This window comes from Rhinatrema bivittatum, chromosome 8 (genome assembly GCF_901001135.1).
Source record: "Rhinatrema bivittatum chromosome 8, aRhiBiv1.1, whole genome shotgun sequence".
NCBI lineage: Eukaryota > Metazoa > Chordata > Amphibia > Gymnophiona > Rhinatrematidae > Rhinatrema > Rhinatrema bivittatum.
This window is the reverse complement of record NC_042622.1, coordinates 77,412,469-77,654,051: the sequence shown is the minus strand read 5'-3', so window position 1 is coordinate 77,654,051 and position 241,583 is coordinate 77,412,469. Positions and strand designations below refer to the sequence as shown.

Sequence of the window (241,583 nt, the reverse complement as noted above, 5' to 3'; positions counted from 1 at the left end):
CTGATTAGGCCTTCAGCTGGCCCTGACAGACAGTAGAATTGAACCTGAACTCTGTAGCCTGAGTCATGGGCCAGCCCATATGGGGAAGGTATGATCTTAAATCTTGGGGCTGCATAGCACAGGCCCAGACTCTGTGTATTCTAGGGCTAGGTGGGACTGTGGAGAGATGGAAGTTTTTGTTTTTAAACAAGGAAGTTTAAATTTTACAATAGAAATTATTTAAAGCAGCATCAGATACACTTACTCATAAAAATATAAGATCACTTACATAATGTTTAACCAGCAGATTTCCTGGTGTGTAGCCAGATGGACTCAGGATTAGTGGGTTATGCTCCCCTGCCAGGAGACTGAGTCAGATTTCAAAGCTGACCTCACCCCTACGTACACCCCTGCAGTGACCTCAGCCCTCCAGTATTCTCTGTCTCCAGCATATGGTTGATGTATCTATTTCTATGGGATTGCTGTACCTTTTGGAAGGAGAAATTCTACTTTTTAAATTGAAGGAACATTAAGCCCCGCTCTCCTGCGCTGATATCTAAAGCTCCCGCCCCCAGTTGAGAATTCCTGAGGTGATTTCTGAGATCTCTCAGAGGTGTGCCTTAGTCCGGTAGCTGGTTCCCGGTGTGGACTTTGCTGCTTAAGCATCTGAAAGGCAGCGGGTGCAGGAAGCCAAGCACGGCGGTGACAGCAAAGCCCTCTCCCTCCACAACCGGAGACTGTCTCTGTACTCAGCTGGTAAGCTCTAAGCCCAGGTAAGTTTAAAAAAAAAAAGGGTGGAGGCTGGGGGAGAAGATTTATTTCCCGATTCAGAGACGTTTGGGGAGGGGTTTCAATAAGATTTTCTCCAGTCTCCTTGCTCGGTGCGCCATACCGACATGGTTCCCGAACCTGTTGGGGTAAGGGAAAGTGGGCTTCGGAGCGGGTTGAGCGGCCCCCGATGGGCTTTAAGGCTTGGTCAGCACACTGTGTGGTAGGCCGCAATGGTACCTTCTTGTGCACGTCTGTGTGTGCCGTATTGCCCTCCATAGAACGTTGGTACACGATGTGTGCACGCATTGCGTGCATAATGTCGCGTGCGTACATACGTGCACAACTTCTAAGCACATAACCAGGAACAGCTGGGCGCACAGGCTGTATATGCCTTGCTGTGCCCCGTCTAGGCGCTCAAAATCTGTGTGCATAATAATTTTTAAACGCAAGCCATTAGAACACATATTTACTGCCACCAATGGCACTGGCAGCCAAGAAACAGAAGCGCCTTTCTCTCTGTGCTGCTTGTCATATTAGGGCTTCACCATCTCACCTGGATTACAACTTATGTCAGCATTATAAGGAAGACCAAGGAGAGCTGGCCTCTCTGGTCTTTGCCAAGCCCAGCTCCTCCCAGTCAGAGGAAGGGTTAGCCATGGCCTTAATTGGAAGTACCCTGGCCCTGAGTACTCCCTTGACTGGGTCATCCAAGGGAGAAGGAAATTCAGTGGCTCCTACCCCAGTACCTCCTGGGCTAGGCATGGACACGGCTGCCTTCTCTTGGGTGGAATTTTTCCAGGGTCTACAAGCCTTCATACAGGTGCAGTCTACTACCTAGATTGCCCCTGTCCTGGTGGAACCTCTCCCAGTCCTATCAGCAGACCCCGAGGCATGCCTCTCCTTACCAAGGGCATCCCTGGTAGGGACCCAGATGGATCAGACGAAGAAGATGATCTGGACTCCTTGGAAGAAGGGGAAATTCCCCCTGGGTTGGAACTGTATTGAACCATGTTGCGGTTTTTTCATTGAGACGAATTGCCAGCCTTGGTTTCCCAGACCCTGAAGACACTGGGAGTCCCTGGGACCGATTTTATGATGGAACCAAAGAAGAATTCCATTTTGATTTCCCTACGGAAAGCCTTTTGCTACTTTCCAGTACTGGAAGCCATCCAGGAGTTGATTGACCTGGAATTGGATGCCCCGGAAGCAAGTTTTAAAGGGGGATGAGCATTAGAAGCTCTATACCCACTGGCTCCATCAGTGAGAGAGCGTTTGCATTTCCCTAAAGTAGATGCGCTGGTCTGTGCCGTCTCTAAGCGAACAACTATCCCAGTGGAAGGAGGAGCCTTAAAGGACAATAGACGGATGGAGTCCATCCTTAAACAAGCCTTTGCAGTAGCAATGACCTTGTAGATTGCTTCTTGTAGTGCCTTCTCCTCTCTCGGGAGGTGAATGACTCGGGAGCGAATTCCAGAGTGGTTATAGAACCCACCGCAGCCTTTTTTTAGTGGACGCAGGCACTGATCTAGGTCCGTACTTTAGCCAGAGAAGTGGCCTCAGTGGTGGTGGGCAAAGACAGCTATAGCTGTGGAATTGGTTAGCAGATGCAACCTCCAAGGCCAGTCTTATAAAGATGCCCTTTAAGAGATCACTCCTTTTTTTGGAAGCTAATTGGGGCAGATCTCTGGTCCCCTGGGCTATTGGAAAATAAGAGGGAAGCAGTTACAGTGCCCCTTGCCTATGTGGGGGCTGATCCAGGGGCTCCCAAAGTTTTTTGCCCCTATAGAAACTTGACATTTCGGAGGTCTTGGCCCTTTGGGAGGTCTTTGTAGTCGACAGCCCCAAGAGAAGGGCAGGCTCAGGTTCAGGTTTGTCCCGAACCCTCCAATGAAACTTTGCCGATGCACCCTTGGAACAAGGAGATAGGGGGTTGGCTGTCCCTCTTCTTCCAGAGGTGGGTCGAGATCACGTCAGACAAATGGGTACTGGAAGTCATACAAGAAGGATGTGCGCTAGAATTTCACAACACTTCTCAGGATGTAATCATGATGTCTCCTTGCCACTTCCAGCACAAGAAGCAGGCAGTGGAGATTACTCTTTTAAGGCTTCTCAGGATAAGGGCTATAATCCCACTACCTGTTCCCTAAGAAAATATGGGGTGGTGTTCCATCTATTCATTGTACCCAAGAAGGAAGGCTTCTTTCACCCATCCTGGACCTCAAGGGTGTCAACTGGCATCTATGATGTGAATAATTTATGTATGGAAAACATTACGCTCTGTGATAATGGCACATACAATTGGGAGAGTTCTTAACCTCCGTGGACCTATCCAAGGCCTACCTACATATTCCAATCTGTCTAGAATTCAGTTTCTTATGCTTTGTGGTACTGGTTAACCGTTATCAGTTCGGGCACTGCCCCCTTTGGCCTAGCCATCACCCCCCCAGACACATTTTCCAAGATTATGGTGGTTTGTAGCGGCAGACATTGAGAAAAGTGGGAATCCTGGTGCACCCATACTTGGATGACTGGTTGATCCGAGCCAAATCCATGGAAGAGTGTCTCTGGGTCACCAACGATGACCTCCTTCCTTCAAAAACTCGGTTTGCGTAGTTAACCTGTATGAGCAGTCTCAAGCCATCCCAGTCCTTGGAATATCTGGGAGTCCAATTCATCACCAAGCAGGAAAGGTCTTCCTTTCGACCATGCAGATAATGAAGTTGATGTCCCAGGTGCCTCCATTGCTGAGCATGATGTGCCCGACCGGTGTGGAGCTATCTCCAAGTTCTTGGTTTGATGGTGGCAACCCTAAAAATGGTTGCCATGGGTGGAGGGCACGCACGTGACCACTTCAAAGATCACTGCTGTCACGTTGGAACTCAAGTCTCAAGACTATTCATTCACCTCCACTTGCTGATAAGCGTATGCTCTCAGCTCCAGTGGTGGCTGCAGGAAGCTCATCTGAGCCAGGGTGTGCCCCTGTCCTCACCGAACGGGCTGGTCATCACAACAGCCGTGACTCTCTGGGGATGGAGAGCTCCACTTTCAGGAACTTTTGTCCCAGGGATGCTGGACCAAAGAAGAGGCCCTCTGGAACATTCAACCATCTGGAAGCCTGATCAGTCAGATTGGCGTGTCTCAATTCAGCCACAGACTCCAGGGTCAAGTGGTCCACATGATGTCTGACAGTGTAATGACAGTAGCCTACATAAAACCGCCAGGGAGGAACCAAGAGCCAGCAAGTGTCATAGGAGATATATTTCTGCCCATTCCCTAAGGAGGTCTATCTACAGATGATCTCTGCCTCCCACATTGCAGAAAAGACAACATTAGAGCAGACTTTCTAAGCATGAAGAGTTTGGATCCAAGAGAGTGGATGTTGTCAGCCAAAGCCTTTAACTGATAGTAGACACTGGGGCCTCCTCGTGATTGACCTGCTGGGCTGCATCTCACAATGCAAAGGTTCCCCGATTTCTTCAGTTGCAGAAGAGATCTGAAGTCCCTGGAAATCGTCACTCTCGTTCAGACCTGGCCGGAAGAAGAGCTGCTATATGGCTTCCCTCTGTGGCCCTTGCTGGGCAAGGTCATTTGCAGAATCAAGCACCACAGGGGATTAGACCTTTTTAGTAGCTCTAGATTGGCCCATGCTTCCATGGTATATGGACATGCCAAGACTCCTGGTGGAGACTGATGAGAGAGGGAGCTATTTTAGATCTAAATCTTTGTGGAACCAGGATTTGGTGAGAGAGGTAACAGTAGTGGGCCTACTTGGCAATAGTGATCATAACATGATCAAATTTGAACTAATGACGGGAAGGGGGACAAAATGTTAATCTACAGCTTTAACACTAAACTTTCAAAAGGGAAATAAAATGAGGAAAATAGAAAATAAACTGAAAGGTGCAGCTGCAAAGCTTAAGAGTGTACAACGGGCATGGCCATTGTTTAAAAATACCATCATAGAAGCACAGACCAGATTTATTCCACACATTAAGAAAGGTGGAAGTCCAGATGATTGCCAGCATAGTTAAAAGGTGAGGTGAAAGATGCTATTTTAGCCAAAAGAACTTCCTTTAAAAATTGGAAGAAGGATCCATCTAAAGAAATAGGAAAAAGTATAAGCATTGGCAAGTAAAATGTAAAACATTGATAAGACAGGCTAAGAGAGAATTGGAAAGAAGTTGGCCCTAGAGGAAAAACTCATAATAAAAACTTTTAAAAATATAGCTGAAGCAGGAAGCTTGCAAGGGAGTCGGTTGGACTGCTAGATCATCAAAGGGTTCAAGGGGCACTTTGGGAAGATAAGGCCATCAGCAAAGACTAAATTATTTAGATTGGTGTTTACTAATGATGTTGGAGATATCCATTCTGGAGTCAGTTTTGAGGGGTAATGATTCGGATGAACTGAACCAAATCATGGTGAACCTGGAAGATGTAGTAGGCCAGATTGACAACCTGAAGAATAGTAATTCATGTGGCTCAGATGATATATATCTGCCAAGGTTCGGAAAAAACTAAAAAGTGAAATTTCAGACCTATTATTAGAAATTTGTAACCTATCACTAAAATTGTCATCGTACCTGAGGACTGGATGATGACTAATGTAACTCCGATATTTAAAAGGGCTCCAGGCGTGATCTGGGAAACTATAGACCTGTGAGCGAAACTTCAGGGCCGGGAAAAATTATGGAACCTATTAGGAAATATTAGGAAGGGAATGGTGAATAACATGGAGAATATCATAATGCCCTTGTATAATTCTATAGTGAGATTGCAATTCTGGTTGCTGCAGCTCAAAAAAGATAGTTACACTAGAGAAGGTACAGAGAAGGGCGACCAAAATGATAAGGGCATGGAACGGCTTCCTTATGAAGAAAGGCTAAAGCGGTTAGGGCTATTCAGCTTTGAGAAGAGATGGCTGAAGGTGGTGGTGGGGGGAGGTATGACAGAGGTCAATAAAATCATGAAAGGACTTGAACAGGTAAATGTGGATCAGTTATTTATCTTTCAGATAATACAAGGACTAGGAGGCACTCCATGAAGTTAGCAAGTAACACATTTAAAACAAATTGAAGACAATTCTTTTTCACTCAATGCATAATTAAACTCTGGAATTCATTGCCGGAGGATGTGGTTAAGGCAGTGTAGCTGAGTTTAAAAAAGGTTTGGCTATATCCATGAGGGAGAAATCCATAAACTGCTTTTCATCAAGTTGACTTAGAGCCGGATTTTAAAAGGGTTACATGCATAAGGTACACGCGTAACCCTTTTAAATCCCCTCTGCGCGCGCTGAGCCTATTTTGCATAGGCTCGGCAGCGTGCACAAGCCCCAGGATGCGCATAAGTCCCGGGGCTTGCAAAAAGGGGCGGCCAGGGGGCGTGGCCGAGTGCCCCGACACAGCGGCCTGTGTTGGGGCCTGCCACGCCGGCGCATGTAAGTTACTAGTGCCCGGAGGCAGTAGTAACTTTTAAGACAAAGGTAGAGAGGGGGTTTAGATAGGGCTGGGGGGTGGGGGTGGGCTAGGGAGGGGAAGGTGCGGGGGGGTGAATGGAAAGTTCCCTCCGAGGCCGCTCCGATTTTGGAGCGGCCTCGGAGGGAACGGGCAGCGCGCACAGGGCTCGGCACGCGCAAGGTGCACAAATGTGCTAAGCACGTATCTTATAAAATCCTGCGTACTTTTGTTTGCGCCTGGTGCGCGAACAAAAGTATGTGCGCGCGTAGATTTGTAAAATCTACCCCTTAGGGAATAGTCACTCCTATTACTGGCATTATTAGGATGGGATCTATTTAATGTTTGGGTACTTAGCAGATACTTGTAACCTGGATTGGCCACTGTTACAAACAGGATGTTGGGTTTGGACCCTCAGTCTGACCCAGTAAGGCAACTTCTAGTGTTCTTATAGTGTAGGGACTGCCACAGATAACTCTACCCCCCTTAAATATTTTGGATCACTTCTTAGGTGCTCCAATGCTCCCTGCTGGAGGCACCCAAATAAAACTTAGGCTTCATACAATAATGCACAAGATCTACGGTACATAGACCACTTTTATGCCCTTATGGTCCTAATGTGCTTGAAGTATATCACATCTGTCACAATCATGTCACCCTTGTAATATTTTAATTTATTTATTTAATCCAATCTGCATTTATTAATTGCTTTCCAGATAAAAATTTTTATTGCCCAAGGATGTACAAAAATACAATAGTAACAATCATAACATAAAATACCAAAAAACCCACACATACTTCAAACAAAAACATACATAGTATGCAGCAAGTTAAAAATTATCTTTCCTGATCAGGACAATATTTCCTAGTAAATAAGTAAACCACTTCTCTCCTCTTTATGATGAATACATCTTAGAATTTGCAGACATAAACCAGATTTTTTAGCTTTTTCTGAATTTAACAAATTAATTTCTTCCCTCACCTCCTGAGGAAGAGTATTCCATATATTTGGGATGGCATTTACAAATGACCTGTGACCCAAGGGTAAATGCTTAAAATTTCTTACTGAAGGAAGTTGTAAATATCGTACCCCCTGTTTGAGCATACATAAAGAAGGAGAACCCATGTCATTTAAAACTTTAAATGCCAAAACCAAATTCTTAAATATGGATCTGTATCAAAAAGTTGCAAATAAAATCACTTACAGGTCAATACAGTAAAGTGCGGCCGCGGTTACCCTGCTCCTAACCCGCTTTCTACCCACTTTTCGGCCGCGTTAGCCCTTCCTGCGATACACAATCCCCTTTAACCTACTCTTACCGCGTCCTTAAATCACCGGGTAACCCCTTCTGCCCGCGGCATGTATATTACATGTAAACGATCGAATTAGCTATTCCCTCCCATACAGTAACGTGCGCCCCGACTATCGCTTTTTTACCCTGCCGTTTTGCCGCGCGTTTAACCTGCTAACTTACCGTCTACCCTTACCCCTGCGTTAGAGGCGGGGGTAAGGGTAGGCGGCAAACTTTCCCCCAGCCCCTGCTCACCTGCCCTGGCCGCGTCCATGGGTGCTGGTCTCCGAGGCAGCCCCAGTCCTCTCCCCTCCTCCCGAAGCAACGAAAGCGGAAAAAAGTGAAAAAAAAAAAGCGGAAAAAAAAAAGTTGCAAGAGAGAGAGGGGAGAGAGGACGGGCAATCCTGCGCTCGGGATTGCCAGTCCTCTCTCCCCTCCTCCCGAAGCAAGGCTTGAAAAGCAGCCTTGCTTTTCGGGAGGAGGGGAGAGAGGACTGGCAGTGAAAAGCAACGAAGCGACTTACTTTTTTTGCAGCCGCCCTCCGGAGACGGACATCGGCGAAGACGACCGCGGCTCCCTGCCTCCAGCTGCCTGCGAAGATAGACGCATCGCCCGGGCGAAAGCGGCCCCCGTGCGTGCAGTTGGGCCACTCAAGGCGTGACGTCACGACGTTGGCGTTTCATGGCATGTGACGTCACGTCTTGAGCGGCCCAATTGCACGCACAGGGGCCGCTTTCGCCCGTGCGATGCGTCTATCTTCGAAGGCAGCTGGAGGCAAGGGAGGGGAGCTGCGGTTCCCTCGTCGCCGATGTCCGTCTCCAGAGGGGGGCTGCAAAAAAAGTAAGTCGCTTCAGGCTGGAGAGGAGAGAGGACTGGCAATCCCGAGCGTAGGAGAACCGTCCACTTCCTGGTGCCTGTCATTTCAATGGTCATTTGAAATGACAGATACCAGCGTGTCCGTGAAGAGTTAGGCCAGCGCACCCAGGATACTGTATAGCGCTCTATACAGTAAAATGGGTTTGCGCGGGCCTAACGCTTCACAGACGCTTCTTAGACGCAGCTTGCATTTGCAAGTTATTTACATACAGGATCGAGCAGTAGGTGATGCTGGACTGTGCGTTGCGGCAACCGCGGGTGTGCCCGGCACTAACCAGCTCTCCCTACCGCTCCTTACTGTACCGGCCCCGTTAGTTATCGTAGCGTGAAAGCTACTTCATCCTGTAGCACTTATCTTAAGTGAGGAGACTTCTGGTGCTGGGGAACGCTTGAAGTTGTTAATCTGAAACGGCTCCTTGAAAACGAACAAATGTTCTTTTGATGCTGCAGCATTTCAAACAATGGCTCTCTTCTTCAGAGGCTACTGAAAACTTGATAGACTTCTCATGAACCTAATATAAAAATACAACGTATTCGTGCTATGGGGTGGAAGCACCGAGGACCTGCTGTTGGTGCAAGAGCCCCACCTTCAGTGGACCTGGAAGAAGAAAGGGTGGGCAGGGCCGGATAGCAGCAGTGTCGGCAATGCTCCAACGCCTATCAAAATTTGGTCCCAGAGGCAGTTGCCTAAATCCTGGCCTGACCTGACTAGGTAGAAGCAGAGCAGGGAAAGAGAGAGAAAAACCCTGGCAGTCCCTGTGTAATATGCACAAATAAAAATGCAGAGGAGAAAATATAAACCGGCTGTAATAACCAAAGACGTGAAGGAGGCATGAAGGCACAGTGTCAGGGAAGGGGGTTCAAATAGTTTTTGCTTTTGCATGCTCGCTACCCCAAATCCTCACCTGTCACCTTGACCAGGCGGATAGAGAACTGGCCTGCAGGACTTCCCTGAGCAGCTGTGCTTCCTGCTGCAAATGTGGAGCCCTGAGAAGGGGAGATGGAAAACATGATAGGAGGGAAATAAAAATCCTCCTAAAAATGTTTGGGATTTAGCCCTTTGAGCTGGAAGTAGCAGGGGTAGAGAGCTCTCTAATCCCTGGGTGGGGGAAGCAGGAAGTTTCTGCCTGGGCTCTGTGGCAACTCCCCCCCAGGCTTCTCCCATTCTTCCTGCTGCTGCTGCCGCTCCTCCTCCCTCATCTACCAGCTGAGAATTGAGGACTGAGCTGATCTGTTTCTTTAAGTAGCTCTTCCCTTGTTGCTAAGCGAGTGTCGTCACTCCCATAGCAACAGAATGCCACAGAATACTGAGCACAAGTGCTGGAGCTGATCCTGAGACCCCAAACCCAACTCTGCTCCAGAGCCCTGACCCTAGAGCTACTGCTGGCTGTGGTGCCTGGCCTTGCCCGAGCCCAGCATGCCTCCCAAGAAGAAGGGGGACAAGGCCGGCAAGAAGCCGCCCAGCAGCGCCCGGGCTGGGAAGCCTGGGGATAGAATCGGTCCTGCTACAGAAATGCTGACCGAGCTCCACAAGGAGTTCTACTTGCTGCAGATCCGGGACCTGGAGGGCAGAGTGACCAGGTGAGAAACACTCAGCCAGAGAGCAGCAACTGAACTGGACAAAATGCAGGGGCTTTCCTTGTTACAGCTTCTTTGTTTCCTCGCATCTTCCCCTTACCGCCTCCCCCTCCCATACTCATCCCCTCTTTCCCCTGCTTCCTTTCCCCCCCATCCATCTTCTCTCCTGTCACTCCTATCTACCCTTCCCCTGTTCAGGATGTAAATATTGTCTAAACATTGACTGTTTAAACTACTAAAATGTGAATGGTTAGCCTTTTAAACAAAATGTGACTGTAGCTGCGAGGGGGCAGGGCATTCGGCTGGCTCCTATGTGCCCACATACTTCCCATTCCTGTGCACTCCCAGGGAGGGCCAATCACGCACCAATGCCTTTTTACGGGGGGGGGATATTCAAGGGCCTGAGCAAACCAACCAAGCTCCAACTTCACCTTTCAATGCTAATTTCTTACTTTGTTTAATGTCATTCTTTCCTGCATGTATTCTTCACCAGATCATACAGAGTATCATTATTATTTATTCACACCAGACACTCCCAGACCAAAGAAGCTCACAAAAACGGCATCGCTATTAGAAGTGTCAGTACTAAGTAAGCAACTATTCTGTACCGGTATGGAGAGATGCAATCAGAGACCAAGAAACTGTGGCCAAAGATAAAAGAAATAGGCCTGATTGTTCGAGCATCACTGGCTAGTTAAAAAGAACGTCCAAGCTCATCTCGATATGTTGCCTGCAACTATTACACCAACAGGCTTCAGAAAGAAACTGTTTTGTCACAATGCCCATATAAGAAGAGTGCTAGCAGTAAATCTCAGAGACAGAGACCGGACCATACCCAACCATACCCAATATACTTGACTTACGAGTGAGGTTTAATTTGTGTCATTGCATGCACAAGAGAAACCCAATGTCGATCCTATCCAGTTCTGTAAATATATCATCTGTTGCCACAGTTTCCCCCTCCCCAACAATGGGGACAGGGCAAAACTAGGATATTTCCCCATACATATTACCATACCAAAATATATTCAAATTCTGGTGTTCATCTCAAGTACAGTAACGGCAAATTCACTCCTTTATCAGGCACATTAGGAAATACCAAATTCGGCAACAAAAAAACAAAAACCCTCACTCAGAACGTACTTGGCAAACCTGCCGTACCATGGCAGCACTAACTCATAGGACTCCAAAAGCAACAACCCTACCTATGAAAAGGCAGCAGTGCAAATTATTACACCGGGCCTTAGAATAGAAAAAGCCAAGCTCCCTACACGCTAGCAGAATACCTCAGCTTGATCACACTTGCAGTATGCACACACCTTCAGCAATACAGGATGGTCGATCACAAATTACCAAATGTGCAGACAAAACTGAAATGGAAACCCCATTGAAGCTAGACTGTGTATTTAGTACAAAACTGGAAAACTAGAAACGGAAATACATTTCCTTTACAGTTAAGCCAAGCCCCAGTCCTCCCTCTTGTGGGGAGAGGGTGTGTTCTGTTGGGGTTGCTGAGCTTGTGGAGAATGGGGTGGTGGTTTATTACATTGCACTCACAAGAACAAGGATGGGTGCCCCAACATAACTCCTCTCATCCAACCCTTTGCCCAACATCAGGATTCCACAATTCCTCTCTTTCCCTTGTGCCCAACAGCTTCTCCCCTCCTCCCCCTTCTCCACACTCCCTATTTCTCTTTCTCCTTCCCTGCCCCCACTAGAAGACCAGGGATAAGGGGAGGGGGGAGAGAAGAGTTGGAGGGAGGAGAATCTGGGGTGGTGGAAGGAGAAAGGCTTTCAGATTGAAGAAGACAAGTGAATTGGAAATGGAAGGTAGGTGCGCCACCTCTACTCTGGTTCTGCTCCCTCTTATATCCCCACTCCATCTGTAACCTCTTTCTCTCTTACCCCCAATCCTGCATGCCCTTCCTCTCTTTCTCACACACACACACACCACACAAAGCCAGGTCTCCTCCTACCTCACCCCCAGCTGGTCTGTTACCAACCGTTTTCCTCCCCATCACCCAGCTAGCCTCTAGACAACTCCCCGCCCCCCTCCTCACAGCAAGCCAGTCCCTTACCCTGTGCTGTCCCAGAAGGGCTGCTGCCAGCTCTGCGCTCTCACTCTGGTCTCCAGAGACTGAGACTGTAGACTAGAGTGAGAATACAGTCACCTGCGCAACTCAAACTCACAGAGCTCCGCGGTGCCTGCAGCTTCACTTCTGGAACAGTGCAGCTGAGAAGTTGTGTGGTGTGTGTGTGTGAGAAAAAGAGGAAGGGCATGCAGGACTGGGGGTAAGAGAGAAAGAGGTTACAGATGGAGTGGGGATATAAGAGGGAGCAGAACCAGAGTAGAGGTGGCGCACCTACCTTCCATTTCCAATTCACTTGTCTTCTTCAATCTGAAAGCCTTTCTTCTTCCACCATCCCAAATTCTCCTCCCTCCAACTCTTCTTTCCCCCCCTTATCCCTGGTCTTCTAGTGGGGGCAGGGAAGGAGAAAGAGAAATAGGAGTGGTGTGGAGAAGGGGGAGGAGGGGAGAAAGCTGTTGCCCAGCATGCCCCACCACAGAGAGTCGCACACCCTGCTAGGAAAGGGGAAAGTCATTTGCAGACCGATTTGAGCGGGTCCCTAGCTTGCACTGGCAAACATTAACATTTAAAGGACTAAGTGGCAAGACTTTACTTACTGTTTTAATTAGTTAATATTTTATATTGCTGTCACTTGATCCCATCCACCTTCTCCCTGTGCCTGTCTCTCTCCTCTATCCCCTGCTCCTACCCTCCTCCCTCTCTCTCCTGCGCAGTGATTTTGCAGCTGTTCCTTTTGTTCTATCAGGTATCAAAGGAGACTGGATGAGCTGGAGACCAGTGAAGCTGTCTTCCAGACCAAGTATAATCAACTGATCAAGGACAAGAAAGAGGTTGTGAACTTTCTGAAGTGGACCTTGGACCAGCGCATGGATGAAATAACTGATCTAAACGAGCAGCTGATCAATTTACAGCAGGCCAAGGAGGCGGAGAAGGAAGCTTTTGAGGCCCAGCTGGCACATGAGCGGCACGAGGCCCAGGAGATCAAGGACCAGCTCACCTCAGAAAACATGTCGCTACGTGTGTACATCCTGTAACCAATTTTCCATTCAAATATCTGTAGAAAATGCTTCTTTAAACTTGTGTGTGTGTGGGTGTGTGTGTGTGTGTGTATGTTGGGAGAGATTTGCATGACTGAAATAGTGCATATAAAAGCAAGTTTGCTTACCGTAAACGATGTTTCCGTAGATAGCAGGATGAATTAGCCATGCTGTCATGGGATCTGTCAATCAGGCCCGGGAGGCGGAGCTTGTCAAAGCAGAGAACAGAGCTTTGCTCTCTGCGGCTGCGCGTGTGTTCCCGCGCAGGAAAGTAACGGAATCTCCTCAGTCTGTAATTAAGCTGTAGTATAGTCGAAGACTTGGTGACTGCCAGGGAGGAGGGTGGGTCAGCATGGCTAATTCATCCTGCTATCTACGGAAACATCGTTTACGGTAAGCAAACTTGCTTTTTCCCGTCGATAGCAGGGCTGAATTAGCCATGCTGTCATGGGAGTCCAAAGCTCCCGATCACATCATTTATGGTGTATATGGTTGGATGTGATCTTTGACAGTGTGGCAGTCACCGAGGACAGGAGGATAGAGATTGCAGTATTGCTTGCCCTATCTTCGCATCCGTGGCTGCCTTGTTGGTCAAGGCAGTAATGAGATGTTTAAGGTATGCAGTGATGACCATGTCGCCGCCTTGCAAATGTCTATGGGTTGCACATTACTTAAGTATGCTAAGGATGTTGCTACTGCTCTGACTTGGTGAGCTTTAGGGGTAGACTGTAACTGTAGATTCTGTTTGTCGTAACAGAACTTAATGCACTGTGCTATCCAACTGGAGATGGTGCGTTTAGCAACTGGCAGTCCAGGTGCCTTCGGGTCGTAGGAAAAAAGAGTTGAGAAACACGGGAGTCCGAGTTCGTCCTTTCTTTGTAGTGTGTTAAAGCTCTCTTACAATCCAGTGTGTGCAGTAGCTTTTCCCTATCATTTGCATGAGGTTTAGGGAAAAATATTGGTAATTCCATTGTCTGATTGAGATGGAATGGGGTAACTACTTTGGGTAGGAAGGATGGGTGAGTTCATAGAACTACCTTCTGTTGATGGAATTGCAAGTATGGAGGATAATGGACCAAAGCTTGTAACTCACTAACTCTTTGTGCTGATGTTACTGCAACCAGGAATACCACCTTCCAAGCGAGGTATTTAATGTGTGCTGAGTCCATTGGTTCAAATGGGAAAAGCATGAGCTGTTCCAGAACGATGTTGAGGTTCCATGGAACTGGAGGTTTGGATACCGGAGGACGAATGTGTGTTAAACCCTTTATGAAATGAGTCAGTAATGGGTGATTGGATATAGGAATGTCATTGATTGGTCTATGGTAGGCGCCTATGGCGCTGAGGTGAACTCTGATGGATGATGTTGCTAGACCAGCTACATATAGTGTATGAAGATAAATCAATGAGCAATTCCGGGGAGCAGTCCAATGGTGGTACACCGTTGGAGGTGCACCAGACAGAGTAGCGTTTCCATTTATAGCTATAATTTTTCCTGGTGGAGAGTTTCCTTGATTGTAACAAAATGAATTGTGCTGAAGTGGAAACTCCTTGTTCTGTAGAAGGAGCCTTTCAATCTCCAAGCTGTCAAGTGTAGAGATGAATGTAGCGGGTTGTAGTAGTGTTCCTTGATCTTGGCTGAGAAGATCCTGACGATTCGGTTAATAGAATTGGATCCTTATAGAAACATATAGAAACATAGAAATGACGCAGAAGAAGACCAAATGGCCCATCCAGTCTGATGGATAGTTGAAGCAGGAAACTGTACCATGGTTGCCTCGGCCATGCCGGGGCTATGAGTATCAGTTGAGCTTGTCCGCTATGCACTTCTGAATTGTTTCTTGTTATGAGAGGTATGGGAGGAAAGGCATAGAGAAGGCCTGTCGTCCACGGAATGAGGAAGGCATCTTGAGCAATCCTGAATTGGCTTGGTCTTATCGAGCAGAATTTGGGAACTTGAGAATTGATCTCTGTTGCAAAGAGATCTATGAAAGGTGTCCCCCACTGCAGAAATATGTTCTGGACTACTTCTGTATTGAGTGTCCATTCGTGGGGATGAAAGATGCAGCTTAGTCTGTCCGCTCTGGTGTTTGCAACTCCTGGTAGGTAAGTTGCTTGTAGATGAATGCAATTTTTGTGAGCATGTTCGAAGATTGTCAGGGTCTCTTTGCAGAGGGACCATGAACCGGACCCTCCTTGTTTGTTGATGTAAAACATCGCTACCTGGTTGTCTGTGTAGATCATGACCCTGCGCCCTTTCAGGTGGTCTTGGAAGACTCGCAATGCATTGCGAATCGCTCTGAGTTCCAGTAGATTTATTTGTAGATTTTGTTCCGAGAGTGTCCATAACCCTTGGGTTTCGTAAATCTGTAGGTGAGCACCCCATCCCTTGCGAGACGCATCTGTGGTTAGAACTGCATTGTGAGGAGGGGGGCTGAACAATGCTCCCTTGGACAAGGTGGAGCCTAGGAGCCACCATGTTATATCTTTTTTCATTTCTGCGGTCAGCGATACCTTTTGCGTCAATGGTTGTGAATGCTGTTTCCATTGTCGTTTTAGACCCCATTGTAGACGTCTCATGTGTAGCCTGGTGTTGGGAACCATGAAATTCGCCGCTGCCATGTGGCCCGAATTACCAGGACTTGTCTTGCTGACGGCCTCTGAGTATGTTTCAAAGTGTGCAGAAGTTGATGGAAATGTGACCTTCTGTCGTTTGGGAGGTATGCTCTGTTGCACGTAGTGTTCAGGCATGCGCCTTTGAATTGTAAGTGCTGTGTTGGTTGTAGATGTGATTTCTGAAAGTTTATCACCAACCCTAGTTCTTGTAAGCAATGTATCACCCGATTGAGGTTGTATCACCCGATTGAGGTGATCTAGTAAGATGTCCGGAGTTGAGGCGATTATGAGCCAGTTCGTCCAGATATGGGAAAGATGGTTATACCTGTTTCCTGAGATGAGCCACCACCACTATCATGCATTTGGTGAAAACTCTGGGTGCAGCCGAAAGTCCAAAGGGAGAGCTTTGTACTGGTAGTGTTGATGCCTGTAGCGAAAGCACAGGTAACGCCACGATGAAGGATGGATTGGAATGTGCGTGTAAGCATCCTTCAGATCGATGGAGCACATCCAATCGTTGGTTTGAATGAGAGGAAGAATTGACTTCAACGATACCATCTTGCATTTCTCCTTGATGAGAAATTGTTCAACTCCCTTAAGTCTAGTATTGGGCGAAGGCCCCCAGACTTCTTTGGTATGAGGAAGTACGGGGAATAAAATGCTGCTAAATTGGGATGTGGGTGGGATTTGTCGAATTGCTTGTTGCTTGCGAAGTAAAGCAATTTCCTCCCCCAGTTGTGGATGGGAATTGTAGATCTGGAGTGTGGACAAGATGAGGGCAATATGGGTTTTGTTACAAATTGGAGTTGGTAGCCTTGACGTACTATCTCCAGAACCCATTGATCTGATGTTATTCTTTCCCAGACATTCAGACAAGCACAAATTCTGCTTGGGGGAGCTTGATGTTGTGGTGGCGGCTGAATAACTAAAAAGATGACGTTGGTTTTGCTGCAGCAGTCGGCTGCTGTGCCTGCTGTCTCTGGTTACGTGGTTTACCTCTTCGTTGATTTGAGGTATTGTTTTGTGGAGCAGGACGTTGATAGGCAGGGTATGGCTGCGTACGAAAAGATTGATAAGATCTATAGGGTCTTCTGGCATATGATTGTCTACGGGTAGACCCCACATAACGACGTGTAGTCGAATAAGTAGGATGTGATGCTAGCGATTGTACCGCTAGAGCTTCATCCTTTAATTTGCTTACTGCTTCCTGGAATTTTTCTCCGAACAGGTTGTCTCCTGTACAGGGGAGGTTTGTTAGTTTCTCATGCAAGTCATCTCGTATGGAACTGGAACGTAACCATGCCAGTCTGCGGGCTGCAATAGCTGCTGCCGAAGCCCTGGATGAAGTTTCATGCACCTCATAGATTGATCTTAATAAGTGTCGAGAACATTCTTCCATGTCATGAAGAGGCTGAGGTATCTGTTCAGCTACTGAGGAATGTATACCTTTCATAGCTTGCATACACTCATATAAATATTGTACCATATAAAACTGATGTTGCATAATTCTTGCTGTTAACATCGAGTTGTGGTATATTTTCCTTCCAAACTCATCCAAATATTTGTTGTCTTTCCCGGGAGGGAAAGTAGTGTGTAACTTTGTTTTCTTGAACCTTTGCATCGCCGACTCTACTACAATTGATGCGTGAGGTAATTGTGGTAGAGTGTATAGTGATGCTTTCTTCATCCGGAATTTCATATCAGTTTTCCTGGAAACAGCTGTAGTTGTATAAGGCGTTTCCCAGGATTTTTGTAAGACGGAGTGCAGGATTTCTTGAGGTGGAAGAGATGTTGGTTCCACTTGAGTATCAAATATTTTCAGAAGTCCAAGAGTTTCTGCTCTAGGGTCTGTTTCTTTTTGGACCTCTAGGTGTAGAATGGTACCCATTTTTTCTATGAATTTTGGGTATGTAAGGTCCTCAGGAGGGGAATACGGCTCCTGTATTTGGTCCTGGGTATCTGACAGACATCCCACTGAAGATGATGGAGATGTTTGCATGGAAGGAGAATCAAGAGATGTATCTTGTATGAGTAGGCGAGGCTGGTTGGTTTATCCTGGGAGATGTCAGTGGTTCTACCGATTGTTCTCCATTAGACCGTGCTTTATGTTTTGTAGCATTGTCCTGAGAAGTATTAGTTATCTTAAAAGATGATTGAAGCGTCTCATAAAAGCCTGCTAGAGACTGAGACAATTGAAAAAATGCTTCTCTTGTATGAGATGACATTATCATACGATTGTCTTGTTGTTGTGAGATAGTTGTTGTAGGCGAAGTTGCAGGCACTTCCCTATCTCTCTGTGTCTTAATGATTGGAGTATGTTTTAAATCCTCTGAATCTGAAGAAGTAGTAGAGGAAGGAATTTGTACCAGTTCCCTTAATGAGCCGGTAGTAGATGGAACTTTATGAGATGATTTAGAAGTCGAAGGACTCATCTCCCATGTAGCACTCCTCTTTTTAAATCTTTTAGAATGGGAGTGATGTGAGTACTTATGATAGTCCTCAGATGACGACTCCGTATCTGTGACTTCAGCTTCAGAAGAAGAGCTTTGTGATGGGTATCGTTTTCGCTTTAACTCTCTCTTTAATTTTTGAGGCGAGTAATTTCGGTTTTTACGTGCCGATCTTGAGTTATGCGGTGAATTAGATTTATGCGTGTATATGTTTTTAGGCGCAGAAGTAGAGGTATGCACAGGTATGCGCTTATGCGGCATTGTAGACTTATGCGCGCTTGAATGTCTATGCGTGGAAGTAGAACTGTGCGCGGTTGTAGTTTTATGCGCATATTTCTTTGATTCCGAGCGCACAGGGTCTATCGGCGCCGTGCGCATAAGTTTTCTTATAGTCGGCGCCGTGCTCGCAGATATTTTCGGCGTCATATGTATAGGCGCTTCCGGCGCCATGCGCATAGGTTCTTTCCGCTCCATGCGCATAGTTGTCTTCGGCGCCAGGCGCCTAAGAGTTTTCGGCGCCTTGCGTATATCTTGGGCGGCGCAGTGGTTTTTCCTCTGCTATGCGCGCCGGAAGTTCTGAGTTATGCGCAGACTCTGTCATCGGCGCCGGTGTATGCGCAGAAGTTGTCGGCGCCATGATTTCTTTCTCCGATGAGGTAGGTTGCGGCTCTTTAGGCACTGGGGATTTCTGAGAATCCATTGGCCTTTGTTTTTTCGATTTCCCATTACCTTTTAATTTAGAGGATTTAGGTATCGACGAGAAAGCTTTATTTTTTGTTGGAGCCGAGGAAGTTAACGGGCCTGGTGATGAGTGAGCCTCCGACGGGTCCCGTGAGGCAAAAAGCTCTTGAAGCCTATAGGCTCTTTGTTTTAACGCTCTCGGAGACATTTTAGAACAATACTCTGTATCGTGGTGTGATCCGAGACATTTATAACAGCGGTTATGGCCGTCGGTGACAGACATTCTTTTACCGCAAGGACAGGGCTTAAACCCCGGTTTTGACATTTTCTCTGTTTTTTAAACACTGTGGAGAATATCAGCTCCGCGTGCGATTCCCGCTCGCGGAAAAAACAGACTGAGGAGATTCCGTTACTTTCCTGCGCGGGAACACACGCGCAGCCGCAGAGAGCAAAGCTCTGTTCTCTGCTTTGACAAGCTCCGCCTCCCGGGCCTGATTGACAGATCCCATGACAGCATGGCTAATTCAGCCCTGCTATCGACGAGAAACATTAAGCAACCTATTCTGTTTTATTTGTTTGGGTCACACCTTTTTCCAGAAAGCTTACATCAAAATAATTTTTTTTTTAATAAACCAGCTGAGAGCAATCAGCAAATTACACTGCAAGACTAACTGAATGTGTCTTACTGTTTCCATAGAGTTTGAGGGTTTTGGGGGGGGAGGGGGCATAATTTCCTCCTGCTGTTTGGGGCTTCCAGTTCATTAGAAAATGGCCTCTTCTGAGGCTATGACACTGTGAGCCTTCATTTTTATGAAAAAGGTGGTGGATGCATGGAATGCCCTCCTGGACTGAAAGATTGTGGAGGCCAAAAGAATAGAGGACTTCAAGAGAGGGGATGGGATAAGCACAGAGGATCCTTAGTTGCAGAGAGAGAGAGCAGAAGAATTAGCTAGCAGCCGGGTGTGTCTGCTAGGCTGAAAGTGCGTTACCAACTTGGATTCCAGAAACTGCATTGTTCCCTGTTTTAGCAGCAGTTTGCATTGATTTTCTCACTGCAGAGGCCAGACTAATCAGGCTATAGTTCCCAGCCTCCTCCTTACTTCCACTTTCTTGAACAATCAGGGCACTTAGGAGCCTGCTTCTCAGCTACTGTGGGCATGTTCTGTGGTAGCTGTAGCCTGGCTTTGTCTTTCTGGTGTATTGGTGGCAAATGTCTCACAGGTCCCATATACCTGACTGTACCAGCTTACTTGCAGCACTGATGGTATCCCTCTTTCTATAGATTGGTGTTAAGACCGTGTCTTAAGGAAATGGCCAGAAGTAGAATTGGGATAATTTTGCTAGCGCTTCCAGGTCTTGAGCTCTTCACGTAGTACCGTACCAGAGCCACATTCTTTTCTGGGTTTAAGTGTCTCAAAGCATTCCTTGATTTCTTGTGTTATTATTGGGGTGTCAAATGGTGTTTGATAATCTAACATTTTCCAGCAAAACTGTATTTTTAATCTTGTGTGAGATCTTCAGGTTTGATCTCTTTACATAGGTACTGGAAGTACTCAGTGCAGATTTTATGGTTCCGATTGCTGAAAAGTTTGGTTTGGGGTTTTAGCCCTATCCACATTTCCCAGATGGAACTGTTATCTATAGTGTCCTTGATTTTGGACTTTTTTTTTTTTGTATTCTAATTTTTTGCATTTCAGGGTTACATTGTCATCTCTCAGTTTAGAAGGTAGGTGTTGTGTAGGTCTTCCTTGAGTGGCTCTCCGTGCTTCACGTTTGATCATTTTCTTACCTTTTGTCTTCGGTTTTTACATTTTTAATCAAGCCAGGTTACTTTGGATCTGATATTTTTTTTCTGGTCAGGTTTCTTATTCCTGATTTCCTGAGTTAGTGATTTCCTTGCTACTGTATAATAAATTGGCATTTATATCTATTACTGCTTGGTCAGTGCCTTGTGGGATTTGACTGTACTTTTTCATCCAGAATGTGTTGATCTAGTTTTGTACTACTGGTTTTCTAAATTTCTTTTGACATTTTTCTGGGGGAAGCTTGTGGAGCTCTTTTGGGGGAGATGAAGAATCTTGGGCCCCATGCTCCCATCCCTCTGTAGGAGAAAGGCAGGACCTGGGCCCTTTTCTCCAAAGGGATAGTACAGACTCCCTCAGCAATGCCACTTGGTTTCTTCTTTTAGTGGGAAAGCTGGCTGCGTTGGAGGAGTTCAGGATCATGAAGGAAGACCTGATGGCCAAGTTTGCAGCCCTGGAACTGCTGCTGAAGCAGCAAGAGGAGGAACATAAGGAGCTGATCTACAATCTAGAGAAAAAAGCTGTAATTGATAAAGACAGGTCAGTACAGAAGGCCTCCGTTCACTGATTGGCTGGGGCAGGGCTCTGAGGCACACTGCCACTCACTGTTCGGCCATGGCAGGTCTGAGGAGCCCAATGCGATGCCAGACTTGTCTATTTATCTGTGTGCAGGCTGAAGAAGGAAATGTTACAACGACTAAACATGGTGGCAGCAGAATTTCGTAAGGTATCGGTTAATCAGATGGCAGAGACAACAAGGCGGACGATTCGGGAAAATGTGTCCATTGGGGCTCAGCTCGCCAAGATGTCTGACAAGAGCATGGAGATGGTTCAGGAGAAGGACTGTCTAAGGGAGATTCAGGCTGAGCAATGCAAGCAGGTGGCTATGTTGGAGCACAATGAAAAGCAGCTGGTGAGAAACAACCTGAGCAATCAGAAGGTGAGGTATGTCTCTATGTCCGTCCATCCCCCCCCCCCCCCCCCCAAGCTACCCTCTTCATATCTTTCAAATTGCCTTCCCCCCTTCTGCTGATCTTGATCTTATCTATCTTGTGTTTCAGATAATCCAGATGCTGTCAGAGAAATGCCAACAGCAACAGATGTTACTTGAGGAGTATTCACAAAGGGAGGAGGAGTTTAACAACCTAAAGACTGGTTATCAATCCCTTCAGGAAGAAAACATAACTATTGGGTACAGCATTTTCTTATTCCAGGCCTATTTATTGTAGCTATAGGGTATAACACTTGCTGGTTACTAGCTGTTGCATGCAATGCCCAGGTTTCTCAATTTTGTTATCTTCTTGGCAGGCAGCAGTTGGTGGAGCTCGAGGGGAAGACAGAAAGATACATGGCTGAGGAGGTGTCTTTGGTAGGTCAGCTGGAGGAGGAGCAGAAGAACCAAAAGCTGCTGGAGAAGATTCTGAAACAAGCTGCCACATCATTGAAGGATGTACTGCTGGTAAAGATGACTGTGCAATAGGAGAGAAAGTAGTGCAGGCATGGATTTTCACACAGATCTATCAGGCCTGGGCCTAGGGTAGCTAAATTCTGGGGACAGCAATTGTCCAAGCGTCACAAAATGTTGGGGTGAATTCTTGCCATAGTACCCTGTCAACTGCCCTATCAGATGGTTAAGTTGTATACGTTTAGAGGAAAGCAGTCTTTCAGCTCTGGCAGACTTCATGGGGGCAGAGGGTTTTTAAAGTATCTGTGCACCGTCAGCTGTTTTTCCAGCTTTTTCCAAGCAACCTAGAAGACACTACCTTGAGCTCCCACCTAGAAAGGAAGGAGTGGTGGGGTGGCAGCAGCAAAATCCTTTATCCAGCACTGGGGCTGAGATTTGGGGTTTGCTTTGTCAGAGCCACATGACAGTTTTGCTTTACCTGACAATGCCATGGTGTGGGAGACTGGGGTAGGTGAAGTAGCAGGAGACTGGGGTAGGTGAAGTAGCAGGAGACCACCACCAACCTGTACAAGGAACCACATAACCTTTTTATTTTATTAGGGCTGAAGAAAAGAGTGTTTTACAGCAGCAGAAAGAATAATAACAAAGAAACAGTTTAACAGAGTAAACCAAATAACTGCAGGGTTAGAAGGAGACATTCTTCACCCTTGGTTGCAGAACATCTGGCACAAGGACTATGTGCTCTGCAGTCGTTCCGTATCTCTCTCTCTCTCATACTACAGGCATGACAATTTATACATGTGTTACTAAAGTAATACATAAGGCTATTTTCAGCCTTTCCTTCCCCTGTGTAGCTTTGTACCTACGGACCTTAAAACCAATTTTCAAAGGAAAACTCCCTGCGAAAATCTGCCCATAGCCAGTGCTGTTGGGATTTCCTTACCCTGCAAAGTATGCAGGGTAAATATTACATAACCCCCACATGTAGTTCACCCAGTCTCCAGTAAGGTCCCTTTTTACCCACAGGGGAAAGTACCTGCACTGTAGATAGTGCGCTTACTTGTCCCTGTATATGGGGGTTGAGCAATTTTTAAAGGGCTCTTTTCCCATGAGAAAACAAGTGCAAAAAAAAGGCCCTTTAAAAATTACCCACTTTGGTAATTTAGGAAGTACGGATAGGACAATAAACAAAGATAATTCCGGGGTCATTTCTTCTAATCCTCTCTCAGCTGTGAGCAGGACCTGCCTGCCAATTAGGAAAGGGTCCTCACCTGTTTAATCAGCTACAGCCGAAGACTGAAATTCTGCTTTGCCTTTAGCCAACTTTAACCGGAAGGTTGGGAATCAAACATACTGGTTTATTTTTGGGGGGGGGGTTTCTGCAAACCAGGTAATGTTACCCCGTCTTTGCACAGAAAGAGATCCCCCAGGTCTATAAGGCCCAGCAGCACATAAAGAGGTTCAGCAGGGAGCAAGTCTCTCTGTGACACAGGAGATCAGTAGGAACATGTTGTATGGGAGTGGGGAGTCATACTCCTGGTTTAAGATCTCTGTGACTGGGAGGATCAGTGGAAAGAAAGCGTGTGTTGAGAGCTTATGGTTCAGAATTGGGGCTGCTGCCGAACATAGTACTGGAACTGGTGCACAGTTGCTATGGGGGTGACTGCAGAATTTGTACCACAAGCCATCTGAAATGAGGCTTGAGGGCCTAAATGTATATATACCGTGAAAGGAGGAAATAGAGAGGGAGCAAAGTTATGATAGAAACAGCCAACTATTTGAAAGGTATAAATCATGCACAAGAAGGAAAACTTTCAGTGAAAAGTAAGCTCTAGAATTTAGATGGAACAGGAAGTCCATCGTATGACACTCAGAGGGTAGCCTGAGTTGTAACATCAGAAAATATATCTTCATCCAGAGAGTGGTGGCTACATGGGACAATCTCCCAGGGAAAGTGGTGGGGGCAACAACTGAAAGAATTCAGGAAATCCTGGGATAAGAACATAGTATAAGAAGTGCCATGCTGGGTCAGACCAAAGTTCTTTAGCCCAACATCCTGTCGCAGACAGGGGCCTGTTTGGGTCACAAATACTTGGTAGATCCCAAAAAGGTAGATCCTTATCTTGTTGTTCACGCCCAGGCATAAGCAGTGGCTAATAATGTTTTATGGACTTCTCCTCTAGGAACTTATCCAAACATATTTTAAACCTTGTTATGCTAGACACTTTGACCACATCCTCTGGCAATAGATTCCATATCTTAATTGTGCACGGAGTACAAAAAATACTTTCTATGATTTGTTTTAAATCTGCTAGTTGTTAGTTTCATGGCCTTGTTTTAGTATTATTTCAAAGGGTAAGTAACTATCCCCTATTTAGCTGTTCCACCCCACTCATGATTTTATAAACATCTATCTTATCTCCTCGCTTGCTCTCTTCCAAGCTGAAGAGCCCTGACCTGTTTAACCTTTCTTCATAAGGGAGCCCTATCACTTTTTATCTGTCATCATGTATATGTTACTGTATTCCATCCCCCTTTGTTATTTTTTAGACCTTCTTTGTACTTTTTCTATTTCCGCTATGTCTTTTATAAGATGGGGCAACCAGAACTGCACACAATATGCAAGGAGTGGTTGCACCATGGAGTGACAGAGGCAATATGATGATCTACATTTTATTCTCCATTCCTCTCCAAATAATTCCTAACATTTGCTTTTTTGACTGACACTGCACACTGAGCTGAGTATTTCAAAGAAATGTCCACAAGGACTCCAAGATCCTTTTCCTGGGCAGTGATTTCTAATAAGGAACCCAGTATTGTTTACCTGTAGGGAGGATTATTTTATACTTGTCCACATTAAATTTCATCTGCCATTTAGATGCCCAGTTTCTCAGTCTTGCAAAGATTTTCTGTAATTCCTCACAATCCATTACTGTTTTATCAACTTTCAATAAGAAAATGCCATATTGGGTCAGACCAAGGGTACATCAAGCCCAGCATCCTGTTTCCAACAGTGGCCAATCCAGGCTATAAATATCTGGCAAGTACCCAAAAACTAAGTATATCCCATGCTTCTGATGGTAGTAATAGCAGTGGCTATTTTCTAAGTCAACTTGATTAATAACAGGTAATGGACTTCTCCAAGAACTTCTCCAAACCTTTTTTAAACCCAGCTACACTAACTGCACTAACCACATCCCCTGGCAACAAATTCCAGAGTTTAATTGTACACTGAGTGAAAAAGAACTTTCTCTGATTAGTTTTAAATGTGCTACATGCTAACTTCATGGATTGCCCCCTAGTCCTTTTATTATCCAAAAGAGTAAATAACCGATTCACATTTATCCTTTTTCAGCCTTTCATGATTTTAAACACCTCTATCATATCCCCCCTCAGCCGTCTCTTCTCCAAGCTGAACAGTCATAACCTCTTTAGTCTTTCCTCATAGGGGAGCTGTTCCATTCTCTTTATCATTTTGGTCGCCCTTCTCTGTACCTTCTTTATCACAATTATATCTTTTTTGAGATGCGGCGACCAGAATTGTACACGGTATTCAAGGTGCGGTCTCACCATGGAGCGATACAGAGGCATTATGACATTGAGTCATCTGCAAATTTGATCACCTTGTTTGTTGCTCCCTTTTCTAGATAATGAATATGTTAAATACTAATGTAACTTAACATATTCTTCCCTGTGGACATGCACAGCAAAACAGCCACACAAAATGGGTGAACATTATCTGAAGGCACCAAGGTGGGTCCTCTTTCACTCATAGCTCAGAAAGTTTAACTCTGCCTTTTGAGCATGCTCAGGATTTCCCGCTCTAGCACCCCCCCACCCCCATGCACTTCTTGGTCAGTCAGTTTTCGCGGGGAAAAATTCTCTAGTATCACTTCATCAAACTTAGAATATCAACAGAAAAAACATATTCCAAAAGAAAAGGGAAAAGCCCATTCAAAAATGTAAAAAAAAATGTGGACGTAAAATGCAGACTTAGATTTACAATCATTATGCCTAAAATGTCTCAGATTGCACCATGATACAGCCAGTTATAGCCTGTATGGCAGAATGTCCCCCAGGGCACTGGCTTACAGAAAACTTTGACTTAAGTATGAGTAACTGAGTTCCTCAGATTGGAATAAGTCAAATAAACATAAAAAATAAGCTTCATCAAATCCTGACAAATATGACACAAAGTGTTGAGAATCATCAGATCGACAGGCGGTACCCTCAATGCCAAAGCAAAGGCGCCGAGAGTCACTAGCACTGGAAAGACACAGGGCAGAACCACTGACGCCAAGAGAGACAGGGGAAAATGATCAGTGCCGAGAACCACCAGAGCTGAAGAGAGACAAATGCAGAACCATCAGCGCCGAAACAGTGCTGAGATTGGTGGACACCAAAAAATCAAAGTATGGAATGCTCAACCCCAGCGTTCTCTAACACCAAGAGAAAGCTCTTCTGCACCAAGCATGGCTTCGGATCCCATTCAGACAAGGAAAGAAACATAAAAAGGGAAGACACACAGAATCAACAAGTGGCATGTCGTCATCTCTTTTTTTTTTTTTTTTTTTTTTGAGCCACAAACAACATCGGCAAAAGTATTGAGCCCAGACATTCTACAACAACAACCAGTTTCAGAATGTCATGCCTTCATGCAAAAATGAATGGCAGAATTCATAAAAACATACATGAAACAAATACCTTAAAAAGGAGACATCGTTCAAGTAACCAGTATTAAGACAGGTTAAGAGAACATCTTCAAGCAAATCTTCCGTGATTATTTTATCAGAAAAAAAGAACCTCGTACAGAAAAAGCGAATAAGAAGAAACAGAAGTTGGATACAAAATCATTTGTATAGACTATATCTGATGATTTCCATGGTTCCAATGATTCTATGCAGATAGAATCGGATATACCATCTCCAGATCCACCATTGGACTCCTCACCAGTACAACTAAGAAGTTTAACACCATTAGAAGACAAAATGTAATTTTTGCAGAAAATGTCAGAAACAATTCCATGTAGACTGGAAGAAGATACTGAAGAAATTAGTGAGTTGCAAGGAGTCCTAAGATTCATCCAACCACCAAAACAATATAAAGCAGTGCCAATGCATGAGGCACTGATGAAGGCTCAGACCAAAATATGGAAGACTCCTTTCACTGGCCCACCATAAGAACATAAGAAATTGCCATACTGGGTCAAACCAAGGGTCCATCAAGCCCAGCATCCTGTTCCCAACAGTAGCCAATCCAGGCCATAAGAACCTGGCAAGTACCCAAAAACTAAGTCTATTCTATGTTACTGTTGCTAGTAATAACAGTGGCTATTTTCTAAGTCAACTTAATTAATAGCAGGTAATGGACTTCTCCTCCAAGAACTTATCCAATCCTTTTTTTTTAAACACAGCTATACTAACTGCACTAACCACATCCTCTGGCAACAAATTCAGAGTTTAATTGTGCGTTGAGTAAAAAAGAACTTTCTCCGATTAGTTTTAAATGTGCCACATGCTAACTTCATTAACTTCATGGAGTGCCCCCTAGTCTTTCTTTTATCCAAAAGAGTAAATAACAGATTCACATCTACCCGTTCTAGACCTCTCATGAATTTAAACACCTCTATCATATCCCCCCTCAGCCGTCTCTTCTCCAAGCTGAAAAGTCCTAACCTCTTTAGTCTTTGCTCAAAGGGGAGCTGTTCATCCCCCTTTATCATTTTGGTTCCCCTTCTCTGTACCTTCTCCATCATAACTATATCATTCTTGAGATGCAGCGACCAGAAATGTACACAGTATTCAAGGTGCGGTCTCACCATGGAGCGATACAGAGACATTATGACATCCTCTGTTTTATTCACCATTCCCTTCCTAATAATTCCTAACATTCTTTTTGCTTTTTTGACTGCCACAGCACACTGAGCCGGCAATTTCAAAGTATTATCCACTATGACACCTAGATCTCTTTCCTGGGTGGTAGCTCCTAATATGGAACCTAACATTGTGTAATTGTAGCATGGGTTATTTTTCCTTATATGCAACATCTTGCACTTATCCACATTAAATTTCATCTGCCATTTGGATGCCTAATTTTCCAGTCTCACAAGATCTTCCTGCAATTTATCACAATCCGTTTGTGATTTAACTACCCTGAATAATTTTGTATCATCTGCAAATTTGATTACCGCAGAGTATATTGGCTTCCACAGTGAGGCTGAGGTAGTTACAAATAACACAGGAAAAGAAGTGACATCACCAGAATAATTATTTACGCTTCTTCTCTTTAATTAGGAGAACCAGTTATAACCATTTTCCCCACTCCTCTGTTAAACAGCTTAATGTCCTGTCAGCAGTTACCTTTATCACTTCTCATCCACCACTATTCTTCCTTCTCATCAGATCACTATAAACATTACAATACTACCTCCTAGCATACATCATCAGTCATTTCTCAGTACTCACAACTTATCACATTTTCTCTTCAGGATCAGGGAACTCAGTTTTCTCCAGGATCTCTCTTTTCCAGCTCATATACATGCAAGAGTTGGTAACTTCCTCAGAGTCCTGCCTCTCACCCTTCTGAGGCTCCTTACTCCAGTTCTTCTCACTCTGTGGACTACTCACTACAACTGCACTCCATCTCTTCAGGTTAGATTCCTTGGTTGTCTCCCCTTGAGGAGAAACACCTCACACCTTGGATCTTTCCCCTTGATGGGGAAGCCCCTGTAGGGCCTTCTCAACCTAGAGGCCACCCAGGCCAAAACCCAATCCCCTGCTGAGTTCTTCCCATTCCTACTCCATTTTGATGATAACTCCTACCCATCAAAATCTTCATCCACCCCTTATGTACTGCATGACATACTCCCTCAACAGAACCTTGTTTCTAACCTTAAAGGAAACATTCTCATATACACATTTCCCACTCTTTACCATTGACGAAGTACAAATGCATTGTGCAAATTTACCAGAATGATTGCCTCCTAGTGGCCATTTAAAATACTACACCTCTGACATACACTTGAAAACAAAAGACAGCTTCTGCTGTCACACCTCAAATTTATTCTTTCTGAATGGCGACAAGCAGCCGCCCCTAACTAAAATCCTCTCCAAGGATTCCTTTTTGTGACAGGAAGGACTCCTTGATTGGAGACCCTTCACAACAGTATCCTTTGACGATACCTACCTGCGAACCATAAATTCAAAGAATCCTTAGGCTCAAAGAAATGAGAGGAAAGATGGAGATCATGTGAGTTCTTCACTATTGCAACAGAAAGAAAATTGGACAGACTAGATAAGGACATAAGGCTTATCTTCCATTTGCATACTGTTTCTGTATATAGAAAATAGTTTTAAGATTTCAGTCACTAACGGTGTTTTGGGGCCATGCCTGTAAGCCAATCCTCTTCAAAGCATGCCTTAGTGATCCTTTGTAGCCTTGGTGTATACTCAGTCCCTAACATTTGATGTTTGCCAGTTCTTTTCCTTGTTTTTAGACAATTGCTAACTCTGTGATATTGCCCTGCAGGAGAAGCCCAGTGAAGAAGAGTATGGGGATTTGGATTTTAAGTTCCAGCTGCGTCGCAACCAGATGTTGCAAAAGCTCTTGGTGTTTCTCAGCACTGCTGCCAAAGCGAGGCTTGGGCCCAGGTTGGAGGAGTTTATACCTCAGGAGGCACATGCCATGGCACCAAGGGAAGACAGGTATATGAGGGGCATGGGAATAGCATCTGAGGAGGGTATACAAGATTGTTTTGGAGGGAGACAGTTTTACTGGTGGCATGAAAGCAGCTCACTGGGGCCAGACACATATGCTAGAGATATGGGAGCAGCTCCTTGGGGTGGTGGCAGGCATAAACACAGATGTGCTGATAGTATGGGCACAGCTCCATTGGGGGGAGCCCAGAGACAGCATCAGGTACAGTTGGGAGCATAGGTGCCTGGCAAGAAATAAAAAAATTAAAGAATCTGTTTGGAGATTCACCAGGCTGGTGGCAGAGTCTTGGTAAACAAAATCACTACAGGTGTCCTGGCTTATCAAAGGTGTATGCCGAAGGCCAGGGTGGTAAGGGTTCAGTCAGAATCCAAGTAGGCAAGTTCAAGATAGTCTGGATAGGCAAAGCCCCAGGAGGCCAGTTCCAGGCATGCAGGATCCAGACAAGCATAGAAACAGAACTTCAGGCAGGAAGTTCCAGTATCCTTTGTGCCAGCAATGCATCCTTGCTGCCTGTGGATTTAAAATGTGGTGGCCTGTCAGGCACAGAACTCACCTTGAGCCAATGAGGTCTTCCTATGTGGGTCTCAGCCTTCAAGACTTGAAAGATAAGCTAACCACCACTTCTCCAGGATTTCACAGCTGGAAACGGGGGAACCAATGCTGCAATGTCACCAGTTCAAATCATGTCCATTCTCACAGAATGCTGGAGGCATGGGAATGGCTCTCTGGTGGGGAGGGAGAGAGATGGTGAGACAGGTATGCTGGGATGTGGGAGCAGTTCCCTCAGGTTTAGGGTGAGGAATGGTAAAACAGGTATGATGGGGGAAAGGGAGTAAAGAGACAAGAATGCTGGAAGCATGGGAGTGGCTCCCAGGGAACAATGGGATACAAGATAGGACATACACCTAGCATTTAAAATTGGGGCAACATCTGCTTGGTCTTTTTTTTTTTTTTTTTTTTTTACATCTGCTCCTCTCATACACAGCGCACTTTGACATCTGTTCGATTAACATTTTACCTAACACACAGTGCTCTTATCTAACACATGGTGCACCATTGTATATCTTCCCAGTGCACATCATACTTAACACATGGTACACATTTGCTTCTGTTTCTGAACTGTGTCAACCTAATGCATAGCATATATTTTGGCTTTGTTTCTGAAGTGTCATGCCTAATACACAATGAAATGTTTCTCATAATAGGTGTTCTCTGATGATAGCAGTGCAAGGAATCCCACAAATGGATCACACGACTCAGTCTTTACAGTACAGAGGATATTTCCAGAGCTTTCTGCGCATATGGATGTTTTTTTTTGCATGGCACGAGACCTGCAGTTACTTGGTTGATTGGTTAACTAAACTTTATGTAAAAAGGGGTAGAGAACAACTCACTCTAGAGTAAGGCAGGTTGGTTATGTGGAACAAAGTCAGCATGGCTTTACCCAAGGCAAGTCTTGCCTCACAAACCAGCTTTCACTTTTTTGAAAGGGTTAATAAACATGTAGATAAAGGTGAACCAGAAGGTGTATGTATTTGGATTTTCAGAAAGCGTTTGACAAAGTTCCTCATGAAAGGCTTCTAAGAAAAGTAAAGAGTCATAGGATAACTGGCAATGTCCTTTCTTGGATTACAAATTGGTTAAAAGACAGGAAACAGAGAGTAGGATTATATGGACAATTTTCTCTGTAGAAAAGGATATAAAGTGGAGTGCCTCAAGGATCTATACTAGGACCCATGCTTTTCAATATATTTATAAATGATCTGGAAAGGAATACGATGAGTAAGGTAATCAGATTTGCAGATGATACCAAATTATTCACAGTAGTTAAATCACAAACGGATTGTGATAAATTGCAGGATGACCTTGTGAGACTGGAAAATTGGGCATCTAAATGAAATTTAATGTGGATAAGTGCAAGGTGATGCATATAGGGAAAAATAACCCATGCTGTAGTTTCACGATTTTAGGTTCCATATTAGGAGCTACCGCCCATGAAACAGATCTAGACGTCATGGTGGATAATACTTTGAAATCGTCAGCTCAGTGTGCTGTGGCAGTCAAAAAAGCAAACAGAATGTTGTGAATTATTAGGAAGGGAATGGTGAATAAAACAGAGGATGTCATAATGCCTCTGTATCGCTCCATGGTGAGACCGCACCTTAAATACTGTGTACAATTCTGGTCGCAGCATCTCAAGAAAGATATAGTTGTGATGGAGAAGGTATAGAGAAGGGCGACAAAAATGATTAAGGGGATGGAACTGCTCCCCTATGAAGAAAGACTAAAGCGGTTAGGGCTGTTCAGCTTGGAGAAGAGATGGCCAAGGGGGGGATATGATAGAGGTCTTTAAAATCATGAGAGGTCTAGAATGGATAAATGTGAATCAGTTATTTACTCTTTTGGATAATAGAAGGACTAGGGGGCACTCCATGAAGTTAGCATATAGCACATTTAAAACTATTCAGAGAACATTCTTTTTCACTCAATGCACAATTGAACTCTGGAATTTGTTGCCAGGGGATGTGGTTAGTGCAGTTAGTGTAGCTGGGTTTAAAAAAGGTTTGGATAAGTTCTTGGAGAAGTCCATTAGTTACTATTAATCAAGTTGACTTAGAAAATAGCCACTACTATTACTAGCATCAGTAGCGTGGGATATACTTATATAAACGTATATATATACTTATATAAACTTATATAAAACTTATAAACCAGTTTGATTTGTATCTAATGCAAGAAGATTGGTATATAAAAACTAAAAATAAATAAATATACTTAGATTTTGGGTACTTGTCAGGTACTTATAACCTGGATTGGCCACTGTTGGAAACAGGATGCTGGGCTTGATAGACCCTTGGTTTGACCCAGTATGGCAATTTCTTATGTTCTTATGTAGCATTGATGTCAGTGGAGAACTTCTGCTACAGACTAGCAGAACATTATCAGAAGCTTTAAGGAAATCTAAGTAGATAACATCAAGTGCCTGCCCCAATCCAATACTTTAGTCATCCAAAGACTTCAGTCAGATTAATCTGAAACAATCTGCTTCAGGTAAACCCATGTGGCCTCAGCTCCTGCAACCGGCCAGATTCAAAATGCTTCATTATCCTTTCTTTCAATAGCATATCCATTTTTGGCCTGAGTCATATCTAGCAGACCCCCATACACTCCAGCTGAGGTGACAGGCTCAGATGAGACTTGAGAAAATTGATGACCAACTCTAACAAGTGCATTGTTTGGCATATATTTTGAAAGCTGTAACATACCTTGGGCATCTGGGCAGGAAGACATGAAATAAAAAATTGTTGTTCTTATGGTGATCATCCTTGTCTGAGACGTGCTCTTCATCAGCCAGTCGTCTAGGTAGGGAGACACATGTTATTCCCAGCTTGTGCAAGTATGCTGCAGTGACAGCCTGACAATTGATGAAAACCCACAAAGTAGATACCAAATAAAAAAAGCAGCATACAATACTGGAAGTGCTGTGCTCTTACCACCCAATGTGAAATACTTCCTATGGTGCACAAAGTGTCTGCTTGTCCTGCAATTCCTCAAGCTCTGGATTCTAGAGGGAGAAGCTCTTGGAAACATCTCTTGAGAAAAAAAGCTGCTTCCTCTCAACATCACTCTGAAACCTCAGAGGTGTTAGAAATGGAAGCAAAGAGGAGATGGAGAGCGGTCTCATGGTTGTTGAGTTCCACTATATCCTTCACCTTCTCTCCAGAAAAGTTCTCAACTGAGCATGGCAGTTCTGAGAGCTGCTTTTGCGCATCTTTCTGAAATCTGATACCTGTAACGATGCAAGTCTGCAGGTGCCAATGGCCACGGCAGAGGCTCAAAATGTACTTGCTGGAGGAAAGAAGGGATAGGGAGACACGATAGAAACATTCAAATATTTGACAAGTTTCCATACAGGAAAGTGAATTTTTCCCATAGGAAAGGAAATTCAAGTCAAGGGGTTATGATATGAAATTGCTAGAAGAAAGTTCAGAGGAAACGGAAAATACTGGAAAAGCCCATCAGCAGAGGTAGTGGCAACCAAAACATGCTTGGGATAGACACAGTGTAGTAATAAGGGTAGGTGGGGTAATAGGAAGAAGAAATGTACTCAGTCATATGGAACGTTTGAGGGCCAGAAAGGGGAGAATACAAGCCAATAGGAAGAGAGTTACAGTACAGCTACATTGGGCTTCCAAAATGGCTGGGATAACCTGCTTGGAGCAGCCATGGTAATGATCCTGATATCAATGAGCACAAGGTGGCTGGATTTTGGCCAACAGCCTCACTAGTTTTGATGTCTCTTTGGATTATTATAAAGCTTGGTGGGAAAGACATAGGAGAAGGGCCTAGGTATTGGTTTAAGTATATATCTAGTAGGACCCAAAAAGGCCTGGAATAGCCTACCAGCAGAAGGAGTAGAAACAAGTGCTGTAATGGAATTTAAATATACTTAGGGCAGAGTAGGAAAGCAGTGGTAGGAACAGGGTTGAGTGGTTGGATATAATTTATGGGGAGAGAGGAATCTGGTGGTGTTTTAACTATAGGAATTTATATGCTTATCTACTCAACATGATAAAGAACCAGAGTGGGAGACAAATGGGCTGATTGGATGGGCTAATTTCTTTATCTGCCACTATCTATCATGTCAATATCTAATGCTGTTCCAAATGCATTATAAGCTAACTAGAGTAAATGAAACATGGAACATGACAGATAAAGACTACAATGGCCCATCCACATCTGTTCAGCTTTATAGTCCCTTCTTCTCCCTCAGAGATCCTCTGCTTGCTTCATGTTTTCTTGAATTCTGATATTGTGCTCTTCTGTACCACCTCCAGAGGGAGGCTGTTCTGTGCATCCATCATCCTTTCTGTAAAGAAATATTTCCTTACATGCTCCTGAATCTACCCTCTTTCACCCTCATCCCATGACCCCTTGTTCCAGAACTTCTTTCGAGGCCCACGTCCTGTACATTTATTCCTTGCAGATATTTAAATTTCTCTATTATATCTCCCCTTTTCCTCCTTTCCTCCAGAATATACATGTTCAGATCTTTGTCTCTTCCCATATGCTTTATGATGAAGACTGTTGACGATTTTAGTAGCTGCCCTCTCTACTGATTCTGTTCAGTTTATATCCTTTTGAAGATACATCTCACACGCCTCCCATCTCACATGTCCATAAAGGGACAACATTTCTTTGTTTCTCTTAAGGGAGAAACCAAGTGGACATTTTGCAATGCATACTGAAGGGTATTCAAGTGTTTCACCAAATTACTTTGTAATCAGCTCTATGCAGGATGACAACATATTGTTCTGAAATGGCACTTCCCAATAAGGTCCAGAATTTCAGGTTCATGGCCTTGCGGGATAGATGTATGTGTCTTCAAAACTTCTTGGACCTTTTGAGAGCATATTTGACAATCATGCTGTGGTGAGGTAGCTTGGTCCTTTCAAATTCTGAACACAATATTTCATGTTTATCTTCTTACTGACAGGAAGCACTAAGCGTGGGTGTAACACATCCTCTGCTGCGTATCTTAAAAGAGAATGGATGGGCACTGCCACCAACTCTCTAGGCATATTTCTGATATTTCAGGAGGCAAAGTAAAGGGGCTCTCAAGAGACCTCCAAATCAAATGGAGCAGTCTTCATCATCCTCTGTATAAACTCTGTATAAACTTCAACACTATCAGCAGCTGTGTCAGGCTCAGAGACCTTGGACTTCATCTGCTTTAAAAAGTCGTTTAAAAGGACAGCCTGGCATGGGATAGAATAAGATGGCACACATTTATTGAAATTTTTCCCAAGATTGAGGCAGAGATAAGAATATAAGAACACCACTATATTGAGTCCATCAAATCCAGTACCCTGTTTCCAAACATCCAGGTCACAAAGACCTGGTGGGATCTCAAACAGTAGAGAAGTTCTGTGCTGCTTACATCTAGGGATAAGTAATGACTTTCCCCAAGAGCTATGCTGTCTTTACTATGAGATATGACAGCAGAAAAGGGTAAAATTCACTAATTGGCCCAAGATCCTTAGATGGGAATAACTGGCAAACAGTTGTATTCACATTAATAAGCAACTGTGCTGATTAAAACTCAGTCTTAGCTTACAAGTCACTAATATAGTGACCTGCACAATCAATTCTGGTAGCATGGGTGTCAAAACTGAGCTTTCGGGTAGTCCATGAAGGAGAGCCATCACCTGGGTAACTTGGTCTTTTTCTCAGAGTTTCTCTCTTGAATATGCAGTTTTATTAGGGTCAAATGTTGATCCAGATTGGATATTGCCACCTCCTATAGACACAGGATTGGTGGGATGTACATGATGTCATCTGGGTCCTAGTGCACAGGAATATTCTCATGCTTATTAGAGTCCATCAGCAAAACAAATATTAAAACATGAACATGTGTGTGTGTGTAGGTGAGAGAGCATTATGTGTATGGGTAAGAGAGTGTATGAATATAAGTGGGTGAAAGAGAACATGTGTTTGGGTGTGAGAGCATGTATATGTGTGTGTGGGTGAGAGAAAGAGAGAATATGTATATGTAACAACCCTCCTTCCTCTCCTCCTACTAATCCATGATAATCTTAGGGCCCCTGGAAATCAAAAGTTCCCAGGTATGGAGAGCAAGGAATTTTTAAAATCCTTACTAGTTTTAATTATTGGTATTATTTGATGTCTATTTTGAAATATTTTATGGGTTTTTGGAACATTTTTATATGAGTTTTTAATTGATGTTATTCTATTTATTAATTGTTTTCAATTACTCCTTTTATTGGTATGTTTGCTACTTTGGTCCTCTTAGTATGGGGTATGCATGCTACTGTAACCCTCCCCCCCACTCCATGGAGTTCTAAGGGGGGGGATCCTGCCTCCTGGCTCCAATAAGCACCAGTAATGTGGCCTTGTTTAAGAACCGTTTGCCTACCCATGGCTTAAGGGTTGTGCACATTTGCTTCAATTCAAGCTGAGTCTTTCAAGTCCTTATGGTGACTCAAATAAGGTCAGGGAGAAGGGGGTTTGTTCTAGCTCCTAGGCCTATTCTTAGACTAAGGCTTCTATCCAGTTGAGGATTATTTCAAGGTCTAGTCACTAGTTCAACTATGATCGGCTGTCTGGCTCTTCTCCATGAAGTTCAAACTGGATCGATAGATGCAGAGTCTCTCCTGCCAGGCTCAAAGTGATCATTCTGACATCTTGCTACATGAAGATGCTTTGTGACCTGCACCTATTCAATGTGAAGATCCATGAGGGTTGACATCTGCAAGCACTCACAGCACTTGTTGAAGGGGGTGGCATGGGAAATCAATGGTGTGAAATCAAAAGAAGAAATCTTTACCAAACAAGATACATGAAGAAGAACAAATCTTTCCAGCTAGGCTGCTGCCACCAAATTCAGGTTTGTGAATTAGAACCACTATTTCTCATCAATGGTGAGCAATAGCATTGAAGAAAAATGTAACATAAATGTTGAAAAACCTAACTAAGGTGCTACTGTGAAAAAGGGGAGCCTAGATAAAACAGCAGCCATGTTTCAGAATAATCATCTGAAGTAAAACATCACAGAGGCTGCTGAATAGTCTGGGATGTCTCTGCCCGACAACAAAACATTAGATGTTGGAAATGAAGAAAAGGGTACATGGGGGTAATCTGTGTGGAGTGGCAGGTACTACCGTTAATCAGAAGGTATGGGATTACTACCATTAACTGATAAGCGTTGCTGCTTTTGGTGCAAATGCAACATCACTCTCCGCTTGAACAGCGCAGGGGGGAGAGGAATTGTTTTCTGGGCCCAGATCATTGACTTTTATGGTCTGGGCCCAGAAAATAGTAAGGTAGGCAATCGAACAACGCCGTGAGGATAACAACAAAGAATAGAGGCCCAAGGGTCTTTTTCCAAATCTTTAATTGGTGGAGACATATGTGATGAATTAAAAGTGCACTTTTAATTTTATGGTCTGGGGTAATGATAAGCAGACATCAGGGAAAAAAGCACAGGACTGCTACAGCCAAGCCCAAAAGCAAGCATGTTCAAGCAGCACTGTCTGATTGTAAATAATACTACCTTTAACATAAAGACTTGGGGCTAATCAGCATGGAGCAGCAGTTACTCCCTTATGAAACTTGCTGGGCACACTGGATGGACCATTTAGTCTTTTTCTGCCGTCGTTACTATGTTATGATACGTTACTGAGCAGCCATGGCTCCAGCAGTATGTGAGAAACCACTGCACATGCTGAGAAAACTCTGGAACGATCTTTCCTGCCAGCATTAGATGGAGTCATGCGATCCATTTGTGTGACTCGGTGGCACCTACTTGTCATCAGAGAAGGCCCTCTATCGCTTTTGTTCCTGAACAGTATCTCACACGGCCCACAGCTCACTACAGCATCTGTTCCCCACATCTGCGGTACTGGACCTGAAACCTTGCTTTCTGTGGGGGTGACGGTAGCACTAGAAGCAACAATGGCTAGAGCAACGCTGCACCCTGCCTGTGAGGGAGCAGAAATTGCCCTTCAGCAAAGGGTTCCCAAAGGGCCTAAGCGGCAGGGAACAAGGAAGGCGGCAGAGAAAGAGGAGAAGAAACCCTCACTGTGGTTTTTCTTTTCCAGGATCACTACCCACTGTGTGAGGTACCCAGAAATTGCAACACACTATCGGGTGGGTGACCTAGGGCTAGTTCCACGCCCTTCTTTGAATTCAACGATCTTACGTAACATAGGCTCGCTATCCAAGACCACCCGGCTTGGGCCTCTGCTTGCAAATCCTGATGCACCCAAGGTAAGTGTTCTGCTACTACCTTTTACTTGGATATTCTTTCAAGTTGAGGGCCCCTGGCCTGAACTCTTGTCTGAGGAAAAAACAAAAAAAAGGCAGCTCGTTAGGCATGGGGATCTTCCCATGGAGCAACCCCTAATGGGAATGAATCTGACTTGAACTGAAGCAGGGTATGAAGGTTGGCAGGGAGCAGGATAACGGCCCTAGCACACGAGGCCTTGCAGAGAACTATGCTGCTGCTGGCTGGGATCTGGAAAGAGAGTTGTGGTTAGCCATTCCACTGCTGGGCTTAGCTTAGGGGGGGTGTCAGTATTTCATTTCTTCCCTCACTCACTTGCCTTACATCCCTTTTTTTTTTTTTGCAGGATTTGTTGTATTCCCATCAGACAGAGAAGCAAATTAAACTGCCGGAAATTCTACCAGAGCATATTGAACTACAACTCCTGACAGCCAAGTGAGAAGAAATGTCAAGTACAATCCAAACATAGGCAGTTATCTTTCCAGAAAGAACAAGAATCTCCCCCCCCCCCCTTCACCAACAGAAAAACTCACCAAATATACTTTATCTAATTCTTTGAACTGATGCTACAGTAATAGCTTGTGGAGCAGTAGTGAAATACACTCCATTGTCAAAATGGGACAGACTGGCACTGTTGTGTAACGCTCTGTGGGTGGGGACAAATAGTAAGTGTGTTATCTGGGTTCTTTTACCATCTGTGTGATTCCTGGCTGGTTGTCTAAGGTTCTTTTGAAAAACTGTGACTAGTGCAGAGAGTAAAAGTGGTCTCCTGAGTGAGATAATGCTCGGTGCAGCTCTTTGTAGCAAAGAGAGACATGGTTTCTGTGGTTATTGGTAGTGTTTTCCTAGCACTTGCATAAGAAGAAAATATCATGGAGATGGAGAGATTAAAAAATTTAAATGGCTATGGTGCTTTCCCAACCATTTCTGCTTCCCTGCTGCATGTTAAAAGTTAAAACCAAAATTCAAATATTACAGACCCCCATCTATACTAATAAATTTCACTGCAAACTATGCATCTTACAAACTGTTCATAAACTATATAAAGTGAAAGGTAGTGGTTTCATATATTCTTGAGGCAGGAAACACCAAAGTTATCCCATCCTTGTGGTATTTAATCATTAACGCACCCATCTTCCACCTCTTTTTTTTGGTATGTGTAAAATGTATAAAATATCCTAGTGCACTCATAACGTGATTAATTTATTTGTGCCATACTCTGCTTCTTAATATATGGTCAGACTGCCCCAAACGTTACTTAGCTGTGATTAAATGGCGTCTTTCACCAATTCTTTGAAAAGTTAAAAGTTAAGTCCATCAAAGACTTATTGTGCAGCCTGCCGCTATCCCTCTGAGCCCCACCATGTTCTGGGATAGTTTGTTTTTAAAGCATTTATGAGTCACCTGTAGCAAAGCCCTGGGTGACATACAAGTTACATACACAATGAAAGTCAATAAATCCAAACTAAAATAATGGTTAGAATACACTAAAAACAAAATATGATAAAACAAAATAAAACTGTACTCAAGACCCATGACAATAAACAGACTAAATAATGGCCGTGCACTAGTTTACGCAAGCAATAGCATAAATTAAGAATCATTCAAAGAACTAGACCTGCCTGCAGCAAGCAGGGTAACGAGAAAGGGACAAACGCCAGAAAAGAGCAGACAAGATAATAGTGGAGAGCTTGTTCTCTGCAGATGCTTTTAGATTGAAGAATCTAAATATGTACACCCTGGAGGAAAGGAGGAGCAGAGATGATATGATACAGACTTTCAGATACTTGAAAGGTTTTAATGATCTAAAGACAATGACAAACCTATTCCATTGGAAAAAAATCAGCAGAACCAGGGGTCACGATTTGAAACTCCAGGGAGGAAGACTCAGAACCAATGTCAGGAAGTATTTCTTCACGGAGAGGGTGGTGGATGCCTGGAACGCCCTTCCGGAGGAAGTGGTGAAGACCAAAACTGTGAAGGACTTAAAAGGGGCAAGGGATAAATACTGTGGATCCATAAAGTCTAGAGGATGTGAATGAAGAGAAGAGGCATGGGGGTAGCTTGTGGAAATGACAGCTACTACCTGGAGATTAATACCCTTATTCAATAAACATACTCACTGTCAATGTGACTCCAGCATTGCTCTATGCTTCAACGGCAAGAGGAAATATGGTAAAAAGGATTTGCATTCACAAAAAACTGGGGAATAGCTTGCTTGTTGCGGCAGTTACTACCCCAAACCAAATAAATCTGATACTTCACTTTCAATGCATATCCAGCATAGCTCTCTGCTTCAACGGCAGGGGGGGAAGAGGAAATGAAGATTTATATTCAGGCAACAACCAACATGGACTGAATTATGTAGTCTGGGTAAACAAATAATTATGGGTGTAGCTTGCTTGTTATGGCGGTTACTACCCCGAATCAATTAAGCCTGATACTTCACTTGGAATACATATCCAGCGCAGCTCACTGCTTCAACAGCAGGGGGATAAAGAAAAGAGGATTTATATTCAGACAACAACCAACAAGGACTGAATGGCACAGGCTGGGTAAACAAATAAGCGTGGGAGTAGCTTGCTTATTGCAGCAGTACTACCCCTAACCAATTAAGCTAGATACTTCACTTAGATGCAGCTCTAGCACTGCTCTCTACATCAGTGGTGGGGGTGGAAGGCAACTAGAACCAAAAAGTTACTAATACAGGCCAAGAGTAACAGATAAGTATGAGAAAAAAAAGAAAAAAAAGTGTGAAAGCTTCTGGGCAGACTGGATGGGCCATTTGGTCTTTTTCTGCCGTCGTTTCTATGTTTCTCTTTTACAAAAACATTTGATAATGAATTCTTCTATACAGATTACAAATTTCCAGGCTTGCATTTGAATTTAGAGCCTTACTGTAGAAATGACATCTGTTATACATTCCTAAAAATAAAAATCCAAAATCCTATCATATAGACACCGGGATTAATGGAAGCTGCACATTATGGGCCGAAACAGATCCTCCTTTGATAAAGTGAGGCACAAATGTACTGTCAGCAAAAGTACAAGGCTGGCCAGAAAACATTAGACCATGTACCCCATTGCAGGTAGGGAAAGTAAACCTTGCTTTTCCAAAAGACAATTATTCAAATTAAGCAAATGGAAACCGCTGAAACTTTGCAAACAATTTGGCATGGCTGTATGAAAACCAGAGAGCTGTACTAGAGTATCAACAGCCATAAAGGCAGGAAATACTACCTGCTGGGCTGCTCCTACTCCTACATAACATTTCTATAGCACTACTAGATGTACATAGTGTCATGTATGTTTAGTAGTATGCAAATCTATCTCATGCATATTCATTGTGGATATCCTGAAAACGTGACTGGCAAGGTGTGCCCTGAGGACTGGGTTGAGAAGCACTGACATAGTAGAATGACAGCACAACAAGGCCATACTGCTGAGGATACATCCTAGCTGCCAATCATAGGATGTGACCAGCTGCAAGATATCCTTTTTCAGTCTTCCTTCTTGGTATGCCAGCATCTTGGATAGATGAGCATACAAGCACCCATCTTTCCTATATCTAACCACAAAGCTCTGTAATAATCTAGTAAAGCAAAAATACTAATGTGGTGAGCATCCAGCCCCCTAAGTCTCCGCTGTAGCCTGCCAGAAAGACTCAATTATGTAAGTGCCTGCGTTTCCATTAGGTCTTCTGGTTACTTGCAGCCTGTCAGACAGATGCTCATTTTATTCTATCACAGTTGATCTAAATAGCTACCGTTACTAGTGAACCTCCCAGGTTCAATGCATATCCTGCTATAGACCCAGCTACTTGAATGCTTACTAAGACTTAAAAAATAGATAAGATTCTTCCACTTTGGGTAGATTAGAATATAAATTCTCAAATAAACCCAATACCATCTCCCATCTTTTCTTTTACCCGACCTCTCAATCCCATCACCCATCACTGCTGTTCATATCTAACCTAAGCATACTCAAAATCTTTTAAAAGTGCTGGCCTCCACCACCTCCAGTGGCAGGCCATTCCAGGCCTTTTTATTATCAACTTTGATTCTTGCAAGACCAATATTTAATCAAAACATAGCTTCGCTTCTATGTCTTATTACCAAGTTCTGCAATAATCCCCACAGCCATCAAAATTAATGAGGCGGTTGTCAAAAAAAAAAAATTCCAGACTCCCTAAGCTTATTGAATTTTGGGTTTTAACTGAAAGCCCAATCCAGTCATACTTTTACTATTTAGGATTGAAACTGCCACACCAAGCATGTTATGACAGTGCCTTCTTAGAAGCTCAATGCAGATTGCTGTTTTGGGTTGTAAGTGCCACTCCATGCAGGTTTCTCCAGTGTTTTTTTTATATCATCCTTTGTCATTGGGGATCCTCTGTACTTATTCCATGTTTTTTTTTTTTAATTCTGTTGCTGTTTTTCTTTCTACCACCTCTGGTGGAAGTCTATTCCATGGATCCACTTCTGTGAAGAAATATTTTTGTATGTTGTATCTGAGTCTACACTGCTGAAACCTCATACCATGACAATTTGTTCTTCAGGCCACAAAGGTCAGTATGATTGGCAGTGAGGAGATAGAGTGAAAGAGTGCACACTCCTTTCTCGTGATTATGCTTCTTGCTTAGAAGGGAGGAGAAGGGTGCCATGCAGAAGATCGTTTGATTTCTGGGCCAGGTTTTTTGCTCCCCAGGCCAGCTGGGATTAAGGATGCTGCAGAAGTAGTATTCACAGCCCCTGAGAGAAAGTGAGGTCAAATTTATTTATTTATTTATTTGAAACTTTTTAATATACCGACATTCATAGGACATATCACGCCGGTTTACAAAAAACTGAAGCAGGCAGAAAATACAAAAAACAGGGAGGGGATAGGGGGAGCAGGTAAGAAAGGGAGAGAGAGGGGCAGGGCAAGAACAGCAAGAAAGGATAGGGCAGGTAGAGAGAGAGTAGCAAAACAATAATTTAGCAATATAAGAAGAAGCATAACTGTAACTGGGTTCTAAACTATAAAATACGGCCTGCAAATAATCCTGCAATGGCCACATCTAATGGACAGATTTGGGGCCTATGATTGGAGGGTTCCAGAAGGAGCCCTAATGTATGGCCCCCTCACTGAGAACTGTTGCTGTGATGACTTGACTAGCTGAACTGGGACAGGATATAAGATAGGGGAAAAATTCCTGGTTAGTTGCAAATGAAGGTTCATAGTGCTGGAGTTCAGCCCTGGTTTTGATTGAGCTGGAAGCTTGAAGAAACAGGAGGAAATGGCCAGCTCCTTCCCACCCCCAGAAAAGGAACAGCTGCAGAAACCAGTGGTCTCATTGTTTTCTTGCACCAACATCTTGTTGGCTCTTTCTACCTGGTGCCAGCCATTCTGACTGCCATGGTCTGAACTAGGACTTAGAATACTGTACCAGTATACTGGGAAATGTCTTGGTGTGCAGTGCAGTAACATAACTTTGCACTGAGATTTTAAGCAGCACTGCAAAGTTTTTGCTTGCGATATGCATGTGTGCCTTTTGATCTTTCAGCAACAACCACTGCATTTACTTTGATTTTTGCTCCTTTTTACGTTCATGTGACATATGTGGCAAAATTACTATTTTTCAGCAAATGGGTATGTTTCATTAGTAGATATTATGTGAAACGGAAGTATTTAATCTTTGTTTATGGTAAAAGTAACATAGCAACTCAGCCTAGCACAGCTCAGTTTTATCAGACCAAGAGTTCCGTCAAAATTATTACAATAGAAAAACAATGTAGAATTGGTTATTTAGTAAATAATCAACAAAATAATCTCTGCTCCCAGTACCAGTGGATCCCCTTTACTAGTGCCCAACTTGGGTGGGGAGTAGTAAGTAAACCCTTGATGTGTTTTCAAACCCTGAGAATCTATCAAATACAGTGCCTTGTAAAAATGCCCACTTGTACATTTTCACATGCTGCTGTCTAAAATATACAAATCAAAATGCATTAAAATAGGAGTTTATTTTACTAAGCTACACAACATACTCTACACTTTCATTGTTAAAAATTATAGAAATATTCCAAAAGTAATTACGAATAAAAAAATTGTTGATTGCCTTGACTCAATATTTGGTGGAAGCCCCTTTTGCAGCAATAACAGCCATGAGTTGTTTAGGGTGCCTTATCAACTTTGCACAGCAGGATGGTCCAGTTGTTGCCCATTTTTCTTGGCAGAAGAGCTCAAGTTCTTCCAGGATGGCTGGGGATTGTCTGTGGACTGCAGTCTTCAAGTCTTGCCACAGATTTTTCTGTTGGATTCAGATCTGGGCTTTGACTGGGTCACTTGAGGATATTCACTTTCTTCTTACTGAGCCACTCCATTGCTGCTTTTGTTTTGTGCTTAGGATCACTGTCCTGCTGAAAGGGGAATCTTTTCAGTCCCAGATCCATGGCAGAATGGAACAGGTTTTCCTCCAGAATCTGCCTGTACTTCACACCATCCATCTTTTCCCTCAAATCTTCACAAGCTGCTCCATCCCCAGTGCTGCAAAGCTGCTCCCACCGTGCTTTACTGAAGGGATGGTGCTAGCAGGGCACTGTGCTGTAATTATTTTATGCCACACATTACTTAGCATGGAGACCAAAAAGTTTCCATTTGGTCTCATCAGACCACAAAACCTCCCTCATGCATGCAGCATCCCCTGTTTCTTTGAAACATAGAAACATAGAAATGACGGCAGAAGAAGACCAAACGGCCCATCCAGTCTGCCCAGCAAGCTTCACATTTTTTTCTCATACTTTGTAAAGCTATGTGGCTTTTCCTCAGCAGTGGAATCCTTCTTGCCATTCTCCCATACAGATCTTGTTTGTGAAGTAATCTTAAAATGGGTAAACAAGTAAACATTTTCCCCAGTTTCAGCCAGAGATTACTGTAGTTCTTTTAAAGTAATCTAAGGCCTCTTAGTAACCTGTGGTTACTGACTTTGGAAGGAGAGCCTGATTGTGACAGTGCTGGTGGTGCCAAACTGTCTCCATGTTACAACGATGGACCTGAGAGTACCCCAAGAGATATTCAAATACACTGAAATTTTCTTATAGCTTTCCCCTAATCGGTACCTTTGAATGACGTTATCCTGAGTTCTTTTGGTAGGTCCTTGCTTAGCATATTTTGATTTTTACTTCAAATTTACTTCATCCACCAAAAACAGCTTGATTCTTCATCTAGGAGGAAATGAATCAGCTCAACTACTGTCATTGAACACAGGTAGGCTCTATTTAGCTTATTATGAGCCCTCTCAAGGCAATTTTTTGAACCAGAGCTAATTTAGGTTAGCTATGAAAACGGGTGTAAAGATTTATGCAATCAAGAATTTTGGGGTTTGTTCTTAATTATCTCTATAATTGTTCTGTTGCAATGAATGTGTAACGTTTTATGAAAGAAGCTCCTACTTTAATGTAGGTATAGGAGGAAAACTAGACAATCACTCAAGATGACATCTTCATGGCTGGTACAAATTATATCACAATGACAGAGAGGAGCATCTGGGAGGCTTCTAAGAAAAATAAAGTTATGGGATAGATGGCGATGTCCTTTCATGGATTACAAACTGGTGAAAACACAGGTTAAAAGGAAACAGAGTAGGATTAAATGGTCAATTTTCTCAGTGGAAAAAGGTAAACAGTGGAGTGCCTCAAGGATCTGTACTAGGACCCATACTTTTCAATATATTTATAAATGATCTGGAAAGGAATACGACGAGTGAGGTAATCAAATTTGCAGATGATACAAAATTGTTCAGAGTAGTTAAATCACAAGCAGATTGTGATAAATTGCATCAAAATGGCAGATGAAATTTAATGTGGATAAGTGCAAGGTGATGCATATAAGGAAAAATAACCCATGCTATAGTTACACAATGTTAGGTTCCATATTAGGAGCTACCACCCAGGAAAGAAATCTAGGTGTCATAGTGGATAATACTTTGAAATCGCTGGCTCAGTGTGCTGCGGCAGTCAAAAAATCAAACAATGTTAGGAATTAGTAGGAAGGCAATGGTTAATAAAACGGATAATGTCATAATGCCTTTATATCGCTCCATGGTGAGACCGCACCTTGAATACGATGTACAATTCTGGTTGCCGCATCTCAAGAAAGATATAGTTATGATGGAGAAGGTACAGAGAAGGGCAACCAAAATGATAAAGGGGATGAACAGCTCCCCATTGAGCAAAGATTAAAGAAGTTAGGGCTGTTCAGCTTGGAGAAGAGACGGCTGAGGGGGGATATGATAGAGGTCTTTAAAATCATGAGAGGTCTAGAATGGGTAAATGTGAATTGGTTATTTACTCTTTTGGATAATAGGACTAGGGGGCACATTTAAAACTAATCGGAGAAAATTCTTTTTCACTCAATGCACAATTAAACTCTGGAATTTGTTGCCAGGGGATGCGGTTAGTGCAGTTAGTGTAGTTGGGTTTAAAAAAGGTTTGGATGAGTTCCTGCTATTAATCAAGTTGATTTAGAAAATAGCCACTGCTATTACTAGCATCAGTAGCGTGGAATATACTTAGTTTTTGGGTACTTGCCAGGTACTTGTAACCTGGATTGGCCACTGTTGGAAATGGGATGCTGGGCTTGATGGACCCTTGGTCCGACCCAGTATGGCATGTTCTTACGTCCTCATATAGTTGCAATGGAGAAGGTACAGAGAAGGGCAACCAAAATGATAAAGGGGATGGAACAGCTCCCCTATGAGGAAAGGCTGAAGAGGTTAGGGCTGTTCAGCTTGGAGAAGAGACGGCTGAGGGGGGATATGATAGAGGTCTTTAAGATCATGAGAAGTCTTGAAAAAGTAGATGTGAATCAGTTATTTACACTTTCGGATAATAGAAGGACTAGGGGGCATGCCATGAAGTTAACAAGTAGTACATTTAAGACTAATCAGAAAAAATTCTTTTTCACTCAACGCACAATTAAACTCTGGAATTTGTTGCCAGAGGATGTGGTTAGTGCAGTTAGTGTAGCTGGGTTCAAAAAAGGTTTGGATAAGTTCTTGGAGGAGAAGTCTATGAACTGCTATTAATCAAGTCTACTTAGGGAATAGCCACTGTTATTAATTGCAGCAGTAACATGGGATCTTCTTGGTGTTTGGGTAATTGCCAGGTTCTTGTGGCCTGTTTTGGCCTCTGTTGGAAACAGGATGCTGGGCTTGATGGACCCTTGGTCTGACCCAGCATGGCAATTTCTTATGTTCTTATGGGTACATCAAGACCAGTATCCTGTTTCCAACAGTGGCCAATCCAAGTCACATGTACCTGGCACACACCCCAACATTAGATCACAAGCTCTTATTGCTTATTAATTACCGTAATAGCAGTTTATGGATTTAACCTCTAGGAACTTATCCAAACCTTTTTTAAACCAAGTAACACTAACTGCTGAAACCACATCCCCTGGCAATGAATTCCAGAGCTTAACTATGCGCTGAGTGAAAAGGAATTTTCTTCGATTTGTTTTAAATGAGCTACTTGCTAACTTCATGGATTGCCCCCTGGTCCTTCTATTACCTGAGAAAGTAAATAACCGATTTACATTAACTTGTTCAAGTCCTTTCATGATTTTGCAGACTTCTATCCAAATGTTTAAAGTTTGTCTTTTATTTTACCAATCCATAAGAGCAGAGTATCACATAAACAAGGGTAGAATCACAGTTGGTCAAATGGAACATAGTGCAAATTTAATCACATATGGGGTGTACCAAGGAATGCAATTTCAATATCTGCAGACAGTAGCCACATTTAATGTAACCAGACATTACACAAATTGGTGTAGCAAGAGAAATTTTAGCAGGGGTTGTACCATGAGAATTGTCCCTATATAAATGGGCATCCCTGTCAGAATAAAGTACTTATTTGAAAGCCCATTTGATGCAATACATGGATATCCCTGCTCCAAAACTCTCAGCTTTTGCACTTCAGTACATTCTTTATACTCAGTCGTACAGATAGGGACAAAAACTGTAAAACATCAGCTTATCTCTCTGAAAATCCTACAGCCTGGGTAAATTAATCCCCTATAAATATTCAACATTATCCTGACCAGTCACCGGAGATCCACTGTACAGTTTCTCATAAAAGGAATGGAACATGGCACTAATATCTTTGGTTGAATTTTTTATCCCACCAGAGTATCCTTTGAGGGACCGGATATACCTTTGGCCACCGCAATGTTTTGTTAGATTTGATAACATCCTACCAGCGTTCTGACCATATTGATAGAACTGCGCTTTATAGTCTTACCGCCATCTATTACTCACATTCTTGATTTATGGTCTCAGAAAGGCTCTCGTCTTACGGGAACAAGAGAATATTTTCATAGCACATATCTCTATGCTAACAAAACCTTCACACCGAGTTATGAAAACTTTGCTTTTCACACATGGAGAGATAAGGGTATTCTGACATGGGGGCAAGTTTGGAGTAATACTGCGCTTAAGACCTTCCCGAGTCTCCAGCTAGAATTTGGGTTACCCACTACAGCATTATTCCCCTATTGCCAGGTACGTCACTTCTCCTCGACCTGCCTATTAGGAGGCCACTTACAGCAAGGGGAATCATACTTTGAAAAATTATGTTCCAAAGCTGATAGGGTCACTAAAGTGGTAGCCATTCTTTATAAGTTGCTAAGACAGGAGGAGCACCCAAAGGCGACCCATATCAAAGCATGGGAACTAGATTTTGGGCGGACCTTGCACCCTCAGGAATGGAAATTGATATATCGCATAATGGGCAAAGGTTTCATAGCTGCCAATCTTATGGAAAACGCTTTTAAACTTTTGTATCGTTGGTATCTGTGTCCCACTAGACTAAATACCAAGGCTAAGACCCATAGCCCATCTTGCTGGAGGGATTGTGGAAAACTGGGGACCTTCCTACACATGTAATGGGATTGCCCGGCTATCCGCAAACTATGGGACGACATTATAGCCTGGCTTTCTGATATGGGCTTGGGGCTTGGAGCTTAGGGCACTGGAACTGAAACAAGTCCTATTAGGTATGCCAGTCCTGGGACAGTCAGACAGCGCTAACACTCTAGTCCGATATGTATGTACAACCACCAGATGTGAAATAGCGAAAAAATGGACTGCCCAAAACCCACTCAGTATGAAGGAAATACAACACAGACTTGGTTCAATATATTTATTAACACAAATCTCAGCCCATAAAGGTAATACATTACATAAGTTTCAGAAAATATGGCAGGTGTATTTAGACTGGAAAATGAAGACTTGTGCTCCAGACAATTGAACAATTAGGCCTCACCAAAGGTATATGTGATTATATACAATATTTACTGATGGAACTACAGATCTGGCTAGGAAGATTCTTAAGATCCTTTCTACTTCATTTATAAATGCTTGGGGGGGGGGGGGGGGGGGGGGTGATAGGGTAGGGTTGGTGGGTCGATTATGTAAAGAATTGTGTTTATTGTTAATGACATAACATGCATTCTCATTATGGCTGAGTTACAGTACTTCATTAATGTTCATTTTGCTCATGTGACCCATATATACATGTATGCTTGTGATAATATACAATTTTTCATGTATACTTATTGTTACACACAATAAAAATTTTGAATTACAAAAAAAAAGGGAATGGCAAATAAAAAAAAAAAAAAAAGAACTGCGCTTTATAATACAACAATGATTTCTGAGCGCATTTATGTAAAAGGGAATTTAGTGTAGTCTGAACTTCCAGAAAGCACAATTTGGTAGCAGGCGTTGCCTATACCTCAAAAGCGCATTTCGTTTTCTGTAATTGATTTCTAGAAGCAAACTTCTTTCAGACAATGCTTTTTTTTGGGAAGCTACATAAGATATTATACCACCTCGTAGGACAGCATTGTCCATTTCCCAGAAAAGAGCGGGTGTTGCTCTGACTATGAAAATAGCCTTAAATCTAGAGTCTGTGAACAAATATCTGGGAAACTTCCATAAGATAGTTGTATCAGCAGGACGAAAACCTTCAAGTTCAGCCACACTATGCATAGTCAGACACCTCGAGGGGCCCAATTTCTACATGCATAATTTTTTAAAGTAGAGCTCTCAGCGAGCAAATAATCTATGCGCAAGTGGGAACCGTGCGCCTTGGAAACATGAGTACGCCACACATCAACCAGATCCAAGATGGTGCAGACATAAGAAACTCCATTGGTTGAACGATCCCCCGCCATGCCATGTCCCGAAGATCTGTCAATTTTGGGGTCACGTAAGCATCAAAATGGACCCTTGAGCTTTATCAGCAATCAACTTGACCAACTTGGAGAAAAAGGAATGCTGATATGTTTGGTTCATATATATGTTGCAAAAAGTGACCACTTGGCCAAACAGCATACCCATAAAAATCAGATATCTGCCAGCGGGATCAGTGATCAATTGGGTCAATTGAAACGCAACCTGTTTACCAATTAATATAGCTACCCCAGATTTCTTAGACACTGCCGGAGAAGAATACACCTCACCAACCCACCTTTGCCGGAGTTTATGTTCCTTTTCATCCAAGTGGGTTTCTTGCAACATCAAAATTTGCACATTTTGCCTAAGTAAAGTTTGTAATACTTTATAGCATTTAAACACTGACCCCAGGCCTGAAACATTCCAAGTGGCCACCCTCACCAGAGATCGCTATAATCCACTAATTACCCATAGACCAACTCAGGGTTTCCAAACACAACAGTACCTAATTCCCAGCCCGGACCCCCCAACCTGGGCCCAGACCACTGCTGGCTGTCCACCAGGTCAATATGAAGATGAGAACATTCTTCTGATATAGTAGTTTATTTATTTATTTATTTATTTGTGGTTTTTATATACTGATAATTGTTAGGATCATCTAATAGGTTTACAGCGAAACAGCAAATTCAGCAACAGGCTTTACATATAACTAGTGAACAACAATTCGGAAACAGGCTATAGCTAGTTACCACATAAATTCCCCAATGCCACCCACCAACCCCCCTCCCCACCCCAAACTATTACCCCACCCCTTGTGCCCTGTACTCCTATCACTCCAATCATTATTCCCCACATGAAAGGGGATGGGAGGTCCGCTATCGTCCATGGAGAACCCCACCTCCCCTAACAGCAGGTAAGCGAAACAACAATAAAAAGAAAAGTATGTAAACTAGAATCAAATGCCAGAAAACTGGCATTATTATCCAGTAAGCAACTTATCAACCATAGGCCAACGGCAAGATGCCACTGAGAAGTTCAAGCCCTGCTTTTGAAGGTGCCTGGCTCAGATGGTTTTCCAGGGAATTTTTTAAGTTAATGGGGGATAAGATCCTGCTATCTTTGGGGGCAATGTATTAAGAACTTATAGTGAAAGGCTATTTCCCTTGAATACCTAATCTGGCTTATATCGCGGTTCTACCTAAACCTGGGCATGATCCATTACTACCTGGATTGTATCGGCCTATATCTCTGATAAACTTTGAGATCAAATTACAGGCCAAAATAATGGTGGATAGGTTATCCAGCTTCTTACCAGACCTCATAGGTGACGCACAAGTGGGGATTGTACAAGGGAGGAACTTGGTATTTAATGTTCACAAGGTGGTAGCCTCTATGGAATATATTAAATTGGGTAACTTGCCTTCTCTTCTTCTTAGCTTTGATGCCAAAAAGGCCTTTGATAGAGTCAATTGGTAGTTTATGTGGGAGGTACTTTTCACCATGGGATTAGATGGTTATTATCATATGGGGTTATGGTTGCTTTATAGTAACCAGCTTGCCTCTATTTTGATGAATGGATCTCCCTCAGAGAGCTTTGTGCTAAGAAGCGGTACTCGACAAGGCTTCCCACTCTCTCCACTATTATTCCTTCTTACGTTAGAATCCTTATTAAGGATTAAGAATAAAGCACCAATAAGAGGCATATCCTTGGGTCAGGGCAATGCACCCATGTTTAAGCTTTCGGCGTTTGCCGATGATATTCTGGTTCACATCAGAGATGTGCACACATCTTTACACATTTACTAGAAGAGTTTAGGACCCATGGGGTGCTGTCTGGATTCAAAATAAATTTAGACAAGAATGAAGCTTTATCAATGAGGGATGTAGGGTGGACACTTTGTGGGACTAGTTTTCCTTTTAGATGGATCCTAGATTCTTTCAAGTACCTGGGCATCATCTTGCATAGGGATCTATCCAGAATGCAAAATGAGAATTTTAAACTGGTGCTTCTCCACCCATCTCAACTTTTGGACTCCTGGATGGATCTCCCCCTCTCCCTGATGGGGCCGGTGAATCTGTACCAAATGTCAATCCTTCCCAAGTGGCTCTATCTTTTTCAACTGTTGCCCTGCTGGTTGACGAGGGGGGAAGTAGCGGGGATTGAGAGACAAATGCGTCAATTCTTGTGGCGTAGGGCTCGTCTATTGGCTACACTTGAATCGGTTAATGAGGGGGGGCGAGAACATGGTGGGTTGGGCCTAACAAATATGAGGTACTATAATGGGGCGTGCAATATGTGCCATGTGGGAGACCTGTTGCTGAGGATGACGTTTTTCACTCCTTTGCCAATGGAAGTGTGCCTGGTCACTCCCCAAGAGTTGCGCTAAATATTACATAGGTCACACTGGGCTTTGCCTTCTCATCTTCAGCGCAGTGTTCTTCTATTCTAATAATAAAAACATGGCATTGGTATTGTAGGCTAACTAAAGTTGATTACCTGATCTCTCATTTTTTGCCCATTTGTGGGAATGTTGATTTCAGTCCAGACGCCACTTCTTACTCCTTTAGGACCTGGGTACAAAAGAGAATACGAGTCATAAAACATGTTCTTATGGATGAAGATTCCATTTTGCCCTATGATGATCTATATGATCAGTATATAAAAAAAATGCTAAATAAATAAATGATGAGCTTTGCTCCAAATATGATTTTTCCCTGAGACAAAGGTTTTCTTACCTTCAGTAGTGTAAATTATCTCAGGTCTTTAAATCTTGCAACCTTGTGGGGCAATCAACAAGAGATCCAACTTGAACTGTTTGATGTGGATAGATCATCACTCAATCTTTTTGGTATAAAATGTTATGGAACCCCCACATAGAGCCTGGCTATGAGAGAGTGGCGTTGAGTTGGAATCAGGAACTAAGTATAGCTATAACCGGGGATTTTCCCTCCAGTTGTCTTGCTAAGGCTCAAAGTATCTGTATCAATGCTCCGCTTTGAGAAACCCAGTTTAAATTTTTACTAGGGTATTTTATTCCCAATCTCAAGCATTTAAATGTCACTTGGTGTTTTCTGATCTTTGTTTGAAATGTCACCATGTAGTGGGCTCCTTGGGACACAGCTTTTTGAAATGTGAACACATTCAAGTTTACTGGAAAGATGTACAGAAATGGTTATCTAATGTCACAGATGTGATGCTAGATTTTGATGTTAAAGTGTTTTTGTTCGATGATTTACACACCTATAATTTTCCCTCAGGATACACAAAATTGTGGTGCTGAAAGGCACTCTTATTGGCTAAAAAATGTACCTTACAAAAATGGACGACAGGAGATCTTCCTATCCTTGGACAATTGAAGAATATGCTCTTTCAGGCCTGTCAATTGGAGAAATATGTCGAACAATTGGATTTACAGAAAAAGCATTGATCTTTCCTGAAAATATGGGGCCTATATCTGCAACATCTCTCTCCCAGGCGAGAAGTTTGGTTTGAATGATCTTGCATCTTAATGATTGCTGGACTTTGTATATCTTGCTATCTTCTGATCAGCAGAGGGTTGACTTTGGGTCATGGGGGGGGGGGGGGGACGGGGACAGGTGGTACTATTTGATGTACTTTCGAGAATTTGAACACTGGGGTGTAGAAGAGTACCCACAGCCTGGCTTGGTTGTTCATTGTTAAACTTAATAAACAAATTTAACTATAAAAGAGGTAGTATCACAGCCACAGAAGTAAACAAATTGTTCCACTCAGTCTCTTTTCTAAAGACTGTCAGCTGGATTTTTAATGGCCTATATGCATAAAACACAGGGGTTACATGTGCATTTTAAAAGGGGCCCAGCCACACGCGTAATCCCTGTTACGAGCACAAGAGCTGGGCCTCAGCAGAGGGGCGGTCCGGGGCGAGGCTAGAGGCACCTGGGACAGTGGCCATTTGCCGCTGTGCCACCACGCGCATCTTGCTACAGATCCTTTGCAGGAGCAAAAAGGTAAAAAAATGGGGGGGGGGGGGGGGGGGGGGCACCAAGGACAGGGGAAAGGAGGTTAGGAAAGGGAAGTTCCTTCCCAGCGAGCTCCTTAATTGCAACGGACTGGAAGGGAACTGGGGAAGCCGGACGATGATTATGGCCTATATCTACCCCCCTTGCGTGTGCCACCAGCGTGCACATGTTATAAAATTGCACGTCCATGTGTACGTGCGTTCTTTTTTAAAATATACCCCTGTGGTTGTATAACCCCTAAAGACAGGTTTAATCTGAATGTCTAAAAAGGGGCTATTTGAATAATCATATGTAAAAGTTTTAAAATCGAGTCACATGTGCTAAACCATTGATGATAATTATGTTCATCAACACTACCAGACTATAATAGAAAGTATCAGATACGTTTCTACAACACAATCTTTTCATCCCAAAATGGTTGATTAAACATTTATGATAACTACTTATTTCTATATCTCTACTAGAAGTAGAAAGCATTGTACAAATACATATGAGAGACAGTCCATAGAGCTTACAATTTATTTAAGACATATAAACAGGACAAATACATTTAACTCCCTGTGTCTCTTATTATGGAAATGTTTAAATCAACAAGGGTATGATCAGGAGAACAAGGGTTAGATTTTAAAAGCAGCCTCACAAAAATAGTGTTTTAGTCTGGATTGGAATACAGCCATTGAAGGAGCATGATAATGATTCAAGAAGTCTATTCCAGACATTTGGAACAGCAAGGTGGAAAGCATGGATGTGAAGTTGCTGACGAAGGACATATATAAGTGATTTGCCTGATAAGCAGAGTTCATGAGAAGGAGAGCAGGGAGAGATAAGGGAGGAGAGAGATGAGGAACGGAGAAACAAATGCACTTGTGCATGAGTAAGAGAAGCAGGAATGTTTAGGGAGGCAATGTAGCAACTTGAGAAGAGGCATTGTAGTAGAGGCATTGTAGTAGAGAGAGATGGTAGTAGAGGCATTGTAGTAGAGAGAGATTGTAGTAGAGGCATTGTAGTAGAGGCATTGTAGTAGAGAGAGATGGTTCAGTGGACGACCTGTGAGTAGCAGATTACAGTCAACTAGGCAGGAAGTGGATAAGGGTTTTGGTTGCATTTTCAGAAAGGAAGAGACATTTTAGTGATATTATAAAGAAATTACATGCTTTAGAAGTGTTTTAGATGTGTTCAGAGAAGACGAGTCGAAGATGACCCTAAGGTTACAGGGAGGATGACAGCAAGAAACAGAGAAAGGGAGGGTGCGAGAGGGAAGATAAGAAGTTTCTGGCTTTGCCAGGTTACATTTAAAGTGGGTAGTGGGATATCCAGGTGATAATATCAGTCTGAGCCTGAGACTGGGAATGGATTTCTGGTATAGTGAGGTAGTTTGGGGAGTTATCAGCATAAAGATGGTACAGAATTGCCAGGGGTAGGGGTGTGTGGAGATCTAAACACCAAGGAACCATTACGAGTGAGAAGAAAAGAGGCCCCAAGAAAGAGCCCTGAGGCACACCGACTGATAGTGGGATAGCGATTGAAGAGGATACACCAGAGCATATATTAAAAGTGTGATGGGAGAGGTAAGAAGAGAACAAAGGTTGAACAGAGTCCAGAAATCTGAATGAACACAGTATCAAGGATTAGGTAACGATAAACAGTGTTGAAAGCAGCGGATACGTCAAAGATGATGATGATCAAGTAAAGACCCATTGATTTGGCCAGGAACAGGTTGCTGGAGACTTCAGTGGGGGTTGTTTCTGTGGAATGTAAAGGGCGAAAGTCAGATTGGAGAGGATTGAAAATGGTTTGAGATAAAAGAAAGTCAAGATAGTAGAGGTTATTGGCATGTTCATGTAATCTGGATGCGAAAGGGAGGAGGGAGATGGGATGAGAGTTAACAGGGCAGGTAATTTAATAATTTATGACACAATTTTTCAGAAATTAATTGGTACAAAGCGAGGAACAGCAAAATCAAATCAGTACAAGTAGAAATAAAATATGGTAAGTTAAATTAATATAAAAAATAAGTTAAAGGGCAAAATTAAAATTAATCACAAAAACTGATCAAATGTAAATACAAAATTTAAGTATTTATCTAGGCTAATATTTCAGAAAGAACAACATCTTAGAAGAATGCAGACATAAATTCAGTACATAATAAACAGTACCATCTTGAAGGAACACTGAAACAACAAATAGTTCTGACAGAATTTTGGTTGGAATAGCAACATTTCATCAGGTAGGGGCTAAAGCAGTGAACATTCTTGCATTGGTTTTAGATTTTTATCATCATTTTTTTTGAAGGTATTACTAATCTGGAATCCTATTGCCTTCCATACACAACATCTCTTCTCCTTGGATCACTGCTACCCTGAAGATTTACACACCTGCATGGCCTCTTTGGTCATTAAATCAAAGCCTCCTCAACATCCCATCCTACAAGCATGCCCATTTAGATGAGACACGTGAACGCACCTTTTCAACTGCTAGCCTCCGCCTGTGGAACTCTTTGCCTGTCTAGATACGATTGATAAAAGAGCCAAACTTGTTCAAGAATGCGCTTAAGTCTCATCTTTTTCATCTTGCCTATCAAGACCCATTTGACCATTTTTAAGAACTGTAATATATTTTTATCATCCTGTATACAAACATTCAGTTACTGTGAGTGTTTGATTATGTATCCCACTGTGAACTATGGAAGGACAGGTAAATATTTGAAATAAAATATATAAGGTGATTATTCTGTACAGATCTCCTGATATTGATGTTCCATCTTCTTTATGCATTAGTGATTGGACCATTCAAATTTCAAAACAAGTAAAAAATCTGGGTACAGGAAGTCCTCTATTTAATATGTTTTGAGTTACAATGATTCAGAATTACAATGTTACTAAATTGACGCCTTCATCCAACTTACAACACTTGTTTCGACTTTAAGACACCTGAGGGTTTCCCATGCCCATGAGGCCTGGTGAGGTGACTTCAATAGGAGAAGTACCACAGACTTCTCAAAACAGCATGTCCTATCCTACAGCATGACTTGACACTTTTCTCTTCGGACAAAAAAGTTCTACACCATTAATGGAATGGGGAGGGAAGGGTCGGGTGAAAGGTGGGAAGGGTTTGATAACATGAGTGAAGGTTTATCTAAAGTGTGGGATCTCTGCTTCTGGATATATGTTTTAAATGTGGGTGTATTCAGGGAATGACCATTGTTTGTATTTTTTCTTGTTCCATCACTCAATAAAAATTGTTTTACCATAAAATGAGTCACTGCTTTTTGCAGTACTACATATTACTAAATCTCAGATTATTTTGGTGAAAATAGGATATTTGGCCCTGGTGCTAGAACCATTCCCCCATTCAGAACATTGTTCTTATGTGACAATTGGTTTGGAATTGCATTTCATTTAAGACAGGAACCAATTGTGTCTTAAGTCTGAGGATTTAAGGGTAAGTTTCAAAGCCGCACGCACAATAGATGCAGCGACTTTATAACATGCGCGCACTCCAATAAAGGAGCGGACAGGGAGGGATCTTCCCTACTCCCTCCCTTTTCCCATCTCCTCCCCAACCCTTAAATCCCACCTATCTACCCTCATTTATTTTTACAACTTACCTGCTCCTCCGAGCAGAAGTAAATTGTGCACGCTGGCTGGCTGCCGGTACATGCTTCACTAGGACAGTGCAAAATGGTGCTGATCTGGCAGGCTCCTACTCCGATCCTTCCTCCGGCCCTCCCCAGCCCCCCCTTTTTAAAACCCCAGGTCTTCCGTACGTACCTGGAGATACACGCGTGGCCAGGTCGTTTTGAAAATGTGCTCGGCGCACGCTCGGTCCAGCCTCACACGTATCTCCAGGGATTTCTGCACGCCGGATTTTGAAAATGTACTTGTTACTGTATTATATTTATTCATTTAAATATGCATTTCTCACCCATCCACCTTTATGGGCGAGGTACAAAAGGAAAATTGGTTCTTACCTAATTTTTGTTCCTTAAGCCCCACAGATTAATCCACATGAGTGGGCTTTTCTCCCCAACCAGCAGATGAAGACAGAGAACAAAAGCTTCACTGTACTATGGTACATAAGCCGTGTGTGCCACTTGCAGTCACGCAGTATGAATTGTACCCAAGCAAATGTGCAATATCAAAAACAAAACCAACCACCCTCCACTATCAAATGAGCAGGGGAACGATAACCACCAGACTGGAAAGTACTACCGTAGTACACAGAGGAACCTGAACACCAAGCAGTGAAAGACTGACATAATTATATACAGAATAGAGCAGTCTTCAAAAAATCCAGGGCACTCTGCACTGATCTATAAGACTTAAAAAAAAATTCAGGTAAGAACCAATTTTCCTTCCCTCTTCCCACTCCTCTGGACTGATCTAGGGATGATGTTCCCAAGATCAGGCTAGCCCGAAGCATTAAGCTACTGCAGACCGCTGCTCAAATACCAAGCGCAGAGACTTAAAAACTGTGCTTAAGGAGCACCTCAAGCTTACGATCGTGGAGGTCCTTGAGGGCTGCTGCCCCAGTCACTGGAATGGTTGTCCTCTTGGTGACAGCTGACACCAAGGCGTCCACCTTAGGTAACTTTAACAGCTCTAGCGTCTCCTCTGGCAATGGGTAGAGCTTATCCATCGCGCTTCCTACCCGCAGGCCCGCTTCTGGAGTATCCCACTCCCGGACCATCAGCTGCTGAACCAGAGCAGGGAAGAGAAACAGTCTTTGCCGGACCCCACAACCCCGCTAACACCGTGTCCACCATGTCCTGGGTGGGATCCTCCGGAGGGACCACGATTCCCAGCTCCGCCAGGGCATACATAATGAGAGGATTAAGTTTGTCTCATTGAAAAAGACAAACTACCTTAGGATCATCTCCCTCCAAGGGTACCGCCTTCTCCACATCATCTGGGTCCGCTCCCGAGGAAGGGTCATCCTCCAAGGCAACCCTGGGATCTCGGTCCAGCGAATCAGGATCCTCCGAGGGGCCCCTGACCTTCCATACCTGGATAGACCCCCTGTGGCTCCAGCCGTCTGGGGACCTTCCTATGGGGCTCCTCGGGAAACTGAAGCCGGTACAGCCCCCAAGCTAGGCCTGGCTGACCAAAAAAGGTCTGGTGCATAAGGAGCATAAAATCCACTGAGAAACCGGCTGGGCTCGTGAAATCCCCACCCCCCGGGGAGACCAGGGGCCATCGTTAGGGAGCTCAGCAAAAGGGGCCTGGGGACCTCCCAGGCTCAGATCAGCTGGCAAGAGCACCGGAGGGAGATCCCCTCCTCCCCTCGCTGCCTCCGCAGCAGTGAGGGAATACAAAATGGCCACCGTTCCCACACTTAGCGGGAACGGGTCAGTCCCGCTCTCCCTGCTAGCAGCGGGACGGCTCGTGCCTGGAGCCCAGACACCATTGCTGTTGCCGTGCCAGACGAGCCTTCTCTGCCGAGGAGGCATCTCGAGCAGAGGCCCGAGCGGGAGAGCCGCGAAGATAGCTCCCTGCAGGCTGCACAACGTGCACCACGTGGCATGCCAGCCGCTAGAAAAAAGGCGTGCGCGACAGGAGCAGACCGCCACCAGTAGCGACAGGCCCGGGAACCTCCTGAAATTTCACCCTACCGCCGGAGCTCAAGCTGCGATGCAAAGCCCCCGTGCCGCTCGCAGCTACACCGCTGCCGGCAGCGATCCTGACTCAGTGTTACCTTTTTTTTTTTAGGAACAATGTACCGGCTAGGAGGGGGTAGCATGCTTCCATTGTCTACCTCTTGTCAAAATCCTAGCAATACATGTTGGATAATCTGAAAACTGCTTATTAAAATTTTTGGACAGCCTGTTTATTGCATTGCAGTAATCCTGGTGATTTAATACTATTGCTTGAATCACCAATCTCAAATCATGCAATATCAAGAAAGAACATATGTCTTACCAGTCAAAGACAGGAAAAACCTTTTGTGGTAACAGCTCTGATCTGGGGTTTCATAGACAAACTGAGTCTATAGTCACTCCTTGTCTTCTAACTTGAGAATGAAAGGTCCAGAGAGGTTTTTTTATACAATGTGATCGCAGCATGTTTGAAGGTAGCAGGAAAAATTGCAGTGGAAAGCGATTGCTTGAGGATGTGACAAATAGATAAAGGAGCAGGTGATAACAAGTAGAAGAGAGGAGAGAAGATTGGCAGTTTCCTTCTTTGTGATTTCAGAAAAGGAAGAAAGGGTGGCAAGGGCCAAAAGAAGAGGTCAGGAATGAGAAGGGGGAGATGGAATTACATAAAATTAATCTTGTGAACCTTGTCATAGAAGTAGGCAGTCAGAATCTGGGTAGGGTGTGAAGTGGGGTTGGAGATGGAGGCAGTTTGAGAAGGGAGTTAAGTGCAGCAGAGACTACAAGGGCTGGCGGCAAGGAGTTTATCAGATGGACATAGTAGTCTTGCTTGGTGAGTGTAATTCCGGACTTCTCTTCAAAAGCAGTCACAAATGTTGGCTATAAGTAGTGCTATGGCAGTGCCCATGGCAATTCCTTTCATCTATAAAAACGTGAACCTGAAAAGAGAAAAAAATTGAACAATGCTAACTGCACAAGTGCACATATAAAATTGACAGGGTCATGAAATGTTATGGATATCAATGACAATAAATGCCTATTATAGGCCCAATATAACAAAACGGGAACAAAAAAGTGTGTTGTATTTCCCAGCATATTTTCTTAGCACATATGTTAAAAAGCCCTTGGCTGGACAGACATTTAAAAAAATGCAACAAATAAATAAATAAGTAGCTTTGTTAATTCCTGAAGCAGTAAGCAAACACATCCAGAGTTAAAAAAAACCATATGTAAGCCTAAAAATGTCTTCAACAAAATGAATAGTGTGCTTAAATCATGTTTAATGAACACAAATTGTGATTTATATGTTCTGTGTGCAGAACCATGATTTGTAAACTCAAAAGTTGTGCTCCTAAAACTTAGGGGTACAAAACTTGAGTCTAGGAACCCTGAACTCCACACCTCCAAATTCCAGGTCCTGAACCACTCTGAGGCATGGCACACAGACTAACTGGAGCTCCAGAAATATGAATTAACTTTACTCTGCCTTTGACCAGGTGTTAAAATTCCCAGCATTACAAAAAATTGAGTTAAGCCTACACACCTCTCAGAATTAGGGAGTGTAATGAAATTGGTTCTGACCACTGTGGCTGAGGATTTATTTAAAAGTTAGGCTGTATGGATTCAGAGTTCTCACCCAGCACAGACTAGTTTGAACGCCACAGGCCAACCTCCAAGTGAACTCATTTAACTGTTTTGCACTGTGAAATGTGTACGAATAGGCAAGAATCTGTTTATTGTAGTTATTCCAGTAGTTCTATGGTGAGAAAGTAACTAATTGACTGATACTAAGTCTGAGAGAGTGAACACCACACAGTTGTGCCTGAAATTGAAAAGAACAAAGAGAAAGAGAACACTGCTGGTCTCCTAAGCATTTAGGAGCCAATGCAATAAATATGCACAGAAAGCAGGCGCTGAACAGTCAACGCCCGCTTTCTTACGCGCCCCCAGGCGAACCCCTTGGGGGCGCCATGAAATATTTAAATTAGGGGGTCATGTTAGTAAGGAGGCGCTAGGGTCGCTTGCGAGCCCCTAGCGCCTCCTTGCTAAGGAGAACCCGATCAGTGTCGGTCGTCCACTGGTTTTCCTAAACACCGCACAGCCAGGAGTTCAGGAATCGGACACTTATCAGTTGGGCATCCGTTTCCTGCATCCGACTGCCGGTATTTTTTTTTTTTTTTAACTTTATTTGTTTTGTTTTTCCTCCTACTTAATATCGCAATGATATTAAGTAGGAGGACTTGATGGCACAGATTGATCCTTTGAAAACATGTAAGCTTTATATATATATGTAACAATTATTATCTGCAAGTAACTTTTCTGTATGATCTGATTTTATTTGTTCTATCCTCTTATTGCTCAAATAAACTTATCTTCCTAAATACCTGGAACCATGATGTACTAAGTCAAAGTTTATGTGTAGCTATTTGCATGGGGAAAAAACACCTGGGTTCAAGCCCCCAAGTATAATCCCTAATTGTGTGCGTTTACATTGGGTAAGCCCCCCCTTCCCCCCGAGATAGTTCTGTGTGATTGCAGGTGACAAGCCCCTCAGGTAACTCCAGGTGTAGACCCCAATGAGATTAGCCCCCCCCCCCCCCAGATCCCAAGCTCCTGGGAAGAATGCCAGTGTGCACGGTCTGAAAGGAAAATTAGTTTCTGACCTGATAATTTTCGTTCCTGTAGTACCATGGATAAGTCCAGACACCTGGGTTGTGACTCCGCACCAGCAGATGGAGACAGAGCAAGACCTGTCGGGCTCCCTACATATAGTAAGTTGCCACCCATAGCCCATCAGTCTTATGTAATGTCAAAGCAAAGATCGAACTATCAGACTATCTAACTAGACTGTCCTCCAAAAAGGCCAATTCAAACCACTCCCAGCTGGAACAGAACTGCCAGAACCAGAGGCGAACAGAATTACAATCAACTTCAACAAAACTAGAACCTGAATCCAACCAAGCGGACTCTCCGTTACTTCAGACTAAACAACAAACAGACTACACGGGTGGGATCCTGGACTGATCCATGGTACTACAGGAACGAAAATTATCAGGTAAGAAACTAATTTTCCTTTCCCTGTACGTACCTGGATCAGTCCAGACACCTGGGATGTACCAGAGCTAATTACCGAGGGTGGGAACCAGAGAGTCCCGCTCAGAGTACTCTCCCTCCAAAACCCCCGGAATCAGCGGCCTGGACATCCAGCTAGTAATGTCTAGTAAAGGTATGTAACGACTTCCAAGTCGCCGCCCTGCAGATTTCCTGCGGGGACAACCTGAGAGGCTTCCCGCCCACGAAGTGGCGTGTGACCGTGTCGAGTGAGCCCGGAGGCCCCCAGGGACCGACTTGCCCCGCAGAATATACGCTGAGCCGATGGCCTCCTTGAGCCAACGCGCAATCGTAGTACGAGAAGCTGCAGCACCCCTCTTAGGACCAGAACCAAGACAAACAGGTGGTCTGAGACCCGGAAGGGTTCGTAACCTCCAGATAACGGAGAAGAACTCTGCGGACATCAAGTTTTCGTAAGTCCTTTGTCCCATTCTCCAGACGCTCCCGGACCGGAAAAGCGGGAAGCTCAATCAACTGGTTCAAATGAAACGCCGACACCACCTTCGGTAGGAAGGAAGGAACCGTCCTCAAGGAAACCCCTGATTCCGAGATCCGTAAGAACGGCTCCCTACAAGACAGAGCCTGTAACTCCGAAACTCGTCTCGCCGACGCGATCGCAATAAGAAAAACTGTCTTTAGAGTAAGGTCCTTTAGGGTCGCCCGCTTTACTGGCTCAAACGGCGCCGCGCACAAAGCGGAAAGAACCCAATTTAGGTTCCAGGACGGACAAGGATGCTGCACCGGCGGGCACAAATGTTTAGCCCCCTCGAAGAAAACGCGCTACATTCGGGTGGAGTGCCAAAGACACCCCCTGCACTTTTCCCCTGAGGCAACCGAGTGCAGCTACCTGGACTCTAAGGGTACTACAAGACAGCCCTTTCGAGAGACCCTCCTGGAGAAAAGCGAGGACCTCGGGCACGGACGGCAGTATGGGATTCACCTTGCGAGACCTGCACCAGTCCTCAAACACCGCCCAAACCCGAACGTAGGCTAAGGACGTAGACTGTTTCCTAGCTCTCAACAAGGTGGCTACCACCGCATCCGAATACCCCTTGACCTTCAGACGTTTCCTCTCAAAAGCCAAGCCGCGAGACAGAAGTGATCCGCCTCCTCCAAACAGACGGGTCCTTGACGGAGGAGAGCCGCGGCCCCGTGAAACCGAAGTGGCGGTTCCGCTGCTAGTTGGAGGAGATCCGCGAACCAAGGCCACTTCGGCGCTATCAGAATTACCTCCGACGAGTGCAACTCTATTCGCCGAAGCACCTTGCCCATCAGGGGCCAAGGAGGGAACACATACAGCAACACGTCCGTGGGCCAGGGAAGTACCAGCGCATCGACGCCTTCTGCCCCTCGCTCTCTCCGCCGGCTGAAAAACCGTGTAGCCTTTGTGTTCTGAGCGGTGGCCATCAGGTCCATGTGCGGCTGTCCTCACCTGTCGCAGATGAGACGATAAGCGACCTCCGGCAGCTCCCATTCTCCTGGATCCAGTCGATGGCGGCTGAGGAAGTCCGCTTGGACATGGTCGACGCCGGCGATGTGAGATGCCGCAATGTTGCTGAGATTCTGCTCCGCCCAGCGCATCAATCGGTGTGCCTCCTCCGCCACTAGCTGGCTCCTCGTCCCGCCTTGGCGACTGATGTAGGCCACCGTGGTTGCATTGTCCGATAACACTCGGACCGCCCTCCCTCGTATCAGCGGGAGGAAGGCTTGCATCGCCAGCGTCACTGCCCTGGTCTCCAAGCGATTGATGGACCACTGTGACTGCTCCCTGGACCACTGTCCCTGCACCGAGCGTCCCAGACAGACCGCTCCGCAGCCAGAGAGACTGGCGTCTGTCGTGACTACCGTCCAATTGGGCATGAGCAGGGATACCCCACATGTCAGATGGTCGGAGTGGAGCCACCACTGCAGACTGGACCTCGCCTGGTCCGTGAGCGGAAGCGGGAGGTGAAATTCTTCCGACGCCGGTTTCCATCGGGAAAGCAAAGCTGATTGCAACGGTCGTAGATGAGCGAAGGCCCAGGGAACCAAAGCTAGCGTTGATGCCATAGAGCCTAAGACCATCAGATAATCGCACACCTGAGGGCACCGCAGAGACAACAAGCGCCTCATTTGACTTTGCAGTTTGCACACCCGCTCCTGGGACAGCGAGACCCTGCCCAGCTTTGTGTCAAACAGCGCTCCCAAATACTCCAATCTCTGGGTGGGATCCAGTCGACTCTTGGCGAGATTGACCACCCATCCGAGGGAGCGCAAGAGTTGTAGGACCCTGGAGACCGCCTGACGACACAAAGTTCGGACTTGGCCCGGATGAGCCAATCGTCCAAGTATGGGTGTACCAGAAGACCCTCCCTCCGGAGCTGGGCTGCCACCCCTACCATTACCTTGGTAAAAGTGCGCAGAGCAGTGGCCAGCCCGAAAGGGAGAGCTCTGAACTGATAGTGTCTGCCGGGGATACAGAACCTGAGGAATCTGTGATAGAACGGCTGGATGCCGATGTGAAGGTACACTTCCGTGAGATCCAGTGAAGCTAGGAACTCGCCCGGTCGAACCGAGGCCACCACCGACCGAATCGTCTCCATCTTGAAGCATGGAATACGAAGGCACCTGTTGACCCTTTTCAAGTCTAAAATTGGTCTGAACGTGCCCTCCTTCTTTGGTACTACGAAGTAAATGGAGTACCGACCCTTTCGTTGCTGTCTCGGTGGCACGGGAGCAATTGCGCCCAGGTCTTCCAGCCGTCGGAGGGTATCCCTCACCGCTACGCGCTTGTCTAGCCCCTTGCAAGGTGACACGAGGAACTTGTCCGCTGGAGTTCGTGCAAAATTTAAAGCGTAACCTTGACTTATCACGCTGAGGACCCACTGGTCCGATGTTATTTTGGTCCATTCCTCGGAAAACAACGCCAACCTGGCTCCTACGCTTGGAACGATTTCCGGAGGCTGCCGCGGGGAATGGACCCTCCGTGTTTCATTGGGCAGACTTAGGCCCCACTCCCGACGAGGGACCACCTTGTCTCCCGAACTTTTTCCCTCGAAAGGACTGAAACCACGAGGACGACCTGGAGGATCCGGACCGGTAAAAGGAACCGGACGATCTCTGCGGACGCTGACGTCTACTCCCCCGAAAACGGTTCCTAGTGGTGAAGGAAGTCCGAACCCTGGGCCTGTCCTCCGGCAACTTGAAAGCCTTGTTCTCTCCGAGCGACTGCATCAAGTCGTCCAGCTGTTTTCCAAACAATAACTTCCCTTTAAACGGTAACGAGCCAAGGTGAGCCTTGGACGACCCCTCCGCCGCCCAATTACGAAGCCAGAGGAGACGGCGCGCGGAAACCATGGCCCTGGCCGACGTCCGCAGCAAGTCATAGAAAGCATCCGCGCTGTAAGTGATCACCGCTTCCAGGTGATCTGCCTGTGCGGATTCCTCCTCCGAGAGACCTGCATTTGCCTGGAGCACCTGAGCTCAGCGCAGCCCAGCCCGTAGAGCAAAATTACTACAAATAGCCGCATGTACTCCTAAGGCCGAGACCTAAAAAACCTTTTTAAGCTGCATCTCCAGCTTCCTATCTTGAATATCCTTGAGTGCCGTCGCACCTGTGACGGGGATCGTGGACCTCTTTGTTACCGCTGACACTGCTGCATCCACTCTGGGGAGGCGAAGGAGTTCCAGCGCGTCCTCTGGCAGTGGATACAGCTTGTCCATTGCCTTACTCACTTTCAGACCCAACTCCGGGGTATCCCATTCCCGGAATAGAATGTCGAACGCTGAGAAGTGGAACAGAAACGCTACCGCCGGGCCCGTAAGGCCCAACAATACTGGGTCCATTTTGGCCCCCGGCCGGGACTCCACCGGTGGAGCATCCACTCCAAGCTCCCGGAGTATGGCCGGAATGAGTGGTGCAAGTTCATCTCTCCGGAACAAGCGTACCACTTTCAGGTCATCGCCATCCGCTGCCTGCGCCCCCTTGCCGGTGCCCGGTTGGACTGGCTCCTCTTCTTCCGGCCCTCCAGCCCTTCCTGGGGCCCCTGCGGCCGGATCCGCCTCCTCTGAGGATGTAGACTCTGTGTCCGTATCTTGCAGGACGCCCCGCAGCGGCCGCTTCTCCCTAGGTAGGTCCTCCCGGGACCTATCCCTAGCCGTCCTCTTCCGGGGCTGTGAACGACTGTCCAAGCCCCCCAAGGCCGTCGCCCTCTCCACCTTCTTTCTGGACTTTTTGTACTTTAAGACCTTCCGGAGAAGCAGGGCGAAGTCCGACGAAAAAGAGGCCTCTGAGCCTGAAGATGCCTTCTCCAGACTCCGCTCCGCTGGCGATCCAGGCCCCCCCAGGGCTTCCCCCCCGAGGGCCCGTTGTTGTGGAGAAAGCGCGGGAGGCATGCCACCATTACTGGCAGCCTTCCGTGTGGCCTCCCGGACGACTTCTAAAATGGCCGCCGTTCCCGCGCTGAGTGGGAACAGCTCAGCACTGCTGCTTTCGCTTTGCCCGGCGCGCAGCGGCAAACATGCCGCCCGAGAGCGGCCCCCCGACCGACCTCGGACGGCCCCTCGCCGCCCGACACACAATTACTACATACCCCGTCGCACGCGCGGCAAGCAGCTCCCCTCGGCATCCGCTGCTTCTCGCCGCGAAAACAAGACGAAGAAACCACTAATTAATTCAAAATAATTAAACTACCCGACCCCCGCCCGCGAAGAACAACGAACGGAGAGTCGGCGCGGCTACAACAAAAAACAAAACTAAGACCTTTTTTTTTTTTTTTTTAACTTGTCGCCGCTGTCCCGGGTCCTGATTCTTCTGCTCCAGCGGGGGTGAGTGAACCGGGCTCCCCGGTGTCACCTCCGACGCTGCTACCAGATCCGGGCCGGGTCCTTGACCCTCAACAGCGGCCTCAACCAGGTGGGGGTGGTCCCCTCAGAACCTTCCAACCCCCCCTGGGAAGCTTCCAGACCGAGGGAGACTCTTTTCTTCTTCTTTTTTTTAAACGTTTTCCTTATCCCTGACTAACTAACAAAACTACCCAGGGATCCCAGAGGCTGTGGGTGAACCTGCCCCATCTGCTGGAGACAGAGTAAGACTGAGGGGCTGTGCGTGGCGCCTTACTATATGTAGGGAGCCCGACAGGTCTTGCTCTGTTTCCATCTGCTGGTGCGGAGTCACAACCCAGGTGGTCTGGACTGATCCGGGTACGTACAGGGAACCCAGAATAGCAAGTAATACTAAAAGCATATCCGGCTAGGTCAGGGGCAGTCCAAGGTGGAGCAGCATTATCTGATTAAGTCAGCTGGATAATACTAATTTTTAAAGTTATCTAGCTAACTTTTGGACTTCTGGAGAGTAGTCCTAAAGTTAGCCAGATAAACGTATCTCGCTAAATATACCAGCCATGTTAGCTAGATACGTTTTTTGGATAACTTTGCCAACTGCCCAGCAGCTGAAAATGGACATTCTAGAATTTTCAAATCATCCAAAAGAATGTGCAGAATAAATTCAATGTCCACATACAGTTCAGTGAGAAAGTATATTCATTCAAAACGGCAACTCCACAGTGTTATTATAGCAAGTTTGAGTGCAGCCAAGCCGCACATTTTACTTTCAGAAATTAGCGCCTACCCAAAGGCAGGCGTTAATTTCTGCCGGCACCGGGAAAGTGCACAGAAAAGCAGTAAAAACTGCTTTTCTGTACACCCTCCGACTTAATATCATGGCGATATTAAGTCGGAGGTCCCAAAAAAAAAAAAAAAAAAAAAGTAAAATCGGCCCGCGGCTTGAAACCCGGATGCTCAATTTTGCCGGCGTCTGGTTTCTGAACCCATGGCTGTCAGCGGGTTCGAGAACCGACGCCAGGAAAATTGAGCGTCGGCTGTCAAACTCGCTGACAGCCGCCACTCCTGTCAAAAAAGAGGCGTTAGGGACGCGCTAGTGTCCCTAGCGGGCCCTAATTTGAATATTTTTTTTTTTACTGAATCGTGGGCACAGGAGAGTGGCCTGTGCGCTCGCCCGCGACTTTTACTGTATCGGCCTGTGAGTTAAGAGTAATTAACTGGGAAACAGATCTGCTTCTCCACTATCACTTATTGTCACTTTTTGTTGCCTCAGACACCCTCTTAGATTGTAAACTATTTTGGGCAAGGGCTCAAATAAGTAATTTGCCGTAAAGTGCACAGACTTAGAGCACTATGTAAATGATACAATAACAATGTATTGTGTGAAGGTGGTATTTCTATTCGACACCAGAACAATAACTAGATTAAATATTGGGGAGGGTCACACACAAACAAGTAGAAAGGGTGACATTATAGATAGCAAACTTTCCCCTCCCCAAAATTACCAACTTTCAAAAGCAGACGTCTAATATATTTCACCCACTGCCCACCAAGGACTTACCTCCACACAAGGTGGAATTAGATCCTGTCTTCATTTATAATGGAAATACACAGACATTTTACTAGTTCATAAGTCTCTGTTTCAGAGGTAGCCAATACCGGTCCTCAAGAGCTATACAAAGGCCTGGTTTTCACGATATCCATAGTGTTTATGCATAAAACAGGTATGCATGCACTATCTCATGAATATTCATTTTGGATAGCCATGCCCGTTTGCGGCCCTTGAGATCCAGATTTAGCCAGCCCTCCTTTTGGCTAGTGAGTTACATCACATTTTAAGCAACACCCTCCAGATCCTCTAATCCCGCCCATTTTCAGTTCAGGGAGCGGCCTATGCATTCCAAACCTCTCTTAACACCAAACATGGTACCTCCCTTCCCTTTCTATTTGGCAGTGCAGAGTGTGCACGGACACCGATAGGAAGCGTTTTCTTCTGGGGTGACCAGAACCGTCTGACAACACAGACATTACTCGGTATCCAAACCCCAATCCTTGGTAAGGAATTATGGCGCAAAGGAAGCGGATCGTCCCTGCGCAGGCCAACAGCCGTTTATCCCTGCGGTTCCCACTCCGTAACCTTCGGGCAAACGGGATTGAGGAGAACCTCTGGGTAATACCTCTGTTGGCCCTCTTCCTTGGAGACGTCCATAACAACGGCCCACTCGCCGGCTGTGGACATCCTTGGATGACTGCTGTAAGAAGAGTGTCGATGCTCATGGTTTTCGCTTTAGTCCCTGCTCGAGAGGGTCAGAAGGTCGTTGCAGTGGAGCTCCAGAAAGGGGGTAGTTAAATGGAGAAGAAAGCAGAGCTGCTAAGTGACCCAGTTCCTATAAGGAAAATTTAGACCCGTTGTTTTGAACTAAATACTAGAATGCAACGGAATGGGGAGGGCGGAGGGTGTTGTCCAAAACCCAGGACTGGCCCAACTTTCCCTTCTTTGAATTGGGTCCCTTGGCAGCTGTGAAGCAGAAGGGGGGAGTGAGCTTTGGAAGGCAGAGATGCCAAGCGACCCACTTCAAGGAGGAAGATTTTAGCCCATCTTGGATTTCTGATACTCCAACCTGGGGGAGTCAGGCTAGTTTTGCTGAAGGGAGGCTGGTAGGTACTTAAAAGCAGCAATCTGGGCATTAAAACACTGTGCTGGATTTCAGTGCACATTTTTAGTTGAAAACTAGAAGACTGGGAGAAAATGGGCGAGGTGGAACAACAGTGGCCAAATTAAAAGGCAACAAATCTATATGTTACAAAAGCATAAGGAAAACGAAACTGTTTTGGTTCTCAAAGGAGGTGGCTGAAAAAATAGAGGCAAAAAGAACAGCATTCATGAATTATAAAAGATCTCAAAAAGAGGAACACATGGAAGAATAACTGGTCAAAATGAGGGAGATGAAGAAAGAAATCAGGAAAGCAAAAGGTCAAGTGGAAGAAAGGATTGCCAAAGAGGTAAAGAGAGGTGAAAAAACATTTTTTAGATATTTCGGAAAAAGAAGGAAGGCCTGAAGTGGTATATTGAAATTGAAAGCTGACAAGAAGTAATGTGTAGAGACAGGTGAAGAAATGCAGAAATATTAAATAAATACTTCAGTTCAATGTTCACTAAAGAAGAACCTGGAGAAGGACCACTGCTGGGAATGGCATAGACACTACTCCTTTTACAGAAGAGAATAGGTAGGAAGAGCTAGGGAAACTGAAAGTGGACAAGGCCCTGAGGGGTGCATAAGGTGCATCCCAGGATACTCCAGGAACTTAGAGATGTCCTGGCAGGTCTGCTGAAAAGACTGTAAGCAAGTTTAGGGGTGCAGGGACCTGTCTGCTGCAGGACACTTCCAGTTCACCTCCCACTTCACGATCCTAAACTCAGGAAAAAGACAATGTGTTCTCCTCAGAAATAGACTTTTATTTATCAGATTTGGCAGGATATAGCATTTAGAAAATAACTATTCCTGTCTCTAACATCCTGGCCACTAAGCACCAGGTATCCCTAAAGAAAGTTCTGTACCATGGGTGGTTACCAACATGCCATAAACCTTAGCCTGCTTAATATCAGGCCGATTCAGAACGGTGTGCTCAGCTGAGCGCACCGTTTAGCCCCCGTTTGGCTGCGCATTTTTGACGTGGTATTATTACCCCTTATACTGTAAGGGGTGGTAACAGCGCGTGGAAAACTCAGGGCCAAACCCCCCCCCCCCCCCCCCCGAAACTAATAGTGCTCATCACATGCAAATGCATGTTGATGAGCCTATTAGTTAGTACTCGCAATACAGAAAGTAAAATGTGCAGCCAAGCTGCACATTTTACTCTCAGAAATTAACGCCTGCCAAAGGCAGCAGTTAATTTCAGATGGCAGTGGGCAAGTGTACAGAAAACTGCTTTTCTGTACACTTGCCCACTGCCATCTGAAATTTCTGTACCTCCGACTTAATATCATAGCGATATTAAGTCGGAGGTAAAGAAAACTAAAAGTAAAAAGTATTAAGTCGGAGGCCCCAAAAATAAAAAAAAATAATAATAATCTGCCCGTGGGTTGGAAAACGGACTCTCAACTTTGCCGGCATCCGTTTTCCGAACCCGTGGCTATCAGCGGGTTTGACAACCGACGCTGGTAAAATTAAGCGTCAGCTGTCAGACCCACTGACAGCTGTTGCTTCCGCCAATAAGGAGGGGCTAGGGACGCACTAGTGTCCCTAGCACCTCCTTATTAGCGCGGGCCCTAATTTAAATACAGAATCGCGTGCCTGATTTTCCGGTGATGACGTCACCCGAGGACAGTCGGAAGTGAGAGCTCCGCGGCTCCCTTCTATCTTTCTCCTTCCAAAAGGCTGAAACGGTGGCGATTTTCATCGGGCTTTCTCGGTGAGAGCCCTCATAAATCACTGTCCAGGACTTCGCAGCGCAGAGCGTTGGATGCCGCGGTAGGGAATAACAGACACCTCACATCTCAGATCACCATCCTACGCGCCTAAAATGGCGCCGGCCCGGCGACCCAGTAAGAAATAAACACCATTCGCAGCGCAGACTTGGGAGGAGCTTGAAGGGATAAAGTGCAAACGAGTTGTGAGGCAGTCAGACTGACCTGGGAGAGTTGGGGCGGCAGAAACTTGGGGCTGCAATGGCGAGGGACCCAGAACGCAGAGCCAGTTCCCAACGCCAGCCACATGGCCAAGGTGGCGGCTATCCGCTCGAGTATACACCTCCAATCCCCGGCTTCTGGCTTGCTGCCTCGGTATGCTTAATCTATGAGGGGTTAGCTGAGATGGGCAATAATTTATGAAGATGCAGTCTCCTGACTCTTATGGATCTCTTTGCTTGATGACAATACTGTGAGCACAGCCCTTCCTCTCTCTCTATTTAACACTTATCATACATGCTAACATCCCAGCTGATTTTGTAAGAGGGTCTGTGCAAGCTGCTTTGATCACCTTATGTTTTGAATGTGCATTTCACGATTCTATCTGGTTAATCCCATAATCGCTGGCATCCTTGCTGATTTCACAGCGTGTGAGTGCAATCTGCTTTGATCAACTACTGTTTTTGACTGCAGGCTGTACCAATTTCTCTGGTAATTCCTACAAACGCTGGCATACTTGTGGTTTCTGCTGCAAGTAAGTGCAAGAGGCTTTGATCAGCTAGTGCTGTTGCTGCGGACTGTACAACTCTTTCTGGTAACTCTAATCTGTGCTGGCATATCTGCTGACTCTATCATGGGTCAGTACAAGCTACTTTGATCAACTCGCTTTGTCGCCTGCGGACTGCACAGCTAGCCTGGTTGTTTCTCTCTATTTTGGACTCTTTTATCACATGTTGAAGCAATAACGGATTACACTGGATATAACTGAAAGAAAATAAGCCCTTTCAGAGCAGATTGTTGCATATTGACAAGACATAGCGTGGGGATAACAAGGAATGCGCCATAGGAGTTCCCGGGCTTGCACTGAGCGAGGAACTCCCGCAACCAGAATGGCTGCCAATGCTGAGGGCGTGAAGCAGCTCACTTCAGTGTCGGAGGATGTTTTACTGCAAATCTCGTCTCGGGTCTCAGGAGTACTGGATGAGAGACTCATCCGACTGCAGACTATGATGAATGATATAAAGGGGACTTTGGAAGGGCAGGCCAAATGGATGGACGGAGTGGAGCAAAGGATTAGTAATCAGGACGACAGGCTGGTAACAGCAGAACAACAGGTACAACTACTTATGGAGCTGCAAGCCTTACTTCTGAATCGGATAGATGATCAGGAGAACAGAAATCGAAGGAACAATATCAAATTGGTCGGAATACCAGAAACTGTAAAAGAACCAGAGTTGTATCATCTTATACAGGACTGGCTCCCTAGTCACTTGGGATTGACTTCTTTAGTGGGCCAAATACGCTGTGAGCGTGCCTATCGGATGGGTCCTCTACGGGAAGGAGATAATAGACCACGGTCTGTTATGACGCGTATTCTCAACTGGCTGCATAAGGTACAGCTGATGCGTGAGTGTCGAAAATGTTAGGTGATAGAATACAAAGGAAACCGTATTCTGCTCTTTAATGATTTCTCAACGGCAGCCGCCATGCAGCGGAAAGCAATGGCACCCACGTGCACTGAACGGCATAAGAGAGGCATCTCGTTTGAATTGCTTTACCCAGCTAAGTTAAGGATACACCATGATAAGACTCTCTTCTTTCTGAAACCCGATGATGCTTCTGCCTTCTTGGCGACCTTGACATCGGAAGCGCTATCTGGAGTGGGAGTAGCAGAATAGGTGTCGCTCATAGGCGAGATTGGCCAGGATCTGGTCATTTAGCGGAAAAGCGGGGAATCTGCACTTTGATATCGCTCATACCTATGTTGGCGTGGAGCTAGTGTTCTTGTATCTGAGTCATTATCTCCAGCATTTTGTTCAAATTTACGTATGTTGCTTGTCAGGTGTCCTTCTAGATGGTGGGCTTATGGAGGGGGCTTGGGACACCTGAACGCCGCAGTTTCGGCCTTTTGTTCGAGTTCTTAACAGTTTCAAGGTTAAATTGTATTGGTTTGTGCTTATAGTTTTAGTCTTATATCTGCGCTGTAACTTGGGGGGAGGGGGGTGGAGGAGAACCTCGACATGCCACGAATATGGGGGTATGTTGGAGTTCTGGGCCTCTTAAGGATGCTAAATGTAAGTTGTGAGTGTGATTGGATTGCTAGCTGGTATGTCTGGTGTGCATGGTGTGTATGTGTAGGGGGGTGGCGGTTGAGGACGGGGGGGGAGAACAGAAGGAATTCCTAGGAGGAGAGCATGTATTCTTGGATGGGGAACAGTCTATACTGGACAATGTTGTAGTAGGGTCTGTGTTGTTTCCTTATGATCCTGGAGGCTCAGGCTGGGGAGCCGAGGGATTCCCAACACGGACATTTTCTTTGCAAAATTCATTTGGGCTGGGTCTATAGGACCCTAGTACGATGGCTGCTGTAAAATTCACTTCTCTTAATGTAGATGGCATTCATTCCTCAATCAAAAGAAAGAAGCTCTTGATGGCATTTAAGCGCATGAATGCGCAAGTAGTGTTCCTTCAGGAAACCCATTTATCAGCGGGCGAACACGCTAAACTGAAAAGAGAGTGGGTGGGACAATGTTTCTTCTCTTCTTATAATTCACGAAGACGAGGTGTAGCAATACTAATTCATAAGCAATTGCCTTTTCAATCGGAAAGGGGTCTGGCAGGACCCGGAAGGCCGTTACATCATTGTCCAGGGATTGTGTAACCAACAAAAAGTGATCTTTTGTAATGTATATGCACCAAATGTTTATAATCATGATTTTTTCACACACTTGATGGGGATGTTGAGGGAATTCACAGACTATGCACTGTTGATAGAGGGAGATCTCAATTATGTGGCTAATAAACAAGAGGATTGCCGACCACCTAAGTCTGTGGAGCCCGGAGATACTCAAAAGGGACCAAATTTTCTGTGCCAAGAGTTATGTTTATTAGATATATGGCGGACTTTGCATCCGGGGGAACAGTACTACACTTTTTTTTCTCATCCGCATGGGTCATATTCTCGACTAGATTACTTTTTGATTTCCGATTTCTTATTCCCCAAAACGTCGATGGCCACTATAGGTACAATAGCCTTGTCTGATCACGCTCCGGTATCAGTCATTATTACTTTAGGCCACACCCCGAAACCTCCCTTTTCATGGCATATGCCCCCTGGTCTACTCCTGGATAAGGAATTTTCACGTTTCCTTTAGGAGCGATGGGAGGACTACACACTCTTAAATTCGAGTTCGGATCTAACGCCCGGGATTTTTTGGGAAGTGGGAAAGGCGGTGATGCGCGGGCATATCATAGCATATGTTGCCACTCAGAATAAGGCTAGAAATGCTGACATACTCAAACTTACTGCAGAGTTGAAAGCCGCCCAACTTCGCCATATACAGGTGATGTCTGAGACTAGTAAACGGGAGGTGGAGGGTATTCGCGAAACGCTCTTACATCAGAGAGCGTCCAAATCTTTGCGATATTACCAATTTCAGTTATATCGCTATGGTAATAGATCCAGTAAGTTGTTAGCTAATCTAGTGCGTGTGCGTGGTCCTAAATCCTTCATCACCAGTATTAAGGAACAAAATGGGGCGTGCCATGTCACTGTGCAAGCAATAGCAGACCGCTTTCATGAATATTATAGTAAATTATATGGGGATAAACCAAGTAATGATGAAATGAGGGAAGCATTTTTTGGGAATTTGCCCTGGCCTCGGTTTACTGCAGATCAACAGGTCATGCTAAATAAACCAATAGTAGAAACGGAAATTCATGCAGTTATACATGGCTTGAAGCCAGGCAAGGCGGCAGGGCTGGATGGATTAGGACCTGAATTCTATAAGATCTTAAAATTTCCTGTGCTACCAGTGCTGAGGCAGTACTATAATGGCTTGCTTCAAGGGCAGACAGTTAATCCCATGGAAAATCAATCTACTATAGTTCTATTGCCGAAGCCGGGCAAGGACTTACAAGAAGTGGGTTCCTATCGGCTTATCTCTCTTCTTAATGGTGACCTGAAGATTCTTGCTGCTGTCCTTGCCGCTAGATTAAATTCCCTTTTGCCCTCTGTAATACATGAAGATCAAACGGGTTTTATTAAAGGGAGGCAGGGTGTAAAAAACGTGAGACGTCTGATTGGCCTGTTGAATTTTCATCTGACAGCGGAAGCGGTGGTTCTGAGCCTGGATGCGGAGAAGGCTTTTGATTCCCTTTCTTGGAATTATTTATTCTGGGCTCTACAGCCTTATGGTATCTCTGGTCCTTTTCTCACTTGGTTGCAGGCATTGTATACTAATCCTAGTGCTCGTATCCTTATAAATGGGGCCTTGTCAACACCTTTTCCTATTCAATGTGGGGTACGACAGGGGTGCCCTCTTTCGCCTCTTTTATTTGTTTTGGCGTTAGAGCCTCTGGCTATTAAATTGCGAATAGATGGGGAGTTTAAGGGCCTTCGACTGGGGAGACATTTGATGAAATTGGCACTGTTTGCTGACGACATTTTGTTGTTTGTTGGCAATCCAAGAATTAGTATTCCAGTTATTATCCGCCACTTTATCTCTTTTCACAGCATAGCGGGCTTGACAATTAATTTTGCAAAGTCGGAGGCTCTGGCGTTAAATCCTAGTGTACAGAGTTAGTGGACGGGGGATTTTCCATTTACTTGGGCCCAAAACAAAATAAAATATCTGGGGGTTTGGATACCATGTGATCTTGCAGACCTTTATGAGTTAAATGTTTCAAAAACTATCGCAGGGTTAGCAGCCCAACTCCAGTCCTGGTGGACCCTGCCTCTTTCCCTATTTGGCAGATGTGCTCTGATTAAAATGGTTTTAATGCCGAAGTTACTCTATAAGATGCACATGTTGCCTTGTTGGCTATCGGGTAGGGACATCAATTGGTTACAAGCAGCTTTCCAAAAGTTTGTGTGGGCTGGAAAGAGGGCTCGGCTGAATTATAAGGTGTTAACATACTCTAGTGGGGAGGGGGGCCTAGGTCTGCCAGATATCCGACTCTTTAATGCAGCCTGTCAGCTACTTTTTATAGGTGAATGGCTACTTGATCGCTATACTTACTGTGAAGATGGGCTAGTCATTAGTATGGTTTCTCCGTGGTCCCCACTATACCTTATGCAAGCTACTAACACTGTATATAGTTCCTTACAAATCCCGCGTAGTTTGGTTCACCCCTGCCGCCAGGCTTGGCGATGGATTCGGGCACAGGGAGGCTTGATGGGACTCGTCTCTCTCTTAATGCTGTTGTTGGGTAATTGGGATTTTCCCCCAGGGCGTGAACATTACGTTATTTTTGACGACTGGCTACAAAAAGGACTCCCGTTTACTTATCAATTTTATTCTGAGGACACACCACTAGTGCAAGACTTTGCATCGTTGGCCACAGACTATGAATTACCAGCGAAGCACTTTTTTGCATACTTACAAACACGCCATTACTTGCACAGTTTCAAATGGACAGAAGATCAGTACCGACGGGAACGTCTATTTGCCCAGTGTTTCTTTGATGCGGCCTTAAAGCAAAATTCAATCAAAGGATGGTGCACAGTGGGTAGGCGATATCGTTCGCCTCGGCATCTCTCCTACCTAGCACAATATTGGGCTGAGATGGGGGCGACTGATGTTTCCTCATCTTACTTGCTTTCATGTTTCAAAAATATGCAAAAAAGTTTGCCGGATTTATCTCTTCAGGAACTACAGTTTAAAATTTTACATCATATTATTTGTGATGACGTGCGTCGTTATCAAATGAGGAGGCTTACATCGCCCACGTGCATCAAATGCAATCAAGATAGAGGAACTTTGGTCCACCGATTGTTTAAGTGTTCACAGTTGGCAGGGTTTTGGAATGAAGTATTGGCCGTTGTGGCTCAATGTACACATTCAACCATTGGCAGGAGTGCTAAACTTCTTCTGTCGGGCCTGTGGGGTGTTGTACCAGTCTATCAGGTCTCTTTGGATAAGTTTGGCCATACTGCTATATTACTGGCTTGCTGTGCGGTCCTGGCAGACTGGATACAACCAAATATACTCCCACAAAGGCATGGTTCTACCGACTTGCATCCTCTATGCAAATGGAGAGATTAACCTCAATGCATGGCTTGCGGCCGTTGGACCTGGACTACAGACAATATTGGGCTACTTCTTTCACCTTAATGTGGCTGGAAATCCAAATTTATTTGCTTTCCATGGGCTATCAGTCTTCATGGACATGATTATACTATGCCAGTTTATAATGTACTGCTTTATCTGATTTTCCTCGGAAAGAGTATGTCTTGCCAGTCCTATAAGTTACTCTCGTAGGGGTTTGGGGAGGAGGGGGAGGGGATTGGCTGCGTGTGTGTATGAGATGAATGGAGTGAGTGGGATGTGTGATTGATTTAGCTGATTTTGTCTGGTGGTCTACATCCGCCAGAATTTGAAAAGGAGTGGGGCAGTGTGCCTGGTAACAGGTGGACGAATAATGAGGGGGTGTGGTTTTGATACTATTGTTGATTTGTTGTTGGATATCTGGCACCTTCTATGCGTTTTGAGGACTGTACTGTCTTGACTCTTCAATAAAAATGATTTTGACAAAAAAAGAATCGCATGCCCAGGAGAGGTGCCTGAGTGCGCATCGGGAGAGCGGGCACTTGCCTCGGAGCGCCGGCTCTCCCGCGCACTTTACTGAATGGGCCTATATGTTAATACTTATGGCTTACTAACCCCTGGTCCCAACTTCAGGCGATATCCCTCTGTTCACCCCTGAAGCAGACGCTGGCTGGAGGTCTGGGGAATGTGTGCATGGAAGGAGACTTGCTTTCTGGGTTTGGTACTGGCAGAGCAGGCAGTGGTCCAGGAAGGAAGCTTGCTTCTGGCACTGGTACTTGCGGGCTATCTGGGGCTTGCTCTCTTCCCTCACCGTCTTAGACCCTGTGTCATTCTCTGAACCTGAGCAGGGCGTCTCCTCTCTCCAGTCTCCTGGCCACACCTAGTCTCCCTCCTTGATAGCAGAGGGTGCTGGTCTGCTTCAGACTCCCATTTCGCTCTTCTGGTGTCCCTCCCCTGGTTTCAGGGTTGCTCTCAGGGTTCACTTCTTGTTTTTTGCTTCTTCTCCTTATTTGCCCCCTGTCTTTTACTTTCCAGCTGATAAATATGCATAAGCTCATGCATAATCATGTGGTGGGTAGAGGGCATTTACCCTCCCCATTTCTTGGGGGGGGGGTCCTGCTATGTTGCAGGTTTTTTTCCCTGTCCCCGTTTCTTCAGGGGTAGTACTGTCACGTCTGTATGCCATGCTGTGTACCAGTCAGTGTTTTTCTCCATCTCAGACTGCCCCTCCCTTTCTTCCCAGGGTGGGGGTCCTTCTGACCTCTGGACTTGCTTGACTGGTTCATGACTCCTGCTTAGGAGCTTAAGTTGCTGCATTGTCTCTCTGCCTTGATTTTTATTTACACAGGCATTTACAAACAGGTAAATCTAAATAAAGTAACCTTCAGTGTAAATTCTCATCTGGGCAAGGTCTCTTCTTTTTCCACTGTCAGTATTTGGTCTGCATATTTCTTGGCTATTATGATTCATATTTGTGCTTTCAGTGATAAAACATGGGATATCTCCCTACAGATCTGTTCAATAGATCCCTAGAAATGGGAGTGGGGCCACAAGATTGGAGAAGAGCGATTGTGGTTCCAGTTCACAAGAGTGGTAGCAGAGAGAAGACTGGAAACTACAGGCGAGTTAGCCTCACCTCTGTCCATGGATTCACCAGAGCAAAGTCCTGGCGGTCAAATCTGATTGGGTTTTTTTTTTATTGGGTGACTAGAGAATTGGATTTCAGCTTTTGATATGGTCTCGCATAGGAGTCTTGTGAATAAAATGAGACGCTTGGGAGTGAGCGGGAAGGGGGTGGAATAGATTACAAACTGGTTGACTGATAGGAGACAGCATGTAATGGTAACTGGAACCTGTTCTGAAGAGAATGCCACAGAGATCAGTTTTAGGACCGGCTCTGTTCAATATCTTTGTGAGTGACATTGCAGAAGGGATAGAAGGTAAAATATGTCTATTTGTGGATGATACTAAGATCTGCAACAGAGTGAACATGCCTGAAGGAGTAAAGAGAATGAAAACTGATTTAAGAAAGCTTGAAGATTGGTTGAAGATTTGGCAGCTGAGTTTCAGTGCCAAGAAATACAGAGTCATGCATCTGGAATGCGGTAATCCAAGAGAGCTGTATATGATGGGGGGGAGAAAGGCTGATGAGCACGGACCAAGAGAAGGATCTTGAGGTAATAGTGTCTGGCAATGTGAAGATGGAGAAGCATTGTAACAAAGCAATAGCTAAAGCCAGAAGAATGCTGGGCCGCATAGAGAGAGGATGTTAAGCGCCATGCCATTTTTTAGGATGCTTATGGCCAGGGAGACAAGAATACTTAGATTTTCAGTGTAAAACAATCTTTTATTGAACAATATAAGTATTCCTGGGAGATGCTGATGCCATGCCGTCCACCAGCATCTCATCGTATACAGGAAGTGATCCTTCTTTTATAGATAACATACAATATTGTGGAAGCTTCTAGACTTGCGTGACTGCCCAAAGAATCATTTACATAGGTTGTCATGTCAACTGCATGATAAGATCATCCCTAGCTACCCCTGATTAGTTTTCCCAGGAGGTGGTGCCCATTTGCCCTCACTCTCGAGATAGTCCTTTGTTCTGTTAAAATCTTACTGGTCAAGATAATTAACACATCTGTAGCTGTGTTGATAAAAACTCCTGAGAATAGTGCCTGAAGCTCCCGCCGTTGGTTTCTTCTTTGTGACCCTATGAATAGGCATCACCTTTCTGGTGCCAGCTTGTCTGCCTTTGTAGATTTCCAGGGAAATTCTGCAAGTCATGCTCAGAAAGTCACTAAGAGTTCATTCAGCCGAGGCAGGCTAAAGAAAAGTAGAGGATTCTGGGGATTTGCTTCTCCATGTTGGTTTTCTGTTCAGGCATACTCATCAAGGAATAACCAGTAAGAAAAAGGAGGTGATAATGCCCTTGCATGGGTCCTTGATGAGGCCTCATCTGAAGTACTGTGTTCAGTTCTGGAGCCCGTATCTCAAAAAGGATAGAGATAGAATAGAGGAGGTCCAGAGAAGGGCAACCAGAATGGTGTGGGGTCAGTATCGGAAGACTTATGAGGAGAGGGTGAAGGATCCAAATATGGATACTCTGGAAGAGAGGAGGTGCAGGGAAGATATGATACAGACCTCCAGATTTTCAGGTTTTAATGATGCACAGACTTCAGACCTTTTCCACTGGAAAGAAATCATTAGAACTAGGGGTCATGAAATGAAACTCCAGGGTGGATGACTCAGAACCAAAGACATGAAATAATTCTTCACGGAGAGGGTAGTGGATGCCTGGAATGCCCTTCCGGAGGAGGTGGTAAAGATGAAAACAGTCAAAGAATTCAAAGGGGCATGGGATAAACACTGTGGATCCCTAAAGGCTAGAGGATGGAAGTGAGGAAAAGGGTGCAGGGGGTAACTTGCTGGTGTAATGTTTACTACCCTTGACAAATAAGCCTTGATGCTTTTGATGCAACTGAAATATTGCTCTCCACTTCAGTGGCATAGGAAAAGGAGAGTTGGATTCGGACAACAACCAACGGGGGCCCTGACTTTTACAGTCTGGGGAACTGGTAAGCATGGGGATAACCTGCAGGAACAGCAGTTACTACCCTTAACAGAAGGCATGGGATTACTACCCTTAACCAATAAGCCTTGATGCTTTTGATGCAACTGCAACATTGCTCTTTCCTTTGATGATGGTGGGGGTGGGGTGGGTGTAAGAGGAATTGGATTCAGATGACAACCAATATGGGCCCTGATATATAGGGTCTGGGGGGACCAATATGCAGATATAAGGGAACAAGCACAGGACTGCTTCTAAGGCCATGCTCGTAAGCAAAACACATCAAGCAGCACTGTCTGAATTTTCAGGAAGGCTCATCACCTAGTAAAAATGTTACTAGCAGTACATTTTTATAGGTTATCATAAGACTTGGGGATAACTGCTCAGAATGGCAGTTGCAACCCATAAAAGAAACATGGTGGTAACTTGCAGATACTACCATAAGAAGTTCGTTGGGAAGACTGGATGGGCCATTTGGTCCTTTTCTGCCATCATTACTATGTTACTTTGTTTTAATGCTCAGATTAAACATTTTTTAAACCCCTGATGCTGCTAGCTAATGATATGCTAATGTATCGGGAATTTTAAAAAGTGGGTTGCCTGTAAAATGTGCGTTTGGCCTGTGCCAAATGCACATTTTAACTTGAGAAAGGGCGTTACCTGTATGTACCCAGATCAATCTAGACTCCTTGGTTTTGCCTCTGTGCCAGCAGATAGAGACAGAAAAAGTTTCACTGACACTGTTCTCTGTCTCCAGCAGATGGTGTAAAACCTGCAGTCTTGAGAGAAAGCAACAAAAAAAAAAAAGATTAAAAGAAAATTTCTGGATCCTCCCAAGGGTTTATGAGGTCCTGGTGGGGCCACCCCCCCTGGTTTGAGGCGGACAAGCAGGGGGTTGATGACCCTTCTGATAGCTCAGTCCGGCGGTCCATGGGGTGTTCATCTGGTGTTCCAAATCCCTCACCACCCATGAGATAGCGGTGGAACCTGCTGGCAGTTCTGCACTACAAGCCCAATGAAGCAGGGAAGTATTCCTTTTATACAGTTTGTCCTGGGCTGGGTTGCTAAAGTTTGGCAAAAGGAGACGGATTTATCCAGTCTGACTCTTTTCTGATCTGCCATGTGGCCTGCGCTCCTGGAACCAGAACCTCTGCACCAAAGGAAAGTATTGGTTTCTATGTTTCTTTATTTGTTCTTAGAGAGGAAAAAAAAAAAAAAGAACAAGGAACTAGTTAGACTAAGGAATCTGTGCAGCAGTGGGGTTTTGGAGGGAGGGGGAGGAGCTATCTTAATAACTCAGAGAGCGATGGAGTTTTTCAGTAAATGTCTGCAGAGGAGTCTGTGTGTTGGCTCCATTGTGCTGAAGGATTGTAGGATTGTTCCCCCGCTTGCCGTCGAGGTGCTGGTGGTGCCGTGGGTGCGTGAGGAACAGTGTGTGCATGCGGCAAAAGCAGCATGGCATTTGGAGGTCTGCATCGAGCATAGCTACACTGGTAGAACAAGCCTTGCGGGTGATGGGGTTTAACTCTGAGGCTTTCCCCGTCAGCATGGAAACGGTGGCCATTTTCGATTCCCTAGCAATGTCGGCGGGAGAGGCAAGTGAATCCCCTCCTCAAATATCACTGGCAGTTCCCTGTCCTGCGGATGTACAGAGAGGCACTTGCACTGTGTCTCTAGTTCTGGTAGAGGTCTTCTGCCGGTTTTAATTTGCTTATGCGCAAAGCTTGTTTAGCGGAAAAAGCAGCTAGGGATGCTGGCTCTCGGCCCCAGTCTCCATGGATTCTTGGTCAGTCAAGAGGCCTGAGCTGTTGAGAAGCTCTTCAGGCCTTCAATGATTTTCGGTGCTGGATTTTGAACGGATCTGGGCCCAAATGCGCTGAAGGTGCAGGCAAACTTTGCTTAGCTGTGTGGTAGGCCTCAGCAGTGGTTCCTTTCCCTCATTCGTAGGCTTGTGCATGCATTCTCGCCGTGTGGTGGTTGCATGCGCAAGGACCTGAGCGAGTAAGACCGCAGCCTAGATTTGAGCGCGTACGTCTGCAAGCTAGACTTGACCATATATTTGCGCAAATCCTTGAGCATGTATTTGCGTAGATACTCATGCGCGTAAAGCCCATGACCTAGACTGGAGTGCGTATTTGTGCGGGTACTTGTGCGCACACGATCACAGTCTATATGAGCACATATTTATGCATGTACTTATGCGTGTAAGACTGCGACCTAGTCATGAGTGGGTATTTGCGCGCATCCTGGAGGGGTGTGCATGTACACCAGGTGTCATTGATGTGCACACATGAGACCACCTAGAACCAAATTTCAGGAGAGCTAGGTACCGGAGATGAACAGGTACAAGTGCCATATTGTCTATTAGGCTTACCATCTGATAGCAAGTCAGTCCTCTCCCTCCATTTGTGTCAGCGCTGTTTAGATGCTCAAAGCGATTTGACTACTACAACTTTTGCCCATGTTGGGACATCCCTATGGCCTATGATGTCTCTGGAGGGGAGTAGAGTGGGAAGCGAGGCAAAGGTCAGTTCTCCATCTCCCTTGTTACCGAGGGCAGAAGCTTCCCTGAGAGAGAGAGGTTGGAAAGAGCAAGTTTGAGCCTTTGGGCTCTGGTATAGATTCATCCGCCTGCGTAGAATGTTTCTAGGGCCTGCAGACCTTTCTGAAGGGGCGCCCAGCGAAAGCAAAGCGTCCTATTATGTAAGAATTGCATGCTCGGGCCTCCCATTTGTCAGTCACAGTGGTCATGTTCAAGGGGATGTGGATCTTGAGACATTGGAGGATTCCAATGTGGAATTCTCACCTCTAGAAGAGGGAGAAATTGCAGATAATTGAGAGCCGCTTCGGATTCTGCTCAGATTTTTTCTTTTTTCACAAAGATGTCTTACTGAATATGTTGGCTCAGACCCGGAACACACTCGGCATGGCCCAAGTCTTTTGGCTTAGACCCTGAACATGTTTACTTTGGCCGGAGGTCAATGTTAAGTTAAGCGTCCTGTTTCTTTCTCCCCTGTATCCAATTCAAGAGATATTGAATTTAAATAATGTAAATGTGTCTGTCAAAGCTCTGTGTTTCCGCATGGAGACTCTGAGGTCCAACTCTTAGGTCCGTCATAGCGGTGGGTAAGGGAGAGTTCTTGGCATCTCTCGCCTTGACAGAGGTGTATCTGCACATAGCCATTAGGCCAGAGCCCCAGAGATTCCTGAGGTTCATAGTTCTAAAGGAATATTTTCGGTTTTGAGCCCTTCCCTTTGCTGGTGACGGCTCCATGTACCTTCACCAAAATGATGTGGTGGGGGCGGCTGCATTGCAAAAGAAGGGTGTGATGGTGCATCCTTATCTGGATGACTGGCTCATTTGTGTGAAATCAGAGAGCCTCTGTCGACAATAAATACAAAAGGTGCTTGAAATCTCTAGGGTGGGTGGTGAACCTAGCAACGAGCCATTTAGTCCTCTTTCAAACTCTGGAGTATCTGAGAGCCCAATTCAACACACTGACAGAGAGAGTGTCTCTCACAGAGAGAGATTGCTGAAATTGCAGAGTCAGATTAGGCTTCTATTTGAGCTTTCAGTACCCAAGGTCTGGGACTATTTATAGGTCCAGGGTTCTATGGCATCCACATTAGAATTAATGCTTTGGGCATTTGCACATATGCAGCGCCTGCAGGGGCCTCTTCTCTCCCACTGGAATCCGTTATTGGAAGAGTTTCATCTTCCTTTTCTTTTAGAGTGGGAAGCCAGGGATAGTCTTTTATGGTAGCTTATTCACAACAATCTCGACTATGGTGCGGAATTGAAGGTTCTGTATTGGGTGATAGTCACCACCGATGCAAGCCTATCCAGATGGAGAGCAGTGTGGCAAGATCAGTAGGTAAAGGGCCAGTGGTCAAAACAGGAGGCCTCATGGTCTATCAGTCAGAGATGAGAGGGGTGCATGTCACATTGCTTGCCTGTCTGTCAAGGTTATGCAGCCATCCAATACACTTCCTATCAGACTATATGATGATGATGGCCTACATTAACCGTCAAGGCAGAACCAAGAATCAGTCAGTAGCTTGAGAGGCCTGGGAGTTGATTTCTCTGGGCAGAGCAGCATTTGGAGCAGCTGGCAGCTTCTCACATTGCCTGAGTGAACAATGTTCAGGTGGATTTTCTCAGAGAAAGTTAGACTCCGAGGATTGGGAGCTGTTGGAGGCAACAGTCTGTTTCATTCACAGAAAATGGGGGTATCCTGACCAAAGAGAACTCCAAGGCATCACAGTTTTACAGCCACTGAACAGAACACGGTATGGAAGGAATCAAAACTCTCATGCTGCCATGGAATCGAGGGATTACTCTTTGCTTCCCTCTGTGGCCTCTGGTGGATAGAGAAACATTTGGGCAACATTTATTTTTTAAATTTATTTAGCCATTTTATATACCATCGTTCTAAATAAAAGATTACAATAGTTTACAACATGACGTACATATTATAGATCAATGTACATTGACTGGAAGAGGTCAGAAATGTATATTTTAAGTGACGTTGTCCTTGAAGGTGCATGCTCTGAGTTCAGATGATATTGTTAGGTTATAGGCATTTTGAAATAATCATGTTTTTAGGTAACATTTGAATTTCTTTGTGTCTGGAGTCAGTTGTAGAGATTCAAGCAGAGAGTTCCATAATTTTGGGCCTGCTATTGAGAAAACACGATCTCTTATTTTAGTTAGGTGAGTGTTCTGTAATTAAGTCACAGCTAGTAATCCTTTTTTGAGATCTTATTGATCTCTGTGGCTTGTATGATTGTAGGGCTACACCTATCAAGCCAGAGTTGTTAAAGTGGACGGTGGAGTGTATTAATGTTAGGACTTTGTAGTTGATATGGGATTGAACAGTTAGCCAGTGAAGAGCTATCAGAGAATGTGAGATGTGATCAAATTTCTTCGATCCTGTTAAGAGTCTAGGAGTTGCATTTTGTAATAATTGTAGTTTGTTTTTTTTATAAGACAGTTGGGTATGCCGAGTAGCAGAGAGTTCCAGTAATCTAAGTTTGAGAAGATGAGGGTCTGCAGGACCGTGCAGAAATTTGCATGAGCCTGGTAGCTCCAGGGCGGCCACATCGACCATGCTTCCTAGATCTGATCAACATAGGCACAGATGGGCCCCTGAGGATTGGACATTGGTTGACTCTTTTCTACCAGGGCCCAATATTTTTGGGTCAGATGGCTCACTTTTGTCTCGCTGCTTTACTTCTGAGAGGAGACATCTGAGATGGAGGGGATATTACAAAGTGGTTATTTCCAATTTATTACAGGCTAGGCGACCTTCTACATCCATGACATATGGGCGAATTTGGAAGGTCTTCGAGTCCTGGTCTGCTGTTGACAGAGTGCAGCCTCAGCCTGTTCAGGCTATGGTGTCACATATTTTGACTTTTCTACAGAAAGGTTCTGGTCAGGGCACTGGCCTTTAACGCTCTGAGAATAGAGGTAGTGACACTGGGTTGTCTCCGGGGTAAGGTGCAAGAGTATCCTCTGTCTGCATATCTGGATGTTCTACGGTTCCTTAGGGGAGCTATGAACTTGGGTCCTCAGGTGCGGTACATTTGTCCGTCTTGGAATCTGAATCTAGTCCTTAGCAGATTGTGTGAGGCTTGGTTTGAACCTCTAAAGAAAGCTATGGTTATGACTCTGAAAGTGGTTTTCTTGGTGGGTATTTGTTCAGCCAGGAGAATTTCGGAGCTCCAGGCACTGTCATGTCAAGATTCCTTTCTACAGATGTCAGATTTGGGGGTATCTTTATGCATGTTGTAGTCTTTTCTGCCTGAGGTAATCTCTGTGTTCCATCTTAGACAGTTGAGCTTCCAGCTTTTCCAGATTTGGATTCCTCTTCATCTCACGCGGGGGAGCTTATGCTCTTAAATGGGAGGCATGCATTACTGAGGTATCTAAAGGTCATTTATGATTTCCGTAGATTTCATCCGATCTATGTAAATCGGATCACTTCTTTGTACTGTGGAGTGTCCCAAATAAGGGAAGTAAGGCATCTAAGGCTACAGTTGTGCAGTGGCTGAAGGAAGTGATTGAGTTGACTTACATTTCTAAAGGGTGCCCACTGCTGAGGGGTTTAGGGATGCACTCAATACATTCTCAGGTGACTTCCTGGGCTGAGTCAAAACAGGTTTCTCTGCATGAAATTTACTGTTTGGCTACTAGGAAATTGTTGCACACTTTTGCTAGGCATTGTCGCTTGGATGTCGAGGCTCCGACTTCCATGTGCTTTGGTGAGAGTTCTACAAGCAGAACTCTCCATGTTCCACCCGAGTTAAGAGGAGCTTAGGTACATCCCAGGACATACAGGGAAAGGAAAATTAGTTTTTTACCTGTTAATTTTCATTACTGTAGTATCACAGATCAGTCCAGAGTCCCGCCTATTTACTAGGGGGAAGAGTTCACTGCTCATACTGTTGCTTTGTATATATTGCGGAGTTGTTGGAGGTTTTCAATTCTGATCTCTTATGTTAAATTTAGAAAATGAATTTTCCATTTTCCTTTTGGGCACCTCACCTTCTTCTAGCTCGTTGTAGGGGAGGGAGTTTGCTTAGAAATTTTTGATTGTTTCTGTCATCTTGACTTGGGTACAGCTCAGTACTGAGGGGCTGCAAGTGGCATACTGGGTTATGTACAGTGTCAGTGAAACTTTCTCTGTCTCCATCTGCTGGTAGGGAGCCAAATCCCAGGAGGCTGGACTGATCTGTGGTACCTCAGGAATGAAAATTAGCAGATAAGAACCAATTTTCCGACTTTGACAGAGAGATCAGCTCCAAGTAAGCAGCGATAGCAGCCGCCACTTAACCAGATAAATACTGATTTATTGGGCAGTTGCCACTATTTACTTGGATAAGTTAGTACTTATCCGCGAACATTTTTAAAGTTTTAAAACTTTTTTCCTCTGTTTTAGGGATTTTAAGTGTCAGCACAGTAGTGCCAGAAGTTAACTTTCCAGCGCTAAGAGAGGTGCGTTGTGCAAATGCTGGGATTTCCAGGCACTAAGCAGTTTAGGAATGCACATTTTCTGCTTGCAAAACTCCTTGCTGTATTGGCAATAATTTTTGTGCACAGAAAATGTGTGTTCACGTGCAGGCAGAAAAGTGCATTCAGCTGAACACATCTTTCTGCACCGGCCTGCAAGTGTCAGTAATCTATCACCTTTCCTTGTAGCAACAGCATTCCCCTGATTTTGTCTCCTTCCCCACCTCTGATTCCACACTCCCATTGATTAACTATCCATAGCAGCATCAGAGGTAGGGGGTAAGGTTGCTCCCTGTCATAAGAAACAGGCTAATTCAGACCTAGATTTAGGAATAGGCATTGGAGGCATCTGCCTATGCTGACAATTTTTCATGCTACTACCAAGGTTTGACAACAGCAGCAACTTCAGGAAAAGAAATCTAGCACACTTGGAGGCCCGGCAGTGATCCCATTCCTCCTCCCATGTAGGAAACCCATGCACATGGCAGGCCACAACAGGACCTCCAAGCATGCGAAGGCTGGAAGGCCCCATGCTGAATTTCTTTTCCAGAGCTTCCTGCTGTTGTCATGCCAGCCCACCTCTGAGTTGAAGTGAGGATCTCTCTCTTCCCCCCCCCCACCTCCCACCTCCTAATTGCCTATAGGCACCCACAAAGCCGGCCTTGGGATTTACCCTGAGGCATGTAGGAGCTTGTGATTCTGATTGTCCTATTGATTCCCTAAGAAAATCAGAACTACAAATCCTGGCATGCAGTGGATAAAACTAGGACTAGATTAGCTTGTTCCTATGACATGGAGCCAAGTGGCAGTCCTAGATGAGGGGGAGGGGGGGGGGGATATGAGTGAGTGCAAGGTCTGTAAATTTAGTATGCGCTCACAAGACCTTCAGTGGTTTTATTCCCTCTTCCCATGTTGATTTTGTATTTGACAAGAGAACCCATGTGAGAGAGCAATAGAGTCATGTGGGGCCTGTGAGCAAACGCTGGACTGGCAGGCTCTATGCTTACCTACAGTACAAATTCTACTCCCTCTTCCCACCCTAGTGAATAGAAGCAGGCATTACAAATGCCATAATGCATTAGGATGTAAGTTCAAAAGTAGGCCGGGTCAAGTCTCTCATTTTGAAATGATCACCTAGCAGTTCTGGGAAGATTCAGGGGAGAGGACAAGGAAGGGGAGAAGACTGGAGAGGAGGGCTAGAGGGCAAGTTAAAGAAGGCGGAAATTAGGGGAAGTTTGAATGGGGAGAGCTAGTGAAGAACTGTGGAGGAGTGAGATGGGGGGTATACTTAAGCACAGAGGAGAAAGACTGGGGGAGGGAATAGCTTGGAAGAAGGAAGGCTCAGAAAGTCCCTCTTTTAGGTGAAAGGAGGTTCAAAGGTTGCTTGTGACAGGGGAAAGAGAAGGATGCATGGAAGTTTCTTGTGGGAGGGGAGGTGGAGAACTTGAAGGCTCTCTCTTTTGGGGGAGGGTGAGAGTGCACACTAGGAGGGGCCCTGTGCTGTTGGGGATATTGACAGGTATTTTACATTTGACAAGTACTGAAAACTTCTCTTGAATCTATTACCGACTTTTTGTGTTTTTTGTCTGATGGGACCTTAGCAAGATGGATGCAGAAAGACAAAGCAGAGGCACCCCCAACCTAAGTAAAGTGAGCAGATTTTCTGGCATTTCATTTGCTTCTCCTTGCTTTAGTATGTAGTTTGGGCTGGCATGTAACTGTTTTTTTCCTTTACAGGTAACTGGAGGGCTGTTTCCAACTGCAGTGTCTGAGGAAAAGCTTCAGGAAGCCAGACAGAAAGCTCAGAACCGGATATTTGGGTCAAGCCAGGTTTTTCACCTCATTGATGAGAAAAATGAGCAGAGTACAAACATATTATCAGAAATATTACAGGCCCATGTCAACCAAAAGTGAGTTGTACCCACCACCCTCCAAAAATACTCATGGGGCCGTTCAAACCAAATACCATTTAGCAAAGGTTTTATAAATAAACTGAGCTCCCTTAGTATGGATCCTAAAGGGAGTAACTAGGTTAGAAACTTGTTGCGTGGGAAGTAAGAAAGGGTAGTTTTAAATGGGATTCACTTCAAGGAGTAGGCACCACTAGTGATATGCCAGAGGGATTAGTCCTTGGATTTGTTCTTTTCAACATTTTTGTAAGCAATATTGCAGAAGGGCTATCAGGAAAGTTTTGTCTTTTTATGGATGTTATCAAAATCTGAAACAGGTTAGACACCCAGGAAGATGTAGAAACCAAGGGGAGGAGGGGATATAGCAAAGCCTGAGGCATGGTCTAGAGTCTATATAAACAAAAGATATATAACAACATTTTCTTACAAACTTTATTAACCTTTTAGGTCCTGCTCATTGAAGGAATTATTTCCTGATGCCCCTTTTTACATATCTTAGTTAACTAGACCCAAATATGGTATAAATATGGTATAAAAAAATTTGCAAGTAATTAAAAGTATATGAAAAAATGTTCCACTTGTGGAATGTTGGTACCTAAAAGGTTAACACAATACAAATTATCATAAAAATACATAAAGGGTTACTCACCCCAAAACACCGATAGCTATAAACCATTTATACTCCCAATTATACCCTAAAACAATCACACCTACAAGAATACTTAAAAACTCATACATGTGCATATCCCAACATGTTTCGCTTAACAAAAAGCTTCTTCAGGGGACATTTAAATACAAATTATCATAAGATATCCAAAAGGTTTTGCCCATGAAGATACAAAGATAGAGTAATATCTAGTAAGAAGAAGAAAGTGATAATCCCCTTATACAGGTCCTTGGTGAGGCCTCACCTGGAGTACTGTGTTCAGTTCTGGAGACCTCATCTCAAAAAGGATAGAGACAGGAAGGAGGCAGTCTAGAGAAGTGCGACCAAAATGGTGAGGGGGTCTTCATCAAATGACTTATGAGGAGAGATTGAAGGACCTAAATATGTACATCCTGGAGGAGCAGAGGAGGTATGCTACAGTGATACTTAAAAGGTTTTAATGATGCACGATCCACAACAAACCTTTTCCGCTGGAAAGAAACAAATAGAACTAGGGGTCACGAAATGAAACTCCAGGGAGGTTGACTCAGAATCAATGTCAGGAAATATTTCTTCATGGAGAAGGTGGTGGACACCTGGAATGCCCTTCCGGAGGAGGTGGTGAAGACAAAAACGGTGAAAGATTTCAAAAGGGCATGGGATAAACACTTTGGATTCCTAAAGGCAAGGGGGAAGGAAATGAAGTAAGAGGCATGGGGGTAATTTGCTGGTGTGGTGGATACTACCCTTAACAAATAAGCCTTCATACTGTTGATGCAACTCCATCATTGCTTACTGCTTCAACAGCAGGGGGAAAAGAGGAATTAGATTCAGACAATCATTAATGACATTGAACTGTACAGTTTGGGAAAACAAGCATGGAGGTAACTTGCTTGGTGCAGCAGTTACTACCCTTAACCAAAAAGCCTGATACTACACTTCTGATGCAACTCCAACATTGCTCTCTGCTTCAATGGCAGGGGGTGAAAGGAAATTGGACTCAAGCAGTAACCAACAAGAGCCCTGACCCTGGCAGTCTGAGTAACTGATAAGTATGGGAAACATAACTATGGGAGCTTGCTGGGCAGACTGGATGGGCCATTAGGTCCTTTTCTGCTGTCACTTCTGTTTCTATATGTTTGTGTTTCTATGTTTCTATTGTGCTTGAAAAGAATCACAAACACTTCAGAAAGTCAACACGTGATATCTTCCAAAACATGGGAAGGATTTCCTAGAAACATCATCACATCCACCTTCAAATTTACAAAAACTAATATACAGCTGTTTATAAAACATACAATCTCAAAAATACAAAAATATACTTTTCATAAATCCCCAACATGCCCATCAGCCGTTATCATAAATATATATAAAACATCCAAAAAAGACCAAAAATCTTCTTACAGGGTTACATATCTGGGGGTTACTTCCTTTTTTCAGTCAATCTGCAAACAGCATGAAATAACCAAAAATACTACAAATTCAGAAAAAACTAAATTTACGTAAATGTAAATAGAAATATACAGCTGAAACTTTCCAAGTTAACATGCAGAAAAAACACAAACAAGTTGCCAAACAGCATGATGTTGTACAAATGTCATACTTCCAAATTTAAAAAAGCACGTCCTTTGTGTAACAAATAGGAACTGTTTATACTAAAAAGATACAAAAAAATACAGGGAAGAGAGCCAGTCAAAAACAATGAGCCCATTCGATCCTTTCATTCAAACCACTGGGAATCACAGAGCAAAAATTGAAAAACTATTGTTCAGATTGCAACAAAGCTCTATCAATATCACTGCTACGACAGTTCTCAATACACTTGATGACAAAAAAAACCGCAATTCTTCAATCGAGTATCCCAGTTCCATCCAGTGGTGTACCAATGGAGCCTCTACATTCCCATTATGAAATCTACTACAGTATTCTATAATATGGACTCAAACCTTTCGCTTTGTCTTCCCAATATATAATAAACCTCACGGACATTTTATAACATAAATGATTGCCGTGGAATCACAAGACATGGAGGACTTCAAGAGCATGGGTCTGTCAGAGACAGGATGTTGGAAAGAGGTAACTGTCATTGACAGATGACAAACTGAACAGTGGGTGCAAGGCTGATGATCAACTATTCCCCGATCCACCTCAATAGACAACTGCATATCTTGAGTGGACCATCATATCTCTTACATTACGAGGATGTATAAATTAGAAAACCGGAAGATGTTCTAAACCCTTGAACTTACTCAACAGATACAAATACCTTTTAATGATCTCATTAACCCCACCAACTTGGCCATAATAGGGTAACAGATACACCAGTGAAGGAGAAACAGAGGCACTTCGTGGGGTGAACAGCAGATCTCTATTAATATATCACACGCATTTATAAGCACTTCGGATAATTTTCTGAGGATAGCCCCATTCCCAGAGTCTTGCACTCAACTTTCCTGCATACCTGTCAAAATCCACAATTGATGTACAAATCCTCCTTAAACAAAAAAACTGGCTGACAGGAATGTTCTCCCTAATAAACTGAGGATGACAACTGCTGTCAGGAGGGGAAGGCAGTTCTCTCTTGCCTGTGGGAAGCACTTTCAGGCCCCGAGGTGCAGTTAAAAGATCAGCACCTCGGGAGCCTCGGCCGATCCGTTTCCCCTCAGTGAGGGAACGGTGGCCGTTTTGAGCACTTTTCAGGAAGCTCAAGCCAGAGCAATGGAATCAGGAGAGCTCCCACTTGATCTATCTCCTGTTTTTGCCAGTCCTGGGGATCATTCTGATCCAGACCAGGACGATTATGATGATGTGCCAGATCCCCGGGGTGGGGGGGGGGGGGGTGAGGCTGGCTCTAATAATTTTTCCTTGGACTTTGTGCTCATGCACAAAGCCTTTTTGGCTTCCCAATCTTCCCAGGGTTCGCCTGCATTTTTGAGCCGTCCTTCTGATCCTCCTCCTTCTGAACCTTCTCCTGGACAACCCCACAAGGTGGCCAAGTGTCTGGATGCACCGGCTTCTCTGCGGATTGCTAAGTTGCGGGGTACTTCTGCATCTGGATCTGCTATTCCACAGGCTGTGGACGCAGCAGCTACTGACGCACTATCTGTCAACTTCCCCATGCCTTGCATAGGAGGATCTGGGAAAGCAGGCTCCCCTAGACAGTGATGATCCGATGATGGTCCATCTTTTTCATAGGGAAGAGTTGGACCCTCTGATTACCTCAGTTTTGTCGGAGCTTGGAGTGGACCTTCATCAGCATCCTCTCCCACAGGATTCCGTGGACCCGGTTCTAGCAGGACTAACGGCTCCCACCAAGGCTTTTCCTCTTCATCCCATGCTCCAACAGTTGATGACATGGGAGTGTGATGTTCCAGATGCCGGCTTGAGAATAAGTCAGGTTTATGGATAAGTTATATCTCTGGACTGAAGAGTCTCTGGAGCTCCTAAGGTCCCCTAAGGTGGATGCTTCAGTTTCGGCTGTCAGCAAAAGGATGACAATCCCAGTCACAGGAGCAGCGGCACTCAAAGATCTTCAAGACAGGAAACTGGAAGTTCTCCTCAAGCGTATCTTCAATGTGTCCGCTCTGGGCATACGAGCGGCGGTGTGTAGTAGCTACATGCTCTGGGTAAGTCTATGCTGGATCCAACAATTGTTAACGTCCAGCGATCTCCCTCCGGGCGAATCTGAGCAGGCAGAACGGTTGGAAGCGGCGGTAGCATATGTTTATTTATTTATTTATTTTAAAACTCTTCTATACCGTTGTTTAGTTAATTCACCATCACAACAGTTTACATAAAGGCACAATAAGAAAAAAACTATAATTGGTATAGATTACAAATTAAACATGTGCCAACATTGAAAGGTAACAAATTTTAATAAGAGAAACTATGTGTTAATTAGAGCTTATATGTCTGTTAGGAAACTGTTAAGTGGTTCAAGTCTACGTTTAATAAGCATTTGAAGATATAAATGAAAAAAAATTGATTGCTTGGTGCGTCTTTATGTATCGATTGTTTTTCTTATTCTCTTTTTCTTTGTAAAAGGCTTGTTTAAAAAGCCAGGTTTTCAAATTAGTTTTAAATAGTTTCAGATTCCTCTGTAGCCTTATTTCGAGTGGCATGGAGTTCCATAGCATAGGTCCAGCCAGTGACAGTGCTCTCTCCTTACTTGAGTGAGGGGTGCTGATTTAACAGAAGGAACAGTTAGTAGAGCCTTATTAGCGGATCTCAGGTTTCTGTGTGGAACATGTACGCGCAGTGCTGTGTTAAGCCAGTCGGCCTTCTCATCATGGATTAGTTTATGAATTATACACAGTGCCTTATATTGTATTCTTTGTTCGATTGGGAGCCAGTGTAGTTCAACAAGTGTTCCTATAATGTGGTCTCTATTCTTTTTGCCTGTCAGAATTCTAGCAGCGGAATTTTGTAATATTTGTAGTGGCCTAATGGTAACTTGAGGTAGCCCTAATAGCAGAGATTTACAGTAGGCTGTGCTTGTGAAAATCATTGCCTGTAGAACTGTATGAAAATTTTTTAGCGTTAGCAGGGGTTTCAGTCATCTAAGAACCATTAATTTGGCATAACCTTCTTTTAATTTCTGTGAAATGTGTTGTTTCATATTTAGTTTAGGGTCGATTATTACCCCTAAATTCTGTACTTTTATTGCTAACTCCACGGTTTGATTATTTTTATTGCAATTGTAGGTTGTATAGGGTGTATATTTTTTCATTCTAGATGTAAGAATTCAGTTTTGTCAATGTTTATTACCAGTTCCATTTGTTTTAGGAGCTATTTGATTATTTCAAGATACATATTGGCTAGTTTTATTGCTTCTTCAATAGTGTTTACGATGGGTAGCAGTAATTGTATGTCATCTGCGTATATATAATGTATTATTTCAAGTCCTGCGAGTATGTGACATACTGGGAGGAGGTAAATGTTAAAGAGAGTTGCGGACAGGGCTGATCCCTGTGGGACTCCTGTTTGTAGTTTGATTTTGTCTGATAATGTGTTTTTGATTTGAACTTGGAAACACCTGTTACTTAGGTATGATTCAAACCAGTTTATTGTTTTGTTATTGAGTCTTATCTCTTTTAGTCTATCGATTAGTATTTTGTGATTTACAGTGTCAAATGCTGCAGAGAGATCCAGAAGAACCAGAATGTAATGTGTTCCTGTATCAAAGCCTCTTAAGATATTATCTGATAGTGCTAGTAGTAATGTCTCAGTACTGTAGTGTTTGCGGAATCCATGTTGTGCAGGATATAATATGTTATTACTTTCTAAGTGGTTTGATAGTTGTTTTTAGACTGTTTTTTCAATTAGTTTGGCTATTAGGGGTAAGTTGGAGACTGGTCTATAGTTGCTCAGATTTAGAAGGTCAAGGTTCTTTTTCTTAATGATTGGTTTGATTATGGCTCCTTTCAGGGTATCTGGCATTGATCCCTCCTCTAGGGAAAGGTTGATGATTTTAGTTAATGTTGGAGCTACTGTGTTGGTAAGTTTTTTAAATTCCAATATGAGGCTGATGCTCTATATGACCTTCTCCGTACCTCATCTCGCACCATGTCTTCTGCTGTTTCGGCTAGGCGGCTCCTTTGGCTGCGTAACTGTTCAGCGGATGTATCATCCAAAGCTCAGCTGGGTGCGTTGCCTTTCAAAGAAAAACTTCTCTTTGGTGACGACTTAGAGCAATTGAATAAATCTTTGGGAGAAAACAAAGTCCATAAGCTCCCAGAGGACAGGCCAAGACCTTCCAGAGGTTTTCCATCCACATTTCCGTGGCCAACGATTTCGTCTCAGCAGACCACAGCTTCTTGGACAAAGACAGCCATCGACTAGGCCACAGTTCTGGTCTTCCTCCTTTTGAGGGAGAAGACTCACTCGTGACGGTAGCGCCGCTCCGGCTGTTGCCTCCAAGACTTCTCAATGAGATACGGCCGGCCCATCCCTCGATTCCTCACATGGTGGGACGTTTATCCTAATCTTTATACTGAGGGGATGCAGGTGGCACACCAGGTTAAGAGAGGGTGCCCTTCAAGTTTTTCTTTGTCTCCATCTGCTGGAGGAGAGCCATAACCCACAATCTGGACTGATCCGTGGTACTACAGGAATGAAAATTAGCAGGAAAGAACCAATTTTCTTTTCTCCTTCTCACTTGTTCTCAATGGCAGAAGTTTCCCCGAGAGAGAGAGGTTGGAAAGAGCAAGGTTGGAGAGAGCAAGGTTGGGCCTATGGGCTCTGGTATAGCTCAGTCCTCCTTCTCCTGGGTGGAATGTTTACCTTCGCTGGGTGACCCTGCAGACCTTTCTGCAGGGACACTCAGCAAAGGCAAAGCAACCTATTATGTAGGAATTGTGTGCTTGGGTTTCCCATTTGTCAGTCATAGCGGGGAAAAGCCACAGGGAGGCTGTCCCTGGTAATGTTCAAGGGGATGTGGATCATGAGATATCAGAGGATTCCAATGGGGAATTCGCTTTCTCACCTCTATAAGAGGGAAAAATTGCATCTGATTGAGAGCTGCATCGGACTCTGCTCAGATTTTTTCCTTTTTCACAGAGATGTTTTGCTGAGTTGATTGGGTCAGACCTTGAACACACTTGGTGTGGCCCGAGTCTGTTGGCTCAGAACCTGAACACACTCAGTGTGGCTGAAGGTCAATTTAAGTTAAGCGTCCTGTTTCTTCCCCCCCCCCCATCCAAATCAAGAGTTAATTGACCTTCAGTAGAAGTTTACAAAGGGGGAGAAACAATTTTCCTATATTCCATCTATTTCATGATTCCAGAAAAAAAAAGTAAGGGATGTTTTGGCCAATATTGGATTTAAAGAAGGTAAATATGGCTCTCAAGGTTCCCTGTTTCCACATGGAAACTCTGAAGTCTGTCATAGCAATGGTACGCAATGGAATGGCTCCACGTACCTTCACCAAGGTGATGGTGGTGGTGGCTGCATTGCAAAAAGGAAGGTGTGATGGTGCAGCCGTGTCTGGACAACTGGCTCATTTGTGGGAACTCAGAGGACTTCTGTCGACAATCAGTACAAAACGTTCTGATGCACTTGAAGTCTCTAGGATGGGTAATGAATCTAGCAACGAGCTATTTAGTCCTCTTTCAAACTCTGGAGTATCCGGGAGCTCAGTTCAACACACTGACAGAGAAAGTGTCTCTCACAGAGAGAGATTGCTGAAATTGCAGAATCAGATTAGGCTTCTACTGGAGCTTTCAGTGCCAAGTGCTTTGCGTTGCCTGCATGTCTGCCATGGTTACGTGGCCATCCAGTACAGATCCTATTGGACAATGCGACAATGATGGCCTACATCAACTGTGAAGGTGGAACCAAAAATCAGGCGGTGGCTCGAGAGGCCTGGAAGTTGATACTCTGGGCAGAGCAGCACTTGGAGTAGCTGGCAGTGTCTCACATCGCTGGGGTGGACAACATTCAGGCAGATTTTCTCAGATGGAGAAAGTTAGACCCCCAGGGAATGGGAGCTGCTGGAGGCAGTGATGTGTCTCATTCTTGGAAGATGGAGGTATCCCTATATGGATTTAATGGTGACCAAAGAGAACACAAAGGTGTTGCGGTTTTACAGCCGCCTAAGAGAACATGATGCTCTGGTTCTGCCATGGACTCAAGGAATTCTTCTTTGTCATCCCTCTGTGGCCGCTAGTGGACAAGGGATTACAGCAGATAGAGAAACATCCGGGCAGTCTGATCCTGGTAGCTCCAGAGAGGCCACTTCAACCATGGTTCCTAGATCTGGTCAACATGTCAGATACATGGCTCCGGAGTTATTTGTAGAAACAGTCTGCAGCTCTTAAATACATCTCGCAGAACAGATCATCACCAGGAAAACCATTTTCAAAGTAAGCAGCTGTAAGGAGAGATCATGCAGTGGCTGAAAAGTAGGTTCTGACAAAAATCTCAATATCTGATTAAGGTAGGCACAAGGGAGGCTGTAGATACTTGACTCCCTTCAAGAACCTAGACCTATCTGGATGGGAAGACAAGGGCCTACCATTAATCCGCCCTCTGTAGCATGCGAGAGTCACAACCTGCACCTCTCACGTGTTTAGGGCCAAGTCCTTAACAAATATCTCCTGCAAAAATTCTAAAACCAGTGAGATCCTACTCAGAGGGTGAGAACCTCTCACCCTGCACCATTTCTCGAAAACCCTCCAGACTCTAATAGAAACCAGAGATATATAAAGCTTTCTAGTGTGAAGCAATGTGGATGTTGCTGCCGGAGAATAAACCCGCCTCAGCAGACAAGCCCTCTCAAAGGCCAAACTGTAAGACAGAACCGACCCAGATTTTCATGCACAATCGTCTTCTGATACAGAAGATCCTCCCTGATTGGCAGTTTCATAGAACTGCCCGCTAGGAGTTATTGGAGGTGGGTGTACCAAAGTCTCCATAGCCAATCCGCAGCAACCAGAATTATCCTGCCAAGCATCGGCCAAAGAAGGAAAACATATAACACCTCATTCTGTGACTGTTGTTGGATAAGAACATTGATTCCAAACGCTCTAGAGCCCTTTCTGCAACTATAGAGCTGTGGCACCTTCGCATTGCCATAGCTTGCCAATAAATCCAGTTATGGCTGCCCCCATCAAGAAACCATGAGCTGAAAGGCATCATCTGCCAGCTTCCACTCTCCTGGTCTAAGGCCTGCCTGCTGAGAATGTCAGCTCTCACATTATCCTTCCCAGCAATGTAAAAGGTGGATAATGCCTGAAGATATTCCTCCACATGTGCCATGAGAGCATCTGTCTCCACTGACACCTGATGACTTCTAGTTCTGCCCTGATTTATGTAGACAACCGTTGTGGCATTGTTTGAATGATCCTTACTGCTCGACCTGTCAAATGCTCAGTGAACTATAGACACACCAAGTGAACTGCACAGGCATCCAAATGATTGATGGTCCACCTCCATACCACGGCCTTCCACCGACCTTGCACCATAACTCTTGACAGTGAGCCCCCCTCCCCAACTCATGTCTGTCGTGAGCATCAACCAGTCAAGCGTCTCCAAGGGCACTCCTTTCTTGAGGTGGTCCCATTGCAACCACCACTGCAACTGCTTGCTCAATCCCATTGACAAGTGTAGCCTTACTGGTTACTCCTGTGATTGCAGATTCCACTGTGAGAGCACTGCACACTGAAGTGGCCACATATGTGCCCTCGTCCAAGGCGCTATCTTCAACATATCCGCCATTGACCCTAAGACCTATAGATAAGTCCACATCGGTGGATGAATGGCCTTCCTCAAGAACTGAACTTGAGTCACAAACTTCTGGATGCATTTCTCCAGCAGGAACACTCTGTCCTGCTCTATATCGACTTGCACTCTGAGGTATTCCAGGATCTGCGTCTGCTTTTGTCTAGGTTCACCACCCAACCTAGCTCCTGAAGGAGATAGATCACTTTGTGAGATGCCAATTGACTTTTTTCCGCACTCATGGCTCGAATTAACCAGTCCAGGTATGGATGGTCTAGAATGCCCTCCTTGCACAGAGACACCACTACTACCACCAAGACCTCAGAGAAGGTTCTGTGCACCATAGTCATACTGAACAGAAGGGCTTGAAACTGATAATGGTGCTGTAGGATGGCAAAACAAAGAAAACCACTGATGCTCCTGTCAAATGGGGATATGTAGATAGGCGTCCCTCAGATCAAGAGACTTTAGGAAGATCGAGAGATATGAGGAACTCCCCATTCCATACCACCATGATTACAGAGCATAAGGTTTCTATTCCGAAGTGAGTCATGTGCAAATGATGGTTGACTCCCTTCAGATCCAGGATTGGTCATAAAGAACCCTCTTCCTTCTTGGGAATGACAAAATAAATAGAATATCGCTCCTATTGTCCTGCCATCTGGGAACTGGAATCACGGTCCTGAGGTCTAGCAGCCTTCTCAGAGTAGCCGCCACTGCCACTCTCTTCGTTAGCAAGTTGCATGGAGAGACTATAGAGGCATCCAGAGGAATTCAGAGAAATTCTAGAGCATAGTTGTTTAGTATATCCAGGACCCACTGGTCTGACGTGATTTGGGCCCACCTGAGATAAAAGCGGATAGACATCCACTTATCTTTGGAATCAGTCCCAGAGTCCACATCCTTACTTGGCTTCTTAGGCCAAAAGGACTGAGATCTTCCGAAGGGCCTTGACTTCTGAGTCACCACCCCTCATTCCCCAACTCACTCCTGAACAAGAGAGAATCCTTAAAGGGCAACTTTGCCAAATTTGAATTAGAAAATGTATCAACTGATCAGTTCCGCAGCCATGGAAACTACACCTCTGCAAGCCGTACGCACCAAGTCAGATCCTGCATCAGTTAAAAATGCAGTTCCTGGTTCCATCACTGGCCCAGCAGCTCCCACTCCTTGACTCTCCTGAGAGAGGCACAAATTTGCTCATGCCACCAAGCAGCAGCACAAAGCTATTTGCAAATTCATTACCATTGATTCAAATGCCTACTTAAGGATGGCCTCAATCCTTCTATCCGGGGCATCCTTCAGTGCTGCTGCCCTTTTGACCAGGATGGTGGTTAGCTTGGTGACAGCACACACCAAGACATCAACCTTTGGGAATCGCAACTGCTCTCTTGCCTTCGGAACCAAGGGGTACAGGCCCACCAAGGAATGCCCACCTTATAAGCTTGCTGCCTGAGCGTTCCCCTCAAGGTCAATTAAATCTTGCACTATTTCCAGGAGGGGAAAGAAACAGGATGACTTGTGCTAGGTAACCAAGCTAGGATTCTTCTTTTGTAATCCCGTAGTGTCACCCCTGTCTACTCTGATCGTTTTCAGGGTCTGAGACAATAGACCTGGCAACGCATCTGTTACGCGCCCTGCCCGCAGCCTTCCCGCGCATGGGCCTGCTCATCTTCATGGTCCCACAGCGGGTCCCAGGACGACCTTCCTCGCAGTAGTTGCCAGTCCTGCCAGGCCCCGGCGTCCCCCGGCGGTGGTCGCTGGGCCTTCTACTGCACGCCAGGCCTCAGGCCGAGGCTGAGCGTCCTCAGCCATGTTAGCTACGCCCCTACATGCGCATGCAGATCGCCCAGACTCATGTAGGGCCAAGGGCGGGTCTTAGCTCCGTGGCGCGCCCTGATAGATCCCTTGATATCAGGAAGTTCCTGTCTTTGCTTCCTTGCCTTGGCAATTGGGTCGGTTTGTTCTAAGATTGCCTCTGCGTTTGTTCCTGCTCTTGCCTGTTCTTGGTCTCGTTCCAGGATCCTTCTGTTCCAGTTCTGTTCCTGACTTGTTCCTGCATCCTAGTTCCTGCGTCCTGCTTGTTCTTGTGTTCGTCTGTCTGCCTACCCAGGTAGTACCCTCAGACTGTCTTACTGGTACTGACAGCTTGTTCCTGAACTGCCTGCCTGCCTGCTGCCTGCCTCAAGACCTCAGCCTGCCTTTGACCTCATCTGACCTCTGGTACCTGACCCCTGCTTTGCTGACCATTCCTCGGACTGACTTCTGGATCTTGACCTTTGCTTGCCTGACCTCGTCTCCAGAATCTGGCTCTGTTCCTCGCCTTGTCATCACCAACTCTGTTCTGGTTCTCCTTGTTCCAAGCAGCCTCCAGCTTTGAACCCAATCGTGCTCCCCCTGTGTCCTTGGGCACGCCGGACTTTCACTCTCTTAGGAGATCCTGCAAGGCCACCTAAGTCCAAGCGGCCCGGGTCCCTTCGGGCTCCTCCCAGGGGGACCTCAGGCTTCCAGTGGTGAAGCTCTTCACAGCCTCTGTCTCCTCCAGTGCTCCGCCCCCTGGGGGATGTTACCTCCTGTTCCCTTTCAGGAGACGTTCCCTTACTGTCCCAGGACAAGGGTCCACCCCCGAGCGCAACAGGTTGCGCTCCAGGGTCCTACCAGGACTGGCCGCCACAGTGAAACAACATCATCAAGCTTTAGAGACGCTGGCCTCTTCGGTAGAAGAACTGCGCTCTCAATTACAAGATACAGCAATGGCCAACCCGGTGGGCCTCTCGGCCACTATACTTCCCAAAGCAACTCTGGCACTTCCTGCACCCCCCAGGTATAATGGGTATCCATGCTCCTGTCGTGGCTTCCTTAATCAGTGCTTTATGCAGTTTGTGCTACAACCCTCGTTGTTTTTGAAGGAGATCTCTAAAGTCACCTGCATTCTGTCCTGTTTGGAAGGGAAGGCTCTGGCATGGGCCTCTCCCTTATGGGAACGTTCTGATCCCATCCTTTCCAAGCTATCTGACTTTATTGCTCTCTTCAAGCAGACCTTCGGAGACCCAGGCACATGGCTGTCGCTAGTCATAGCTTACTCCACCTCTGTCAAGGGTCGAGGACCCTCTCTGAATACACAGTGGAGTTTCGGACCTTGGCCACAGAACTAGGGTGGCAAGAAAATTGTCTGCAAGCCATCTTCCTAGATGGACCCTCCTGTGCTCTGAAAGATGAGCTCTCTGGCCGTGAGACTCCCATGTCTCTAGAATACTTGATCTCCCTTGCCGGGAGGATTGATCATCACCTCCGGCAAAGACGCCTAGAAGTAAAGGCTCCATGCCCTCCTCCAGTACACCCCACAAGTGCACCCTGCACTCCAGCGAAGACTCCTGCACCACCACCTTCCTCCATGGTAGAACCTATGGAAGTGAATCGTGGGCGATTGTCTCCGACCGAAAATCTCCGGCGAAAGGAGGGGCTCTGCCTTTACTGTGGCACTTCTGGATATCGTCTGCAGTTTTGCCCTGTCCGTCCGGGAAACTGCAATACCTGAGCTTGGCGGGGGTCCTGAGCTTGGGCGCAACTGTTTCTGGCCCTCAACTCTTGCTTCCTGTACCCTGGGCATCAAGGCCCACACCTTTGCGACCACTGCTCTCATCGATACCAGAGCGAGCGGTAGCTTCATTACGGACGACATCGTTAAACTCTTGAAAATACCTCTCCAACCCCTAGAGGTGAATCTTCGGATTGCCTCCATCCAGGGGGAACATCTTCCAGGTCTCGTTACTTACCAGACAGTGGCTATCCGTCTCATTATAGGTACTCTCCATGAGGAAGAGACATCTTTCTACGTCCTAAAATGCTCAACTCATCCGGTAATCCTAGGGCTACCCTGGCTCCAGGTCCACGAACCCCAGTTCGACTGGCAGTCCCTGCAGTTGGTACAGTGGGGCCCAAAATGCCAAAAGACTTGTCTGCACCTGGTATCCCCCGTGATACCCATCTTGAAATCAGTTACCCTTCCAGGTTTACCTCCGCAGTATTCTGACTTCAGCGATGTGTTCTCTAAGCAGAAAGAGGATACCCTGCCTCCATTACACAAGTTCAGCTGTCCTATTGAACTTCAACTGTCCTATTGAACTTCTGCCGGGCACTATGCCTCCCAAAGGCAGAACCTATCCGTTGTCCTAGCCTGGAAAAATGTTTGAGCAGAATCGCTTACCCTTTCTGGGTTACATCATCTCTGATCATGGATTCTCAATGGACCCGGAAAAACTTCAGGGAATCTGCGACTGGCCTCAGCCAGTAGGCCTTCGGGCGTTGCAACGCTTTCTAGGCTTCACTAATTATTATCGAAGCTTCATTGCAAATTACTCTTCCATAGTTGCCCCACTCACTGCTATGACTAGAAAAGGGGCCAACACCCGAGTTTGGATGCCTAAGGCAATTGCTGCCTTCCAGAGGATTAAAGAAGCCTTCAGCCCCGGTCCCTGTCTCTTTTATCCGGATCCCAAACAACCATTTGTTGTGGAGGTCAATGCCTCAGCGATTGGCGCCGGAGGCGTTCTGAGTCAACACTCTCCCATGGGCAAGTTAATCCCCTGCTCATTTTACTCTCATAAGTTTTCCCCCACAGAACAACGTTACACTGTTGGTGACCGCGAACTCCTTGCGGTCAAACTAGCGCTTCAAGAGTGGTGCCCTTGGTTGGAAGGGGTGCAACATAAATTTACCATCTTCACTGACCACAAGAACCTCGAACATCTCAAAGAGGCTCAACTTCTGAACCCCCGTCAGGCCCGGCGGGCTTTATTCTTCGAGAGGTTTGACTTTAACCTTTGCTTTCGTCCTGGTTCCAAGAACTTGCACGCTGATGCACTGTCCAGATCATTCAAGCCTGAAGAAGTCCCGGAAGTTCTTAGCTTCATTATCGACCCTGCTTGTATTTCCCTTGCTGCGACTACCTGTTGGAAAGACCGTCGTTCCTCGCCAGCTACGTGAGCGTGTCTTAAAGAGGGCCCATGACTCCAAACTGGCAGGCCACCCTGGTCGTGCCAGGACCCTGGAAATGCTGCGAAGGCATTATTGGTGGCCTACTTTGGTGCAAGATTCACAAAACTACGTGGACTCATGTCCCACTTGCGCCCAGCAAAAACCGCAAACAGGGAAGCCTTGGGGCTTGCTTCAGCCTCTCCCAGCACCTACCGAGCCATGGTCCAGTATTTTGACGGACTTTATTACTGATCTACCTCCTTCACAGAATAAGACAGTGATTTGGGTCGTCATCAACCGCTTCTCGAAAATGGGTCACTTTATCCCATTGCCGGGTCTTCCTTCAGCCCCGGAACTGGCAAAACTCTTCCTGAAGAACATATTTCGCCTCCACGGACTCCCCAAGGAGATTGTGTCCGATTGGGGACCACAGTTTGCCGCCAAGTATTGGCTTTCCTTGTGTCGAAAGTTCGATATTTCCCTGAGTTATACGTCGGCCTACCATCCCGAGGCCAATGGGCAGGCCGAAAGGACCAATCGGACCTTGAAGAAATTCCTAAGCTCATATGTAAATGATCATCAAAATAATTGGTCGGATCTTCTTCCCTGGGCTGAGCTGTCGCACAATACTCATGTCGCACAATACCAACATATCCCCATTTGCAATAGTCTTTGGACTGCAGCCCCGACTGCCTCTTCCTGTTCCTCTGACGGTTCCATCTCCAGCGACTCAATCCATGGCTCAAACCATTCACCAAGTGTGGACACGGGTAAAGGAGCGACTTTTGCAAGCTGCTAAGCATGCCAAGCACACTTCTGATCTTCATAGACGACCCGCACCACTCTTTCGACCTTGCCAGAAAGTGTGGCTGAGTGCTCGACACATTAGACTGAGACTTCCCTTTCACTGTCTGGCTCCGAAATACATAGGACCATTTCCTGTGATCCGAAGAGTGGGAGCTGTCTCATATCAACTCCAGCTATCTCGTTCATTGGGTATCCACAACACGTTTCACGTCCTCTCCTGGCCCTCACATAAAGACCCTCCTGCTCCGCGTGTCTCTGAAGAATCTGACACTTCTCTCCAGGTAATAGAGGACCTCGACGTCTGGCGACGCCAAAGCAAGTGGGAATACTTCTTAGCCTGGGAGGGCTATGGTGCCGAGGAGAATTCATGGGAACCCTCTCAAAACATCCTTGATAAGGATCTCCTGAGGAACTTCCATAGAATGAACCCTGAGAAACCACAGCCGCGTAGGGGGAGGGCTAGACGTGGGGGTACTGTTACGCGCCCCGCCCGCAGCCATCCCATGCATGGGCGTGCTCACCTTCATGGTCCCACAGCGGGTCCCGGGATGACCTCCCTCGCAGTAGTTGCCAGTCCTGCCAGGCCCCATCTTCCAGCGGCGGCAGTCGCTGGGCCTTCCACTGCGCGCCAGGCCTCACGCCAAGGCTCGGCGTCCTCGGCCATGTTAGCCACGCCCCTACCCGCTCACGGACTGCCTGGACTCATGAAAGGCCAAGGGCAGTCTTAGCTCCGCGGCGCACCCTGATTGATCCCTCGATATAAGGAAGTTCCTGTCTTTGCTTCCTTGCCTTGGCAATCGGGTTGGTTTGTTCTAAGATTGCCTCTGTGTTTGTTTCTGCTCTTGCCTGTTCCTAGTCTCGGTCTAGGATCCTTCTGTTCCTGTTCTGTTCCTGACTTGTTCCTGCATCCTAGTTCCTGCGTCCTGCTTGTTCCTCTGTTTGTCTGTCTGTCTACCCAGGTAGTACCCTCGGACTGTCTTACTGGTACTGACCTCAGCTTGCTCCTGACCTGCCTGCCTGTCTGCCGCCTGCCTCAAAGACCTCAGCTTGTTCCTGAACTGCCTGCCTGCCGCCTGCCTCAAGACCTCAGCCTGCCTTTGACCTCGTCTGACCTCTGGTACCTGACCCCTGCTTTTCTGACCATTCCTCGGATTGACCTCTGGATCTTGACCTTTGCCTGGCTGACCTCGTCTCCAGAGTCTGGCTCTGTTCCTCGCCTTGTCATCACCTACTCTGTTCTGGTTCTCCTTGTTCCAACCAGCCTCCAGCTTTGAACACGATCGTGCTCCCCCTGGGTCCGTGGGCACGCCGGACTTTCACTCTCTTAGGAGACCCTGTGAGGCCCACCTAAATCCAAGTGGCCCGGGTCCCTATGGGCTCCTCGTGGGGGGACCTTGGGCTTCCAGTGGTGAAGCTCTTCACAGCCTCTGTCTCCTCCAGTGTTCTGCCCCCTGGGGGCAGTTACCTCTTGTTCCCTTTCAGGAGATGTTCCCTCACTGTCCCAGGACAAGGGTCCACCCCTGAGCGCAACAGCGTCCATGTGAAAGAAGGTCAGGTGGAACTTCCCCCTTTTCCAGAGGTATGGAATCCGAGTCACCACCGGAATCATCCAACAGGTCACAATCCTCATGCTCCAGGGACAACCTCTCTACGGTGCTTGCCTGACTTGGACAACAAGTGGGAAGACCCATGATGTGTTCCGTTCTTACAGGGCTGCTTCACCTCAACTGGATGCCCTTCCAGAAAAGCCTGTAACCCTTGGAAAAACTCTCCCTAGGAGAAAGAGGATGAATCCATATCAGGACCAATAGACCGAATATGGCACTCTCCGAACCGTCCCCCAGGGATGTCCCTTCTGTCAGGAACAAGGGGGGAGGGGTCCATCATATCACCTCCTGTGCTCCCTGCCACTGAGTCCTCCAAGGCTAGGGGGGGATGCCCCAATGGCAGCTAAAACTTTGGCAGGCAAATCACCTTGTGTCTCCAGACAGTGCTGGCATAGGCGAAGTGGGAATGATAGTCGGATTGCTCTTATATGGAAAGCTGCACAATAGAAAGGCATTTAGACTTTTGAGGCCCCCCCAGTGCCATTATCCATCACCAAATGGCCACTCTTCATCCATATGGCATCCTGCACGCACACAAATGTGCGCATGGACGTACCCACACAATTATGCGTTCAGATCTAGCCCGCGGGCTTGCAAGCACATGTGCATACCTTCTCTAAGCCACCGCTGCACTGTGTGTACTTGTGCGTGCGCCTGAGTGCATGGGGAAAAAAATCACCTGCCGTGGCCTAAATGCACTTCGCTGTAGCCCAGCCGCCCATCACTTGACTGACCAACTGTGAAGCAGGGCCTAGAAGTCAATGCTGCTTCACCCGCTAACTCGTGCTGCCTCCACTCTCCATTTACTCCCTGGAAGAGTGTGTGTGTGTGTGGTGGTGGTGAGGGGGGTTAATGCTGAGGGAGGGAAACGACCCGATAAGGAAAATGGGGGTCTATCACTCCCTTCTTTCAATTTTTTGCCTGAAATTCAGCCTGTCTCCGGCTGAGAGCACAATTAGGTTGGCAGCTACAGGGGGACAGGGCACAAGCCTTCACCGTCCAGCTCTCCCTTGTCCTCGAACCCTCTCTCTTGTTTTCTTGAAGCCTAAGCCCGATCAGGCATTGAAACTGAACCTCTCAACTAAAGGAGGAACCAGCCTGGTGTCCCTTCAGGAGCTCAGTCTCTTCCTTTTTTCTTCTCCGTATCTTCCTTTTTTTTTTTTTTAACATGGGCAATCCCATCAGGGAGATGCATGTCCATCATCTTCTGGAGACAGAGAATACTGGCGAGCTGATATTGGGGCAGGACTATATGTCAGTGATGTCAGCGAATCAGTTTACTTTGTTTCCATGTGCTGGTACATAGGAATACATAAACCACTGGTGTGGATTGGCCTGCTTGAGTGCAGAGAAAGCATGAGATAAGCAGTAGGGATTATAGAGCTGAGTAGCTGGTGTGGATGTGTCCTTTTCCACATTTATTTTTCTTTCTTATTCTAGATATAAAAAAGGGCTGCATTTTCTTTCCCAAGCAGAGGAAGAAAAAGCTGTTATATATTTCTCCAAGGCCATAATTCTGGACTCTGACCAGGTAGGAAGAATCTGTGTCTCCATCATCAGCTGCATTCACTTTGGCCACAGCACTGGAGACCATAATCACTCTCTTCCTTACCGTCTGTCCCCTTCTACTGCAGCAAATAGAATCCTGGTTTTTTTTTTTTTTCAGATGGAGCTGTATGTGAAAAGAGCAGAAGCCTTTCTACAACTCTGTGACTTCCAGTCTGCTGCACTGAACCTGCGAAAGGCATGTTCCTTTAACTCTCTGAAGGAAGAGTATCTGGCACTCCTCACTTTTGTCCTATACTTACAGGTAAGCTAAGCAGTGCCTGTCATCACTGGATCTATATGTTCCATCTGTTAGAGTTATTGACATTTCACCTGCTTTGCATGTTTGGATTCTTGTGGGGTTTGATACTAGAGACCTGATTTAGAAACAGAATATGATGGCAGATAAGGACCACAAGGCCCATCCAGTCAGCCCAGTTTACTTCTTATTAAAATACCATAGACTCCAGTTGAACTCTGGCTTTTCTTTCACTTCTTGGCTATCAAGCATCCTTTGTGCTTATTCCAAGTCATTTTGAATTCTGTTACTGATTTTGTCTCCACCACTTCCACTAGGAGGCTGTTCCATTTATCCAGTCTGTGTGGAACCACAGAAACACAGATTTGCCCTGCATGTTTGGGTTCATGGTAGTCACCAACATAAGAACATAAAACATTGCCATACTGGGTCAGACCAAGGGTCCATCAAGCCCAGCATCCTGTTTCCAACATTGGCCAATCCAGGCTACAAGTACCTGGCAAGTACCCAAACACTAAGCAGATCCCATGCTACTGATGCCAGTAGTAGCAGTGGCTATTCCCTAAGTCAACTTGATTAATAGCAGTTAATGGACTTCTCCTCCAAGAACTTATCCAAACCTTTTTTAAACCCAGCTACACTAACTGCACTAAAAACATCCTCTGGCAACAAATTCCAGAGCATAATTGTGTGCTTGAGTGAAAAAGAATTTTCTCCGATTAGTTTTAAATATGCTACTTGCTAACTTCATGGAATGCCCCCTAGTCCTTCTATTATTTAAAAGTGTAAATAACCGATTCACATTTACTCATTCAAGACCTCTCATGATTTTAAAGACCTCTATCATATCCCCCTCAGCTGTCCATTCTCCAAGCGGAACAGCCCTAACCTCTTTAGCCTTTCCTTATAGGGGAGATGTTCCACCCCCTTTATCATTTTAGTCGCTCTTCTCTGTACCTTCTCCAGTGCAACTATATCTTTCTTGTGATGCTGCGACCAGAACTGTACACAGTATTCAAGGTGTGGTCTCATCATGGAGTGATACAGAGGCATTATGACATTTTCCGTTTTATTCACCATTCCCTTCCTAATAATTCCTTATATTCTGTTTGCTTTTTTGACTGCTGCAGCACACTGAGCCAACGAATTTAATGTATTATCCACTATGACGCCTAGATCTTTTTCCTGGGTGGTAGCTCCTAAAATGGAACCTAACATCATGTAACTATAGCATGGGTTAACTTTTCCTATATGTCTCGCCTTGCATTTGTCCATATTAAATTTCATTTGGATGCCCAATTTTCCAGGCTCGCAAGGTCCTCCTGCAATTTATCCAATCCGCTTGTGATTTAACTACTCTGAATAATTTTGTATCATCTGCAGATTTGATTACCTCACTCGTCGTAGTCCTTTCCAGATCATTTATAAATATATTGAAAAGCACCGGTCCACGTATAGACCTTTGACAGTTCCTGCTTGTATCTTTAGGATCACAGAGAACTTTCTACCCTGCATGCTTGGAATCACAGAAACAGTGACCTCTGATATGCACAAAATATATTGGACCATAGAATCACTTACCTTCCCTGTACGTACCAGGATCAGTCCAGACACCTGGGTTGTGACTCCGCACCAGCAGATGGAGACAGAGCAAAACTTGTCGGGCATCCCTACATATAGTAAGGTGCCACCCACAGCTCGTCAGTCTTACTCTGTCTCCAGCAGATGGGGCAGGTCCACCCACAGTCTCTGGTGATCCTGGTTAGTTAGTCAGGAGATTTAAACAAAAAGGAAAAAGTGAAGGGAATTTATTTATAAGGCAGTTGAGGGGTTTTTTCAAGAAGATCCCGTCCAGGTCCTGCAAGCCTCCCAGGGGGGTTGGAAGGTTCTGAGGGGACCATCCCCCCCTGGTTGAGGCCGCTGTTGAGGGCTGAGAGCCCGGCCCTTTCTGGCAGCAGCGTCGGGGGTTGACACCGGGGAGCCCGGTTCACTCACCCCCGTTGGAGAGGAAGAATCAGGACCGGGGCCAGCAGCAAGTAAAAAAAAAAAAAGAAAATTTTGTTGTACTTTGCTTTACGGTGCCGGCCGGTCGCTCTCTCTCTCTCGCTCGCTCCTGGTGTTCGCGGGTAGAAAAGGGGGGGCCGCCGTATCGCCGAAATTTTGTGTCAGGTTTGGTTTTTTTTTTTTTACTTGCCTTGCTGTCCGGCCACGCGCCGCTGCACAGGGCGCGAATGCCGCGTGGTTCCTCCTGCCGCTCGTGCGGCTCGGCGCGCTCGCGGGTGTCGAGGGAGGGGCTCTGCTCGACTTGCGTCTCGGGGGGTGAAGGACCGTCCGAGAGCAGTCGGGGAGTCCGGACTCGGCCGCTGCGTTCGCCGCCGCGAGAGGGACCCGATGCCGGAGGCAGCTCAGAGCCGTTCCCGCTTAACGCGGGAACGGCGGCCATCTTGGACACGGTTCGTGAGGCAACAAGGAAGGCAGTGGAGCAGGCCGTGTTGCCGCCTGCACTTTCCCCGCAGCAGCGGGCCCCCGGGGGGGCTCCCCCGGGGGGGGGACGGATCGCCTGCGAGTTGCCCTTCTGAGGAGGCTTCCTCAGATTCGGAGGCCTCCTTATCTCCCGGTATCGCGGGACTATTGCATCAGTTGCTGAAGTACAAAAGCTCAAAACGGAAGAGGAAGCCCGGCAAGGCCGGCCATCGAAAGAAACGGGCGGGGGAGGCCATCAGGAGGCCCGCGGACCCGCCCAGGGAGCGTCGGTCCTTGAGGGGGATCCCCCAGGACACCGAGTCGGATTCGGTCTCGTCGGCAGGGGACGAGCCGGACGAGAATCCGAGGGGACCGGACGCGCCAGCCGACCCGGAGGCGGGAGGCCCGGGGACGGCCAAGGGAACGCCAGCCGTAGAAGGAGACGACCCCAAGGTCGTCCGGTTGTTCAGGAAGGAGGAGCTGGCTCCGCTGATCCCGGCCATTCTGCATGAAGTGGGAGTAGATGCCCCCCCGGTGGCGTCTCGGTCGGACGCCGCTAGGTCAGACGCCAAGATGGATCCTGTGCTGTTAGGCCTAACTGGACCGGCGGTGGCTTTTCCTTTTCACTTCTCGGCGACCGATATTCTGTTCCGAGAATGGGATACTCCGGAATTGGGCCTGAAGGTCAGTAAAGCGATGGATAAGTTGTATCCCTTGCCGGAGGACGCTCTGGAGATGTTACGTTTTCCCAGGGTGGATGCTGCGGTCTCGGCAGTGACGAAGCGATCCACGATTCCAGTTACCGGGGCTACGGCTCTTAAGGATATCCAGGATTGGAAGCTCGAAGCACAGCTCAAGAAGGTTTTCGAAGCGTCAGCCTTGGGAGTCCGCGCGGCTATTTGCAGTAATTTTGCGTTACGAGCCGGGTTGCGCTGGGCTCAGGTGCTCCAGGCCAACGCAGGGCTTTCGGGAGATGAAGTGACACAAGCAGATCACCTAGAGGCGGTGATCGCTTATAGTGCGGACGCAATGCATGACCTTCTTCGGACGTCGGCCAGGGCCATGGTCTCGGCAGTTTCGGCCCGCCGGTTACTGTGGCTACGGAATTGGGCGGCGGATGGGTCCTCAAAGGCTCATCTGGGAGCCCTTCCGTTCAAAGGGAAGCTGCTGTTCGGTAAGGAGCTGGACGACCTGATGCAGTCTCTGGGAGAGAACCGGGGGTTCAAGTTGCCTGAGGATAGGCACCGAAGCAGGACATCCTTCTCTGGTAGGGCCCGTTTTCGGGGTCCACGGAAGTCATGGCAGCAGAGGTCGTCTGGGCCCGCCTATCGAGCTGGCTCTGGTTCCTCGAGAACATCTTCGTGGTCTCAGTCCTTTCGCGGCAGAAAATTTGGGAGGCGAGACGGTCCCGGATCCGGATCGGGGCCGAAAGCCTCACAATGAAGTAAGGCTGGTCCGTTCCCGGCCGCCTGCTCCTCCGGCTGTGCCGCACGTGGGAGCCAGGTTGGAGCGCTTCTACGGGGAATGGACCAGGATAACGACGGATCAGTGGGTCCTTTCAGTGATAAGTCAAGGCTACGTGTTAGATTTTGCAAGGATTCCAGCGGACAAGTTCTTGGTCTCCCCTTGCAAGGGTCGAGGCAAGCAAGCGGCCGTCCGGGATACGCTGGAGCGGCTGCAAGACCTGGGTGCAGTAATACCCGTTCCCCCGGGACAACTCCGTCGAGGAAGGTACTCCATCTACTTCATTGTGCCAAAGAAGGAAGGTACCTTCAGACCCATCTTAGATCTGAAAAGGGTCAACAGGTGTCTTCGCGTTCCACGCTTCAAAATGGAAACTATTCGGTCGGTGATCGCCGCTGTACGGCCAGGGGAGTTTCTGGCGTCCTTGGACCTCACGGAGGCTTACCTGCATATAGGCATTCGGCCAGACCATCAGCGGTTTCTACGCTTCTGTATCCTGGGCCGGCATTATCAGTTCAAAGCTCTCCCCTTCGGCCTCGCCACCGCTCCGCGGACGTTTACAAAGGTAATGGTGGTGGTGGCAGCCGAGCTTCGCAAGGAGGGGTTCCTGGTGCATCCCTACTTGGACGACTGGCTCATCCGGGCCAAAACGGAGAGTCGATGCCGACAGGCGGTCGAAAGAGTCCTGCAACTCTTGCGTTCTCTCGGCTGGGTGGTCAATCTCGCCAAGAATCGCCTCGTCCCCACCCAGACGCTGCATTACCTGGGAGCGCTATTCGACACGAAGCAGGGCAGAGTGTTTTTGTCCCAGGAGCGGGTGTGCAAGCTTCAGAGCCAGGTACGCAGGTTGATGTCCCTGCGGTGCCCATTGGTCTGCGATCATCTCATGGTGTTGGGATCGATGGCGTCGACGTTGTCCCTGGTTCCCTGGGCGTTTGCTCATCTACGGCCATTGCAATCCGCATTGCTCTCCCGCTGGCGACCAGTGTCGGGGGATTTTCACATGCCACTTCCACTCACGGATCCTGCGAGATCCAGTCTACAATGGTGGCTCAGCTCAAGCAATCTGACCCGCGGAGTGTCTCTGCTCATGCCCACCTGGACAGTAGTCACTACGGATGCCAGCTTATCCGGCTGGGGGGCGGTGTGCATGGGCCGCTCGGTGCAGGGACAGTGGTCCACGGCTCAGTCACAGTGGTCCATCAATTGCTTGGAGACCAGAGCGGTCTTGTTGGCGCTGCAGTCCTTTCTCCCTTTGGTTCGGGGGAAAGCGGTCCGAGTGTTGTCGGACAATGCGACCACAGTGGCGTACATCAATCGCCAGGGAGGAACGAGGAGCCGGGCTGTTGCGGAGCAGACGCGGCAACTGATGCACTGGGCGGAAAGACATCTAAGCAGCATCGCGGCTTCCCACATCACCGGCGTAGACAATGTCCAAGCGGATTTTCTCAGCCGACATCGCTTGGATCCCGGGGAATGGGAGCTGTCGGAGGGAGCTTACCACCTCCTCTGCGAGCGGTGGGGAACGCCACGCATGGATCTGATGGCCACCGCTCAGAACGCCAAAGCCCCGCGGTTCTTCAGTCGAAGAAGAGAATGGAGGGCCGAAGGGGTGGATGCTCTGGTCCTCCCCTGGCCCACAAATGTTCTGCTGTATGTGTTTCCTCCATGGCCTCTGATAGGCAAGATTCTTCGGCGCATAGAGATGCATCCCGCAGAGGTGGTCTTGATAGCGCCCGAATGGCCACGGCGTCCGTGGTTCGCGGACCTCCTCCAGTTGGCACGGGAACCTCCTCTCCGGTTCCGCGGGGAAGCGGCGCTCCTGCGGCAAGGGCCCGTCTGTTTGGAGGACGCGGATCACTTCTGTCTCGCGGCCTGACTTTTGAGAGGAAACGCTTGAAGGATAAAGGATATTCGGATGCGGTGGTAGCCACATTGCTGAGTTCTAGGAAGCGGTCCACGTCCTTTGCCTACGTTCGGGTGTGGACAGTGTTTGAGGACTGGTGTAGAGCTCGGGAGTTGAATCCTGTGCGGCCCTCCGTACCGGATGTTCTTGCGTTTCTTCAGTCTGGACTTGCAAAGGGGCTGTCTTGCAGTACTCTTAAGGTCCAGGTGGCGGCGCTTGGGTGCCTCAGAGGTAAGGTGCGCGGAAGGTCCTTGGCGCAGCACCCGGATGTGGCGCGTTTTCTTCGGGGAGCCAAACATTTGCGGCCGCCTTTGCGTTCGCCATGTCCTTCTTGGAATCTGAATTGGGTTCTTTCCGCTCTGTGTTCATCCCCTTTTGAGCCTCTGAGACGGGCGACGCTTAAGGACCTTACTCTCAAGACGGTGTTTCTTGTGGCAATTGCGTCGGCACGGCGTGTTTCCGAACTACAGGCGTTGTCTTGTAGGGAGCCTTTCTTGCGCTTTTCTGCGGCAGGCGTCTCGTTAAGGACGGTTCCCTCCTTCCTTCCTAAGGTGGTTTCAGCTTTTCATTTGAACCAGACGGTTGAGCTGCCCGCTTTTCCGGAAGGGGAGCGGTCTGATACTTATGCTAGACTGTTGAAGAAGCTAGATGTCCGCAGAGTGCTGCTCCGTTATCTGGAAGTCACGAATGCTTTTCGGGTGTCGGATCATCTATTTGTTTTGTGCTCGGGGCCAAAACGTGGTGGGGCAGCTTCCCGTACCACGATTGCGCGCTGGCTCAAGGAGGCCATTGCTTCAGCGTACATTCTGAAGGGGAAGTCTGTTCCGGCGGGTCTTCGGGCTCACTCTACGCGAGCACAAGCTGCATCGTGGGCGGAATCTTCCCACGTGTCGCCACAAGAGATTTGCAGAGCAGCGACTTGGAAGTCACTGCATACGTTTGCTAGACACTACCGTGTGGATGTTCGGGGCCTGGATTCAGGGGGTTTCGGAGAGAGAGTTCTGTGAGCGGGACTCTCTAGTGCCCACCCTCGGTAATTCAGCTCTGGTACATCCCAGGTGTCTGGACTGATCCTGGTACGTACAGGGAAAGGAAAATTAGTTTCTTACCTGATAATTTTCGTTCCTGTAGTACCAAGGATCAGTCCAGGATCCCGCCCGTATAGTCTGTTTGGTTGGGAGTTCTGCAGAAGAGAGTCCGCTCGGTTGGCACTCTATGTTTGTTTTCTTGTAAGTTGTTGAGGCCTCTGGTTCTGGTAGTTCTGATCCAGCCGGGGGTTCTGTGGATTTGGCCTGGGGTTTTGGGCCATCTAGTTAGTTAGTTGAAGTTCAATGTTGTGCTTTGACATTACGTAAGACTGACGAGCTGTGGGTGGCACCTTACTATATGTAGGGATGCCCGACAAGTTTTGCTCTGTCTCTATCTGCTGGTGCGGAGTCACAACCCAGGTGTCTGGACTGATCCTTGGTACTACAGGAACGAAAATTATCAGGTAAGAAACTAATTTTCCTTTTGACCTGTCTTCTGTGTTAGGATCACTCAGTTCTCTGACTTGCACTATGTATTTGGATCCACAGGGTCAGTGCCTCTTTGACCATGAATCATATCTGGACGCATTAGATTCCTTTACTCGTGCCAGTGAGCTCCAGCCTTGGAATTCAGCCTATCGATTGCGGAGGTAAGGCAGGCTTTCTGTAGTGGACTGGTTGGATGTAGTTCAGCAGTAGAGGGCTAATCCCACTACTTCCACCTCCTCATGCACTTTTTAGAACAGCATCACAACTACATTTTCCCCTCACTGTAATCACAAGCGTAGATTACTTTTGAGCATCTGATTGTTTTTCATTAGTGAACATCTTTAAAAAAAAAAATCCAGAATGTGAAAATGTATTTTTCCTCATCACCTTGCTACATCAGTCCAGACAAGCAGTTTATTCGCCCCTGCCAGCAGTTGGAGGCAGAGCTCACAGTTTTCTCTGTAATGGCTACTACTTAGATGTGGTGCAGCCCAGAGAAATCCAGTATTGCCTGTACGTACCAGGATCAGTCCAGGACACCTGGGTTGTGACTCCGCACCAGTAGATGGAAACAGAGCAAGACTTGTCGGACTGAGCCATATATGACCCTGTGCCAGTCACAGCCCCTCAGTCTTACTCTGTCTCCAGTAGATGGTGCAGGTGCAATCACAGCCCCTGCCTGCCCTGGTGCTGGTAGTCAGTCAGGGTTGGTTTGATTTTTAGTGTTTTTAGTTAAGCCTATTTTGAGGTTTCTTTCAGATTGGTTTTTGTTTTGTTTGGAAGAGAAGTCCCGTCCGCCCTGCCTCCCAGGGGGGTTGTGAGGTTCTGAGGGGACCATCCCCCCCTGGTCGAGGCCGCTGCTAGGGTCGAGGACCCGGCTTCACTAGTAGCAGCGCCAGGGGTGACACCGGGGAGCCCGGTTCACTCACCCCTGCTGGTACAGGGCTCCAGGACCAAGGACAGCGGCAAGTGTTTGTAAAAAAAAAAAAAAAAAGTTTCTTGTTTGTTTTTCTGCCGGCTCTCCGTTGCCTGGCGTCGCCGCTCCGTTTTTTCTCGGGGGGGGGCGCCGCTCGCAGGAGGGTGGTCGTTGAATTTTAATTTTGTCTCGGCTCTCCTTATTTTCGTAGCGATCACCGGCATGCCGCGTGGGTCGAGTTGCCGGGCCTGTGGCTCGGCACGCGCGCGCCTCTCGCGGGAGGGCCTCTGTGCGGCCTGCGTCCTGGACGGAGAGGGGTCGTCCGGGGGACCCGGTCCAGAGCTGCGCGATCGCCGCTGCGCGGTAGTGCCTCAGCTGATAGGCCCCAAGATCCCTTCCCGCTCAGCGCGGGAGTGGCGGCCATTTTGGGCACCGGCCGCGAAATCGCGCGGGAAACGGCGGGGGATACAGGCTTGCCTCCCGCACTTTCCCCGCAGCGGGGCCCTGCGGGGGGAGGGGGTGTGTCGCCCCGGAGGGTGTTAGGTCCCCTGGGGATACCGGTGAGGATTCCTCGGATTCCGGTTCTTTTTCGGCGGACTTTGCGCTTTTGTTGCGCAAAGTGCTTAAATATAAGCGTAGCAGACGCAGCCGAGGGGGAGTTTCTGTGGGGGGAACTCGCAAGTCCGCCCCGAGGAAAAGGAAAGTTAAGGAGACTGCGGGGTTCTCCCAGGAGGCTTCGCGAGGGAAGCGGCCTCCACGTGGTGTCCCACAGGAGTCGGATACAGAATCTTCCTCCGTAGTTGACACGGATTCCCCCAAGGTGCCCCTGAAGGGGGCCGAGGAGGCGGCGGCGGACAGTTCCGCCCAGCCCAGCGTGGGCAAAGGGGCACAGGTCGTGGAAGGGGATGACCCCAAGGTGGTCCGGCTATTTCGCAGAGAGGAACTGTCCCCACTAATTCCGGCCATTCTTCAGGAGCTGGGAATAGAGGCTCCGCCGGTGGTGGTCCAACAAGAGGCCAACATGGATCCGGTCCTGTTAGGTCTCACGGGGCCTGCAGTTGCTTTTCCATTTCACTTTTCGTCGATGGATATATTGTTCCGGGAATGGGATACTCCGGAGTTAGGATTGAAGGTCAGCAAGGCCATGGACAAGCTTTACCCGCTACCAGAGGATGCGCTGGAGCTTCTCCGACTCCTGAAGGTGGATTCAGCGGTGTCCGCGGTGACGAAGAGGTCTACCATCCCGGTTACGGGAGCGACGGCTCTCAGGGACATACAGGACAGGAAGCTGGAAGTGCAACTTAAGAAGATCTTTGAAGTGTCCGCCCTGGGGGTTCGGGCCGCCATCTGCACTAACTTCGCTATGCGAGTTAGCCTGCGCTGGGCCCAGGTCCTTCAGGCGAATGCGGGTCTGTCAGCGGAGGAGGCATCACAGGCAGATAGGTTGGAGGCGGCAATAGCATATGGGGCAGATGCTCTCCACGATCTGCTGCGTACGTCGGCTAGGTCCATTGTGGCGGCTGTCTCGGCGCGCCGCCTTCTCTGGCTGCGCAACTGGGCGGCGGATGGTTCTTCCAAGGCTCACCTCGGGGCGCTGCCGTTCAAGGGGAAATTGTTGTTTGGCAAGGAGTTGGATGATTTAATGATTTCTCTGGGGGAGAACAGGGCTTTTAAGCTGCCCGAGGACAGAACCAGGGCACGGTCCTCGTTTCCTGCCAGGTCCCGTTTTCGTGGTCCCAGGAAATCGCGTCCTCAAAGGTCTACCGGCCCCTCGTATAGGTCGTCTTCCTCCCGAACCCCCCAGTGGCAACAGTCCTTTCGTCGGAAACGTTTCGGTAGACAAGGGGGAGCCCTGTCGGGCACGGGGTCCAAGGCTTCGCAATGAAATGCGGTTGGCCCATCCCTCGCCGCAGCCCCAGCACGTCGTTCCAAATGTCGGGACGCGGATAACGTTATTTTTCGAGGAATGGGCCAGCATTACGTCGGACCAGTGGGTCCTCAACGTGATAAGACACGGCTACGCATTAGATTTTGCTCACCTCCCAGCAGACAAGTTCCTTGTTTCGCCCTGCAAGGCCCCCGAGAAGAAGGCGGCAGTGCTAGGCACCATCCGGCGCTTGGAAAGCTTGGGAGCTATTTCCCCCGTTCCGGCCACTCAGCGCGGCAAGGGACGTTACTCCATTTACTTCATCGTTCCAAAGAAAGATGGCATGTCAAGACCAATCCTGGATCTAAAAGGGGTGAACAGATGCCTTCGCGTTCCTCACTTCAAAATGGAAACGATTCGTTCGGTAATCACCTTGGTGCGTCCAAGCGAATTCCTGGCCTCCCTAGATCTCACGGAAGCGTACCTTCACGTGGGCATTCAGCTGTCGTTCCAACGGTACCTGAGGTTCTGCATCCTGGGTCGGCATTACCAGTTCCGGGCGCTCCCGTTTGGTCTCACAACGGCTCCCCGTACATTCACGAAAGTGATGGTAGTGGTGGCGGCGCAGCTCCGCCGGGAAGGATTCCTGGTTCATCCTTACCTGGACGATTGGTTGATTCGGGCGAAGTCCGAGGGTCATTGTCGGCTGGCAGTGGCCAGGGTCCTGCAGCTTTTGCAGTCTCTAGGCTGGGTAGTCAATTTCAACAAGAGTCAGCTGGTACCCACCCAGACCTTGGAATACCTTGGAGCCTTATTCGACACACATCCAAGACACCTGTGAGCATTGCGGGAGAATGTTGCCGAGAGCCCAAAGACAACAGGCACAGAAGATGCAGGATCTTAAGGCCTGGCCTTGGGCCTCTTATGCCCCACCTTCGGAGGCACATTTTTCCCCGGGGCCGGTAAAATCGATAGGCCTGAAGGTAAGAAGAGCCAAGTCCATGCAGCCACCCCCTTCCAGGACTGGAGGGCAGGACAGGCCTAAAGAGACTAGCAGGGGCAGAGAAACCCATAGGTCTCAACCAAAACCCCACTGGGACCGATCGGGGTTGCAGTGTCGAGAGGTACAGCCGCTACCGACGACGCAGGCGAAGACGCATAGTCGGCCGACAGCTTCGGCGTCGACCCAAGCAACTGATATACCGAAGCATGCTCCGTCGGCGCCGAGTCACACAAAGCCTGCATCAAAGATGGCACAACCATCGACACATTGCGTTGACACCCTGAGGAAACGAAGCACGATGCGCACACGGTGCAAGTCTCGACGCAAGATTCTGCTGCGGTGCCGAAGACTGTGCACGTTCAGGGTGTGACACAGAAGCTGACGCACGGAGGATGTTTGGCAAAAGACACAACGCATCAACCAACGCAGATGGTTCTAACGATGTAGGAACTGACGCAAGATGCGACAAAGGGATTCAAGACATTACCATCGATGAAAGAAGGATCGGAGTCGACTCATACAAAAAGGGGTTTGGCGCATTCCACTTTCAAATTGGGAAGAGAAGTGCCGACAAAGTTAGCAGACATGGGGACCAATCTCCCAAAGGAACACAGTAAGCACAGGTCTCAGGACCTGTTACAAAACCGGGCCGTGCCCCTGTTCCCCCGCCTACCTTGAGGCCGGCCCGGCCCGGTAGAGGAGCCCTTCGACCCCCGGAGCTGGAATCGCAGCCTGCTGCGGCTCCTGCACAGCGTCGGAGACGCTGCTGATTCCCGTCGCTGGCCCCGCCCCCTAGACGCGCGCGCGGGGGGGCTAGCTCTTAAAGGGGCCAGCGCAGGAAAATGACAGGAAGTACCTGGGATGACGTCAGACGTCCCAGGGTATTTGTACCCTGCACCTACACCTCTCCAGTGCCTTGCAACAAGGTTCCTGGTTTTGGTTTGTTGTTGCTGCATTCCTGGTTTGTTCTTCGTCCCGCTTCTGCCTTCTCTCCGCTGATTGATTCTTATGGACTCCGACCCTTGGACTGGCTTTGGACCGCGCTCAGGCTTTGACCCTTGGACTGGCTTTGGATCGCTCTCTGGCTTCGACTCGTGGACTGGCTTTGGATCACTCTCTGGATATCGACCCCTGGACTGGCTTTGGACCGCTCTCTGGATACTGACCCCTGGACTGGCTTTGGAACGCTCTCTGGATACTGACCCCTGGACTGGCTGCGGACTGCCCTTGGACTCCGACTCCTGGACCGACTTCTGGATTACCTACGACCTGCTGGAGGCGCCAGCCGTCCGGAACCACGACATGCAGGAGGCGCCTGCATCCGGACCATCTCCCACCTTCAGGAAGTCGCCTAAGTCCCAGCGGTCGTGTCCCTACGGGCCCCTCCTGGGGGGACTTCGGCTTCCAGGGTGAATCTCCAAAAGTCCCAGCGGCTGGACTCCTAAGGGCTCCTCCCGGGGGAGTGCCCGTCTCCAGGGTGAAGAGTCTTCTGTCACCTAGGTCCAACATCGTCCATCCTTCCAGTGGGTACTTAGTCCTTGGTCGCATAGGACTTCACCATAGTTCAGTGGTCAGCTTGCTCCGAGCCACCGAACCGGCTCCTGGTTGGGACAATCGCTGTGGATCCCTACAGCACTCCATCCACTGTTCCAACTAGCCCAAGGGTCCACGAACATAACAGGACCATCACGAGAAACACTCAAGGGCATCCACGCGACAACACTCGCCCATTTCAAATCCTCAATCGTCGCGTCCGTCCACCTCGTCAAAGGGACAACTTACACATGAGGTGTCAACATCAGAAGAAGAATGTATTGGCGTACCATCTTGGTCCTCCTCTTCCTCATCAAACTCACAGGTTTACTCTGACCTTTCCTCGAGGACATCGCATTGTGAGTGAGACCAGAGCTTACAGGAGCCTCTTGCTAAAAAGAGGAAATTGTCTGCAGACTTGATTCCACAACCACAACAGGTGGGAAAGGAAAAGGAAGATATCTTGGCAGCAGCTATATCTCCACGTCATCAACGAGGACAGTTGAAGTCTCGCATGCTGCCTCAGGCATAGCAGGCCTTTTCACTCTTATCTGAAGCGCTCTCGGGGTTCTTTGATTCCTTGCAGTCCACCTTTGCTCTCCCTCCACCCCCAACCACAAGTTTACCACACTTGGCGACAACATCGAGGGAGCCCACACCAGAACCCCTCACAAGAACCCCTCCACCAAGCCCACAACCGGCAACACTGCTCTCGCCTTCTCCTGTAAAACTCCAGTCCCCTCAGACGTCACCAGACACGTCTACGGGGTATCCTTCTGACCCACCAGATGATCCTCCTGAGCCGTCCTCCCCTCCTGAGGATTTATCCTACCCGAAATATTTGGAAAAGGTGGGCTCCATCCTGCAATTGGATATTCAAAAGGTACCAGATCCAAGATCAGAAACACTGGGACTCCTCAAGATCTTTGATCTACCTGCTGAACCGACGTCTTTACTATCGCACACAGTTCTTGACGCAGTCTTAGAAAAGTCGTGGGAGACACCCCTCACCACAGCACCAGTGTCTCGTAAGGCAGATTTAAAGTTCCGCATGCAACAGTCACCATACTGTACACAACCACAGCTTCCCCACTATTCCATAGTGGTGGAGACCGCCATGCAACGGGCTGAGAAATCAAAGTTGCATGCGTCGGCCCCACTAGGTAGAGAGAATCGCTGTTTGGATGAATTTGCACGTAAAACCTTCCAGTCAGCAATGCTGTCGGCTCGCATCCATCAGCATCAATTCTACATCCTGCAATATCTATATGAGTGCGTGCAGGCAGTTAAGGGTATGATGTTCACCTCGGAACTCTCCACACAATCAACTCCGCAGCCCCTTCTGGATATTGAAGAGGGCATTCGTCATTTGCTTCAGATGGTCTATGAGGTGTTTGAAACCTCCTCCAGATCGTCAGCAACAGCAATTGCGGCTCGCCGGACAGCGTGGCTCTGTGCCAGCGCAATCAGAGAAGACGTCCACAGCAAGCTGGCAAACCTCCTGTGTAGGGGTGGAAACCTCTTTGGAGACAAATTCCAAGAGACTGTAGCAAATCTAAAAGAGCAGGCTATTGCGGTCCAGTCTTTGGCGACTCCGTCATTATATCCGGCACAGAGGCATTACTTTACACCAGGACGTAGGCAGTCATTTTCTAGACGTCCTTACAATCCTACGCATCCTACTGAACTCCTTCCTACCAGCAACAGCACCAACCGCAGCAACCGCAGTCGCAAAGAGGACGAGATTGTGCTAGGTCTCAACGCGGCATGGGACAACAGCCATCTGTCCAAGCCAAGCCATCACAATCTTTTTAAGTATTCAGTTGCCACCACCACCACCTGTGACGCCGCTAGGCAGAATCACATCACGAATAGTGGCATGGACTGTCATAACATCCGACCGTTGGATACTAGACATTGTGGCAAATGGTTACCAACTCCCATTTTTACAACTACCCCCACTCCCACATCTGCAACCAATAACCTGCAGGGGCCATCAGTCTCAGCGACAGAAGTACAATCGCTACAACAGCAGGGAGCCATCCGATCCATTCCTCTCTCGGCCCAAAATAAGGGTTTTTATTCACCATATTTCATCATTCCCAAGAAATCGGGGGGTCTTCGCCCAATTCCAGACCTCCAAGAGTTGAACAAATACTTGAAGGAAAAGTTCAAGATGGTATCCTTAAAGACTATAATGCCTCTACTACAACCCAACGATTGGATGTGCTCCATAGACCTGAAGGACGCATATACGCACATCCTGATACACCCATCTTCGTGGCGTTACCTATCTTTTCAATTCCAGGGCAGTCATTACCATTATGTGGCTCTTCCGTTCGGCCTATCGGCGGCACCCAGAGTTTTCATGAAGTGCATGGCAGTGGTGGTGGCCTTCCTCCAACAGAAAGGTATGAAGTTGTTCCCATACCTCGACGACTGGCTTCTAGTGGCATCGAACCCATCCATCCTTCTGCAGCAACAGCAACAATTAATCCAATGCTTAGACGAGCTGGGGCTAGTCATTAACTATGACAAGTCGGCCTTGACCCTACTCAAATCCTGCAGTTCATAGGAGCATGACTGGATATCACTCGCAACCGAGCTTTTCTGCCGGAGGACAGACGATTGAAAAGGCAACGGTTGCTGCGTGCTCTCAGGTTGATGCAGCGCCCTTCCGCACAACAGATACTAGCTGTACTGGGACACATGGCAGCGGCCATCTTCACGGTTCCCAACACACGATTACACATGCGACAACTGCAATGGGGGTTGAAACGTCAGTGGAAGCAGCACTCACAACCCTTCTCAGAAACTGACCCTTACCACAGCAATGACAACCAACATAACTTGGTGGCTTAGCAAGACTATGCTAACCAAGGGTGCCTTATTCAGCACTCCCCCACACAACATAGTACTCACCACGGATGCCTCTCAAAAGGGTTGGGGAGCGCACTTGGATCACTTGGAGACACAGGGACTATGGTCCCAACATGAATAAAATCTACAAATCAATCTGTTGGAACTCAGAGCGATTCGAAATGCCATACATGCCTTTCTTCTGCAGTTGCAGGGATGTTGGGTGATGGTGTACACCGACAACCAAATTGCAATGTTCTACATAAACAAGCAAGGAGGGTCAGGTTCATGGTCCCTTTGCAGAGAGACGCTGCTTATCTTCAACCATGCACATCGTCATTCCATCCATCTGCAAGAGACTTACTTACCGGGAGTAGTCAATACCCGAGCAGACAGACTCAGCAGGCTGTTCTACCCCCACGAATGGACACTCAATCATCAGCTGACTCTTGACATATTTGCTCAATGGAGAGTCCGTCAATAGATCTCTTTGCCACAGAGAACAACGCAAAGGTTCCTCAATTCTGCTCGGTTTGGCCCACTCAGCACCGAGTAGCACAGGATGCATTTTTACTCCCTTGGACTGAGGAACTAATGTACGTGTTCTCTCCGATCCCTCTGATCACCAGAACCATTCAGAAGTGTATCCAGGATGCAACACAGATGATACTAATAGCCACGGTTTGGCCCCGTAGCCATGGTACGCTTATGTGCTAGACCTCTCCATCGCGGAGCCCATCCCATTGCCGGATCGGTCACATCTCTTAACGCAAGAAGCGGGGACTCTTCGACACCCGATGCACTCATCCCTTCATTTGACAGCATGGAGGCTGAGCAGCTCCTCCTGACTGAACAGGGCATATCTTTAGAAGCACAGGAGGTCATCTTGCACTCAAGAAAATCATCCACTATACATAATTACGGATTCAAGTGGAAAAGGTATTCCACTTGGTGCGCATCTAAAGGAATAGAACCCTTGAACTGTTCGCCGGAGGCCCTTCTGGACTACCTTCAGGGTTAGCAACTGCATCAGTACGAGTTCATCTCAGTGCTATAGCTGCCTATCATAGGCCACATCAAGGACATCCAATGTTGTTCCACTCATTGATCTCCCGATTTCTCTACTTCGCCTTTGCCCACCAATTGCTAAGCCTCCAATACCATGGAACCTCAACCTGATACTGGAACAGCTAATACTTTCACCCTTTGAACCACTAGACTCAGCTCATATTAAATACCTCACATGGAAAGTAATATTTCTAGTTGCGGTGACCTCGGCACAACGTGTTAGTGAACTGCAAGCCTTGGTCCACTATAGTCCATATCTTCAATTTTATCACCACAAGGTAGTAATGAGGACCCATCCATCATTCCTTCCAAAGGTGGTATCTCAATTTCATTTAAATAAATCAATTGAACTGCCAACGTTTTTCCCTAGGCCTCACAACAATGATAGAGAACATTCATTACACACTTTGGACTGCAAACGTGCTCTAGCATACTACAAGCAAAGGACACATTTGCCATCGTGAGCATCGCAATTGTTTGTCTCCTTCCATCCCGAGAAAACGGGTACTCCGGTGGCAAAAAGAACCATATCTAGCTGGATCACACAGTGTATTCAATTCTGTTACAACAAACAAGATTTATCTCTTCCTTCCACGCCAACCGCCCATCAGGTACGAGTGGTAGCAACGTCAATAGCTCATCTGGGAGATGTACAACCGAGTGACATTTGCAAGGCGGCCACCTGGTCATCTCTTCACAGGTTCACATCGCATTACTGCCTAGATCAACAGTCATCCAATGATGCCATGATAGGAAGGGCAGTTCTGCATTCCTTATCAGAATAATCTTAGTCGACTCTCCACTCTACATTGATCACGCAAAGAACTGTCCAGATACCTACAGAGCGTGATTGGAGGCTTTGGACTCCCATGACAGCATGGCTAATTCAGCCCTGCTATCGACGGGAAAAAGCAAGTTTGCTTACCATAAATGGTGTTTCCTTAGATAGCAGGATGAATTGGCCATGCTGACCCACCCGCCTCCCTGGATAGTCGACATCTTCTACATACGTTCTATACTGCTTAATCACAGACTGAGGAGATTTCTGTTTCCTGCGCAGGAACTCACGCGCAGCCGCACAGAGCAAAACTCTATTTCCTTCTTAGGAAGCTCCGCCTCCCGGGCCCTGATTGACAGTTCCCATGACAGCATTGCTAATTCAGGGAGGAGCCCCGTGAGCCTCACTGTCAGGAGGCAAGGTCTCAGCTGATGTCAGAGGCAAGTTAGAGTCTTTATTAAAAGGATAGAATCACTACCCGAGAAGCAGGGGTGCCAGAGAGGAGGTCTCACAGACCCAGAGGGAATACCTCTGTAGAGTTAGTAAAAGTCCACCGAGCAAGTACACCAGCGAGGTCCTTAGTAGTGGTGGTAGTGGCCTGCAGCGTGGGGTACACCAGAGAAGTCTCTAGTAGAGATGGTAGTGGCCCGTGGGGCGGGGTACACCAGAGAATGTCCTTAGGAGAGCCGGTAGTGGTCTGCAGAGTGGGGTACGCCGGGAAGGTCCTCGGGAGAGATGACAATGGCCCGCGGAGCGGGGTCCACAGATGAGGTCCTTGTAGAGATGGTAGTGGCTCGCAGAGCAGGGTACGTTGGTGAAGGTACTTGGTAGAGATGGTAGCAGTCCGCAAGGCGGAGCACACCAGTGAGGTCCTCGGTGGAGTAGGTAAAGACCCAACGAGCGGGTACATCTGAATTAGTCCTCCGAAGGAATGGTAATGGTCCGCAGAGCGGGGTACACCAGGGAGATCCTTGATAGAGAAGAAGAAGGTCCGCAAAGCGGAGTACTCATGAAGAGCTTTGTAGGTTCCAGAAAAGCCCCGGGGAACGGGGTAGGCAGAATCCCAGGCGTAGGCCCTCCAAGGAGCGGATAGCCAAGGAAAGGGCCCCCGAGGAGCGGGTACCCGAAACATCCACGTCGGGAAGCAGGAACTGGAACTGGAGTGAAGGTCCTCAGGAGTGAGGCGGAATTAGGAAGGATGGAACTCTTTGCCAAGTCCACTTTGCCAAGAGGTTGACGTCCTCTGGAGGGGATGCCCCCGAGGTTCCCGCCATAATGTGGTTAAGACTGGCCCGTGCGCGCGCCTAGAGAGTCTCGATGACAAGATGGCGGCGGCGTCCGTGCCAACCGGGAGGCCTGGGAGCGGTAGGCAGGTCGTCGGCAGCTAGTGGAGGCTGCCAGTCAGGGAGGCAAAGGAGGTGGTGAGCAATAGTGATCGCAGCCGTCTACGACCGACGGGCGTAACACCAAACAGTGAGCTGTAACGAAGTTGTATGAGTACTGAGGGTACTGTGCATAATTGGAGTACACTATTCTGAAGGGAAAGGCAGTCTACTAATGTGTGTATGCTTAAAGTGGCAAATAAAGGAAAATTGGGTCTTACCTGCTAATTTTTGTTCCTGTAATACCACAGATCAGTCCAGACCAATGGGTTATGCACTCCCACCAGCAGATGGAGGCAGAGAACAAAACTTTGAGGCACTTCTATATACCAAGTGCGCCACCTGCAACTCCTCAGTATTGATTAATACCCAAGCCAAGATACAATTGAAAAAACATTTAAACCCAATAACGGCGAACAAGAACAAAAAACCTCAAGGGTTGGATTCCCCCGAACCTGGAAACCTCAGCTCCGAGCCTTAGCTGATAACATGCAAATTGAAAAGGGATTATCCCTTATAGACTTCCTATATACAGCGGTTAACTACCAGGCAAATCAGTCTTTCGGCAGTTTTACCAGGGTGGTGTTGCGTTCATCGGTCTCAGACGGCTTCGACCCTTGTGCCTCACCTTTTTCTCTGCTCTCTCCGCTAGCCTTGGGAAGATGGCCACCGCCGCGTCTGCAAGCCGCTCTCTCTGGCGTCCCCGGAACGGATATGACGTTGCCTCCCGCCATGTTCCTCCCAAGGGCCTCCTAGGGTGCGCACGATACCCACGTCTTTATTCCAGCTATGGCGCGAACCTCGGGGGCGTCTCCCTCAAGTGACATCACGCCATCCGGGTATTTAGCCTACGCTTGTTTGCTAGTTCATTGAGTTAGCAAGGATTGAACTCGTCCGGTCTAAGCTACTCTGCCACTTCCGTGCTGCCGCTGGAAGCTCTCTCTCTTCCCTTCGGGGTATTTTCTAACCTGGGTACCCGCTTCTTGGGGGCCCTCTGCTTTCCTTTCAGGTGCCTTACTGGGATCAGGTACTCACTCCTCGAGGGCCTGCTCTCCCTGCCTTGATGCCTGCAACCATCTACTTCAGCCTGGTGAAATCGCCAACCTTACAGCTATCATCTAGTGAGTAATCTTATTCTCAGTCTGTCTCATCTACAGCTTTGCCGTGCTGGGAAGCCTACACCTGGATCTCCCTATACCAGCTTGGTGAGACAGGTTCCCTCTGCCGAGGGTCCCTGGACTGCTACCTCTGGATCACTTCACTACTGCCACCTCTGGTGGTACACATCAGCTGTACAATAAAAGATCTAACTCTATGTTTGTGCATCCTGAATCTAGCCCAGTACTGTGGCTCCCACAGGGCTCCTCCCCGTGGGTGTGGTCATCTGTCACAGTACCCAAGAATCCACCCAAACACCACTAAACCATAACAGGTGGGCCTCTGGACTGATCTGTGGACCAGTCTGCGGCCCTACAAATTTCTTCAGGAGATACCAACTTACACTCCGCCCAGGAAGCTGCCTGCGCCCTCATTGAATGCACTTTCAAATCAGCTGAAATGGGCCATCCCTTACCAATGTAGGCCAAACAAATGGTTTCCTTCAACCAGCGAACCAAGGAGACCTTGAACGCCTTCTCTCCTTTCTTCAATCCCCCAAACAGTACAAAAAGGTGATCAGACTTCTGAAAGGAAATAGTGACTTTCAAATAACGGAGCAGTATCCGGTGAATATCCAACAGGTGAAGATCTCTTTCAAAGAAGAATCTCGAGACCAGTCAGGGAAACCGGGCAACTCCACAGACTGATTCACATGGAAGCCAGATACCACTTTAGGCAAAAAGGAAGGCACCGTACGCAAAGATACCTTGTCAGCAGAAATGCGTAAGAAAGGATCTCGATAGGAAAGAGCCTGCAGTTCTGAAATCCATCTAGCAGAGCAAATGGCCACCAGGAAACCATCTTCAAAGTAAGGTCTTTTAGGGAAGCCCGTTTCAGTGGATCGCAAAGCACCTGTAACACCAGGTTAAGATTCCAGTCCAGACACAGCCTATGAACTGGAGGACAGAGATGCTTTACCCCTTTCAGGAAGCGGACACAACCGGATGGCTGGCTAGGGGTTTGCCGCCTACCCGGCCCCTGAGACACCCTAGGGCCGAAACCTGGACCCGGAGGGAATTACAAGCCAAGCCTTTTGACAAGCCCTGCTGCAGAAAGGCCAAAATGTGAGGAATAGTCACCGAAAGCAGCACTACCCCTTGCTGATCACACCAGGCCTCAAACACTTTTCACACCCTGACGTATGCCATTGAAGTCGAAGGGCGTCTAGCCTGGAGGAGGGTGGAAATCATCTGTTCTGAATACCCCTTCATGCGTAACAGCTGCCTTTCAAAAGCCAAGCCGCGAGAGAGAAGTGATCCTCTCAATCCAAAAAGATGGGTCCTTGAAATAAGAGACCCGGAAGATGGGCCAGGTGCAACGGACCGTCAGTTGCCAACTGAATGAGATCCGCAAACCAGGGACGCTGTGGCCACTTCGGAGCCACCAGGACCACTGAATCTGGATGTTTTTCTATGCACCATAGAACCCGACCGATGAGGGGCCAAGGGGGAAAGGCATATAGGAGAATCCCGGTCAGCCACTTGCAGACTAGGGCGTCCAGGCTTACCAACCCGACCTCTTTCTTGAGACTGAAGAACCGTGTTGTCTTCGAGTTGGCCTGGGTCGCCATGAGGTCCAGCTGGGGAACCCCCCATCTGGCACAAATGTGATTCCAGGCCTCCCGGGACAGCTCCCTCTCCTCGGGGTCCAGCTGTTGACAGCTGAGGAAGTCTGCCTGTACGTCGTCTACACCTGCTATGTGAGAAGCTGCGATTCCTTCCAGATGACACTCGGCTCAAGCAAACAGGATATGAGCCTCCCAAGCTACAGCCGGCTCTTGGTTCCTCCCTGGCGGTTGAGCTATGCCACCATGGTGGCATCTTCCAAGAAGATGCAAACCATTCTTCCCTGAACCAGAGGCTGAAACGCCACTAATGCCCTGCGGACCTCTCTCATCTCAAGGCGATTGATGGACTAGGACCGCTCCATCGAGGACTAGGTACCCTGGGCACACTGCTCCCCTGCCCTGGAGGCTTGTGTCCATCGACATGACCACCCAGTCCAGGACTTCGAGGGGCATTCCCTTCTGTAGGTTGGTCTCTGACAACCATCACTCCAGGTTGGACCTTGCCTGCTTCGGCAATGGCAAGCTGGTATTGTTCCAACACTGGGTTCCATCGAGATAGCAGCGCTCTCTGCAAAGGTCGCATGTGAGTGAAGGCCCATGGTACTAATTCCAACGTCGACGCCATGGAGCCCAGGATCTGCAGATAGTCCCAAACTCTGGGGATCTGAAGATGAAGGAGGTAAAGCACTTGCTGCTGTAATTTGTACATCCTTTCTGTTGTGAGGAACATCTTGCCTTGAGTGTCGAAACGAGCTCCCAGATATTCCAGGGACTGTGACGGGATCAGATGACTTTTCTCTCCATTGATCACCCAGCCTAATGACTGAAGGAACTGCATCACCTGATGGACTGTCCGTAAGCAGTCCTGCTCCAACTTTGCTCGAATCAGCCAATCGTCGAGGTACGCATGGACCAACACCCCTTCCTTCCGGAGGGATGCTGCCAAGACCACCATTACCTTGGTAAAGGTGCGTGGACCCATAGCCAAGCCGAAAGAAAGAGCCCGGAACTGGAAATGTTGACCCAGAATCTTGAAACCCAAGAACTTCTGATGATCGGTCCGGATCGGAATGTGCATGTATGCTTCGATGAGATCCAAGGAGGCGAGGAATTCGCCTTTGCGGATGGATGCGATAACCGTCCTTAGAGTCTCCATCTGAGAACTTGGTACCCGCAAGCTCAAGTTCACCTGTTGTAGGTCCAGGATTGGACGGAACGTACCCTCTTTCTTTGGGACCATAAAGTAAATGGAGTACCTTCCTTTTCCCTGCTCGTCCAGTGGGTCTGGAACAATCGCCTCCAGACCTAGCAACCTTTACAGGGTGTCCTCCACTGAGGCCTGCTTGTTGTGGGAAATGCAGCGAGATTCCAGGAAGGTATCCTTGAGAGAGCAAGAAAATTCTAATGCGTAGCCGACCTTTATCACCTCCAGGACCCACTGATCTGAGGTGATTTTGACCCACTCCTTGTAAAAATGGGACAACCTGCCCCCGACCGCTATGAATGAGGAATGGGTGGGCCTAATCTCATTGGCCAGGCTTACCGGGCCCAGTTCCCTGACTGGAGCCACCTCTTGCAGGCCTGTTGGAGCCCCGAAAGGCCTGTTGTTGAGGCGTGGACTGTCTGGAACCAGAAGGGGGGGTCCCAGTCCCTGCTCTGAATCTCCGAGAATCCCGAAAACAGGCTTGCGGCGCAAAGGATTTTTTGAAAGGCTTCTTATCTTCAGGCAACTTCTTACCCTTGGTTTCCCCCAGAGATTTCATAAGCTGGTCTAGATCCTCTCCAAATAGAAGCTTCCCCCAAAAGGGGAAGTTACATAACCGAGATTTGGAAGAGGCATCCACCACCCAATTTCGAAGCCACAGCAGCTGTCTAGCCGCCACCGAGGAAACCATAGTCCGGGTTGCGGTACGCATCAGATCATACAAAGCATATGCCACATAAGATACTCCTGCCTCCAGACGGGCTGCTTGGGAAGGGGTCAAGACCCCGGAGGAAGCCGAATCCTGAGGCGCCAAGCAGGCGCGTTGCATCATACTCGCACACACCGCAGCTCGAAGACTCAAAGATGAGACCTCAAACAGGCATTTGAGATGCAGTTCCAACTTGCGGTCCTGTACATCCCGCAGAGCAGCAGCCCCTGTCACCGGAATGGTGGTCTTCTTCATGACCGCTGATACCACCACATCCACCTTAGGTGTTTTAAGGCGTTCCAAATGTTCTTCGAGCACCGGATACAGCTTTGCCATAGCCCGGCCAACCTTCAGGCTCGCTTCCAGAGAGTCCCATTCCCGACTTATAAGCGTCTGGATCTTCTTCGGGATAGGAAAAGCACTGGGCGGGCCCCAGAGCCCGTCCAGGACCGGGTTAACACCCTTATTTATCGGACTCCTCCTGGGTGAGCTTCACCCCCAACTTCTCCAACACCTGGGGGATAAGTGGCTGCAACTCCTCCTTTTTAAACAGACGAACCACGCGTAGATCATGCCCCGTCCGACCCAGTCTCCATGAGAAGCTGATCATCCCTGCCAGTATCCATATCTGGTGCCAGGGTCTCATCCCGGGTCAACAGTGGTGTCGTCCTGTGGGGAGGGAACCTCCCCCCCCCCTAGTGGATCCTCCAAGACACCCAAATCTCCACTGGTCATGGAAGTATGTGAGCCCCGAGGTTCGCCCCGAAGCCTGGTCTGCTTTGGGGCAAGCCAACCCCCATCCAGGTGTTTATGTTTTGCTGACTTCCGAGCCAAAAAGGCCTCATGCATCAGGAGTATAAACTCAGGCGAGAAACCACCCAGTTCCGCCTCCTCGCAGCTGGAATCGGACTCTGTGTCCCGAGTGTCTCCCTGAACAGGCTCCCGGACCGCAGGAGAAAGCGGAGGGGGATCCTCCTGGTATTCCTTCATGGAAGTTGCAGAGGAGGTAGCAGAAGCTCTGCCCTTGGTTCTAGTCCCTGAAGCAGGCAAACTCGCGGCCTTCTTGGGCTTAGGCCCCTTAGCCGAAGAGCCCTCTCCCACTTGAGCGCAGGAAGAGCACAGGGAGAGGTAGTCCAAATATGGTGAGCCAATGCCAGAGGCCTTGCAGGCCTCCACAAGTGGCTTGTCTGCCATTCAAACCAGTGCAGCGCAATGCCACGTGATCCCCCGGGTCGGGAAACAGCACTGGCGCGGAGACCATGTGGGAAAAACAGCCAGCTCCCCAAAATGGTGCATGCGCCAGAAATAACTCGGGCCTCTGAGTAGACATAGAAATATAGAAACATAGAAATGACGGCAGAAGAAGACCAAACGGCCCATCAAGTCTGCCCAGCAAGCTACGCACTTTATCCATTTTTTTCCCCTTTTTCTCTCTCCCACCTGTTACATGTGAGAAGACAGCCGGCGGCAGTCAGAAAAACGGCCCACGCATAAACGTAGCTCGGCACCACCGAGTGAAAGCAGACAGGAAAACACCTCACCCCGCCGGGAAAGGGAAATGCCATGGCCTTGCACAAACGCAGCCTGCTCCCCGCTTTGGGAACTCCCCAGTACCTGAAGGTCTGCCGGGCTCAGCACTGCTGAGCAGACCAAGTTACCTGGCAGTGCCGCTGAACACAGAGCAGAAGAAAATAATAAAAGGGATAGTCTCTCTCTTTTTTTTTTTTTTAACTTAATACAAGCAAAGAGAGAAGAAAAAAATACAGATTCCCTAACAGGGATACTTTCCTGAGTCAGCAGTCACCCAGAGGGAGGCTTCAGGGCCACCGAGGGAGCCAGTCCACTGACTATCGGGGTCCTGAGATGCTCTGACTATCACTGCCAGGGGTACCTAACCCCCCGTTTGCCCGGCTCCACCCGAGGGATGGCCTGAATAACGGAACTTGGCATCTCGGAGAGCAAAAACAACTCCAGATAGAACAGCCAAGATCTGCATGTATGCACCACCATTATCTGCTGGAGACAGAGAAATATTGAGGAGCTGCAGGTGGCACACTTGGTATATAGTAGTGCCTCAAAGTTTTGTTCTCTGCCTCCATCTGCTGGTGGGAGTGCATAACCCACTGGTCTGGACTGATCTGGGTATGTTCAGGAAAGACAGTGTTTTAAGAAAGGCTGGAGTCAGTCCAGGTTTGTGTCAGGGGATCACCGCTTGGTCCCACAAGCTCCTCAGAATTTCTGCAGAGACAAATCTAGAACCTCCCTTGTGTATTTTCATCACCATGGATGCAAGTCTGTTGGGCTGGGGAGTATATTGTTTGACTCAGATAGTTCAGGGGTTCTGGTCTCAGAAGGAAGCTTTCTTGGTCCATCAGCAGGTTGGACTAGAGTAATAAGGCTAGCTTCTTGCATTTCCTCCCCTTGGTGAGGGGAAGGGCTGTCAGAGTGCTCTCCAGCAATGCAACAATGGTGGCCTATGTGAACAGGCAAGAAGTACTCTGAGTCTAGTGGTGTTGGAAGAGATCCTTCTCCTGTTCCAATGGTCAGCAGAGAATCTTGGCAGCACATTTTGCTGGTAAGGAGAACATTAGAATGGAGTTTCTTAGCAGGAATATTCTTGATCAAGGAGCTCAGTCAAAAAACCTTTCAACAAATAGTGCATTGTGGGGCACTACTCACATGAATCTTATAGCAACGTGCAAGAATGCCAAGGCTCACTGGTTGTCACAGGGAATTTGGAACCAAGGGAATAGATGCCCTTCAACCATGACTGGAAGGAGAGCTAATGTACACACCTGTAGGAAAGGTATTAAGAAGAATAGAGAAGGAGAATAGTTTCATGGTCCTGGTGCCTCCAGATTGGCCAAGGAGACCTTGGTATGCAGATATAATGAAGCTTCAGATAGATCTTCATTTCTTGGAAACTCGGGAGATTTTGGTTTAAGGCCCAATCACCATGGAAGATCTGTCTCCATTTATACAGCCTGGCTCTTGAGAGGTTGCAATAGCAAAGGGAAAGGTTACTTGTCCTTGGTGTTTTTTACCCTTTTGAAGGCCTATAAGAGCTCAGCTATTCTGGCATATTTTCAGATCTGGTAGCAGGGTTTCAATAATAAACTCTTTGAAGGGTTAAGGTGGCTGCAATCTCCTGTTTTTGGGATAGAGTTCAAGGTGTCGTGGTTGCTTTCCATCTGGATATGTGTCCTTTCTTTCAAGGTCTGAAGAGACTGCATCCCCTATGTAGGCCAGTTGTTCTTCAGTGGGTCCTCAATTTGGTTCTGAAAGCTCTAATTTCATTACTTTTCATCAAGGAATTTCTTTAAAGATGATTTGTTTCACTCAGCATATTTCTGAGCTTTAGGCCCTTTCCTGTAGAGACTCGGTCTTTTTTCGTTCAGTCCCTTCTTTCTTACTGAAAGTGTTGTCTGCTTTTCATCTGAACCAGCCCATCTCTCTGTCTACATTCTCCAGGGAAGAATGTCAGGGCAGTAGCAAGTTTTGAAATTTCTAAATGTCTTTCGTATTCTCATTAGGTACTTGGAGGTCACTAGTTTCTTCCATAAGATGGATAAAAGAAATGAAGTAAGAGACATGGGAGAGGCTTGCTGGTGTGGTGGCTTCTACCCTTAACCAATAAGCCTTCATACTGATAATGCAACTCCATCTTTGCTCTCTGCTTCAACGGCAGTGGGTAAAGAGGAAAAGAGAAATTAGATTCAGACAACAACCAACAAGGACATTGAACTGTACAGTCTGTGATAACAATAACAAATAAGCATGGGGGTAACTTGCTTGATGCAGCAGTTACTACCCTTAACCTATAAGCCTGGTACCACACTTCTGCTGCAACTCCAACATTGCTCTCTGCTTCAAGGACAGGGGGTGGAGGGAAAATTGGACTCAAACAGTAACCAACAAGAGCTCTGACCTTGGCAGTCTGGGGGACTGATAAGTATGAGAGCTTGCTGGGCAGACTGGATGGGCTGTTTGGTCCTTTTCTGCCGTCATGTCTATGTTTCTATGCTTAGGGGGCTATGGAAGGGCAAGGCAACTTCTAAAGTGACTTTACTAAAGTGGATTATATATGCAGTTTCTTCAGCATATTTGCTCAAAGGGCATTGGGCTCCTGAGATTCTTCAAGCCCAAGCTGCTAAAGCTCAATCTTCTTGGCACAGGTGAAGACTATTGCTCCAGAGGATTTTTGCAAGGTGGCTACTTGGTTATCATTGTGCTCATTCTCTAAGCATTACAGATTGGATGTCCTTGCTAAGGAGGATGCAGCCTACAAGGCTAGTGTTCTCAAAACAGCTGTTACTTCCTCCCTCCCAGATTAGTTGGGTTTTGGTACTTCCCACTTGTTTGGACCGATATAGCAGGATGATGAGGAAGTAAAATTTTCCTCTCTTTAAATCCTGCTACACCAATCCAGAACCCTCTTAGGAAGTTGGGCTTTACGAGGACTAAAGAGGATTTGTTGACAGTTTACTGTATATTTTTTTACATGAAGATAATTTTCTCTTTATCTTAAGCTTCATCCTTTGGTTTCATAGGATCTTCTGTATTTCAGAAGTTTTTGAAGAAAAATATTGAGTGTTTATCATGCTTATAGTATGTTTTTAGTGCTTCGTTATAGTAATACTGGCTTTCTCTGCGCTATATAACTTCTAGTAGTAGTTATGACATCACCATCTGCTGGCAAGGGGATTAACTCACTTGTCTGGACTGGTATAGCAGGATGCAAGGAAAGGAAATTAACAGTTAAGAAAATTTCTCCATTCATTTGGTTTTATAATTCCCCTACTTGTAAAATTATGCTCAAGGTGGGTTACAACATGATCAACATAAAATACAATCTTAAATACAGATTAACAACAAACAATTTTAAACAAGATACAATACACAAAAAAAACTACATATGGAAAACAAAATAAGCCAAAATATAAATTCGATCACACAGTACAATAAACAAGGTCAAAATTATAAAATTAAAAAGTTACTTAAGACGAGCATTTGCAAGGCCAAAATTAAATTATTTTTCTAGTTCTTTAGTTATGTTTGTTTACTTGCCCTAACCTTGTAGTCCTGAGCAAAATTTCACAAAATGTGAAATATTCATCAAAACCTTGCAGTTTAACAGTAAATTCAGTATCAAACAATATACAGTTAAGCAATAATATTACTTAAGACTGGCAACAAAAGTCAGCTTAAAGAGAAAATAACCCAGTGATTAGAGCAGCAAGCTGAGAACCGGGGAATTCAGGGTTCAAATCTCGCTGACCTTCCTTGTGACCTTGGACAAGTCATTTCATCCTCTATGTCCCGGGGCTTGAAAAAAGGGGTGGGGAGGGGGCAGGGCCAGAGGCTGGGGGATCGTGCGCCGGCACTCGGCCGGCATGTGCAACCTACGCCTGCCCAGAGGCAGGCGCAACTTGCAAAACAAAGGTATGGGGGGGATTTTAGGACGGGCTGGGGGGCGGGTTAGGTAGGAGAAGGGAGGGGAACGGCCTCGGAGGGAACAGGGAAAGCCATCGGGGCTCCCCTAGAGCTTGGCGCACGCAAGGTGCACAAGTGTGCACCCCCTTGTGTTTGCCAACCCCGGATTTTATAACATGCGCGCACATGTTATAAAATCAGGCGTAGATATTAAAATCTGCCCCAATATAAGAGAAAATCTTTAGTAAATAAGCCCTTTAGAATGTAAGCCCTCTGGGGATAGGAAATATCTACAGTATGTGAATGTAATCCACTTTGAAGTGTCACTCACAAAAGGCAGAATATAAATTTAAAAAAAAAAAGGAAAGACCTTAGTCAACGTTGTGAAGATTAGGTAATCAACCATCCTGCAAAAACCAAATGATACAATAAACATGATTTTAACTTTGTAATTCTCCTATATTCTGTAAACTTTCACCTATGTGCTTTACTGCTTCCCCAGTTGGCCTTCCCATGTCTTCTACATTGATTTTTACTGGCCTATCTGTCTCTGCAGCATTGCCTGCCTGGCTGCTTTGGGCAGACACAAGGACTGTCTTCGGCTGATCGACATACAGTTACAGGAGGAGAAGCAGAATGCAGACCTGTATGTGCTAAGAGCACGACTGCATGACCACTACAACCAGGTAAGAGGATTCAGCAGAGGGACATGAAAGCCAAACTCTTTGAGGAAAAGGCCCCAGGACCAGAGATTGCACAGAGAAAGGAGGGGTGTAGTAAGGTAACTCTGGGAGCAGAGACAGCTCAAAAAGAGGAAGAGGAGGTAGTTGAGTAAACCCAAAAGCAGAGGCAGCTCAGAGAGAGGAGGCGGGGATAGTGGGGTAAGCCATACAAGCAGAGGCAGGCCAGAGAGAGAGAAAAAAGGGATAGCAGGGTTACCCTAGGAGCAGAGATGTCTCAGAAAGAGGAGGATGCAGTAGCGGGGTAACCCTGGTAGCAGAGACTGTCCTTTTTCTTAAGAACATAAGATATGCCATACTGGGTCAGATCCTGGGTCATCAAGCCCAATATCCTATCTCCAAAAGTGGTAAACCCAAGTCACAAGTACCTGGCAAATACCCAAACATTAAATAAATCCCATACAACTAATGCCAGCAACAAGCAGTACCTATACCTTATTGATTAATAGCAGTTTATTGACCTCTTCTCCAGGAACTTATCCAAACATTTTTTAAACCCAGCTATGCTAACCTCCTTAACCACATCCTCTGGCAACGAATTCCAGAGCTTAATTGGGCAATGAGCGAAAAAGAATTTTCTCCAATTTATTTTAAATGTGCTACTTACTAACTTATTTTATTTATTTATTTTATTTATCGAGTCTTATATACCATCATTCAGTTTCACCATCATAATGGTTTACAAAAAATACGATGTTTACAAAGTTAAGGAGGTTAACAAGGTTTTCAAAAAGGTTCAAATGATTGTTAACAAAGAGACATCATAGGAAAATTAGTTCTTACCTGATAATTTTCGTTCCTGTAGTACCAAGGATCAGTCCAGACAGTAGGGTTATGTCTCTCTTCCAGCAGGTGGAGTCAGAGGTCAAAGTTCTAAGCACCCTCCATATCCCAGGGTGCCTCCTGCGATCCTCCAGTATTTTGAATAACAAAGCAGAAACTCATGAAGAAGGATAATCAATGACTAGATCAACTATATATATGAATAGAACAAATACATAACATGAAAAAAATAACGTAACAATATTCAGAGCTTCTTAAATCATTGCATAGGAAAAATATAAAAAGGAAATCTTTACTTTTTGCCTTGAATTGAACAGACTGGTCTTTTTTATTTTTATTTTTTTAAATCTTTAAATCTATAGCTAATGGAGCTTCTTCTTCAGGGGAATAAGAACCTCCCTGGAATCTAAACAAAATAACAGTTAAGCTCCCTTCAGAGGTATATACTTCTCTGGTACAGAAATGGGGGAGGGACCGGCCCACCAGTAAATCCCCTCTTTGCCCGGGAATAATAAGAGTCTTCCAGGTGACAAGGCTTTAAGACACAATATTAAAAAGAAAATAATCTTAAATTTTTTATTTTTTTTTAAACACCAAACGATCTAGTCAATGATAAGCCAGAAATCATAAATCCCTCTACTGCAAATAAAGATAAATTTACTCAGCTGACTAAAATAACAGGACCGCAGGGGATGTCTTCCTTCACCTGCTGGAGTCAGAGGAATACTGGAGGATCGCAGGAGGCACCCTGGGATATGGAGGGTGCTTAGAACTTTGACCTCTGACTCCACCTGCTGGAAGGGAGACATAACCCTACTGTCTGGACTGATCCTGGTATGTACAGGGAAATACAAGTTATTTGCTGTTCAGTTTTTTTACATTTCAATTCTTTGTTATAATATATACTTGTGTTGAGTTTCAGTTTTCTTAAGGTTAGGCCGGAGGGGTTTGGCTTTGTTTTGTTCATTGGGTGAGTTGGTATGCTTTGGTGAACATCCATGTTTTTAGATCTTTTTTGAAAGTTTTTAGGTTTTCTTGAGTTCTCAATTCGGTTGGGAGGGAGTTCCAGAGTTTCGGGCTTCCTAGAGAGATTGCTCTCTTTTGGGTTGAGGTGAGTTGTTTGGAACTAGTAGGTGGTGTCTTTAGAAGTCCTTTATTTGCTGATCTGAGGTTTCTGTTTGGGATATGTAGTCTTATGGAGGAACTTAGCCAGTTTTCTTGTTTTTTATATATGATTTTATGAAGTATGGATTGTATTTTGTATTCAATCCTGAATTTTATTGGTAGCCAGTGTAGTGAGATAAGTGTTGGAGTGATGTGGTCATGTTTTTTAGATCCAATCAGGATTCTTGCGGCTGCGTTTTGTAGGATTTGGAGTGGATGGATAGTGTTTAGAGGTAAGTTGAAAAGGAGTGAGTTACAGTAGTCAAGGTTAGAGAAAATGAGTAATTGAAGAACTGATCTGAAGTCATTGGTGGAAAGGAAAGGTTTTAATTGACGGAGTGTTAGTAGTTTATGATATCCGTCTTTGATTTTTGTTGAGATGTGGTTTTTGAAAGAAAGTTCCTTGTCAATTATTTCTCCAAGATTGCGGGCATGATTGACCGGAGATCAGAAATTGGGAGCACATCTGGGGACCACAGAGAATTACGGTCATTTAATGACTTACAACAAACATATGACTTACCCTCGTCCGCTGCCTATTCCTATGCACAGATTGCCCACTTTGCACAAGTCAACCTACTTATGTTGCACCTTAACATGGGTATGTCTGAATTTGAGAAGATTTGTCATAAAGCCAATGATTCTAAATAGGTTCTCTCCGTGACCTATCAGCTTTTAGCACCTCAAGAGGAGATCATTCCCTCTTTTCAGAAGGCCTGGGAAAAAGACCTACAGACTGACTGGACACCCCAAATTTGGAAGTCTGTGTTTCGGAGTTTGGGTAAAGGGTACATTGCTACCTCCCTTACTGAAAACTCCTATAAATTGGTATATCGCTGGTATGTATGTCCTCTTCAACTACATAAATTCAAGCATTCCCTTAACTTACTTAGTCTTCCACAGCTCCCATAGACTGTTTTCATACTGTTGACGTCCAGAACCTATGCTCATGTTTTTACTCATCAATAAGAAATTTCTCCCTCCTCCCCCCTCCACGAACAACCTTCTTCCCCCTCCCCCACCCCATTAGCAAACCTCCCTCCCCATGCGCTAGTTTCGCTCTAATAGTGCATACTGCTACTGTTCCTAGTTATGTTATGTTATATTATCCAAGTTGTTCACTCCCTTGTTCATTGTAAGACATATGTTGTCATTGTTTTCTACTTGTTATAATGTAAACCGGAGTGATTAGTAATTCTGTTACCTGAACTTCAGTATAAAAAAAGTTATAAATAAATAAATAAATTCGCACCCCATGTTTCAGATAAATGTTGGCGGGCTTGTGCAGAGGTAAGCTCTTTTTTGGTGGGGTTGCCCCACTGTGCAAACGATGTGGTAGGAGATATTCCAATGGCTGAAAGCAATGATTCCAGGATTAACTGTTCTCAACCCCATACTTACTCTGTTGGGCATCAAATTCCCAGGGATCTCAGCAGACCAGAATCATTTGGCACATGTTATCCTGACAGTCAGTAGATGCGAGTTAGCAAGGGCATGGAAATCATCATTAGTACCAACAAAAGCAGGCATACAACATAGAGTGGATAAAATTTATTTATTTATTTATTTATTTATTTGAAAGCTTTTATAAACCGGTATTAGTGTGAAACATCATATCGGTTTACATTAAACTGAAAGATAGAAAATTACATGGAACAGGGAGTGGGGTAACGGAGACTAAAGAGAAAACTGCATAAATGATTATAGGATAGGCAGAGAGAAGAGGAAACAAATTTTGCATAATAAATAACATGATTATATCATAACATTAAAATGATTTAAAAAACAACAGCTGGGGGGTGATAGGATTAGGTGGTTATAGGTTATGGGTTTCAGGTAATAAATCATAACAGAGAAATATCAATGAGAACACTCCCTCATTTACACTCCTAACTCAGTTACTTTATGCTCCATTCTCCGAATATACAAACCCGCTAGACATCTAAGATCACTGGACAAAAACCTTTTAGATATCCCATCACCACGACAGGCCCGTCTCGACATCACTAGGAAAAGATCATTCTCTGTCATTGGACCAATCTTATGGAATGCACTACCAGACTCTTTAAGATCCATATCCAACTCCAAACATTTCAAAAAATCTCTAAAAACGTACCTATTTCAATCTGCTTTCCACATATCACACTCTAAATAACATAACCTCTTTCTCTCATGCAGGGCACAACAGTATTATATATTGATTTATCTTATGTAAACTAATTATTGCTTTAGATGCTTTTTTATTTTATTGGATATTTTTTGTAATTTTGCGCTTTTTATAATTTTATAATTTTATGTTTCTTTTAAGTTTAATTTCTACTTTGTTTGTTTTTTTTATTTTAGTTAAGTAAACCGTTTTGATTAAACTCTGTTTGTAAAGACGGTATACAAACACTTTTAAATAAATAAATACATAAATAAACAGGGTAAAAGATGGCATGACAGAAAGGTGTCATATAAAGAATAGATAGTGATAGGGGATGCACGGGGAGGGGCAGAGGGGTCCTATTCTGGGTATGCCAGTTTAAAGAGCCAGGTCTTTAATTTTTTTCTGAATTTATTATTGCAGGGCTCAAGGCAGAGATTCACAGGTAGTTTGTTCCAGTGGGTGGGGCCTGCAATTGAAAGGGCTCGATCTCTTGTAGAGGATAGGTGTGCCATTTTGAGGGAGGGGGTGTGGAGCATGCTGTTGCGGTTAGTCCGGGTGGGACGGGTGGATTGTATGAAATGAAATGGCTCGTCAAGCCAGTTTGAATTATGTGTGTAAATAGATTTGTGAATATCACAGCTTATAAACATCATAACATACCTAAATTTGAAAAGACTTGGCAAGCCTATCAGTTATGGAAATCTACGCAAGGAGCACCTATCCCTGCAGTGTAGATCACTTCTCCTGATTTTCATTACCTTTCCTTATTGGGCTCAGAATGTATTATGATCTCAGACTCCGGTGATGGCTCCCATACATACGCTTAGGATTATTAAGATATATTTGCTATATATATGAGGCAATGGGGGGAGGGGAGGCCTAAGGATAAAAAAATATTGTTTGATTTTATCTTCAGAATGTGAATCTATTCCCATTTACTACCCATAATGTTGTGGGTCTCCGTGTTTATCCATACAGTAACAGTTATTATATCGTCATGATATTGTTTATATTTCTTATATCCCATTCTGTTCTGTATCATGTGGATTCACTGCTTAATAAAAATCTTTAATTACAAAAAAGAAAAAATTAAAAAATATATGTTGATGTGTTTGTGATATATTGTAAATCCCATTTTTAGTCTTACTGTACCTTACTTTGAACTCTGGAAAGGCAAGTCATACGCAAATAAAATTAAAATGGAAGAGGGGTAGAGAAGTAACCCCCGGGAGCAGAGAGAGAGGAGGTAGTGGAATAACTATTTGATTTTTTTTCATTTTTCTCTCAAAAAATAAAAAATAAATTTGGGTCACCATTAGGTCGATACAGTAAAGTGTGCTCCGTCGGAGCGCACTGTCAGCCTGCTCTGGACGCGTGTTTTCCCTTACCCCTTATTCAGTAAGGGGAGGAAAACACGCAGCCCACCCGCGGCACCTAATAGCGCCCTCAACATGCAAATGCATGTTGAGGGCCCTATTAGGTATGCGCGCGGGATCCAGTAAGTAAAATGTGCAGCCAAGCCGCACATGTTACTCTAAGAAATTAGCGCCGACCTTTGGGTCGGCGCTAATTTCTTCCGGCGCCAGGAAAGTGCACAGAAAAGCAGTAAAAACTGCTTTTCTGTGCACCCTCCGACTTAATATCATAGCGATATTAAGTCGGAGGTCCCCAAAAGTAAAAAAAAAAAATAAAATAAAAATTTGAATTCGGCCCGCGGCTGTCGGGCCGAAAACCGGACGCTCAATTTTGCCGGCGTCCGGTTTCCGAGCCCGTGGCTGTCAGCGGGCTCGAGAACAGACGCCGGCAAAATTGAGCGTCGGCTGTCAAACCCGCTGACAGCCGCCGCTCCAGGCCAAAAGGAGGCGCTAGGGACGCGCTAGTGTCCCTAGCGCCTCCTTTCCCTCGTTTGCACCGCGTCGCCTAATTTGCATACTGGATCGCTCGCACCGGCCCTTGGCCGGTGCGTGCGCCGGGAGAACGGGCGTTCGTCCGCTCTCCCGCGGTTTTACAGTATCGGGCTGTAAGTGAGGTGCCATGTAGTAAATATTCTGTTTGTGTCTCCCCTGACAGGTAACCTTATGTTTCCAGGATGTGCAGGCAGCTCTGGCCCTGGAGCCACTGCACACTGAGGCTCAAGCCCTGAATAAGAAACTGATGTCACAAGCTGGGGAAGCCAAAGTGCTGGCTGTCAGCAGGGCCCTGGAAGGAAAGCTTCAGGAGGCCCTTCAAAAGATCACTCTGGCCATAGATAATCAACCCTCCCAGGCCCAATATTATCTCATCAGGTACATAGATACAATCTGCACATTACTGCTAGGTTGAACACACTTTTTACTTGCAGGCCAAATTAAAGGCTTGTACGATACTTAGTTTTCAGTGCATGTCATTGTGAGAAAATAGTTTGGTTCTAATTTGTTTTTGTTTAACTTTGTACTTGTTAACACCAACCAGGAAAAAAACCCTGGGCTTATTGTTTAATAACAAATTGAGAGGGAGTGTGCAAAGTCAGACAGCAGCCAAAGCTGAACATGTGTTGACATGCATTAAACGGTATGGGTGGGAGTGGGAGGCAGGAGCTTTCATCCTCTCAGTTTGGAAAAGGCCCCAACAGTTTTGTGTTCCAATTGGAGTCAGGTGGCAGGGCATTATCTTCTCATATTTGTACAGGTTCTCAATCTGAGTCAAAAGGCCATGAAGGGACCATTTTTAGTTTGTGACTTAGACCTTACATTTGGTCTTAGCCAAAAGGCCAGGAAGATTTCTTTTTTTTTTTTAAACTAAGCAGCTACAACCAAAACAAGAGGCATCATTTGAGATTAAAGGATAACAGATTCCACCTCCTTCAAAGGAAGGGATTTTTTCCTCAAAGACGGTTATGGAACATTTTTCCAGCAGATAGTAATGGCTACAACCCTAGTACAATTCAAAAGTAAACTGGAGAAGTTATTAGATAAAAAGGATACCAGTAGATATTGATTGATGCTTGAGCTATAGGCCAGGGAAAAGAGCTGATCTAGCAATTCTGACCTGATTATTTGAGGTTAGACAAGAAATTTTCATTGCGCAGAATTGGCTAAAGATGCACAATATTTGTTCACCCTCCATAGAAAATACAGTAGATAAGGACTAGAAGGCCCTCTATATATAGAATATACTTGAGAGCTGGTGGTGTCTATCGGCATGGTTCTGGTGGTGGCTGCCAGGGCGTGAGGTTTTAGCATGTGCTATTTTGTTTACAGTGTGCAAATTTTGTGCATGGTGAATAGAAGAGCACAAGCTAAAACATAGGCATGCAGGGTGGGCCACTCCTGTGTAGCCCCACAGACTAGAAGGAGTTGCAGCTGTGAGACCAGGAGACAGTAAACCAGAGGAAGCCACTATGGTGGGTGAAATGACTGCATGGGCTGCAGGAGGGATTAGGCAGCAGTCTGAGAAATGGGATGGGGCCAAGAGGGATAGCACTGGGATCAGGCTGGGGAGGAGGAAGAGAGTGTTGGGGTCAGAGAGGAGAGGGGAAAGAGAACTGAAGTCAGATTGTGGGAGAGGGGAGAGGGCTAGGATCGGGCTGGAAAAGAGGTTGGACTGGGAATGAGAGGAGAGTGTACTTACCACCCCAAATCTCAAATATGTTTTGATGAAGTTATGAGTCTTATCTAATATCTGATGTAATATTGCAGAGCCTGATCCAAACTAAGGATTTTCCATGCTTATCCTATGCTTTCTTGTATTTTGTTACTCTTTTGGTCTCCAATGGGAAACTATTTCATATATCCATTTCCCTTTAAGTGAAGAAATGTGTTCTTTCATTACTCCTGCGTTTACCCTATTTGAGCCTTATATTAAATGAAATCAATAAATAAGTACATTTTATAAATAAAAAAAATGTTAAAATAAATAAATTTTATAGAGCTTATGGTACACATTGCAGCATTTTGGTAGTCCTGATTTGGACTGCCTCTATTGTCTATATTTTGGAGCCCTTATCATCTCCTCTCTATTTATTTATTTTAAACTCTGATATTTCTCGTTATGCTCCTTAGCTTTCCTCTAGCTCTTACCACTGCCCTGTTGCAGTTGCTGTAACAACTAGAAATCCTAGTGGAAATTCAAGCACTCATGAATTAGGGTCTGTCAGACAGGCCCAGCTACATGAGTGGTGGCCCTGTCAGACAGACCCAACTACATGAGTGCTTGTATTTCCACTAGGAATTCTAGTTTTTACTAGTGGTTCACTAGTAATGGTAGCTATGAGGATAGAATTGTTCTAGCAGGATGCAGGTTCTGTAATAACTAGAAATCCTAGCAGAAATACAGGTGATCATGTAGCTAGGTCTGTTTGATAGGCTATGCAGGGGACCTGGGCAGCTGGCAAATTCCACAATGGTATTGCTGGCCATTTTGATTGTTACAGAGCCCTGTATTTAGGCATGAGAAAGGTGGAATACTAGAGAGCTAAGAGGGAATATTCTATGCTAATCTACCCAAGATGGTGGAATACCTAGGAGAAAGACAATAAAGACTGTCCTAAATAAGGAGAAATCTTGCAGGTGGTAACATTCCATTTCTGATAACTGAAATGTATTTTTAGCAGTACAGACAAGATAACTGGGGAGACTGTATTGGCCAGATGGTCTTCTCTGCCTTCACTTACTATGTTACTAAGTTGAGATCAATGGATATGATCACTGTGAAATATCTATCAGGTTTGGTGCACATCCATACTTCTCTCCATTGTTATTGCGAGCATAGGAGAGCAGTCGCTTGTTCGGGAGAGAATGTGTGCCTTTGGGCCACAGCACGACCCCAGAGGAGGACTCTGGAGAAGCGCTGAGCACGGGCAGACAGACTGAAGTCTAGGAGCACTCGGACCGCTGCTGAACCTGTACACATCAAGAAGAGACCCAGCAACGCAATGTTGGTCTCTGGGGTAGCCCTCCGGCCACTCGATAGCCCTTTCAGACCTGCCGCCTGGGAACAGCAGGTGCATCAGGATGGACAGAGATTGAGGACAATTGAGGATGCTGGAATAAGGATGAGACAGGCACTTGGAGGCTTGGTGGAGACATAGGCACTTGGAGACTCAGGCAGGCACTGCCCCTCAGCGCGCCCTACACAGCCCCCCATGGGCTGGTTGCGGACCTCGCTGTCCCACTGCGCGCCCTACACAACCTGAAGAGGCTGGTCACGGACCACGCGGAGAACGGGACGAGCACAGGACTGAAGCTCAGGAAGAAAGAGGAATCAGGGCAGCGCTTGAAGAGGGATCCAACAGGAATAGGGCTCCAATGACTGCAGGACACTGGATCAGATACGGATTTACTCACAGGATGGTCATCTGGAGACAGGATCCAGCAGGAAGAGTCAAGGCTGGAACTCCCGGAGACAGGGACTGGAGATTCTGGAACATCTGAAGACAGGAACCGAAGGGACTGGAACATCCAAAGACAGGAACCAGAGAACTGGAACATCAGAACACGAGACAGACAAGGATGCAGGATCTGTCAAGAGACCAGGAACACAGGACGAAGACAAGGGAGCTCACACGAAGAACAGAGGACCTTGAAGGAGTGAAGATGGACCTTGGAGCCTCCTGGATGGAAGAACAGGAACGGAGCAGATAGCTCCTTGTGAAGATGATGACGATCTGATGAAGAGCCCTTTTATAGGGTTGAAGAGGTGACGTGGAGTGACGTCATCTAATGGGGCCGCAAGGCTTTTCCCGCTGCGGGCCCTTTAAATATTGCAGAGAGGCGCAGCCACACGCCTAGGGGAAGCCCGATGCAGGAAGAACAGCGGTGGTGTCCTGCCACGAAGAACAGAGAGCCAGAAGCAATGCAAAGATGAGGTTGGTATGTCTATAGTGGCATCTGGGCCTCAAAGGAAAGACTGGCGGTGGCACCCCTGCCGCGTGACCAGGCAGGACGTCGGTGGCACACGGGCCATGAGAGAGCAGCAGTGTCGGCGGCTTCCAAGCCGCAATGGAGAGACAGCAGCAGCGGCACTCCCGCTGCAAGGCAAGCAGTGATGATGGTGGCCTCCGGGCCGTGGGGAGAGCAGCGGCGACGGCAGCCTCCAGGCCACAGGGGAAGAACCATGCCAGCGGTGGCTCCCAGCCACAAGGATGACTGGAGCGACGGCGGCATCCTGCCACAGGAGGGAAACGGCAGACGGCTGCAGTGAGGTGAGAGGCTGTTCGTGGCTAGGCCAGCGAGCAGAAATGTTGAGATTACGTACCTGATAATCTCCTTTTCCTTAGTGTATGCAGATGGACTCAGAACAAGTGGGTATAGTGTGCTCGTGCTAGCAGTTGGAGACGGATCTGACGTCAGCACGGGTACATATACCCCCACAGGAAGTGAAGCAACTCAGTAATCTTCCTTGCAAAAGCTGTTATGGATATATGTGTACTGACCGATCAATGAATTAGTGAAACAGGATTCCCCTGACCGATTGATAGTAGCTGGAGACCGCCAGCGTTCCCAACCGGAAGGCGTCGACACATGGTAGAGTGGACGCTCTCGTGTAAGAAATGACATGCCTTACCTTGAATTGGTGAAACCCATGTATACTGGCAACCGGGTGGGATGGTGAGTCCATCTGCATTCACTAAGGAAAAGGAGATTATCAGGTAAGTAATCTCAACATTTTCTAGCGTGTAGCAGATGGACTCAGAACAAGTGGGATGTACAAAAGCTACTCCCGAACTGGGCGGGAGGCTGCCTGAGGAACGCGTAGGACTGCCCTCGCAAATGCTGTGTCCTCCCTGGCCTGGACGTCCAGACGGTAAAATCTGGAGAAGGTATGGAGGGAGGACAACTTCGCCGCCTTACATATCTCCGCGGGCGACAGCATCCTAGATTCTGCCCAAGAGGCCGCCTGCGCTCTGGTGGAATGAGCCTTGACCTGCAGAGGTGGTGACTTCCCGGACTCTACGTAGGCCGCTTTGATAACTTCTTTAATCCAGCGGGCGATGGTGGGCCTTGAGGCCGCTTCCCCTTGTTTCTTCCCGCTGTGAAGGACGAACAGATGGTCCGTCTTTCGTACTGCTTCTGTCATTTCCAGGTATCTGGGCAGCAATCTGCCGATGTCTAGATGGCGTAGCAAACGCCCTTCTTCTGATTTCTTCAAACCCGCCGTGGTTGGCAAGGATATGGTTTGGTTGAGGTGAAATTGTGAGACTACTTTAGGTAGAAAGGAGGGAACCGTACGAAGATGGATAGCCTCTGGAGTGAGCCTGAGAAAGGGATCACGGCAGGACGGCGCTTGTAGCTCTGAGATGCGGCGTGCTGAACACACAGCCAGCAAGAACACCATCTTCAAAGTTAGAGAACGGAGAGACAGGCCCCGAAGGGGTCTGAAGGTGGATCCCGCGAGGAAATCCAAAACTATGTTGAGGTTCCACAGGGGCACTGGCCACTTCAGTGGCGGACGAATGTGCTTGACTCCTTTCAGGAAGCGGGAAACATCTGGGTGCGTGGCAATGGTCTTGTCATCCCTCCTGGGACCGTAGCAAGACAGCGCAGCCACCTGAACCTTGATGGAGCTGAGGGAGAGACCCTTCTGAAGCCCATCCTGCAGGAAATCCAGAACAATAGGAATTGTGGTCGCATGTGGATTGGTGCATGAGGGTCACACCAGGCTTCAAATACTCTCCAGATCCTTATGTAGGTGAGGGATGTGGAAAACTTGCGAGCTCGGAGGAGTGTATCTATCACCGGCTCCGAGTAACCTCTTTTCTTCAGTCTAGCCCTCTCAATGGCCAGACCGTAAGAGAGAATTGAGCCGGATCCTCGTGAAGGATGGGACCTTGACGTAGCAGGTCCCTGAGAGGAGGCAGGGGAAGGGGTTCCTTCGTGGGCCATCTCTCTAGTTGAGCAGAACAAGCAGGGGGGTTGGTAATCTCTAGCCAGGCTCAACCCTTGATTTCCAGGGGGAGGGAGAACCAGGACCTCTGAGGCCTTCGCACCTGCCCTGTCTAATGGACCAGCTGGGAGTACTCAGAAGCAGGAAAGTATATCTTCCCTTTGTTTTTGTTGTCTAGGTTGCTCGGTGGATGGGGTTTTTAAAAAAAATTTTTTAAGAATGTGTAGTGCAGGCTTTCTTGAGGCAATCGGAGGTCGGCTGAGTGTCAGGGGTGAGAAAGGAACAGCGGATGGCTCAATTTCAGCAGCGGTGTTGGAGTTTTTTCCTCCCGCTCGGGGTTATTTTTGACTGCGGGCCGTGATGTGCTTCATGGCACCTCCCACGGAGTACAGGAAAGTTGTCAGACCTGCGATGGGATGCGATTGCACTTCAGTAGAGGCCTGATATGCGCCAGCTCTGCCTCTGGAGGTGAAGGGGCCTTGGCAGAGAGGGTTCAGCAGGCGGACGCTGCAAGTGATCTGCAGGCTCCATCCAGGAGGCCCCAGGGGGTTGAAGGAGATGGCGGTCATTTTGCCTCCATGTGGCAGGAGGCCTGTAATGGATAGGGAGTTCAGAAACTCCTCTCTCCTGCTTTCTCCAATGCAACAAGGGTCTTGAGAAGATAGAGAAGAGGCAGGGGAGCCAGGAGAGGACCTAGCAGATAAGGAACACAGTGAGTCTGACGGGTTTTCCACAGATTTTGTATTATTGCCAAATGAGGCCTATCTTGCTAAGAAAGAAGCAGCAGGTAAGTGGTCAGTCCTCCAGAAGTCCTGGAGCTTGGCTAAGAAGCCTCAAGTTGAGGCACCTACCAGGTCCGGGGGTATTCTTCGTCTGCTGGGTCTGGGACGCTCGGGAGTGGAGGAGAACTCTTCGAAATCAGAGAGAGATGCTCCTCAGGAGGATTCACGGAATCACCCAGGTACTGATCTGGTCACTGATCCTGCTGCTGCCCCAGTAGACAGTAACCCTTATGTGGAGGACATGCCTCTCGCAGAAGGGGATGACCCTAGGGTGGTGAGATTGTTCCGTAAGGAGGAGTTGCGGCCTCTCATCCCTCAGGTGCTGGAAGTAGAACGAGGGTGTGAACCTGGTATTGGATGGGCTGTGTAAACCGCCAAAGGCTTTTGCTGAAGAAGGTAAAGAAGCCTTTGATCATCTAACAGTTCAACAGATTCCCTCACAGTCTTCCTGCTTTGGATATGTTTTAAAAAGATCTTATTATGAGTTTTTGCCTTTATGGCCAGCTTCTTTTAAAAATTCTCTTTTACCCTGCATTACCAGAGTTTTACATCTAACTTGCCAATGCTTATGCTTTCTCCTATTTTCTTTAGATGGATTCTTTTTCCAATTTTTGAAAGAAGCTCTTTTGGCTAAAATAGCCTCTTTCACCTCACTTGTTAACCATACCAGCAGTCATTTGGCCTTCCTTCCACTGGATGATATCTAGTTTGAATATACTTAGAATTTGCCACTCCTGCCTTTGACACATTCATGATTTCCTCTTATATCTTCTCTACCAAGAGGCTGGTAGTTCAATCCACTCTTCTTTAAAGGCTCCAGCTCTTGCAGGCTGTGGTTCCAATACATCACGAGGCACAAAGTCTTGATCACTATTCCATGTACTTTGTGGTTCCAAAGAAGGATCAGTCTTTCAGTCCTCTTCATTTTCAGTTTACACTGATTTTCACCCATAAATTCCCATTTTTTCCAAAGGTGAAAATTGGTTTAAACCGATTTTCACCCTAATTTAATTTGTCTTGAACAGTTGCAGAAGCAGCGTTTCCAAACCTTCCTGAAGCCAGTGCAGGCAGAACAGCCTGCTGTATTCCCTCCTCCCCCTCCCCTAAGCAGTGAAAATATGCCTCAGACCACCTCCCGACAGCAAAACTGAGCCTTGTAGGCTCAGTTTTGCTGACCTCATTTCCATGTGCTCAGAGCCTTGAAGGCTCTGAGCACATGGAGGCTCACATGGAGGCTTGAAGGCTCAGTTCTGATGACCTCAACTCCGTACAGCTGGGAAATCAACTCCGTACAGCTGGGAAATCACTGCTTAGGTGAAAGCTTTCCCAGGACACGGAGATGAGGTCATGCAGGTGTGAGGCTGCACGCCTCCTCTTGGCTCCTGTAGTGAGCATGGCTGCTATCGTAAGAAGGTTTGGGCTGCTGTTTTAGTTCTAGGAAAGGGCTGGAACTGAAGGATCGGCCATACCATGGCTTCACAGTCACCCAGCCAAGCAAAGATGAGCAGCAGCCCCCCACCAGAAGTTTCTGGCAGGATCCCTGCTTCTCTGGCTCAGTGCAGATTCAGAAGTGCAGTGTAGGGCTGCATTACAGAACACCGGAACATGAGCATGCTGCCGAAAATGGAGGGAGGAGCAGCCCAGAGTCACCACAACCAGTAAGAATGAATAATTTTCGGGGGAAGACAGATTTTGTGAGGAGGAGGTGGGGATTCTGCAAGGAGTGAGAGAAAGTGGAGGGGGGAAGGAGATTTTTGAAAGAAGGGAGACAATGAAAGAGTGGAAGGAGAGTGGCAGAACAGGGGGGAAGTGCTGGGGAGTGAGTAAATCGATCAGGATAACCTGAAAAATCATGTGAGGGGCAGATACTGTATATAGGCAGACAGGGAGGGATTGGGACAGTGGAAGGTTTCTGTTTACCACAATAAATTCCGTTCCCTGTACGTACCTGGATCAATCCTGACTGCTGAGTTTTGCCTCCCTTCCAGCAGATAGAGACAGAGAAAAACTTCAAGAGAGCCCTCTGCGTCTCTTCAGTATTTCTCTGTCTCCAGCAGATGGAGGTGGTGCAGAATCTGCGGTCCTGAAGTGCTCTTGAAGTTCAAAAAAATAAAAAATATAGTTAGCCTGTTTGCAGGATAGGATCAAGCAGGACAACAAGAACTTTCCTACAGCGAGACGACTAGTGGTGCTGTTCCTCCCAGGGGGTCAGCAGGTCCTGGTGGGACCATCCCCCTTGGTTGTAGGTGTCTCCGGAGTTGGGGTTGGATACCCTGCCTGCTCCTCCCCGGCGCACCAGCTCCAGAGAAGGAATCCCTCTAGGTGAGTGACCTTTAAAAAAAAAAAAAAAAAAAAAAAAGGTCTGACAAGCCTTGCGGCTTTTGTCAGCAAGCTTGGCGGCAGTATTTTTTTCTCTGCCTGTCACACCTTCGGCTCTCCGGCTCTGCTTGCTCCTTTGGGGCTTGTTCTCCCCCGTTCCCACGCGCCTGCACACTTTCTCCTTAGCAGACATGCGGCATGTGTCTCGGTGCGCGGCCTGTGGGGAGCCCGCTTCGCGGCTGTCCCGTGCAGGCCTCTGTTCCCGGTGTCTCCCTGGCGGGGAGGGAACATCAGAGGCAGCGGAAAGGTCTGTGTCTAAGTCCCGTGGCATGGGCAAAGAGCCAAAGATGCAGGTGCATCAGGACGGACAGAGATCGAGGACAATTGATGATGCTGGAACAAGGATGAGACAGGCACTTGGAGGCTTGAACGAGACATAGGCACTTGGAGACTCAGGCAGGCACTGGCAAACAGCCAAAGATGCAGGGGGATCAGGCTGACCCGTTCCCGCTGAGCGTGGAAATGGTGGCCATTTTGGATTCCTTTGCTGCCATGTCTGCTCAAGCGGCAGGGGGAGGGGATCTCCCGCCACAGCTTTCCCCCCAGGACTCGTTTCAGGATTCCCCCGAGGGTGACCCTGTTCTCCCTGTTGGGGACTCCAGGGCCCAACCTGCTTTTACCACAGACTTTATGCTGCTGATGCATAAAGCCTGTTTAGCGAGCAGGTCACAGACAGGCGAGACAGGAGCAATCGGATTGTTACATGATCTGCCTCCCCGGAAGGTCCCCAGGCGGTCGGAGCCACAGGGGGCTGTTAGGATTCGAAAGATCCATGGTCCCTCACCTCATGGGGACCAAGGGGGCTCAGACCTGTGGGGGCATCCTGGCCCTGTCTCCCCCCAGCCTCCTACTCCCCTCACTGGGGTGGATCAGGACGAAGAACCGGAGAGGCCCGTTCCGGTGGAGGGTGATGACCCGAGGGTGGTTCGTTTATTTCGGAGAGGTGAACTTGACCTGGTAATCTCGCATGTCCTTGAAGAGTTGGGAATCATGCTCCCTCAGGATATTCCGGGCCCGACACAGTGGATCCGGTTCTGGACGGATTGCGTGGTCCAGCTAGGACTTTCCCTTTTCATTCTATGTTACAACAGCTTATGACCTGGGAGTGGAACACTCTGGAGTTGGGTCTGCGTGTGGGGCGAGCTATGGACAAGCTTTATCCGCTGCCTGAGGAATCCTTGGAGATGTTAAAGGTTCCTAAGGTGGATGTTTTGGTGTCTGCTGTGACCAAGAGGACAACTATTCCCGTGGCAGAAGCGGCAGCCCTTAAGGATCTCCAGGACAGGAAGCTCGAGGTCTACCTCAAAAGAATCTTTGAGGTGTCGGCAATCGGAGTGAGGGCTGTTGTCTGTAGCAGTCTCATGCAGCAAGCAGCCTGAGGTGGGTTCAGCAACTCCTCAGTGCTAGAGAACTTTCTTCTTGGGAGTCGGAGCAGGCGGAGCACTTGAAAGCGGCAGTGCCGTATGGTGCAGATGCCTTGTATGACCTTCTCCATACCTCCTCTAGGACTATGATGTCCGCAGTTGTGGCCCGCAGGCTCTTGTGGCTACGTAACTGGTCGGCAGATGTTTCCTCTAAGTCTCAGCTGGGGTGCTCCCCTTTAAGGGAAAATTCCTGTTTGGGGATGATTTGGAACAGCTGATAAGGTCTTTAGGGGAGAATAAGGTGCATAAGCTTCCCGAGGATAAGCCTAGAGGAACTAGAAGTTTCCTTCCTCCCTGTTCTCACCTTTGGGGGTCAGAGGCATTTTCATCAAAGCAGGGCGCCTCCCCAGGGGCATTGAAAAACATCAGGGAGATCTCATTCCTGGTCCTACTCCTTTCGAGGGCGCAGACCAGGCCACAACGGAGTTAACCAAGGTTCTTCTGGACCCAAATCCTCTCAATGAGATAAGGCCGATCCATTCCTCAATTCCGATTATCAGAGGATGGCTGTCCCTTTTTTATGAGGAATGGGTCAAGATAAAGTCGGACCAGTGGGTTCTAAACATTATAGAACACTGTTACGCATTAGACTTTGCTCGGCTTCTTCAGGACCTATTTCTGATCTCTCCCTGTGGACCATCAGCAAAGAAGCAGATTGTTTCTTCAACCCTAATCAGGCTTTAAGATCTGGGGGCCATAGTGCCGGTTCCCTCGGAGGAACACAGGATCAGGCGTTACTCCATTTATTTTGTGGTGCCCAAGAAGGAGGGCACTTTCTGTCCGATTCTAGACTTCAAACAGGTGAACAAGGCTCTAAAAGTACCTCATTTTTAGATGGAAACTCTGCGTTCGGTCATTGCAGTGGTGCGCAGGGGCGAGTTCTTGGCTTCGCTGGATCTTATGGAAGCATATCTGCATATCGGAATCCACAAAGATCATCAGAGATATCTCCGATTCATGGTCCTCGGGAGGCATTTTCAGTTTCGAGCCCTACCATTTGGATTGGCGACAGTCCCCACACTTTCACCAAGGTAATGGTGGTGGTAGTGGCAGCTCTCAGGAGAGCGGGAGTGCTGATTCATCCATACCTAGACGACTGGCTCATTCGAGCAAAATCGGAGGACCTCTGCAGGCTGGCGATACACAAGGTCTTACACTGCCTGTGCTCCCTTGGCTGGGTCATCAGTCAAGCAAAGAGCCATCTCAATCCCTCACAGTTTCTGGACTATTTGGGAACGCGATTCGACACTTGGGTTGGCAAAGTTTTTCTCACGGAAGACAGGATAACCAAGCTGTCATCTCAAGTTCATCATCTCTTGTTGCTGCAGGTTCCCAGGGCCTGGGATTACTTGCAGGTTCTTGGTTCCATGGCGTCCACTCTGGAATTGGTACCATGGGTGTTTGCTCATATGAAGCCTTTACAGGGAGCTTTGCTTTTCTGCTGGGATACGATGTCGGAGGAGTTCCAGGTTCCCTTACCACTCACAGAGTTCGCCAGGTCCAGTCTTGGTTGGTGACTTGTTCTTGACCACCTGAAGCGAGGGGTAAACCTCGAAGTGCCTCAGTGGGTGATAGTGACCATGGATGCCAACCTGTCTGGTTGGGGAGCCGTGTGCCAGTCTCAGTCGGCCCAGGGCCAGTGGTTGCAGGAGGAAGCGCAATGGTCCACCAATCGCCTGGAAACGAGAGCGATGCGCTTGGCGTTACGCAAATTTCTTCCCCTCATCTGCAATCGGGTGGTGAGCGTATTGTCTGACAATGCGACGACAGTAGCCTATATCAACCGTCAAGGGGGAACCAAGAGTCGCCCAGTAGCCATGGAAGCAGAGAAACGTATGGCCTGGGCAGAACGTCATCTGGATCTGCTGGCAGCCTCTCACATAGTGGGGGTTGACAGTGTACAGGCAGATTTCCTCAGCCATCAACGGCTGGACCCCTGGGAAAGGGAGTTGTCCTGGGACGCGATGATGCTCATCTCTCGCCGTTGGGGCACTCCTCATTTGGACTTGATGGCGACTCAAAAGAATGCAAAGGCGCCATGCTTCTTCAGTCGTAGAAGGAAACATGGGATGGAAGACGTAGATGCACTAGTGCTTCCTTGGCCCCGTGACATTCTGCTCTGTGTTTCCTCCATGGCCTCTGGTGGGCAAAATTCTGAGGAATAGAAGCTCATCCAGGGACGGTCATCCTAGTAGCTCCGGAGTGGCCTCAAAGACCATGGTTTGCGGACCTAGTTAACCTGGCTTTGGACAGTCCTCTGCGCCTAAGTCATCTGTCAAACCTGTTACGTCAGGATCCAGTATTTTTCGATCAGGCGGATTGCTTTTGTCTAGCAGCCTGGCTTACGAAAGGAGACAATTGAGGAAGAAAGGTTATCCCAAGGACGTCATATCTACTCTTTTGCAGGCGCAAAAGACCTCAATTTCTCTTACTTATGTCAGGGTCTGGAAGGTCTTCGACTCTTGGTGTATGAATAAGGTGTCCTTCCTAGTCAGACCTCGGTGGCACAGATCCTTGCCTTTCTACAGAAAGGTCTCAGCAAGGGATTATCCATTAGTTCCCTCTGGGTACAAGCAGCAGCCTTGGGAGGTCTTAGAGGCAAGATCGAGGGTACATCTATGGCGGCACACCCTGATGTGGTCCGTTTTCTGAGAGGGGCGAAGCACTTGAACCCTCCAGTTCATCCCATCTGTCCTTCATGGAGTCTTAATTTGGTACTTCGGGTGTTATGTGATCCTCCTTTTGAGCCCCTCAAGAAGGCCACCTTGAAGGATTTAACCCTCAAGACAGTGTTTTTGGTGGCTATCGGTTCTGCTAAGAGGGTCTCTGAGATCCAGGCCCTGTCCTGAAGGGAGCCCTTACTGCGATTTTCTGATGCCAGGGTCTCAGTCAGGACGGTTCCAGCTTTTCTTCCCAAGGTGGTTTCTGCCTTCCACTTGAATCAGTTAGTGGACCTTCTGGATTTTCCGGGTTTAGATCGGGATACCCCTCATGCAAGAGAATTGAAGCATTTAGATGTCAAGAGAGGGCTCTTGCATTACCTTGAGGTCACTGATGCTTTTCAGGTTTCCGATCATCTGTTCATTTTGTAGAATGGTGCTAAGAAAGGACATAAGGCGTCCAGAGCTACGTTCACCCATTGGCTGAAGGAGGCTATCGCTTCCACTTATATTTGCTGTGGTTGTTCAGTTCCAGATGGTTTAAAAGCTTATTCAATCCAGTCGCAAGCTGCTTCCTGGGCGGAGAGCCAGTTGGTATCGCCACAAGAAATCTGCAGAGCGGCAACTTGGAAGTCTCTGCACACTTTTGCCAGACACTATCGTTTGGACGTCCAGGCACCAGAGGTCAACCATTTTGGAAGCAGTGTCATTCAAGCAGGACTCTCCAGGTCCCACCCCAGTTAGGGAAGCTTTGGTACATCCCTGCAGTCTGGACTGATCTGGGTACATACAGGGAAAGGAAAATTGGTTCTTACCTGCTAATTTTCGTTCCTGTAGTATCACGGATCAGTCCAGACGCCCGCCCATTGGGGAGGGGTGTGAGTCCGCTCGTTGGTTTTTCTATTCACAGTTTTTTCTGTTGGATATCATAGGTGCTGCAGAAGAGGATTCTTTCTCAGAGGTACATAGTTTGTGCAGTTTCTTCTTGTCCTTGTTTGATTTAACCATTGTTTATACTGGTTATTCTGCTTTGGTAACTTTAATACTGAAGAGACGCAGGAGGCACACCAGTTTTTCTCTGTCTCCATCTGCTGGAAGGGAGGCAAAACCCAGCAGTCTGGACTGAACCGTGGTACTAAAAGAACGAAAATTAGCAGGTAAGAACCAATTTTCCTGTATTCTCCTGGAAACATTTTTTCCACTGATTTTCTCTTGTTTTTGTTCTTGTCAAAATAAACCATGATAAAATCCCAAGAAAAATAAAAAAACAAAAATGAAGGTACCTATTCTTAATTCGAAAGGAATAAATCACAGTCCTTGACTTTCTTATTTCATGATGGAGACTCCTCGCTCAGTGTCAGTAGCAGTTCAGCAGGACAAATTTCTTTCGTCCTTGAACCTTTTGGAAGCTTACTTTCATATTCCTATTTGAGAAGCCAATCAAAGATTTCTCCTCTTCTGTGTCCTAGAATCGCATTTTCGGTTTAGACCACTTCCTTTCAGACTGGCCACAGTGCCGGGTACCTTCACTAAAGTTATCGTGGTGCTAGCGACCTTTTTTAAGGATGTTCAGTTCTGAGGGCTTAGATGCCCTGTTAGAGCCATGGCCAAAAGATGAGTTGATTTATGTTTCTCTTTCCTTGTCTCTAATAGGGATAGAAAAGGTAGGAGCTTGAGTTGTTCTGGTAGCTCCAGACTGATCAAGAAGGCCATTATTTGAGTTGACTTAGAAAATAGCCACTGCTATTACTAGCAATGGTAACATGGAATAGACTTAGTTTTTGGGCACTTGTCAGGTTCTTATTGCCTGGATTGGCCACTGTTGGAAACAGAATGCTGGGCTTGATGGACCCTTGGTCTGACCCAGTATGGCATGTTCTTATGTATGCAGATCTCATAAGGATGCAGATAGATCATCCCCTTTGGTTATCGGGAACTCAGGTCTTTCTGGTTCAAGGTCTGATTATCAAGGAAGATCCATTTCTGTGCTATCTTATGGCCTGGAACTTGCGAGGATGTGCCTTTGAAAGAAGAGTTAGTCCTCCTCAGTTGAAGGCCCGAAAGAGTTCTACCTCTTTAGCTTACATTTGATTTGGCCTCTATCCAAGACTTTTTGGAGGGAATGCTCTCCTTTCAGCAGATATCCTTAGCATCTTAGCCTTTCCTCAGTGAGGTTTGGATAAAGGCTTGGCTTTTAATTTTCTAAAGATCCAGGTGTAAGCAATCACCTGTTTCAGAGGTAGAATGTAGGGTGTCTCAGTCATCTCCCATCCAGATGTTGTTAGGTTCCTTAGAGGTGTAAAGAGACTGTGTCCCCCTTTTAGATCACTGAGTCCCCCGTGGGACCTCAATTTGATTCTTAAAGTTTTTATTGCTTCTCCTTTTTATCCACTCAAGAATGCTTCAGTCGAGAACCTTACTCTCAAAACAGTCTTCTTACTGCTAGGTGTATTTCTGAGCTTCAGCCCTTGTTCTAAAGGAATCCCTTCCTCAGTTTTTCAGTGGATTCAGTTACCAATAAGCCAGTTCATTCTTTCCTGCCAAAAGTTTTCTCATCCTTTCATTTAAATTAGTCTGTCTCCCTTCCAGCATTTTCCAGTGAGAAATGTCAGGGCAAAAACAAGTCTATGAAGCTTTTAGATGTCCAGAGTGACCTGGCCTGCTTAATTAAGTACTTGGAAGTATGTAATTTATTTTTCCCTGTACGTACTTGGATCAGTCCAGACTGTGAGTTGAGCATCCTTTCCAGCAGGTGGAGACAGACTAAAACTGAAAGGATATCCTATATGAGGACAGAGCCTATCCTGTACCCCCTCAGTATTTGTCTGTATCCAGCAGGTGGATCAGCTCGCCCTTCGGTCTCCTGATTTCGGCTGGATAGCCATTCTTTCTTCTTTTTCTTCTTTCTTGGATCACGCAAGTACTTCTATCTTACTTTTGATTGATTCTTTTTAAAAAAACCAAACAAACACAGTAGTTAGTCCTTTTTTTCTGTTCAGGAGACGGTATAAGCGGAAAGGTCTGTGTCTAAGTCCCGTGGCATGGGCAAAGAGCCAAAGATGCAGGTGCATCAGGACGGACAGAGATCGAGGACAATTGATGATGCTGGAACAAGGATGAGACAGGCACTTGGAGGCTTGAACGAGACATAGGCACTTGGAGACTCAGGCAGGCACTGGCAAACAGCCAAAGATGCAGGGGGATCAGGCTGACCCGTTCCCGCTGAGTGTGGGAATGGTGGCCATTTTGGATTCCTTTGCTGCCATGTCTGCTCAAGCGGCAGGGGGAGGGGATCTCCCGCCACAGCTTTCCCCCCAGGACTCGTTTCAGGATTCCCCCGAGGGTGACCCTGTTCTCCCTGTTGGGGACTCCAGGGCCCAACCTGCTTTTACCACAGAGTCCTGGCTCTTGCCGGACTCAGGGGGGCTTTGCCCCTTGTGCGGAGCATAGCCTGAGTCCGTGGTGCTTCCTGGTGTGGGGACCGAGTCTGATGGTCCAGTTCTCGTCTCCCCCCCCCCCCCTCTGGTTGCCTTGAGGGGCTTTGGACCCCGCTGCTGTGCTCAGTCTCTGGAAAAAAAAACCCCAAAAAAACAAAAATAATAATAAAAGAATTAATTAAAGGTTTAAAGTTTATACTTTACCCTTTTCTTTGCAGCAGTAGAACCCTTTTCTCTTCCTTGGGTTTCTCAGGGGATCAAACTGGCAGCCAGAGAGGCAGGAGTCAGCAGGTTTCCCCCCTGCTTCTCTCCGGCCCTGCAGGCTGTCACTCAAAGCTTTTTTTCTCTCTCTCTCAGCTTTTTTTCTTCAGAGTGGCTCTATGCCGCGGCAGGCAGCCAGCCTCTCCTGTGGGCTCCCCTCCTCACAATTTTCACGGGAGGGGCTTTACTCTGCCTGCCTGCCTGGTGGGGAAGGGCCCTCCTCGGCAGGACAGGCAAATTTAGCCCGGGGATCGCGTCCCCAGAGCATGGCCAGGCCACCGTTCCCGGGTCGGCAAAGCCCGGGAATGGTGGCCATCTTGGATTTTTCAGCAGCTCCATTTTCGGAGCTGCCTGGGGCTGGGGGGGGGCTGATTTTTTCTGATTCTTCCCCCGATTTGAGCCCCGCGGCCCCCAGGATGGGATCCCTGACACCCCCCCCCCCCCCCCCCCGGGAAATCCAGGACCCATTTTTTCAGCTGAATTTGTTCTCCTCCTGCATAAATCTTACTTAGCCAGCCTGCAAGAGGAGGAGGAAGGTCCCCCCCCCTGACCCACCCCCTCGGCAGAAATTCCCCGCTCCGCGCCCTGGACTGGTGGTCCGGCTGCGGAGCCCCAGGGGTCACTTAGGGTTCGGGTGATCCTGGGAGTACCCCCCCTCCCTGACCCCTGGTGGACCCGGTACTCTCGGATCCTGCCGCCATTCTGGATGCAGAGGGTACCCTTCCCCTCCTGGAGGGAGACGATCCGAGAGTTCTCCGTATGTTCCGCAGGGAGGAATTGGAGCCCCTCATCCCCTTTGTCCTCCAAGAATTGGGGTTGGAGGGGCCCCCCGCGGATACCCTTACAGCCTCTTTGCCTAAAAATATGGACCCGGTCCTGGAGGGACTCAGGGCTCCGACGAGTGCTTCCCCTTTTCATCCCATGCACAAGCTCTTACTCCTGCGAGAATGGGAAGCTCCCGAGGCAGCACTCCGGGTGGGGCGTGTCATGGACTAACTCTACCCCCTCCCAGAGGAATGTTTGGAAATCCTGAAAAATCCCTCCATGGACTCTTCCGTCTCTGTGGTCACCAAGCACACCACGATCCCGGTGGAGGGATCGACTGCTCTGAAGGATGGACAGGATCGTAAGCTCGAGGCACACATGAAACGCATCTTTGAAGTCCTGGCTCTAGGGGTCCGGGCGACTATCTGCAGCAGTCTCATGCTGTGGGCAGGTCTCAGGTGGGTTCAACAGTTACTCTGCACCCAAGATCTCCCATCGGCAGAGGCGGAGCAGGCTGAGCGTCTTGGAAGCCATCATCGCTTATGGGGCGGCTGTGCTCTATGACCTCCTTTGCGTTCAGGCGAAGGCGATGGCCTCGGCGGTGTTCGCCTGACGACTCCTCTGGCTACGCAATTGGTCGGCCGACCCATCCTCCAAAGCCCGGTTAGGCATGTTGCCTTTCAAAGGTAAGCTGCTATTTGGTGAGGACCTTGAGTAGCTTATGGATTCTTTAGGGGAAAATGAAGTCCATAAGCTCCCGGAGGACCGTCCCAAACCATCCCGCTCCTTCACACCCTCTCGTCCTCGTTCCGGGGTCAGAGACGGTATACCCCACGTGGATGGGGTGGCTCCTCGAGGGGTTATTCTTCTCGGTTTCAGTTTTGGTAACAGCCTTTTCATGGGCGGCGGCCCTTTCGCGAGGGCCAGCCCGCGCGCTCCACCCCCAAGCCTACCACACAATGAAGTTCAGTTGACTAATTCCTCGGTCCCCTTTCTGGGCGGCCGCCTCTCCCTTTTTTTCGAGGAATGGGTCAAAATCACGTCGGACCAGTGGGTCCTCGACATTATCAGAGACGGGTACACCTTTGAACTTGTCTGCAACCTGCCGGATCTTTTTCTGTTCTCCCCATGCAGGCGTTCCAAGAGGGAGGTGGTGGAGTAATCTCTTGCCAGGCTGCTGAGTCTGGGAGCAGTGGTCCCGGTTACAGAGAAGGAGCTCGGCGCAGGCCAGTCTTCTATCTACTTCGTGGTCCCCAAGGAGGATGTATCCTTTCGCCCGATCTTAGACCTCAAAAGGGTCAACCGGGCCCTCAAGATCCCACTTTTCCGCATGGAAACCTTGTGAGCGGTCATCGCGGCGGATCGCCCAGGAGAGTTCCTCGCCTCGCTCGATCTGACAGAGGCGTACTTCCATATTCCGATTCACCGCGATTACCAGAAGTATCTTCGCTTCCACATCCTCATCCGGGACTTTCAGTTTCAGGCACTCCCCTTTGGCCTTGCGACCGCACCTCGTACCTTTACCAAGGTCTTGGTGGTGGTGGCGGCGGCCCTTCACCTGGAAGGCATTCTTGTTCACCCCTACCTGGACGACTGGCTCGTCAGAGCCAAGTCGGAGGCTCTTTGCCGACAAGCGGTGGATCGCGTGTTAGCCCTCCTCTCGTCTCTCGGGTGGATAGTGAATTTCTCCAAGAGCAACCTTCAGCCCTCCCAGGAGTTAGAGTTCCTGGGAGCCCACTTCAAAACCCGAGTGGGCAAGCTCGGTGCGGGCTCTCAAGCTTATCGACCAGATTCAGAATCTGATTTCGTTGCCTCTCCCAATGGCCTGGGACTGCTTGCAGGTCTTGGGATCCATGGCTTCCACCATGGACCTAGTCTCCTGGGCCTTTGCTCATATGCGACCGTTACAGAAGGCTTTGCTATCCCGCTGGCAGCCGGTGTCGGAACAGTTTCACATAGTCCTCTGTGGCTAGGCCACCTTCCTCGGCTTCTTCAGCAGGGGCCCGTATTTCTTGACCAGGCCGATCGCTTCTGTCTAGCGGCTTGGCTTTTGAACGGCGACACCTAAGGCGTAAGGGCTATAAGGAGGAGGTCACTTCCACCTTTAGTCGACTTCTCTGGCTTACGTGCATATCTGGAATGTTACGGGGCTCCTCCCCGGGCTCGTTGGTTCTTTCTTTCCTCCAGAAGGGTCTTTCCAAGGGCCCTTCCTTCAGTTCTCTGCGTGTGCAAGTCTCCGCTCTCGGCTCCCTCCTGGGTCAGGTAGAAGGTCATTCCTTAGCGGGCCACCCGGACGTGTTTCGATTCTTGAAGGGCGTCAAACACCTCTGTCCACCTTCTTGCACCACTTGCCCATTGTGGAGTCTTAACCTGGTTCTTCGGGCCCTCTGTGCTGCTCCGTTCGAACCCCTCCGTCGCGCTACGTTAAAAGATCTTACTCTCAAGGCCGTCTTTCTGCTCTCTATCTCCTCCACTCGATGGATCTCAGAGATCCAAGCGTTGTCCTATCGGGAACCCTTTTTGCGCTTTTCCGATTCAGGGGTATCCCTCAAGACGGTCCCTTCTTTTTTGCCAAAGGTTGTTTCCAACTTTCATGTCAACCAGTCGGTAGAACTCCCTGTGTTTTCCCCAGAGGAGATTGCGGGTACGCCTGGGGGCGTAAGCTGGATGTCAAACGAGTTCTACTTCGCTATCCCCAGGTTACCAACAACTTTCGGGTCTCGGACCATCTTTTTGTTCTCTGGAGTGGGCCTAATCGGGGTAAGCCAGCTTCTAAGACCACTATTGCGCGGTGGTTGAAAGAAGCGATCTCGGCCTATCTTTGCCAAGGTTGAGCGGTTCCCGAGGGTCTAAAGGCTCATTCGCTACGTTCGCAGGCTACTTCCTGGGCGGAGAGTCAATTGGTCTCTCTGCAGGAGATTTGCAGGGCCGCCACATGGACATCCTTGCATACTTTTGCTCGACACCATGGTCTGGATGTGCAAGCTCCGGTTTTTGGTTCCTTTGGGCGGCAAGTGCTTCGAGCGGGACTGTCTCGGTCCCACCCAGTTTGGGGAAGCTTTGGCACATCCCACAGTCTGGACTGATCCGGGTACGTACAGGGAAAGGAAAATTAGGACTTACCTGATCATTTTCGTTCCTGTAGTACCACGGATCAGTCCAGACGCCCTTCCCTGTCTGTCTTTCTTTCTGTCCTCTCGAAGCTTGTTTCTTGCAGATTCACAGATTCTAATACTTCATTTTTGTGCAAGAATACTAAGCAATTACACCGGAAGCCTTGGTCGTTTAAATACCAAGTATATGCAAGAGCTGTTTGTCATACCATGTTTTCTACAGTGTTCTACAGTTGCTCCATTGAACTTTATGGTTACTTGCTTGATCCTATTCTGGTTTTGTTATTTTCTGCTTTGACAATGAAGGACTACAGGATAGGCTCTGTCCTCATATAGGATATCCTTTCAGTTTTAGTCTGTCTCTACCTGCTGGAAAGGAGGCTCAACCCACAGTCTGGACTGATCCGTGGTACCACAGGAATGAAAATTAACAGGTAAGAACTAATTTTCCTATTTATTTATAAACATTTGATATTGTACTTTTTGCCAGGATTGGTTTCAAATTCATTTCGCAGATCAGATAGGTTATTTGTGGGGTTTGGAGTTCCATGTAAAGGAGAGGCAGCTTCCAAATCAACATTGACAAGATGAACCAAATAAACCATTGCTTCAGTTTATTTATGGGGTCATCGGGTCCATGAAGTGCTTCAGGCCCATTCTACTAGAGCACAATCTTCTTCCTGAGCAGAATCAATGACAATAGCTCCTGAGGACATTTGCAAAGCGGCCACTTGGTCATTCTTACATTCTTTCTCTAAACATTATCAATTGGATGTGATTGCTAAAGAGATGTTCTTAAAGTGGCCCTGACTTCCTCCCTCCTAAATTGCAGGGCTTTGATACTTTCCACTTGTCTAAACTGGTGTAGTGGGATGAAATGGAAGGAGAAATTGTTACTTCTCCATTTTTTTTCTATGAATCCTGCTACACCAGTCTAGGGAAGTTGGGCCATATACAGAAAAGAATTGGTGCTTTCAATTCAGTATGAAACACATGAGAAGTGTTGCAGAGTGTTTCATATCTTTTGTAAACAGTTTTTCCTCTGGGACTCATTTTGTTTCTTCTTGTCTTTTACCTCTTCCTTTAAGGTGAGGTAGTTTTGCAGGGGATTCTTTTTGAGAGGATTTTAAAGTTTAATGGGCTTAACTGTTGAATTATTTTATGAGATGTTTAAGTGCTTTGAAACAAGAATACTGGCGTTTTCTGGGCTGCACCACACATATGTAGGAATGACCACATCCTGGAGAAGGCTGTGCTTGCTGTCTCCATCTGCTGGCAGGGGAACAAACCATTTGTCTGGACATTTCTCCTTTCTCCCAGAAACTTGTCCAAACCTTTTTAAAACCCAGCTATAATATTAACATTGACCAAGGGGGACCTCCCACACACACATACAGCATGAAAACAACTAATAACGATGGTGCTGCTTTATTTTTCCACTTGGCTAAAAAGGTTGCCGACTCCTAATACAGAGAGAGCTGTTGAGCAATTAGAAGGATGTACTCAATAGACCTCTGGTCTTTTTTTCAACACAGCCAAATATATTCCTCTGTAACCATTCAAGTTCTTGTCAGGCTGCTACAGACTAGATTGAGGAATCCTTTCTCATGCTTCTATAAGTGAATATTCTTTTCTGTTTTCTGCTCTGGTCTGATAGAGGGGCTGTATATCGGAGACTCCAAGACTTCACAACTGCCATTGATGATTACTTGATAGCAATGGAGCTGAGCAAGGACAAGGAAACACGTGCCCAGGCACAGAAGCAGCTTCTACTCACCTACAATGACTTTGCAGTGTACTGTTACAAAAAAGGCTTCTATAAAGAGGGAGTGTTACTACTCAATAAAGCACTTAAAGGGGAGAAACAGGAGGCTGGACTTTACATCAACAGAGGAGGTAATGTCTACCGATAATAAGCGTAAAACATGTGTCTTTCACCAACATTAACAAAGGGGAAAAACATCCTCCCTATTTATTTTACTAAATTTAAAATATTTCTATCCCACATCCTCCAGTGTTTGGGGCAGGCAGGGTACAATTATCCCTCCCACAGCAAGAGAGTAATCCTCACCCTTCCCACCCACTGCCTCACATTAGTTCCTGCTCTATAATTAAAGACATATTTCTGCTTTTATCTTAAAACTTTCCTATTTGTCCAACTGGACCAGTCCAGATGAATGGGTTTTGCTTCTGTACCAGCAAATGGAGGCAGAGAAAAAAAAAGACACTGCTTTGATGTTATCCCTGATAAGCAGAGAGCTTTGTTCTCAGTTTATATTTTTCCTAGGGATTTATCAGTGTCTATTACACAAACAAAAATGGGAGAAACCAGTGGAAAATATAACTCATAATTTTTCCAGATAATTTTGTTTTTGTGATAACAAACACTGATACATTTTCAGGAAAAATAAAAACTGAAAGCAAACGTCCTTTTAGGGAGAGTGCCATCTGCAGTTCCTATTTCTCTGCCTTCAGTAGATGGTAGAGAAGCATTCTTGCAGCTGGAAGTTTACTGGATAAATTGCTCCCAGGAAGTTTGCCTTCCCACCCTGATAAGAGTAGGAATGAGTTGATGGTCCTTTACTGATTGAATCTCAGTAATCAGGGGAGACAGAAAGTCAGTAGTTCCCTCTCTCTCCCCAGAACTCTTTATCCTCCTGTAGCACTCTTGGTCTACACTGTGGAAATGTAGATAACAGTTTGAAGGTCCAGGAGGCAGTAAGAGGATCCTCTTAAGGGAAATAAGCTTTGTGTTGGATGTGTGTCAATTAAAGTTTAAAAAAAAGGAAGAACTCTTGTATGGAAACTGAGCAGGACAGGAAGCCTATCCTGCTTCAGTCTTGACTTGGTAGACTCTTTTTGGGGGGGGGGGGGTGTTGAGGAAAGGAGGTAAGATTTCACTGGGCCATTTTCAGCAGGTAATTTCCCACAGAGCACAGGAAGAGCTGTATAGCCATACAGCAGCCACTCAGCAATGACACTGTGTAAAACCGTGCCAGAGAGATGGAGAGAGAGAAGCTTCCCCCAGAGGAAGCCAAGAGCACGCAGGAGCCCATGGTATCTTCGCGAGTCCACTTCGATGTTTTGATTTTATATTTTACTTTTCAAACACTTAAAAATGGATTACAGTTACTAAAGGTAATTCCCTGTCCTCAGATGGCTCACGATCTAAGTTTGTACTTGAGGTAATGGAGAGTGAAGTAACTTACCCAGGATCACAAGGAGTGGCAGTGGGATTTGAACCCTGGCTGCTATGGTTCACAGCCCACTGCTCTAATCACTAGGCTAGGCTTGCTGGGAGGAATGCTGTAAAGAAGGTTATGAGGACCATCTTTGTTTACAATGCAAGCAGTACTGAAAAGTGGGAGATTTTCTCTGAGCCCCAGTGCTGCCTCCTACAGGAGGGGGTCTTTTGTTCTCTCAGGAAACCAGATTTGCAGCCGTTCATCAGGGAAGGGACCCAGTTGTTAGCAACACCGTTCTACCCAGAGTTTGTGGTGCTGATACACCAAACCTTTTTGATTATGCAAGGTTCCAATCTGTCTAGATCCAGACTGGGTCTTCTAGAATCTCTCTTCCTATGGTGCCCTCCCAGCCTGCGAAGGCCAGGTTGGAGTTTGAGCTGGATTTAGATGTGGCCTCTCTGGTGTCAGGAGCAGATTCCCTTTGATATCTGGGGGCCGAAGAGTTCAATGAGCCAAAGTATAACTCTCTGGAGGAAGGAGAAATCCCCAGTGTGGATGACGATGATCCCAGAGTGGTTTGGTTATTTTGAAAATCATTGAAAACCATAACCAAATACTGGTACATACAAAGACAAAATAAACATCAAGGAGGTTATGAATATTGCAACTGAATCAACCCATACCCAAGCACACAGTAAAATATGTGGTTCTCAAGGCATTTATATAATAAAGCTACAGGCCAAGAAGTACATGACTCTAACCAAAATAAGTAGGGCTTCCAGGTAGCTTCAAACTTCTCAGTTGCTTTATGTTTAAGCACAGTCATTTTCCCCATATAATGAACTTTCCTGAAGTGCTGACAGCATGTATCTCATAGGTATAATAATCTGTAATATTCAAATATTCGGCAAGGATACATCAGGAATGGGGAAACTTAAAAGAAAAATCTTAGGATCCTTAGGAGTGTAAACATGGGTAATGTTTTTGATTAACCTAATGATCATGTCACAGTACTTCTGTACTCCCACAAGATATGAAATAGGGAGTCTACCCCACCACACCGCTGCCGGCAATGTAGCTTGACATCAGGATATATTTTGTGAAGTCACACTGGAGTAAGGTACCACCAAAATAATAATTTATATTTACTTTTGACAAGTAGTGAGGAGACGAGCTTCTCCTCCTCCAACAAAAACAAAGGTATCAAGTATTTTCATTCAGAGACTCTCCTATAGCTGTTGCGTTCGGCCTCGAAAGGCCTTGCATTCTGTTACGATCGGCCTCGAAAGGCCTTGCATTCTGTTGTGAATCGGTGGTTTTCGTGTGCCCATGGGCCTCAGCCCGACCCCGGCCATCCAGGGCCGAACCAAGGGTTGACGGTGGCTCCGCATGGCTGGACACTCTACCCTCTACCAGGCCGGCAAGCTCCCATGGCCAAACATCCGAGGATGTTGGAAGGTGAATGGTCCTTCGACCATTCCGGGCCCTTTCGGACCTGCTGCGAGCAGCATGGAGCAGCAGGCCTGGCCTGAGGTTGAGGGCAGATGGGCCTTGACATGGAAACACTGGAATTGATGCGACGGCATCACATGGCACGAAGACACTTGGCAGAAGACGTGACACCAGGGCTGTGGATACAAGACACTAGGATCGATGCGGACGGCATCGCAGACGAGACACTTGACGAGGTTGATGCAGACGGCATCCAAGGCAAGGATACATGGCTGGGATGATGCGAACGGCATCCGAGGCAAGACACATGGCTGGATAAGGCAGACGAAGACACATGGCATCAAGGCAAGACACAAGGCAAGGACATTGGCACTGTCTCTCAGGGCGCCCTACTCAGGCCACCCGCGGGACTGAGTCGCGGACCACCCTGTCCGTTACGCGCCCTACACAGCCCCAAGGCTGGTCGCGGACCACGACGGGAGCGGGACAGCGCAGGAACACACATCAGGCTTCACGGCTCAGGAGCACAGGACAACCGTCCACAGGCAGCCTAGTCCACCCAGGAACTACATCTGGGGAACCCCCGGCCTACCGTACCAGAAGGCTCCAGAGCGAGGACAAGGCGGAGTGAAGGCAAGAACATCAGGAAGGCAGGAACACCAGGACGAAGACGAAGAAACCTGGACATGGACCTCAGGCAGAACATGGAACGAGACATCAAGGTGAGGAGCTCCAAGAAGAAGACCTTACAACGAGCTCTGGCAGGCGGGAGCCTCCAGAGCGAAGACTGACCACGATGCAAGGCAAGGCATGAAGAACGGAGCAGCCCTTTATAGGGCTGGAACCAGGAAACAGTCATTAGGTGGGGCCCAGACACTTCCTGTGTCTGGCCCTTTAAATAATGTGAAGAGACGCGGCCGCGTGCCTAGGCAGGAGCAGAGCAGGGCTGTGCAGGACGCTGGACAGCGGCCTGCACAGCGTCTGCACGTCGGCGACGTCAGAGGAAGCAGGGGAGAGCCTGGACGCAGGCTCCAGCGTCGGCAGCGGCTCCAGCTGCTGCGGGAGGCCCCGGGGGCGGCTCCTGCCGCTAATCGAGCCCAGGGCTGCGGCCTAAACGCTGCGAAGATCCGGAAGTCGGCGGGGGCGGTCCCAGGCCCCGAGAAAGACCACGGCACCGCCCGTGGAGCTGCAGAGAGGCAAGGCGGCCTCCTGGCCGGGCACGTGGAAAGAAGAGCGCGGCTCCAGCCGTGTGGGAGGCCCGACAGCAGCGTCCTGCTGCGTCGGGTGAAGATGCAGCATGGGTAAGTTTGTGCCTGCTTGCGGGGGGACCCGCGGGCAGAGCCAATTCATAACAATATCTTTTTCCCAAAACACAAGATGCCAAGGATTGGTAGGTAAATTACCATTCAGCATGGTATAAAAGTTTAGAAATTATCCCCTGGCCATATCCCAATAATCCTCAAAGTTTTACTCTTCAGAAGGTCAGTTTTAATCCCATAAAATGGTTTAATTGTAAACATGGAAACTTCTTTTGAGAGGTTAACTGAGATTTCTCACTAAGAGGCTTATTTACTCAAGTTTTTCTCCCATTCTGTGTCTATGGGAAAAATGCTTAGTAAATGACCCCCTAAGATCCTCAAAACTGAACACTCCAGCATTCCCCCAAACGTGCCTCAACTGTGAAATACCCATATCCTCCCACTACTGAAAATCTGAACAGATAAATCTGCGTTGAAATTCCCTATTAAATCTCAATGGGGACCTAAAAAACAAAAATCCATCTTACCCACCAAAGCAGCCTTCCACACATCCCATAATCTCATAGAAAGAAGATTAAAAGAAGAGAAGGTGGTATGCAGTCTCTTGGGAAGCCACACTAAAGCCTTAACGGGAATATCCCTACAATACCCTGTTCACTATGGGCCCACTGCTTACTAGAAGCCTATCTGAGCAAGTCAATGACCTCTTTCATTTGGGAGGCTAGATCCTATTTCTTGATATTGGCAACTCCCAATCTTTTGAGATATTTCAAGGTCACTAACACCTTCAGGCATTCTGATCATCTCTTTGAGTTGTATAGTGAAATGCAGAAAGGTGAGGCAGCTTCCTGAGCTAAGGTAGTGTGCTGGATTAAAGAGGTGATTTCCTAGCGTGTAGAAGATGGACTCAGGACCAATGGGTATAGTGTGCTCCTGATAGCAGTTGGATACAGATCAGATTTCAATCTGACATCAGCCCTAGTACATATTCCCCTGCAGGAAGCCCTGGTCTTCAGTATTGTCCGTCTCCATAGCAGTTCGGGACTCTATACACACTTGCACAGCGTTAGAATATTCTAACCAAAGAAATCCAAAACAAAGAAGAAAACTTACCTTTACAAATGAGCTCCACTCTCCTGCGGTGATACCTACAGGTCCCTCCCCCAGTCGAGATTCCTGAGCTGATTTCCGTGATCCCTCAGAGGTAGACCTCGGTCCGGCAGCCGGCTCCTGACGTGGATTTAGCCCCCAGCAACGGGTGCGGTTGAGAGGCAACGAGGGCAACTTCGAGCACTGCGGTGAAAGTGCTTTTCCCTCTTCCCCCCCGCAGCTGGAGACCGCCCGGGATGAGACCGGGAAACGCCAAGACAAGGTAAGGTAGAAAACTTCCTAAAAGTCTCCGGTCTCCGAGACTCGAATAGCCGCACAGATCGCTATCCGGCATCAGTGCTACCGGGTTGATCAGCCCCATCCGGGCTAGACTCCAGTCCGACACGAGAGTCCTCACACATGGAGACCCTCCGATGTGGTAGCCATATTGCTCGCGTGGTCGCCTTTGCCATTTTCACTTGATCGCCGCCCTGTCCGCCGATTCGATCCGTGCGCACAGAGGTGAGCCGTGCGCACAAAATCACTTGTGCGCACAGCGACGCACACAAGGGCGTTGGGCGCACAGCCACACGCTTCACTGTACCGGGTGCATAATAAACCCGTGTGCCAGCGGCGCGCGCATCCGACCTACACGCACAACTTCGACGCACCCGGATAGCATAACTAAGCCTCCCGGCGTACACTTGAACGCACAAACCAGAGTTTTCTGCAATCCTACATGCACAAACCATGGCAACACTGGACAAGAAGCTCAAGGCTCTGGGCCTCAGCCCAGCATGCCACATCAGAGCTGCGCAGCACGAGGACGCCACGGCCCTGTGTCTACAGTGCGAGGAGTCTCTGGGTGAACCAGGCCAAGGTCCTCTCCAGACGGCACTGGGATCCGGATCCACCGACAGTACACCGGATCTGGCTACTCCCAGCGGAAGCCTCCTTCAAACGGGGCTCCCCAGGGACGCAGCGCCTCTCAATTTATACCCAGCATTTTTCTCCTGGGTAGAATTCTTCAAAGGCCTACATACTTTTGTCCACATGCAACCGGTGTCCCTGATGACACAGCCACAGCTGCCCCAGAGGACCCGAACATCCCGGGACCCTCTAAACCCAGAGAAGTGCCCCTCCCACCTCAAAGCACCAACTTTGGGGACATGGACACCTCGGACGAGGATCAAGACTCCCTGGAGGAAGGGGAAATCCCTCCAGGAACGGAACCTTACCGAACCATGAGGCGTTTCTTCGCTAAAGACGAGCTATCAGACCTCGTGGCTCACAGCCTGAAAGAGTTCGCTGTCCCAGGCAAGAGTGCCACAGGGGAACCGAAGACGAATCCCCTCCTCGAGGGACTCCGTCAGGCCTCCCACCATTTCCCTTTGCTGCAGGCCATTCAACAGCTGATTGACCTGGAATGGGAGGCTCCGGAGGCCACATTCAAGGGGGGACACACCCTGGCAGCCCTATACCCCCTGGACCCCACTGCCAAAGACCTCCTGACATTCCCTAAAGTGGATGCCATGGTCTGCGTGGTCTCAAAGTGCACTACCATCCCAGTCGAGGGAGGAGCGGCACTTAAGGATGCCCAGGACAGATGTCTCGAATCTATTCTTAAACAGTCATTTGACGTTTCAACTATGTCACTACGGATCGTGGCCTGCTGTGCCGTGGTGACATGCGCCGCTTATCAAAGACCAGGAACACCACCACACCCGTCGAAGCACTAGAACCAGCAGAATTATTCCTCACGGATGCAATCTCTGACCTGGTGCGCACCACAGCTAGAGGCATTTCGTCCGTTGTGGCAGCCAGAAGACAACTCTGGTCTTCTGGCTGCCTCTGGTCAGCCGACGCGACGTCCAAAACGAGACTCACGAGAATGCCCTTTAAGGGAAACCTCCTGTTCGGAAGTGAACTGGAGAAGTTAGCCGACAAATGGGGCGAATCCCCAGTACCATGGCTACCGGAGGACAAGAACAAGAGAAGCCAGCGCCCCTCCCCCCAAACATCGAAGGGCAGGGGATCACAGAGCTTCAAACCGTACAGAAGTACATATCAAGCATCTTGCCGCTTTCGGAACAAACACAACAAAAGGGGAGCCGGCACTGGTCCAGGCCCCAGCCGCACCTCCCAATGAAGATCAGCCGACCCATCCACAGGAAGAAGCCATAGGGGGCAGGCTTGCTCTATTCTACCAAAGATGGATCGAGATAACTTCGGACAAGTGGGTCCTAACCATCATTCGAGAGGGATATTATCTGGACTTCCACAACATCCCTCCGGACAAGTTTGTGAAATCTCAGTGCCACGACCTGTTATGGTTATTGGTGTTTGGGTGGATCCTTGGACACTGTGACAGCTGACCACACCCACAGGGGGCAGTCCCGTGAGGGACCACGGTGTCAGGCTAGACTCTGGACACACAAACACAGATTGAATCTTTATTTAAACAGTTTTGGAAACCACCAGAGGTGGCAGTAGTGAGTAATAGATGTTGAGCTCGACTGGGCGAGTATCCCACAGGACGCTGGAACAGCGGATCCTCTGCTAGGCTGTGCTGTAATGGAAAGAGACTGAGAGTTATGAGTTCACAGTGAGAAATATACAGAGCCCCAGGTAGAATAGGTGAAGCTCTGAGACAGGAGAGCAGGCCCTCGAGGAGAGAGTACCTGATCCCTTAGAGCAGGGAGACTCAGTGGTGTTGTACTCACACAGTGGTTCCACTAGACAAGAGGTCTGGCACTGGAACAGAGGGCAGGCCCTCGAGGAGCGAGTACCTGTTTCCAGGGAAGCGGTACTGTGGAATAGATGGTAGTTGTACTCACAGATGGATACTGTTAGTGAAGTCTTCCCAGTAGAAAGGATTGTGTATGCAGGCAGCAACTCAGGGAACATGGGCCCTCGAGGAGTGAGTACCGGTTTCCTGATAGCACCTGAAAGAAGCAGAAGAGGCCCCTGAGGAGCGGGTACCCCATTAGCAGTAAGAGTTCCAGAAAACGCTGGAGTGGCAGAGTAGCTTCAGTACGGAGAACAATCCCATCCGTCGTAATCCGAGTTGTTGCTAACTCTATTAGCTAGCAAAAGAGGTAGGCTTAAATATCCAGGCAGCATGACATCATCTCAGGGGGACGCCCCTGAGGTTCGCGCCAATGAGGAAATAAAGATGAGGGCGGTGTGCATGCGCGCGCCCTAAGGTACCTTGGAGGAGCATGGCGGGAAGCAGCACCAAAGTCGGTCTGGGGACGCCGGAGAGGTCGGCAGACAGATGCCGTGGCAGCCAGTAGTTCGAGGTGAGTGGGAGGAGCCGCAAGAAGAGTAAGGTAGGCGGGGCGAAGCCGTTGCAGACAGAAGGTCGCAACACTACCCTTTCAAGAGAGCGGCAGTGGAATCTACACTGACCAAATTGTTCGACTTAAAGGCCACAACACCGGTGCCCACGCAACAAGAAAATATGGGGCACTATTCCATCTATTTTATCGTTCCCAAGAAAGAGGGTACGTTCTGGCCCATCCTGGACCTCAAGTCCGTCAACCGCCATCTGAAGGTCCCTTGCTTCCGCATGGAAACCCTACGCTCGATCATAAGGGCGATACAGCTGGGAGAATTTCTCACATCCCTGGATCTGTCAGAAGCCTACCTACACATCCCGGTCCATCACGAGCATTAGCGTTTTTCGTGATCCTGGACCACCACAACCAGTTCCAGGCACTACCCTTAGGTTAGCCACAGCACCCCGAATGTTCACCAAAATCATGGCTGTAGTGGCGGCGACACTGAGAAAAGAAGGAATCCTCGTATACCCATATCTGGACGATTGGCTGATCAGGGCAAAATCCCCAGAGGAAAGTCATCAGGCGACCACCAGAGTCAAAACTCTACTGGAGAACCTCGGGTGGGTGGTCAACACAAACAAGAGCTGTCTGCAGCCCTCCCAATCTCTGGAATATCTGGGAGTCCGGTTCGACACCAGACAAGACAAGGTCATTCTGACTCCTACAAGGAGAACAAAACTGATGAACCAATTGCGAAACCTGTTAAGCAGTCTTCGCCCCAAGGTGTGTGACTGCCTCCAAGTCCTCAGTCTTATGACATCCACACTGGAAGAGGTCCCATGGGCGAGAGCTCACATGCGACCCCTACAGCGTTCCCTACTGTCACGATGGAATCCGATGTCCCAGAATTACTCAGTTTGCCTCCAGCTCCCGGAGGAAGTTCGAACCCAGCTACAATGGTGGCTACAAGAAGACCATCTGAACAAGGGAGTAAGGCTATCCCCAACAACCTGGATCCTGCTCACCATGGATGCGAGTCTACGAGGGTGGGGAGCCCACTGCCAGGAACTGACCGCCCAGGGGCAATGGGATAAGGAAGAGTCAGGATGAAACATCAACCGACTGGAAGCACGGGCAGTCAGGCTAGCCTGCATACGGTTCAGTGACAGACTCCAGGGCGAATCGGTCAGAGTCATGTCGGACAACACCACAACAGTGGCCTACATCAACCGCCAGGGAGGAACCAGAAGCCAACAGGTGTCCCTGAAAATAGACCCCCTAATGGCGTGGGCGGAATCAAACCTATAAGAGATCTCAGCCACCCACATCGCGAGAAAAAAGACAATGTCACTGCGGATTACCTCAGCAGGGAAAGTCTAGATCCAAGAGAGTGGAGGCTGTCGCACACAGCCTTCCAGTTGATAGTAAACCGCTGGGGAACACCAGCCATGGACCTCCTGGCAAGCCGGTCAAACGCCCAAGTTCCCAACTTCTTCAGTCACAGACGGGAACCACAATCCCAAGGGATCGCTGCTCTCGTCCAGACCTGGCCACAGGAAATCCTGCTATATGCCTTCCCACCATTGCTGCTACTGGGTGGAATCATCCGCAAGATAGAACACCACAGGGGACCAGTACTTCTAGTGGCCCCGGACTGGCCAAGAAGACCGTGGTACGCAGACATGCGAAGACTACTGACAGGGAGTCCTCTCCCTCTACCTCCTCACAGGGATCTGCACCAACAAGGCTCGATCCTTCACGAAGACCCAACTTGATTCTCTCTTACGGTCTGGCCATTGAGAGGACATGCCTGAGGAAGAGCGGATACTCGGGGGTGGTGATTGACACTCTGCTCCGAGCACGCAAGTTTTCCACGTCTCTAACCTACATACGAATATGGAGAATATTCAAAGCCTGGTGTGAAGACCGCGACATCCTCCCGCGGACAGTCAAGATTCCCACGATTCTGAAATTCCTGAAGAAGAATGGCTTACAGAAGGGGTTGTCTCTCAACTCCATCAAGGTGCAGGTGGCTGCGTTGGCCTGCTACAGAGCCAAGGTGGGGGGCGGCAGCCTAGCCTCTCACCTGGACGTCTCCCACTTCCTGAAAGGGGTCAAACAAATCCAACCACCCCTAAAGTGGCCTGTACCTTTATAGAATCTCAATCTAATCCTAGACTTCCTAGCAGGAGCCTCCTTCAGACTCACCTGCGGTCTGTCCCTCCGTCTACTAACATTGAAGACTGCATTTCTAGTGGCAGTCTGTTCGGCCAGTCGCATCTCCAAGCTTCAAGCACTGTCCTGTCGAGAACCCTTCCTTAGGTTCACACCGGGATCCATATAGCTACGCACGGTCCCCTCCTTCCTCCCAAAAGTGGTTTCTCACTTCCATCTAAACCAAACCATCTCGCTGCCATCGCCAGACGAGCATAAGGACTCGGAAGAATCTCGCTGCCTTCGCCATCTTAATGTCGGCAGACTCCTAGTCCGATATCTGGAAAGGTCGGAATCCGTATGAAAGACAGACCACCTCTTCGTCCTTCACAGAGGGAAGAAACAAGGGGAAGCGGCCTCATGGGCAACCATAGCCCCCTGGATCAAAGAAGTTATCAAGGCGGCCTGCGTAGAGGCAGGCAAGCCTCCACCTCTACAAGTCAAGGCCCATTCCACTAGAGCCCAGGCAGTGTCCTGCGTGGAAACCAAGATGCTGTCACCCGCCGAGATCTGTCGGGCGGTGACATGGTCCTCCATTCATACCTTTCCTAGGTTCTACGACCTGGATATTCAGGCTCGGGAGGACACAGCATTTGCAAGGGCAGTACTAAGTGGGCCACGGGCAGCCTCCCACCCGGTTCGGGAGTAGCTTTTGTACATGCCATTGGTCCTGAGTCCATCTGCTACCCGCTAGGAAATGGAGAAATTACTTACCTGATAATTTCATTTTCCTTAGTGTAGATAGATGGACTCAGCATCCTGCCCACGGCTGCAGACAATCACGGAAACCTCGGGTGACAATTCCCCGCGAGCAAGACAAACACGGGTAAGCAAAGCTTCCCTCTAATTAGGACTCCCATACCTACCGGGTGTTGGCATTTCTCGGTTGAAGTGCACTGGTGGTCTCCAGCTATATCCACATCAACCAATTCATTTTAATCAAGTTAACTAAGTTAATCAAGTTGATCAGTCACACATATATGCACAATTGCTTTTCGAAGAGAATACTTTAGAGCAGGGCTTCCTGCAGGGGTATATGTACTAGGGCTGACGTCAGATTGAAATCTGATCCGTCTCCAACTGCTATCAGGAGCACACTATACCATTGGTCCTGAGTCCATCTGTCTACACTAAGGAAAACGAAATTATCAGGGAAGTAATTTCTCCATTACAGCCACTTATGTGGATTCCAGCACTCCCATGCCAAAGCAGGTACAAGCTCAATCCACCAGAGCACAGACTGCTTCATGGGTGGAGTTGCAGTTGGTTTCCGCTTTGGAGATCTGTAAAGTGGCAATATGATTGTCATTGCATACTTTTTCTAAGCATTACAGGCTGCATGTCAGAGCTAGGGAGGAAGCTTCCTTTGTCTCGGTGGTTTTGGGATGGGCTCGGGCAGCATCCTGCCCTAATTGGGACTCGCTTGGGTACATCCCATTTGTCTGGACTGGTCTGCCTGTTTAAAGATGAAGGTGAAATTACTTATCTGATAATTTCCTTTCCGTAAATACAGGCGGACCAGGCCAGGACCCTCCCTTGCTACCAGTATCTGCAGGAGTTTCACACCCTCTATGCCTTGCAGAGTTTATATTGAAGACATTTAAGCAGAAGTAGGCATCACAATAAATGTCTATACTTTGCTGCAGTGAATGGTTTCCTATTTCAGTTGGGAATTTTTCCTTCCTTTGTCTTCTGGAAGCCCACTGGTTTAAAAAAAGCCAAAAAAAAAAAAGAAAAATAGGTTCGCTGTTGAGATTGTTCAGTTACATTACTGAAAAACTGGCAGACTGCTATCTGCAAGGAGGTATAACAGTGAGCCTGTTAATCTCTGTCTCCATCTGCTGGTTGGTGTGCATAACCCATTCTGGACTGGTGTGCCTGTATGAAGAAGAATACAGATTGAGTGTTTGTGCCTGGGAGTTAGCCTCCTTTGGGGTGGGTGTCCTAAGGGCAGGTTCTCTCCCAGTGTAAAGGTGGTTTGAGTATTTCTCAAAGGACAAGCAGGATGGTAGTCCTCACACATGGGTGACATCATCAGATGGAGCCTGGCACAGGAAACTTTAACAGACACGCTGAGCATGCCCAGCATGCCACTAACCATGCATCCACACAGGGTCCCTCTTCAGACTCTCTTTTTCCGCGAAGCTGAAACCTTGTGGCTGTGGAGCTCATGCTTTTCCTTTAAGAAATCACATTTCTTCTTCCTTCCCATGTTGCGTTGCGTCTGGTCCCTCTGCACTTTCGGGCTTTTTTTGCCAATCGTTTTCGGTAAGTTTTGTGGTACTTCACAGTCGATTACTGACAGTGTTGCCTCCCGGTGGCTGCCAGCCATTGACCGCGTGCCTTGTTCTTTTCGACATGGACTTTTGCCACTGCCCCCAGTGCCCCTGGACCATATCCATCACAGACCCCCCCATGAGGTCTGTGTCCTCTGTCTGGGGACAGCGCATGATGTCTGTGTTTGCAGTCTTTGTGCCCAGATGACCCCTAAGGGCCGTCAGGTGCATCTAGACAAAATGAAAAAGGTGTTTGGCGCCAAGAAATTGGGGACTTCTACACTGCAAGGGAAGGGAGTCTTGGCATCGACCCCCTCTGTGTCCCCTCCGCTACCGATCCTTGATCCCGAGGTCGGGGTAGGGGACCGAGCGAGGTCAATATCCTCGCGATCCAGGTCAGGTTCCTCACCATCGCCCCCAGTGAAGGACTTAGGTGAGCACCGGGAAAAGTCTAGGAAACACCGGCACCGATTATCTTCTTTGAAATCAGACCACAGGAAGGCATCGACCGTATCTATGCCTCCACCGAAGCAGTCTCGTGTGGAGGAGGTGATACCCTCTGGTCCTCCCGAGGACTCTCGGTGGTCCCCACTGATACTGGTGGAAGATTCGGTTCCACCCTGTGACTCCAGGGTCGATCCAATTCTGCTACCTCCTCCTCAAGCCATCCTGTCCTTAGCAGCTTTTGAGGAGGAGTTAGAGGTGTGCATGAGGTTGCGGTCGGCTGGGCCCTGCAGGGCATCAAGTCTCAGGTTCCACTGGGACCACCACTGCCGTAAGAGCCGACTCCATTGGTGTTTGCGCCTCGCTTGGAGTGGCTGAACCTGCTGCTCGGTGTCTTACTGATGGAGCCAGCTCTGATGCCCTGAACCCCTTTGCTGTAGAAGGGAGCATCGTTGCTGCTGCCACCAGTCCCTATTCTGGCGAGTGACTCCTCAGACAAGGAAGGTCCTTCGAGATTGACAGAGCCTTGGCTGTGCATGGCAACCCGGCAACCTCTTGCAGTCCCGGAGCCATCAGGACCGATGCCCTCAGTGCCATCAATGCCTCCGGCGCTCCCGATGCTGGTGGATCCATCAGTGCCCATGCAGACCAGGATACCATCGGTGCACTTGGTACTATCTTCAGTTCTACCAGTGCCCTGGCGGCACTCTGGCTCAAGGCTTAGGGCTCAGGTGAGAGCTCCACTCCCCGCATCACCAGTCGTTCAAAGCGAAGGGGAAGCTCCCCTATGACCTTTGGGAAGGAGAGGCATCTTTTTCCTCCAAGGAGGAATTGGAAGACTTGTCTTCTGAACCCTCTCCACCAGAGGAGAGGCGGAAAACCTCCAGAGGATCTTTCTTTTGCTGGGTTTGTTAAGGCCATGGCCTTAAGCTGGAAAGGCCACAGTGCCTTTCCAGCTATTAACAGAACAGGATTCTCATCACAAGATGTTAGAGATCCACCAATTTCTTGATGCTCCTAAGGAAGTGGTGGCTGTTCCAGAACATGACATCTTTAAGGAGCTAGTCGTCCGACTCTGGGAACATTCCATCTCCATTCCTCCTGTGAACTGGAAGATGGATGCAGTCTATCTGGTCCAGCCCGCCATCGGTTTTGACTGCTGTCAGCTTCCCCACCAGTCAGTGGTGGTGGAATCGGCCCTAAAGAAGGCAAAGCGACTTCGGACTTATGCCTTGGCCCCTCCCAGGCCGTGAGCACAGAGCTCTGGATGCTTTCAGGTGCCCAGTGTTCCAGAGCTCAATGTTAGCAGCCAGGATTTGCTTGCTATCAACTCTATATGGGGCAGTACTCCAGAAAACTCTGAAAACAAGCCCAAGAGTTGGGGGGAATGCCTCCCGCAACAATTTCAGGACTTCCAGAAAATAGTTCAGCGAGACCTGGCCTATGATAAGCATGAGATACGCTCTGCGTACGATGTGTTTGAGACAGCTATGAGAGTTGCCGCAGCAGGTATTGGGGCTCATCGCATGGCTTGGCTGTGTGCCTCAGACTTGCATTCTGAGGTGCAGGACTATAGAGGCAATGAAGACACATCAGGCAGGATTCATGGCAAGAAGGAAAAGAGAAGGGCTGACCACTCCCGTGGGTCCCTTTTTATTGTACATGCATCCATAGCATACAATGTGCCATCACATCATTGGCTCTCCTCTCCATAGCATACAGACGTGTCATTATATCATTGGCTCTCCTAGCCATAGCATACAGACGTGTCATTAGACCATTGGCTCAGGGGGTGTGTACAGATCATTTCATTGGCTGCTGAATCCTATACCATATATGTGTCTGTCCTTTTCTTGCATCTGACTACGTGACAACTAGCTATCCTTTCAGACAGTCAGGGTTAATTATAAGCTAGAGAAATACGTGACAGCCAGGTATCCTCTCCTTAGGCAGAGAGGTTTAATTATAAGCTAGAGATTTAGATGCACTAGTGTTGCTGTATTCAGTGCAAAGGTCAGTTAGTATTAACCCCTGACATGGCCTGCTGGCAAGCTCATAATTCCCCACATCTCACCTTTTCTGTTTTTATTTAAGCAGCATAAGAATATCTCTGAATCCATGCTTTAGACCCCTACTGAAATCTGTTATGTCTTGGTATGGGCTGGAGATAGGGGAAGGGGGATATGGAGAGAAAAGCTGAGTCGGCGTGGTGTGCCAGCTGCCACAGAGCTCCTGAATCTCCACATCACCCAGAGCTGGTGCAGCGTGGTGTGCCAACTGCTGCAGGGCTCAGGGTTCCCTATTAAGCAGCATACAAGACATCTTTGTATCCAGGCTGAAAGCAAGGTTTTAGTATGGCTATGAGGTTGGGTATGCACTGAATACAGCAGCACAGGCAAATAATTAAGACAATTACAGTCATTATAATAGAAATCACCCTTTTGAGACCAGAAATATCAGGGAGCCAGGACCATAGCCAGTCCCATGGAGAAGTTGGTATTCTGTCAGAAAGTGGTGCATCAGCAACCATGGTTTCTATCTGCTCTATGGTATGTGTGAGGTTTGCTTTATAATCTGATATGTACACACAGCAATGAGATCCAATTAATGCACAAACACCACCCTTTGAAGCTAAAATGGTGTCTAAGGCATAGCGGTTCTGTAATGCTACCTCTCTAATCTGAGAAACTTCTGTTGTGAGTAGTTTTAATGCATGGACTGTCTGATTGAATAGGGCAGTCGTCCAGTTAGCTAGGATGTGTAAGTCCCTGTAATTCATAGCTGTTCCCATTGGAGGAAACAGGCTTCTAGCTACCTGGGTTTCTGTATACTTATCTATGGGACTCTTGATCGCCTCCCTTTTGTTACGGAGTCTTGCTTTGGGTAAATTGTTGACTGCATAGTATGAGGGGAGGATGTAGCCTAGAGTGCATCTGCCTCTCCATCTGGGGGGAATGTGCATATATGCTCTACGCCCACATAACATCCAAATGTTCCCTATCTGGTTAGTGTACCAGTTACGGGGCTGTTTGACTTGTTGTACCATTGCAGATACATATTCACACAAGCTAAATTGCCCGTCTGAGAATTTTTCTCCTCTTTCACACCTTTTTGTTTCCCTCACTGAACATCCTGAGATCAGGCAATTGCACATATAGTGGGTAAAGCTATGCAAGTATTCTGTGATATTTTGTGGGAATTCAGGGTATGCTGTTACATTAGAGTACGATCTGATCATGACTTCTTCTAATACAATGGTTCGGCTACAATACGGATATTTTCCCACCTGAAGCCCCTTCCCATCCCCTGGATCATAGTCCCAACAAAGAGCGGCAGTCTCTTGAATACGGCTGCCGATGGGTATTATGGTATTACCAACTGGAGAATTAAGGGGATAACCTCCTGGCCACGGGAAACTCATCCATCCTGTAAGATTAAATGGCACAGCATGCATCATTAGTCCTCCACGGGTATGGGTTGGCATGTGTGTGCAGATCCAACAGTTTGTTCGATTCAACAGGTGTGAAAAGTTCTGTGCATCGAGGATGTACATGTTGTCCTGCCAGAGTCCTTGTTCGGAAATCGCCATAGCTGGAGAAATAAGGCAAAGGAGGAGGGTGCAGAACACAATTGTTAATGAGTTGGCATTCAGGCAAGAAAAGGCGGCTAATAAGAAGTTCTCTGGAGTTTTCTCAAGGCCTAGTTGTTCCAAGAGTTGTGCAGATTGGTTGGATAGGGCTTTGATCTGTCCCCAGGTCATTTGGTGCTGCTTTTTGCGGGGAGTCCGGTCTCTGTCCTTCTGAGGGCTGTGGAGGCTCAGGGAGAAGTTGGGGATCGGGTTCTGTAGATCCGGACGCCTTTCCATCTTTCCACGGCTTGATATAACGGCTTGGAACCCAAAGTGGACCTGTGGGAGCAAGCACAGCAGCTTCCATGCCAGACAGGGTTAGGTAACATTCTATACAAGACTGACGGCTGTGGGTGACTAACCCTAGTGCCATAATGATTGCCCATGGCTGTGGTCTTATTTGAATTTGATATGTTTAGATGATTTAATGTGAACAATACTTTGTTCAGCCAGTCCTGCTTAGGGGGAAGTCCAGGGGCAATCCCTGCTTTTTATTTGTGTTTGTCAAGGGCATTCTTTAGGGTGTGGTTGGCTCGCTCCACAAGGGTTTGACCTGTGGAGTTGTAGGGAATGCCAAATACGTGTTTAATGTTTTAACAATAGACTTAGCATTCTGATGAAACATGGAATGACTATTCCAGGGAGTGATAGTAAGCACTGCCTGTTTCGTGGCTGCATTTATGCAATTTTACCGAATGAAAACTAATCATTTAAAGGAAAAGTCATTTGCAGTAGGCTGAACCACAAACAACAAGTATTTCAGACATTACATTAAACATATGTTACACAAGACTGACACATTCATTCATCCTGCAAATATTCATTCATAGTCTTCTTGACATCAAGACAGACAACAGATAACACATAATTTGAGTTCAAAATTCGTATCAAAAAGGTATCAAAAACAAAATTAGATCAAAAATCAAAAGGTGTCAGAAAAATGTTTGAAAAATGTTAAAATAAGCTGCAAAGTGTTCATCTTCACATCTCTCATGGCAGGAAGGCTGTCAATCTGGAAAATATTAAAATCTGGCACACAGCAAAAATTTATTAAGGTAATGATTAAAGTGAAATTTTTACTTTTTTAACCTTGGAGAATCAATTCTATTATTCAATTTAATAAAATCAATTTGGATTTGCAAGAAAAGGCTTGGGAGGGATTGCTTTAGATGTAGCAACCTCTGTCAGTAAAAATTTTAAGGTTCAGAATTCTGTATAAAATTTAGAAAAAGAAAATAAAACTGAAGTTTCCTTAAGACAGGAGGACTGTAGACCTGAAAAATAAAAATTAGTATACAACAGAATTATTAAAATAATAATATAATATAACTGGTAGAATAGCATAGCGCCTCCTAGTGGAGGCACCATCATTACTTTATAGATTGCAACCTGGAACAATAAATTCAATCAATAATACTCTGAGCTTAATTTCAATGTGGAATATTAGAATACAATATCTTCATTTAATTATTAGAATAGGAAATTAAACACGCTGTTCGCTCAGTTCTGTCTGCTGCACGCTAAAGCAACTGTTACTACTATTAGATGTCCTTGTCAGTAACCTCAGTTCAGTATTAAAGAAGTTTGAAAGTATTAATGTAATAAAGGTTCAGCATTGAAGGTAAAGGGAGAAGGTGGTTTGGATCAGCAGGAGATCTGATCTGTGCCCCCCTTTGAAAGCTGTAGCGCACAGTTAATGAAATGTATCAGAGTTATAACAAATATAGAAATTAGGGAGAGAAACTGCAGTACTAAGTCCAGTTTTTTCTTTTCAAAAGTTCTCCCTCCCCCCATGAGTGGCAACCAAGAGTTAATAACAGAAAGACAGAGTGAGAGGGGGAGGAACAGTGTTTCTCAAAAGAAAATAAACAGAGGAGAGAACTTCATTCAATGAATTAATCCTTCAGTCTATAGGAACTGAAAGGCAGCACTGTATAACATTAACTTAAACTATAATCCGTATGCAAGAAGAGTACCAGCAAGTGATAACATAACTAGATAACATCAACCAGAGACAATGACTGGCAAGGATTTGCTGATCTCTTGTAAACAGATTCTATCTTAACTTACTTTGTCCTAAAGGGAAAATTACAGTAAAAATACAAGTTCTGTGCACTGGCAATGCAAGCAATTGCTATAAACTTAAATCTCAGAGAAATGGAGTCATTTTAAATGTGAGACAATTTAACTTTGCAAAAGGGGAACATTTCACATGAAATTTACACAGTATACTGTTCAAGTTTCAGTACAGTTATAACATAAGGCTCTGCATACGCTTTCTGTGGGGAAATGCTCTCTAAGTATGCAGACTTTCTGTAACTGAATATCAAAGACCAAGATAAACATTCCTTCCAGGTTTGCTTTGTTTGCTCAATTACTCGGTTTAATCTGGTTTGCAATAGGTCATTGTACTGTCTTATTAGATCATTTCTTTCATGTTGATACTGTTTTTGTTTGTAACTCCACTGTGATTTCAGGAATGTCGCTGCCTGGCCCAAGGTCTTATATGCTAATTTCTTTGAAGACCTGGGGGCATAGTTACTGCTTATGGCACTCCGGGCGGTATTCAATTTTATTGCTGTCAGGGATCTTTCTAGCAACCCTCAGGTGTAAGAGGAGTGAAACCCTGCCTCATTGATACTTGTGCAGAGTTCTCTAAGAACACTATAGGGAAGGGTGGACCAACTATATTCTGTCTCACCTAGTTCTTTGGTCCTTTCTGTAATGGGAGAGGCTTGAATCCCTTCCAATAATTCCTCCCTTGTGAGATTTCCATTCACTTGTTCTAGGTGAAACCTCATGCTGACCGCAGCACATAAATCGTTTCCGGGAGCAGCGGTTTGAGATGGTAATTTACCTGGACAAATCGGTGATGCAGAATCAATGACTGTCTCAGGCAATGGCAACTGGGGGTACAGGGAGTTAGTGGTTGGTGGGGGAAGGGCTTGCGGGTAAGGTGGAGGGAGGCTAGCTTCTCTGATTTCAGTGTCTTTAGTTTCCTGGGGTTTTTTCTTTGAGGTGGATGCAGAGGAAGCCACAGGAGCCATGGTAGGGGACGGTGATGTCCCAGATATTCTATCGCTTCTGTGCATTTTTGCCAGAGTAACAATTGCCGTATGGGAGCACGCAGAGGCGCATGGAGACTGTTGCCTATCTTAATCCAATCTTGGACATCCAGAGTCCCAGCCTCTGGATAAAATGGGCAACGGCAAGCTATCTCACCTATCAATTTTTCTAAGTCCCCTAGTCTGACTTGTGCTATTTCTCCCCTGGTGACGAAATAATGATTCTTTATTATTTTCTGCAGCTTTCTTGCATGACACGTCTGCTTAGCTGACAGTTTCCCCCCCATATTCACGCTTGTTGGGAGCAGACTTGCTGAAAAATTACTTACGATTATGGGAGCAAGTCTGCTGTTGCGGTGGCCACCTAGGCTGTTCCAGCCGAGTGAGCAGGGGCTATCACGTCGGGGTCACCAGATATAGAGGCAATGAAGACACATCAGGCAGGATTCATGGCAAGAAGGAAAAGAGAAGGGCTGACCACTCCCGTGGGTCCCTTTTTATTGTACATGCATCCATAGCATACAATGTGCCATCACATCATTGGCTCTCCTCTCCATAGCATACAGACGTGTCATTATATCATTGGCTCTCCTAGCCATAGCATACAGACGTGTCATTAGACCATTGGCTCAGGGGGTGTGTACAGATCATTTCATTGGCTGCTGAATCCTATACCATATATGTGTCTGTCCTTTTCTTGCATCTGACTACGTGACAACTAGCTATCCTTTCAGGCAGTCAGGGTTAATTATAAGCTAGAGAAATACGTGACAGCCAGGTATCCTCTCCTTAGGCAGAGAGGTTTAATTATAAGCTAGAGATTTAGATGCCCTAGTGTTGCTGTATTCAGTGCAAAGGTCAGAGTTAGTATTAACCCCTGACATGGCCTGCTGGCAAGCTCATAATTCCCCACACAGGACCATCTGGCAGATCTACCTGTACAGGGAAGAACATTTTCGGGGACAAGATTAAAGAGGCGGTGGCCCAATTGAAGGATAATCATGAAACCTTAAACAGTTGTCAGCCAGCACTTCGGATACCCAGCCTTCCAGCAAAAAGCTTCTCAGGCAATTTCCAAGATGGCCCTTTTACCAGCCATGCAAATACTAGCTGCCGGCCTCTAGATCGAGACCTCAGAGGGCACCGGCAAGACAGAGGGCATGGCAACCTCGCATGCGCCATCTGACTCCTGCCCACCACAAAACCCTGTCGGTAGGGGGCTGCCTGCTGCTATTTGCAGAAAGATGGAGTTACCTTGGACCTCTGGGTCCAGTCCATCGCGAGGCAGGGGTACAAACTATTTTCAACTAACTCCTTCCCATTCTTCTCCATGTCCCCGGTGGAGAAGCATAGAGAACCAGCAGGTACTCCGAGTAGAGCTCTCTGCCCTCTTAATGGCTCAAGCGGTCAAACCAGTCCCGTCAGGCCAACGAGGGGATGAGTTCTACTCCAGGTATTTCCTAATTTCAAAGAAAACTGGTGGCCTTTGCCCCATTCTGGATTTGAGGGCATTAAACAGTTTTCTTGTCAGGGAAAAGTTCAAGATGGTCTCGTTGGGTACTATGATCCCCCTCCTCAAAACTGGGGACTGGCTCTGCTCCCTCAATCTCAAAGACGCATATGCCCATTTCTCCAATGGGTCGAAGGTATCTGTGGTTCCTGGTAGAGGAAAAGCACTATCAGTATCACGTGCTGCCCTTTGGCCTAGCATCGGCGCCCTACATCTTCACCAAATGCTTGGAGATAGTGGGAACCTATCTGTGGAGTCACGGGGTACATGTCTTCCCTTACCTCGATGATTGGCTTATCAAGAGCGATTCCAGGCAGGGGGCGCTGCGTTCCCTACAGTCCATCACACACGCCTTGGAAGATCTGGGATTTCTGATCAACATCCAAAATCCCTTCTCCAGTCATCACTGCAACTGGACTTCATCGGGGCCAGGCTGGACACTGTCCAGAAGAAGGCCTTTCTGCCTTGAGGCAGGGCAGAGATCCTTGCTGCCCTAGCTCAAGTAGTTTCCTGTTGCGCCCATGTCTCTGCACACCAGTTGCTGCAGCGTCTGGGACATTTGGTGGTGACAGTGCATGTCACTCCACTTGGTTTCACATGCACAGAGCACAGTGGGCATTACATTCCCATTGGTGCCAAGCCACCCAGGATCTTCAGACTCGTGTCCTGATCACCACTCTCCTCAGGCAATCCCTTGTGTGGTGGAAAACCCTGTCCAATATGGAGCAAGGGATGCCCTTCTGGGGCCCCCAGCCCCACAGATCGTCCACACCACAGACACATATCACATGGGTTGGGGAGCCCATGTGGCAGATCTCCACGCTCAGGGTCTTTGGTCCCTGCAACAAAGGTATTCCCAGATAAATTTCCTAGAGTTACAGGCAATCCGTTACACCCTGAGGGCATTCAGAGAGCACCTACACAACAAAGTGGTCCTGGTTCAGACCAACAATTAGGTGGCAATGTGGTATCTGAACAAGCAGGGAGGGACAGGGTTGTACCTCCTCTGCCAAGAGGCAGTCCAGATCTGATCATGGGTCTTCGAGAACGGCATCTCCCTGGAACAGACAAAGTCTTGGTGGACTCTTTGAGTTGGGCCTTCCGACCCCACGAGTGGTCCCTGAATCAAGAGATAGCGAACCGCATCTTTCGCCTATGGGGGAACTCTGGACATAGATTTTTCTTCCCCAGAGAACAAGAAGGTGGATTGATTCTGTTCACTGGGACTGATGGGCAGTGGATTGGTGTCTGATGTCTTTTTATATCACTGGGGCACCGGTCTCCTGTACGCTTATCCTCCCCTTCCGCTGATCTCGAAAACACTCCAAAAGCTCCAACCAAGGCCCGATGATTCTGGTTGCAAAATTCTGGCCTCTCCAGGTATGGTTCCCTTTTCTACAGGAGCTGGCCTCGTGCCCTCTGATCCAGCTGGGGACCTGATCTCTCAGGTAAAGCTTGCCCTGGACCTGATCTCTCAGGTAAAGCTTGCCCTGGACCTGATCTCTCAGGACCAGGGCAAGCTTTACCATCCCAACCTCCGAACCTCATCTCTCACGGCTTGGATGTTGACAGGGTGACCATACAAGCACTGGGCCTTTCGGAAGGCGTGTCTCCAGTCCTCTTGGCGTCCAAGAAACCTTCCATGAGAAGATCTTACAGTCTCAAGTGGAAGAGGTTTTCGGCTTGATGTGTTGGGCATGGTCTAGCTCCCGTCTCTTGTTCCTCACCAAAGCTTTTGGACTACCTGTTGCACATCTCTGAGTCTGGCTTGCAAACAACTTCAGTGAGAGTTCACCTTAGTGTTATCAGAACATACCATCAGGGGAGGGATGGTGCTTCCATTCCCACCCATCTGCTCATGCAAGGCTTGTTGCAATATAAGCATCCTACTCGGCCCCCAGCAGTCTCCTGGGATCTCGATGTAGTCTTGTCCCAGATCATGAAGGCCCCATTTGAGCCCCTGCAGTCTTACAATTTGAAGTACCTATCCTGGAATGTCATCTTCTTAGTGGTGGTTACTTCAGCACACAGGGTCAGTGAGCTGCAGGCTCTGGTGTCGAACCCGCCTTATACAAATTTTATCATAAGGTGGGCTTGCATACGCATCCGAAGGTGGTCACGGAATTCCATCTCTATCAGTCCATTGTGTTGCCTTCCTTTTTTCCAAGGCCGCACGCTCACCAGGATGAACATGCACTGCATACTCTGGATTGTAAAAGGGCCCTGGCTTTTTACCTGGAACGGACGGCACCTCAACGCCGGTCCACTCTGCTTTTTGTCTCCTTCGACAAAAACAGATTGGGAGTCGCAGTGTCTAAGCAGACCTTATCCTATTGGCTAGCGAACTGTATTTCCTTTTGCTACACTCAAGCGGGCCTGCAGCTTGAAGGTCACATCAAGGCTCATTCCATTCGGGCCATGTCGGTTTCGGTGGCTCATTTGCGTGCATTCCCCATTCACGAGATATGCAGGGCGGCAACCCGGAGTTCCCTCCACACATTCGTGTCTCATTATTGTCTGGACAAGGATGGACGACGTGACAGTCTTTTTGGTCAGTCGGTCCTCTCTAATCTTTTTCAACATGAAAATCCAACTCTTCCTGCCTTGGGCCCTTTCATTGGGTGCAGACTTGCTCCCTCGGTTCTAGCAGCTCTAGTTGTTGTGCACGTTGGCACCTGTTCTATGCTGCCTATGTTGGGAGCAGCCTGTAGCTACATAATCACCCATCCTGCTTATCCTTGAAGAAATCCAAGTTGCTTACCTGTAACAGGTGTTCTCCAAGGACAGCAGGATGTTAGTCCTCATGAAACCCACCCACCACCCCACGGAGTCGGATTTCTTTCGGTTATTTTATTTTTCATGAACTCTATGTTATAAGACTGAAGAGGGTCCCCGTGTGGGCGTTTGTTTAATAGCATGCTGAATATGCTCAGTGTGTCTGTCAAAGTATCTAAAAACTTTGACAAACGTTTTCCATTTGATAATGTCACCCATGTGTAAAGACTAACATCCTGCTGTCCTTGGAGAACATCTCTTACAAGTAAGCAACTCTGCTACCCCAATGATCTGGTTGGACAATAAAGTAAGGAAAAATGTGGTTCTTACTTGCTAATTTTCTTTCCTTGAGTCCTACTAGGATCCCACCTGATTGTCTGTAGCCTTATTCTGCTTTTCAGAAGGTGTTTGCCTTGCTCTCTTACATAACAGTTGTAGATAGGTGAGTTATTTGCTTCTTCTATGGTTTGTTTCACAAAGTTGAATACCTGGGCTCATTTGGGTACCAGTTTGTGTTGACCTGCCTGCTCAATAGGGGAAAGTTCATAATTTGGATAGAGTGTTGGTGTGGTTTGATATAGAAATACTAAGGAGCTGCAGATGGCACTTACCCTGTAAGAAATGATAACATCAAAACAGTGTCTTTTTACCTAGGGGAGCAAATCCTACTGATCTGGTCTGGTAGGCTTCAAGGAAAGAAAAAGAAAATTACTACTTACCCGATAATTTTCGTTCCTGTAGTACCAAGGATCAGTCCAGACAGTTGGTTATGTCCCCCGTCCAGCAGATAGAGTCAGACAAGGCTTTGGAGGGTGCTGCCTTAAGTACTAGTGCACCCTCTACAGGAGTTCAGTATAGAGAATATCAAAGCCAGAACAGAATGATGCTGGATGAAGTGTAGCAACTATACAACAATGTACGTAAACAAGGCAACTAGCCAGAACCGAACTTGCAGATCGAACTAGCCCACAGACCCCGAAATCGAACAGACTGTAGGGTCTCGAGTGAGCAACAACAAAGAAGAAGAAGATTCGCACATACACTCAGAATGATAGCAATATCGAGCAAAGAACCAGCGGCGGGTGTCTGGACTGATCCTTGGGACTACAGGAACGAAAATTATCGGGTAAGTAGTAATTTTCTTTTCCCTGTACGTACCAGGATCAGTCCAGACAGTGGGATGTCCCAAAGCTTCCCTACAGTGGGTGGGGCCTAGTAAGCCCTGCTCGAATCACCCTGTCCCCAAAATATCTGTCAGACGAAGGCGGGAGATGTAGTCTGTAATGACGTGCGAAGGTATGCAGTGACTTCCACGTCGCTGCCCGACAGATCTCCTGCGAGGAAACAGACTGTAGCTCTGCCCAGGAAGCAGCTTGCGCACGGAGCAAATGTGCCTTGATTCCCCATGGCGGGTCGCGACCCGACCCTATGTACGCTGAAACGATGGCTTCCTTAACCATCGGGCGATCGTCGTTTTAGAAGCCGAGGAACCTTTCCTCGGGCCTGACCACAAGACAAATAAGTGATCAGAAATCCGAAATTCGTTCGTGACCTCCAGGTATCGAATGATAGTCCACTTGACATCCAGAGCACGAAGCTGACCAGATTCTCCCACTGGGAAAGACGGAAGCTCCACCACCTGATTCAAGTGGAACGATGACACGACTTTGGGCAGGAAAGAGGGCACCTTGCGTAGCGAGACCCCAGAGTCCTAGAACCTGAGATAAGGTTCCCTGCAGGAGAGTGCCTGTAGCTCCAAGATGCGGCGTGCCGAAGTAATGGCTACAAGAAAAACAGTCTTGAGGGTGATGTCTTTAATGGCTGCACTGGCGAGAGGCTCGAAAGGAGGACCCGCAAGGGCGCGAAGTACCAGATTGAGACTCCAAGAAGGGAAGGGGTCCCTGAGCGGGGGCCGCACATGCTTAACCCCCTTGAGAAAACGGGCGACATCTGGTTGTCCTAGGAGAGACAGAATCTGAGTGATGGAGGCCCCGGAAGTATGAATATCACGCTTGGTGCACCAGGCCTCAAAAACCTTCCAGACCCGCACGTAGGTTGCAGACATCGAGGTCTTTCTGGCCTTCAGAAGAGTAGACACTATGGCATCCGGGTATCCTTTTCGCCGGAGGCGACGCCGTTCAAAAGCCAGGCCGCAAGACAAAAGCGTTCTGCCTGGTCGAAAAATACTGGACCTTGATGAAGCAATCGAGGGAGATGACTCAGACGAATCGGGCCTTCCACTGCCAGGTGGAGCAGATCTGCGAACCAAGGACACCGTGGCCACTCGGGAGCCACCAGAATGACGGGCCCCCGATGACGCTCTATTCTCCGAAGGACCTTGCCCACTAGGGGCCAAGTGGGAAAGGCGTACAGAAGAATGTGTTCCAGCCAAGGGAGCACTAAGGTGTCCACTCCTTCCGCCCCTCGCTCCCGCCAACGGCTGAAGAACCGGGGAGCTTTGGCATTGAGAGCCGTGGCCATGAGATCCATCCGTGGAGCCCCCCAGCGGATCCGAAGGAGGTGCATGGCGTCGGAGAGGGACCACTCCCCTGGATCCAGATGCTGACGACTCAGATAGTCGGCTTGAATGTTGTCTACGCCTGCGATGTGGGACGCTGCTAGACACACTAGATGCTTTTCCGCCCACGCCATGAGGCGGCATGCTTCGATGGACACGTGCCGGCTTCTTGTGCCCCCCTGGCGATTGATGTATGCTACTGCCGTCGCATTGTCCAACAGGATCCTTACTGCTCGATTCCGAACCAGTGGCAAAAAGTGAATGAGCGCCAGGCGCACCGTCCTTGTTTCCAGGCGATTTATCGGCCAGGATGCCTGTTCCGTCGTCCACCGACCCTGCGCTGATTGCAGTTGGCAAACCGCCCCCCATCCGGATAGACTGGCATCGGTGGTGACCACCACCCAATGCGGTGTTTCCAGCGAGGTACCCTGGGCTAGGTGACACGGATCCAGCCACCAGGTCAGACTGTCCCTGGCTGCCTGAGGGAGGGGCAGTACCATGTCGTAGTCCCGGGAGACCGGCTTCCAGCGAGACAGAAGAGCAGCTTGCAACGGGCGAAGATGTGCAAAAGCCCAGGGGACAAGGTCGATCGTGGAGGCCATGGTCCCCAGGAGCTGCAGGTAGTCCCAAGATGTGGGTTGTGGTAACCCAGAGAAGCGCTGGACCTGCTCTCGGAGGGAGTGGGCCCTGTCCTGACGCAAGAAGACCTTGCCCTGAAGTGTATCGAAGTGTGCTCCCAGGAAGTCCAACTGCTGCTAAGGCGTGAGGGAGCTCTTGGCAAAATTCACTACCCAGCCCAAGGACTGGAGGAAATGCACAACCCTGGAAACCGCCATCAACCCCTGGGAGAAGGACTTCGCTCTGATGAGCCAATCGTCCAGGTATGGATGGACCAGGATTCCCTCCCGTCTCAGAGCAGCCGCGACCACCACCATGATCTTTGTAAAGGTCCGCGGAGCTGTCGCCAGCCCGAAGGGGAGGGCTTGGAATTGGAAATGGCGATCAAGGACTTTGAAGCGAAGGAACCTTCGGTGTGCCTTGAGGATAGGGACGTGGAGATAAGCCTCTGTCAGATCGAGGGAGGCTAAGAACTCCCCTTGGTGTACTGCCGCAATCACTGACCGCAGAGTTTCCATGCGAAAGCGGGGGACCCGTAGGGACTTGTTGATCTCCTTGAGGTCCAGGATTGGACGGAAGGAGCCGTCCTTTTTGGGCACGATGAAGTAAATAGAATAGTGACCCGAGCCCACGGCTCAAGAGTCCAAGGTGTGTTGCACTGCCAACCTCTTGAGCGCGGAGCCGCAAGGAGAGAAGAGAAATCTGTCCCGTGGACGTCGGGCAAACTCCAAAGCGTAGCCGTTCCTTAGTATGTCGAGGACCCACTGGTCGGAGGTGATGCGCACCCACTCCTCATAGAAGCGAGAGATCCGTCCCCCGATCCGTGGGGTTGAGGAGTGGGCAGCTTCAGCATCATTGGGTAGACTTAGACGAGCCCCCCTGGCCCGAACCGTCCCTCGCGGGCCTGCGGCCACGAAAGGAACGCTGCCAGGACTGAGACCTGGAGGTCGGGTACCTGGGTCCTTGTCCCTGCTGTCTGTACCCGCGGTAGCGACGCTGTTGGCCTCGGTAACGGGCCCTGCTGGCAGTAAAGGACCTGGAGCTCCGCTGCCGGTCTTCTGGTAACCTGTGCACTGGGTTCTCCCCCAGCGACTTGATGAGCTGGTCAAGGTCCTCCCCGAAGAGATACCTGCCCTTGAAGGGTAGCGAGCCCAAGCTGGACTTGGAGGAGGTGTCCGCCGCTCAGTTGCGTAGCCATAGAAGACGCCTGGCAGAAACCACGGAGACCATGGTCCTGGCCAAGATGCGGAACAAGTCGTAAAGAGCGTCCGCTCCATATGCAATGGCGGATTCCAGACGGTCCGCCTGCTGAGCCTCCTCCGGTGGCAAATCCTGAGATGTGAGGAGCTGCTGTACCCAGCGCAGACTTGCCCTCTGCGCCAAGGAACAACGGGCAGCGGCGCGAATCCCCAAGGCTGATACCTCAAAAACACGCTTGAGGTAGACCTCCAGTTTCCTATCCTGCAGGGCAGTGCCCCCCGTCACCGGGATCGTCGTCCTTTTGGTTACTGCCGACACCGCTGAGTCCACCTTCGGGACTTTGATCAACTCCAGGAAATCCTCCGGGATAGGATATAACTTTTCCATGGCTCGCCCGACCTTGAGGGACATCTCTGGCCAGCTGCAGAAAGGTCAGATGTGTGGGAAACGCTCTGGTGAGAGGACGCAGCCCGGCTAAAAGAGGGTCTCCCTGCTTGGACGAGAAGGTGACCACTGGAACAGGCGGTGCTGGAGGTTCAGGTGGAGGGTCGAGATCTAGCTCCTGGAGAATCATAGGAATGAGGTCCTGCAATTCCTCCTTCCGAAAAATACGCATGACCCTCGGATCATCGCATTCAAGCTGCGCCTCCAGGGCTGGGTCATCCGGAGAGGGAGGCGAACCACCCCCTGGGACCGGGTAGGGATCCATACTCCCACTGGGAAGCGGCGCACGATGGGTCCCAGACGCACCATGAAGGGACCCCATCCGCATCCCGGGTCCCCTGGGGTAGCACTGGCAAGCGTGGCACCTTGGCAGGAGGAGGATCCGGACTGAGCCCCGTCGGAACCTCCAGGCGCTGAAGATAGGTGTTATGCATCAATAAAATAAACTCTGGAGAAAACTGTGGGGGACCCCGGGGGGGGGGGGGGTGGGAGAGGCACAACCGGGGGGCTCTGAGCCCCAGAGGCCCAATCGGGGCCAGAAACGGCGGTTCCCCGCCATCCGAATCTTCTCATTCCTCCCCTGTCTGCTGAAATGGCTGTGCAGTAGCTTTCAAAATGGCCGCTGTTCCCGCCAAAAACGGCGGGGGGCCGACCCCCGAGAATCGGGTCGCGCTGAGGCGCGAGCCATGAGGGTGTCCCGCGTTCCAGGGGTGCCCTCCCCACCAGGGAGGCACCTGGAACAAATGCCCTCGCGAGAAATTCTAGTCCCCGGCTCTCCACAGGCAGAGCAGCGGGCCGGCCGCGGCATGGAGCAGCTGGGGGGGGGGCGGAGCGAGTCGCACGGGCAAAGAGGCAGAAACCGCGAAGTGCAGGGAAAACCCCTGCTGTGCTCCGGCGTCCTAAGGAAGCAGCAGGGAAATAAAACCTCCCTGCTGCAGCGGCCCTGGGGAATGGAGAGGAAGAGGCTGGCACCACCAGCTTTCCCCACAGTGCTATCCAAAACTCCCTGCAAAGTACAAAAAACGGGAGAAAAACCACAAAATGATAACTTACCCTGGCAACAAATGAAGCACAGGAAAGGAAAGAGGCAGGAAGAATGACGGAGAGTGTAAGCAGCCCTGCCTGCAAGCCCTCGATCAGACCTCTCACCAATCAAACTTTTTTTTTTTTTTTTTTAAATAAAACTTTAGAAAGCAGCTTGATCCAGCCCAGCAAGAGACACAAAAAGCCAAAAAGAGCAAGAAAGCCTGTAAGGAGGGGGAAACTCCAGATTCCCCTACTCTCATCTGCTGGAGTCAGAGATATACTGAACTCCTGTAGAGGGTGCACTAGTACTTAAGGCAGCACCCTCTGAAGTCTTGTCTGACTCCATCTGCTGGACGGGGGACATAACCCACTGTCTGGACTGATCCTGGTACGTACAGGGAAATTAGCAGGTAAGAACCCCAGTTTTCCTTATTTAGCCAAAAGTGGTAGCAATTCATAAAAATTACTTTTGCTTTTCTTTTATAGACTGCTTCTTCCGGCTGGGAGAGATGACCTTTGCTCTGGCCGACTTTCAGCAAGCTCTGGAGCTGAAACCAGAGGATCAGAGTGTGTGGACCAGAATTGGCATGCTGTATAATGAGTTGGGACTGCAGGAGCAGCAGAAAAAGTGAGCATAAGCTAGAGAGGAGATAGGAAGGCATAACGCTCCAAGTCACTAATGAGTGCCTGTGTATTGTTGAGATTGCAGGAACTACCAACAGGCAGAATCTCACTTCTCCATGGCTATTGAGAAGCAGACATATTTGCCACAGTACTACAGGAATCGGGCCAAGGTGCGCCGCTGGTTGCAGGACTATAGGGGTGCCCAGCAAGATACTTCCATCGCTGACCTGCTAGAATCTGACACTAAACAGGTGCCTATCCTGAGGGGAGTTGAGGTATAAGCAGAAAAGGAATATAAGGTGAATCAACTCATGGGCTGAAGGTCATAGAACCTTCTTGCAGCTAACAGCACGACTGTATCACAGCCACTTAATGCTGTTTTCACTAGATTTGGGTTGATTAGTTTAGAATACAGTCTTGAAGTGTAAAGTTTGACCTGCTTCTGGTTCTCTTTGTAGGCTATGCTTGTTGTGACAGGCTTATCAGCGAAGTCTAAACCAGAGCTTACCAGCGGTGAAGTGGTTCAAGTTGACAGCATGATTTTGAACCAAGCTCTTCTGTCTAATACCCTGCTTCCAGATTCTAGCCAATATGATGTTGGATGGAAAGAACATGAAATACAATCTTTCCACAGTTTTCTACACCGGTAATTTGTGCACTGAACTGTTTTTTTTTTTTAAATGCCTCCTGCAGGGAAAGGAGCTGGAAACTCCCCCACAACCAGTGCTCCTGCACCATTCCCTTCAGCTTCTTATCAGGGAGAGGCTGGGACTGTAGGAGCTGGTAGCTGTTGCCCTATTTCTCCCAGTAGCACTTGCTACTGGGAGAAATAGGGCCTACAAAAGCAATGAGCTGCCCCCACAGGGAGCATGCCTGCACCATTCCCTATGGTACTCCTGCTGGAAAAAAATGGACTGCAGCTGCTGTACCTCCTCCAGCTAGTGTTCCTGCACCATTTCTTACAACATGTCCTACTGGTAGAGCTGGGGGACTATAGAAATTGTGAGTGCCTCCACCTCTAGCATACTGGTACCATTCCCTAAAACACTTTCTGCTGGGAGAAACGATGACTGTAGGAGCTGTAAGCTGCCCTCATAGCCAGCAACCCCTGCTGGGAGAGGCTTCCACTGCTAGAACAGCAAGCTCCTAATGTACTGTGCTCCTGCACAGTTTCCCTTGGTTCCACCTGGTGGGACTGCAGGAGCAGCTTGCTCCCACCATAGCCAGCACTCCTGCATCATTCCCCACTGCTCCTCCTATTGGAACTCAGGAGCTATGAGATTCTCTACCACTCTCCACTCCCAGTACTTTAAGCTAAAGCAGTGCTGAAGAATGTGCAGCTGTATTCCCCCACCATAAAGCAGGAAAACATGCTAACGAAGGACTTTCTGTGTGTGTACAGCCTATGCTGAGGATTTGAGATTATTACTTAATGCTTTGTGCTATGGCTTCCATTTACTTCCCTAGGAATACCCCCCAAGAGCAAGAAGAGGCATCTGCTCAGACTAGAGAAGCACAAGACTCCCTCTGTCACTTCAAGCCTTCTATGTTGGAGGACGAGTTATGAGAGCACACTTCACAGTCAGAAAACGTAAATGTGGGTCACTTTGTCGCATGATGATATGGGGGTGGGGGGAGGCAAGGTTGCAGGGAAGCAAGAGAGTTTAATGTGCATCAGATTTGGCCAACAAACCTGTAAATTATTAATGATGAAGACTGCATTCTGACTTTTAGCCAGCAGTCACAAGAATGCGTAACCTGGAAAAATAACTTCAGTTACTAACAACACAGAGGATCATTTTCAATAAAGTATTGTTCCTTTTTTTTTTTTTTATGGCAGATGAACTTGTCAGGTCCTGAAAGGTTTCCAGGAACAGAAGCCTGCAACAATTGGTACAGGTCTGCTAAGGCAAAGCGCAGCCAAAGAATATGCACTGCTGGAAGATATTGGGAGTCGGTGTGGGACCTCACTAAAGAAAAGGAGACATGGGTGAGCAGGTTTCTCCTCTGTCAGATTTGGATATTGAAACATCTGCACCTTCTGATCACTGGAAAACAGGATTGTGTAAAACATTCAGCAATAGTTTATTAAAAATTGTTAAAACAGAATAATAGTGATTTCATTTTGTGAACAGTTTTATATTTATAATTTATTTCTGCAACTACAGCATAATTAGCCCTTCTATAGCTCCTCTCACTTTGTAAAATGCATTTCAGTTTTCCTATTTAGCTCTTCAGGAGCATGTAAACAACCATGTCAGAGGTAGCGGACCAGCAACAGTTCTGGCATAGGAAAGAGCTGCATTTTCACGCACAGCTGAATAAACTGAGTCAGAGGGAACTTCTATCTATAGTCTGGGTGATTTCCTCATGTATGGTTCAATATTTTCTCCTCCCTATATATTATGTAAAGAACTATCACAGAATCTCCACCCCTCCAAGACATGCAATGTGCAGTCTAGCTAAGCTCTTACTGGCCCAAGGAACAGAAGAGATCGGCTCCCATCTCTTCACACATAACCAAAAGGGCTGCAGAAGCCTGAGCCAAGTCAGTAATGTACAAACAAGGACAAAACCATAACTAAATCACAGGCTTCTCTGTTTCTTACCCTGTCACTAAGCTTTTGATGGATTGGCTCAGTGGGGAATGAGGTAGTACAGTATATACAGGAGCTTCTGAGCTTGTCCACTGCTGTAAGCTTCATCACATTAGAGATTTCTTGCAGGGCAGGATAGTGTACATAAAGGAAAAATTAAATGGAAGTCTAAAAGCTGGTTTGGTCCTAGCTAATGTTTGGATCAGAGGTTCACAGTAAATGCCAAGCTAAAAGACACCTTTAGCTGGCAATGTTTGGATGATCCAAGCTAACAATGTTTGAAGATCCAAGCTGAAGGGGTTGCTTGCTGGGACCTGTCACGTGAAATCCTAAAGGGCTCAGTATTGACATGTTGGCAAAGTCCAAAGTTCAAAGACAGAGTGCTAGCATAGATATATGTCTGCCTGATTACCAAACATCGTCATCTTATTGGCTCACAAGTGATGTCACTGACCTTCACTAGGCAAAAAAGAAACTGACAGCAACTTCTATTTAGCTGTAGATAACCTTTGCACACCTTGGCCTCAGTTCCTCAGGATGTGGCAGTCTGCATTAGCATTCCCATCCTCCGAGAGGCCCGAAGCAGGATATTTTCTCACAGTGTTTCAGAGGTGCTTGTGCTGCAGCATGGTTAATGCCACAAACCCGGTCTATGAGTACAGTACTTTCACAAAAAGAAGTTGATGCGAGAGGCCACAGTTTTGCAGCCTGTGGCAGAGAAGAGCTGCTCCTCCTCAGGAAAGTAAGTAATGCTGTCTATGACAGACTGGAGAAGGGTGGCCTGCGGCAGTAGGCCCTGTTGCTTCAACTCGCTCCTCACACATTGTTTGATATGATTCCGTTGCAGTGGTAGGAAAGGTACAATTAAGTCAATAAGCTGTTCATCAATGATCTGGGACTTCCAAAATCCATCTGCAAGATAGAAAATTCAGTCATTCAGCCACTCTAGAAGTGCAGCAAGGAGTGAACAAATGTATTACAAATGACAATAAGTCTGCTTTTATCTCTTGCCCCATTCTAAACCAGACAGTTTCCTTTAGCTCTTAGAGCTAGGCTCTTTTTTTGTCCTATATCAAATGACAAATAGAACTTAACAGCAGGAGCCACAGTCACCCATGATTGTGTGGCCACTTTAAGAGCTGCAAAATTCGTCCTTTCCTGTGGAATTGACCAGTTCTGGCCAAATTGCCACAGAAGACTGGGGGTCAGGACATACCTAGCACAGACATAACACTAGCAGCAGTTGAACATGACATGGTGCATTCTCCCAGGACAAAGCAGGATGGTAGTCCTTACAGATGGGTGACATCATCAGATGGAGCCCTGTCACGGAACACTTTTGTCAAAGTTTCTAGAACTTTGACTGGCACACTGAGCATGTCACTAACTCTGTGGCCACAAGGGGTCCCCCTTCAGTCTCTTTTTTTTCCCCTCGAGCAGTTGCCTCGCAGTTACTGGAGCTCTGTAGGAGTTTTTTTCCCTCATGGAAATTTTTGAAGTTATTCTTCCAATTTTTCCCTGTCCCGGGGTCCCCCATCGCGCACCGATTCCTCCGATGTTCGGTAAGTCTGCTTCACGCTTTTGCGGTCGGTTCCCCGTGGTTCACCTACTGGTGACCAACCGCACGCCGCCTCTTTTTATCATGGCGACCGGTTTTCGGAAGTGCCCCAAGTATCCGCAGACTATGTCCATAAAGGACCCACACGTTGTATGTGTCTTGTGCCTCGGGCCTTCCCCTGACGTCCGTCGATGTCCAAGTGGTGCCCAGATGACCCCCAAAGGCCGGCGTGCCCGCCTGGAAAAGATGGAGCACTTGTTTGGATCCAAGCAATTTGCCCCATTGACCCTGGTGCAGGGTGCATTGAATCGAGAGGGGCCATCTGCCTCGCAACCCTCTCCATCGATGTCCCGACAAGAGGACCGAGGAGTGGGAGATTAACCTTCGCCGGCATCGACCCATTCCAAGGCTTCCGCATAGTCATCCTTGGCGCCGGAGGACCGGGCCAAGCACTATGGGAAGCATTGCCGTCCAGTGCCGGCACAGATACCTGAGCAGCATCGGCCCCGTCCGAGCTGCCTCCGAAGAGGCCCTGGGGAGAGAAGCCCCCATCCTCCTCTGGACCCGGGACCCAGAGGCTTTCCCCACCTATACTGGTGACGGGCACAGAGCCCCCACGGATCCCCGTGGACATACTGGTGACGCCTAGCCTGCCTCCTACTCTTGGGTCATTTTTTTCCCGCACCCGCCTTCTGAGAGGAGTTGGAATGCATAGTCCAACAGGTAGTGCTCAATGCCCTTCAGGGTTTTCAGTCACCACCGACGCTGGCTCCCATACCGGCATCGGAACCGGCGCCCTCCATGTTGGCACCCTTTTTGGAAATACTGGACGTCCTGCTCGGTGTTCTGCCAGCGCAGCCCATATCAGCGAGGCCTTTGGTGCCCAACCAACCACCGGTACCTCCTCTGGTCTCGATCCCGATTTCGGGCTCCTGAGAAGAGGAAGATACGGCTCCTGGCCCATCTCCACGGAAGGAACCACTGATGCCAGATCCCGTCCCCAGACCGTGGGGTCTCCTGGTGCCCCGGCGTTCCTCCCAGGTCCCGGTACCACCATTGTCTGTGCCCCCTCACTGTCCATCGGTGCCCGCGCCCCGTACTCTAGACTTTAGTCTCTCTCCTCGACCCAGACACCCTGCTGGTGAAGAAGAGCCTCCCTATGATCATTCCTCGAAAGCCTCCGAGGAAATCCTTTCAGAGCCCTCTCCCCCGGAAGAGAGGCAGTGCTCACCTCCAGAGGATCTCTCCTTTGCCATTTTCGTCAAGGAGATGGCAGAAACCATACCCTTCCAACTTTCAACAGAGGAAGATGCCCGCCACAAAATCTTGGAGGTCCTACAGATTGTTGGCGCTCCAAAAGAGGTCATGGCTATCCCAGTACACGAGGTGGTTCTTGACTTCCTGCACTGTCTTTGGGAACATTCAGGTACTATGCCTCCGGTCAATAAAAAGACCGATGCCACTTACCTAGTGCAACAGGCCCTGGGTTTTCAGAAAAACCAGTTGCCCCACCAGTCAGTGGTGGTAGAGTCAGCCCAGAAAAAGGCCAAGAGGACCCACCCTCACTCCTCCGCTCCACCTGGAAAGGACCAGAGAGCCTTAGATACCTTAGGTCTACAGGTTTTCCAGGGTTCTATGCTGATTGCTCACATAGCGGCATACCAGCTCTACATGACTCAATATAACAGAAACCTCTGGAAACAAGTCCAGGAGTTCTCGGAAACACTGCCACAGCAGTTTCAGGAGTGCCTGGATTCCATCCTCCAAAAGGGATTAGAGGCCAGAAAATACGAAGTAAGGGCGGCCTATGATGCCTTTGAAACAGTGTTAAGGGTCTCGGCAGTGGGCATTAGTGCCAGAAGCTGGGCCTGGCTCAAAGCCTTAGATCTTCTCCAGAGGTGCAGGAGAAATTAGTTGACCTCCCTTGTACAGGAGAGAACCTGTTTGGGGACAAGATTTGGGATGCAGTGGCCCAACTCAAGGATCACCACGAGACCCTGTGTCAACTGCCCACTACCACCTCTGATGCCCCCCTCAGCGACCCATAGAGGTCCACATAGGGATACCAGGAAACAGTTTTACAAACCACGGAGAAACTATCCTACAGCATCCCGTGCTCGTGCAGCTCGGTCCTCCCAGAGAGGCCACCCTCGCCAGCAAAGGGCAGTTATGGAAATGCTAGCTCCCCAGCCTGTTCCTGCAGCTGGTTTTTGACATGCATCCAGAGAACAGAAGCCAACCCCCTCTGCCTGCACCATCCAACCCACCTGTGGGGGGGGGGGGGCACCTATGCACTTTGCCGTCAATTGGCTCCCAATCACCACCGACCGATGGGTACTGTCCATCATAGCCCTCGGGTACCACCTAAAAACTTCCTCGCTGTTCCCCCAGACTCCCCACCCTCCCTGGCGTGGAGCCTGGTTGATCATACAGATACCCTTGAGTTAGAGCTCTCGGCCCTGCTACAGACCAGAGCTGTGGAACCGGTTCCCCGAGCTCAGCGGGGGCAAGGGTTCTAACTCCCACTCTTTTCTTATCCCAAAAAAAGACAGGCAGCCTCCGTCCTTTCCTCAATCTTCGAGCCTTAAACAGGTTCCTCTGCAGAGAGTGGTTCAGAATGGTGTCCTACTACCACTCCTGCAGTGAGGGGAATGGTTCTGCTCTCTGGATCTACAAGACACTTACGTGCATATTGCGATTTTTCCTCATCGCAAATACCTGCGGTTCATGGTTGGACACAGTCACTTCCAAAACAGGATTCTCCCCTTTGGACTCACCTCCGCACCCCAGGTATTCACAAAGTGCCTGGCAGTCATGGGAGCACAGTTGTGCCGAGACGGCGTACATGTGTTCCCGTATCTGGATGATTGGCTCATCAAGAGCTCGTCCAAAGAGGGAGCCCTTCACTCCCTCCGTCCCAGCAACTGTCCTTCATTGGAGCAGACCTAGACACCACTGTGGCCAAGGCGTTTCTCCCCAACGAACGCATAGCCAGCCTGGCCAGCTCCATCTGCCACCGGCGGACAACCTCTGTCCATCTGCTCCTCAAGTTGCTGGGTCACAAGGCATCGTCTGTCCACGTCACCCCCAATGGCCCGCCTAGCCATGAGAGTCATGCAATGGACCCTGCGTTCTCAGTGGCGCCAAGTCTCTCTGAAACTCTCAGCACTGGTCCAGATAACCACCCCACTCCGGCTCTCCCTTGCCTGGTGGATGCAGAAATCCAACTTGAGCAAAGGGCTTCCTTTTCAGCCCCTGGCGGCTCAGGTGACTTTGACCATGGACGCCTCCACCCTAGGCTGGGGCACCCATGTCAACGGCCTACACACACAAGGGATGTGGTCGAGAGCTGAGGCGACCTGCCACATCAACTTCCTGGAACTCCGGGCGATGCGGTATGCCCTCTACGCATTCCAGGACTGCATGTCCAACAAGGTCATCCTGATCCAGACGGATAACCAGATAGCCATGTGGTACCTGAACAACAGGGGGGCAAGGGCTCTTAGCTGCTCTGCCAAGAGGCAGCGCAGATTTGGGCCTGGGCCCTGTCGCATTTCATGCTACTGTGAGCCACCTACCTGGCAGGCACAAAGAATGTAGTGGTGGACCGCCTCAGCTGGACATCCCAGCCCCACGAGTGGTCACCGGGTAGCGAACAGGATCTTCCGCCCGTGGGGTCAGCCAGATGTCAATCTTTTTGCGTACTCGCAGAACCACAAAGTGGACCAATTCTGTTCCCTACACAGGGACCAAAGGACACCAACCGTGGACGCCTTCGCCCACGCTGGCCTACTATATGCGTACCCTCCGAATCTGCTAATCGGCAAGACTTGTGAAGCTACAGCAGGACAGAGGCTCCATGATCCTCAAAGCCCCGCATTCGCTGCGTCAGGTCTTGTTTCCCATTCTCCGTAACCTCTCTGTCCAGGAACCAATTCACCTAGGTACCTCGCCCGAACTCATCACGCAAGATCAGGGCAGGCTACGCCACCCAAACCTCCAGTCCTTGTCCCTGACAGCCTGGATGTTGAAAGCCTGATACTTCAGTCCCTCAACCTTTCTACTAATGTCTCGCATGTCCTAGTAGCTTAGCGAAAGCCTTCCACGCGGAAGTCATATCAGGCGAAGTGGAAACAGTTCTCCTCGTGGTGCATGGAAAAAGGCCTTGACCCCTTCTCTTGCCCCATGCCAAGGCTTTTGGACTACCTCTGGTACCTTTTGGAATCCAGTCTACAAACAAGCTCAATTCGGGTACATCTGAATGCCATTAGCGCCTACCATCGAGGGGTGGGCAATACCCCAGTCTCAGTGGAGCCCTTAGTGGGGCGCTTCATGAGAGGTTTACTACAACTAAAGCCTCCACTGCATCCTCCTGTTGTGGCCTGGGACCTCAACATAGTGCTGGTGTGGCTCATGTGGCCTCAGTTTGAGCCCCTGCGTGTTCAAGCACCTCGCTTGGAAAGTTTTCTTCCTCGTGGCAGTTACTTCTGCTCGCAGAATCAGTGAGCTGTAGGCCCTAGTGACCTACCCGCCTTATACGAGGTTCTTCCATGACAGAGTGCTACTGTGCATTCACCCTAAGTTCCTGCCTGAGGTAATGACTGACTTCCACCTAAATCAGTCCATTGTGTTGCCCAATTTCCCCCCCCCCCCCAAGGCCACACTCCCATCCAGGTGAGCGGGCTCTACATACCTTGGACTGCAAGCGTTCTCTCGCCTTTTATTTAGAGCGCACCGCAGCCCACAGGCAGTCCACCCAACTCTGGTCTCCTTTGACAAAAATAGACTGGGAGTTGCAGTGGGCAAGCAGACCCTCTCCAATTGGTTGGCGGACTGTATTGCCTTCTGTTACCAGCAAGCAGGCCTTCCGCTCGAGGGCCAGGTGAAAGCCCACTCAGTAAGAGCCATGGCAATGTCAGTGGTGCACGTCCAGGCAGTCCCTATCACCGAAATCTGCAAGGCCGCAACATGGAGTTCCCTCCACACTTTTGCAGCCCATTACTGTCTGGATAAGGACGGTCGACAGGACGGTGTCTTTGGCCAGTCTGTCCTCCGTAATCTGTTTCCTGTATAACAACCCAACTCTTTCTACTTAGGGCCCATGTGATGTTCAGGCTGCCCCCTTGTTGCCAACAGCACCCCTGTTGTGCTTGTTGCACATTGTTGGGTATCTGTTGGCCTCTTCTATTTTGGGGACAGCCTGCAGCTTGCTATTCACCCATCTGTGAGGACTACCATCCTGCTTGTCCTGGGAGGAAGCAAAGTTGCTTACCTGTAACAGGTGTTCTCACAGGACAAGCAGGATGGTAGTCCTCACATATGGGTGACGTCAGTGGACAGAGCCCTGCTACGGAAAACTTTTCTGTCAAAGTTTCTATAAAGCTTTGACTGACGCTGGCATACTGAGTGCACTGAGCATGCTCAGCCTGCAATTATCCCTGTGACCACAAGTGTCTCCCCTCAGTCTTCTTTTTTCCGCTCTGCAGTAAGCATAGCGGTTAGGAGCTCTGCGAGAAATTCCTCACAGAAACACTTAAACTTTTACTTCACAAATGTTTTTTTCCCTGTGCGGGTCTCCCCTCGCATAAGTTTAATCGACGCTCGGTGAGTACTATGCCCTGTTTTTCGGTCTGTTCTTGTCACCTCACTACAGTTTCCCCGGCCTACCAACCGAATTGCGGCCTTCCCTCTCCCTATGTTTTCACAGTTAGCCCCACATAGCCTGCAAGTGTCCTCCTGTGACCCTCTGCCTGATTATTAGCGCTAGTGGGATAGGGACTTCCACGGTTACCGTTGCCGCCAGGGCCCCCTGCCGAATTCATACCTCAATACCTTCGTGCAGTCAATGCCCCCATGACTACCGTCGGTACCCCCTTCCAGGCCGTCCTGCCTTTTTCGACAACATCGACACCCCTCCCCCGGCGGTCTGTCGATGCCATCGATCGCAGCATTTATTTTTTCAGTGCCATCAATGTTTTCATCCATGGTGCTGATTTTTCCATCGGTGTCATCGATGCCCGGGCGGATGCCATCAATGCACACCTCGGTGTCCTTGGTGCCATTGATGCCCGGGTCAATGCCCAGGTCAGTTTCATTGATGCCATCGATGCCCAGGCCGGTTCCGTCGATGCCCGTGGCCATGCCACCGATGCCGTTGGCGCCCGTTTCCATCCATCGATGCTGTCAACGCCCACATCGTTTTCCATCAGTGTCCTCGTCATTTCTATCGATGCGACCATCGATTCAGTCGAGGCCGGTATCAATTTTCCGATGCCATTGATGTCTATTCGATCTTTCGATACCTACACCGATGCCGTTGGTGCCTCCATCATTGTTATCGTTACTCTGCCCGGGCCATCGATGTTTTTTCAGATATATATTTTGACGATACCCTCGAGGCCGCTCCATGCCGCCATCGATACCGTCAATACTGACATAGCACCTACACGCAACGCCCTTGCCTAAACACAGTGCTCCATGCTTGGGGTTTTTTACTAAAGCCCCGTATCACCCTACGACACTACATAGTGCCAGGAGCGAGGGCGTCCACCTCGGCGCTGGGGAAAGACCGGGCCGAGCACCGTGGCACTCACTGTCACCGGCATGGTGACCGTCCGCCACCAACGCCATCCAGCACATCGGTGCTATCCTCCTCTGTGCTGGAGAATGCCTGGGCCGAGCAACATTGCTACTGCTACCGTCACTGTTCCACACAACGCTGGCAGTCCTCCGTGCTCCAGAATGACCGGACTGAGTTCCGCGGAATTCTGCGCTGGCGTCACGATACATCGAGCCGCTGCAAAGAGGGCTGGGTTCATGAGTCATAATGGCTTCCCGGTACCAGAGGCTTTCCCCACCAACACCGGTGCGGGGTTCTGACCCTCCACAAATTACTGTGGTAGTGCCAGACACGCCCAGCCTGTCTCCTCTGTACCTGAGCTACCATACCAGGTTACAGAGTTGAGTTGGACGTGTATGTCCTTCAGGCTATCCCTTGATGACTCCTGAAATCCACGGAGCCATCAATCTTCGCCGGCTCGTCCTTCTACGATCCATGACGGATGGTAAGTACTCTAATCCCGCTTCAGCGACAATCCCATTGAGACCTGTTCTCTAAAGCAGTCCATATGGTTTGAAAGGTTCTAGGTCGTCTGGCCTTCTAAGAACCATAATTAGTGTCACATATCGCTATTGCCAGCTATGTCGGACACAATACCAAGAGAACCTCTCTACCAATCATTTGGGATTACAGCAAGACATCCTCCCGTTGTTAGCAACGGGACTCTGTACTGATTAATACTCTGGTTTCTGGTTCCTAATTAAGGACCGAAATTCCAGATGCATTCGCTGATCTGCTAAACACGAGATTCAGCAAACACTGTCTCAATTGCAAGTCCACCTCGAGACCTGGCGATAGGTCTCAATGTTTTCTTGTATAGCACACAGAAATGCGGGTACGACTTTTACCGCTCACGCTCCCGTGGGAGATTACATGATATCCTGATTATGTCAGCCCTGCCAGTTGGACACCTCCTGGTCTCTCAACTTGCCGGATATCAGAGTGGCCACCCCACTTTGTACCAAGGTTCAGGGTACAGTCCCCTGGACGCTACAAAGCGCGGGGGGGGGGGGGGGGAGTTTTAATTTCACTATTCTTTCTTTCAACAGAAAGTAGTTACTCTCTGCCCATCCTGGACCTCAGAAATATCAACTTTCTTCAGAAGGTGCAGGTAAAATGGTATCTCCCGTCACCATGCTTCCATACCGCAGTAAGTAAGTTGCCTCTCTCCTCTATTCTTTCTGTGTGCTTCATGGTGAAGCACATGGTGAGTCAACAATATTTCAATCCCAAGCTCTGCCGGTTGCACCAGCTTCGGTAACTTGGGTATTTCATTAAATCACTAGCAGTGACTGCTGTTTCTCTACGGAGTAAAACATCATTCACGCTTTTCCTGGCATGGACAGCTGCATAACAGTCAACCCAAGCAAGGAGCTCTACCTTCTTCATGACTCACTATAAATCTATTATCTGGGATTGCTGTTCACTACCATAAATCCCATATAGCACACTTCTGGACACCACAGTCACAACGAACTTCCTGTCCAACAACCGCACAGACATTCTGACAAATTCCTATATGTCTTTGCGTGCATACACCATAACCTCAGCCCCTCAATTCTTTCATTGTTGGGCCACTGCATTTTTTCACCATGCATTTACTCATAGGTCCCAAAAACTTGCTATGAGTAAGATTCAGTGAAATTCAATTAATCGGTGGACCTAAGCTGTTCAACCACTATCGTCCCTGATCCATATTGCAGATCTAGAGCAAAACCTAGACTGGTCCTGCTCATACTCGCATTTACTCAGGGTTGCAGAGTTCAAACTAACATCTTTTCAACCCAATATGCGTCTCTTCCGATCCATGCAGAGTTTCACATTAACTTCCTGGAGCTTTGAGCCATGAGTTATGTCTTTATGCCTTACAATACTGCCTATGCAGCAAACCTTTGTGCATACAGACAGACAGCATAGTGACATTGTGGTATTTCCAACACACAAGCACGCACAACCTCTTAGCTGCTCTGCTAGGAAGCTGTGCAGCTCTACTCTTGGCCCTTGCTCACTCCATGCATCCCCGGGCCACTTACCTAACAGACTTACTGAACGCACTAGCAGACCTTCTCCACATAAGTTTCCATCCTCTCGGATGGTCTTGGATTATATGTGTAGCAAGGAATATCTTCTAGCGCAGAGGTCAACCGAACTTGCCTTCTGCATCTGAATCAAACCATACTGTGAACATATTCTACTCCCTACACATGTCTCCAATGCGTTCCCATGGATGCCTTTGCTGCAACAAAGGCCTCTTATATGTGTCTCTTTCGATGCCTCTCATAGCCAGCACCCTTATTAGGCTGCACAGGGACGGGGTTCACTGTTCTCAGACCCACGCCCTGGCAGAGACCAGTATGCTTTCCCATACTTCTCAATCTATCACACCAGTAACCAATTCGCCTTCTCACAGGTCAGTCTCATATCATGAACTCACTGATGTTCTCAGGTACTGGTAGCGTCTCAAAAAAACCTTCTACACAAAAATCTTACCATTCAAAATGGCATGATTTACCACATGTCGTAAAAAAAAAAAAAAAAAGGGGGGGGGGGGGGTTTACCCCACTCTTTTCTCTTACTCCCTCGGATTCTGCTCCCCAGACATCCTCCACATGGGTACGCCTAGATTCCAAATGGCGTACCACTTGGGAGTGGGGATACCCGATTAACGGTTCAATCCCTTCTGAGTCAGCTTACCATGGGTTATCCACTGATTAAGCCGTCTCTATTTTTACTGGTTATGGAATGGGGCCTATATATTAGTGCTTACAAGACTCATGCATTCCCCGGTCGAGCCTTGCCATTCCTCTCACGTAACAGTCTGCAATGGGAAATTCTTTCCCTCGTAGTCATCACTTCTGCCAACAGGGTCAGTGAGTTCCACACCTTGTTACATACTCACCCTACCCTCCGTTCCTCCGTGACAGAGTGGTTTTACGTACTCAACTTCATATCCTTAAGATAGACGCAGCATCTCACCTTACTCAGAATATACTCTGCCCACTTTTTCCCAACACCTCTCTCTCACCAAAGCGAGAGGGTTTTCTACTCCTTGGACAGTAATAGTGCACTTGCATTCTATCTAGACCGCACTACACTCCATAGGAATTACACCTAACTCTTTCCTCCTGTGGCAATAGCCAAGCTGCGAGTTCCAGTGGGCAAACAGACCTATTTCCTCCTAATTGACGGTGTGTATCTCTTTTTACTACTAACAAGCAGGCATTTCACTACAACACAGTGTGTAACCACACTCTGTTAGGGCCGTACCAGCCTCAATAACTCACCTTCGGCCGGTGCCGCTTGTACATATTTGTAAAGCTGTGACCTGGAGCTCTCTCCATACCTTCGCAGCCCATTATCGCTTAGATAAGACTGGTCGGCATGCTTCCATGTTTGGCCAGTCTGGCTACTCCTCTTCTTTTCGGTTTAACTACCCAACGTCCTTCCACCAACCCGTTAAGGATTTCAGGATGCCCTCCTTACCAAATTCCACCCCCGTCGTTGCGCGTTTTGCACGTCTTGGGTGCATTGGGTACATTCTCGGGCATCCTCAGCTCGGTACTCACCCATATGTGAGGACTACCATCCTGCTTGTCCTGTGAGAAAGCAAGTGTTGCTTACCTGTAACAGGTGTTCTCACAGGACAGCAGGATGTTAGTCCTCACGAAACCCACCCGCCATCCTGCGGAGTTGGGTCTACATATGTTTTATTATCTTAGTTTCGCTTGCGCTTTTTGCTATAAGATGAGACTGAGGGGAGACACCTGTGGTCACAGGGATAACTGCAAGCTGAGCATGCTCAGTGCACCCAGTGTGTCAGCATCAGTCAAAGCTTTATAGAAACTTTGACAGAAAAGTTTTCCATAGCAGGGCTCCGTCCACTGATGTCACCCATATTTGAGGACTAACATCCTGCTGTCCTGTGAGAACACCTGTTACAGGTAAGCAACACTTGCTTTCTCCCAGGACAGCAGGATATTAATCCTCACAAAACCCGCCCGCCACCCCGCGGAGTTGGGTTCGCTTACGTTTTGTTTTATTTTTTCGCTCATGCTTTTTGCTGTAAAACGAGACTGGGTTCCATCTGATGATGTCACCCATCTGTGAGGACTAACATCCTGTTGTCCTGGGAGAACATATGTTACAGGTAAGCAATTCTGCTTTCCTCTTCTTCAGGTCCCCTCAGCCCTGGAAGAGAAGCATTATTGGTGGTAGTGAAGACAGAACATTGCTTCTGGCACCTGCCTACCCACCTTCTCTCACCCCCCATGGCTGGAAAAAGGAGGAGGGTCCCATCCTCCTCCTCAGTTGCCGAAACCTGAATATTATGCTTTGAACCACATTGTTCAAAGCGTGACTCAGAGCCCGCAGCAGAGGAAGATAATGATGCTTTCCTCCATTTTCCAACCATGGAGGGTGAGAGAATCGGGGGTGGGGGGGGGGAATTAAATGAACATGAGTGTGGGAGGAGAAAAGAGAAGGAGATTGAGAGATGGGATCATGATGGGAGTCAATGAGAGTGAGCTGGGGAGAGAAAGAGGATGAAGAGTTTGTGGGAGTGAAGGGAGGGTGAGTGGGGGTTGAAAATCAATGACAGTAAGTTGGGGAGAGGGCAGGAGTTTGAGTGAAGGGACTGTGGAGAGAGGGAATGAATAAGGGAGAGAGTGAAATTACTTCAACCTGATAAATTTCCTTTCCTCTAAGAGAGGAAAGAAAGTCCACACAAGTGGGTTGTACACTCCAACCAGCAGATGGAGAAGGAGCTCAGATTCACCGAGGTCACTCCTATATAGCTCTGCACAGACATCAGCTTGCTAGTATTCTCTTCAAAAGTCAGTTGTGGACACTAAACCAACTCAGCTTTAACATGAATTCCTTTATGTACCCAGATCAGTTCAGGCTCCTGGGTTTTGCATCCCTGCCAGCAGATGAAGACAGAGAAAGTTTTACTGACACTGCTACAAAACCTAGTGTGCCATTTGCAGTCACTCAGTATTTCTCTGTCTCCAGGAGATGGTAGATGGTATAAAACCTGCACTCTGGAATGGATTAGGGAAAAAAAATGAAAAGAAAAAAATAGACAAGATAGAAGTTTGGAAGGGACCTTCCAGGAGGTTGTCCTGGACAGGCCAGTCTTCCTGGTCGAGGTGGCAGAGCAAGGGGTTGGTGACCCTTGATTATTGTTCCTCATACCCCTACTGATCACTGTGGATCAAGCAGCCGGCTCTGCCACGTTCAGGAAAGTCTGTTCTTTTAATCCTTGTCGGGGGCAGTAAAGTTTGTTTAAAAATAAATGAAAGAAAGAAAGATAGATGACAGACACACACACACACGCTCTCTCTCACATGTGTACACACATACTCTTACATCATCATCCCCTCCCTCCAACCCACCAATATCCCCTTCTCTGTTCCTCCCCCCAAGTACCAGTATCTCTCTCTCTCTGTGTCCCCATTCCCTTCCAAGCCAGCACCAGAAGTATCCCCCATCTATTCCTGCCTCCACTTTTCTTCACACTTCCAAGAACTTTTACCTCTCTCCTCCAGGAACATAGGACATCACTAACATCCCTTCCCTGTGCCCCAGATGCTTTCTTTCTTGCTTCCCTCTCCTCATCCTGACACTATCAATCTCCTGGGCTCAAGTCACCCTCCTTCCCGAAGCCTTTTCCTACCAGGTAGCCTACACTGCAATGCTGTTTGAGCCGATCTCCTCCAAAGCCGTTGCTGTGGTAAAGCCTCCCCTTTCACTTTCTCCCTTTTGGTACTCATGGCTGTATTTGCTGGGCCCTGTTGTTTTTCTTCAAGAAAGCAGCTAGCTTCAGCCACAGTACCCATTTTGCTCTCTGTACTGCCTCCCCTGCCTCTTCTACGGCACATGCATAGCTGCAAGTGTCTCTGAATGCCACACTGGAAGCGTTGTTACTTTAGGGAGGCAGGGACGTTGTGGCAGGCACAGCAGTAGCCGTGGCATAGAAGTCCTCAGTGTGGCTGGAGGTAGTGGTGCCGATGCAGCAGCGCCCTTCGGGTCTGGCAGCTATGGCCACGGCCATAAGCTAGCTACAGCACTGCTTGGTATTGTGGTACTCAAGGAGAAAGCCAACTGTTATATTTCAGCTTGTTTTGTAACAACCCTGCCCATGACAGGGCATTCATCAAGAACCTTTTCAAAAGTCAAGCCTGCCATGAAAGATTCTAAGATTTAAAAACAGCATCTAACAAGTGTCAATCCTTACTAACAGGACCTTCAATTTAAAGGATAATATGGAACTTACGGTGCGGATTGTCAAATACTGCCTTAGAAATGGCCAGATTCAGATCCTGTAACTCTATATCCTCCCGGTCCTTTCGAGCATGCCAAAAATCAAGAGTCACACGGTTAATCTGCTCCCCTCCAGCATTGCTAAAGAGAAATGAAAATGTCAAATAGTGAGATAAAGGAAGTCACACCTACTAAAACAATGCAGACTTAACACACAGGGTAACCAATATCGATGCAGTCCCAAGAGACTCAATCCTAAGGTAATTTTACTGTTGCTCCAAGAAAGGGAAGCTGTATGTTTCACCTACCTTATAAAAAGGAAGAGGGCTTTCCTATAGTTGGTGCCATACACAACCCAGGATGGACCTAAGAATGGGACAATCACATCAATAAGACCTGGGTGCATTTTATCCATTTCATCAAAGAGAAAGATAGATCGGGCACAGATGCTAAGGTTCCCCTGGATCCAGCGTTTCAGGTCACCCTATAACAGTAAAGTTCCAACACCAAATCACTACAAATATTTCTATATTAGTCAAACGTTTGTGTCGGAAATTCCAGGTCACTGCATGTACTCACCTTGTACTGCTCAATGCGCTCTGCGTGAGGAAAGTGCAGGATCGGAGAAAACTGGTGAACATATGGACTGCGACCACCATCCAGGTACAGATGCTTTAACAGTAGCGAACTGACGTAGGTTTTACCAGTGCCGGTCCAGCCATGGAAGGACAGCACCAGCGGTTTCAGAGGCTCCTCCAATTCCACAAAGTCTGACACAGCTTTAAGCAGCAGCTGCCGGGCCAAATGCTGCCCGAACACGTTCTGTGCCAAGTCACAGCCCAAACCTGTTGACACAGAAGCACCAAAATCTGTTACACCAGAGGCAGCAGCGCACCCTCTGACGACCCCATATCATCCTCCCTGCCTACGACCCGAAGTCTCTCACCATCGAGATCGGGTCGGAAATGACACTCGCAAACATCAGAGAAGCTGCAGCGAAGAGAGCGCAAATCCCAAGTGAAACCGAAGCCAGAGGCGGAGGACAGCAGCAGTAGCCACAGTCCTCCCAACAACTCCATAACTACCGCGGCTGAGGGCACGACGGTAATCAGAGTCTTTAAAGATACTTCCGGGTTACACGACCCGTCTAAAGCTTTGAACTACAGCCCCCAGGGAACGACGCGAACGACTATGGGAACAGAGCAGAAAGGGACATACCAACTACAGGAGCGGAGCTCAGAGTACTTCCGGTTCGCGCCGAGCCTCTTGACAGACCCAAGCAGAAAGGTCATTCTGGCCATTGCACTGATTTGCCCGCATTTAAAACCCTCATTTTCAGGCCATCGTGCGCTTAGGCTAGCACACAGGTTAACCCGTGGTTGGACGCATGTTTTGGATATCTGTTCCTAACCCCTGATGCAATAAAGGAATCAGCGCGTCCAAAACGTCTGTCCAGAACAGCAGGTAGCTAATAGTGCTCCTCACATGTAAATGCCATGTCGATAAGGCTATTAGCTAGTACCCCCTAATATAAAAAAATAACCATGCGCTTGATGCACTCATTTTAATCTTCAAAAATGAACACCAGCCCCGGAGCTGGCGATAAATCTTGAGATGACCCAAATCCTTACCAGAAAAGCAGTTGTGGTTCCTCCGACTTAATATCATTGCAATATTAAGTCAGAGGAGCCACAAAAAGCAATATTAAGTCAGAGGAGCAACAAAAAGCAACATGAAAAAAAAAGTAATAAAAAAAAAGTTTTGACGGCAGTCAGGTCAGGAAAACAGACACTCAATTTACATGCGTCCATTTTCCTAACCCATACCTGTGCACGTAAAATTGAACATCCGTTTTCCTAACCTGTACACAGCCACTTCTGGGCGCCCAATGCCAAGGAGGTGCTAGGGATGCACTATTTCCCCATGTTCCTCCTTTTTAACACAGCTGCTCATTAGCCTATTGCATCACGTGCCCAGAAGAAGTGGATGACTGCACTTTAGGAAAGAGGGCGCTCAATTATGAGTGCCCATTTTTCACATGCTGATATTGCATCAGTCTATGAGTATAAACTTTACTGTCAATACAGCAAGAAGTTTTACGTTCAAAAACTGAGTGTTAGACAGGACAATGCAGAAAGGTGTGTTGAGAGGAACGCATGTTTTAGCCTGCATTTTTGCCCCCATTTCCATGGGAAAAACTTCTGTTGCAGGAAGGAGTTATGCGCACCTCAACGAGAGTAATACTCAGCACCCTTACAGACCGATGCAATAAGACACGTGGTAAAAGCACCCATTTTCTAACGTGTATACAACCACCTCTCCTGGGCACACAGTGCTATGTTAAAATGAGCTGTGTTAAAAAGGATGCGTTATGGGCGCTATACGCCACGAGGAAAGATGGCTGCTTAAACCCGCTGCTACCGAAACCATCCACCTAAATCACTTGAATCGGCAAGCATCGCCTCACCAAAAGAGTGCTAAAGCTCGCAGAAAATATTTACTAAAGATAGCCCTAATGGCCACGAAAAAAAAAAGTGAGTTACAAAAGTTTTCTTTCACAAGATTGGCCACGGAATCTAGAAAAGCAGGGACTGAGATAGCTGACTGCATGGCGGGAGAGGGGGAAGGGATAGATATGGAGGCCCTGATACTCTCCCCGCAAGCAGCGACGGATGCAGCACATTCTTTAGCTGACTTCCCCACTAAGTCGCTTATGCGAGAATGGTTCATGGAACTGAGAACTGAAATTTTAAAAAATAAGACTGATTTATTGGCATCCTTTGCCAAGCTCCGGGATGACTTTTCAGGCCTCAAACATAGAGTTGATGATATCGATACCCATGTTGAGGAACATGACGCCACTATTCATGAAATAATACAACATAAAGACGAAATAACTAAAGAATTCTCAATGCTCACTGAAAAAATAGAAGTCCTGGAGAATCGGTCGAGAAGACAAAATATTAGACTCAGGGGCTTACCAGAAACTGCCAACTTTGCGGATAGCATGGCCACAGCGAAAGCATGCTGCACTCATATTCTAAACCACCAGCCGGCTGGGAACACAGGAAGCGTTGAAGAGGTGGCCCCCATTATCCATATCGAATGGGCGCATAGGGCCTTAGGAGCCCGCCGAGATAATAGGCCCCAAGATATCATCATAAACTTTCAAAGTTATACCCAAAAGGAACAAATCTTGGAAGTCGCTCGCACAAAAAAAAACCTGGAGCTGGCAAAATGTTGACATCGCAGTTTATCAGGACCTCGTGAGGAGCACGCTGAAAAAAAGATATGAGCTCGGGTGGCAACGGAAACGCTCCGCCATGCAAATATTAAATATTGATGGAACTATCCTTTCGCACTGTCCTTCCAGCACGCCGGTAAAATTTACTGGCTAAAAACGATGTCAGACGCCATTACTATTTTTCAAGCGGCAGGTCTTGACCTTGTGCTTCCTGTGGCACCAAAAGAGAAGCTGAGGGCACGGGTTCCCCAAACCCCGAAATGGCAAAGAGTGGACAGATCTGAACGACATCTCGCTCATCGGACGAGCACATCGCAGGAAAGTTTGGAGGACCAAGGCTGACTTTGAGCTCCATCTTATGACAAGAATAAGATGGTAGGTCAACAAGCCGGGACAGCAGAGACCGAAAATAAAATCTGGAGAGAGACAGTCAGCACGCTCTCGAGTCTCGAGGGAGACTTTTGCATAGGATTGTGCTGCAGACAGTTTCAGTGTTTCATTTTTTCTATAAAGTATTGGATTCAGGGGACAAATGTTTATTATTCATTGTTTGAATTTTTTGCATAGGTGGGGGGAGGGTGGGGGAAAAGGGACCTCTTGCACGACATGGCAAGGCCCCATGAGAGGGGATCCGAGGTGGAAGGCAAATGGATCCTAACTGGAGAGGGGTGGATTATTAACCCGCATTACATCTTATGTGCAGATGCTATTGTGTTAACACATTACACCGTCGCCCGAATGACATAGTGAGGGCAAAGGTAGCGCCGGCGCCATTTTGAATATTGGCAATACGGCCCGCGTGCAGGAGGTCGCTCCCGGACCCCCGCTGGACTTTTGGCAAGTCTTGTGGGGGTCAGGAGGCCCCCCCAAGCTGGCCAAAAGTCCCTGGGGTCTTACAATACAATACAAATGCCCCTGACGATAAATCGGGGGCATTTGTATTGTATCGTGCACTCTAACGATTTTGGATGATTTTAAAATTATCTGACGATAATTTTAATCGTTCAAAAACGATTCACATCCCTAATATGTAAGTTTGATTGTTGGTTTAGAGAGTATTGAGTGTACATAATACGTAATTCTGTGACAGTGTCTTGGATCACAAAACTGGTGGTTAGATATCTAAAGGCTATTTTTGAACTGTTTATTCGTTATAGATATGGAAGTGCAGAAGGTTTATGAGTCCTCGGTGTGGTCCCAGTTCAAATGAATTCAAGGCATCTTAAGGCTGTACATAGCCTATCGTTTTTTAAGTCAGTGTGGGTCTGAGGTTGAGACGGAGTGACAACGGGTTGGATATGAGTTTGAGATGGATTAAAAAGAGAGCAGGGTGGTATCGCTTGGATTAATGGTGATAGTTCACAAGGAATAAATGGTTCATTATAGGTAGCATGAGATAATATAATATGTGACGAATGTTACTGTATTTATTGTCGTTTATAGAGTCCTGCACTATGGTTTAGACCACACACAGTATATATATACGTATCAATGAAGAATTATCCCTGAGCTGTGATTCAAATGAAGAAATGTTTCTACCCATGAGAAGACATCTGCATTTGAATATTTATTCATAGATGATTTAAGTTTGTAATATATTTGCTTGGAAAGAATTGCAATTCCCTGAAGAAGCCCATTTTGTATGGGCGAAACGAGAGTCTCATCGGATGGTACATGAGGGGAACAACTATGTAATTACAGATGGGATGGTATATGAGGGGAACAACTATATAATTACAGATGGAATTATATGTTTTGTGGGGAATTTTTCTCTGATGTTGTATAGAGGAGAAGAGATATGTATAATTTATGTGGTTAAGTGGCAGAGGCGAACTGCTATGATCGGCTTATCAGGGATGCCCCTCTTCCCTTCCTGAGTTAATATGTGCATTCCTGAACATACCCAGATCAGTCCAGACAAGCGGGTTTTATTCATCCCTACCAGCAGATGGAGGTAGAGAACAAAACTTTGTTCACTGCCACATATATGCGAGTGCCACCTGCAGTCCCTCAGTATTTCTCTACCTCCAGCACATGGTAGAGGTGCTAATCCTGCAGTACTGACTGACTGGATATTTTAAGGAAAATTGCTCCCCGAGATGACAGGCTCCTCCTGCAGAAGGGTCGTCCCTTGGATTGAGCCGGGCGAACGGGGGTTTGGATGCCTGCGACCTCGGGACCACTGACAGCCAGTGGTCTGGTTCCCTCGGTGGGCCCGAAGCCCCTCCGCCTGCCCAGGACAAGGAAGTACCCTTACTTTTATTTTTGTGTTTTCCTGTGTGTCTGGGCCTTTAAATCTTTGTTGTAAAAAAAAAGAAAAAAAAAGTCACCAGCAGCTGTCTGCTTTTGCAACAGCAGCCGCATGTGAGCAGGCTGAGTGGCCTAGCAGCTAAAACCTCAGCGAGATCGTCGAGTGCAGGCCAAGCAGTAAGGGGGCGGATCAGTGGATCATTCGGAGGAGGGTGGTCCTGGTCGGGGCAGATTCATTCCGGTGGGGGCTGGTTGTCCTCCCGAACGAGCCACAAGGTTTTCAGTTGCGGCAGCGGCCTGTTCACCACGCCGGCAGGAAATTCTTGGGGCAGTGCGCCCTCTTCAGGGTTTGACAGCTGCCATATGGTGTGCCCCTCCCCTTCGTGATCTGGGCCGCGGAAAAGCAAGGCAAGCATAGGATTGCCTGTTTGGATTTTTATTTTGCCTTGCTTTATTTCTTGGTGCTTGTTCTGACAGACAAGCAGCTCAGAGAGACCTGTAGGGCCTGTGGAAGCCCGTCGGTCAGCCTGAATGACCACCTCCTCTGCATGGAGTGTGCTGGAGGGGGGGGGGGGTCTGAAAGGCAAGCAAAGCCGCGGAGGCATTCGTGGACCGCGGCGGTGGCACTGGGATCACAGGAGGGAGTGGCTATGGCCGCAGAAGCGGAGCCGGATGGGGGGTTTCTCCCCAGGGGTTCGGGGGGTCCCCGCCGCTCCTGTCTCCCATGGTTCGACCTAGGGAAAAAGGTCCGGATGTCTCGGGCCCTAGCAGCCCCAAGCACCCTTCGGAGGCGCCTGAATTCGTACTTTTACTGCATGAGGCCTTCCTGGCTAGGCAGGCAGTGTCACAGAAGGCCCGACGGGTTTGGCAAAGCAGGGGAAGGACCCTCCTAAATGTTCCAAGGGCCCGCGAACTCTGCCTCCCGAGGGACAGCTAGCGAGATTGGAATAGGAAGATTCAGATGAGTCTAAGCAGGAGGATGAGGTCTCCTCGGAGGCCGATCAGGATGGGGACCCAATTGGGGGTCCCCCTCTGGACCCAGGGGACTCTAAAACTGAACAGGGGACCTTGGAGGGTTTGGAGGCTGAAAGCGATGATCTGCGGGTGATCTGGCTTTTCAAGAGAGAGGAGCTTCGCCCGCTTATACCTCAGGTGTTGGAGGAGCTGGGGATTAAGCTCACTCTGGAGGATTCAGAGGCTGAAGGGGTTAATCTGGTTCTGGATAGCCTATGGAGACCCCCCAGTGCTTTCCCAATTCCGAAGAAAACCCAGAAATTGATCAACCGAGAGTGTGATTCCCCCGACTTGGGTCTGCGAGTTGGCAGAGCGATGTCCAAGCTTTATCCGCTTCTGCAGGACCATCTGGACGTTCTCAAGGTCCCGAAGGTGGATGCGGCAGTTTTGGCAGTCACTAAGAAGACCACTATTTAAGTGGCTGGAGCGTCCGCTCTGAAGAATGTTCAGGATCGGAAGTTGGAAGTGCATCTCAAGCGAGCTTTTGAGGTCCTGGGGCTCGGCCTGCGGGCGGCAGTATGTGCAAGTCTGATGCAGTGGACCTGTTTGTGGTGGATCCAGAAGCCGCCTCCAGGACTCTTGGTTTGTGTTGGATCCAGAAGTCGGCCTCCGGGACTCTTTCCCCAGTCCAGGCGACCCGCCTGAAGGCAGGGGTTGCCTATGGCGCGGATGCCTTGTATGACCTGGTGAGAACCACGGCCCACGTTATGGTGTCGGTGGTGGCGTCCAGACGACACTTGCGGCTAAGCAACTGGCCAGCAGATTTGTCATCAAAATCACAGCTCTGTAATCTGCCCTTTCAGGGGAAACTGCTGTTTGGTGAGGACCTCGATCGTCTGTTGAAGTCACTGGGAGAGACAAAGGGCAATAGGCTGCCAGAGGATTGAAAGTCTGGCCGGAAACCTTTCTCTTCTTGTTCTCGCTTTCGGGAGTCCAGTCCTAGCATAGGCAACAGTCCTTTCGAGGGGCTGGAAGGTCATCTAGAGGCGGATCCACCCAGGGTGCAGGTGGCAATAAGTCCTCACAATGAGATCCAGCAGGTCCACTCCTTGTCTCTGGTAATCGGGAGCAGGCTGGCCCGGTTCTATGGGGAGTGGACCAAGATCACTTCTGACCGGTGGGTGTTGAGCGCGGTGAGAAACGGCTACGCCTTAGAATTTTCTCGCCCACTGCAGTCGGTCTTTCTGGAGTCGCGTTGTCTTTCCCGAAGCAAGCGGGCAGCGGTCCAGGAAACGCTTCAGGGGTTAAGTCTGGAGGCGGTTGTACCAGTGCCAGTGTCCGAACAGGGACAAAGCAGATATTCCATCTATTTCGTGGTGCCCAAGAAGGAAGGCACATTCCGACCTATCCTAGACCTGAAGAAAGTCAACCAGAGTTTGAAGGTACCACGTTTTCGGATGGAGGCGTTGCACACCACAATTGCGGCGGTACGGGGAGGAGAGTTTTTGGCGTCTCTGGATCTCACCGAGGCTTATCTGCATATCCCCATCCGTCAGAAGCACCAGAAGTTTCTCTCAGATTCATGGTTTTGGGACAGCACTATCAGTTTCAAGCACTGCCTTTCGGAGGAGTGTCAATATTTCTTTTGTTTAATTCACTATTTATTATTATTTTGCAAAAAGAATCTTTATTCAACACTGCCAGCCACCTTTTTGTTCTATCCCTTTTTTTAAAGTACTTAACTGCTTTTGAAATGTAGATGTTAATTCCTTTCCATTGCTGTTCAATGCTGTCCCCAGTGTTTGATAGTCCCGACCTGTACAAGTTTCGGAGTCCATCTTTCCTCAGGGGTTACAATGTTAACACAGAGAGCTTGTAAATCACTTCAATCACCAGTCCCGTTTCCTTTTAAAATATTGTGAGTACAGTCACATGTTCCACCTCCAATGGCGGTCGTCAAACAATCCTTGCTGGCTCCTACATATATGATCACCTGGGCCTTGGAAAGAACCAATAAACACTCTCATAAAAAAGACAACCAATCAAGCTCCTCGTTGAGTCCTTGAGGCTGTTCTGATTGCAACCTATATTTCCAAAATTGTTCTCAGTAATTTAAGAACGTTGTTACATCCCCTCCTCCCTTTGATTTTGTAATACAATCAATGACTGCCCACTGTAATTGTTCAAATGAATGTTTACATTCTATACAATGGGCTACAATCGAAGCTGAAATGTTCATAGTGTTTAATCTTGAACAATGTTCAATCACTCTAAGCTTCACTGCCCTGCTTGTGCGTCCAACATACACCTTCAAACACGGACATATTATGACATATATCACTAATTCCGCAGAACAGTCAGAGTCACTTTTCATTTTCACCTTATAACCTGTAACCAGGTCTACCCATAGAGTTCCTTCAATTGTATTCTTACAGACTATACAATGACCGCACTTCTGATGTCTTCCCTCCTCTTTCACTGCAATGTCCCTCAACCGGGAATTAACTAAACAGTCTCTAATATCAGTACCTCTATGAGTGGTTATTAAAGGAACCTCCTTAAGTAGCACATTATCTGACCACACAAGACCACATAACTTTAGAGCTGCTCTAAAGGAGGTCTAAAGTTATCCGGCTAACCTAGCCAGATATACCCGATATTCATCTAGGTAGGCAAAATTTCTCGGTCCTTCCCTGGAACGCCCTCAAAACGCCCCTTTTTTAATCTGGCTATATACTAGCCAGATAACTAATCACCAGGCTAGAATATAGCCAGATAAGGGCTAAATATAATTGGGTAAGCCTTTTAGACAGATAACTATTAGGTTATCTGTCTAATGGCTTTTGAATGTTGACCTCCAGGTGATCTAACATCTTTAGTGTCTGGCTGTCACACATTTCCTTCTACACAACTGTTGAACTATGTTTCTGAGTCTCAATGCCCTCTGAAGCGGGAGAGCTCCTATGAACACCTAATATTGAACTGGGGTTGTTGGATTTTTCGTAATTTATGAGAAACCTGAGTTAATGCATTGTATGTACCACTCTTCACACAGCTTCTTTTGAATGCTTGTAAGTTGCAGATAAGGGAATGTTTTTGGGCCTACTGGCGAATGTTACAAGACCATTGCAATTATTACAGAACTCAGCAGCTAGACTTATAACAGGAACTAGATGATCTGATCATATTACGCCAATATTGAAAGACCTTCATTGGTTGCCTGTTAAATATAGGGCACAGCATAAAGTTCTATCATTAATTCATAAAACCCTCTACAACGAAAAGATAGAATGGTTAACCTCAACATTACATTTCCATATCCCATCAAGAATTACAAGATCAGCAGGTACAGGGATATTGCCCATACCTTCACCTAAAATTGCTCATCTAAATAATGTGAGAGAAAGGGCTATTTCCATTGCCGGTCCCCAACTGTGGAACTCTCTACCACAAGAACTAAGGATGGAATCGGACATTAAAATATTTAAAAAGGGTATTAAAACATGGCTATTCAAATAAGCCTTTCAGGAGTGTTAACCAAATGATAATATACCCTAATAATATATATTCAGATTTTTGTTTTATCTCTGCTCTTACCTTCCTACTTCTTTAACTGCTTAAATTTTATGATTAATTATTTTCACAATTTTATTTGTATTTAATTTATTATGAAACTTTGTAATTTCCTCTTTTCATTTAATTTTGGAAACGCAAGAATTTTTTTTTGTGTATTAATTTTTATTTGGGTGCAAATGCCAATAGGTGTTACAATTGCATATCATAACATACAAGGATACGGAACAGCCTTAACATACAAATTCCAACATAGTTCAACATCTGTGTTATCTGAAACAATTGCAACGACAAACTGTTTACAATAATTCGAACTTAAGAACCCAATTAAGTTTTTTTATAATAATTTCCCCCCTCTGTATCTACCTTCCTCCTCCCCCTTACCTTCCCTCCCTCCCCTTAGGGCATTCTCTGGCTGTGCTGTGTGGGGTGCATTGAGCGACTTTACTCAATGGATAATGTGACTACTATAATATTGGTTTACAGGTTATGTTCTACGAAGAGTGAGAACTAGATGGGTCTAGTGGATACCTAGGTGCTACACGTGTCTTTACATTAGAAATGCAAATCCGTATAGGGTATATATTTATGCAAATGCTCGTAATCGCCTATACAGAACACAGGTAGCAGGGTGCTGACTGAACGATAGATTAACATGTCCGCCGATCACAGGATCACCCATATTTCCGGGATGCTCACATTCAGCTTGGCCTAATAGAGTCTTTCAATTTGGGAGTCAGTTGTAATTGCAGATTCTCGGGCAACGATGTCAGATAGGTTCCCAATATCTCCCGGAACTGTGATATCCATTTAGAAGCCAGTGAAAAGGCGGTTAGATACTCCATTTGTAGAAGATGATGGAATTGTTGAGTCCATACTGACCAAAGATCAGGGGTTTGTACTGTCCATGAGGAAAGTATTAAAGATTTTGCAATCAAAGCCACCTTATCCAAGAACAGCCGTTGGGGTGAGGAGCTCCATGATACTTGTGAGTCATATATCCCAAGCAACCATATTTCTGGAGCCAGGGGTACCTCTTGTTTCCAAAGGCTAGTTACTGTCTGCTTCAGGGATCCCCAAAAGTTTTGTACAAAAGGGCAGGACTAAATACTGTGCAACAAATCCGGTTTAGGATGAGTACATCTGAAGCAGCTGAAGCCCATATAATAAGCATGTTGTTGCATGTAATAGGCATGGTGTAGCAGTTTATATTGTTTGTCTCTTAGATTTATGTTGTCTACCATTTTAGATATTCTCGCAAAACAGGAGAGGAAAGTTTCGCTTGACATCGAGGTGTAAAGAGAGTTATTCCATGACTCGAGCAAGACCTGTATATGTGGGCTTGGTCTCAGGTCCAATAAGGCTTTATAGTATTGAGGACATTTCATGCGCTTATTGTTTGGTCCCAACAGCAGACTATGTAATGAAGAATAAGATGAAAAAGCTGGATTTGCTCCGAGTAATCCTTGTATAAAATGTCTCAATTGTAGAAATCCATAATGATCCCTATTGGAAAGGGAGTTTTGAGTCTTCAGCTCTTGAAAGCTCAGTAAATGCCCAGTTCCATCACCAGAGCTGAATAGTTGTGAGATCCAGATTAGTCCCTTCTCCCTCCAATTAAAGAAAAGAGACTGATGTAAACCAGGACTAAAATGGGGACAACCTGTGATCTGCAGACATGCCGTGCTACCTGTTGAAACACCCAGCTGTTTACAAATAAATTTCCATGCTTGCCTCATAGGGAGTATCATTTTACTCTGAATAATATGATTGGGTATAAGTTCCGTCGTCATATGCAAGATCGAACTTAGAGACCAAGGGGCTACCCATGCCTTATAATATTGCAGGGGGGTAAAGTATTCTGTATCAAATAGCCAAGCCCGTATATGGCGGATCAAACAAGTACAGTTATACATGGCTAAGTCAGGACAATTGAGGCCTCCATTCTGCTTAGTACGCATTAACATATTTAGGGATATACGAGAACGCTTACCTCCCCAGAGAAATTTACGCAGTTCTTTTTTGATCTCCTGAACATCTTTGTGATATAGCCATAGGGGTAACATTTGGAATGAATATATCCAACGGGATATCTCCATCATTTTCAGCAATTGAATTTTCCCCGATAAGGATAAAGGAAGATCACGCCATAACCCAAGATTTTGGATCAGCTTTTGCTTTAATGGTCCCACATTCAGCGCATATAGCTGACTCAGATCCGCTGGGATCCTCATGCCTAAGTACTTTAAATCTGTGGAAACCCATTTTAAAGGGAAGTCTCCGCTCCATAGACTTCTCAGTTTCCCAGTGATATCTAAGGCCTCGGATTTTTCGGTATTGACTTTCAACCCCGCAAAGCGCCCAAAGTCTCTCTGAATCTTTAGCACCTCCGATAACGCTGTTATCGAGTTACTGAGAAAGATTAGCATATCATCTGCAAAGGCGGCTACCGTGAACGGTTGATGTTTCCCTTGGAACCCATGTATTACATCTGAGCTGCTCAATTTTCTCAATAAGGGGTCCAGAAACAGAACATATAAAATGGGGGAAAGTGGGTAGCCCTGTCATACCCCTCGTTGAATTTTAATTGCCTCAGAGACCGAATCATTGGCAACAAGGTAGGATTCCGGGTTCTGATATAGCATAGTAATCCGTTGGTATATGTTCTCTTTAAACCCAAATCTGTGTAAAACAGAGAACATATAGTCCCAGGCCACCCTATCAAAGGCTTTTTCGGAATCAAAGCCTATCGCCAAAGAGGGAGAGCCCAGAACCCTAGTAGCCTCAATAGCAGAAATTAATTTGATGACAGTGGCGCTTGGATTACGGTTTTTAACAAATCCAGTTTGGTGCTGGGATATGAGATCCGGTTCTACCATACTTAGTCGCTAGGCTAGTATGCGGGCATATATTTTTAAATCGCAATTTAAAAGCGATATTGGTCGATAAGAAGCTGCCTGTAGGGGATCTTTACCCGGCTTAGGGAGGACAGTGATAAAGGCCTGGTTGAAATCAGATGGAAAGCATCCTGAGGTCTCTGCTGCTCTACAGAACTGGCAAAGGGGTCCTGCTATCTTGGTACGTAAAATTTTATAAAAATCTGAGGTAAACCCGTCTGGACCAGGAGCCTTATGAGCCTTACTATTTTTTATGACTTGGAGAACTTCTTGTTCTAATATAGGCTTGTTCAGGTATGCCAACTGGGAGGTCGTTAATTGAGGAAGTGTTAGTTTACTAAAGAAATCTGCTTCGTCCTGGGATGTCCCTATACGATCCTCAGCATAAAGGTCTGTTTAAAAATGCCATAAAACCCCACATATCTCGGAGGTTTTTATCACTAATTGCCCATTTTTTGCATGGAGGCTGCTAATAAAGTTTTTCCTCCTTTTAGTAGCGACTAATCTAGCAAGTAGTTTCCCAAATTGGTGGTAACTGAGCTCTGTGGATTTTAACGCCTTTTGGGCTCTGAGATGAAGAAGGGAGTTTAATTGATTTAAGCATGCCCAATAAGCTTCTTTAGTGGCCAATGAAGGGTTCTGCTCTAAGGCTCGTTTCTTACTCTGTAGTTCCTTTTCTAACTGTAAAATGGAACTCAGCAATTGCTTACACGTCTTAATTGTATAGGCTATAATATCTTCTCTGAGAACTGCCTTCCCAGCGGCCCAAAAAAGCATAGGCTGCTCCAGGTGTTGATTATTGTTTCGCGCAAAATCTTCCCATTTTTGAATGAGATAGGAGTGAAAGAGCTTATCATCTCCCAAATGTCCAGGGAATCGCCAGGTCTTAGGTGTTCGACTTTCCCGTGATATCCTGAGTCCCACCCTAACTGGCGCATGATCTGTCACAACAATTGAACCAATATCTGCTTCTTCAATGTTAGGAAACAGAGCAGAGTCCACGAGAATATAATTGATACGTGACATTGATTTATGTGCACGTGAGACATGTGTATATTCTCGGGTAGCTGGGTTCAACACCCTCCATATGTCCAGCAGATCTAGCTTTTTACAAGTGAATGCTATCTCGGACTCCACTGGTATTTTAAAACTAATGGGGACTCCTGATTTATCCTGTAATTAACCAGCTCCTGGAGCACGTATAGGGACGCAATTAAGATCCCCTGCTAGAAATAAGCGTCCCTATACGTGCTCCAGGAGCTGGTTAATTAAGGGGCGGATTTTCATACTCCACGAATAGGCCTACTTTTGTTTGCGCTCCAGGTGCAAACAAAAGTACGCTGGATTTTAGTAGATACGCGCGAAGCCGTGCGTATCTGCTAAAAACCTGGATCGGCGCGCGCAAGGCTATCGATTTTGTATAGCCGGCGCACGCCGAGCCGCGCAGCCTACCCCCGTTCCCTCCGAGGCCGCTCCGAAATCGGAGCGGCCTCGGAGGGAACTTCCTTTTGCCCTCCCCTCACCTTCCCCTCCCTTCCCCTACCTAACCCACCCACCCGGCCCTGTCTAAGCCCCCCCCTTACCTTTGTCGGGGGATTTACGCCTCCCAGAGGGAGGCGTAACTCCCCGCGCGTCAGCGGGCCTCCTGCGCGCCGGGACGCGACCTGGGGGCGGGTCCGGAGGGCGCGGCCACGCCCCTGGGCCGCCCCGGGCCGTAGCCACGCCCCCGGGCCCGCCCCCGGAACGCTCCCGACACGCCCCAAAAACGCCGCACGGTTCGGGCCCGCCCCCGACACGCCCCCTCCGAAAACCCCGGGACTTACACGAGTCCCGGGGCTCTGCGCGCGCCGGTAGGCCTATGTAAAATAGGCTTACCGGCGCGCAGGGCCCTGCTCGCCTAAATCCGCCCGGTTTTGGGCGGATTTAGGCGAGCAGGGCTCTGAAAATCCGCCCCTAAGTGCATAAAGAAACGCTTGTCTGGGGTATTAGGAGCATACACATTGCAGAGAGTCAAGGGCTGCCCCTCTAGGCTGCCATTAATAATAATATATCTGCCATCTGGGCCTGCTATTTCCTTACATACTATGAACGGTGTGTTTTTATTAATCAGTTTTGCTACACCCCTTTTTCTTCCCACGGCTGGGGCAAAGTAGCACGTTGTTACCCATTCTCTACAAAGTTTTTTGCTTTCCAATAGGTTTAAGTGGGTCTCCTGAAGACATGCCACATTAGTTTTTAGATGAGTTAAATGTTGAAAAATCTTTTTTCGTTTTATGGGACTACTTAGGCCATCCACGTTCCATGTTACAATTCTATAAGTAGACCCATCATGTAGTGTCCAACAAACACTTAAAGAACTGTTTCTTATTTAAGCTTATGAAAGAAGGAGACCCCCAGCCTTGCCTCCTCCTTCGGTATGGACTCAGTAGTTCCACATGCATACTCGTCACCCTTTCACACTTACACTGCACCAGTCCCCATACATACATATTGCCCCCTTGGAAACCCCGTTGAGATTTTGAGTACCTTATCCCTCCCCCCCCCCCCCCCCCCCCCCAGTACTATAGTACCCACACAGGCTGCTAGAGCCTGGAATGGAGAACACGCAATGATGTGTTAGGAGTATAGGACCTTCCCCCCCCCCATCACCAACCAGTGACAACCACAGGAATATGAACATTAATGCACAAGTTTATACATCACTTATTTAAGTCAACTTGCAGCGATTTTGTTGATTCAGGAGTTTTGTACACTGTCCAAGTCCCTTCTCTGTATACTCGTAGTTTCGCTGGGAATTGGAGTGTGAAGCGAACTTGCTTTTCAATCAGGAGACTGCACACAGAGGAGAAGGCTTTTCTCTGTGCTGTTACCCAGGTTGAGTAATCAGGTGCCATGCTGATGCGATGACCTTGAAGCTGCAGATCAGTTGTCTTCCTCGCTGCTTGCAACACACAATCTTTGTGGTGGAAATTCAGAATTTTTATGATAACAATGTGGGGTCTCGGATCGGTTCCCGCTGTAGCTAGGCATGCCCCCAGTCTCTGCACCCTTTCAATTTCAAAGGTCGGCTGGATTTCAGTCAGGCCTAAGGCCTCGGGGATCCAGGCTTTCAGGAGGGATCGTAAATTTTGATCAGCGATCGTCTCAGGTACTCCCATCAGACGTAAATTGGATCGACGTGACCTGTTCTCTAAGTCGTCAGTTTTGTCTCTCTGCTCGGTTAGGGCTTTTTCAAGCACATGCACTCGGTTAGTCAGGGCCAGCACAGCGTCTTCCAAGACGCCCGTCCTGCCTTCCACCTGGTCTAGTCTGGGGGCAAAGTCTGACATAGTGGCTTGAACTGAAGTCAGTTGCTCGGAGAGCCCGGAAAACTTACTTTCCAAAGCCTCTTGCAGTTCCTGCGTTGTGGGATGTGTAGGCTGGCCGCCGCCGTTATCATCTCCACTGCTAGTTTCCCTGCTGCTGCCGCCATCTTTGTTTCCTGACCGTGAGGTTTTTCTTTGTCCCGTTTTGCAGCCTTTGGCGGCATACCCGTCAGCGATTACTGCATATAGTTTATAATTGACATATGCAGTAAATCGTAGTTGATTGTAGGTGACAAAATCGCCTATTTGGCGCGGATGGTGAGGGATTGGGGGGGTCCTATCCCTGGAGCGTAACCAGACCCGTCTGGTCCTGTTCACCACATCACGTGATCTCTCAATATTTTTAAATGAATATTTGTTAACTAATGTAAACCGATGTGATATGTTCTCATGAAACATCGGTATATAAAAATTAATAAATACATAAAATAGATGGTTGTTTCTCCTTAAATGCGCTGCAACCACAATTAGGCATTTGGTGAAAACCCTTGGGGCTGCAGCCAATCCAAAAGGCAAGACTTTGTATTGGTAATATTGGTTCAGGAAAAGAAATTGCTGATATTTTCTGTGTCTGGCCCTTATTGAAATATGTGTGTATATATCCTTGAGGTCATCAGCCAATCTCCTCTCTGCAAAAGTGGAAAGATTGTGTTCAAGGAGTTCATTCTGAACTCCTTTTTGAGAAATAAGGTGAGATCTCTTAGGTCAAAAGTTGGATGGTATGCCCCTATTTTCTTTGGTATGAGAATTAATGGAGTAAAATCCTTTACCATGCTGTAAATTGGGAATGAGTCCGATTGCTTTGATGTGATTCAAATGTTGAAGCTCCTTTCGCAATATTCTCCGCTGTTTCAGAGAGCATATCTAACATACTGGTGGATTGCATGAAGGTGGCTTCTTGAAATTCATGTAATAGCTGTTAGTTAGTATCTTCAAAACCTATTGGTCTGTTGTGTTAGAAGTCCAATACTAATTGAAAAATTGAAGCCTCCCTCCAACGGGTATTTCCAATCAAGCGTTTAAGTCCTTTGTTTTGTAAGTGTCAAAACCCCTTAGGTTGGAAACTATCTGATAAAGAATATTAGTAAAGAAGAAAGCAGTTTTGGGGGGGGGGGGGGCGCAAAGGAGAGAGAAAATGTCCTTACTGTAACACCCTGCCTGCCCACCCCCCACTCCCAGCACTAATCCAAACATGAGCAAAACTCAGAAGTTCCCAGGTATGGCAATGCCATCTAGAACAGAGTTCCCAAACTGGGGGTCGGGACCACAAATGGGGTCACAAAACCTTGAGCTGGGGGTCACAAGTGCATCAAACAGTAGCACTCTTTAAACGCCTGCAGCAGCTGCATTATTAGAGGAAGGCAGCGAGGGTCCTGTGAGCCAGCATTTGCTCACAGGCCCTGTAGTGGCCCCACCCTTGCATGAGTTCCGGTGGTAACAGGAAGCCCTGCATTAGGAGGGATTCGCAGCCACTGCAGGGCCCATCAGCTTACAGGCCTTGTGTTAACTTTCATTACTAATGCTGCTGCCATTTGCAGATCATTGCTGGGTTGGGATCAGCCATGAAGGAAGGGGAGGGCCAAGTGTGTATTGGCCAGTGGAGATTGCCATAGCTCCTCTGTCCTAACCCACCACTGAACCTGCCCAAGGGAAAAATGTTGCCTCTGTCATTGGTTTGCTCCCTCTTCTCACTAGTTGTTTTCTACCTTTGGCCTGCATCCCAAAGGAAAGTATTGCCACTGGCCCTTGCCCAGGAAGATGTTTAGAGAAGGGGCTGTTTGAAGGGAGAGATCAAAGGCAGAAGGGATTTGAGAGTTGCATCACTTGGTGAGGGATTAGCTGTGGAGGGTGAAAGAGAGGAAATAAGATAAACTGGAGGATGTAAGAGAGGAGCTTGGAGGTGAGAGTGGATCAGCTAGAGGGATGTGAGAGAAGGATTGGAGAGGAAGAGGTGAGGCTGGGAGGTGATAGGGGATGAGTAGGAGATGGCAGAGAATCAGTTGAGGGTTATATTAGAGCAGGCTGGATGAGGCTGGAACTGAGGACTGGATACTGGGCACCAGCTAGGACAGGATACAGACTCAGGCTGGGGGCTGGATATAGTATACAAGCTGAACCAAGGTCAAGGGCAAGGATTGGGAAACAGACAAGGAACTGGTCAGGACAGCACAAGACAGAACAAGGCCTAGACAACTGGATCAGACAATGACAGGACTGGACTAGATAGAACAGCCAACAATGAACAGGGAAGCTCCACAGAGCACAAGGCTGAATATAAGAATCTAGCAGGCCCAGAAGCCGTAAGGCAAAGCAGAGAGGCCCAGGGGACTAGAGAGCAAAGCAAAGAGGCCTGGGAGGCCAGAGAGCAAGGCAAGAAGGTCTAGAAGGCCAGAGAATAAGGCCACAGGGTGAAGCAGGTCATGAGAGGCCACTGGGTAAGACAGGAGGCCTGGGTAGGCTGCAGGGCAAGACAGGAAGAGAGAACAAGGTGGCCAGATCAGGGAGCCAAGGAGACTCGATGAAGAGGCAACTAGGTAATGATAAGGCAGAGTTAAATGGGGCTGAGACTTGAGCGTAGTGAAATCAAAAAGGAGGTCCTTGACAAGGCTATAGGCAAGGTTCACAGAGGATTCCTGGAGGGAAGATTGTCCAGCAGGCTGAAACTTAGCATGGAGAGCCAGTGTAACTGGCAAAACTGTGACAACCTGTGATCCAAAAATACCCATTCTTCACAATTGTGCAACCCATATGCTTCTCCTCCACTTGCACCGAGCATCCAGAAACCCAAGAATAAATGGATTACAGTGGCTCAGGTATGATAAGAACTGTGATGCAGAGACATCCACTCTCTCAAGTGAACAAGTACAAAATGCCTTCTCTGTATGGGAAAATGAAGAAGCTCTAGCAATGGAGACTGAAGTATCTGAAAGGAAAGAAGAAACCCAATGCGCTTAGAAATTCCAAAAACCCTAAGAAAAATCTCATTATGCTGAGAGACTCAATCATCAAAGGCACTAATTTGGGAATTATTTTCAAGGGGAACACTATAGTTAAATGCCTGCTGGGATCCTCAGCTGGTAGAAATGCAAATCAGATAGTCAATGCAATCAATGAAGAAAGGGAGCCAACTACCTTACCAGAAACAGCATTCAAATAGGACAGAGAAATTTCAGACTCTGAGGAAGCAGATTAGGCACATGGTGAAGACTATTACCTTTTCAGAAGTATTACCTGTTTATGGAAAGGGGAAGAAGAAGCTAAGCCATATAGATAACTTAATGCATAGCTCAAAACCTGGTGTAAGGAAGACAGTTTTGATTATATTAGAGGCTGGGGCTATGTATAGCTCTATGTCAAAGATGACTCGCATCTGTCTGAGGCAAGAAAAAGGATTCTAAGTGAAAAATTCAAATCATATGTGATAAGGCATTTGAACTAGAGGACAGGAGTGGCAGGAGAAAACTGGAATGTTACCCTCAACATCTCCAAGAAGTGGGTGAAGAAATGAACAAAAATCAACTGAATAGGGTAGAGAAGATGTGTCCAAGAAGAGCAGCAAGCTGAGGGAGAGAAGCTGGAAAGCTATAAGCACAATTGCTTGTAGTCTGGGCAACAAAATCCAAGACCTGCAGGCTCAAATGGTGGAAGCAGACTTGGACATCGTTGCTGTTACAGAGACATGGTTCATGGAGTCTCATGATTGGTCATCCTGGGCTATAACTTATTAAGGAAAGACAGAGAGGACAGGAAAGAAGGAGGAGTGTGCTTTATGTCAAAAAAATATCCAAACAACTGAAATGCAAGGGACGTGGGATAGGGAAGAAGCATTATGGGCCGTCCTAAAAAAAAAGAGGATAGTGCTTCCATTTATATCTGTGTGGTCTACAGGGCTTCAATTCAGACAGAAGAGCTGGACAGAGATCTGGTCAAAAACATCCAAAAGGTGGGAAAGAAGGGAAACGTGTTGGTTGTTGGAGATTTTAAACTGCCAGATGTAGACTGGAGTATCCCTTTTGTGGAATCTACAAGAAGTAGAGAGATAGTGGATGCCCTTCAAGAAACTCTACTCAAACAAATGGTAATGGAACCCACGAGGAGAGAATGTGATACTCGACCTGGTGATCACAAAAGGGGATAATGTCTCTAATGTCCGAGTAGTTGCCCATCTGAGCACCAGTGATCATCAGACGGTATGGTTTGATATCCCAAATAAGATACAGAGAAGTTGCATGAAGACTCAAATTTTGAATTTCAGAAATACAGACGTTGTTGAAATGGGGATGTTCCTGGAGCAAGAACTAGAAGACTGGGAGAAAATGGGTGAGGTGGAACAACAGTGGATCAAATTAAAGGAAGCTATTACAGAGGCAAAAAATCTATATGTTAGAAAAGTAAACAAAAGTAAGAGGAAAAAGAAACTGGTCTGTTTCACAAAGAAGATGGCTTAAAAAATAAAGGCAAAAGGAACAGCGTTCAGGAAGTATAAAGGATTCCAAAAAGAGGAACACATGTTATAGAAGGGAATGCTAGGAGAGTGATCCCATCTTGAGGGGATAGTGTGCCCTTGGGCCTCGGCACGATCCCAGACGAATCCAAGACAGCACCGAGGGTTGCCGAGGCATGTCCCAGCATGGGCGAAGACAACGTCTGACCCTCTGCCGGACCTGCACGCTTCTGGAAGCCAACAACATTATGTTGGTTATTGAACAGTCCTCCAACCATTCCCAGCCCTTTTGGACCTGCCACTAGGTATCGGCAAGAAGCAGCAGGCCGGACTGAGGATGAGGGCAGACAGAGGCCTTGTGACACAGAAGACTCAAGACATGGATGAGAAGACTCTGGATGTGGACGAGGAGCTTGGAAGACTCTGGACGAGGCGAGGAACTTGGAAGGTTCAGACATTGGCACTGTCTCTCAGGGCGCCCTACACAGCCCACCGACACGGGCGGACCCAATGGGCTGGTTACGGACCACCCTGTCCCTGTAGCACGCCCTACACAACCTGAAGAGGCTGGTCACGGACCACGCCAAGAGTGGGACAAGCGCAGGACGGGAATCCAGCTGAGACGAAACTCCAATGATGAAAACAGTAACCGACAAGACGGATTTACCCCAACAAGGTGTCATGTGGAGAACCAAAGGAGCTGGAGGGTCAGGAGGACTCAGAACGAGCTAAGGAGGAGCGGAACCTCGGAACATCAGGAAGTCTGGAACATTAGGAAGTGGAACATCAGGAAGTGGAACGCCAGGAGTCTGGAACATCAGGAAGAGGAACATCAGGAAGCCTGGACTGGGAACCTCGGAACATGAAGACATGGAACATCAGGAAAACCACGAAGACGAAGACTCAGGAACCAAGATGAGACATGGAGTTTCAACGAAGAACAAAGACCTGACGGAGCGCTGGAAGACGAGACTTCCAGAGACAGGAAACTCCAATGCAAGGCAACACAGGAGTGCAGGAGAAGCCCTTATATAGGGATGAACCAGGAAACAGTCATTAGGTGGGGCCCGGGGCATATACGGCTGCGGGCCCTTTAAATCTTGTAAAGAGGCGCGCGCCGGCACCTAGAAGCAGGAAACAGGAAGCTGTGCAAGACCATGGCCAGCGTCCCTGCACAGATACCAACGACGAAGGAGCAGGCATCAGCTGGGATGGCCTCCTGCCGTCCGGAGAAGACCCCGGCAATGGCGGCGTGGCTCCAGGCTGCAAGAGTGATGATTTGGCGGCGGCTAGGCCACAAGGAAGACGGAGTCAGCGGTGGTCCGGGCTGCACGAGCACGGCAGTGGCCTCCTGGCCGCATGGGTGGAGTCTGGCAGCGTTGGAGCTTCAGCAGCTTACCAGCCACATCGGGGAAAGCCGCAGCAGAACAGAGGTAAGAGGCCTGCTCATGGAGAGTAGCTCCTTGGGCAGGAATCATAAAAACACAGGGAAGAATATATGGTGAAAGTGAGAGAAATGAAAGAAATCAGGAAAATGAAAGAATTGCCAAAGAGGTAAAGCGAAGTGACAAAACATTTTTCAGATATATCAGAGAAAGAAGGGAGGCCCGTAGTGGTATAGTGAAATTGAAAGGTGACAAGGAGCAATGTATGGAGAAAGATGAAGAAATAGCAGAAATATTAAACCGATACTTCGGTGTTTACTAAAGAAGACCCTGGAGAAGGACCATTGCTGATTGAAAAGTCCATGGATGTGAGTGGAGTAGATACAACCCTGTTTACAGAAGATAATTTATGAGAAGAGCTAGGAAACCTGAAAGAGGACAAGGCCAAGGGGCCAGATGAGGTACATTGTAGGATACTAAGGGGGCTCAGTTCAATAGATCCCTGGAAATGGGGGCTCAGTTCAATAGATCCCTGGGAATGGGAATGGTGCCACATGATTGGAGAAGAGCAGTTGTGATCCCACTTCACAAGAGTGGTAGTAGAGAGGAGGCTGGAAACTACAAGCAAGTTAGCCTCACCTTGGTGTTGGGAAAATTATGGAGACTCTGCTGAAGAAAAGTATATTGAACTATTTACAATCTGGTGGGTTGCTCGATCCGAGGCAGCATGGATTCACCAGGGGAAGGTCCTGTTACACAAATTTGATTGGTGACAAGAGAACTGGATCAAGGAAAAGCACCCATTGTGATTTACTTGGATTTCAGCAAATCTTTTGATATGGTCCCACATAGGAGGCTCGTGAATAAAATGAGAAGCTTGGGTGTAGGTGCCAAGGTGGTGGAGTGGATTAATAACTGGTTAACTGACAGGAAACAATGTGTAATGGTAAATGGAACCCACTATGATGAAAGAATGGTGTTAGGTGGAGTGCCTCAAGGATTGGTTTTGGGACCAGTTCTGTTCAATATCTTTGTGAGCAACATTGCGGAAGGGTTTGTTGCGCTCCTGCTCGCGGGCCTAGCAGCAAGCAGGCGCTTACCTTCTTGGCTCGGAGCCACCGACGTTCCTCCTTCATATCGCGGCCCAGAGGCCACAACGCCACTCTCACCTCTACGGCAGGAGGCCGCCAACGCTCCTTAACGTGGCTAAAGTTGCTGCTGACGTCAGCTCCACTTCGCGGGCCAGAGGCCACAGTCCCCGGCCTCGCCTCTGCGGCAGGAGCCGCCCTCTGCTCACCTCTCGAGCGGCAGGACGACGCTACTCCACGTCGGGGCCTGGCCCTGCTCCTCCTCCTTCTCAGTGTCTCGCAGGGCCGCTCTCCATGGTCCTGCACTCCTCTCTGCTTCCTGTTCTTAGGCACAGGGCCGCGCCTCTCTTCCGGATTTAAAGGGCCAGTAGGGAGTGGTCCCTCTGGCTCCACCTGGAACTCCTCCCTGGGTGTAGTCATCTTCAGCCCTACTTATGGGTCCTGCATTCAGTCTAATGTCACCTTGGCAAGGAGCCAGTCCTCCTGGGAGCTTCTCCTTTTTTGATTTCTCTGCGTCCTGCTCCTGCCTGGCATCTTTGTTCCTGATCATCTCCTGATGTCCAGGTCCTGATGTCTGAGACTTAATGTCCAAGTCCTGATGTTCCAGGTCCTGAGCAACCCATGCCTCTGGAGTTTCCTTGATTTTAAAGCCCAAGTTCCGGATTCCAAGTTCCATGTTTTAATTCAGAGACTGTTCCTGTTCTGACTCCGGAGGATCCAAGGGGTACACCTCGTTCCTGGCCTGTGTTGTGTCCAGAGCTTGCCCGCTCCTCTCATGGTCCACGACCAGCCATCCGGCTGTATAGGGTGCGTGGAGGACAGTGTGGTCCGCGACCAGCCTACGGGCTGTGTAGGGCGCCTGAGGGACCTTGCTCTCCACATCCTGTCTTCTCGTCTTCAGTTCCAGTCTTTCCCAGATGAGGTTCCGTCTCACCGCAAGGGCACAACCCACTCGTTCCGCAATGGGGAGCACTTCCTAGCACTCCCTCCTTTGGATCTAGAACAGGGTTAGCAGGAAAAGTTTGTCTTTTTACGTATGATACCAAGATTTGCAACAGAATGTACATGCCTGAAGGAGAAGAGAGAATGAAAAGTGATTTAAGAAAGCTTGAAGAGTGGTTGAAAATTTGGCAGCTACCATTTAATGCCAAGAAGTGCAGAGACATGCACCTGGGGTGCAGACATTCAAGAGCTGTATGTGATGAGAGGCGAAAGACTATCGTGTGCGGTCCAGGAGGGGCTTTGGGATGAATGTGTCTGGTGATATGAAGGCAGCGAAGCAATGTGACAAGGTGGTAGCTAAAGCCAGAAAGATGCTGGGTCACATAGAGAGAGGTATAACTAATAGGAAGAGAAGTGATAATGCCCTTGTACAGGTCCTTGGCGAGGCCTCACCTGGAGTATCTTGTTCAGTTCTGAAGACTGTATCTCAAAAATAATAGAGACAGGATGGAATTGATCCAGAGGAAGGCGACCAAAATGGTGCGGGGTCTGTTTCAGAAGACCTAGGAGGAGAGGCTGAAGGATCTAAATATGTATATCCTGGAGGAGATGCACAAACTTCAAACCTTTTCTGCTGGAAAGGAAACAATAGAACTAAGGGTCATGATATGAAACTCCAGGGGGAAAGACTCAGAACCAAGTTCAGGAAATATTTCTTCACGGAAAGGGTAGTGGATACCTGGAATGCCCTCCCAGAAGAAGTGGTGAAGACAAGAACAATTAATGAATTCAAAAGGGTATGGGACAAACACAGCAAATCCCTAAAGGTTTAAAGAAAGAGATGGTATAGCATTTCTGCATGGAGATAACCTGCATGGAGCAGCAGTTACAGTCCTTATCAGAACACATGGGGTAATCTGAC

The 241,583-nt window shown here is 47.4% G+C and overlaps 3 protein-coding genes and 1 long non-coding RNA gene across 13 annotated transcripts; 2 read left to right on the top strand and 2 right to left on the bottom strand.

The window, feature by feature from the left end:
- The first annotated feature begins 9,649 nt into the window (after positions 1–9,649).
- CFAP157 (cilia and flagella associated protein 157) lies at positions 9,650–40,381 on the top strand. Of its 2 annotated transcripts, XM_029614099.1 has the most exons (9): positions 9,650–9,949; positions 12,782–13,053; positions 21,009–21,162; positions 21,295–21,562; positions 21,684–21,814; positions 21,931–22,081; positions 29,555–29,730; positions 38,365–38,533; positions 38,896–40,381. In XM_029614099.1, the coding sequence occupies exons 1-9, from the start codon at positions 9,786–9,788 to the stop codon at positions 38,986–38,988; spliced, it is 1,578 nt and encodes a 525-aa protein (XP_029469959.1). In that variant the 5' UTR covers positions 9,650–9,785; the 3' UTR covers positions 38,989–40,381. The 2 variants fall into 2 exon arrangements, with proteins under 2 accessions (XP_029469959.1, XP_029469960.1); XM_029614100.1 differs by lacking the exons at positions 38,365–38,533; positions 38,896–40,381 and adding an exon at positions 30,949–31,242.
- An 11,208-nt stretch (positions 40,382–51,589) lies between these two features.
- LOC115096442 lies at positions 51,590–70,211 on the bottom strand. The gene is made up of 3 exons (XR_003858074.1): positions 69,855–70,211; positions 60,687–61,299; positions 51,590–53,337 (listed from the first exon to the last, which is right to left on the bottom strand). It is a non-coding gene; the product is annotated as an uncharacterized LOC115096442 (long non-coding RNA).
- A 34-nt stretch (positions 70,212–70,245) lies between these two features.
- On the top strand, positions 70,246–201,465 carry TTC16 (tetratricopeptide repeat domain 16). 7 transcript variants are annotated; one of them, XM_029611039.1, is made up of 15 exons: positions 70,246–70,348; positions 89,486–89,541; positions 91,158–91,206; positions 91,294–91,466; positions 110,163–110,253; positions 110,389–110,532; positions 117,937–118,037; positions 139,910–140,039; positions 146,260–146,474; positions 168,531–168,769; positions 199,347–199,488; positions 199,570–199,735; positions 199,943–200,130; positions 200,952–201,075; positions 201,325–201,465. In XM_029611039.1, the coding sequence occupies exons 3-14, from the start codon at positions 91,162–91,164 to the stop codon at positions 201,049–201,051; spliced, it is 1,734 nt and encodes a 577-aa protein (XP_029466899.1). In that variant the 5' UTR covers positions 70,246–70,348; positions 89,486–89,541; positions 91,158–91,161; the 3' UTR covers positions 201,052–201,075; positions 201,325–201,465. The 7 variants fall into 7 exon arrangements, with proteins under 7 accessions (XP_029466899.1, XP_029466898.1, XP_029466896.1 ...); XM_029611038.1 differs by lacking the exon at positions 70,246–70,348 and adding an exon at positions 70,494–70,547; XM_029611036.1 differs by lacking the exon at positions 70,246–70,348 and adding an exon at positions 70,510–70,635.
- TOR2A (torsin family 2 member A) lies at positions 201,288–219,578 on the bottom strand. 3 transcript variants are annotated; one of them, XM_029611045.1, is made up of 5 exons: positions 219,501–219,578; positions 217,099–217,364; positions 216,828–217,003; positions 216,533–216,660; positions 201,288–202,993 (listed from the first exon to the last, which is right to left on the bottom strand). In XM_029611045.1, the coding sequence occupies exons 1-5, from the start codon at positions 219,526–219,528 to the stop codon at positions 202,749–202,751; spliced, it is 843 nt and encodes a 280-aa protein (XP_029466905.1). In that variant the 5' UTR covers positions 219,529–219,578; the 3' UTR covers positions 201,288–202,748. The 3 variants fall into 3 exon arrangements, with proteins under 3 accessions (XP_029466905.1, XP_029466904.1, XP_029466906.1); XM_029611044.1 differs by lacking the exon at positions 219,501–219,578 and adding an exon at positions 217,466–217,642; XM_029611046.1 differs by lacking the exon at positions 219,501–219,578 and having other exon boundaries at positions 216,828–217,033; positions 217,099–217,238.
- Positions 219,579–241,583: the final 22,005 nt, after the last annotated feature.

What these genes read in the sequence shown, in the direction of transcription:
- CFAP157 (XM_029614099.1), top strand. Translation starts at nt 9,786, where the DNA reads ATGCCTCCCAAGAAGAAGGGGGACAAGGCCGGCAAGAAGCCGCCCAGC. An exon ending in ACAACCTGAGCAATCAGAAG is followed by an intron (nt 21,563 to 21,683) that starts GTGAGGTATGTC and finishes CTTGTGTTTCAG; the next exon opens with ATAATCCAGATGCTGTCAGA. An exon ending in CAAATCCTGATGCACCCAAG is followed by an intron (nt 38,534 to 38,895) that starts GTAAGTGTTCTG and finishes TTTTTTTTGCAG; the next exon opens with GATTTGTTGTATTCCCATCA.
- TTC16 (XM_029611039.1), top strand. Translation starts at nt 91,162, where the DNA reads ATGGATGCAGAAAGACAAAGCAGAGGCACCCCCAACCTAAGTAAA. An exon ending in CTTTTGTCCTATACTTACAG is followed by an intron (nt 110,533 to 117,936) that starts GTAAGCTAAGCA and finishes TTGGATCCACAG; the next exon opens with GGTCAGTGCCTCTTTGACCA. An exon ending in GCCCAATATTATCTCATCAG is followed by an intron (nt 146,475 to 168,530) that starts GTACATAGATAC and finishes CTGGTCTGATAG; the next exon opens with AGGGGCTGTATATCGGAGAC.
- TOR2A (XM_029611044.1), bottom strand. Translation starts at nt 217,598, where the DNA reads ATGGAGTTGTTGGGAGGACTGTGGCTACTGCTGCTGTCCTCCGCCTCT. An exon ending in AGCGCATTGAGCAGTACAAG is followed by an intron (nt 217,004 to 217,098) that starts GTGAGTACATGC and finishes TTACTGTTATAG; the next exon opens with GGTGACCTGAAACGCTGGAT. An exon ending in GCCCTCTTCCTTTTTATAAG is followed by an intron (nt 216,661 to 216,827) that starts GTAGGTGAAACA and finishes ATTTCTCTTTAG; the next exon opens with CAATGCTGGAGGGGAGCAGA.